The sequence below is a fragment of the Rana temporaria genome, chromosome 1, assembly GCF_905171775.1.
Source record: "Rana temporaria chromosome 1, aRanTem1.1, whole genome shotgun sequence".
In the NCBI taxonomy this organism is placed as follows: Eukaryota; Metazoa; Chordata; class Amphibia; order Anura; family Ranidae; genus Rana; species Rana temporaria.
The window spans coordinates 189,312,992-189,601,349 of NC_053489.1; positions in this window are offsets into that span (position 1 = coordinate 189,312,992).

Here is a 288,358-nt window from a genome sequence, read left to right on the forward strand (position 1 = left end):
TCAGTGAGAATAACGAATCAGGAGTGACGGAGGTGAATAAAATAGTTCGATTTCAACAGGTATCAAACAAGTTATAATGCAAAACATTACTTTTTACTTTATCAGCTACTGTCAGACTTAAATTTAAGAGGAAAATATTTTTGTCTTTACAACCCCTTTAACCCTGTTGAGGACTACAGCACCTACCTTGCTGACCAGCTGCAAAAAAAAGGATGAGCGACAACGGGCCCTGGCAGAGGATTTTTAAGCCTAAGAATATGATGCGATTCATCGACAAATATTGCACTTTAAAAAACCTGTGGGAACTCAAAAAATCTATCCTATTCTAACAAGAATTTTCGAAGGGCAACAATTGCCCACTTGGTCACTTATATGCAGACCTGGATACCAGAGCTAACTTCAACCATGATAAGTAATAAAATCAATAACATGAGGAATGCTTACAAGAAGCGTTTGATACAGGTTCGTGCTTCTCGGAGGTCAGGAGCAGCAGCAGATGAAGTACAGGAGCCCAAGCTGTGGTACCATAAACACCTCAGTTTTCTGGACGATCAGATCAAGGCCAGAGAATCACTTTCCAGTCTTCCTTCCACCCTTCCCTCCACCATTCCCTCCAGTGTTCCATCCACTGTTCCCCCCCACTCCTGCAGAGGGTGCCGAGGAGCAGGCTGAGATTGAGGAGCCAGATCTGAACATCTACAGTCAGGTATAGTAGTTTACAACAGATTTCTTGGCCTCAAATTATTTTTGGTTGAACGAGATGTTTTTTTAACCAAAATGAAAGCTTGAAAACCCAAACAAAAGTCGTGGGCAGAAAATATCTTGACAGGGATGCCAACTGAAGGGCTCAGAATGAGAGTCTGTTCAATTTACCAAAAAAACAACCAAAAAAATGAAACAGTCATGAGCTTTAAAATGTGTGTGTTTGATGAAGCCAAAGAAAATGTGTCCCTTTTTAGACACAGGAAGAGATCAGCCAAGAGGAAGAGGCTCAGGAATGCGTCAGCCAGGAGGAGGAAGGGGTGAGTGGCAAACAGGAGGAGGAAGGGGTGAGTGGCAGTCAGCAGGTGCCCAGGCCCAGGGGCAGCACTGTGTCACAGGTGCCTCCCCTCCAGATGCGCCCAACAAAAAAACAGAAACGCATGTCCCAGCTGGAGGAGGAGTCTCTGCGCATTGTTAGGGAGGCATCTGAAATAATGAGGACCCCCTTAACCCTGTTGAGAGCTACAGCTTCATACATTTCAAACGAGCTGCAAGAAATGGAGCAGCGACAAAGGGGCCTGGCCCAGGATCTGATAGCATCTGTGATACAGAGGGGAAGAAGGGGCCTGCTGACTGAGACCACAAAATTCAGTGACCCGGCCCAGTTTCCTCCTCCTCCTCCTGCTGCCACATTTCCACCACCTGCAAGGAGCCGTGGAAGGAAGGCTGCAAGGAAGACCAGAAAGTGATTCCCTGGCTTCAAGCTGATTTGCAACAAAAATGAGGTTGTTGTAGTACCACAGCTTGGGGTCATGTATGACATCTGCTGCTGCTTCTGATATGTGGGATTTGGGGAGCACATTGTGACCCAAATTAGAGGGACTCCTGATGTTATTGATTTGGTTGTTTATCATGGTGGAATGTGCCTTTGGTGTCCAAAGTCTGCATATATTTGTCAATTGTTGCCCTTCATGTTGATTTTTTTTTATCCAGAATAAATGGAGATTTAATTTAAGTTAAATACTTGTCTATTGTGTTTTTCAGGTGAATAGCCATCAAACATTTCCAAAATACAATGTGTAATTAACAAAGGACACAACCTCCTTGAGGGGGGGGGGAGAATGTTGTGATAATTTGAGTAAAAAAAAAATGAAATTTCTCATAAAAAAAAATAAAAAAAAATAAAGTTCTCAAAAAAAAAATAAAAAAAAGGATTTAACAATAAAAAAAAGGTAAAGTACAACAAATTATTTTGGAGATCTGGCTTTAGAAAACAACAAAAATAAATATTCATGAGATCACAAGCAAAAAAAAAAAGAAGTTAGTATGGGAGAACTCTGTCTAAATACCATTAGCAAAACAACGTCTTTATTCTAGCAATAGAACGAAGAAAAAAATGCGCTGCAATAAACGAGGCACTCATTTTAAAAATGTAGAATGTGCCATCTCCAAAACGAATGCGAGTTTTACCAGAACGAGCGCTCCTGTCCCCTAATTTAGTCTGAGTATGCGTGGATTTTTAACCGATGGTTGTGCCTACTAACGATCGGTTTTGACCTATCGGTTAGCAATCCATCGGTTAAAATTTAAAGCGAGTTGGCTTTTTTTTAACCGATGGTTAAATAACCTATGGGGTCCACACACGATCGGTTTTGACCGATGAAAACGGTCCACGGTTAACCGATCGTGTGTACGAGGCCTAACTGTCTCCATTTGAAACACCCTAGTCATACAAGTACTACTCAATGACTTCATCACACTTACTTTACAATGATGTCATCTTGCATCTGGATCTTGTATGCTCCTGCATTTTCAGCTTTTTATGAATGGCAGAGTATCTTTTATTATTAGTTCCTCAAACTAAACTATGGGATAGACACAAGTGAGGCACTTGCCCTTTAATCCTACAGTATTCAATTGAGAACACTTCTGTGGAATCTCTTAATGGCTACTTTCTCTACTGTTACTGTAAAATACCTTTCTTTTTTACCATTTAGATCTAAACCACTGAACTGATATTTGAGATGTCCCAGCGGAGACAGATACACACATAGAGCTTTTTTCTTGATCTTGTCTTCAGGAAAGGGTAATAGTGCACTTAATTTCAATTCAGACCACAAATGTCAAGGATAAAAGTGATCATTGTGCTTTTTGAAAAGATGTTTCCCCATTTTCAGCAACTCAATGATATTTATGAAAAGCTTGGGGAGAGCACAGAGTCAAGTGCTCACTAAGGAAATGCACATACAGAAATGCACATGCTCTATAGGATTTGGATATATTTTTGGTATTCTTGCTTGTAGAGGATGTGCATTCAAGACATATTACAGCCTGTGGCTAGACTGTAAAGTAAACAATATAACTGTGTTTATAGCAAGACTGTCCTATTACAAGGTAACTTATTCTGTGAACTATAAATTATATTGCGGCTCCACTGTGAGCCAGTCTAGTGGAATGTACAAAAATGATAAGGCTAATGTGGAAATCCATTTAAAAACACTTACACGGAATGCAGAATTATTTCAGGTTCAGTACAACAAAAGAGATTAAAATAATCTATCTCTTTAACGCACATGCTTTACAACCAGCAAAGCAAGTTTAAGTTAAATCGTTGAAGGATATCTATGGCTATGGAATGTTAGTTCTCTTAAACACTTTCCTTTGAAAGTAGGTATCAAAGGAAGGCTTACTTATTTCTAAGCTGTGCTCTATTGCTGGGGAGAAAAGGTGCATGCAATGAGCAAAACCAAAGGGAGCTGCTTAAGAAAAAGATCAGGAAAGAACCTAATGCCCCATACACATGATCGAAATTTCCATCGGGATAAACTCAGATGTATTTTTCTGACGGAATTCCGTTCAAGCTGTCTTGCATACACACTGTCACACCAAATTCCGACCGTCCAAAACGCGGTGATGTGCAACACTATGACGAGCTGAGAAAAATTAAGTTCAATGCTTCTGAGCATGCGTTGACTTGATTCTGAGCATGCATGGTCTTTTCTCCGTCGGAGTTCCATACAGACGAATAGAATTTCCGATAGAATTTCCGATGGAAAAACTCCGATGGGGCACACACACGGTCGGAATATCCGAAGAAAAAATTTGGTCTGACTTTTTCCATCGGAAATTCTGATCGTGTGTACAAGGCATAAGTGTTTTAGTTGAACTGGGCATGCCTTTATTTTCTGTCTTCAGGTGAAATGCATCTTATAAAGAACATGTATGATCACACAAAACATGGTCATGAACAATGCACCATGTGAAGTTCTAAAATGACATTAAAGCGGTGGTTCACCCTCCATAACAACATTTTAGCATAAAATGAGGCATAGTAGCGCGAGCTACAGTATGCCTGTCTTTATTCTTTTATCCCCGTACTCACTGTGCACTCGTAGAGACAAGATTACGTCTCCCCGCGGGGAATGGGCGTTCCTATGGAGAGGGAAGGTGATTGACGGCCGGCTCTGGCACGTCACGCTCCCCGAAGACAGGTCTCGGCTCTTCACGGCGCTATACGGCGCCTGCGCACAGACTATGCGCAGGCGCCGTGAAGCGCCAAGTCCTATTTCGGCTATTTCCGGAGAAGCGTGACGTGCCAGAGCCGGCCGTCAATCACCTTCTCTCTCCATAGGAACGCCCATTCCCTGCTGGGAGTCGTAATCTTGTCTCTACGATTGCACAGTGAGTACGGGGATAAAAAAATAAAGACAGGCATACTTGTAGCTCGCGCTACTATGCCTCATTGTATGCTAGAGGAAAAAAAAAATTGTATTTTTTATTAATAGGGTGAACCCCAGCTTTAATTAAAATGGGTAATTTCAGTGTTTAAAATGCTGAAAGATAGACATTTTTATTTTGAGGTAACTGTCAAATATCCTAGGCTGATGATGGAGAGGATGAAGAAAGATGTTAGTCAAACACATTACTGTCTAAAGAGCTACCTTGGTATTTTGTGGCTTACACATGTTTCAGATCACAAAAGGGGAATGAATTGCCACGGGTATTACCAGATCTTTCTGCATTTGTGGTAGATTAGAGAAAGCATTAGTGAAAAATGCCTGGGTTCAGTTCATGTGCTGTTTCAAAAATGTTGCCTGAAGATGCAAGTTCTTAAATTTGCACTGAATCCCACTAAAGTCTATGAGGGAGATGTAAATCTTGTTATACAATTCTGGACAATCCATTGGTAGATCTAATAAACAAGCTAATGTCAAACAAAAGGCCTGGGAAGAAGGTATGGGGGACATATACCAATGCCAAAATGAAAAAAAAAAACAATATATACTTTACAGCATTGAGAGGTTTTTTTTTTTCATGCAGCTTTAATGGCAGTATTCAAATCACAAATCGTTTAAATTACAGGCTTGGAGGATGCCTTAAAGTGTGGAGTTGTGAAACAGCATGATTTTCACAGACATCTTCAGAGACAGAGCATGCTGGCAGTGCATATTTAGCTGCAACAATTATATATTTTTTTCTTTTAGAAGTAGCTTTGCTAATGTACAGCAGCAGTACACCAATCTAATCAATTTCAATTAAAAAATAACTTTCCTGGTAGTCTAACTATCTATATAGTGATGGTGAATATTAAATAGTAAAGTGGTAAATTCTTATTTTTGCAGTGCCAAACTTACTGCAGAAATCACAGTTTGGCAGCCAGTGTGCTTGTTAATGGCTGTAATAGCTTGGTTAACAGACACATTGTACAGATACTATACAAGTGGCTCTGTTCCATGCAATTGCTATGTTGACTAATCAATGTGATCCCAAATGTCAGCAGTGCAGGAAGTATTGAATGAATGATTTAATGAATGATTCATTCATTACTTCCAGATCAGAGTGTCAGTGGTTCCTTAGATTATGGGATCCTTTTTTAACCCTTTTCTCCCCCCCACAAGTAATTATGCTCCAAATTTGAAAATGACTTGCTAAGCTCTTGCTAGACTTGCTAAGCTTCACAAGTGTGTTGTGCAATTGCAGCAAGTATGCATTGCATGACTCCAGATCAACTTTCTTTGCAAACATTCTGCAAGTTCTGGTTAAGTTATGTTGGATTGCTTTTTGATGCACATGCACTTTATTGTTTGGGGCTTATTTTTTTTTTAATTTTTTTTTTATGTAAAATCAGATGAATACCTGCTTTTGATTCAAGCACTTTTATCGCTGTTTCACATATTATTGTATTTTTTATTTATTTTTTTAAATTAGGGATAGTAGTTTATACATATTTACATATTTGTCTTTTTGTTGATTAGCTTCTTCAATTAACGCCTGTATCACTGTTTCACATAGTATTGCATATTACTGCAATGTTTGTTTTTTGTGTGTGTGTTTTTTTTTATTGTATAATTTTTATTGTTTTTGAGAATGTTCTTTTTCATATTATAAATGTACTTTTTTATGTTTTGTTAAATGTACACCCTAATAATAAAAACAATAACTAAGATGTAATCCAGTATTATGTGTTGATTTTATTCAAATATTTTATTAATTGTTTTTTATAAAGATCAGTTATGTCTTAATGCACTATTCAGTGAACTGAGGTACATTTTTTAGGGAAATGGTTAAATATAGGCCAAAAAGGCTGAACTAAAAATATTTCAATGAGAGCTTTTTTTTCATAACATTTTTCTACTTCAGCCACTTTGGCTTAGACTTTTCTGACCATTCACCTCTCTTCACTTATTAGGGAATGGATCCAATAAAAATAGACACTTGGACAAACAACAAGAAAAACTAGTGCCAACGATATTAATGGAAGATTGGGAGATTAAATAGGATTGCTGCACCTAAGTACCGGTGAATGACCAGCATAGGTATGTGTAGCCTATTGCATTAGGGTGTGCAACCCAAAGATCAAACACACATGCGTGTGATATATATATATATATATATATATATATATATATATATATATATATATATATATATTATATACATACAGACACACACTCTTATGGTAGAGCCGGTAGAGTGAAAGAGAAGTACAGTAGCACTTCATGAATGGCAAAAATGGTTAGAGGGAGATATAGCCCATCTCCCTACCTGCACACAGAGTGATAATGCTAATGCACTTGGGGTGATTAGGCTGTGCCCAGGCACACCTGGCCTACTCCCTGCACATGCCTTTGATCACTATTTAATTGGCAAGAAAAAATAAGCATGCAGTGCAAATCTATAATCCCACAATTTGGTGACAGTGAACCCACTGCTATTAAGTAAATCCAGGCCTTTTCTTCAGGGGGAAGTTGGTGGAACTCAGTTCCACCACCTCTGGCTCAGACCCTTGGGGGGGCCTGCTCACCACAATCACAGAAGTCTGGTTTCTGTGTTTACAAGTGACAGCTCTGTGTAACCCCCCCCCCCCCAGAACTCTGCACTCTGTATGTAATGCAATCCTGGCATTTAATGCCCCTTTAAGACCCTCATACTGTTCATAAAATTTTACTGACCACACCCACTATTTGATGTGATTTGGAGGGTGTGTGTGGGTGGAGGGGTTTTGGGGGGTCGTGGTTGAGTTCCAGCACCTATTGTTTGAGAAAAAAAGAGTTTAATCCCTTACTGTACACATGTGAAATTCATTTAATCCAACAGTCATGTATAGTGATAAACTGTGTCATTACATAAAATAATTAATCTATCATACAAAAATTATTTGTTTCTATGAAACAAACCAAGTGCAAATGCTTTTAAAAAAAAAAAATGCAAACGAAAAAACCGTGTGCTGACACAGTGAACAAAAAGTGCTTAGTGCAAGAAAATAGTATTTATTAGGCCCCTTTCAGACTGAGGCAGGAGCTGCGGTTGCGGTATAACGCCGCTAAATATAGCGGCGCTATACCGCCGGGATTACCACGGGATTCGGCCGCTAGCGGTGCGGTATTAACCCCCGCTAGCGGCCGATAAAGAGTTAATATCGCCCGCAATGCGCCTCTATAGAGGCGCATTGCGGGTGGTATTGCCGCGGTTCCCATTGTTTTCAATGGGAAGGAGCGGTGAAGGAGCGGTATACATGCCGCTCCTCTCACCGCTCCAAAGATGCTGCTGACAGGAGATTTTTTTGTCTCCCGCCAGCGCATCGCCTCAGTGTGAAAGCCCTCGGGCTTTCACATTGAGTCTGCAGTGCAGGAGTTTTTCAGGCGGGATAGCAGCGCTATTTTTAGCGCTTTACCGCCTGAAAAACTCCTCAATGTGAAAGGGGCCTTAGTAAAGTGCATGCATCAAAAATTCATATATACTCAAAATATTTGAAGTCCATTTTACAATCCCAGGAAAAATCCAAGAAGTGATAATCTTTGATTTTTCCTGGGATTGCAAAATGGAATGCAAATATTTTTAGCACAATGGAAATTTTGATGCATGCAGTTTACTAATGAGTGCTATTTTCTTGCACTTTTTGTTCACTGTGTCAGCACACCATTTTTTATTTTGCACTTTTTTTTAACAACATTTGCACTTAAATTGTTTTCATAGAAACAAATTATTTTTGTATGATAGATGAATTATTTTATGCAATGGATTGAATGTATTTCACACGTGTACAATAAGGGATAAGGTTAATAACAGTGGGCTGGATTCAAGAAGCAATTGCGCCTGTGTAACCATAGTTACACAGGCGCAATTGCTTACCTCCCCCCGGCGTAACGAATGCTCCTGATTCAGGAACCTCGTTACGCCGACTGCAGCCTAAGATATGCACGGCATAAGGCTCTTATGCCCGCATATCTTAGGCTGCATTCTTGTGATGGCCGCTAGGTGGCCTTCCCGTTGTGCTCAGCGTATAGTATGCAAATTGCATACTAATGCCGATTCACAACGTTGCGCGAGCCCTGCATACGCAGTTTAGGTCGTTTCCGTACGGCGTCTTTCGCGTAAGGCTGCCCCTGCTATTAGCAGGGGCAGCCAATGTTACGTATACCCGTCGTTCCCGCGTCGCGGAATTTCAAATTTACGTAGTTTGCGTAAGTGATTCGTGAATGGCGCTGGACGCCATTCATGTTCACTTTGAAGCAAATGATGTCCTTGCGACGTCATTTGCCGCAATGCACGTCGGGAAAGTTTCCCGACGGAGCATGCGCTCTACGATCGGCGCGGGAATGTGCCTAATTTAAATGATTTCCGCCCCCTACGGGATCATTTCAATTGCGCGCGCTTACGCCGGGCATTTTGCCGGCGCGCCCACGCAATTTACGGAGCTACTGCTCCGTGAATCAAGGGCAGCGCAGTAATTTTGCGGGGGCGCAGGGCAAAAACGTTGCCCTGCGCCTCCGTAAAAAATGCGCAATTGTACTTGAATCTAGCTCCGTGTGTTCACTATCACCAGATTGCTCAACACCAGCATTTTTCATTCCAAAAAAAAAAATTTGTGACAAAAAATTCCATGACCTTGAAATGTTGACATACTGTAAAAGTAATCACATCACTTGAATCATTGTGTATGACCTGTGCATTTACTGTACCTAGAGCACCATTATCAAGCTCTATGTTTTAATCGCATAAACAGCAGCCTGCTTCTTAATTTCTGAAAAAATCAGCACCAGAAGAAAAGCACAGTAACTGATCACCATCTCTCCCTATGCCATTTGCCATCCTTCCCTATGCTTTCTCTACAGCAGTTTTCAGTAAATTCAGACTATGGGGTAGATCCACAAAGAAATTATGCAAAATTTCAAAATTTCCGCGTCGTATCTTTGTTTTGAATCCTCAAAACAAGATACGACGGCATCTCGGCTAGATCCGACAGGCGTACGTCTTCGTACTCCGTCGGATCTAAGGTGCAATTTTTCGGCAGCCGCTAGGTGGCGTTCCCGTCGTAATCCGCGTAGAGTATGCAAATGAGCTATTTACGGTGATCCACGAACGTACGTCAGCCCGTCGCTTTTTTTTTCGTCGTTTGCGTTCGGCTTTTTCCGGCGTATAGTTAAAGCTGCTATACTGAGGCGTACTCAATGTTAAGTATGGCTGTCCTTCCCGCGTACAATTTAAAATGTTTTACATTGTTTGCGTAAGTCATTCGCGAATAGGAATTTGCGTAGAATGACGTCACCGTCGTAAGCATTGGCGGGTTCCAGTTTAATTTCGAGCATGCGCACTGGGATACCCCCAGAGACGGCGCATGCGCAGTTCCAAAAAAACGTTGTTTACGTCGGGTCACGACGTATTAGCATAAAACACGCCCCCATTATATCCATTTGAATTCCCCGCCCTTACGCCACGAGAGATACACTGCGCCGCCGTAACTTACGCCGCAAATTTGTTGAGGATTCAAACCAAAGCAAGGTAAGTTACAGCGGCGTAGCGTATCTTAAATACGCTGCACCCGGCGCAGATGTATGTGGATCTGCCCCTATGGCTTCTATGAACCCCCCTCTTATAGTCTGGGGGCTGCATTACCCCCAAAAAAAACCTTGTCAGACATACTGGGGCAAATCATCTACCATTCTTATATGCAAATCTCTAACATATCCATATAGTGTTGAATTGTTTCAGCTCTATCCTGCTCCCTAGAAACGAATGCTGGATACTTAGCAATGGAGAGCAGAAAAGAAGTGTCAAAAGACCTGGGTAACAAAGTAGTGGAACGTTATAAAGATGGAAACGTATATAAAAAGATATGCAAAACCTTAAATATTTGCCAGTAGGTACTGATCAATCAGTTATTAAGAAGTGGAAAATTTGAGGATCTCTTGATACCAAGAAAGATTGCAACCACAACTGCCAGAGGAGTTGTTTGGGATGCAAAAAAAACCACAGGTAACCTCAGTAGAAATACAGACTGCTCTGGAAAAAAACAGCATGGTTGTTTTTAAGGAGCACAATACAATCCTTGAACAAAAATAATCTGCATGGTTGAGTTGCCAAAAAGAAGCCCTTACTGCACAAGTGCCACATAAAAGCCCAGTAGACCATGTCAAGGTGTTGTCGGGCATATTGGGCCAGATTCACGTAGAGCGGCGTAAATTACGTTACTCCAAACGTATATCATTTAAGTTACGGCGCCAAATTTGCGCCAGTGCGACGTAAATACCGAGGCATAAGGCGGGGTTATTGCAAGTGGGAAGGAAGTGGGCGTGCTCCATTGAAATGAGCCGTGACCCCATGCAAATGAAGGGCCGGCCGTACTGCGCATGCGCGCACGAATCGGCACCTCACTGGGCATGTGCAGAACTTGGCTCGGCGCAATCAGTGAGATAGGAAAAAGGCCAAGCATACTTAGTTTGAGAATCGCCCTGTGCTTAAATAGCCCCAGACAAACGCACTTGCCTTGCAAAAGTACATCCCTGTGTTTCCCTTCCTAAAGCAAGTGTCTTTTGTTCTGTTGTCTGTGGCTGTTTGTTGGTGAGTGTAGTGTTATATTAAAGATTTATTGTAGTAGGAGGTTTTAGTAGGTGTGTGTATTTTCGGAGTATTTTTTGTGTCTGTTTCTTCTGTGTTTTTTGTTTGAATTTGTATTATCAGTCTGCTTGTGTTTTTGTTTTTTTTGCTGTCTGATTTTTGTGTGTGTCTGTTCTGTGTCTTTTTGGCTGTCTGTTCTGTGTCTTTTTGGCTGTCTGTTCTGTGTCTTTTTGTCTGTTTGCTCTGTGTGTTTTTGTGTTTGTTTGTTCTGTTTGAATTTAGTGTCTGTTTGTTGCTGAGTGCTGTTTGTTGAGATGGCACCTAAGAGAAGAAAATTAAACTTCTCTGTGCGAGAGAAGCACTTGCTGGCCAGGGCGATCACCCAATTTGGGAGATTTTTGCATGGCCCTGACAGCCGGGACGTCACCCCGGCCAGGAAGAGGGCAATAATCCGAGAGATTACTGATCAGATCAATGCGGAGGAGGGGGGAGACAAGGACCCCCAGTGGGATTCAGAAGAAGATCAATGATCTGAGGAGTTTGGTCCGTGAGAAGATGGCCAAGCAAGCAGCCCATGCCAGGGGCACTGGAGGAGGCCCACCCTGCACCGTAAAGGTGGACTGAGGAGGAACTTGCGGTGGCCCGGTGCTTCCATAGCCAGAAAGTGGTGGGCCTGCCTGGCTTTGAATCTGATTATCCTGTGAGGACAGGTATGTTTTTTTTATTTCCATCTGGTGAGTAGCATGTGTGGGTGGGGGAAGGGAATATGTGCCAAGTGTGTGGATCCTCCAACCTGTGTATGTTTTGTGTCCTCCACAGATGGCCAGGAGATTGCTGGCCCATCAGGCCAGGAGGTTGCTGGGCCATCAGGCCAGGCTGCACCACCCCCAGGACAACAGGCTGCTGAGGAGCCCCAAGAAAGGCTGGAGTCCTCAGGGGAGGGGAGTGGCCACAACTCCCCTCATGAGGAGGTTCAGGGGGAGGAGGATGAGGGGGGGAGGTTGAGGATGATCCGATGGAGCTTGCCCGAGAAGTGATGTTGTGTTGGGATCAGGATTCCCTTGCGCCTGACAGCAGTCAGGCCACCATCAGGGGTAGTCCCTCCCATTCCTCCCCCAATAGGGCTGCCCCCCCAGGGGAATCCCCTGCTCCCAGGACACAAGCCTCAACTGCAGGCAGGAAGGCCACCCAGAAGACCAGGGGGGTGGCCGAGTTCCTGCCTCTAAATCTGTAGAAGGACCAGGCCCTTCAGACCCACCATCTGGGTCAGGTCACCCGGACTTTGGCCCAGATAGAGGAGAGCCTGGCCTCCATCAATGATTCAGTCAGTGACGTGGGCACTAATTCTTTAGCTTTTATTAATTGTTTTTCTGAGCTGCAGGCTGCCACAACAGGCGTGGCCCTTGAGGTGACTGCCCTGACCCAGGCTGTCCGGGACAACACCCAGGCTGTCCAGGCCAATACGGCTGCCCTCACTCTGGGCCTCAACAGGATCGCCGTGGCCTTGGAGGGCAGGCCAGCAGGTGGGCAGCCACCCGGGGAGGCTCCTCCTTCCCCTGCCTCCCCCCCATGAGTCTCCTCCTTCCCCTGCCTCCCCCCCATGAGTCTACCCTGAGGGGCCGTGCCCGTGTCCGTGGCCGGCCCAGGCGTAGCTCACGCCGCCACCATTGAGATTTTGGGTGTACTTTTTTTTTGGTGTGTGAATGATGTATGAATGTTGGGGTGACATTCCTGGTGAAAAAGGGTGTCACCCTCAGTTTTGGTGGAGTAGGGATCCCCAGGACCAGGGAGAAGTGATCCCAGGTCCGTGTGAAAGGTGTATGAATGCACAGTGACATAATTGGAGCCGTGGCGTGGCGTTACTGCTCCCTAATACCATGTGGTTTTCTAGGGTCCAATCCAATTAGATGTGCATGTGATGTGTCTGTGCTAGGCACCACAGTGGGTGTGCATGCATGCATTCTCATTGTGCCATGATTAATGTGTGTGTTTACTGTGCAAAGATGCATTCTGCGAGGCGTCTCCTGACTGCTGTTCCCTCAGAAGAGGGGGTACCCTCGGTTACTAAAGTCACTAGTATAGTTATGAGCATGGATGCCCCTGGCATGGTGGCATGCAGATTGTAGTCTGGCAAGTGTGTGTGCTCAGCTCTTCCTTAATGGTGTTGCTTTAGCTGACCTTTACACGGCTGGAGCAAAGTTAAGGCACCTTTTATAAAGTGTAACTTTACTCCGGAAAACTAACAGATGCGCACAGGGCGTAGCCTACGCCGCACACACTTAATTGTGTGGATCGCCTTATCTCCCTCATTTGCATCTTTGCCTAGCAAAACAATGGTGTGTCTAGCGTATTTTGCGCTCGAAGAAGCGCCGGTGTAATTTTTTTAGGTAGGACGTAAAAAAATGTTTTTCAGGCGTATTTCGTTTTGAGGATCAGGCGCAAAAATATGTGCAGCGCTTTTTTCAATTACGCCGCACATCTCTAGATACGTCGGTGTAAGTGCTTTGTGAATCTGGCCCTTTGTAACTGGGCTTTTTTGGGACATTGGTGCAGTAAAGGTTTTTTTCTGGCAACTAGACCATGCAGATGGGCTGGTATGGGGCCCATTAGTTAATGCAGAGCTTGGGATTTCTCCTCCAACAAGACAAAAAAATGCCCAACATTTCATAAAAGTTGTGGCTAATGTTTGTAATACTTCCTTTTATTGTCATGGGACTCCAAAAAGTGTAAGAAATTGACAGTTCTGTCATTTAATAGTGAAGTGGGAACATAAAGGAAAGGTTTGTATTCTTTGAGACAACTATGATATGGGAATACAATATCACAAACATCTATAATGTAAATACTCAAAGTGAAATACAAGATATTGAGCTGATGCATTTATACATGTAGCAGAGAGTATAGTTATCAGAACCCACAATACATATTAAATGTCATTCTGCAGACTGCAGGAATAATCTGCTGGATGGTTATACTTGTCCAAATAAAGTGGTTCGGTTTCCAGTAGATAAGGCTAGACTCACTTAGAATATTTATTATGCTTCTGAATTCACTGAGCTCCATTCTATCCAAAAACCATAGTATTAAATGTGCAGATTATGCAATAATTTTGGAGAATTCAATAGCTAAAAGTAAACAGCTATACAAAGTGACAACAGTAACAAGTAGACCTATACTGTATAAATCTTAGTTTAGGTGATTAGGAACATGTTAACCTTAGCTGTTAATGGTTATTAAAGGGTCATTAAACCCAGACTATGACAAACTCTCATTAAATGCTATAGAAATCACCCCTCCCCATGTTGAGGGCATGTAGCCTGGTATGATTCGATGGGGGGGGGGGGGGGTGCTTGCTTTCTGACCTGCCGGGCTGCATGCTCTGATAAGGGCCTGGTATTGATTGGGGGAACCCCACACTGTTTTTTTTTCTTGAATTTTCTATTGCTGGCATTCTTTTGTTTACATTTCAACTGTCAGTGGGGAAGCCCGCTGACAGCTGATGAGCCATTGGTTGATAAGAAACGCAGGGGTCGGCTTCCCAGCCTGCTCCTTAACAAGCAGCTATTGTTCACACAGAATTTGAATTGGTTGATCATTTTTTGACTGATCTGAATTCAATTTTTTTTTTTTTTTGGGGAATTTGTTAGAAAATCAATCAATAACATTTTACAAAAATTTAACTAAATGAATTCCAAAACAAAGTAACAAAATTTAATTAGAAACATAAATAATCTATTCAAAAGTAGGGATGAGCCGAACACCCCCCTGTTCGGTTCGCACCAGAACTTGCGAACACACCAAATGTTCGTGTGAACTTTAGAACCCTATTAAAGTCTATTGGACTCGAACATTTGAAATTTAAAGTGCTAATTTTAAAGGCTAATATGCAAGTTATTGTCCTAAAAAGTGTTTGAGGACCTGGGTCCTGTCCCAGGGGACATGTATCAATGCAAAAAAAAGTTTTAAAAACGGCCGTTTTTTCGAGAGCAGTGAATTTAATATTGCTAAAAGTGAAACAATAAAAGTGAAATATTCCTTTCAATTTCGTACCTGGGGGGGGGGGGGTGTAATGTGAAATACCGCATGTTTCCCGTACTTATAACTGTCTCTGTACAAAGTGTCATTTCTGAAAGGAAAAAAAGTCTTTTAAAACCGGACTTGCGGCTATAATGAATTGTCGGCTCTGGCAATTCAGAGCGAATTCATTCATAAAAAAAAAAAAAAATAGCGTGGGGGTCCCCCTAAATTCCATTACCAGGCCCTTCAGGTCTGGAATGGATATTAAGGGGAACACCGCCGTCAATTTAAAAAAAAATTACGCGGGGTTCCCCCCAAATATCTATTCCAGACCCTTCAGGTCTGGTGTGGATTTTAAGGGGAACTCCACCCCAAATTAAAAAAAAATTGCCTGGAGCTCCCCCAAAAATTTACACCAGACCCCTTATCCGAGCACGGTAACCTGGCCGGCCGCAGAAAAGAGGGGAGGACAGAGTGCGACCCCCCCTCCTGAACCGTACCAGGCCACATGCCCTCAACATGGGAAGGATGTCCCCATGTTGATGGGGACAAGGGCCTCATCCCCACAGCCCTTGCCCGGTGGTTGTGGGGGTCTGCGGGCGGGGGGCTTATCAGAATCTGGAAGACCCCTTTAACAAAGGGGACCCTCAGATCCTGCCCCCCCTATGTGAATTGGTAATGGGGTACATTGTACCCTACCATTTCACGAAGGAAGTGTAAATAGTTGGAAAAAACACACACACACACCGTAGAAAAAAGTCCTTTATTAATAAAAAAAAAGAAAAAAATCCAGTGGTGGTAATCTACTCGGTCCTGGCTCCCTGCTCCAATGCTGTCTGTATCCAGCGACGGTTGATCTCCGGTCCAGCGATGAGAAGATCCATCCATCCAAAGCGCAGCCACGCCGACCTCCTCTCTCCGCTGGACACAGCCCAGCGAATGACGCGCTGTAGCTTTGACATTTCTTATATAGGGGAGGCGGGGCCAACGTCACATGACCCAGCCCCCTCTGACGCACCCTCTGCTACGTCACTGGGGAAGCCCAGTAAGGGGGAAGACTGGGCTTCCCCAGTGACGTAGCAGAGGGTGCGTCAGAGGGGGCAACTTTTTTTGCATTGATACATGTCCCCTGGGACAGGACCCAGGTCCCCAAACATTTTTTAGGACAATACATTGCATATTAGCCTTTAAAATTAGCACTTTAGATTTCTCCCATAGACTTTAACAGGCTGTTCCGCGGCTTTTCGAATTTGCCACGAACACCCCTAATTGTTCGTTGTTCGCCAAACAGGCAATGTTCGAGTCGAACATGAGTTCGACTCGAACTCGAAGCTCATCCCTATTTGAAGGGAAAATTATAGGGGCCGGATATAGTATGATGATTGATTACATTCAAAAGGAAACTCACAAAAATGCTTAATTGGATATACTGTAAACCAGTAATGTAAAAAAAGAGCCTTGGATGCAGATGCCATATGAACAAAATAAAGCTACTGTAGGGTCAACCATCTCTGCCTACACCATAATAATGCACAAAAAATAAGTAAATTTTCCTTGAAAAATGCTGTTCACAGATGCTCTCTGTCTGAGCTGACAGAGCTTGGGCAAAAATGTCACTCTTCTGCAAAGCTGGTAGAGACATCCCCAAAAAGACTTGCAGCTGTAATTGCAGTGAAAGGTGGTTCTACAAAGTATTGACTCAGGGGGGCTGAATACAAACACATTCCACACTTGTCAGTTATTTATTTGTAAAAAAAAAAAAAAAAAAATTAAAACCATTTATTATTTTTCTGCCACTTTGTGTTGGTCTATCACATAAAATCCCAATAAAATACATTTATGGTTGTAAACTTAACAAAATGTGGAAAATCTCAAGGGGGTATGAATACTTATTCAAGGCTGTATATGATTTATGTGAATAAATTATGGCAATTAAAACGTATCTGTTTAAAACAACTTTAAGCGTTGGTATAGATTTTAAGTCTTAAAGTGGTATTAAACTTAAAACCAAAAATGTAATACAGTATATTTCAGCTTACCAATTATTATAAGTGTGCGCAGCCTATTGCATTAGGGTGTGCACCCCAAAGCTCAAACACATATTAATGCCACCTGCTGTCACAGGAAGGAGGCTCTGGTGGTGGGTGGCAGTGTATTAGGAGCATATTACATTACACCCTAAAAATGGATGTAACATGTTCCTAAAGTTGAGCCTAGCCTTTATAATGGGGGGCATTTACACTGGCAGCCCCAATCACCCACCTGGTATTGCCTCTGCACAATGATAATAATGCATATTGGGTAATTAGGGTGTGCTCAGGAACACCCGACACACCCTATGCCAATTATTTAATACAGGCCATTGTTTTTCTTTTATTAGGCTCTTTTTACTCTTTTTTCACCTGGTGATCTGGTCAGTAACACACCTCCTGTATTAGGAGCTCATGCATGCAGAGCATAAAAAACAGCCCTTTTACAGATGTTGTGAAAGCACCTCTCTGAAAGCCAATGTGTTCTTGCACACATAGGCATTTACAGGAATGTTAGAAGAGGAGAATTTGCTGGGCGAAAAAACCACACCAAAAGCACATTCAGGGGAGGAGCTAAACAGTGTAAAAAAGGAGAACACACCTAAATGTGAATATACCCATATAAATGCTAGATCCATCTAGTATTTGAGTGTTAATGCATTCCAATTGGAAAAAAGGGTATAAGTACCACAGCGCTGACAGCCTGAATACCGTAATTACAATAAAGTGCAACTGTAGTGCATACAAAATTAAGTGCAAAATGAATCCCCCAAAAATATATATATATACATCAAGCATGTAGCCAGTGAAATCTTAAAAAACACGTGCAAATATGTATAAACTTCTAGTTGAAAGGTTCATTTCACAGGTGCCTTCCACAGGTGCTGCTGTGCTAGAAATAGTGCGAATAAATATTAAAGCGGAGTTCTACACACTTTTTTTACTTTTATCTTATTCAATCTATTATTGCCAATCATTCACTCATTGATTGTTGTTTTTTTTTTTTTTTCGTCAGCTTACCTTGTTTCTTGCTGATCAATTTCACTTCCTCCTTCTCCCACCTGCAGCTAATTACGCCATTTCTCGGCGGCGCACTGTCTCCTGTGACCTTGGTGTCATAATTCCCAGGAGTCAGTGGGCCAGATTCAAGAAGCAATTGCGCCCGTGTAACCATAGGTTACACGGCGCAATTGCTTACTTGCTCCGGCGTAGCGAATGCTCCTGATTCAGGAACATCGCTACGCCGACTGCAGCCTAAAATCTGCGCGGCATAAGGCTCTTTTGCCACGCAGATTTTAGGCTGCATTCTAGCGAAAACCGCTAGGGGGCGCTCCCATTGTGATCTGTGTATAGTATGCAAATTGCATACTAACACCGATTCACAAACTTGCACGGGCCCTACGTACGCAAATTACGTAATTTGCGTACGTCGGGTTTCGCGTAACGTTACACATCCTAATAGCAGGCGCAGCCAATGCTATAGGATGTCCACGTTCCCGCGTCGCGACGTTCAAATTTTACGTCGTTTGCGTAAGTGGATCGTGAATGGCGCTGGACGCCATTCACGTTCACTTTGAAGCAAATGACGTCCTTGCGACGTCATTTGCCGCAATGCACGTCGGGAAAGGTTCCCGACGGAGCATGCGCTCTACGCTCGGCGCGGGAGCGTGCCTAATTTAAATGATTCCTGCCCCCGGCGGGATCATTTACATTAGGCGCCCTTACGCCGGGCAAGTTAACACAGCGCCCCCGCAATTTACGGAGCTTCTGCTCCGTGAATCGCGGGCAGCGCAGAAAAACGCTGCCCTGTGCCTGCGTAAGAAAGGCGCAGATTCTTACTGAATCTGGGCCAGTGTGTATAACCGCCACTCAGCATCGCAGGATTTCAAAACATGAAGTGATGCCTATGTTCGTTGCCATCACAATGTTGGCAGGCACATCCGATGCCGCCACCCGTTGTGATGGCAGCGTCTGAAGTTTACGTCACTGCGAGACTAACATACTGTGCATGTGCGAGAATGGGCAGTGCATGCTGGTCGCTCAGCTGCTTTTGGGCTTTACATTCCCACTAACAATATGCCAGGAGACTCGAATAAAATGTATATTTTTATAGGAAATCGCCAATCAAGCGACAATCAAGCAAAAAAACGTGAGTGCTATAAATAATAGTTTCAATCTAACGATATTCATCGTGCAAAAAAAAAATGTATACAGTTGGAACTCCGTTTTAAGCATGTGACCAGTGAAAGTCCAAAAAAGACATGCACATAAACCTATAGCAGTTCTCAGTTGATAAGTTCCTTTCCCAAGTTCCTTTCAAAAGTGCTGCTGTGCTAAAAAAAAACACATGATTCTGTAAACAGGCTGCTGCTCGTACTCAGCTGCTGCTCTCCTGCTCGGTGCTGTCAGCCTTTGTGTGAAGCTTGCTGGCCAGCATGTGCCCGGACCTGATCACTGACAGCTGCCTGTGCACGGCGTAGCGTTCCAAGGGACTCGGCCACCACAAAGTGCTGCTCATCAAAGTGCTGTGCAATGGAGGGGAGCTGCTGGAAACTTTACATCCTGCGCTACTTCCCAACCTGACAGTCAGCCTGTGAGTACGCATCTGTATGATTGAGGGGCTCATTCTCATTGGGGGTTTCTGCATGGAACACGGCTCCTGGCTAGCAGAAGATCGTAAAATACGTAAAGATGCGTAAAATACGCACCCAAATAATTATCCGAATGGATTTGCGTACACATGTAAAATCTGCAGCTGTGTCCTACTTCTGTTGTAAACGCCAACGTTTTCGTTTGTGTATCTGGCCCCATTGATTGCTATAGTGCTACCTACAAATCTATACATCTAAAGTCTGTGTTTTACACACCCGTGTGAATAAGCCCTAAACCTTGATCACTTTATGGCTGCGATTCCATTAGCAGCCTGAGATCTGCCACGCTCACCACACAGGCCTGACACACGCCCGCAGAGCCGCTGCCGTGACTTACAAGGCTTCAGAAACAGGTAAGGGGGACCTGTTTTAAAGTTTCCTGTTTAAACAAAAACACCAAATCCCTCCAATAATATATTAAGCAGCCTGTATAATGTACTATTGCTGGGATTTGTAGTCCACTGTAACTGCTGGTATTCTGCATTGCATTTTATATAATGTATTGCTGGGATTTGTTGTTCCTCTATAGCTGCTGGTATTCTCTATTGCGTTGTATAATGTATTATTGCTGGGATTTGTAGGTCCTCTATAACTGGTCAGTGGTAATCTGCATTGTGTAGTATAATCATTATACAGCGCAATGGAGAATACCACCAGCTATAGAGGAACTACAAATCCCAGCAATAATACAGTATGTACAACTCAATGGAGAATACCAGCAGTTACAGAGGAACAACAAATCCCAGCAATAGTACATTATACAGCGCAATGCAGAATAATGCCATCTACGCTATCTTTCTCTGTAATGCCCCGTACACACCATCACTTTATGTGATGAAAAAAAACGACATTTTCTGTGAAGTAAAAAACGACGTTTTTGAAACTTCAATTTTCAAAGACGAAGTTGCCTACACACTATCGTTTTTCTCACAATGTTCTAGCAAAGCGAGGTTACGTTCACCACGTTTTTCCATTGAAGCTTGCTTCATAAGTAGCTTCTGGGCATGCGCGGGTGAAAAAACTTTGTTTTAAACAACGTTTTTTGCTACACACGGTCAATTTCTGTGAAGTAAAAAATGACGTTTTGAAAAACGACACATAAAATTGAAGCATGCTTCAATTTTTTTTTTGTGTTTTTTTCAAGACATAAAATGACGTTTTCCCCCACACACGGTCATTTAAAGTGACGTTTTTAAAAACGTCAATTTTTTTCATCACATAAAGTGATGGTGTGTACGGGGCATAAAAGATAAATAAGTTAAACGATCACTTTAAGCATCATAACCATTAAAGCTTAGTGGAGCACATATATAATGTATGGTGTGTGCGTGCGTCCGGGGGGCAGCAAAATGCACCTTCGCCTTAGTTGGCAAAAATCCTTGCACCGGCCCTGACTAGGACACCTATACATCTTATTTTTCCATTTGCAATTTGGACTACCTTACCGCTTCCATTTCCCCTCATCACTATTTTTCCGTCCAGGAGGAGATCTCGTTTTGAATAAGGAACTGGGTTTCTCTCTTTACTATCAGATTTCCTTGGATGCACTTTATAAATGGACTTTATTTATTGAAACATTTATATTTAGCTGTCATTTTGAAGTGATGTTTATTATGTTGTGTTGCACTTTATTGGATTATCCCTTTCTTATTTTATTAATTTTTGAAGTTTTTATATTAGTATACACTTGAGGAATATTTGTATCTTTGCTCACTAGCACTTTATTGTTTATTGTGTTTAGTAATTAGCGCTACTATATACAGTACAGCGCTTATGAAATTATTGAAAAAGAAATCTAATGTGAATAAATCTCAATGTGAAAATATTAACTGATGAATATTGAGAATTCAATCATGCAATATCAAATGCTAGTGAAAAACCAATATATGTGACACAAAAAGACCTTAAGTGAAACAAGGAAACAGGATAAAGGATAATCAAAAAGAAAAGTCCAACTGCATTGGGTGAATAAAAAGACATAAACAATCCATCTTCATGGAATGAATCGGATCCTTAAAGGGTTATTCCGAATGATCATCCAGAAGATAGGTAAGGAAATAGAGCAAACTTCATCCACCAGGAAAGACACCCAGATGTGGTATTGTAGTCTCCTTACCAGGGCCAGCCCTACCATGGGACCCGCTGGTACCAGGCGGCACTTTCAAGGGGGCGGCAAATTGCCGCCCGCCCGACAGCTCCTCTTCCCGCTCCACTATAGCTCAAATTGCCACTCCACTGTGTGAGGCTAATTGCCGGCCACCTCTCCATCCCCCATTCTGCCAGCCTGTTTTTTAGAGCTCTGTCCCCAACCTGTAATGCCGCCCAAGTGGTGGTAGTCAGAAGAGGAGGGGAGAGAGAGAGCCGGGACACAGAGCAGATGGCCGGAGCACTGTATGATCCATGAAAGCGGCCCGTGAAGGAAGCCCTGCATTTAAGGTCCGGGCTTGCCGCGATTTCCCCTCCCTCTTCTCTTCCTGGACTGTCGGTGATCTGTGGTGGGAGGACAGGCAGCAGTGCCGCTCTCCTTGAGGTGTTCGTGGGGGGGGTACAGAGAGGAACTGATCTGGGGGGTACAGAAGGGAACTGATTTGGGGGGGGTACAGAGGTTAACTAATGTGTGTGTGGGGGGGTACAGAGATAAACTGATTTGGGGGGGGTACAGGGGGGAACTTATTTGGGGGGATACAGGGGTGAACTAATGTGTGTGTGTGTGAGGGGGGTACAGAGAGGAACTGATCTGGGGGGGTACAGAGGGGAACTGATTTGGGGGGGTACAGAGGTGTACTAATGTATGCATGTGTGTGTGTGGGGGGGGGTACAGAGAGGAACTGATTTTGGGGGTACAGAGAGGAACTGATTTGGGGTGTACAGAGGGGAACTAATGTGCGTGGGGGAGGTACAGAGGGGAACTGATTTGGGGGGGTACAAAGGGGAGGTAATGTGTGTGTGTGTGTGTTGGGGGGGTACAAAGGGGAGGTAATGTGTGTGTGTGTGTGTGTGTGGGGGGGGTACAGAGGTAAACTTATTGGGGGGGAGGGGGGTATTCGAGGTGTGGAGGTTCAGCTTTGTAAAAAAAATGATAAATGCAGATATTTTTGCAGGTAAAAAAATGTGCATTTATTATTATTTTTACTAGGAGCCCGTAAAGCATTGTCATTGTATTTGTTTGCTCATACAGACAGGCAGTTGCATAGTTAGCCTGTCCGTATAGTACCCTAGCCCACTGTTTACATGGACAGGGCAAAGGGGGTGGAGTCAGGGGTGATCCAATGGGGGGGCGGCAAAATTAGGTTTGGCCTAGGTTGTCAAAAATCCTTGCACCAGCCCTGATTGCCGCCCGCCCGTACTGCTCCCTCCAGCTTTCAGCTGCTAGAGGAAGGGCCGTAGGACAATGCATATGAAGCCGGCGATCGCCGCAAGCACAGGGCGGGACAGGCGGCAGATGATCGGGCTTCCTGGCCAATCAGCGGGCGGGGGAGCAGAGAGATGAGATCATCTCTCACTGACGCCCTGCATCACTGCAGTTCCGCCCTCACTGTGCGGGCAGCAGAGAGATTACATTATCTCTCTGCTACCTGCCTTTATTCAGGAAGTGCCAATTTTCCCCTGAGGGAGTGTACTTACTGTGGGGGGGCGTGGCTGTGCGTGTGACATCACTGACGCGCTTGCGACCCGCGGCTGGGATTGACCCATGACTGGGATCTTAAAGGGAACATACATGTACGCCCTTGTGCCCAGCCGTGCCATTTTGTCGATGTATATCTTCGTGCAGCGGTCCTCAAGCGGTTATTGGGTTATGTAGTCACCACAGGTGATTGGACACTGGCAAACCCAATTAAAATTGAGTTCCTCCCCTATATAACCCCTCCCAAATGGAGAGGACCTAAGTTTTTTCGCCAGTGTTAAAGTGGTTGGTCACATTCAACATGTGCTAAGAAGAAAAATGCTCTTTTGATGGTCTGGCTGTGGAGACCTAGGAGCTATAACCGGATCCATTCCTCAAGCTAATAACAAAGGCCTAAGATGGTTGGTACCCGGGGCTCGTGTAAGAAGAAACAAGGTTTGCCTATAATGTCTCTCTGTGGAGGTCTGGGCTCTGGGATCCAGACTTTGGTGCACTAATACATCTGTGGCACAAAAAGTTTCTGGCAGAGTATTCTACAGGTCCAGGTATGAGGTTTTCGCTAATAAAACCCTTGGTAAACCTGAAGGTTGGCACAACTTGCCCGCCGTGATGGGTAAAAGCTGAAACTACTTTTAGTAGCTTTTCCTGCAGCGTGGATCAGGTAAGAAAAAGTCATTTTTATTTATGTATTATCTTCTTTGAAATAGGATGTCTTTCCTGGTTCTCAACACTGGAGGGAGTAAGTGCAAAACCTGGTTTTTTCTTACATAGCCTTCCAGGATAACATGCTCAGTAAAGTCGGTCAAATAAAACACCACTCACCTCCTTCCACTGCAGGCTCTGCCACAATTTGCATACAGGGGTCCACAAGATGCCCCCAGTAACCTCTCCCCCCTCTTCCTCGTCTCCTGGGCGCCACCATGACAGCAGGGGGAGCGTGTGACGGGAGCGCACTTTTCTGTCAGAGTAGAGACATGGATGGGGGAGGGCCAAAAGTGGTTTCTAGTGCCTGTGCGCAATGCAGGACACCTGTGTACAGGCACCAAGAGGCTAATTCAAATGCCCAGCACGCCAGAGCCTTCTGTAAGCAGCATGGACACAGAGCTGTGGGCTGTAAGCATCCCTGTGGATTGAACCAGGCAAACCTAAGACTCCTACTCGACATCAGGTTATGCAGTGAGCTGATATTTTTTGTGTATTTTAAGACTATAGCACAACAGTGATTGCATTTATATTTGTGGATAGTACCTTTGCTTTGCAGTAAGGACTATGGCCCCGTGAAGAGGGTCTAGGGCGAGTAAAAGAGGCACCAGAAAATCCCCACAAACGGCTAAGGATTCTGAGCTTGCCTGCTGTTTACCTTCCCCCTCTGTCAGCCTGATAGCAGCCTCACAGGATGAACCCCTGTTTGGTTTTGCAGCTTTAAAAGTTGTTTTGTATGGCCTAGGAGGAAGGATCTGGCTCTCTTTTCAGATGAGCCTTCTGAGGGTGAAAAATCCCTCTCTAGAGATGAGGATCATGTGCAGTCTGAGGACTCAGAGGATGAGAGGTTTCCTGCGACTTCTCAGTCGCTAAAGATGCAGGTGCAATATTATGCAGAGATGGTGCGTGCCACTTACAAATTGCCTCATGTTGAAGGTTCTAGGCCCTCTGTTTTCTCTTTGGGATCCTGGAAATCCCCACAGGCTGCATACGCCTTTCCAGTTCATCCCTTGCTGGATAAACTGATGTATGATCACTGGGTTCACCCAGATAAACAGTTTTCTCCTCCTAAGCAATTCTCCCTCCTTTATCCTATGGAGGAAGTTTTCACAAAGAAATGGGGGGTACCTGCTATTAATGAAGGTATTTCTTGTGCAAACAAAAACCTGACATGTCCTTTAGACAACGCGCAGGGTTTTAAGGATCCAACTGATAAAAAGCTGGAGTCCCTATTAAAAGCCTCCTCTGCCATGGCTGGGGCTGTAGTACAACCTGCAGTTACAGCCATTGGTGTAGGACAGTTCCTCAAGGAACAAATGAAGCAGATGATTAACCTCCTCCCTACAGAAGAGATTGAGGTGTATGAGGACCTTCCTAAGGCCTTGTGCTTTGCGATTGATGCGATTATGGACTCTGTTTAACACGCATCTCACTTGAATCTCCTACAGGTACACATGCGCAGGTCCCTTTGGTTAAAACTTTGGGAGGCCAAGGTTTCCTGCAAAAAATACTTGGCAGCGTTCCCCTTTGGGGGAGAATGTCTGTTTGGAGATGACCTGGATAAATACATCTAAAAGATTACCGGAGGCAAGTCTACTCTATTGCCGGTTAAGAAGAAGAGTAAGCGTCCCTCATTTAAACATACTTTTTCTCCAGCACCTGGAAACAGTCTCCAGGCAGTTGTGATGGCCGACCCAGTCTAACACTAGGGGAAAAAGCCCAGAGCCAAGCCCAAGTGCAGAAAAGAACTTGGGGTTCAAGGTCTAAACGGACCCCCAAAACTTCCCTATGAAGGGATGTCACCGCTCGGCCGAGTGGGGGGAAGGCTGCTGAATTTTGCAATCACCTGGCGGAACGAGGTTCAGGACAAGTGGGTCATCGCCACAGTGTCCTCAGGCTACAAGCTAGAGTTCATAGTACTTCCGCCACCCCATTTTCTGAGATCAAGAATTGCCAAAGATTCAGAAAAAAAGACGGCCTTTACTATTGGCCTTGGAACACCTGTTGTCCCAAGGGGTAATCTTGGAGTTAGCCCCAGAGGATCAGGGGTCAGGATTCTATTCAAAGCTGTTTACGGTTCCAAAATGTCAGACCTATCCTAGATCCAAAAAGTCTGAAGCAGTTTCTGAACATTCGTTCCTTCCCCATGGAGTCTGACCGTTCAGTTGTTTCCACCCTTCAGGGAGGAGAATTCCTGGCATCAATAGACATCAGAGATGCATATCTACATGTGCCAATATTTCCCGCTCACCAACGGTTTCTAAGGTTTGCGGTGGATCAGCACCACTTTCAGTTTGTGGCCCTTCCTTTCGGGCTGGCTACGGCACCTTAAGTGTTCACGAAAATACTGGCCCCGGCCCTGGCAAGGCTAAGGGCATGAGGCATAGCGATAACAGCCTACCTGGAGGATCTTTTGATCATAGATAAGTCCGCTGCATGCTTGGGCCACAATGTGCACAGCACAGTGGAATATTTAGAGTACCTAGGCCCGGTTCTCAATCTGAAGAAATCTTCCTTGCAGCCTCAAAAAAGGCTAAAGTACTTGAGCATGATTATAGACACGTCCTTAAGCAAGGTATTCCTTCCCAAGCTGAAGGCAAAAGCCATAGGAGACTTGGTCCGAGTGGTAAAACCGAAAAGAAGGCCTTTAATCTGTCTATGCATGAGATTGTTGGGAAAGATGGTAGCCTCATTCGAGGATGTCCTTTACGCCCAGTTTTACTCAAGACCGTTATAGGGCGTAATTCTGTCAGCTTGGAACAAAGATGTTCAGGCCCTGGATCTTCCTATGATCTTATCTCCAGGGGTTCGCCAGAGCTCCCCCCAAATCTGGAGATTCAGGCAATTAATTTGTCCCTTAAAGTTTGGTCTTTCAGACTGCAGGCTGGCCTGTTCGGGTTCAGTCCGACAATGCTACGGCCGTAGCCTATATCAGTGTTTCTCAATTCCAGTCCTCAAGGCACCCTAACAGGTAATTTTTTCAGGATTTCCCTCACATGAAACGGCTGTGGTAATTACTAAGACAGTGAAACTAATCCAATCACCTGTGCAAAATAATGGCAGGTTTGAAAACATGACCTGATGGGGCGCCTTGAGGACTGGAGTTGAGAAACACTGGCCTATATCAATCACCAAAGAGGCACCAGAAGTCTGGATGTCAAAAAGAGGTGAATAACATTATGGCCTGGTCAGAAAGGCATATTCCTCGCCTATCTGCAGTCTTCATTCCAGGGGTAGAAAATTGTCAGGCAAATTTTTTAAGCCTCCAACAACTGAGTCCAGGAGAATGGTCTCTACACCCCGACATGTTTCAAATCATATGTCAGAAATGGGGAACCCCAGATGTGGACCTGTTGGCTTCCAAGTTCAATGCAAAACTGGACAGCTTTGTGTCAAGAACAAGAGATCCCTATGCTCAAGGCTCAGATGCCCTGACAATCTCATGGGATTAGTATTCCCTGATTTATGTGTTCCCTCCAGTTACGCTCTTCCCACGATTCCTTCAGAGAGTCAAGAAGGAAGGAAAGTCTGTGATTTTGGTCGCCCTGCCTTGGCCCAGGAGACCCTGGTACGAAGAAGTCACAAGGATGGCAGTAGGAAGACCTTGGGTTCCTCCATTACACCCAGACCTACTATCGCAGGGTCCAATATTGCATCCTGCCTTACAAAGTCTAAATTTGACAGTTTGGCTGTTGAGACCCACATTCTGAGGAAACGTGGGCTCTCAGGGCCAGTCCTATCCACCCTGGTTGATGCTAGGAAGCCGGCCTCCAGGCTCATCTATTATAAAATCTGGAAGGCATATGTTTTCTGGTGTGAACTCAGAAAGTGGCAACCTAGGAAGTTTGTCATTTATAGGATTCTTGCCTTTCTTCAGTTGGGCTTAAATATGAAGTTGGCCTTGAGCACTATCAAGGGCCAAATCTCGGCTTTGTCTGTATTTTTTCAAAGACCGCTTGCCTCTCATTCCCCAGTCAGGGCCTTTGTTCAGGGTGCACTGCGGTTGAATCCGCCGATTAAGTCTCCCGTGTGCCCATGGGATTTGAATTTGGTGTTGTCTGTTTTACAGAAGCTACCTTTTGAACCTTTACACCAGGTTTCTCTAAGTCTGTTGACACAGAAACAGTTTTTTCTTGTAGCCATATCCTCGGCTAGGAGGGTATCGGAATTGGCGGCTCTTTCGTGTAAAGAACCGTATATGATTATTCATGAAGACAGGGGCCTCAACCAAATTTCTTACCTAAGATGGTTTCAGGTTTTCATCTGAACCAAGATATAGTCCTACCGTCTTTCCTTTTAGATCCGCAGTCTGTGGAGGAAGAGAGTCTACACTCTCTAGATGTTGCAAGCTACGGCTTAGATAAGGAAGACTGATTGTCTTTTCATTCTGCCACTAGTCCCAAAGAAGGGCCAGGCAGTGTCAAAATCCACTATTGCAAGGTGGATTCGACAAGTCATTATTCAGGCCTATGGTTTAGATAAGAAGATCCTTCCTTTTCAGGTGAAAGCGCAGTCGACTAGAGCAGTTGGTTCTTTGTGGGCAGTGCATCACCAGGCCTCCATGGCTCAGATCTGTAAGGCTAGTACTTGGTATTCGGTCCATACATTTTCTAAATTCTACCAGGTAGATATGAGAGCTTATGAGGATGTCGCCTTCGGGCGTAGTTTGCTGTAGGCAGCATTATAAATCCTCTGGCTCAATGGCGGTCTTATTCTGATCTGTGTCTCCCTCCCCTCAAATTTTAGCATTGCTATGGGACATCCCATTAAGTAATTAAGGCTCTGTGTCCCGTGATGTATGATCAAGAAAATAGGATTTTTTAATACAGCTTACCTGTAAAATCCTTTTCTTGGGAACACAGACACAGAGCTCCCACCCCTCTTCGGAGTTAACGTGGAACACTTATTGTTTTGCTATAAAACTGAGGTACTCTCCATTTGGGAGGGGTTATATAGGGGAGGAACTACATTTTAATTGGGTTTGCCAGTGTCCAATCATCTGTGGTGACTACATAATCCATTAAGTAATTAAGGCTCTGTGTCCCGTGATGTATTCCCAAGAAAAGATTTTACAGGTAAGCTGTATTAAAAAATCCTATTTTTTGCTAAATGTAATTGCAGCTGCATGTAGAAGACGCTGTCCTCCTTAATCACTTCAATACAGGGCATTTTCACCCCCTTCCTGCCCAGACCAATTTTTAGTTTTCAGCGCTGTCGCACTTTGAATGACAATTGCGTGGTCTTGCAACGTGGCTCCCAAACAAAATTGTCGCCCTTTTTTTCCCACAAATAGAGCTTTCTTTTGGTGGTATTTGATCATTTTGAAAAAAAAAAACACAATATCTTTTACTTTCTGATTTAATAAATATCCTCATTTTTTTTTAAAAAACATTTTTTTTTCTTTAGTTTAGACCGATACGTATTCTTCTACATATTATTGGTAAAAAAAATTGCAATAAGCTTATTTGATCCGTTTGCGCAAAAGTTCTAGCATCTACAAATAGGGAATAGAATTATGGCATTTTTTTTTTTTACTAGTAATAGCAGCAATATGCGATTTTTATTGTGACCGTGACATTACAGCAGACATATTGGACACTTTTGACCCATTTTTTTTTGGACCATTCACATTTATACGGCGATTAGTGCTATAAAACTGCACTGATTACTATGTAAATGTGACTGGCAGGGAAAGGGTTAACACTATGGGGTGAGGAAGTGGTTAATATGTTCCCTAAAGTGTGTTCTAACTGTAGGGGGGAGGGGACTCACAAGGGGAGGAGACCGATGTGTGTTCCTCTGTACTGGCAACACACATTGGTCTCCTCACCGCTGACAGGACACGGATCCGTGGTCCTGCCGTGATTGCGGGAAATCGCGGTTGCCCGGCGGACATCGCGGCCGCCGGGCACGAGCACCGGGTCCCGATCAATGCGGCGGGGGTGTGCCCCCTAGCCGCCCGGGAATGCAAGGACGTCATATGACGTCCACTCTGAGGGAGGGAGGGTTCCCGCTGACGTCATTTTACAATGACTCGGTAGAGAACGTGTTAAAGGTACAGCATTGCAATAGAAGCTAAGACAATGTGGAGTAGACTCCCTCAAAAAACAGTTCTGGCCAGCAAAGTATATTGTTTTAATTAAGAGCTGGATGAATTCCTAAATACGCATAATATAGCTGGATGTGAACTTATTGTGGTTTAGTCCTTTTCTGGTACCATTAAAGTCTGTAAGCTCTGGCTGTTTGCTTTTTACTATACAGGCGGTCCCCTACTTACAAACATCTGACTTACAAACGTAGGGAGACAACAGGAAGTGAGGGGAAATCTACCCCTAGGAAGGGAAATTCTTTCCTGTAAGGCCCCGTACACACGCTGAAATTGATCCACTGACCGGTTTCAGCGGATAGATCCCCTGGTGTGTACAATCCAGCGGATCTGTTTCCGCAGATTTTTGTCCCCGGGGATGGATTTCCAGCAGATAAAAATTTCCTAACATGCTAAGAAATCTATCCGCTGGAATCCATTCCAACGGATTGATCCGCTGGTCTGTACAGACTCACCGGATCAATCCGTCCGAATCCATCCCCCGCATGCGTCGTAATGATTCGACGCATGCGTGGAAGTCCTTATATCACAGCGTCGCGTACGTCCCCGCGTCATCATCGCGGCGACAGCGCGACGCGTCACCACGGACGGAATTCCGCAGGGATTTTGATCTCCTGGTTAGTAAAACCAGGAGATCAAAAAGCCGTCAGAGGATTTATCCACGGAAACGGTCTGGAGGACCGTTTCCGTGGATAAAACCTCTCGTGTGTACTAGGCATAAGAGTTAATATGGGAAAAAGGTGTCTCCTCTCCACTGATGTTTTATCACCAATCCTTGTTTCCCTAAAAAACCCAAATGTTCAAAATCCAATTGTCATAGGGACAGAAAGTGAGGTAAAATATTCTGAACAGGGGAACAAACAGCAAAACAAATGTTACAGGGGTGATAACCCTTCCCTATGCTATCCAAAAAGCTTAAAAATAGATTGTTTTGGCTGGAGCTACACTTAAAATTTTTACCTGTTCCTACTTACAAACAGATTCAACTTAAGAACAAGCCTACAGTCCCTATCAAGTTTTAACCCGGGGACCGCCTGTAGCTGGACATGACTAATTATAGGTAATAGCACTATAGATTGTTGATCCAGGGAATATCTGATTGCCCTGGAGATCAGTAAAGAATTTATATATCCCACTGTAGCAAAATTGGACCATGCTTTATTGTTTTTTTTTTTTTTTTACTTCTTCTGGATCAACCTAAGTTTTAGTACTTTATTTAGTACTTTATTTATTTTCTTCTATAGGTTGAGCTTTATGGACTTGGTTTTATTTTAATTCAACTATGTAGCTGAAGACATCCAATGTATTTCTACGGCAATTCCAAAAAGCAACAATGGCAGCTTTTTTATTAAAAACTAGTGAAAAAGGAAAAAGTGCAAAAGGGCATTTATTAAATGGGTATCACACAACCAATTTTTAAAACCTGTTCTATTTGAAATATATTATTTATCTTTCTAGCGAATGTAGATGATAAATTAACCATAAATAGTTATTTTGGGAGATGCCTCCTTACATAAGTAGTTGAGATAACTTTCACTTGCCTGAGTTGGGCCGACGATGTCTATTGTAGTACACAAGCCTCTCAGATATCTCAGTTCTTTATCGGTTTTCTTTTTCTTTCAAACCCTGCCATCCTTTCTAATAAAGAGTCATTCTATCTACAGATAAGCTACTAATTAGCCCTCAAAAAGTTAGGTCATGTAGGTATGATTGTAATGGTTTGTGTAATGTTTTAGATTTTAATACTATAATAAACAATGTAAGCTTGACAGTGTCAGCCAAGCCAGTTGTTTTGTGCAAAAGTGGAGCGTTAAACAACAACCATCCATTATACTATAATATAACATTACTTTATATTGCTTATATAGCAAATAATAATTTAAAAAATATATACACCAATTATAAACAGTTCTCCTTCAAATTGTATGGAAAATCCATATCAGAATGATTAGTATAGTGTTCCCTAAACCTGCCCCCCTCGCTTGCACAACCGCCACCCCCCCTGCAGGAGACGAATGGGAAGGCGGCGATCGGATGGTGGGCCATGGTCGAAGATGGTGTGGGCTCCTGGAAACTGCCCCTGGTCCCCTCACTCGCACTAGCACCCCCCACCACCAACTTAGGAGGTGGTGCTGGATCCAGGGAAGGGCTCCTGGAAGCTGCACCTACGATCCCTCCACCTGCCTCAGCTTGCCGAGGGAAGAGGTGGGCCATTGTTTCTCCTCCTGGCCCAAGTGCAATGCACTCTGAGCCCACCATTTTTTAAGCCAATTGGAGTCTTAGGCTCTTATCATGTGCATAAAAATATAAAAAACATTAAAATCCATGTGTCTAGTGCCCTGCATATAGCTTAGGGGCCGGACGCACGGATTGGGGGTGGCACCCCTGTGTCCCTAATGGAGCGGCCGCCAATGACTCACATTAATAACCTTTCAGCAAGCACATCATAATAGTTCATACCCAAACAACTTTATGACCTGTCTCTTTTTAAAATGTAATCAACTCTCAAATTTAGTTGGCACTAGACAGTTCTCTTCAATGTAATGTTACTGATGACATAGTGATGATTTAGTATTAGGGAACACCCATAAAGCATACTGTATATAAGGGAAATTTTGTTGAAATTTTGCTTTGTAAGGCCCCATGCTCGAAGCTCCAAAACACTGGAGGAAAAAAAATCAATTATTCTCTTTGGAGTTGGTTCACATCTCCTCTCCAAGTCGCCTGAAGCCAAATGGCTGGAGCTCCAAAAAGTTCTGGAGCTTCTTTTGTAGCATTTTTGGTGCTTTTTAATTCCCATAAATGGAAGGAAAGGTGCGATTTGCGCAAAATACGTGTACTTGACTAATACTTGGAGTCCCTTATGGATCTTGGTCATTTTCAATAAAAGGCATTTTGTGTTGGAACTCTCGGATGTGCAGCCATTTCTTATTTTTTTAAGTTTGTACGGAGGCAGGCCAGGATTAGCACTCCTACTTGGTTCCAATTGAGGTATTGCACACACCTGGAGCAGCGGATCCCTTTTCTTTTCAATTGGAACCAAGTAGGAGTGCTAGCTCCGGCCCGCCTCCGTACAAACTTGAGAAAATAAGAAATGGCTGCACATCCAAGAGTTCCAACACAAAATGCCTTTTACTGAAAACAAACAAGATACATCGGGGACACCAGGTATTAGTCACGTAGACACGTTTCACACATCTGACCTGTGCATAATCATTACGAATTAAGCACAGGTCAGATGTGTGAAACGTGTCTACGTGACTAATACCTGGTGTCCCCGATGTATCTTGGTAGTTTTCAATAAAAGGCATTTTGTGTTGGAACTCTCGGATGTGCAGCCACAGTAAAAGTGAGATTTGCTAAGAAAAAAGGCTGTTTCAAATGTTGTTTATTCATATTTGCCTGCAAGCTCCCTTTATTTTGTAAATAATGAGATGGGGACCCCCCACAAAACACATACCAGTCCTACATCAAGGAGGAGAGAATGAACATCTGATATATATTTTGGGTGGGTCCCCATTGCATTATTTACAAAATAAATTAGGTTTGCAGGGAAATGTAGAGGAAATACTGTGTTTTCCATATGCCACTTTTGCTACATGTAGTAAAAAAAATGACATAGGGGCCTCCCCAAAATCAATTGCAGACTCTATGGATCTGGTATTCAGTTTAAGGGGAAACTCTGTGCAAAAAAAAAAAGAAAGATTGGCAAAATCCTTACCAGACCCTTCAGATGTTGTACCTATTTTTTATATAAAAAACATTGTGCAAAAAAAAATAAAGGCATAGGATCTCCTCCAAATCCATCCAGACTATTAAGATGATCATTCAGCCTGGAAGATCAGGAGAGAGGGGGTCAGACTCATCCCTGCCCCCCAAACTATACCAGACCACATGCGCTCAAAATGGGGGGGAGCCCATGTTGATGGGGACAAGGCCTTCTCACAACCCAAGCCTGATGGGGATTTGGAGTGACTTATTTAAATCTTCAAATCTGCAAATCCACAGACCCCCCCCCCCCCCAATGTGAATTACAGTATCAATCAAAATGAATGTCACACACTGTTTATTGCCTGTCTATCATCAAAAGAAGAAACCCAATGATGTGCAGCTGACAGATTTTGTCAGTGATGTCACCACCACCCCTCTCTTTACTAACATGGCTGGGGATTACCAGCCATATAAGTGAATAGGGCCAATGATGTCACTGCTTAGTAAGGATTCTGTTGTGTCTGCAAACACTGGCATCCTTAAAGGGTCACTAAAGGAATTTTTTTTTTTAGCTAAATAGCTTCCTTTACCTTACTGCAGTCCTGGTTTCATGTCCTCATTGTTCGTTTTTGCTCTGATGTTGCTTTAATCCTGAACAGTCTGTTTCTTGATGAAAAAAAGTCATGGGAGCTTTCTCTCTGTGGTCACTAATCAAGGAGGTGTGATTACTGTGTGTCTAAAACCCCTCAACACCAATCAGTTTAGTTTTCCAAACCATCACTGCCCTGTATTGGCTCTTTGTCTCTGTTCATCACAGAAGCATGAAACAGCATGCAAAAACAAAACTGAAACTGTAGGTACATTATATGATTGATTTTTATCTATTTTTAATCATTTTTAAAAGGAATCAGTTAACTATTATGTCTCTATACCCTGTAAACAGTCATTTCAGCATAAAAAAAAAAAATGTTTCCTTTACAACTCCTTTAACAATTGACAGCAGGAAGCTGTCATGTATAATAACAGTAGTAATACTGATGATATACATGATGCTTGGCTCCCATAGAATGATTGAACGTTGTACCCAACAGCCAAGGTTTGTACTAAACGTTAAGCTCATCCCTATTGGAAATACAATGTTATATTCTTTGTTTTTAATATTTCTATTTTCTAAAGTTTTTAAAACCTATTTAATAAACACAGAACAACATATAAAGTATAGCAACACAAACCAACAACCATCACTATATTTATGACATTTCAGTATTGATAAATGGTTTCATCGGTTTGGATTCTATTAGTAATCGCACTTTGCATATTATGTTTGCGGTTTGTACTGTTTGTACTGATTTGTATTGATTATGTCTGTGTATATCAGGCGAGGCTGTATAATAATCTGAAACTGTGCAATCAAACCTTTAAAGAAAAAGAGAACATTTGTGAAAAGATAAAGGGAACAAAATGTTATCCAGTTTCTCAAACTTGTTGATTCAATACCTTCAATGCCAGCAGCACTAAAATCATTATTTCTATACGACATATGTGTTTTGTCCTTTATAAAAACATTCCCAGTATTCTTTTAGATGTTCTTGTTCCCTTGATGATTCCTGCCAGCCAAATGTGCATTATTCTAGGAAGCTTGCACATCTAATGCCGCGTACAGACGGTCGTTTTTTGTGATGAAAAAAAACGTTGTTTTATGTCTTCTGAAAAACGACAAAAAAAAAAAAATTTGAGCATGCTTCAATTTTTTATGTCATTTTTCAAAACGTTGTTTTTTGTATCATAAAAAATCACTGTGTGTAGCTAAAACGACGTTTAAAACAATGTTTTTAAACCCGCGCATGCTCAGAAACAAGTTATGAAGCGAGCTTCAATGGAAAAGAGTGCTGAACGTAACCGCGCTTTGCTAGAGCATTTTGAAAAAACGATGGTGTGTAGGCAACGTCGTTTTTAAAAATGAAGTTTCAAAAACGTTGTTTTATTTCATGATTTAAAACGTTGTTTTATTTCATCACAAAAAACTACCGTGTGTACGCGGCATAAGGGATCTTGGAGATAATGTGCTTGATAGCCCAGTGCCTACATGTGCCTGAAAATTATTTTTTAAGACTGTAAAGGGTAATTTGAACTACGATTCTAGAGGTTCCCTAAATGGCTTTTAAAAGGCAGCAACATAGAGGGAAAAAAAGGTAAAATTAGAAATGTGCAAGCTTGCTGAATTTGTGTAGATATATTAAAGAGGAACTTCACCCCTATCATAAAAATCACAACAAAGGCACCTTTAGAAATGTTTAGTGATGACAATCTAAAACAGATACTTATGGACAATTGCAGGCTATTTTTTTATTCACGCACTTTTCCCCCCCATCATTCTCACGGTGGCCATTTTTTCATTCAATCGTTTTTATTGAGTTTAACAGGCATACAAGTACAATATGAGCATTGTACGTCGTGCAGCAATGTCATAAAATGACAAAATATAATGAGGTTAATAGAATGTTACTAGCAAACTAAATATAATCATTGCAGTTTGAACATATAAGCACAGTGGTCTCCACTCCTTCCCGGCCACCCCAATTGGGCTCTGTTTGTGGCCCGGAAGGGGGGGGGAGACCTTCAACATAGGTATATGGTGGGGATAAACCCCGCAAGGTATGTAACGCGAGCATATAAGTACTCAAACACTGCGGTCAATGGGTGGTCATATTGTTCGGTCAAGAAAGGTCTAAGCTTGGTCGCATGGTGGACAGTATGTTATATGATCATCGCAGCTCTAGAGCAATTTACCCAGGGACTCCAGGCTATTCGGCATTTCGTGGTTTGGCCAGCGGCAGTCGCTGTAATAGTTTCATAACTGAAGTGTAAGTCCACAAGGTCAATGATTTGGTCAATGGTCGGGGACTGCTCTGATCTCCATAGTCTCGTCAGACATAATCTAGCGGCCAGTAATATGTGTGTGGTAATATATCTAAGTGGAGAAGGAACGTCCTCAATAGTCAGGTTGAGTAATGCAAGTTCAGGAGTGCAGGAGTGGGGGGCACTGAGTGTTTGATAGTGGATATGAGCTTGAACGTGTGTTCCCAGTATGTTTGGAGAGAGGGGCATGACCAGAATGTGTGGAGCATGTCTCCTTTAAGGGATTTGCATCTCCAACATAAATTGGAGGTTTGTGGGTAAAGGATGCCAATCTATCCGGCGTCAGATACCACCGTAATGTAATCTTTTGAGTAAGCTCCCAAAGTGCAGAGCACTTTGTGGATCTATAGACAGATCGAAGTGCGTTTGTCCATTGTGCAGTGGAGAAGCATCGAGTCAAATCGACTTCCCACCGTAGGTGGGATGGCGATTTGGAGAATTAGGTTTTCATGTGGAGTAAATTGTAGAGGTGGGAAATGCCTTTAATGCGGGCATCAGGGTCGGTTAAAAATGTCCAAGTCTTTGGAGGGATGGTGTAAAGGGGTAAGGGTAGTGTCTTCAAGCAGTGGCGAATTCTTATGTAGGTAAAGAATTCTGTGGAGGGGAGATCAAACTCCTTCTGAAGCTGGGAAAAGGGTTTAGGCGCATCTCTGTAAATTATTTGGTGCAAAAAGTGGATTCCCGAGAGTGTCCAGTGGGACAGGGCTAGGTCCGGCGAGAGGTAGTGTAGAGATTCTAGGTGTATTTGGTCTATCAGGGTAGAGATGCTACGGGGAGAATGTGTGATCAGTTTGTCCCATGCTCTGGCGGTGGCTTTCATGAAAGGCGGGAGAGAGGACGGAATCGTCGCTCCCAGTGGAATACTCATGATCCAGTGTTTAAGTGAAGGGCGAGCGAGGGAGAGGAGTTCTATTTGTCCCCATGGAGTGATGGGGTGATCGCAAAACCATTCGGGAAGGTGGGTGAGAACAGCTGCTAGGTAATAGTCCTCAAAATCTATGGATCCCACGCCTCCAGCTAGTTTGTGTTTAATAAGCTTTGAGTGGGCACACCAAGGTCGTTTACCCTTCCAGAGATGTTGGTTAAGAATTGTCTGTAGGGACCTGAAAAAAAATGTGGGAACGGGAATGGGAAGCGTTCTGAAAAAATACAATATTTGTGGGAGGCAGAGCATTTTAAAGGCTGCAAGTCTACCCGACCAGGAAAGTTCGTGTTGTGTAATGTGGTGGGAGTCCGAACGAATCTTGTTAAGGAGGGGCTGAAAGTTGGCAGAAAAGAGATGTTTAATTGAGCGGGTCAGCTTAACCCCAAGGTAAGAGATTTCTTTGTCAGCCCAGGTGAACTGGTGTTGCAGTTGTAGTAGGTTTATAGTAGTGTCGTCCGAGTTGATGTCGAGTATGAACGATTTGGTCGTATTCACTTTATAATAAGATACATTGCTAAACCAAGTGAGCAGTTTCTGTACTTCTACCAGGGAGGAAGCCGGGTCCGTGAGAATTAAGATTACATCATCCGCAAAGAGACTGATTTTGTGGGGGGTCTGGCCAATTTTAATACCGGAGATGTAAGGGTTGGTTCTGATATGTGTTGCGAGGGGTTCCATGACCAAATTGAAGATGAGAGGGGATAAGGGGCAACCTTGTCGCGTACCATTGGTGATGGGGAATGAGCTGGAAATCATATCTGCTGTGAATACTTGGGCGGAAGGGGCTGAGTACAGTGCCATAATGGCGTTAAGGATGAAGCCATGGAAGCCAAATTGTTGGAGCACCGATCTGAGATAAGACCAGTGCACTCTGTCGAACGCCTTCTCTGCATCCAAAGAAAGGAGCAGAGAAGGTGTTCCAGTTGTTTCTGCATAGTGAATCAGATTCAACAATCTTCTAGTGGCATCCGAGGCTTGTCTGCCTATGGTGAAACCAGTTTGGTCTCTGTGAATGAGGGTGGGCAAGACCTCTTTCAGTCTGTTTGCTATGGCTTTGGCGTATATTTTCAAATCTAGATTTAGTAGCAAAATTGGGCGGAAGTTTTGAGGTACGGTCGGCTCCTTCCCTGGTTTTGGTATTGTCACTACAAGAGCGTTTAAAGATTCAGGTGCAAAGTGGGAAGAGGAGGCAGCGCTATTGAACATTTCGGTGATGTGTGGGATTAAGTGGGCATAGAATTTTTTGTAGTATTCTCCTGGAAGACCATCAGGTCCAGGAGCTTTGCCTGAAGGAAGTGACCTAATAGTCAGTAAAATTTCCTGGACTGTCAACAGAGCGTTTAGGGACAAGATTTGTTCACCGGTTAGCGTGGGCAGTCGAATGCTTTGGAGAAAGCGGTTAATGTCGTCTTGCGTGGGTTGTGGGGGGTCATAATTCAGGTTGTAGAGAATCTTATAGTAGTCACTAAATGCATTAGCTATGTCTTGGGGGTTCGTCAGGGACCTATTGGTATGCGGGTGAAAGATTTTTGATATAATGGCCTTGGTGCGCCTACTTTTTATACGTTGTGCAAGTCTTTTTCCAGCCTTATTGGACGTGAAATATGTAGTAGCCTTCAGTTTCCTTTGAAGATATTCAAAGGAGTAAAGGAGTATTGTTCTGTGCTCTCGCCTAAAGGACATTAGTTGGTCAAGCAGTGAGGGGTGAGGACTGGCCCTTTTTTGTGTTTCTAAGGATGTTATTTGTGATGTTAATTCATCAATCCTCTTCTTTTATGTACAGAACCTATTTTCATCAATACACTTCTCATATAAGCCTTATGGGCTCTCCACAGTACCCCAGGGTCAGACACTGAGCCTACGTTGAGTGTAAAGAAGTCTTCGATGTGGCCAGCAATCTCAATTGCATAATCTTCATGCTGCAAAATATAATTATTCGCTCTCCACATAAAAGTGTTATGTGGTCGCTTGGAATTTTTGATTGTGATCAAGATTGGGGCATGATCTGACCATGTGGCAGTGTGGATCACTGAGGCGGAGATTTGCTGTAGGAGCTGTCTGTCTGTTAGGAACAGATCAATGCGCGAATATGAGTTGTGTCTGGGGGAAAAAAAGTGAAGTCCTTTTCGGTTCCGTGATGACATCTCCAGATATCAAATAAGTTGTGGGAAGAAAAAATGTTCTTCATCGGGGAGTTTCGCCATCCGGCTGCAGACGTGGTGTCAAGAAGGGAATCGGGAGAAAGATTAAAGTCTCCTCCTATAAGTAGGTGACCTTTTTGTACAGGTTTGGCAGTCTTTAAGAGTTTGTGGAAAAAGTTCCTCTGGTGGGTATTCGGGGCATAAACGTTGATAAGGGTGAACGTTTTTTTATCGATGGTGCAAATCAGAATGATGTAACGGCCTTCCGGATCAGTGATCACATCAAGGGGTTGAAAGTCAATGGAGTTGTTGACCACTATCATGACTCCTCTGGATTTTGCGGAGTGGGAGGCATGGAAGATATGGGGGAATTGAGAGTTTTTGCAGAGATGTGTGTCCGATGGGAGGAGGTGCGTTTCTTGGGTGAAGACAATATCACTGTGAAGAGCCTTAATGGTTTTCCAAAGCGAGTGTCGTTTAGCCGGGTGATTAAGCCTGTTGACATTTTATGAAAGAATGTTAAGTGCCATCTTGATTGTTCAGTGCGGATAACCGAAAGGCAAAACACTTACAGTTAGGTGGCCTGCGTATGTGGACACGAGATGAGGGGACGGACACGGGAGACCAGCGAAGAACCAAGACACTTCTGTGGACTGGAAGCTAGAGCTGCGGATAGAACAATATGTTACTGCAGGATATAAAGCAATTCGTTGACAGTGCTTAAGAGAAGTTGTGGAGCAAAAAAAAAAATAAACAAACAGAAAACAAAAAAGAAATTAGAAAGAAAATCAGCACTCTGGGAGGCGAAAGACCTCAAATTGACAGCTGAGTGACAGAGGCTGTGGAATATCAGCGTCGAATGGTGCCGTAACAGAGGAGGTGGAGTTGAACTCAACCGCGACCTCCGGCAGGGGGTAAAACAGTCTAACACGGCAGGAGCTGAATCAACTAAGGAAATTGTCAGTCAGGACCCGTGGGAGAAGGGTCGAAGTAGGTGGCCCATTGTTGTGCAGAGGAGTCCCGTATAGGGAGCGGGCAATGGGGTCTTAGCTTTAACCCCGAACATAAGTCTTTCCTTGATGTGGAAAAAATGTACTCGCATCAGTACATCTCTGGGTACAGTGGCCGCAAGGTAGGATGGCTTTGCGATCCTATGGATCCGATCAATTATTATGTCGCGGGGAGGTGCCTCCGGGAGTATGAGGTGAATGAGCTCTTTGGCGTACTTAGGGAGATCTGCAGGTAATATGGATTCAGGAACCCCTCTGAGTTTAACGTTGTTCCTGCGAGATCTGTCTTCTAAGTCTGCTAGCTTGGCGCGCATCGTACACATCAATAACACCATTCACAGTTGAGGCACATTCAGTCATGCTGCTTTCTATGTGGGAGACTCTGTCACCCAGAGAGTTGATGTCTGAGGTGATCTTGGTGAAGAGAGAGGAGAGGTCAGTAGTGTTGAGCAGAATATGCCATATTCGATTTCGCGATATATCTCGAATATATATTCGAATATTCGAGATATATTCGCTAAATTCGAATATTCGTGATATTTTGTCGAAATTAAATGATTGCGATTTTTCGCTATTGCGAATGCGAAAATAATTGAGAATTTTTAATAACTGCGGTAGGAGCACTCTAATTGGCTCACAATATTCTTGATATTTTGTCGAAATTTCGCAAAATGCGAATGCGATATTGATGGTGAAATTTCGACAACAGCGCTAGGAGCACTCTGATTGGCTCAGAATATTCGTGATATTTTATCGAAATTTCGCAAAATGCGAATGCGATATTTATTGCGCAATTTCGACAAATGCTGGAGGAGCGCTCTGATTGGCTCAGAATATTCGTGATATTTTATCGAAATATCGCAACATGCGAATGCGATATTTATTGCGCAATTTCGAGAAATGCTGTAGGAGCACTCTGATTGGCTCAGAATATTCGTTATATTTTATCGAAATATCGCAACATGCGAATGCGATATTTATTGCGCAATTTCGAGAAATGCTGTAGGAGCGCTCTGATTGGCTCACTCTGAAATCAAATATTCGAGATAGTTTAACGCAATTTCACAAAATGCGAATGCGAAATTGATTGCAGATATTTCGAAAACTGCTGTAGGAGCACTCTGAAATCGAATATTTATGATATTTTAACCAAAAAATATTGCGATCGCGATTTTTCGATCGCGCATGCGCAATCGCGCGAACAACACGCGACCATTTCCTGGAGCCTTGCCAGTTTCCAACTTTATGATCGCAACGCAATCGCAGAGCAAGATGGTTGGAAGTAATTTCACTGTATCTGAGGAAAAGATGCTGATTTGTGTAAGTATTTTGACCACTGTTATTTCATTATATTCAACTGCATTTTAGTCTAGTTTAAAAGTTAGTATATATGATCAGATATTAGTATTTCACAAACAATGTGTCTCCTGCTTTTACAAAACTACAAGTCCCAGCATGCCTGGACAGCTGCAGACACCCTGGTTGGTAAATGTGTATTTAGGCACTTTTCCTTGTTATTTAGCATAATGAATTTAACATTTTTTTGGACATAGGACGTATGCGAACGTCCTGACTTCAGGGTCCTCAAGGCCCAAGGACGTTCGAATACATATTGCCCTTTAGATGTTGCAGAACTACAACTTCCAGCATGCCTGGGAATGCTGGCACTTCTAGTATTATAAGTTCTGCAGGCCCACATTTTTCAGGCCTTTATGCACGGGTCTCTAAACTGTGGCACCCTAGATGCAGCAAAAGTAAAATTCTTAGCAGGCACTGACAGACCGTGGCTGATGGGAGTAGTAGTTTTGCAACAGCTGGAGGTGGACTGGTCTTGAAACCCTGAGTTAGGTAACAAACCCTTAGTGTTTTGCAACCATTCTGCCTCCAGCTTTTTTTTTCTGGTGAAAAGCCTGTGGCGTGCAAAACACAACCCAAAAACTCCACCCGTTGCAGGGAAAAATGTGCACACACCTAAAGAGTGACATCACAAAAAACTGCGACGGGTGCATACGTCAGTGGTCCTCCGAAAAGGTCCCGTCTCTGACCCCCCGGGGCGTTAGGCTCCTGACAGGGAAAAGAGTTACTGTGGTCCATACAGCCGAAGCCATATGGACCCATCTCGGTCCAAGCAGCCGAAGCCACAAGGACCCAACATCCTCGGAGGGACTGCCAAAACAGAACACTCCTCGGTGAGGCTCCCCCGAAGGGAGACCCCATGAGAGCCGGTGAACCTAACCAGAAGGCCGAGTCTACCAACTCCCAAGACTTTCAGAGACCGGCCCGAGGACCAGCACCCTACTCGCCACACATAAAGTGCAAGCACCAAAACAAAAAGAGTGACAAACAAAACAGAACACGGGGAAAAATAATAAAAGAAAGTGGGGAAAAGGAAGATGGGAGAGTGAGGAAAGTGACCAATGTGAAATAATTCTGCCTCCAGCTGTTGCAAAACTAAAACTCCCTGCATGCAACTGGCTGCAATTACCCCCCCCCTCTCCCCCAATGTGAATGTACAGGGTATATTCACATGGGCTGTGGCTTACAGTGTGCTTCTAGCTGAAGCAAATTTGGCGCTGCAGCTCAAACCCTCAGCGGGAAACTACTGTGAACCCCATGCCCCTCTGACTGTACCTTAAAAACACTACACCACACTAAATATAAATGAAAAAACAAAACATATACACATACCCCTACATAACCACCCTCACCTCCACATTAAAAGAAAACATCTTGTATGGCACTGTTTCCTAAACGGAGCCTACAGCTGTTGCAAAACAACTCCCCGTTATTACTGGACAGCCATTAACTGTCCAGGCATGCTGGGAGTTAAAGTATAATTGTTGTACAGCTGGTGACAGTGAGCTACATGGTGTATCAGAGCATGCTGGTAGTTGTAGTTGTTAAATAACATCAACTCCATTATTTATTCAAAATGAATTCATCAAAAAGTCAAAATTAACAAACATATTATTGTTCCTATATAAAGATAGGGATGAAAAAAAATAATCTATTGTACAGGCCCATTATCAGTGTCCAAAAATAATTATAGCGGTCAGATGAATAGCAACGCATATCTCCCCTATACGTGTATCCTGTGTTGTTAATAATATATACATAATTATGCAAATGATAATGGCTGCTATATTTATGCAAAAAAGGTGGCGACCGAAATGGCAGGATATAAAATCTGTCATGTTACCCCTGTCATTGATTAATAAGGCGAGAATGCTTCCAATTGTTGAATACCATACATTCCATAAGGCTGTCAACAAAAGTATTACAATATACTTTGTTCTTCATCTTGCAGAAGTTCCTGGAAACAGGGTACGACCAGCTCCGCAGGCAGCCAGAGAAAAAGGCTGTGGTCAGCGCCCTAATGGCCGACTTCGGCGGCCAACACAATCAGCTGGCGATTGTGAAGAAGTGGTCTGACCTGAAGAGGCGCCACATGGAACAGGTCAGACGTCTTCGGGATAGATATCATCCAGGTAAGTTATTGTTGACAGTTATGTTTTTTTTTTCAAAAGTGTATTTTGTGCGTGAACTCGAGAGAGAGAGAGGAGCCGGCCTGCAGGAGTTGGGAGGCCTCCCCCAGAGGCAATCTGCCACCTTTCTCCTAGCCCTGGGTGGCAATGGCGGGTGTGAGGGGGTCCTCCCAACCCCACCTCGCATAGCACACCCACCGGGGGCGGGGCTGAGACCACCAAACTCAATTCACATGTAGCCGAGAGCGGGATCCGAACCCCTAGCTGCAGAGGTGAATCGCTTGTCAGCGCAGTGGCAATCGCGTTGAGCCACCGCAGCTCCTTTGGTGACAGTTATGTAAGGTCATATGTAATTCATGTAAGGTCAGATGTTGTTAACCAAGATGCCATGTTGTGCTAACATATATCACCACCAGCCAAGGTATTCATAGTACTGTTGAAAAAAGACATGGGACAGCAGACAGGAACACAGAAGTTATGTGGGAACATACTTTTCCCATTGCTTTGCATGGGACTTTAAACAAAAACCCAGACCATCACCAAAGTGGGTAGTTAAGGGATAAATTAACGATCCTATACCTTAAGTGGACGTATAGGTAACATGTGACCAAGTGTTATTGAAATATCTACAGCTGTTATGAAGTAACATGTATTTCCCATAGAGTTGAATGGGACTTTAAAGAAAAACCCCGACCATGGCAAATGGGGGTGGGTAAGGGTTAAACCACCTATCCTATGTTTGTGGCTGACATATAAGTAACCTGTGTGCCAAGTTTCATGTAAATATCTTTAGCCGTTTGTACGTGATGCTGGAACATACATACATACATACATGCACACACACGTTGAGTTTTATATATATAGATTCCCACTAAATTCCTGTGTTAGGCGTGGGGTTGTTATAGTAATCCCGTGTGCTCCATCAGGCCCTTTTTTTAACATGAGATCGTCTGAACAAAACAAAGGAGACAAAAACAGCTCATTTTAACATGGTGGCATCCCAGCTCACGCTCAGTCCCCTGTAGTGCCCACAAGACCCTTTAATATAACATTGTCCCATTGGTTAACTGTCTATATAAATCAATTTGTATTCATATACAATACAGCAGAGTACACAGAATTTGCATACGTCATTAGAAAACATTTTTATAATATATGAACATTGTGTTATTATAGGAGCTCCAATACCAGTTGTTCGCGCCAAGCGCAGAAGGCGCCAGGCCGATGAGGAGGAGGATGCGGCAGAGGAGGATGCGGCAGAGGAGGAGATGGATGAGGAGGAGCAGCCAGGGCCCTCCCACTCGCCAACCCCAGCTCCTGATGAGGAGCAAGTTGAGGAGCTTCCCCCCCCCCACCCCAACTTCTCAAGCAGACGAGCAGGAGGAAGACAGCGGTCCTGTGAGCCTCGCTCAGGAAGGTAAATATGTGCACAATGATTAATAACATTTCAACAATAAAATGTAGATATAAAAATGGACAACATATAAAGCGCACCTGTCAGATTGTAGAACCATAATATGGTATTTATGATAGAAGTATACAGGTAGTGCAGAATTATTAGGCAAGTTGTATTTTTGAGGATTCATTTTATTATTGAACAACAACCATGTTCTCAATGAACCCCAAAAACTCATTAATATCAAAGCTGAATATTTTTGGAAGTAGTTTTTAGTTTGTTTTTAATGTTAGCTATTTTAGGGGGATATCTGTGTGTGCAGGTGACTACTATTACTGTGCAGAATTATTAGGCAACTTAACAAAAAAATAAATATATACCCATTTCAATGATTTATTTTTAACAGTGAAACCAATATAACATCTCAACATTCACAAATACACATTTCTGACATTCAAAAACAAAACAAAAACAAATCAGTGACCAATATAGCCACCTTTCTTTGCAAGGACACTCAAAAGCCTGACATCCATGGATTCTGTCAGTGTTTTGATCTGTTCACCATCAACATTGCGTGCAGCAGCAACCACAGCCTCCCAGACACTGTTCAGAGAGGTGTACTGTTTTCCCTCCTTGTAAATCTCACATTTGATGATGGACCACAGGTTCTCAATGGGGTTCAGATCAGGTGAACAAGGAGGCCATGTCATTAGTTTTTTTTATTTAATACCCTTTCTTGCCAGCCACGCTGTGGAGTACTTTGACACGTGTGATGGAGCATTGTCCTGCATGAAAATCATGTTTTTCTTGAAGGATGCAGACTTCTTCCTGTACCACTGCTTGAAGAAGGTCTCTTCCATAATCTGGCAGTAGGACTGGGAGTTGAGCTTGACTCCATCCTCAATCCGAAAAGGCCCCACAAGCTCATCTTTGATGATACCAGCCCAAACCAGTACTCCACCACCACCTTGCTGGCGTCTGAGTCGGACTGGAGCTCCCTGCCCTTTACCAATCCAGCCACGGGCTCTTCCATCTGGCCCATCAAGACTCACTCTCATTTCAGCAGTCCATAAAACCTTAGAAAAATCTTTCTTGAGATATTTATTGGCACAGTCTTGACGTTGCAGCTTGTGTGTCTTGTTCAGTGGTCGTCGTCTTTCAGCCTTTCTTACCTTGGCCATGTCTCTGGGTATTCCCCCCCTGTGCTTTTGGGCACCCCAGTGATGTTGCAGCTCTGAAATATGGCCAATCTGGTGGCAAGTGGCATCTTGGCAGCTGCACGCTTAACTTTTCTCAGTTCATGGTTCATTTTGCGCCTTTGTTTTTCCACACGCTTCTTTTGTTTGATGATCACGCTTCAGAAGCTTTGCAATTTTAAGAGTGCTGCATCCCTCTGCTAGATATCTCTCTATTTTGGACTTTTCAGAGTCTGTCAAGTCCTTCTTTTGGCCCATTTTGCCAAAGAAAAGGAAATTGACTAATAATTATGCACACCTGATATAGAGTGTTGATGTCATTAGACCACACACCTTCTCATTACAGAGATGTACATTACCTAATATGCCTAATCGGTAGTAGGCTTTCGAGCCTATACAGCTTGGAGTAAGACAACATGCATAAAGAGGATGATGTGGTCCAAATACTCATTTGCCTAATAATTCTGCACTCCCGGGATGTGTTAGACACATAACAAGTGTATACACATGATAATGATTGATTAATAAGCAAAAAAAATATTGTATTTATTTGGTAACGTTCTTTGAAATCCAAATGTTTTTTTATTATATCCTAACAGTATCAAGAAAGATGATGAGGCAGAACGCACTCATAAAGAAAACCCACCAGAGGATCCTGGGAAACCAACGCCAGATCCGCTACCTGACTCAACAAAATGCGCTGCTAGAGCAGCAGCAATCCAAAAATATTGCGGAAATGGAACGGCTTCATAAGCTCAATCAGAGTTATATCTGAATTTATTTTTTTATTAAAAAATCTTATTTTTTGGAAATGTTTCATTTCTTTTTGAGATAGATTTGTAGGTTTTTCAACACATCTAACTTCACATTAAACAAATCAACATCAACACATCTAACTTCATAATAAGCAAAAACATTTTATACTATTATTTTATTTAACAGTAACCTAGGACAAACTAAAGCACACGACACAGACACGACGAACACAAAATAAACTGTTGAAAAATGAACATAACAAAAGCAACAATATATATATATATACAAAGAGAGAGAGAGGGAGAGCAAGAAAGAGAGAGAGAATGCAGATGAGCTCTTGCAGACAGCCCAATGGTTGCAGTATAAATGCCGCAAACCAGGGTTTAACATAAGGTTCATTGTTATAGTTACACTTGCTGTTTAGATCCGGTCTGGTAGCTTGTAGCGGAGGCTGTTGGTGGATCCGCTGTGCCAGAGAGGTCATGAAGCTTTACTCAGCATGGAGGCAGCAGCAGTAGTATTAAAATATAATGTAACTAGACAATGCATTTCCTGAGGAAAATGCGAGTGGGAATGCTGAATAGCTTAATTGCTGAGCCCCTTGCCAAAGACATTCACCATAACCACTACACTATCTTTAGGACACACAGCTTCTTTCTCTATCTGCAAAGTATAGAGTATGCTGACTTCCTGGTCGCCCCTCCCCCCTCAAGAGGTTTCCCCTCCCCCCCAGGTCAGTGAGGAGGAATATTGCACTGAGGTCAGGAAAGTTATTTATGGAAAGAAATAACATTACAAACGCTTTTAATTCACAGATCAAATACATGATTTAAGCCTCCAAACAAAGCTTAATAAATCCTCAACCGTCTCAAGAGCGTCTTTGTGAGTTTTGCAGCAACATTTTTTAGATAATTTAACATGAGAGTCTATGAGACATAATTTCTGGCTGTTGCTCCAATAACTAAAACTAAAATACGTATCGCAGAATTGATCACATTGCCAGAAACCAGACAAGCATAGCTACGTTTTGATATAAAAATTGTGTATGAAAAGTAGATCTTGTGGGCGTGAGAGCAATTTGTTTCCCCTTTTTCTAAAGATATTTTTAATTACAAAGATCTCCAATGTTAAGGTCACATGACAGACTCTAAATCCCCTCCATAGGATTACATTATAACCGATTGCATTTTCGTAAAAAATTCGCCAAACGTAAATTGCGTTTTCACCAAAAATTGTAAACGATAACGATCTGAAAAGTCATAGCCGGATAGCTAAATATTTTGTGACCGCTTTAAAGTTTGTTTAGTGTCTGTAAGTGAAAGTATGAAGTAGCTGAAACTTTTGGCAGGGCATGTGATTTCAAAGGGGAAAAGGATGTTCTCATTGACTTCAATGTTAAAAAAAAGGGTCTAAAAGCTTAAAATTTATAAAAGTGTAAATAGTCCAAAAAAACTTGAAGAAGTCCCATCATTAGCTGAACGAGACGAACATTTTTACAGTTGAATGGTCTCAATAGCTGAAAGTATGCCGAAGTTACACAGAACGAAAAAACGTAAGGAATAATAAGAATACTAAATTTACGGATATTAATACTGGAAATGTTTATTAAAGCATTCACACTAATTAAGATTAATACATTTACGGGTATCCATACTGGGAATGCTTATTAAAGCATTCCCACTAAGTATCACACAGGCAGGATTTACAAGCAGTAGTGGTAATAGTACTAGATAGCATAAAAACACTTGGGGAAGACTTTACAGCATCAGTAGTGGCCATGGTAGTCAATAGTGTACCAAAAAATTGGGACACAGGTGTCTTGACTGAGCTGCAATAGTAGTAGTAGACATTGACAATACAGTGTCAAATCACTCGGGCAAGAGGTGCCATGATGAACAGCAGCAGCATCAGTAGTGGTAATAGTAGTATAGAGTGGCAAATAACTAGTGACATAGGTGTCTTGATTGAGCAGTAGTAGTAGTAGTAGACATTGACAATACAGAGTCATATCACTTGGGCAGGAGGTGCCATGATGAACAGCAGTGGTAATAGGAGTATATAGAGTGTGAATTAACTGCTGACATAGGTGTATTGACTGAGCAGCAGCAGCAGAAGCAGCAGTAGTAGTATTAGCAGTAGTAGTTGATACAGAGTCATATCACTTGGGCAGGAGGTGCCATGATGAACAGCAGTGGTAATAGGAGTATATAGAGTGGGAAATTACTGCTGACATAGGTGTCTTGACTGAGCAGCAGCAGCAGAAGCAGCAGTAGTAGTAGTATTAGCAGTAGTAGTTGATACAGAGTCATATCACTTGGGCAGGAGGTGCCATGATGAACAGCAGTGGTAATAGGAGTATATAGAGTGGGAAATTACTTTTGACATAGTTGTCTTGACTGAGCAGCAGCAGCAGCAGTAGTAGTATTAGCAGTAGTAGTTGATACAGAGTCATATCACTTGGGCAGGAGGTGCCATGATGAACAGCAGTGGTAATAGGAGTATATAGAGTGGGCAATTACTTTTGACATAGTTGTCTTGACTGAGCAGCAGCAGCAGCAGCAGCAGCAGTAGTAGTATTAGCAGTAGTAGTTGATACAGAGTCATATCACTTGGGCAGGAGGTGCCATGATGAACAGCAGTGGTAATAGGAGTATATAGAGTGGGAAATAACTGCTGACATAGGTGTCTTGACTGAGCAGCAGCAGCAGAAGCAGCAGTAGTAGTATTAGCAGTAGTAGTTGATACAGAGTCATATCACTTGGGCAGGAGGTGCCATGATGAACAGCAATGGTAATAGGAGTATATAGAGTGTGAAATAACTGCTGACATAGGTGTCTTGACTGAGCAGCAGCAGCAGAAGCAGCAGTAGTAGTATTAGCAGTAGTAGTTGATACAGAGTCATATCACTTGGGCAGGAGGTGCCATGATGAACAGCAGTGGTAATAAGAGTATATAGAGTGTGAAATAACTGCTGACATAGGTGTCTTGACTGGGCAGCAGCAGCAGCAGCAGCAGTAGTAGTATTAGCAGTAGTAGTTGATACAGAGTCATATCACTTGGGCAGGAGGTGCCATGATGAACAGCAGTGGTAATAGGAGTATATAGAGTGGGAAATAACTGCTGACATAGGTGTCTTGACTGATCCAGAGGAGTCATGGGATAAAGTCATGTGGTCAGATGAGACCATAATATAACTTTTTGGTCATAATTTCACTAACCGTGTTCGGAGGAAGAATAATGATGAGTACCATGCCAAGAATGCCATCCCTACTGTGAAGCATGGGGGTGGTAGCATCATGCTTTGGTGGTGTTTTTCTACACATGGGACAGGGTGACTGCACTGTATTAAGGAGAGGATGACCGGGGCCATTTATTGCTAGATTTTGGGCAACAACCTCCTTCCCTGATTTAGAGCTTTGAAGATGGGTCGAGGCTGGTTCTTCCAACATGACAATGACCCAAAGCACACAGCCAGGATAACCAAGGGGTGGCTCTGTAAGGAGCATATCAAGGTTCTGGCGTGGCCTAGCCAGTCTCCAGACCTAAACCCAATAGAGAATCTTTGGAGGGAGCTCAAACTCTGTGTTTCTCAGCGAGAGCCCAGAAACCTGACTGATGTAGAGAAGATCTGTGTGGAGGAGTGGGCCAAAATCCCTCCTCCAGTGTGTGCAAAGCTGGTGTAAAACTACAAGAAAGGTTTGTAATTGCAAAGAAAGCCTACTGTACCAAATATTAACATTGATTTTCTCAGGTGTTAAAATAGCTATATTCAGCACTGTAAATACATCAGGTCCGGGGCTCCATCAGGGAATGCATGACAAGGGACCCTTCAGCGCCCTGAACCGACGATGGGTGCCAGAAAGTCACCGCCGATCCAGGACTCATTCATCTTTATGAATGTGAGTCTGTCCACGGAGTCTGTGGACAGACGGGTCCTCTTGTCCGTGACCACCCCACCTGCCGCGCTGAATGTCCGCTCAGATAGTACGCTGGAGGAGGGGCAAGACAATAACTCCAGCGCATACTGAGCGAGCTCGCGGCAGGTGTCCAATCTGGCAACCCAGTACTCCATGGGGTCGTCGGTGCTCATACTGTCAGAAGCACCGACGGACGCCATGTAGTCTGCCACCATGTGGGCCAGCCGCTGGTGGTGACTGCTGCTGCTGCTGGTGCTGGTACTGGGTCGCTCGGTTTGGAAGAACATCCTCATCTCATCCATTAGGTCCCCTGCTCGGCTGCTGCTGGGTGCAGTCACCTGCTGGGTGAGATGAGGGGGGACAACTGGAGGCCGGGGAGTTGCCTGCTCCAACCGGCTGACAATGCCTGCCTGCAGTTCCTCCATCCGGTGCTGCCTCCGGCTGGCTGGGATGAACTGCTCCAGTTTCCCCTTGCACCTGGGATCCAAAAGGGTGGCCATCCAGAAATCATCCCTCGCCTTGATGGTCTTAACCTGGGGGTCCCTCCTGAGGCATCTCAGCATGTGGGCAGCCAATGGGAAGAGCACAGCCCGCTGTGACTCCTCACTGCTGCCCAGGTCAATGAGGTCCGACTCTTCATCCCTGAGGCGCTGCTGGTCACGCTCAGAGATGCCCAAACCCAGGACTATCGGTGCCCCCAACACCGGCTCTCCCTCCTGACCAGGCCCTGACTCCGGGATGACACCAGCAACCACCTCCTCCTCCTCATCATCATCATCCTCCTCCTCCTCCTCCTCGTCCTGGCCCTGGTCTCGGTGGAGCATTGCTGACTCCTCCTGCTCCACCAAGGCACTCTCCCCAGCTTCGAGCAGGCGATCTATTGTCCTCTCCAGCATGAACAGTATTGGCAGCACGTTATTGAGGCCGACATGCTCACTGCTGACCATCTTGGTCGCCTGCTCGAAGGAGGACAACACTTGGCAGACCTGCTGTATCTGCCCCCACTCCGCACAGGCGATGAAAGGGAGTTGTGGTGAAGCTCTCTCAGTGCGTAGGTCCATCAGGTACTCCCTCACCGCCCTTCGCTGCTCCCACAACCTCTTCAGCATGTGGAGGGTGGAGTTCCACCGCGTCACACTGTCCACAATCAGCCTGTGAAGGGGCAGACTGTAGTTCCGCTGCAACTCGGACAGGGACGCGGTAGCGGTTGGGGAGCGCCTGAAGTGGCTGGCAATACTACGCGCCTTTGCCACAATGTCACTCAACCCGGGATAAGTGCGCAGGAACTTCTGCACCACCAGGTTGAGGACATGTGCCAGACAGGGCACGTGGGTCAGACTGCCAGCACTGAGGGCGGCGAGTAGGTTGCTGCCGTTATCGCAGACAACCATACCTGCCTGGAGCCTTCGGGGTGTGAGCCACTTCTGGACCTGAGCCTGAAGTGCTTTTAGCACTTCTTGTCCAGTGTGTCTCCGGTCCCCTAAACTAACAAGCTGGAGCACGGCCTGACAGCGCACGTGCCCCACACTTGAGTAGCTACGGGGGCGCTTGCTGGGAGGCTCAGCAGCTGCGGAGACAGTGGCTTGAGGGAGACCAGCAGTTCTCCCCTGGACACCCCGGGGCGGCACCACAAGATCGGTTGCCGCCGATCCCTCAGCGACGCCTCGGAGGGAAACCCAATGGGCCGTGAAGCTGATGTAGCGCCCCTGCCCATGCCTGCTGGTCCAGCCATCCATTGTCAGATGAACCCTGTCGCTGACAGCGTGATCCAGCGACAGGGTTACATTCTGCACAATGTGCTGGTGTAGGGCAGGGACACCAGTCCTGGCAAAGAAATGGTGGCTGGGGACACGCCATTGGGGTTGGGCCTGCTCCAACATCTGCCTGAAGGGGTTGCTGTCAACTATGTTGAAGGGCAGCAGATGTTGGGCAATAACCCTTGCCAGGAGCCCATTGAGGGAACGCACACGTCGGTCTCCAGGGGGGAAGGGAGTGGTGCGGTCAAAGGCGTCTGAAATTGACGCCTGGCGCCGGACGGCAGTGCGGGACACAGACGCGGAGGGTCCTGTGGAAGTAGAGGTCTGGCTGCCAGTACCAGTACCTCTACTAGAGGGAGCGGGGGGGCATGACCTGCTGGAAAGAGATGAAGATGTGGCAGGGGCTGCTGTACCCTGCTCACTTGTGGTGGTGGCGCTGCTACCACCACCACGCTTCATCTCGTCAAACACCGCCCAGTGGTTTATCCTCAGGTGCTGGTTCAGGGCTGTGGTACCCACCCGAGCCAAACACTTCCCTCTCTTCACCCTCACTTTACAAATCCGGCAGATGGCCACGGTAGGGTTGTCTGCCACCAGGGTAAAGTAGTTCCAGACAGGTGACTTCAGCACCGCCCTCCTGTCAGATGGGGTGACGCTTACTTGCACCTGCTGGGACTCGGTGCGCACAGGTGGAGCTGCCTGCTGCTGCTGCTGCTGCTGCTGCTGCTGCTGTTGCTGCTCCTCCTGACACCTCCTGCTGCCATCACCAGTGGAGACCCTGACGATGGTCTCCCTGGTGGTGACCTGGCGCACCGTTTCACCAGGGTGCCTACCTTCCCCGTCGTCACTGACGTAGTGAGCCGACGCGTCAGATGGCAACCATGATGGGTCACCCTCTTCGCCCCCAGAGATGTCAGACCAAGGGCTGAGATGTGTTGGTCTGAGGGAACCAACTGACATGGAGCCTCTAGCCTGGCTCCGCTGTCCCCTCACCCACGCCTGGGTCTGACTAGGTGCTGCTGTTTCCTGCACCAAAACAGCAGCACCAGTTTGAAGGGATGTCTCTGGGATACTGCCAGCAGGTATCCCATCCTCCTCATCCATCCCTTCAAAAAGGTCCTGACCATCAGGACAGAGCTGGAGGTCTGCCTGATGCATGGCCTCCCCCAAGATATCCCTCTCACTGTCGCTGTCGAACAGTAAGATGCTGGACTCTTGGGGGCTGGGGGGGGTACTACAGGCACCGGTGTAATGGTGGTACTACTGTGAGTCGGGACCGACGACTCAGTGGCACTGCTGTGCCCCATGTAGTCCACCACTACTTCAGCCTGAGATGGCAATATCGGGCGGCTGCCCGATGGGAAGAACTCCCGGATCAGGCGGACTCCCCTTGCACCCGATCCTCTACCACTAGTAGGGGCACGAGAGGTACCCCGTGCTGGCAGCGACCCAGCACTGGGAGTAACTCCCCTACCCCTGCTGCCACGGCCACGGATGCCGCTCATGATTGCTGATGTGTGTGGGGGGGGTAAACTTTATTGGGGGGGGGAAATGTGAGGAAAATGTGTTTTTATGTGTTTTTTTTACAAGACAGGCACGCAGACAAAGACGTACACATACAGCTACTAAACTATAAGAAAAGTAGTACACCAAAGACAAGGACTACATAATTAAAGAAAAAAAATTAAAGAAAAAAAAAAAGCACTAACAGTGTGTACACTTACTACACAAAATTTAACTAAACTGAACACAAAACTTAGCTTTTAGAAAAGCTCTTTAGGAAAAACTAAGCAAAATGTGCACTGAAATCACTAGCAAATATCACTGAACAGCGAAGCTGCAAGATCAAACAGTAACACAAGATGAACAAAACTTAGCTTTGAAAAAAGCTCTTTTAGAAAGCTCAGCAAAATGTGCACTGAAATCACTAGCAAATATCACTGAACAGCAAAGATGCAAGATCAAACAGTAACACAAGATGAACAAAACAGCACAAAACAGCGCCAAACGTAGCTTTGAAAAAAGCTCTTGGGTCTATTGCTTTGAAAAAAGCAGTTGATATACTGGAAAAGATGCACTGGAATCACTAAATAGCAATGCAGCACTATGCTGATGATGATATAAATCAATCAGGAACAGACACAGGAACACAGAAACAGCCTCCACACTCTCTAGCCAGCTTCTGAATCTGCAATGAAATGGTGCTGGGAGTGACCTTATATAATGTCCGTGCAGGCAGGTTCCTATTGGTTGCTAACCTCTGACGAGTGTGGGAGGAGAACTCTGATTGGCTCTGATGCAAAAGGGCGGAGAAAATAATCGCGCAATATTCCTATTGCCGAATATTCGCATTGCGAATATTCGGCAATATAAAATGATCGCTTCAGCTACTCGGCCCAAGGTCTCTAATCATACCAGCAATGCTTTTAGACGTCTATGGAGATCACTAGGATGTTATCTGTTTTAAAAATGAAACTGTAAAAATCGCTCTGATCCGGAAGATAGGGGCGAAGAAAATAATCGCGCGATATTGCGATTGCCGAATAATCGCATTGCGATTTTTCGGCAAAATTCAATGAACGCTTCAGCTACTCGGCCCAGGGTCTCTAATCATACCAGCAATGCTTTTAGACGTCGATGGAGATATCTAGGATGTGATCTGTTCTAAAAAATTTTTTTTAAAAAATCGAATATTCGGAATTGCGAATATTCACCGCGAAATTCGAAATATAGCGCGATTTCTCGAATATGCTATATTCGAGTCGAATATTCGCAATGCGAATATTCGTGAGCAACACTAGAGGTCAGTCATCAGGGAGGATTGCAAGGACAGGAGCATGTCCTTTAGTGTGGAGTCCAGTACAGGCTGGCCTGAGGTGGGGAAATAGGCCATAGATGTGTGTAAGGCCTGGTTGGAAAGAAAAGTCGGGGCCTCAATTAGTAGCGTGGCCGGCCGGCTCCGCGGTGCATCCAGCCGCATTTTAGCTTTAGCTGGGCTGCTGATGAGGGGGTCTCTGTCTGGGGAGTGATCGGAGGGTACAGGGGGGGGGTCTGGCTGCCTAATCCATCCGGAATAGCATCCGGGATATCAGGGTGAGAGCTCCGCAGCGCAGCCTGGCCAGCACCATCTTTAACAGCACTAACCTTCCCCGCCGGCTTGAAGGAGAACTCTGTGAGTTTCTGAGGCTTGTATTCGGTCAGCCTCTTCCTCGACATGTTTTCTGTGCTCCTGGGTGTCTCTGGAGCAAGGATGGTGGTAGATGGAGTCGCTGTGAGGGCCGTTGCAGCTGTGTTGTTCTCCCTGGGCTGACAAGCAGTGAAGCTAAGCTGCCATCTTCAGCTCCGGTCGGCCACGCCCCCCCATTTTTGCATTTTTTTTTGTGTTTGTAGCCCTAAAAAAATCATGTCCCTGTCTCTTTAAGGCAGGATGAACTGCAATCTTGTACAACAACTGGCTGATCCTACCTGTTCCTGTGTCACTGTCTATAAGCTGACCACACTTATCATGGCTGCTGATCCGTGATAGCGTGGTCAGTTTAAGTCCCATTGTCATTGACATCTCTGTACAGCATCTGTATATCTTCCTCTCTCTCCCTTCCTCCCTGTTCCTTCCTGTCATTTCCCTCCATGATCTGTGGCCTCTCCCCCCTCTCTCTTCCCAGCTTGAATGAGTATTTCTTTCACAGCTGCAGTTTCTCCCATAGTTTTTTAACCCATAGTTAATAAACAGCAGTTTTGCATGCTTTCACATTGCAATGTTTAAGAACAATTATAAAAATAAATATTTAATGTATATAAAATGTAAAAACAATAAATTAATTTTTCCTGCAAAGTTTTTTTTAATTAACTTTATATACAGCATGAGTACACCCCACACATTTTTGTAAATATTTTATTATATCTTTTAATGTGACAAAACTGAAGAAATTACACTTTGCTACAATGTAAAGTAGTGAGTCTACAGCTTGTATAACAGTGTCAATGTGCTGTCCCTTCAAAATAACTCAACACACAGACGATAATGTGTAAACCGCTGGCAACAGTACCCTATCAGAAAAAATGGCCTGGTCAGAAACCTTCCGGAGCTGAAGTGGTTAATGGCATCTCAGTCTTAGGCCCCGTACACACGGCCGAGGAACTCGACGTGCCAAACACATCGAGTTCCTCGGCCAGTTCAGCACTGAAGCCGCCGAGGAGCTCGGCGGGACGAGAGCTCCCATAGAACAACGAGGAAATAGAGAACATGTTCTCTATTTCCTCGTCGAGCTCCTCGTCGGCTTCCTCGGCCGAAAGTGTACACACGACCAGTTTCCTCGGCAGAATTCAGCCAGAAACTCGGTCGGAAGCTGAATTCTGCCGAGGAAACTGGTCGTGTGTACGGGGCCTTAGTCCGTATGGTTCAATATTGAGTTGTCCCACCCTTTGCAGCTATAAAAGCTTCAACTCTTCTGGGAAGGCTGTCCACAAAGTTTAGGAGTGTTTCTATGGGAATGTTTGACCATTCTTCCAGAATTATAGCTGCAAAGGGTGGGGTAACTGAATATTGAACCCTATGTACTAAGACTGAAGTCCCAATAAAGTTCATGTGCGTATAAACGCAGGTGTCCCAACACTTTTGGTAATATAGTGTATATTACACACTGCCAATCAAACACAAGGTCAAAGTTTGTGCACTGTATGTCAGCAGAGGACTAGCAACTCCTCCCATATCAGTCCTGCAGCTCGGGAGAGGGAGCAGACATAATCACATGACTGCTATATTGGGCTACATGGAAAAGGTATTTAAAAACTTTATTAAAAAAAAAAACACACACACACTGCCAATTTAAGAAGCCATAATTAAAAGCAATAATTCTGATTTAAATCTTTGACTTTATAATCACTTTAATCCATCTCCCTTAACTTCCTGGAACTCTGCCTATAATTCTGGGTCTACCTCTTGAAACATACAACAGGGACTTCCCAGGATACAGTTGTGAGGCCAAGTTGACATCACTGGTGTCACACAACCATTAAGTTGCAAAACAGTAAAATGTAAGTAAAGAATAAAATTGTTTAACTAATGAATGTAAGATGGGTTTTTTATCAGCATGCAGAGCTGTATGTTGTGATTTTCAGTGAAAGGGAGAAAATCTCAGCTTTAGACTGAGTTCACACAAAAAATGCATGCAAAAGTGTTTGTTTTTCATGTCTTCACACTCATTGATAGATGTTGCCACGAAAATCACACTGCATGAAAACTGTAAGTTTGGATGCTGAAGGAGCCACAGGAGAGTATTTACTTTTACTTTTTAACACAGAAGTAGAGATGAGCTGAACACCCCCCCGTTCGGTTCGCACCAGAACCTTTGGACAGACCGATCATTCGCACAAAATTTAGAACCCCATAGAAGTCTATGGGACTCGAACATTCAAAATCAAAAGTGCTAATTTTAAAGGCTAATATGCAAGTTATTAGGTTAGGTTTTGCCCCAGGGAACATGTATCAATGGAAAATAAAGTTTTAAAAACGGTCGTTTTTTTCGGGAGCAGTGATTTTAATGATTCTTAAAGTGAAAAAAAAAATTGAAAAACTGCATTAAATATCGTACCTACTGGGTGCCTATAGTATGCATGTGAAGTGGCACGTGTTTAGAACTGTCCCTGCACAAAATGACATTACTATAAGGAAAAAGTCATTTAAAACTGCTTGCAGCTTTAGATTCAATAAGTTTTTATTAGTAAATTTTCACAAACAGATGTGCATTGAACAACATAAGTTGAGAACAACATCAAATAAAGAAAGGCAAAGAGGAGAAAGAAACCTCTACATAATACTGGCACATATCGGACGGTACTACTATAAGTTTTCACAAAATAGCCAGAATGCATAACTTTATCCATGAATCCCCTGTGGAGCCCAGCGATTCCCAGGCCAGCACCCGGAAGGACCGAGCGGACAGTGCCAGGCGGCAGCGCCCCACGGACACCCCAATGGGATCAAACTGTGTCCTCCGAGAGGGCCCCCCCCGGCCCAATCCGCCCTGCCCCCCGCACCAGGCCCCAGAGCCCCCCACACCCAGCACTGGTAGTTGCGTCAAGGTATCTCAGAGGGTAGATGTAGAGGGCTGTTATCCAGGAGAGACGTGAGAAGTGAGGAGGGGAAAGAGAGGAAAAAGTTGGAGAAAAGGGGGTGAATGGAAAGAGAAAAGAATGAAAGTAGACCTTAAGTGCTTAACGTTGAAGTGTGGATCTGCAATCAGCCATAGTATCTTGTATTCTTTAAGATTTATAGCTAAAACTAAAACATTATCAACCTTATACCTCAGAGAACCACTCAGTCCACGCTCCCCACCGCTCGGATACCGCCATAAGCCTGCCTTGGGATGCTGCGAACATCCGTTCGTAGTCAATATGTGTACTGGTAGTTGTGATTATCTCCCGTATTGTGGGCGCTTTGTGATCTTTCCAGTGGCGAGTAATTGCTAATCTAGTACTCATTAGAATATGGGATACAACTGCTCTACTGGATTTTGGGATCAATTCTAATCCCAGCGAAAGGACCGCCAGTCCCGGGGACAGTGGCACCTCCACGCCCGCCACTCGGGCAGCCAGGGAAAAGACCTCCTCCCAGACTGGACGTATGACAGGGCACTCCCACAATATATGGAACAGAGTTCCCACCAGACCACAGCCTCTCCAACATAGAGGAGAAGTCTGAGGGCTGAATTTAGAGATCCTAAACGGAGTTAAATACCATCTCAACACTATCTTCTGATGAAGCTCCCAAAGATTAATGCTCCTGGTGGAGGAGTTGGAAATACGTATAGCTCGCTGCCATTGATCTGACGTATATGAGACTCCCATATCTCCCTCCCACGCTACTATATTGGAAGATTTTACAAATATCAGTTTGTTGTTCAGAACATTGTAAAATAGGGATATTCCTTTAATCTTAGTAAATTGTTTGGACAAATAAAGTACGATTTTCCACGGGAGTTGGATCGAGAGAGTCGGACCAGTCCTAAAAAAGTGGTTCAAACATAAGAAAGTGAAGTAGTCAGCCTCTCCCAAGCCAAACTCCACTTGGAGTGATCTAAATGTTTTCCCGCTTGGACCTATCATCAGATCCGATATATTGACTATTCCCTTATTAGGCCAGTGGGCAATATTCAAGTCTGGTATGATGCCAGTGAGGCATGTTACCGGTATTGGGAGAGATGTTCTGGTGTGTTGCGATTGGGAGACCTTCAGAAGTACATCCCAGGCTTTCAGAGAGGCAACCATCGTAGGGGATATTCCGTCAAGGGGTACAGCTCGATTGCATATGCCATTAGGAGGTCATGCAGACTTCCGTGTGTATATTGAACTTCCTCCAGTTCCCTCCATCTTGTGGAAGGCGGGTCCGGGAACCAAGTCCTCAGCTGTGCCAACACGGCCGCTATATGATAGTCTTTCACCACTACATTTGCAACCCCTCCTGCTCCCTTAGATGTTATCGAGTTCCTAAATGCCCACCTTGCTTTTTTACCTTTTTTTAATTGGTTAATAAGGGACTGGACTTTAGTAAAAAATGAGTTAGGGGCAGGAATAGGGAGGGTCCTGAATAGGTAAATAAGTTGCGGAAGGACCATCATCTTGAAGGCCGCTAAGCGGCCTGACCACAGCATCTCGGACTTAGCCAGCTCCTGTAGTCTACCCAGGAGAGAGGCCAAGAACGGGGTGTAATTGTGTGTGAATAATTCCTTTGCCTTAGCTGGTAGTATAATTCCAAGGTACTTGATGCCCTTGGTGCTCCAGGCGTATGGAAATCGCGAACTGAGTGCTCCCCGCATAATGTCACCAATTCCCATCCCCAGAATAAAGGATTTATTCTCGTTGACCTTATAGTATGAGATCGTCCCAAATAATTGAAGTGCATCATGTACCGAAGCCAGGGAAGTGACAGGGTTTGAAAGCATCAAAATGATGTCGTCTGCAAAAAGACTAATAGTATGTACAGTGTTGGAGGAAGGGAAGCCACTGATGTCCCTATGCGCCCGTATATACGAGGCGAGGGGTTCTAGAATCAAATTAAAAATTCATGGGGATAAGGGGCACCCTTGGCGGGTGCCGTTAGTAATAGCAAAGGGCTTGGAAAGTGTCCCAGAGGTGAACACTCTAGCCGGAGGGGGTTGAATATAGGGCCAGTATCGCTGTAAAAATGGGACCCATGAATCCAAATTTCTTGAGGACCAACTCCAAATAACCCCAGTGGACCCTATCGAAGGCCTTCTCCGCATCCAAGGCGAGGAGCAGAGAAGGCCTTCGCTGAACCCCCGCAAGATGAACAATATTGACCAACCGTCTCGTAGCGTCCGAGGCTTGACGCCCCTTGGTGAATCCAACCTGATCCGGGTGGATCAGTGAGGGCAGTATATCCACCAGACGGCCCGCAATAAGCTTGGCGTATAGTTTAAGATCGTTGTTCAATAATGATATAGGCCTAAAGTTGGCCGGGGTGTCAGGAGTCTTCCCTGGCTTGGGCAAGGTCACAATCAGTGCTTCCAGTATTTCTGGGGGGAAGGACGAAGAGGCGGCAGCTTTGCTAAACACCTTTAAAATGTAAGGTGATAGAATGGATTTGAACATCTGGTAGTACTCTCCCACAAATCCATCAGGTCCCGGGGACTTGTTGGCCGGCAGGGAGTCAATGGTCTTTTGTATTTCTTCCACCCTAAAAGGGGAATTTAGAAAATTTAGTTGTGATGAGGAAAGTTGAGGCAGGGAGACTTTATTAAGAAAGTCATTTATCAAAGAGGTAGTGGGTTGGGGCGTATTTTTGTCGTCCTTCAGGTTATATAGGGCACCATAGTAATGACTGAAGGCATCTGCCATATCCTGAGGGTGGAGTAGTTTTGTTTTGTGCTTGGGGTGTAATATATGAGGGATTCTGGCTTTAATCCTACGCCCCTTTATTCTATTGGCCAGCATTTTACCAGCTCTATTGCCCTGTGCATAATAAGTCATTTTTAACCTTTTGGAATGCCTCTCAAAGTCCTCCAGTAGGAGAAGTCTGAGATCGCTCCTTAGTTGCATGAGCTTAGCAGAGATTGACTGAGTGGGTGACTGTTTATTTTCCAGATCCATCCTTGCAATTTCATCGGTGAGGGTTTTTATTTTTATATGCTTCTGCCTCTTCGCCCTGGCCCCCAATTGGATAAGGATACCCCGTAAATATGCTTTGTGGGCAGACCACAAGGAGAATGGGTCTTGATCAGGTATATCATTTATGTGAAAAAATTCCTTCAGGTGATTTTCAATAAGTAGTCTGTTGGCGGGTTGTTGCAACAAAAACGTGTTGGCCCTCCACACAGGGGATGGGCTGGTAATAGAACCATCTCTAAGGCCGGGTACACACGGACAAACATGTATGGTGAAAGCGGTCCGTCGGACCGTTTTCACCATACATGTCTGCCAGAGGGCTTCTGTACGATGGTTGTACACACCATCGTACAGAAGTCCGCGCGTAAACAATACGCGGGGCGTGTCCGCGGTGTCGCCGCGTCGATGACGCGGTGTCGCCGCGACAATGACGCGGCGACGTGGGCGGCCCGCCTTTAAAATGCTTCCACGCATGCGTCGAAGTCATTCGACGCATGCGAGGGACGGCGGGCGCCTGGACATGTACGGTAGGTCTGTACTGACGACCGTACATGTCCGAGCGGGCTGAATTCCAGCGGGCTGTTTTAAAACAAGTCCAGGAATATTTGTCTGCTGGGAAAAGGCCCGGCGGGCAAATGTTTGCTGGAATTCGGCCCGCTCGCGCCCACACACGACCAAACATGTCTGCTGAAACTGGCCTGCGGGCCAGTTTCAGCAGACATGTTTGCTCGTGAGTATGGGGCCTCAGAGTCAAAGAAATTGAAGCGTGGTCTGACCAGGTTATGTCGTTTATAGATGATGAAATAGATCTGGTCAGAGTGGGGTAATCAGTCAAAAACAGGTCTATTCTTGTGTACTAGCGATGCGGGGCCGAAAAAAAGTGAAGTCTTTTTCACCTGGATGGAGACACCTCCACACATCAAACAGTTCTGCATGATGGACCACGTCTTGTAGTGTCACCCCGGCTCTAAGTGCCTTGGATGTGGTATCCATGGTCATGTCGGGCACAGCATTAAAGTCACCGCATAATAGAAGGAGGCCCTTCTTGATGGGTTGTAGTTTCCTTAGTAGCTTATTGAAAAATTGAACCTGGTGAGCGTTTGGAGCATAGACGTTCACAATGGTGTAGGCAACCGAGTTGATATCGCAAATCAAAATCAAGTATCTACCACCAGGGTCAGCTATTTCCTTGTGCAGGGTAAAGGTGACCGTGTCCCGAATGGCTGTTAGTACTCCCTTAGTTTTAGTGTCCGCATTCGCGGTAAATACATTGGGGAAGTTTCTGTGGGAGCACTGAGGTGCTGACTCCTTACTGAAATGCGTTTCTTGAGCGCATATAATGTCGCTCTTGTGTAGTATAGCTTCCCTCCACAGGGACTTTCTCTTAACAGGGTGGTTCATACCCCTAGCGTTGATAGACAAAATCTTAATTACCATTAGTAGTAAGGGAAGGTGATGTAATGTGTGGCAGAGTCACATTTGGGGGACCCAAGGTCCCTCTAGGTGGTCTAGACATTAGTAGTTGAATGTGTCCGGAGCAGAGGTTACTCACTGTGGTCCCGGATCGGCAAAGTCTCTTGGAGGCCGTTGGTAGTACTTGAATTTTGCAGGGTGGAGAGCGGGTGGAGTCTCCGAGCGGATTCCAGCTTAAGGGAACGAGTGTGACTGTGTAGATCCAAAAACAGGAAGAAAAAGAAAAGAACGAAAAAACAAAACATATACCGTATTTATCGGCGTATAACGCGCACTTTTTCCCCCTTAAAATCAGGGGGAAATCGTGGGTGCGCGTTATACGCCGATGTCATTTTCGTTTACCAATGGGGGGGGGCGGGGATTGGGCGGGAGTGTCGTGCCGGTCATCCCACCTCGCATTGGACAGCCCGCCGGCGTACAAAAGATATCAACAAAAGTCCCTTCTCTCCTCTTCTTGCTCCTCCTCCCCCCCCTCCGAGTGCAGCTTCAGATTGGAGGAGGAGAGGAGGAGGAGGAGACTGTGTGTTTTGAGCGGGAGACTGTAGTTTGATGCCGACCTGATCGGCTTTGCGGGCATCCGTGGGGACCGAATCCGGCGCTGTCTTGAAGGGGTATCAACACCCGGAGACGTGATCCGTGAGACGTCGGGACTACAGACGAAGCTGGGTGAGTGGAGCGACTGTGACAGGAGAAGCAGGTAGGAGGGCAGAGTATCCCCCCCCACCCATACAGCACTCACAGGAAGTTTGAAAACTGCGATCTATGTGTCATGTCAAGTACTGCAATCTGTGTGTCATGTCAAGTGCTGCAATCTGTGTGTCATGTCAAGTGCTGCAATCTGTGTGTCATGTCAAGTGCTGCGATCTGTGTGTCATGTCATGTGCTGGGATCTGTGTGTCATGTCATGTGCTGGGATCTGTGTGTCATGTCATGTGCTGGGATCTGTGTGTCATGTCATGTGCTGGGATCTGTGTGTCATGTCATGTGCTGGGATCTGTGTGTCATGTCATGTGCTGGGATCTGTGTGTCATGTCATGTGCTGGGATCTGTGTGTCATGTCAAGTGCTGGGATCTGTGTGTCATGTCATGTGCTGGGATCTGTGTGTCATGTCATGTGCTGGGATCTGTGTGTCATGTCAAGTGCTGGGATCTGTGTGTCATGTCATGTGCTGGGATCTGTGTATCATGTGCTGGGATCTGTGTATCATGTGCTGGGATCTGTGTAATGTGCAGGGGGGCTTTGGAATATAAAAGGGGCTGTTGAAAGTTTTTTCCTAAAACTTCCCTCCTAAAATTAGGGTGCGCATTATACGCCGGTGCGCGTTATACGCCGATAAATACGGTAGTTAAGCGAAACATCAGTAGACAACTAGCCATTACCATGGCAACAGAAGATCTCACATGAGGGCCATGCCCGGGTGCAGCTAAAGGCTGCTCAGGTGTTAGTGGGGATAAGTTCATGCCCAGGAACCATTCAGGATCCCACGAGATTTTTTAGAAGTCCAGGTTTAGATCAACATCAAAAATGCAGGAGAACATAGGCAAAAGTTTAAAAAAGAACAACAGAAAAAAAGTGAACTCATTTGTGTGATCTGGCATTTCTTTGTGTAACTTGCTTCCAGACAGGGGTGACTGCATTGTTATGCGAGGCTGGCTTGTCTTCCTCCCCGGGAGCTGGCAAAATTTCCCAGGTTTTTAGTAAGGCAATACCTCTTTCAACTGAGTCTACATTGAATGACTTGTCTCTGTAGGTGATGATGAGTTTGGTGGGGAAGCCCCACTTTTAGGGAATATCATGGTTCCTCAAAGCTTTGGTAATTGTACCTAGATTCCTCCTTTTTTGCAGGGTATGTTGGGAGAGGTCAAGGTAGAATTGCAGGTTTTGAAACCTGGAGGGAATTTTTTCATTCCTGCGCATCGCCTGCATGAGCTGTTCTTTTACATGGAAAAAAGTCATGCGCAGGATCACATCCCTGGGGATAGCAGCAGGGAGGAAGGCGGGCTTTGGGAGTCTGTGGATCCTATCAATAGTAAAGTCCACGTTGTTAAGATCAGAGATGAAAATAGATCGATCGCATACGATCGCAGATCTGGGGGTTGTACCGACTCGGGGATACCTCTTATTTTCATGTTGTTTCTCCTAGATCTGTCCTCGAGGTCTGCTAACTTGTTCCTGATCCATTCATCATTCTCCTCCTGCACTTCACTTGCATCCACCAGACTGTTAATGGTGGAGGCATACTCCCCCATCTTGGATTCTATGTGTTCCACTCTGCCCTCCACCTCCCTCAGTTCTCCACTCACCCTGTGTATACAATTCACCATGTCTGCCTGCAGTGAGCTACGCAGTGTCACTAGCATGTCTCTGAGGACAGTGTCCATCACAGGCTGATTGCATGTAGGGAGAGTTGCAATGGAGTCAGGTAACTCACGTGTGTCATCCTCAGAGTCTGTGGTAGGGCTCACTGCAGGGCCGCATCCAGCGCCATCCAGCCTCATCCGGGTCTTTGCCGGGCTGGCAGATGGAGAGGGTGTAGAGGTATGGGCGTCGGGAGAAGATATCTGCTCCCCATATGAAGATCGAGGTCCCCCGCTGCCTTTGGCCTGGTGTTTAGGCGCAGGAGTCGAGGTTGCATCGGCGCCATCTTGCCTGCCCCGTCACGCGGCACCGTGAACATGTCCATCAGGCGCTGGGGTTTCGCAGAGCCTTTCCGCTTGTTAGTCATCCTCCCAGTGTGTGCCCGGTTCGGATCGCACCCTCGTGGGTTCAGTTTTGTGCCCTGGTTCGGTCGTTTAGTGCCGCTTTGTTCTCGTGGGTGGAAGAGCTCGCTCACCACGCTACCATCCGATCCCGCTGCAGGCCACGCCCCCAACTGCTTGCAGCTTTAATGTAATGACTGGTCCCTGCAATATGGATGAAAATCATTGAGAAAAATAGCATGGGTTTCCCCGCCCCCCTCCCCCCAGGTCATTACCAGCCCCTTTGGCCCTATATACTTTGAACAGCAGTATACAGGTGGTGCAAACAAGACAGGGACTGTAGGTTTGAGATTAAGTATAATCTGTTTGTAATTTTGAACTGGTACTTTTTTAAAGTGTAGCTCCAACCAAAAAAATCTATTTTTAAACTTTTTGGAAAACATAGAGAAGGATTATCACCCCTGTAACATTTGTTTTGCTGTCTGTGCGCATCTGTTCCGAAGATTGCACCTCACTTTCTGTCCCAATGACAAATGTTTTTTGGAAAATTTGTTTTTTTTAGTGATAAAGCATCAGTGGACAGGAGACACCTCTTACAGAAGAGAATTTCCCTTCCTAGGGGTAGATTTCCTCTCACTTCCTGTTGTCTCCTTCCATTTTACAAGTAGGAGTCGTTTGTAAGTTGGATGTTTGAAAGTAGGGGCCTGCCGTATATACTCTGCAGAAATTTGGGCCCTAGGTGTTGGTGTTGCCACAACACTGTAAGCCCTCACAGTTAGTCTTGGTGGGTGCTGGAACGCCCTGCTGTGGACTATTATATCAAGAATTGTAATTACATGCCATTGTTGAACAGTGGTAGAAAAATTGGCCTTTGGTGCTGGCGCTGGTGCACAACACTGTAAGTCCTCACAGTTACTCTTGGTGGGCGCAGGAATAATTACTGATTAGCCACTGCCTGTGGTATTAATATGACAACAACAGCAATTGTATTCACGTGGCTTTAGGTGCACACTGTGCAGAGGATACAGTAGACCGAGTGAAAATACTTGCTGATCAGCCACTGCCTGTGGTATTAATATGAGAACAACAGCAATTGTATTCACGTAGCTTTAGGTGCACACTGTGCAGAGGGAACAGTACACCAAATGAACATTTTTGCTGATCAGCCACTGCCTGTGGTATTAATATGAGAACAACAGCAATTATATTCATGTGGTTTAGGTACACACTGTGCAGAGGACACAGTACACCAAGTGAAAATACTTGCTGATCAGCCACTGCCTGTGGCATTAATATGAGAACAACAGCAATTGCATTCACGTAGCTTTAGGTGCACACTGTGCAGAGGACACAGTATGCCAAGTGAGAATACTGCAGCTAGCACAATCACCTGCCTGCCAGTATATTAGGAAGAGCGGATCTCATCTAGCTAAACTCAATACAGTGGGATGCATATATATCCTCTACACACTGTGGGGTAGATCCACAAAAGGATTACGCCGGCGTATCTACTGATACGCCGGCGTAATTTTAAATTTCCCGCGTCGTATCTTTGTTTTGTATCCACAAAACAAGATACGACGGCATCTGGGTTTGACCTGACAGGCGTACGTCTTAGGCCGGGTACACACGGACAAACATGTATGGTGAAAGCGGTCCGTCGGACCGTTTTCACCATACATGTCTGCCAGAGGGCTTCTGTACGATGGTTGTACACACCATCGTACAGAAGTCCGCGCGTAAACAATACGCGGGGCGTGTCCGCGGTGTCGCCGCGTCGATGACGCGGTGTCGCCGCGACAATGACGCGGCGACGTGGGCGGCCCGCCTTTAAAATGCTTCCACGCATGCGTCGAAGTCATTCGACGCATGCGAGGGACGGCGGGCGCCTGGACATGTACGGTAGGTCTGTACTGACGACCGTACATGTCCGAGCGGGCTGAATTCCAGCGGGCTGTTTTAAAACAAGTCCAGGAATATTTGCCCGCTGGGAAAAGGCCCGGCGGGCAAATGTTTGCTGGAATTCGGCCCGCTCGCGCCCACACACGACCAAACATGTCTGCTGAAACTGGCCTGCGGGCTCGTGAGTATGGGGCCTTAGTAAGCCGTCGGATCTTAGATGCAATTTTTTGGTGGCCGCTAGGTGGCGTTCCCGTCGAAATCCGCGTCGAGTATGCAAATTAGCTATTTACGGCGATCCACGAACGAACGGCGCATTCGCAGTTAAAAAAAACGTTGTTTACGTCGGGTCACAACGTATTTACATAAAACACGCCCCCATTACATCCATTTGAATTCCGCGCAATTACGCTGCAAGAGATACACTACGCCGCCGTAACTTACGTCGCAAATTCGTTGAGGATTCAAAGCAAAACAAAGTAAGTTACAGCGGCGTAGTGTATCTTAGATACGCTACGCCCGGCGCATTAATGCGCCGTTGTACGAGGATCTACCCCTGTAACTCTAACTGACTAGCCTGCCTGCTCTAACTCAAAAAAATGGCACTCTCTGTCTTAACCATTGCAACACACTACACAAGGCCGACTTCCAGGCAACCTTATATAGTGTGGGGCATGTACTAAACCCCCTGAGACATAATTGGCCAAAGCCACCCTGGCTTTGGCTAATTATGGCTCTCCGTTTTTTGTGCGCTGTGATTGGCCAAAGTATGCGGGTCATAGTGCATGCTTGGCCAATCATCAGCCAGCAATGCACTGCAATGCCGCGGTGACTTATGGGCCGTGACATGCCACTCAAAGTTGGCACGAACGGCCCATAAAGTTCCTAATTCGACGAACGATCGAACATACAACATTCGAGTCGAGCGGGAGTTTGACTCGAACACAAAGCTCATCCCTACACAGAAGCCAGGCTTCCTACACAGCAGGACCGTGGGACAAAGGTCAAGATGTGGGAATGTCCCACCTAATTCGGGACTGTTGGGAGGTATGATTTTGCATTACATTTAGGAGCTGATTTTTCCAAAGGCCTGTGTTTGTGTAAAATAAGCAATACGGGTACAGGAGACATAAAAGTATATACTGTGCAGTACATTTCACCAAAACCTCAATCAGTAATGAAAGTGCACATGGGCTAGGCATAGTTAACCTTCTAAAAATGTCACTTTCTTAAAAAAGGAATTACAGTAATACGTTTTGAAGTAGGAAGCTTTTAGTTATTTTTGATTCAGTCCACCCTAACTGAATAATTAGTAAAGTTTCAATACCATAAACCGATATTTCAGTAGATGAGGGAGATCAATAAGCTAAATAGCTGACTAGCTTATTAAACCCATCGTTGACTCCCTGCACTAACTTTATTATCTTCAACTAGATTGCCTAAAAAGTTGTTTGTTTCACAACATAAGAAACCATCAGGGGGGTGCCGCATGTGGATTTCCAATAGCTGGACAGATCTGGGCATTCTGGAGAGAGTAATTCCTCACTGACGTCCTGAATAAATAAAAGCCAGCATAGAATTCAACCTGTTATTTTGTCAATGCAAACTGAAATCCTATTTCTGGGCGGATATTAAAAGAGGTGGTAATGGTACATGTTTTTTCACCTTAATGCATTCTATGCATCAAGGTGAAAAAACATCCGAGGATTAGCGCCCCCCCTCGTTTACTTACCTGACCCCTCAAAGGTCCCACGCCATGAACGCCCTGGCTTCTCAGCCGGGCATCTCAGCTTATTCATTGGTTGATTTATAGCAGCACAGCCATTGGCTCCCGCTGCTGTCAATCAAATGAATAATGCGGCACGCTGGGGGGCAGTCCCGAGTGAAACAGTCGGCGGCTATAGCCGATGGCTGTATCACGGGATGCGTGCCTGCAAGCTAATGCCCTTGGGAGAGAGCTTTCCATGAAAGGGGTTAGATCATGCGGGGAGGAGCCGCGACAGCCTGCCGAGGGACCCCAGAAGACCAGGATCAGGGCCACTCTGTGCAAAACGAGCTGCACAGTGGAGGTAAGTATGACGTGTTTGTTATTTAAAAAACTCAAAGCTTTAGTGTCCCTTTAATCCCCCCTCCCACTCCCTCTCATTGATTATTGGCTTGAAAAAAATTACCATTTTACTCCCTTAATGCCTGGATATGGGCTTGAAATATATAGTTATAAAATATTTACTAACAATTGTACCGATCACCTATTTTTGAAAATCCAGTGCCAGTAGCACGTGTCTTTTTCAGCACACATTTTGCAGGAATAGTGCACTGTTGTTAGCACCAAGAAGCCTGCCCCGCATAATGCCATGTAGCCACCACTAAAGTACATACATGTAGACAGGAAGTGACAATCAGCAGTACTGAGATTCAAATTAGGATCAAAAAAGGTAAAACCTTTTATTAAAAAAAACATGACAACTGTCAATTATATACACTTTACACTCATTGATGGATGTTGTCACTAAAATCACACTGCATGAAAACTGTAAGTTGTAAAATACTTAAATTGGGCATACAGTAGTAGGATTCAGTTGAACATGTCAGTTTCAAGAACATTTGTTTGATTTTCTAATCATCATTAGTTGGGTGAAAATAAAAAATTCAAAGGAGCAGAATAGAGATTTTTTTCTTCAATGAACACATTTCTAACAATGTACATGGTTTTAGTTTGGGAAAGTTCATTTCAAATTTGAAAGGTAAAAGGCAACAAAACTTTGAAGTGCTTCAAATGACATTTACCAAGTCATCAAATGTACTGAAACTTTTTGTATGAACAGTTGTTTAAAAATCTACTTGTGTATAGCCAGCTTTACAGTTTTGGTTCCAAAGATCACCCAACTCTAGCAGAAAAATCTGATTCCTATGTGCATAAGGCTGCCCTTTGGATGGGGTTTGCATATTCTATGGGGCCAAATTGCAACAAAGCAGCAGAGGACCCTTTCTAAAATTTGCATTGCAGCTGACCTGCATAGATGTGAACAGGCATCATTGGAAGCAATGTTATTAAGTGGTCTTGCATAGCAAGAGCACTTATTGTAATCTCACATATATATTATTAAGTGGTCTTGCATAGCAAGAGCACTTATTGTTATCTCACATATATATTATTATTCTTATTATAGCCAAATTTGCCACCCTAACTCCTCCCACAGTTTTTACACTACATAGACGAGTAATATATCGAATCGTGCGGATTGTTCCCGATCGGTGGGCTATTACGTTGTGGAACGTTTCGCCGAATCGTTCGCGAAATATCGTCATTTTTGCGGCAAAATTTTCCCATAGGAATGAATGGGGAGAGGTACAGTGTGGAATGTCAGAAACGGAAAAATCAGCACATGATTTGTAAACTGCGACCACTCCCTCATTTTCAAGCCGACCTACACAAATCTTATATCAAAACGTTCAGCTATCCCTGCTGCCACCAGATGTGTTCACGGCTACGTGATTGATCAAACCGTTTTCACAATATGATAATTTGTTTGCAACCTACGCCATCCATTATTTCAATGGAAGTCAATGGAGGTCAAGGTTTAGAAAACTCAAATCTGCTTTGGAATTTGTAAACTGCGACTGTGCCTTCAATTTTATTATTTTTATTAAATGTAGGTCTGGGTCTTGTGATTCGTAAAATATAAAGATATTCGCTGTGCGATTTATAGTTTTTAAAATACAACAATTTGAAGGACAAATATTAAAAAATAAATCCAGGATCTGAGAATCTGCCTAGAGTGTGTTTGCATATGTTTACATTTGGTTTCCTAGGAGACGCTGAGGTAATTAAAAGTCCTCACAGCTGTAAGGGGATTATATAGCTCCTCCCACACAGTTGTGAGGTGTTTTCTGTGAGGTGAGTTCTGTGAGGTAAATACCTTCATACACACAGTTGTGAGGTAGTTGTGAGGCGTTTTCTGTGAGGTAAATACCTTCATACACACAGCTGTGAGGTAGCTGTGAGGCGTTTTCTGTGAGGTAAATACCTTCATACACACAGCTGTGAGGTAGCTGTGAGGCGTTTTCTGTGAGGTAAATACCTTCATACACACAGTTGTGAGGTAGTTGTGAGGCGTTTTCTGTGAGGTAAATACCTTCATACACACAGTTGTGAGGTAGTTGTGAGGTGTTTTCTGTGAGGTAAATACCTTCATACACACAGTTGTGAGGTAGTTGTGAGGTGTTTTCTGTGAGGTGAGTTCTGTGAGGTAAATACCTTCATACACACAGTTGTGAGGTAGTTGTGAGGTAAATACCTTCATACACACAGTTGTGAGGTAGTTGTGAGGTGTTTTCTGTGAGGTAAATACCTTAATTTGAAGGACAAGTATTCAAAAAACATTCCTCAATTTCTGCTGTGTTTACAGAGAGCCTGCAAACCAAACAATTGGTTTCCTAGGAAACGCTGAGGAGTTTAATAACACCTCACAAACAGTTGTGAGGTGAGTTGGCTCCTCCCACACAAGGCTGAGGGAACTTTCCTCTGCTAGCAAGGGTCTCAAACTGGTGGCCCTCCAGCTGTTGTAAAACTACAAGTCCCATCATGCCTCTGCCTGTGGGAGTCATGCTGGTAACTGTCATTCTTGCAATGCCTCATTGGACTTGTAGTTTTGCAACAGCTGGAGGGCCGCCAGTTTGAGACGCCTGGTTAGAGGCTGCTTGCATATGTTTACATTGGTTTCCTAGGAGACGCTGAGGTAAAATCCTTCATACACACATCTGTGAGGGCTTTCTATAGCTCCTCCCACACACTGTGAGGTGATATGGCTCAGTTTTTTTTGGCTCTGCGTAACTTCTGCATGCTCTGCATATAGCAACCATGCATAGCAACCAGTCCATAGCAACCAGTCCATAGCAACCGTCCATAGCAACCAGTCCATAGCAACCAGTCCCTAGCAACCAGTCCCTAGCAACCGTCCATAGCAACCAGTCCCTAGCAACCAGTCCATAGCAACCAGTCCCTAGCAACCACTCCATAGCAACCAGTCCCTAGCAACCAGTCCCTAGCAACCAGTCCCTAGCAACCGTCCATAGCAACCAGTCCCTAGCAACCAGTCCATAGCAACCAGTCCCTAGCAACCACTCCATAGCAACCACTCCATAGCAACCACTCCATAGCAACCACTCCATAGCAACCACTCCATAGCAACCAGTCCCTAGCAACCAGTTCATAGCAACCAGTCCATAGCAACCAGTCCCTAGCAACCAGTCCCTAGCAACCAGTCCCTAGCAACCAGTCCCTAGCAACCAGTCCATAGCAACCGTCCATAGCAACCAGTCCCTAGCAACCACTCCCTAGCAACCGCAACCAGTCCCTAGCAACCAGTCCCTAGCAACCAGTCCCTAGCAACCAGTCCCTAGCAACCGTCCATAGCAACCAGTCCCTAGCAACCAGTCCATAGCAACCAGTCCATAGCAACCAGTCCCTAGCAACCACTCCATAGCAACCACTCCATAGCAACCACTCCATAGCAACCACTCCATAGCAACCAGTCCCTAGCAACCAGTCCCTAGCAACCAATCCATAGCAACCAGTCCATAGCAACCAGTCCATAGCAACCGTCCATAGCAACCAGTCCATAGCAACCAGTCCATAGCAACCAGTCCATAGCAACCAGTCCCTAGCAACCATCCATAGCAACCGTCCATAGCAACCAGTCCATAGCAACCGTCCATAGCAACCGTCCATAGCAACCAGTCCATAGCAACCAGTCCCTAGCAACCACTCCCTAGCAACCACTCCCTAGCAACCACTCCCTAGCAACCGTCCATAGCAACCAGTCCCTAGCAACCAGTCCATAGCAACCAGTCCATAGCAACCGTCCATAGCAACCAGTCCATAGCAACCAGTCCCTAGCAACCAGTCCCTAGCAACCAGTCCATAGCAACCCTCCATAGCAACCACTCCATAGCAAACGTCTATAGCAACCAGTCCAAAGCAACCGTCCATAGCAACCAGTCCATAGCAACCAGTCCATAGCAACCAGTCCATAGCAACCAGTCCATAGCAACCAGTCCATAGCAACCCATCCATAGCCATCAGTCCATAGCAACCCTCCATAGCAACCAGTCCATAGCAACCCTCCATAGCAACCAGTCCATAGCAACCAGTCCATAGCAACCAGTCCATAGCAACCCTCCATAGCAACCCTCCATAGCAACCCTCCATAGCAACCCTCCATAGCAACCCTCCATAGCAACCCTCCATAGCAACCACTCCATAGCAACCCTCCATAGCAACCACTCCATAGCAACCCTCCATAGCAACCCTCCATAGCAACCACTCCATAGCAACCGTCTATAGCAACCAGTCTATAGCAACCAGTCCATAGCAACCGTCCATAGCAACCAGTCCATAGGAACCAATCCAGAGCAACCGTCCATACCAACCACTCCATAGCAACCAGTCCATAGCAACCGTCCATAGCCATCAGTCTATAGCAACCAGTCCATAGCAACCAATCCATAGCAACCCTCCATAGCAGCCAGTTTTTGATGGGGCAAATAGGATGGTGCAGTTTTGATGGTGCAGTTTTGATGGGCTAGTTTTTGATGGAGCAGTTTTTGATGGGGCAATGGACCGAATTGGATCGACACACGGTTGGATCACATTTACATCTCCAGGGGCACCGTCTCCAGTCAGGAGTATTGGTGGAGGCAAGACCACGCCCCACAATTTCCCCAGAAATTGTATCTTTTCTAGTTATTCTTATTCTTATTATTCTTATTATAGCCAAATTTGCCACCCTAACTCCTCCCACAGTTTTTAAACTACATAGACGAGTAATATATCGAATCGTGCGGATTGTTCCCGATCGGTGGGCTATTACGTTGTGGAACATTTCGCCGAATCGTTCGCGAAATATCGTCATTTTTGCGGCAAAATGTTCCCATAGGAATGAATGGGGAGAGGTACAGTGTGGAATGTCAGAAACTGAAAAATCAAGACATGATTTGTAAACTGCGACCACTCCCTCATTTTCAAGCCGACCTACACAAATCTTATATCAAAACGTTCAGCTATCCCTGCTGCCTCCACACGTGTTCACGGCTAAGTGATTGATCAAACCGTTTTCACAATATGATAATTTGTTTGCAACCTACGCCATCCATTATTTCAATGGAAGTCAATGGAGGTCAAAGTTTAGAAAACTAAAATCATCTTTGGAATTTGTAAACTGTGACTGTGCCTTCAATTTTATTATTTCAGAGACATACTATACATCAAAATGTAGGTCTGGGTCTTGTGATTCGTAAAATATAAAGATATTCGCTGTACGATTTATAGTTTTTAAAATACAACCATTTGAACAGGACATGTAATAAAAGACATTCCTCAATTTCTGCTGTGTTTACAGAGAGGCTGCAAACCAAACAATTGGTTTCCTAGGAGACGCTGTGGAGTTTTATAACTGCTCACAAACAGCTGTGAGTGTGAGTTGGCTCCTCCCACACAAGGCTGAGGGAACTTTCCTCTGCTTAGCTGCTTGTATATGTTTATATTGGTTTCCTAGGAGACGCTGAGGTAAAAACCTTCATACACACATCTGTGAGGGCTTTCTCTAGCTCCTCCCACACACTGTGGTGATATGGCTCAGGGGACTTTCCTCTGCTTAGAGCAAGGGTCTCGAACTGGTGGCCCTCCAGCTGTTGTAAAACTATAAGTCCCATCATGCCTCTGCCTGTGGGAGTCATGCTGGTAACTGTCATTCTTGCAATGCCTCATTGGACTTGTAGTTTTGCAACAGCTGGAGGGCCGCCAGTTTGAAACGCCTGGTTAGAGGCTGCTTGCATATGTTTACATTGGTTTCCTAGGAGACGCTGAGGTAAAAACCTGCATACACACATCTGTGAGGGCTTTCTATAGCTCCTCCCACACACTGTGAGGTGATATGGCTCAGGGGACTTTCCTCTGCTTAGAGCAAGGGTCTCGAACTGGTGGCCCTCCAGCTGTTGTAAAACTATAAGTCCCATCATGCCTCTGCCTGTGGGAGTCATGCTGGTAACTGTCATTCTTGCAATGCCTCATTGGACTTGTAGTTTTGCAACAGCTGGAGGGCCGCCAGTTTGAAACGCCTGGTTAGAGGCTGCTTGCATATGTTTACATTGGTTTCCTAGGAGACGCTGAGGTAAAAACCTGCATACACACATCTGTGAGGGCTTTCTATAGCTCCTCCCACACACTGTGAGGTGATATGGCTCAGTTTTTTTTGGCCCTGCATGCTCTGCATATAGCAACCAGACCATAGCAAACCTCCATAGCAACCAGTCCATAGCAACCAGTCCAGAGCAACCGTCAATACCAACCAGTCCAGAGCAACCAGTCCATAGCAACCAGTCCATAGCAACCAGTCCATAGCAACTGTGCATAGCAACCATTCCATAGCAACCCTCCATAGCAACCAGTCCATAGCAACCACTCCATAGCAACCACTCCATAGCAACCACTCCATAGCAACCACTCCATAGCAACCACTCCATAGCAACCAGTCCATAGCAACCCTCCATAGCAACCAGTCCATAGCAACCAGTCCATAGCAACCCGTCCATAGCAACCCGTCCATAGCAACCCGTCCATAGCAACCCGTCCATAGCCATCAGTCCATAGAAACCTGTCCATAGCAACCTGTCCATAGCAACCATTCCATAGCAACCCTCCATAGCAACCAGTCCATAGCAACCAGTCCATAGCAACCGTCCATAGCAACCACTCCATAGCAACCACTCCATAGCAACCACTCCATAGCAACCGTCCATAGCAACCATTCCATAGCAACCCTCCATAGCATCCAGTCCAAAGCAACCAGTCCATAGCAACCAGTCCATAGCAACCGTCCATAGCAACCGTCCATAGCAACCAGTCCATAGCAACCATCCATAGCAACCCGTCCATAGCAACCCGTCCATAGCAACCAGTCCATAGCAACCCTCCATAGCAACCAGTTCATAGCAACCAGTCCATAGCAACCAGTCCATAGCACCCAGTCCATAGCAACCAGTCCGTAGCAACCACTCCATAGCAACCACTCCATAACAACCAGTCCATAGCAACCCTCTATAGCAACCAGTTTTTGATGGGGCAAATAGGATGGTGCAGTTTTGATGGTGCAGTTTTGATGGGGTAGTTTTTGATGGAGCAGTTTTTGATGGGGCAATGGACCGAACTGGATCGACACACTGTTGGATCACATTTACATCTCCAGGGGCACCGTCTCCAGTCAGGAGTATTGGTGGAGGCAAGACCACGCCGCACAATTTCCCCAGAAATTGTATCTTTTCTAGTTTCCATTGTCATGCAATTCAGTGTGCATCTGAAATCACATCAGTGTGATCCAGGCCTAAAGAGCAAAAAAGTATGTTAAATGTTTCAAATGGATTAAAGGTCTTATAAAAATTTTAGTTGTTCTTTTATGTGGTTTGTAATTAATAAATATATATACAAAATATACCGAGCATCTTGTTTTATAAAAATGGCTTCTCCTGTATGCCTTACATTTATTTATAATCATAATTTTTAGAACATATAAGTACAGTATAGCACAAACTATAAGCAAAGCATTTTAACTGAACAAGAAGTACTTTAGTATGTAGTGCTGCATACATGAACCTCATGACATCTAATGGTTTAACAGGAGAATTGCATCTTCAATGGAATAAAACAATAACACAAATCTGTTAACTTGATACAGTACAAATAATGTATTCTTTTCATGATCAAATGATAAAGTTATAGCTTAAATGATTAACGTGTATCAGTAGGTTTTGGATTCAGAACATAAAACCAAATTATATATACAAAACATTATTTAGTGTACGAGTTTACCACTGCAAGGTAGAAAAGAAGGCTTTAACAAAAAATAAAACTATAACGCAATAATTGTGTTACACATCACATACTCAAACTGTCATGTTTTTTGTACCTTTTTACAGAAAGATACATTAACTAATCAAATTGAAAGAAAAAAAAAGGAAGACGTGTGCATGCTTTTGCATACCTCCCAACTTTTGAACTTCAGAATGAGGGACACTTGAGGAAGGAAGTAACCTTGCATTGCATGCCACGGCAAATGTGAACGTGGTCAAATGCTTGACAGTGGGAGGAGCTTAAGGGGCATGATTAAACAAAGTGCAGGCTTCCTTGTACCAAAAAAATATGCTTTTATTATTGTTCCACAAGCAAGAGTTTCATGGATACATACAAACCCCAGCACATTCATTTAAAAAAATAAAATGGATAAAAGGGTGCAGGGTTCTGTGATGAGCTATGTACAGGGTGCAGGGATCTGGGACGAGCTGTGTACAGAGTGCAGGGTTCTGATATAAGCTATGTACAAAGTGCAGGATTCTGGGATGAGCTGTATACAGAGTGTATAGTTCTGGGATGAGCTGTCTACAGAGTGCAGGGTTCTGGGATGAGCTGTATACAGAGTGCAGGATTCTGGGATGAGCTGTGTACATAGTGCAGGGTTCTGGGATGAGCTGTGTACAGAGTGCAGGGTTCTAGGATGAGCTGTGTACAGGCTGCAGGGTTCTGGGATGAGCTATGTACAGAGTCCAGGATTCTGAAAAAGTTATGGACAGAGTGCAGGGTTTTGGGATGAGCTATGTACATAGTCTAGGATTCTGGAATGAGCTGTATACAGAGTGCAGGGTTATGGGATGAGCTGTATACATAGTGAAGGATTCAGGGATGAGCTATGTACAGAGTTCAGGATTCTGTGATGAGCTGTGTATAGAGTGCAGTATTCTGGGATGAGCTGTGTACAGAGTGCAGGGTTCTGGGATGAGCTGTGTACAGAGTGCAGTTTTGGAATGAGCTAAGTACAGGGTACAAGGTGTAGGGTTCTGCCTCTGGAATGAGCTATGTATAGGGTGCAGGGTGCATGGTTCTGGTTCTGGGATGAGCCAAGTACAGGGTACAAGGTGCATGGTTCTGGGATGAGTCAAGTACAGAGTATTCTAGGTACATAGAGTCCACCCATCCACATCTTATTACTACATCCCTCCTCAGCAATAACCTCTGCACCCCCTCCCCAACACAACTACTCTCCTCTGTTCTACCCTAATCTTTAGCCCCCCCATCCTCCCTAAAGCTCCACCATTGTCCCCATGGTTACCTTTCTGGCTCTTCCATCCACTGAAGCAAAAGCTTCATTTTCAGTGCACACTTATTGTCAGCTCCAGAGCTACCCTGCCAGATAGGAAAATGGGGATAACGCTGCAGCTTACCAAGTACTTTCCTTCCTCCCCCTGCCATTGAACATGCTGCACTCACTTGTCCCCTGTTCAGAGCAGGCAGGATGCTGTAGGAGCCAAAGGAGAGTTTTTACTTTTACACGCTAACACAGAAGCCAGGCTTCTGTATTTTAAAGTGAAAGTGCTGAGCTGTGAGCACAGTGCTAACCCAGGCTGCAAACAATGATGTGGGACATACCTCCTACACAGCAGGACCATGGGACAAAGATCAAGCTGTGGGAATGTCCCGCCCTAACCGGAACTGTTAGGGCGGGACATTACTTGTGCATTACATTTAGGAGCTGATTTTTCCAAAGTGTTTGTTTGTGTAAAATAATAAATACGGGTACAGGAGATATAAAAGTATATACTGTACAGTACATTTCACCAAAACCTCAATCAGTTATGAAAGTGCACATGGGCTAGGCATAGTTAACTTTCTAAAAATGTCACTTTCTTGAAAAGGAATTACAGTAATATGTTTTGAAGTAGGAAGCTTTTAGTTTATTTTTGTTTCAGTCCACCCTAACTGAATAATTAGTACAGTTTCAATACCATAAACCGATATTTCAGTGGATGAGGGAGATCAATAAGCTAAATAGAGCTTATTTAACACATCGTTGACTTTCTGCACTTACTTCATTATCTTCAACTGGATTGCCTAAAAGGTTGTTTGTTTCACAACATAAGAAACCATCAGGGGGGTGCCACATCTGGATTTCTAATAGCTGGACAGATCTGGGGATTCTGGAGGGAGTAATTCTTCACTTACATCCTGAAAAATAAAAGCCAGAATAGAATTCAACCTGCTATTTTGTCAATGCAAACTGAAATCCTATTTCTGGGCAGATATTAATCCCCCTTCCCACTTCCTCTCATTGATTACTGGCTTGGAAAAAAATTACCATTTTACCGTAATCCCTGGATATGGACTTGAAATATAAATTTATAAAATATTTACTAACAATTGTACCAATCACCTATTTTTGAAAATCCAGTGCCAGTAGCACGTGGCTATTTCAGCACACATTATGCAGGAATAGTGCACTGTTGTGAGCACCAAGAAGCCTGCCCCGCGTAATGCCATGTAGCCACCACTAAAGTACATACATGTAGACATGAAGTGACAATCAGCAGTACTGAGATATAAATAAGGATCAAAAAAGGTAAAAAATGTTATTAAAAAAACATGGCAACTGTCAATTATATACACTGTGTCATGGAAACCACTGTGACTTGGGCTCCTGGACAAGTCTGGGGGCCAGCCTCCTTACTACCGGCTATGGACCCAGGACTACCGAGACCCCCCCCCTCTTGGGTTTACAAGGTTTTTTCCCCCAAAAGGGTTATATCAGTACCCTGGGTACCTGGCTTCCAGATAATTACAGAATATTCAAATAATCACACTAATAAATAGTGTTGCTCACGAATATAGCATATTCGAGAAATCGTGCTATATTTCGAATTTCGCGGTGAATATTCGCAATTCCGAATATTCGATTTTTTAGATTTTTTTTTTTAAAACAGATCACATCCTAGATATCTCCATCGACGTCTAAAAGCATTGCTGGTATGATTAGAGACCCTGGGCCGAGTAGCTGAAGCGTTCATTGAATTTTGCCGAAAAATCGCAATGCGATTATTCGGCAATCGCAATATCGCGCGATTATTTTCTTCGCCCCTATCTTCCGCATCAGAGCGATTTTTACAGTTTCATTTTTAAAACAGATCACATCCTAGTGATCTCCATAGACGTCTAAAAGCATTGCTGGTATGATTAGAGACCTTGGGCCGAGTAGCTGAAGCGATCATTTTATATTGCCGAATATTCGCAATGCGAATATTCGGCAATAGGAATATTGCGCGATTATTTTCTCCGCCCTTTTGCATCAGAGCCAATCAGAGTTCTCCTTCCACACTCGTCAGAGGTTAGCAACCAATAGGAACCTGCCTGCACGGACATTATATAAGGTCACTCCCAGCACCATTTCATTGCAGATTCAGAAGCTGGCTAGAGAGTGTGGAGGCTGTTTCTGTGTTCCTGTGTCTGTTCCTGATTGATTTATATCATCATCAGCATAGTGCTGCATTGCTATTTAGTGATTCCAGTGCATCTTTTCCAGTATATCAACTGCTTTTTTCAAAGCAATAGACCCAAGAGCTTTTTTCAAAGCTACGTTTTGTGCTGTTTTGTGCTGTTTTGTACATCTTGTGTTACTGTTTGATCTTGCATCTTCGCTGTTCAGTGATATTTGCTAGTGATTTCAGTGCACATTTTGCTGAGCTTTCTAAAAGAGCTTTTTTCAAAGCTAAGTTTTGTTCATCTTGTGTTACTGTTTGATCTTGCAGCTTCGCTGTTCAGTGATATTTGCTAGTGATTTCAGTGCACATTTTGCTTAGTTTTTCCTAAAGAGCTTTTCTAAAAGATAAGTTTTGTGTTGTTCAGTTTAGTTAAATTTTGTGTAGTAAGTGTACACACTGTTAGTGTACATTTATTTCATCTAGCTTAGCTTAGTGTGTGTTTAGTGTCTGTGTTTTGTGTTAAAAAAAAAAAAAAAAAAAAGTTAGTGTTTGTTTAGTGCTTTTTTTTTTTTTTTAATTTTGTAGTCCTTGTCTTTGGTGTACTACTTTTCTTATAGTTTAGTAGCTGTCTGTGTACGTCTTTGTCTGCGTGCCTGTCTTGTAAAAAAAACACATAAAAACACATTTTCCTCACATTTTCCCCCCCCAATAAAGTTTACCCCCCCCACACACATCAGCAATCATGAGCGGCATCCGTGGCCGTGGCAGCAGGGGTAGGGGAGTTACTCCCAGTGCTGGGTCGCTGCCAGCACGGGGTACCTCTCGTGCCCCTACTAGTGGTAGAGGATCGGGTGCAAGGGGAGTCCGCCTGATCCGGGAGTTCTTCCCATCGGGCAGCCGCCCGATATTGCCATCTCAGGCTGAAGTAGTGGTGGACTACATGGGGCACAGCAGTGCCACTGAGTCGTCGGTCCCGACTCACAGTAGTACCACCATTACACCGGTGCCTGTAGTACCCCCCCCAGCCCCCAAGAGTCCAGCATCTTACTGTTCGACAGCGACAGTGAGAGGGATATCTTGGGGGAGGCCATGCATCAGGCAGACCTCCAGCTCTGTCAGGACCTTTTTGAAGGGATGGATGAGGAGGATGGGATACCTGCTGGCAGTATCCCAGAGACATCCCTTCAAACTGGTGCTGCTGTTTTTGGTGCAGGAAACAGCAGCACCTAGTCAGACCCAGGCGTGGGTGAGGGGACAGCGGAGCCAGGCTAGAGGCTCCATGTCAGTTGGTTCCCTCAGACCAACACATCTCAGCCCTTGGTCTGACATCTCTGGGGGCGAAGAGGGTGACCCATCATGGTTGCCATCTGACGCGTCGGCTCACTGCGTCAGTGACGACGGGGAAGGTAGGCACCCTGGTGAAACGGTGCGCCAGGTCACCACCAGGGAGACCATCGTCAGGGTCTCCACTGGTGATGGCAGCAGGAGGTGTCAGGAGGAGCAGCAGCAGCAGCAGCAGCAGGCAGCTCCACCTGTGCGCACCGAGTCCCAGCAGGTGCAAGTAAGCGTCACCCCATCTGACAGGAGGGCGGTGCTGAAGTCACCTGTCTGGAACTACTTTACCCTGGTGGCAGACAACCCTACCGTGGCCATCTGCCGGATCTGTAAAGTGAGGGTGAAGAGAGGGAAGTGTTTGGCTCGGGTGGGTACCACAGCCCTGAACCAGCACCTGAGGATAAACCACTGGGCGGTGTTTGACGAGATGAAGCGTGGTGGTGGTAGCAGCGTCACCACCACAAGTGAGCAGGGTACAGCAGCCCCTGCCACATCTTCATCTCTTTCCAGCAGGTCATGCCCCCCCACTCCCTCTAGTAGAGGTACTGGTACCGGCAGCCAGACCTCTACTTCCACAGCACCCTCCGCGTCTGTGTCCCGCACTGCCGTCCGGCGCCAGGCGTCAATTTCAGATGCCTTTGACCGCACCACTCCCTTCCCCCCTGGAGACCGACGTGTGCGTTCCCTCAATGGGCTCCTGGCAAGGGTTATTGCCCAACATCTGCTGCCCTTCAACATAGTTGACAGCAACCCCTTCAGACAGATGTTGGAGCAGGCCCAACCCCAATGGCGTGTCCCCAGCCGCCATTTCTTTGCCAGGACTGGTGTCCCTGCCCTACACCAGCACATTGTGCAGAATGTAACCCTGTCGCTGGATCACGCTGTCAGCGACAGGGTTCATCTGACAATGGATGGCTGGACCAGCAGGCATAGGCAGGGGCGCTACATCAGCTTCACGGCCCATTGGGTTTCCCTCCGAGGCGTCGGTGAGGGATCGGCGGCAACCGATCTTGTGGTGCCGCCCCGGGGTGTCCAGGGGAGAACTGCTGGTCTCCCTCAAGCCACTGTCTCCGCAGCTGCTGATCCTCCCAGCAAGCGCCCCCGTAGCTACTCAAGTGTGGGCACGTGCGCTGTCAGGCCGTGCTCCAGCTTGTTAGTTTAGGGGACCGGAGACACACTGGAGAAGAAGTGCTGAAAGCACTTCAGGCTCAGGTCCAGAAGTGGCTGACACCCCGAAGGCTCCAGGCAGGTATGGTTGTCTGCGATAACGGCAGCAACCTACTCGCCGCCCTCAGTGCTGGCAGTCTGACCCACGTGCCCTGTCTGGCACATGTCCTCAACCTGGTGGTGCAGAAGTTCCTGCGCACTTATCCCGGGTTGAGTGACATTGTGGCAAAGGCGCGTAGTATTGCCAGCCACTTCAGGCGCTCCCCAACCGCTACCGCGTCCCTGTCCGAGTTGCAGCGGAACTACAGTCTGCCCCTTCACAGGCTGATTGTGGACAGTGTGACGCGGTGGAACTCCACCCTCCACATGCTGAAGAGGTTGTGGGAGCAGCGAAGGGCGGTGAGGGAGTACCTGATGGACCTACGCACTGAGAGGGCTTCACCACAACTCCCTTTCATCGCCTGTGCGGAGTGGGGGCAGATACAGCAGGTCTGCCAAGTGTTGTCCTCCTTCGAGCAGGCGACCAAGATGGTCAGCAGTGAGCATGTCGGCCTCAATAACGTGCTGCCAATAGTGTTCATGCTGGAGAGGACACTAGATCGCCTGCTCGAAGCTGGGGAGAGTGCCTTGGTGGAGCAGGAGGAGTCAGCAATGCTCCACCGAGACCAGGGCCAGGACGAGGAGGAGGAGGAGGAGGATGATGATGATGAGGAGGAGGAGGTGGTTGCTGGTGTCATCCCGGAGTCAGGGCCTGGTCAGGAGGGAGAGCCGGTGTTGGGGGCACCGATAGTCCGGGGGTTGGGCATCTCTGAGCGTGACCAGCAGCGCCTCAGGGATGAAGAGTCGGACCTCATTGACCTGGGCAGCAGTGAGGAGTCACAGCGGGCTGTGCTCTTCCCCATGGCTGCCCACATGCTGAGATGCCTCAGGAGGGACCCCCGGGTTAAGACCATCAAGGCGAGGGATGATTTCTGGATGGCCACCCTTTTGGATCCCAGGTGCAAGGGGAAACTGGAGCAGTTCATCCCAGCCAGCCGGAGGCAGCACCGGATGGAGGAACTGCAGGCAGGCATTGTCAGCCGTTTAGAGCAGGCAACTCCCCGGCCTCCAGTTGTCCCCCCTCATCTCACCCAGCAGGTGGCTGCACCCAGCAGCAGCCGAGCAGGGGACCTAATGGATGAGATGAGGATGTTCTTCCAAACCGAGCGACCCAGTACCAGCACCAGCAGCAGCAGCAGTCACCACCAGCGGCTGGCCCACATGGTGGCAGACTACATGGCGTCCGTCGGTGCTTCTGACAGTATGAGCACCGATGACCCCATGGAGTACTGGGTTGCCAGATTGGACACCTGCCGCGAGCTCGCTCAGTATGCGCTGGAGTTATTGTCTTGCCCCCCCTCCAGCGTACTATCTGAGCGGACATTCAGCACGGCAGGTGGGGTGGTCACGGACAAGAGGACCCGTCTGTCCACAGACTCCGTGGACAGACTCACATTCATAAAGATGAATGAGTCCTGGATCGGCGGTGACTTTCTGGCACCCGTCGTCGGTTCAGGGCGCTGAAGGGTCCCTTGTCATGCATTCCCTGATGGAGCCCCGGACCTGATGTATTTACAGTGCTGAATATAACTATTTTAACACCTGAGAAAATCAATGTTAATATTTGGTACAGTAGGCTTTCTTTGCAATTACAGCGGTCAAACCTTTCTTGTAGTTTTACACCAGCTTTGCACACACTGGAGGAGGGATTTTGGCCCACTCCTCCACACAGATCTTCTCTACATCAGTCAGGTTTCTGGGCTCTCGCTGAGAAACACGGAGTTTAAGCTCCCTCCAAAGATTCTCTATTGGGTTTAGGTCTGGAGACTGGCTAGGCCACGCCAGAACCTTGATATGCTCCTTACAGAGCCACCCCTTGGTTATCCTGGCTGTGTGCTTTGGGTCATTGTCATGTTGGAAGAACCAGCCTCGACCCATCTTCAAAGCTCTAAATCAGGGAAGGAGGTTGTTGCCCAAAATCTAGCAATAAATGGCCCCGGTCATCCTCTCCTTAATACAGTGCAGTCACCCTGTCCCATGTGCAGAAAAACACCACCAAAGCATGATGCTACCACCCCCATGCTTCACAGTAGGGATGGCGTTCTTGGCATGGTACTCATCATTATTCTTCCTCCGAACACGGTTAGTGAAATTATGACCAAAAAGTTATATTATGGTCTCATCTGACCACATGACTTTATCCCATGACTCCTCTGGATCAGTCAAGACACCTATGTCAGCAGTTATTTCCCACTCTATATACTCCTATTACCACTGCTGTTCATCATGGCACCTCCTGCCCAAGTGATATGACTCTGTATCAACTACTACTGCTAATACTACTACTGCTGCTTCTGCTGCTGCTGCTCAGTCAAGACACCTATGTCAGCAGTTATTTCACACTCTATATACTCTTATTACCACTGCTGTTCATCATGGCACCTCCTGCCCAAGTGATATGACTCTGTATCAACTACTACTGCTAATACTACTACTGCTGCTGCTGCTGCCCAGTCAAGACACCTATGTCAGCAGTTAATTCACACTCTATATACTCCTATTACCACTGCTGTTCATCATGGCACCTCCTGCCCAAGTGATATGACTCTGTATCAACTACTACTGCTAATACTACTACTGCTGCTGCTGCTGCTCAGTCAAGACAGCTATGTCAGCAGTTATTTCCCACTCTATATACTCCTATTACCACTGCTGTTCATCATGGCACCTCCTGCCCAAGTGATATGACTCTGTATCAACTACTACTGCTAATACTACTACTGCTGCTGCTGCTGCTGCTGCTGCTCAGTCAAGACAACTATGTCAAAAGTAATTTCCCACTCTATATACTCCTATTACCACTGCTGTTCATCATGGCACCTCCTGCCCAAGTGATATGACTCTGTATCAACTACTACTGCTAATACTACTACTGCTGCTGCTCAGTCAAGACACCTATGTCAGCAGTTATTTCACACTCTATATACTCCTATTACCACTGCTGTTCATCATGGCACCTACTGCCCAAGTGATATGACTCTGTATCAACTACTACTGCTAATACTACTACTGCTGCTGCTCAGTCAAGACACCTATGTCAGCAGTTATTTCACACTCTATATACTCCTATTACCACTGATGTTCATCATGGCACCTACTGCCCAAGTGATATGATTCTGTATCAACTACTACTGCTAATACTACTACTGCTGCTGCTCAGTCAAGACACCTATGTCAGCAGTTATTTCACACTCTATATACTCCTATTACCACTGCTGTTCATCATGGCACCTCCTGCCCAAGTGATATGACTCTGTATCAACTACTACTGCTAATACTACTACTGCTGCTGCTGCTGCTCAGTCAAGACAACTATGTCAAAAGTAATTTCCCACTCTATATACTCCTATTACCACTGCTGTTCATCATGGCACCTCCTGCCCAAGTGATATGACTCTGTATCAACTACTACTGCTAATACTACTACTGCTGCTGCTCAGTCAAGACACCTATGTCAGCAGTTATTTCACACTCTATATACTCCTATTACCACTGCTGTTCATCATGGCACCTACTGCCCAAGTGATATGACTCTGTATCAACTACTACTGCTAATACTACTACTGCTGCTGCTCAGTCAAGACACCTATGTCAGCAGTTATTTCACACTCTATATACTCCTATTACCACTGCTGTTCATCATGGCACCTCCTGCCCAAGTGATATGACTCTGTATCAACTACTACTGCTAATACTACTACTGCTGCTGCTGCTGCTGCTGCTGCTCAGTCAAGACAACTATGTCAAAAGTAATTTCCCACTCTATATACTCCTATTACCACTGCTGTTCATCATGGCACCTCCTGCCCAAGTGATATGACTCTGTATCAACTACTACTGCTAATACTACTACTGCTGCTGCTCAGTCAAGACACCTATGTCAGCAGTTATTTCACACTCTATATACTCCTATTACCACTGCTGTTCATCATGGCACCTACTGCCCAAGTGATATGACTCTGTATCAACTACTACTGCTAATACTACTACTGCTGCTGCTCAGTCAAGACACCTATGTCAGCAGTTATTTCACACTCTATATACTCCTATTACCACTGCTGTTCATCATGGCACCTCCTGCCCAAGTGATATGACTCTGTATCAACTACTACTGCTAATACTACTACTGCTGCTGCTCAGTCAAGACACCTATGTCAGCAGTTATTTCCCACTCTATATACTCCTATTACCACTGCTGTTCATCATGGCACCTCCTGCCCAAGTGATATGACTCTGTATCTACTACTACTACTACTACTGCTGCTGCTGCTCAGTCAAGACACCTATGTAAAAAGTTAATTCCCACTCTATATACTCCTATTACCACTGCTGTTCACTGATACCACTGATAGTTAATTTATCCCTTAACTACCCCCATTTGTGAGTGTCTGGGTTCTTCTTTAAAGTCCCATGCAAATCAATGGGAAATGTATGTTCCCACATAACTTCTGTACGCCTAGAGATATTTCAATAATACCTGCTATACATATTACTTATATGCCAAAAAAAATATATAACAGTTAAATTAACCCTTACCAACACCCTTATATAAAAGATGGGTATATTTATATTACTATGATTTTCCTCCCCAAAAGGTTAAGATAGGAAGACCGGGCAACGCCGGGTATTCAGCTAGTAATAGTATAAAATGTTTTCGGTTATTATTAAGCTAGATGTGTTGATGTTGATGTTGATGTGTTAGATGTGAAGTTAGATGTGTTTAAAAAAACTAACAATTTCAATAAGAAATGAAACCTTTGCAAAATATAACATTTTTTATTAAAACAAAAAAAAAAAATTAAGACATGAACTTCTGAAGCTCTGCCACCTCATCTATGGTTTTCGCCATTTGTTGCACCAGCTGCTGATTTTGGCGCGTAAAAAAAAGAATCTGCTGCTCATTTGCCAGTACTCTCTGCGTCATATTTTTCAGGGCAGCTTGTTTCCCCTTGAGCTTTTTTATAACTGTTAGGATATAAGAAAAAACCATTTGGATTTCAAAGACCGTTACGAAAGATTATTTTCAGCCCTAAAAATAATAAAGTCGGACTTAAGAGACTCTATGAAAGAGGATCTGGCAGAGGCAATTCTCTTCCTTAGAACTCTACATTGCATTTATTTGCATTTGCTAAGCCTAGAACTACATTTCAAGATTAATATAAACCATTTCTAGGTTTTTCAGATTTTTTTTTTTGGTTCATTATAGATAAGCTTTGTTTTTGTTCTAAAACAGCCAAATAATGTGGTCTGTATTTTTGAACTGTTAAAGATCATGTTCCTGATGTTTAAGCCTGCTGCTACTATCCAGTCACTTGATTGTTTTCATTGTGTTTGTCTTTTGCTTAAACTGTGCAATACAGTAGACTGTTGGCTTCCCAGCCAGTAGTCCTGTGGTAGGTTGCGTTTCTTTCCCTCAAGGAATCTATAAAATACATTCGCATATTAATACAGAGGAGTCGGAGTCGGGGAGTCGGGGAGTCGGAGTCTGAAGTACATAAAACTGAGGAGTCGGAGTCGGAGTCGGAAAATTTATCTACCGACTCCACAGCCCTGCTTTAAATGCTGTCCATTTTTAGAGCTACATTTTATTGTTGAAATGTTATTAATCTCTGTGCACATATTTACCCTCCTGATTGATGGTAAAATTAACCGTCTCATCCTGCTCCTCTTCCTCGTCACCCACTACTCCACCAGAAGTTTCAGGGGGGGTGCAGCTCCTCCTCTTGCTCCTCCACAGGAGCTGGGGTGGTGATGTGGATGGCCCTGGCTGCTCCTCCTCATCCCTCTCCTCCTCTTCCACATCCTCCTCCTGCTCCTCCTCTGCGGCCTGTCGCCTTGTGCGCTTGGGGCGCACAGTTGGTAGCGGAGCTCCTATAATAACACAATGTTCATATATTATAAAAATGTTTTCTAATGACGTATGCAAATTCTGTGTACTCTGCTGTATTGTATATGAATACAAATTAATTTATATAGACAGTTAACCAATGGGACAATGTTATATTAAAGGGTCTTGTGGGCACTACAGGGGACTGAGCGTGAGCTGGGCTGCCACCATGGTAAAATGAGCTGTTTTTGTCTCCTTTGTTTTGTTCAGACGATCTCATGTTAAAAAAAGGGCTTGATGGAGTACACGGGATTACTATAACAACCCCACGCCTAACACAGGAATTTAGTGGGAATCTATATATATATAAAACTCAACGTGTGTGTGCATGTATGTATGTATGTTCCACCATCACGTCCAAACGGCTAAAGATATTTACATGAAACTTGGCACACAGGTTACTTATATGTCAGCCACAAACATAGGATAGGTGGTTTAACCCTTACCCACCCCCATTTGCCTTGGTCAGGGTTTTTCTTTAAAGTCCCATTCAACTCTATGGGAAATACATGTTACTTCATAACAGCTGTAGATATTTCGATAACACTTGGTCACATGTTATCTATACGTCCACTTAAAGTATAGGATCGTTAATTTATCCCTTAACTACCCCCATTGGTGAGGGTCGGGCTTTTTGTTTAAAGTCCCATGCAAAGCAATGGGAAAAGTATGTTCCCACATAACTTCTGTGTTCCTGTCTGCTGTCCCATGTTTTTTTCCAACAGTACTATGAATACCTTGGCTGGTGGTGATATATGTTACAACAACATGGCGTCTTGGTTAACAACATCTGACCTTACATTAATTACATATGACCTTACATAACTGTCCCCAAGGGACCCGGGCTGGCTCAACGCGATTGCCACTGCGCTGACAAGCCATTCACCTCTGCAGCTAGGGGTTCGGATCCCGCTCTCGGCTACATGTGAATTGAGTTTGGTGGTCTCAGCCCGGCCCCCGGTGGGTGTGCTATGCGAGGTAAGCCTGCGCTTAGTACGCCCACCTCCCTCCCACAAAAACCACCACACTTGCACACGCACTCGCAATTGGGTTAACATGCACGCACTCTGACCACGCGGTCTCTAAAAAGAGAGGCGAAGGACTAACGGGGCTGGTTGAGCGGGCAAATCCTCTCACTCCCTTATAGGGAGTCCCTCTGCCCCGTTGGGCTTCGAAGCGGAGCAGGTAGGACGGTCTGTGTGGGAGGACCCCCTCACACCCGCCATTGCCACCCGGGGCATGGAGAAAGGTGGCAGATTACCTCTGGGGGAGGCCTGCCTACTCCCAACTCCTGCAGTCCGGCTCCTCTCTCGAGTACACGCACAAACTACACTTTAGGAAAAAAATACATAACTGTGACCAATAACTTACCAGGATGATATTTATTCCGGAAACGCCTGACCCGGTTCATCTGGCGCCTCTTCAGGTCGGACCACTTCTTGAGGATCGCCATGCGACTGGGTGCTTCGCCGTTTTGGGCGCGTAGTTCCTCAATTAGGGAGCTTACAACTGCCTGTTTTTCTTGCTGCCTGTTTTTCTTGCTGCCTCCGCAGCTCATCGTATCCTGTTTCCAGGAACTTCTGCAAGATGAAGAACAAAGTATATTGTAATACTTTTGTTGACAGCCTTATGGATAAATGTATGGTATTCAACAATTGGAAGCATTCTCGCCTTATTAATCAATGACAGGGGTAACATGACAGATTTTATATCCTGCCATTTCGGTCGCCACCTTTTTTGCATAAATATAGCAGCCATTATCATTTGCATAATTATGTATATATTATTAACAACACAGGATACACGTATAGGGGAGATATGCGTTGCTATTCATCTGACCGCTATAATTATTTTTGGACACTGATAATGGGCCTGTACAATAGATTTTTTTTTTTTCATCCCTATCTTTATATAGGAACAATAATATGTTTGTTTATTTTGACTTTTTGATGAATTAATTTTGAATAAATAATGGAGTTGATGTTATTTAACAACTACAACTACCAGCATGCTCTGATACACCATGTAGCTCACCGTCACCAGCTGTACAACAATTATACTTTAACTCCCAGCATGCCTGGACAGTTAATGGCTGTCCAGTAATAACGGGGAGTTGTTTTGCAACAGCTGTAGGCTCCGTTTAGGAAACAGTGCCGTACAAGATGTTTTCTTTTAATGTGGAGGTGAGGGTGGTTATGTAGGGGTATGTGTATATGTTATGTTTTTTCATTTATATTTAGTGTGGTGTAGTGTTTTTAAGGTACAGTCAGAAGGGCATGGGGTTCACAGTAGTTTCCCGCTGAGGGTTTGAGCTGCAGCGCCGAATTTGCTTCAGCTAGAAGCACACTGTAAGCCACAGCCCATGTGAATATACCCTGTACATTCACATTGGGGGAGAGGGGGGGGGGGGGTAATTGCAGCCAGTTGCATGCAGGGAGTTTTAGTTTTGCAACAGCTGGAGGCAGAATTATATCACATTGGTCACTTTCCTCACTCTCCCATCTTCCTTTTCCCCACTTTCTTTTATTATTTTTCCCCGTGTTCTGTTTTGTTTGTCACTCTTTTTGTTTTGGTGCTTGCACTTTATGTGTGGCGAGTAGGGTGCTGGTCCTCGGGCCGGTCTCTGAAAGTCTTGGGAGTTGGTAGACTCGGCCTTCTGGTTAGGTTCACCGGCTCTCATGGGGTCTCCCTTCGGGGGAGCCTCACCGAGGAGGGTTCTGTTTCGGCAGTCCCTCCGAGGATGTTGGGTCCTTGTGGCTTCGGCTGCTTGGACCGAGATGGGTCCATATGGCTTCGGCTGTATGGACCACAGTAACTCTTTTCCCTGTCCGGAGCCTAACGCCCCGGGGGGTCAGAGACGGGACCTTTTCGGAGGACCACTGACGTATGCAACCGTCGCAGTTTTTTGTGATGTCACTCTTTAGGTGTGTGCACATTTTTCCCTGCACCGGGTGGAGTTTTTGGGTTGTGTTTTGCACGCCACAGGCTTTTCAACAGAAAAAAAACAGCTGGAGGCAGAATGGTTGCAAAACACTACGGGTTTGTTACCTAACTCAGGGTTTCAAGACCAGTCCACCTCCAGCTGTTGCAAAACTACTACTCCCATCAGCCACGGTCTGTCAGTGCATGCTAAGAATTTTACTTTTGCTGCATCTAGGGTGCCACAGTTTAGAGACCCGTGCATAAAGGCCTGAAAAATGTGGGCCTGCAGAACTTACAATACTAGAAGTGCCAGCATTCCCAGGCATGCTGGAAGTTGTAGTTCTGCAACATCTAAAGGACAATATGTATTCGAACGTCCTTGGGCCTTGAGGACCCTGAAGTCAGGACGTTCGCATACGTCCTATGTCCAAAAAAATGTTAAATTCATTATGCTAAATAACAAGGAAAAGTGCCTAAATACACATTTACCAACCAGGGTGTCTGCAGCTGTCCAGGCATGCTGGGACTTGTAGTTTTGTAAAAGCAGGAGACACATTGTTTGTGAAATACTAATATCTGATCATATATACTAACTTTTAAACTAGACTAAAATGCAGTTGAAGATAATGAAATAACAGTGGTCAAAATACTTACACAAATCAGCATCTTTTCCTCAGATACAGTGAAATTACTTCCAACCATCTTGCTCTGCGATTGCGTTGCAATCATAAAGTTGGAAACTGGCAAGGGTCCAGGAAATGGTCGCGTGTTGTTCGCGTGTTGTTCGCGCGATTGCGCTGCTTGGACCGAGATGGGTCCATATGGCTTCGGCTGTATGGACCACAGTAACTCTTTTCCCTGTCAGGAGCCTAACGCCCCGGGGGGTCAGAGACGGGACCTTTTCGGAGGACCACTGACGTATGCAACCGTCGCAGTTTTTTGTGATGTCACTCTTTAGGTGTGTGCAAATTTTTCCTTGCACCGGGTGGAGTTTTTGGGTTGTGTTTTGCACGCCACAGGCTTTTCAACAGAAAAAAAACAGCTGGAGGCAGAATGGTTGCAAAACACTACGGGTTTGTTACCTAACTCAGGGTTTCAAGACCAGTCCACCTCCAGCTGTTGCAAAACTACTACTCCCATCAGCCACGGTCTGTCAGTGCATGCTAAGAATTTTACTTTTGCTGCATCTAGGGTGCCACAGTTTAGAGACCCGTGCATAAAGGCCTGAAAAATGTGGGCCTGCAGAACTTACAATACTAGAAGTGCCAGCATTCCCAGGCATGCTGGAAGTTGTAGTTCTGCAACATCTAAAGGGCAATATGTATTCGAACGTCCTTGGGCCTTGAGGACACTGAAGTCAGGACGTTCGCATACGTCCTATGTCCAAAAAAATGTTAAATTCATTATGCTAAATAACAAGGAAAAGTGCCTAAATACACATTTGCCAACCAGGGTGTCTGCAGCTGTCCAGGCATGCTGGGACTTGTAGTTTTGTAAAAGCAGGAGACACATTTTTTGTGAAATACTAATATCTGATCATATATACTAACTTTTAAACTAGACTAAAATGCAGTTGAAGATAATGAAATAACAGTGGTCAAAATACTTACACAAATCAGCATATTTTCCTCAGATACAGTGAAATTACTTCCAACCATCTTGCTCTGCGATTGCGTTGCGATCATAAAGTTGGAAACTGGCAAGGGTCCAGGAAATGGTCGCGTGTTGTTCGCGCGATTGCGCTGCTTGGACCGAGATGGGTCCATATGGCTTCGGCTGTATGGACCACAGTAACTCTTTTCCCTGTCAGGAGCCTAACGCCCCGGGGGGTCAGAGACGGGACCTTTTCGGAGGACCACTGACGTATGCAACCGTCGCAGTTTTTTGTGATGTCACTCTTTAGGTGTGTGCAAATTTTTCCTTGCACCGGGTGGAGTTTTTGGGTTGTGTTTTGCACGCCACAGGCTTTTCAACAGAAAAAAAACAGCTGGAGGCAGAATGGTTGCAAAACACTACGGGTTTGTTACCTAACTCAGGGTTTCAAGACCAGTCCACCTCCAGCTGTTGCAAAACTACTACTCCCATCAGCCACGGTCTGTCAGTGCATGCTAAGAATTTTACTTTTGCTGCATCTAGGGTGCCACAGTTTAGAGACCCGTGCATAAAGGCCTGAAAAATGTGGGCCTGCAGAACTTACAATACTAGAAGTGCCAGCATTCCCAGGCATGCTGGAAGTTGTAGTTCTGCAACATCTAAAGGGCAATATGTATTCGAACGTCCTTGGGCCTTGAGGACCCTGAAGTCAGGACGTTCGCATACGTCCTATGTCCAAAAAAATGTTAAATTCATTATGCTAAATAACAAGGAAAAGTGCCTAAATACACATTTACCAACCAGGGTGTCTGCAGCTGTCCAGGCACGCTGGGACTTGTAGTTTTGTAAAAGCAGGAGACACATTGTTTGTGAAATACTAATATCTGATCATATATACTAACTTTTAAACTAGACTAAAATGCAGTTGAAGATAATGAAATAACAGTGGTCAAAATACTTACACAAATCAGCATCTTTTCCTCAGATACAGTGAAATTACTTCCAACCATCTTGCTCTGCGATTGCGTTGCGATCATAAAGTTGGAAACTGGCAAGGGTCCAGGAAATGGTCGCGTGTTGTTCGCGCGATTGCGCATGCGCGTTCGAAAAATCGCGATCGCAAAAATATCATAAATATGCGATTTCAGAGTGCTCCTACAGCAGTTTTTGAAATATCTGCAATCAATTTCGCATTCGCATTTTGTGAAATTGCGTTAAAATATCTTGAATATTCGATTTCAGAGTGAGCCAATCAGAGCGCTCCTACAGCATTTCTCGAAATTGCGCAATAAATATCGCATTCGCATGTTGCGATATTTCGATAAAATATAACGAATATTCTGAGCCAATCAGAGTGCTCCTACAGCATTTCTCGAAATTGCGCAATAAATATCGCATTCGCATGTTGCGATATTTCGATAAAATATCACGAATATTCTGAGCCAATCAGAGCGCTCCTCCAGCATTTGTCGAAATTGCGCAATAAATATCGCATTCGCATTTTGCGAAATTTCGATAAAATATCACGAATATTCTGAGCCAATCAGAGTGCTCCTAGCGCTGTTGTCGAAATTTCGCCATCAATATCGCATTCGCATTTTGCGGAATTTCGACAAAATATCAAGAATACTGTGAGCCAATTAGAGTGCTCCTACCGCAGTTATTAAAAATTCGCAATTATTTTCGCATTCGCAATAGCGAAAAATCGCAATCATTTAATTTCGATAAAATATCACGAATATTCGAATTTAGCGAATATATCTCGAATATTCTAATATATATTCGAGATATATCGCGAAATCGAATATGGCATATTCTGCTCAACACTACTAATAAATGCAAAAAATACATGAACAAAAGGTACGTTTTGTGACACATAATAAACAATCACATAATAACTGCGTACTGACATTTATAGGTAAAGTTGATCCGGGGAATATTCGATTGCCTCTCGGGGGATCAGGAAGGAATTCTTTCCCCTGCTGTAGCAAATTGGATCATGCTTTGCTGTTTTTTTTTGCCTTCCTCTGGATCAACTGTGGGTATAGAATTGGGTATATGTGATTGTACGATACTATTATTATTTTATTTCTTATGGTTGAACTTGATGGACTTGTGTCTTTTTTCAACCTGACTAACTATGTAACTATGTAACATAAACATGATGTAGGTGGTATTAAAAAGTGATTAGAAAAAAAAAATGAAAACAAAAATTGTAATTAAAAATAATAAAGTCCACGTGAATATAGACACTGAAGGGTTCCTTAACCACATCAATACTGGGCACTTTCGCCCCCTTCCTTCCCAGACCAATTTTCAGCTTTCAGCGCTCTCGCACTTCCAATGACAATTTTGCAGTAATGCTACACTGTACCCAAATTACATTTAATCATTTTGTTCACATAAATAGAGCTTTCTTTTGGTGGTATTTATTATTATATAATATCTATATAATTATTTTCGTCTTTCTATTTTTAAAAAAAAAACAATAAAATCAAATGTTATCATAAGTTTAAGCCAAATTATATTCTACTACATGTTTTTGGTAAAAAAAAAATCAGTTAAGTGTATAATAATTGGTTTGTGTGATTATGGACATATGTGCAAATGATCATTGGAACATGTGATTTTACTGTTACATATGTGGGGGGCAGGTGTTTTTACACTGTTTTTTTTGTGGGGACATGTGTGGTGACATGTGTTTTGGGGACATGTTTGTTTACTTCCTGTGTTTTACACTGCGTGGGACACTAGACTGGTGATCAGTGAGTAAAAAGCTGAAAAAACAGCTCATACTCACTGATCACCAGCCAGCTGCAGCCTGCACCCTCCTCTCCTCACCGACGACTTCTGTGTGAGGAGAGGAGAGCCGATCACCTAGCAACCAGCTTTGTTTACATCACATGACGGCTGTGATTGGACATGGCCATCATGTGATCAGGAGGGCCAATCACAGAGCCTTCCTGCCAATATATGATGCACTGTGCCCGGGTGACACGAGTGCATCGGGATCGTGCCGCTGAACGGGAACGTGCGCGCGCGATCCCCCTCCTTCTGAGGGACGTTCCTGAACGTCCACTCAGAAGGAGAGAGCGCCCACCCGGCCGTATATATGTGCAGTGGCCTGGTGGGAAGTAGTTAAATGACAGTTCATATGGTGTTCCGCCACCAGACACTTGAGTGAAGAATCCCTCTGTGGCACCCACCACCTTATTAATAGGGGAGCTTACAAGGAGATGTGGGCCTTCTATCGCTGATGGTAACCCTAAAAGGGGTGGTATGGATGGAGGGGTCCTCCTGCAGTGCCAGGTTCCCACTAATGGTAGAGGGGTCTTCCTATCTTTCCAAACTCCCATCAATTATCTCCAGGACAACCATAACAACAGCCATGCAGATTGGTATAAAGGAGAAGAAACTCCAATAGTGTAATACTGAGCTACTTTATTAAAATGATAAAAAAACACACTTACATTCCGCTAGAGAAATAACAGCCTTGGTTAAAAATTTGTCTTTTTGCCAGCAAACAAGTAAAACTTTTTGGGATCGGGGAGGATGCGATGGCAGAAAATTACACCAGCTACCATTTCCATGCAATTAGGTCTGAAGGGACTGTCTCTGGGACCCCTTGGCATACTGTGCATAGTGGAGATAGTGGAGATATGTGAGGTTCAGAAATGTTATATTCTGTTACTGGTTTCCAGGCATCAACTATTGTTTGCTGTAATTAGACACGTGCAATTTGTTTCGGTCCAAATACAAATTCTGCCAAATTTTTGGGTTATTCTGAGATTCGAATGTATCCAAATCTCTGAATGAAATAGTAATGAATAGTAACAAATGTTGTTGAAACCTGTTAAAAAATTTTTGTTTATTTGTTTTGTAAGGAATAAACAAAACAAATCTTAACAGGGAATATTCACAAAGGGGCGGTGCCACCAGTGACGTCGTCAGGTGGCCCCGTCCTAAGGACATGTGGCCTGGTGTGGCTCAGGAGCAGGGGGAGGCACTCGCATGTCCCCCCCTTTTCTTACCTGCCGGGCTGCATGCTCGGATAAGGGTTGTTATGGATTTTGCAATGGGGGGGCACGCCATTTTTTTTCTTTCTTTTTTTTTTTTATAGCCGGGCTGGCAATTACAACTGTGAGTCAATTAATATGTAATTTCATGCACTTTTCCCACTTTAAGTGAAACAATAACAAATAAAAATTCCTTTAAATATACTACCTAGGGGGTCCCTGTTAAGTGGCGCATCTGTAGCATATATAGAACATGCTGCAGCAAAAATGAAATTTCTAAAGAAAAGAAAATATTGAAATTACATTTACAGGCAATTATTTTTTTGTTCTTTATCAGGTGCAGTGGGCAGCGTGATTGACAATGGATTTACATTGGAAACACTGTTTTTTCTTTTTTAATAAAGGAATTGTTAAAAACGGTCTCTGTGTTTTTCTTACTTTTTGACACTTTTTTTGTAAATGGGTAGGGGTACTATGTACCCCATACTCATTCGCATAGGGGGGCTGTGATCTGGGGGGCCAATTGTTAAAGGGGGCTTCCAGATTCCGAAAAGCCCCCTGCTTGCAGACCCCCACAACCACTGGCCACAGTGGTGGGGATGAAGGCAGAGTCCCCCTGCCCCAAAGCACTCCCCCATGTTGAGGGCATGTGGCCTGGTATGGTTCAGGAGGGGGGCACTCACTTGCTCCCCCCCATTTCCTGATCTGCCAGACTGCATGCTCAGATAAATGTCTGTTATGGATTTTGGGGGGGACCCTACACAGTTTTTTTTATATTTTGGTATTGCTGCCTGCCATTCTTTTCTTTACATTCATCTGTCAGTGGGGAAGCCAGCTGACAAATGATGAGTCATTGATTGTTAAGGACGTGAGCGACGCTCTTTCCAGCCCCCTGCTTAACAACCAGCTATTCTTCACACAAAATTCTATACGGTCAATTGTTTTTCGACCGATCCAAATTCTAGTCATTCTGAAAAGTTAGAATTTGTTAGAAAATTAATAAACAAAACTAGTTAAAAAAAAACTAAACTAAACTAAACACATTCCACAACCAAACTACAGGCATACTTTGAAGTACAACAAGAAAAGAAAGGAGGGCTCACCGACCTTGTGCATTACCACTTAAAATTGTATTAAAAACAGAATAAAAAGCAATGGTCCTACTCACAAGGAAATTTAAGTAAGCGCTTTTCAGACAGCTGGACTTGACCTCACGGCACCTGCCAGTAGAACCTCAGACATCTGGACGGCTGACGCGTTTCTGGGGCGTTCCCCCTTCTTCAAAGCCTAAGTGGTCCATGGTCTTTTAAGTACACAATGGGGTTTATTTACTTAGAAACCAATGAGCTTCCAGATTTTATTACCAGGCTTAATCAAGCAAGCTGGGATTAGAAGCTCATTGGTTTCTATGCAGAAATAAGCCTGATTTTGCACTTTCCAGCGATAGTAAATAAACCCGATTGTGTACTTAAAAGTGGGGTATGCCTGTAAACAAATTGCATAACAAAACAAAATTAGTAACATAACGAATCTATGCGAAACAAAACTAATTTTACAGCTCTGCACGTGTCTAGCTGTAATTAGGTTTAGGTGATAAACTTGCACTTTGTTTAATCACCTCCATAGTCCAGACTGCTAGGTGTCAGAAAGGAATCCATTGTTTTCTTGTGTTTGATTGTTTGTTTATGTTTCTTGTGTTTAATTTTCTCCTGGGACTTGTTTCTCCACAGCAGCAGATGTAAGAGGTCCCAGCAACAGAATGTGTGTAATTATACTGCTAAAATAACTGTGGTCCAGACCAGTTGGGGTCTGGGACCTGGTAAGTCTACCCGGGGGGGGGGGTCTCGGAAACCACCTTGATTTGAACTCCTGGAAGAGTCTCCTTCCTCCCGACTGTGAACCCAGGACTAAGGAGTTGGGGTTACAAGGAATCTTTTCCCCAAGAGGGTTATATCACTTCCCTAGGTACCTGGCTGGCCGTGAATTATACCAGCTACCCTTTCTATGTAATTAGAGCTGGAGGGAATGTTTCTGGGACCCCTTGGCATACTGTGCATAGTGGAACTATTATCCTGGAATGATGTGTTATGTGCAGAGGGTTAATTCCAGCATATGTGAGGTTAAGAAACTATATTTTCTGTTACAGGTTTCTTGGCATCAACTATTGTTTGCTGTAATTAGGTTTAGGTGATAAACTCTCACTTTCTTTAATCGCCTCCAGATTGCTAGGTGCTGGAAAGGAATGCATTATTTTCTTGTGTTTGATTGCTTATTTGTTTATGTAATGTAGTTTTCTCCTAGGACTTGTAATTTGTGCCATACTTGTCTAGGGGGAAAGTTTTTGTGTATAAATACTGTGCTGTTTGTTAATATAGTCAGTCCTGTTTCACTCCAACATTGGTTCTGTTTGGGAGGAGGCACTTTCAAAATTCAGAATAAAGAGCTTTCTTTTTCAGGAAACTCTATTCAGGACACATGTCCTTGTCAGAACTGCGTGACGAGACCGGAACACTCCAGAAGGGGAAGGAGGCTGTAATGCAAGTAGTGGAAGACTACTACACCAACCTCTACTCCCCTAAAGAGACCGACACAGAGGCAGCCGACAGGTTCCTGTCAGGTATCACTAACACAATTGATCCTGCAGGTTCATCGGCCGTCAACGCCCCCCTGGTGTTGGAGGAGCTGCACTCTGCCGCTAAATCATTTAGGCAGGGCAGGACCCCGGGTTGCAATGGTCTCCCAGTTGAGCTCTATGTAGCCCTGTGGGCCCGGACTTGCTTGAGCTGTACGAGGAGATGGTGGTGGAGGGTAGAATGCCTCCATCACTGAGAGAGGGGATGATCACGATTTTGTATAAGCGCAAATGGGAGAGATCGGACCTGAAACATTGGCGTCTGATCTCTCTTTTGAACGTGGACTACAAAATCAAGGTTTTGGCCAACAGGCTGAAATCTGTCATCGGACAGATCATCCACCTGGATCAAACTTGTGGCATTCCTGGTAGAAGGATTGCGGACAGCCTTGCACTTGTCCGGGACATGTTCCAGTACATTCAGGACTGCCGTGTGCACATGGCCCTGGTTAGTCTTGACCAGGAGAAGGCCTTTGACCGTGTCTCCCATGAGTTTATGTGCAGAACCCTGCGCAGGTTTGGTCTTGGGGAACTATTTTGTTTGTATGTGAATGTTATGTATAAGGACATTTGTAGTTTAGTGTTGGTAAATGGCTGGAAAACTGACCCCTTCGAGGTTCTCTCGGGGGTCAGACAAGGTTGCCCTCTCTCACCTCTACTTTTTGTTTGCTGTATAGAGCTATTCGCCCAAAGCATCAGACGGAACCCAGAGATCAGAGGGATCACCGCACCAGGAACGGAAAGACGGGAGGTCAGGTGCTCGCTCTACATGGATGACGTGACAGTGTTCTGTGCCGACCGGCGCTCCATCGACACACTCGTCCAGATGTGCGAGGACTTTGGCAAAGCTTCAGGGGCAAAGGTCAACTGCGGGAAGTCGGAAGTCATGCTCTTCGGAAAGTGGTTCCTGCCTTCTTCTGCACCCATACCGTTCAGCCTCAAAGCGGACTTCATGCAGGTGTTGACCCCCCGGGTCAACACCTGCAAGGCCATCACCAGGGCAGTGTTTCACTTCATCTGGAGCTCCAAAATGGACAGAGTGAAGCGGACTGTTATGTTCAAGGAACCTCTCAAGGGCAGTAAGGGCGTGGCCCGACATCGCCACATTACTGAGGGTGTTCTTTGCTTGTAACTGCATCCGCAGGACTTTGGTTGACAGAACTGTGGACTCTGGCGGTAGCTCCATGTCCCGTTTTTTCCTCCTGCCTCTTTGGAAGTCTCTTGAATGGAACAAAAGGGACAGTTCCGTCCCCTACAACTGGGACACTCCATGGTATTACTTGGATACTTTCACGTTCATCAAGGAGCTGGGGCTGCATGGAGTTAAGCCCGACTTGTGGAAGCCAAAAACTATCTACAAGTTGATTAGAGCATCGGACATCTTTGAGACTTTTCCAGGCCTCCCTTCAGCCACTTGCAAAGTGGTCTGGAGGAATGTTTTTTCAAAGAGACTCACCAACAGGCACAAAGATCTGGCATGGATGGCAATCCAAGGGGGATTGCCGCTCAGGACATTCTTGCATGCCAGAAACCTGTGCAGATACAGGCACTGCCCCTTTTGTATCATCCAGGAGGAAACATCTTACCATGTTTTCTGGGAGTGCCCCTTTGCACAGGGCCTGTTAAGGGCCCTGGAACCTGAACTTAAAGACTTTGCACCACAGACTGCTATTACACACTTTGGTGTGTTAAACGGACTCTTCTGTGGAACTCATTCACAGGAGGACATTGACAGTGCCTGGCGGGTGCTGTGTTGCTTTAAGGACGCTTTATACTACGCCAGAAAGTGCCTCGTCCACCAGCGGCTGAGGATGTCCATCGAGGACTGTCGCAGACTGATCTTCAGTCTGCTGAGAGACTATACCTTGATGGACTTTAAGGAGGAAGAGGACGTCTGAAGATTTCCCCTTCCCCCTCCCCCACCTGTATGTTTACACTGACAGTACTGTTTTCAGGGTAATGCGGCGTCATGCAGGATGTGATGTTTCGGGGTTTCATAACTCTGCGCAACACATCAGGCATCATACCGCAGGATGGATGAATGAATGTAATTTAATTGTATGCTTGGAACTGTATTGATATGTAGTGTATTTATGCGCTGCATCACAGTACAGAGCAGAATGTACCCTGTTGAAAGTATTTGGTTTTTGTATATTTGCTTTGCAAAATAAACTTAAATATTGCCTTTTACTAAAGATTTCCGTGGAGAGGAACAAAAAAGGAGGCACTTTCAGCAGTCTCCCAGTGCTCTCTGAATGTTGCTCAGCGCTTGTCCCAGTTGTATATCCTGCTATGAGTCCATTATACACCCGCCAGACTGGTTATGATGGGGGTGCGAGATGATCCCTCGTGCACCTGTTGCATGCGGGATTACAGCGACCTGATACACCTGTTGTGGCGCTGCCCCCAAGCTGCATGTTTACGGGACAGAGGTGATAGGGGTTATTAACCGAGTATTTCAGGTTCAAATTAAAAAAGATCCCAAACCTTGCTTGTTAGGTATTATAGATGATGGATCAAATGAGGAGGTGTCCAGGCAGGCGATAGCTAGGGCCCAGAAACTGATTCTACGACACTGGAAGTCAACAGAACCCCCTACAGTGAGGGAATGGATAGAGCAAATGGGTAACACTTTAAGACTGGAAAAATGTATCTACCAATACAGGGGCAGTATGGCAAAATTTGCCAAGCTCTGGGATCCGTGGCTGAATGTACCCGGGTTGGCTCCGGTGGAGCTAGTATTGGATTGTTTACTATAAATGTTACTCTATGACTGATTTCTTAGTATGGATCCAGAATAACCCACTGTATTTATGTCACAAGTTTCTGTTTATAGTGTTTATGGTGAAGATGCATATACTGTTCCTGTTTATCCGAAACCTGCAGTGTCCTGTGTGGAACTAAGACCTGTGTTTGTATAATGACATGTTTTGCTCTGATGCAGGTAATGATTATATTGTCCTTCTTTATTTTCAATAAAATTAGCTTTGAGATAAAAAAAACATTGGTTCTGTCTGATGCTTGGGATACATTTTCTATCTACAGTCCTAACTATTATACTGGTCCTATCTGGTAATTAGGGAGGTTTGGGTTGAAATGGCCATATTCTGGCTCCAGAGTGGAGGAAGCAGTAGTTTGTCAGAGATACCCAGTCAGGGTATCAGGCAGTCCATCACACACTGCTTTAGCAAACTAAATATCATACACTTGAGGTTTACACGTACTTTAAATGGAACATGTAGACCGCTGAAAATGCTAGAGTTCCAGCACTAAATGTTCCTGCTTTAGTCCTCCCAACAGTTCAGTTTACCTTTCTCTTCTTTCCCAGCAATGACACAGGAGTCTTCCAGTCTTTTTCAATCTGTAACGGGAGGAAGTAGGGTGAGCTGGGCTGCTGAGATATGGGTATGAAGGACTGTAGAGCATCTTCTGTGAACTCTGAGGAGGAATTGCTCCACAGTGCCTGCAGCTACCAAGGTTATTGAGTGCTTTCTTTAAATGTATTGTATGGCTTGTTAAGCATATGTAAATACTTTAATGCCCATAGCCTGGCCACAACTTTCATTTAAGGCTGGTATGAGCTAATGCTTGGTTTACTGGGCAATAATTAAGCTGCATGTTGCATATTTTCGCCAACTAAATTAACACTAATTTTAATCCACTGCATTGACAAAAGCACTTTGCGTATATTTGTCTTATTTATGGAATATACAGTAAATCGTTTTTTTTTGCTATTGAGTGTTACCAACACACTGGTGCTTTGGCTGTCATGCCCTGGCCTTAACACAAAGGTTATACCACAAGTAGCATGCAATCCCTACCCTATACCTACATATTGCTTCCCCACTTCTTCACTGAGGTATCTGGTTCTTCTGGGTTTGGTGAGCCCTCCCATTCATCTCTCACAATTCAGGGTTTGGTAGTGAGAATACAATGAGATTGTTTGGTCCTGAACACATTGCAGATTTCATAAAAACAACATTTGCACAGGACTGTCAATGTGCTGTGGTGTAGAGCAAGAAGCAAGGAAAGGCAGAGAAGGTATGTACAGGCAGTTCATGTATCTGCTGTGCAGCTTATTAGCTTATTATATTCACTACAGAGCCACTTTAAGCAGTGTATGGAATAAATGTCTTCCAAAAACAGCATACAACCTATTCAGAGCTAAGAACTAGCACGAGTTATTTGAGGTGATTCTGGGTCAGCAAACATGATTTCAAAGGTCAAAGATAGCTCTGTGAGACTAATCCTCTTTTACATTCACTAGACAAAAGCTGACTCATTATGCTCCATTCCACTAATGCATTTGGAAATTTATAACCTAAAATATGCCCTCGAGTAACAAGATCAAGTTAAAAAAACACACACACAATACACAGAATTCATACAGATATTTACCTTTAACTGTCAGCTGAATAATGTATTTCTCAAAGCCCAATGCTACTAAAAATAATTAACCGAATATTAAGCAGCATATTTTGGCCATTCAGAACTGACCTTTGCAATTAGCATTTCCAAACTAAAGGTTTTTGCTTATCTCAAGAGTTTCAAGGAGTAAATCAGAGGGGGATTGGCAGAAGGAAGCTATATGGGTTTATTAGTAAGATAATCTACTTACAATGGCAGTAACACATCAGAAAGTGAGAGCTTTGAGCAGGAAGATTTGCCTCTGAATAGCAATTAAGAAACATGCACATGAAGCATTCACTATCTTCCGAAGAAGACAGTAGCTGTACAGATAAGGCAGCCTGGGCCCAGCCAGCTCTGCTGATGATTAAGCGACCTTGTCAGAAAGTTTAGATATTTATTGATGCAGCTGGGACTTTTTTTCTCCAAAGAAAGACACGATTGCCTTCAGAAATAATCTGCATGCCAAGGGATTCAAAATATTGACTTAGAAGACAAGTTAAATGGATAATGTTTAGGGCTCTTTTCAGAGATACAGACTTGGAGCAAGCCTTATCCCAGAAAGAAATAATTTGGAGACAAATTACTTACAAGATTATCCAATATGTGATCCTTAAGTATGTGCTTAGTCTTCAAACTTCATACTTCAATCTCTTGTAAAAATGCAGCCTTAGATATTGATCCCAGCCAAATTACACAAGTAATAAATAATATATATTAGGATGAAGTTTACTCGATATCTAGTGAAATGTCCTGAGTATATCTAGAATAGAATACTAACAAATACCAAAGCAGTGATAGCGGATTAAAAGATGTTAGATTAAGAATTACCTAGAGCTATAAGAGGGAGTGGAACAGAAAAAAAAACAAGTTCTATCGGAAGAATAAATAATCTCTGAAATGATATAATAATGGTGTTGTTAATGAGTTCTAATCTTTCTTACAATTTTTTTTTTTTTTTATCGTTTTCCACAGAAAGCAGACAGACTTCTGGTCCAATAACATAAACGTACAGGATAAACATGCATGTTTTAAAGAAATTTAGACTCATGTTTAATAGATTTTTTCGTCTAGAACTTTAGCCATTATGATATTTGGGGGTTGTTTAGCTCAAGTGTAGCACCTGCTAGCCAGAACAATCCATGCCAAAAATTCAATTTCAGGGCTTGTTGGCCCACTTTTATAAAGAAAATTTCAAGAAAACAAAAATCACAGGTTTTCCCTCGCAGGGGGTTTTCACCATTCGTACCAAATAATAACTTCAGCCTCCTGGCTTAAACATACGGAAGTATTGCTTAGGCCTTCCACATCAGGCTCTCGTCTATCTTCTACAGACTACTCCCCTTTGCCAACACCGTCCATACAGATAGCAGCCCCTCACTGCTCTGACCCTCATGCTGCGTACACACGATAATTTTTTGCTATGAAAAAACACCGTAATTTTTCAGCATGTCCAAAAAACTACGTTTTTCCAACTTCATCATTAAAAACAACGTTTTAAAAAAATTATGAACAAAGCGCGGTGACGTACAACACGTACGACGGCACTCTAAAGGGTAAGTTCTATTCGCCTTTGGGCTGCTTTAGCTGATTTCGTGTTAGTAAAAGACGATTCACGCTTTTCTCTCTGTTACAGCGTGATGGATGTACTTAATCCATTATGAATGGTAGTTTTACCAGAACGAGCGCTCCCGTCTCATAACTTGCTTCTGAACATGCGCGGGTTTAAAACGTCGTTTTAGCCCGCACACGATAATTTTTTACAACCCTAAAAAAACTACATCATTTAAAACGATGTTAAAAAATGCAGCATGTTCGATTTTTTTTTGTCGTTTTTCAAGCCGAAAAATGATGAGTAGCCCACACACGATCATTTTAAATGATGTTTTTCAAAAACAATGTTTTTTTCATGCCGAAAAATGATCGTGTGTAGGCTGCATCAGACTTGGGTCTCTGACTTTTAATGTGCACACATGCACTCTCTGGCTTTTCCAGTGCAACATGCACTCTCTGGGTTCTCCAGTGCACACCTGTACTCTCTGGGTTCTTCCCTTGCAAGCCTGGACTGCTCGGGAGGGTGGAGCCCAAAACCCTGGTCCTGACTCTACTATCAGGCCCACACACATCTGAACAATCAGTGTACCGGTGAGTCTCAAAACCCTGACCCAGGGCTGGGGATTTCTTCCCACCCTGATCTCTAAGAAATTCCTGGGCTCCAGGAGTTTAGTAAATAATGATGAAACTGAAACGCCAGTTTCTTCTGTATGTTATAAGCTCCCTGGAGCCCCTTAACCAGTCCAATTGAGAATTCTGGGTCACTACACTGGTGGTGTACCACATTACCACACCATATATACAAAATGCATTTCAAAGTTCCTGTACCTATTTGGATATTGATGTTGGCTGAATTTTAAGTCTATGGCCTCCCATTTTATCTGTTATACCTGCATTTCATTAGTGTAAGCCCCAAGCACAAATGAGAATGAATATTTCAAATTTAAAAGAGCCCTAAGGCTATGTACATACTACAGTTTGTTCAAAGGTTCACCATCAACATGGAATTTACATGTTTTCCCATGGCGGCATATTCATTTGTATTTATTACATGGTATTTTTGTACAAACTGACACATTGGTGGGGTTTTGTTTTTTTTGGGGGGGGGGGTTGGTAGAGGGCCATTCCTGTTATAAAGCTGGCAGCACTTACCATAATAATGTTCCTGGACAAACCAGTATACTTCACTTTACACATCCAGGTAGTACAGGAGGGATTGAAATCCTGAGTAAATCACTTATCACAATCAGATCATCTTCTGAAAAGAGAATCACATAACTGCATTTTCTGTCCTATCCAGTCAGCCTCACCTTTTACATATAAATTACCAGCCTTTAAAAATAAACTATAATGCTTTTGGTTCAATTATACGTTTGTTTCCCCTCCTTGCATCCATGTTATCTTGTTCCTTATGTTGTAGATATTATATATAGATAGCAGTTAGGTTCATTAGTTATTCTTGTTCTTGTTTGCTGGAGTGGTTTATGTTTTCACTGGTTGCTGTGTATGTTTTTTGGTGTGTGTTCACTGTAAATAAATATCACTTTAATGATAAATACTTTGTTTGGTCTCAGTTCCCTTGTGTAGCTATACGTGTCTGGTCTCAGACGCTGATCCTGACATTTAACTGTGATGGTGAAATCACCTCCTACAGCACTGGAGTCGCTGATTTAAGTATTGTGAGAGCCAAATGCTGTTGCTGTCAATACAAATAAAATAATGGTTAACAATAAAACACAGTAAACAGTAAAGTATAAAATAATTACATACCTGCAAAGTAAGCATGATAAAACATAGTAACATTAAAACACTGCAGTTATAAATTACAGTGAAGCAGAGCAATAGAGAGAGAGAGAAGAACAATAAAACGACAACTATTTTTGTCTTTTTTTTATTTTATATATTTTACCTTTTTATTTTTATATTTTTACACTTTATTTTGTAACTCTACCTGTAAAGGTTCCAGGTTCAGGTCTCTAAAAATGTGATTGCATCTTTGGAGACCCTGTGCAAGTGTGTCCTATGACTGTGCAGTGCTGTACCCAACGTTGATACTCAACTAGTGAACTGGTGTGTGGTAGCGTTGGAAACATTTAGCGATGCAGAGACCAGTTTGGTTAGGACAGGAGAGACAATAGAAGCGGGTGTATTCGCGTTTCCTACAGACACAACATCTTTTTTGGGGTGTTCTTTGGCCTGCGGTACCACGAAGGACTTTTGGGAAGTGCCTCTCATGCAGCCAGCTCAATGCATTTGCATTGGGAAGATGGGCCACAGCACCATCTGGAAACATAAGGGCTGTGATAATCTCTTCCTGAAATATATGGAAGGATCCAGTCTGTCCTGACCCCTTTTATAGCACATAAACATTCAGCAGAGCCAATTAAAATAGGTATACAGACACTTTTTTGTACCAGCGTCTGGCCTTATGGGCAATTAGGTATGGCGCCAACAATTAGTCGTTGAAGTCCACCCCTCCCATATTTAGGTTGTATTTGTGGACACAGAGGGGTTTCTCCACAACACCAGTCGCCGTTGGAATTTGGAGAGTCGTGAAGGTAGGACAGAATGAAAACATTCCGATTATCCCTCCACTACACCGCTAGCAAATTATTCCACTTCAAGCAGCCTCTCTCCCCCAGCCTAAGATGGGACTCTACAAGTTACAACTGTTTCCACCTAAATTCTGGGTTGGCCAGTGAATGGGGGAAATACGGGCACTGCAGAGGTGGTGGGCTCCCAATTTGGATTGGCAAATGCAGCGGGAAGGGCACTATGGGCTTGACAGGCCTGTGTTTGTCTTCTTGGTGGCTGTGGGAAACTACATGTGCAAACCACTGCACCAACTTGAACTGCACTTGGTGGCATGGGACTCGCCATGTCACCAAGTGTTACTGCAGTGCAGGATGTACAACCAGGATGTACTAGGCCGCTGGTTATTGCCAGTTCACCAGAAGGATGAGCAGCACTAGTACTGTCTCTCTTCTCCATACGAGAGCCCTGCAGTTCTTGCACCTCAGCAACAGCAGAAGAACGGGGTCGGTTATGCCTGACCTTGACAGGGACCACTACTCCGTTGTCAGAGCTATCGGTTCCACTGCTATCTATCGGTTCGTATTCTGAGCCTGAATCTGACAGATGTGTCACTTCCTCTTCACTCTCCTCTGTCATGCTCAGAAACGCGTAAGCCTCTTCACTAGTGTACCTTTGATTGGACATTGTGGCCTCTAAATTTACTGTGAAACTCACAGGAAAAAAGAGCACCCGATTGTCAGCGACTGCTTCAAATGCTACCAAAAAAACTGTTAGCGTTAACAGGGATCAGGCAAGACTCTGCGAACACTGCAGTTATGTATATTGTGTTTTGTAAGTGACAGTGATCGATTGATACTGCACTTGCGTGGGCTGGGCGGAGGGGCTAAACACAGGGGCTATCAGGTATCTGGGCTGATCCTGCTAACGCTGCTTTTTTTTTGGGAACCCTAAACTACTGGGGACAATAGTATAGATCTGATCAGATCAAAGATATTGATCCGTTCAAACACTAAGTAAGAAAGTTGTATGGTGTGTGAGTGGGTGTTAGCGCTACTGGCACTAATCTGACTCTCCCTGGGACCGGGGCTGACCCTGACGCTAAAACCTGTACTGTGGGGGGGGGTGGCGATCAGGGGGTTAAACCTTTATTCAGCAATATATGGCGGGTACCTTGACACTATAAAAACCTGACGGTGACAGTAACTAGCTAGCTGACTAACTGTTTGACAGTGGGCGGTCTTAAAGTGGTTAATAGGTTCAGTTGATAACCCCTTTTTTTTAGCGCTGCACTATTATTATTTTTTTACATTTGTATTTGTTCGGTGTTTGGACATTGTGCATAGCTGCTGGTGCAACTTGTCAATTGGCTTTAACTTTGCTCAGATTTATATTTGTTTTATTTTATATAATACCTGGTTCCTGGTTCCAGAGTGGAGGAAGCTGTATCTTGACTGAAAAGCACCCAAGCGGAGTGCTGGGTGGTCCGTCATATTACCTTAAAACTTCTATCAATAAGCCTGTGTTCTTTGGTGGCTTCCTTTTATAGGCTTCATGGCATGTGCTACCAGTGTCAGAAGTGAATTTCTAAGTGGAAATATTGCTTGTTCACTCATGGAACGTGGTCCTGACAAGGTTCACCATGCATTGCACAGATTGATTTGCTTATCCCTATACTTTTTTTTGATAATTGCATTAAAGCTAATATAAAAACGATACTCCACATCTAACATCATAATACGTATACGTTTTAGTTGTCATATATAGCTTAAACCTAAACTCCAGCCTTTCCTATCGTTATTCAATCACCTTTCACTTCACACTGTAATCTTTTTACAATATGTATTCAAAGCTACAGCAATCAGATATAACTTCCCTCATTTCCCAGCTGGGGGACATCCAGCATCATTTAGCCATTTGATCTCCAGCTTCCCTGTTTTGGGCCCACTCATTCATTGAATTTCAGTTTTTTTAGTCATGGAAGATCAGCATCACAACTGGATGTTACATAGAACAGTCTGCATGAAAATACAGCCAAACTAGGTTGACATCCCCCATCAATTTTGATTTGCTTAACTCTTCCCAAGAGCCAACGCACTGCTTGCATTAGGACTGAGGACTGTTGAGAGAAGTATTGAGACAGGGTGCACTGACATTTTTAAAAAACAATGTAAAACACCCTTTCAGTCTTTCCTGACAGCTATGATATGTCTGTATTGAATAGAGAAGTACTGAGACCTAGTGATGAGGTCTAAAATTAAGTATGTAATGAAAAGAGAGAGGTTTTAGCATGTTGATCAGGAAGAAAAGGAAGAAACCAGGGAAGACAAGATATGAGCAGATTCAACTTCAGCTTTAGATATTGTAAGGATTTAAAAATCTTTTAATTTCAAAAGGCAAAAAAAATACTTTGGTCTTTCATTATTAAAGTGGATCAATGACCAAAATAGAAAATTGCTTCCTGTATATGTAGTACAGTCTGTCACCATTCTGTGACCAGTAAAGTCGTAAGTGTTAAGACAAACCATTTAAGTCTGTCAGGGATGCCTACAATGGTTTTTGTTCATGTAAAATGTTATCCCAAATGATTAAAAGAAATGTTTGCTGTAACTGTTAAATAAGTGTTAGCTAGAGTTTGTCTTTACATTATTAGTCACTAATGTAAAAGTCAATCGATAGTAAATTTACTAGTCCATCTAGCACTAACCTGTCCACAGATTGACAATGCTGTTATCTAAGGGTGGCTATATTGCTTCTCCATAGATGCAGTAGAGGAGTAAATGTAGCCACCCTAATACTGGAGGTGTGTTACTGACTGATCACCATTTGGAAATAAAGGAATAAAAACCTGAAAAAATAAATAAAACAAATGCAGCCACCACAGCCAGTGATTGGTAAGCTACAATATGTCCATTTTTTGCATAGTTACACTTTAATTGATCATAATTACTTATGAGGGCTTTACATTTACTATTATTTAGTTTTGTTTGAATATGAAGTCTGACAGTTGCTGCTGATCAACTGGCCAACCTAACCATCTGCACACAGAGAAGATGGCAGACAATGTATGAGGTGAGACACAGTGGGCAGCCAACAACGATCTGACTTCAGGTGACCCCTGACCTTTAATTTCCTTAGCAATGGCAGTTGCCATTTTTTATTATTATTCATTTTATGCCATTTTTTTTTGTGACAAGTTCCTTTTAGAGCGTCAGCAAAAACAGGTATGAGTTCAAATTAGCAGGCTGAATAGTTCTTGCTTATTACTGTCACTTGCTACTGTCAGCTCTCAATCTTGTCACTGAATGTTGTTGAGGAGTATATTTAATAACTCAAATGGCTCTGAACTTTCCAGATGGTGCTATATTTGCAATTACAACAGATATCTGTGATCATTTATTTTGTTTAAAAGTATTTGTTAGAACCTGTTAAAACATAGAATTCTCAGTGTGTTTTAGGAAACTGTATTGTGCAGTAGTCAAATACCAATCAGAAACCTTATATATGGTAAAATGAATGGAAGGTATTTCTGCGCTACTAATAATGAATAACTGTGTGATTAAATATTTAAGGTTGCTGCTAGACACCAACTTTTATTAGCAGGAAAAGTGAAAAAATATTAAAAAAGCATAAAGCGATACCTTAATACCACACATATATAATGTTTAACTAGCACTATAAACAATGGGCTGGATTCAGATACAAGATATGACGGCGTATCTCCAGATACGCCGTCGTATCTCTGAGTGCGGGCCGTTGTATCTATGCGCCTGATTCAGAGAATCAGTTACGCATAGATTTCCCTAAGATCCGACCGGCGTAAGTGTCTTACACCGTCGTATCTTAGGCTGCATATTTACGCTGGCCGCTAGGTGGCGCTTCCGTATAGTTAGGAATATGCTAATTAGGTATTTACGCTGATTCAGAAACGTACGTCCTGCCGGCGCATTTTTTTACGCCGTTTATGTTAGGCTTTTTCCGGCGTAAAGTTACCCCTGCTATATGAGGCGTAGCTAATGTTAAGTATGGACGTCGTTCCCGCGCCGAGTTTTGAAAATTTTACTTTGTTTGCGTAAGTCGTTCACGAATAGGGCTTTGCGTAAGTTATGTGTGCAAAAACAGTGTAGCGCTACACTGGTTTTGCACATTTTTCTTCACACTTTATGTCTAAGGCCGTGTACAGACGACCAAACATGTACGATGAAAGCGGTCCGCCGGACCGTTTTCACCGTACATGTCTGGCCGGGGATTTCTGTACGATGGCTGTACTAACCATCGTACAGAAATCCGCGCGTAAACAATACGCGGGGTGTGTCCGCGGTGTCGCCGCGACGATGACGCGGCGACGTGGGCGGGCCTGCCAGTTAAATGCTTCCACGCATGCGTCGAAGTCATTCGACGCATGCGAGGGATGGCGGGCGCTCGGACATGTACGGTAGGTCTGTACAGATGACCGAACATGTCCGAGCGGGCAGGATTCCAGCGGACTGTTTTAAAACAAGTCCAGGAATATTTGTCCGCTGGGAAAAGGCCCGGCGGGCAAATGTTTGCTGGAATCCTGTCCACTCGGGCCTACACACGACTGAACATGTCTGCTGAAACTGGCCCGCGGACCAGTTTCAGCAGACATGTTTGGTCGTGTGTACGGGGCCTTAGTTGTAGTGTTTAGCAGCAGGACGTCCCTCCCAGGACCTTATCTTAATTGTTTCACTAATATATAAAAAAAAAAAATTCACTAAGCGCACATTTTTCCCCATCCCCTTTTCCCTTCCTTTTACACTTTGTGTAAGTTATGTTCACGTCGAAACCAATGAGGCTTTGTGGTGTAATTTCGAGCATGCGCACTGGGATTCTTTCACGAACGGCGCATGCTCCGTTCACAAAAAAACGTAAAATACGCAGGGTCAAGTAAAATTTAAATAAAACACGCCCACAACATCCCCATTTGAATTAGGCGGGCTTACGCCACCACACATATGTTAAGCCGCCGTAACTAAGGGCGCAAGTTCTTTCTGCATACGGAACTTGCGCCCAAAGTTACGGCGGCGTACCGTATCGCAGATACGTTACGCCAGCAGATAGATAGAGAAATCTATCTGAATCCGGCCCAATAAGTGCACAACATTGGCCCCTGGTGGGAGTAATAATATGACACTTGTAACTTTAAATATACATGTTGCCATCACCTATGAAAGACTACACTTGCAGGAGCCCGTGGATGGGAGTAAAAGTAATCTCGGATTGTGACCCCAAGAGGGGAAGGTGCTACTAGGCCTAATTGGGGGCCATTCTGGGAGGTGAGCACATAGTGTGACTGGTGGAGTGTCCACTTGGTGTTTGTCACTTACTTGCCATCTATTCCCGCTTGTATACATTGTGGATTGCACCTGTTCATAAGAAAATTGCACTTATCAAATGGACTTTGTTTTATTTATTTAAAGTTATAAGTGTCATATTTATTACTTTTACTAGGGGCCACTGTTGTGCATTTTGTTTTGTATATTTAAAGTTTGTATTGCTAGGTAAACATTATATATGTGTGGTATTAAGGTAGCACTTCATCTTTTTTATATATGGTAAAATGAAATCTAATTTGTTGCACCCACGATCAGGTGATTGGAGGTACAATGCAGGGCTCTTGCAGACTGTCAGTGTAAGGTGTCTTCTCATACCTAATATGGGCAGGTAGTTTAGTTACACACTGACTGGAAGCATCAATAAACTACCTAGTGCTCAAAAGCACCCTGGTAGTTCATTGAGAACTACAAGCCAACAGTCGCAAAGGATGTTGGTACTTTTAGTTCTCCCATTCACTGAACCCTGTGAATGAATAATGCAGCTGGGTGGACTGAAAAAGAGCATGTTTTTTTTTCATTGTGACAGTGAGATAGAGAAGAAGATCCCTGGCTCACTATCACTACAGACAGCGGATTGGAGAGACACTGCAGCCCTGTGAACATATAACATGTTCCCAAAGGTGAACTTATACTTTAGGCACTTTAAGAATCCAGCATGAGACTAGTAGAGCTTCAAAATGAAATCTGTGGATGCCCTGATGATTACACCCATTTTTAACTGTGCTATAGTGTGGGTCACCTATATGAATCTCTTACAATAATCAGTGGAAAAAATGAAATCAGTGCTAGTATACAGTGAACAATATTATTTATAAAAAACATCCAATAGTTATATAAGTCCACTTCAGAAAAAAGTTTCAAGGATGAAAAATAAAGAACGTTCATGCTAAGACAACTGTGTCAGAAAGCCATAACCAGACACCTTTGGGTGCTGCTCACCTTACTCTATAACCCATTACAGGTCATGTTGCGTCTATAAAATCTTTTGTTAATAGCTTGGTGTTCCTTCAAATAGATGACCTCCTGTTGTAATCTGCCCTTTTGGCTAGGCAAGCTCCGCTAGGGACTGGGTGCTCTGGATATACAAAAGAATATGCTCATAGCATATTAAGCTTTCTAAAAAATGTATCTTTTTAATGAATTAAAATCACTTACAAAAACATTTCTTGTCATAATCATAAGCATGTAGGTACAATAGAATTCAGCAGCATCAGATCTCCTCCTTATCACAGCTTCCGAGTCTCTGAGACACCAGAAGTGACATCACTGGCTCTGTCACTGGCTCTGTCAACGTGTTGCGTCACTTGTCAGGTGACTTCCTCAGGGTGTTTGCATCACTTGTCACATGACTTCCTTAGACTTCCTGAGGAAGTCACATGACAAGCGACGCAATGCATCAGGCAAAGCCAGTGACATCACTTCCGGTGTCTCTGAGCCCCAGAAGCTGTGGTAGGAAGATAATCTACCCCTGTTGAATTCTATTGTACCTACATGCTTATGACAAGAAATGTTTTTGTAAGTAATTTAAATTCATAAAAAATATACCGCAGCAGTAAAAATGCTCAGCACAGGTGTAAGTGATTGCAATGGCATGTTTCTTTCAGAAAAAATTACTTTAATTATGAGACACTTTTGGATAATTGGATATTTGTTAATTGTAGATCTGTGACTAATGAACTGCTGTTGCTTATGAAGAGCAGTGCATAACAGATATTATATAGGTCTATACAGGTAATGCAAAAATTATTATAAAACTGCGCTTAGTGCAAAAGGTGTAACAAATAAATACCCTACACAGCTGCACTCAAAAACACACCCAAAAACAAATGTGTAGCAAAATATATGAATTGCATAGTGTTTGGTGTGTTGTGTAAAATATTGATAGTGCACAAATCATAAATAAACAAATAAGTCCACTGTGCCTGTTAAATCAATAATTGCACATATGCAATGTGTCATAAAAATGTAAAAATCAACTGTGAGTTCATATATAAATCAGCGGTTGGCTCATACAGGTACCCAATGCGCGAGCAGATCCAGAAGCTTTAGCTGCCATTTGCTGCAGCACAAGCTGAACAGCGGGTCCTGACCAATGATTTATGGCCTGCGCCTACTGATCGGTTGAGCAAATGACAGAAGTGAGCCCTGTGTTGGTGAAAAACACAGGGCTCTCTACAGACAGCAGTGATGTGCCATTTTTTCAGGGAGTGAAAAACCAGCAGTTTTCAGGCGTTTTAGCGCTAGAAGTAGCACATGTAAAGTGCATGAAAAGCGCCTTCCATTAATTTCAGTGTGACTTTTCACACTGGGGCTGTGCACTTGTGGGATGTTAGGAAAAGTCCTGCAAGCAGCCTCTTTGGGACAGTTTGGGAGTGAAAAGCACCGCTTAAACAACAGTAAAGTGCCGCTAAACCAAGCAACGCTTTACCGCTAATGCTTGAGCGGGGTGTAATACAGTTATTAGCACTAATTATATACACTGTCACTCAGTGGTGGCTGGTGCTCCATTTTTTTGGGGGGGCGCAAACAAAACCCCAGTCAAGCCCCCCCCCCCCCGTCCGCGCCACTCGCAGACAAGGGGACCTGCAGATAGACAGAGAGACAGATATTCCGATAGAATAAGTTTTTCATTCATTCATTCATAGATAGATAGATAGATAGATAGATAGATAGATAGATAGATAGATAGATAGATAGATAGATAGATAGATAATTAGATAGATAGATAAATAGATAGATAGATAGATAGATAGATAGATAGATAGATAGATAGATAGATAGATAGATAGATAGATAGATAGATAGATAGATAGATAGATAGATAAAGCTATAGATAGAGAGATAGAGCTGTAAATAGAGAGATAGATAGATAGATAGATAGATAGATAGATAGATAGATAGATAGATAGATAAACAGACAGATAGATAGACAGACAGATAGATATAGATAGATAATTAGATAGAGAGATAGATAGATAATTAGACAGACAGGTAGATAGATATATATATATATATATATATATATATAGATAATTAGATAGATACATAGATAATTAGGCAGATAGCTATAGATAGATAGATAGACAGACAGACAGACAAACAGACAGACGGACAGATAGAGCTATAGATAGAGAGATATAGCTGTAAATAGATAGACAGATAGATAGATAGATAGATAGATAGATAGATAGATAGATAGATAGATAGATAGATAGATAATTAGATAGATAGATAGATAAACAGACAGATAGATAGACAGACAGATATATATAGATATATAGATAATTAGATAGAGAGATAGTTAGATAATTAGACAGACAGGTAGATATAGATAGATAATTAGATAGATAAACAGATAATTAGGCAGATAGCTATAGATAGATAGATATATAGATAGAGCTATAGATAGATAGATAGATAGATAGATAGATAGATAGATAGATAGATGGATAATCAGACAGAGGTAGCTAATAGATAGATAGATAGACAGACAGATAAAGCTATATATAGAGAGCTGTAAATAGATAGAGAGATAGATAGATAGATAATTAGATAGATAGATAAACAGACAGATAGATAGACAGACAGATAGATATAGATAGATAATTAGATAGAGAGATAGATAGATAATTAGACAGACAGGTAGATATATATATATATATATATATATATATATATATACAGTGAGGAAAATAAGTATTTGAACACCCTGCTATTTTGCAAGTTCTCCCACTTGGAAATCATGGAGGGGTCTGAAATTGTCATCGTAGGTGCATGTCCACTGTGAGAGACATAATCAAAAAAAAAATTCCAGAAATCACAATTTATGATTTTTTAACTATTTATTTGTATGATACAGCTGCAAATAAGTATTTGAACACCTGTCTATCAGCTAGAATTCTGACTCTCAAAGACCTGTTAGTCTGCCTTTAAAATGTCCACCTCCACTCCATTTATTATCCTAAATTAGATGCACCTGTTTGAGGTCATTAGCTGCATAAAGACACCTGTCCACCCCATACAATCAGTAAGAATCCAACTACTAACATGGCCAAGACCAAAGAGCTGTCCAAAGACACTAGAGACAAAATTGTACACCTCCACAAGGCTGGAAAGAGCTACGGGGAAATTGCCAAGCAGCTTGGTGAAAAAAGGTCCACTGTTGGAGCAATCATTAGAAAATGGAAGAAGCTAAACATGACTGTCAATCTCCCTCGGACTGGGGCTCCATGCAAAATCTCACCTCGTGGGGTCTCAATGATCCTAAGAAAGGTGAGAAATCAGCCCAGGACTACACGGGAGGAGCTGGTCAATGACCTGAAAAGAGCTGGGACCACCGTTTCCAAGGTTACTGTTGGTAATACACTAAGACGTCATGGTTTGAAATCATGCATGGCACGGAAGGTTCCCCTGCTTAAACCAGCACATGTCAAGGCCCGTCTTAAGTTTGCCAATGACCATTTGGATGATCCAGAGGAGTCATGGGAGAAAGTCATGTGGTCAGATGAGACCAAAATAGAACTTTTTGGTCATAATTCCACTAACCGTGTTTGGAGGAAGAAGAATGATGAGTACCATCCCAAGAACACCATCCCTACTGTGAAGCATGGGGGTGGTAGCATCATGCTTTGGGGGTGTTTTTCTGCACATGGGACAGGGCGACTGCACTGTATTAAGGAGAGGATGACCGGGGCCATGTATTGCGAGATTTTGGGCAACAACCTCCTTCCCTCAGTTAGAGCTTTGAAGATGGGTCGAGGCTGGGTCTTCCAACATGACAATGACCCGAAGCACACAGCCAGGATAACCAAGGAGTGGCTCTGTAAGAAGCATATCAAGGTTCTGGCGTGGCCTAGCCAGTCTCCAGACCTAAACCCAATAGAGAATCTTTGGAGGGAGCTCAAACTCCGTGTTTCTCAGCGACAGCCCAGAAACCTGACTGATCTAGAGAAGATCTGTGTGGAGGAGTGGGCCAAAATCCCTCCTCCAGTGTGTGCAAAGCTGGTGAAAAACTACAAGAAACGTTTAACCTCTGTAATTGCAAACAAAGGCTACTGTACCAAATATTAACATTTTCTCAGGTGTTCAAATACTTATTTGCAGCTGTATCATACAAATAAATAGTTAAAAAAATCATACATTGTGATTTCTGGATTTTTTTTTTTGATTATGTCTCTCACAGTGGACATGCACCTACGATAACAATTTCAGACCCCTCCATGATTTCCAAGTGGGAGAACTTGCAAAATAGCAGGGTGTTCAAATACTTATTTTCCTCACTGTATATATATATATATATATATATATATATATATATAGATAATTAGATAGATAATTAGATAGATAAATAGATAATTAGGCAGATAGCTATAGATAGATAGATAAACAGACAGATAGATAGACAGACAGATAGATATAGATAGATAATTAGATAGAGAGATAGATAGATAATTAGGCAGATAGCTATAGATAGATATATATAGCTATATATATATATATATATATATATATATATATATATATATATATATATATATATATATATATATATATATATATATATATATATATATAGATAATTAGATAGATAAATAGATAACTAGGCAGATAGCTATAGATATATAGATAGACAGACAGACAGACAAACAGACAGACAGACAGACAGACAGATAGAGCTATAGATAGAGAGATAGAGCTGTAAATAGATAGAGAAATAGATAGATAATTAGATAGATAGATAGATAAACAGACAGATAGATAGACAGACAGACAGATATATATATAGATAGATAGATAATTAGATAGAGAGATAGTTAGATAATTAGACAGACAGGTAGATATAGATAGATAATTAGATAGATAAACAGATAATTAGGCAGATAGCTATAGATAGATAGATAGATATATAGATAGATCTATAGATAGATAGATAGATAGATAGATAGATAGATAGATAGATAGATAGATAGAGCTATAGATAGAGAGATAGATGGATAGATAGATGGATAATCAGACAGAGGTAGCTAATAGATAGATAGATAGATAGATAGATAGATAGATAGATAGATAGATAGATAGATAGATAGATAGATAGACAGACAGACAGATAAAGCTATAGATAGAGAGCTAGAGCTGTAAATAGATAGATAGATAGATAGATAGATAGATAGATAGATAGATAGATAGATAGATAGATAGATAATTAGATAGATAGATAAACAGACAGATAGATAGACAGACAGATAGATATAGATAGATAATTAGATAGAGAGATAGATAGATAATTAGACAGACATGTAGATATAGATAGATAATTAGATAGATAAATAGATAATTAGGCAGATAGCGATAGATAGATAGATAGATAGATAGATAGATAGATAGATAGATAGATAGATAGATAGATAGATACACAGAGGTAGCTAATAGATAGATAGATAGGATAGATAGATAGAGCTATAGATAGAGAGAGAAATAGATAGAGATAGATAGATAGATAGATAGATAGATAGATAGATAGATAGATAGATAGAGAGATAGATAGATAGATAGATAGATAGATAGAGAGAGAGAGAGAGAGAGATAGATAGATAGAGCTATAGATAGATAATTAGATAGATAAATAGATAATTAGGCAGATAGCTATAGATAGATGGATAGATAGATAGATAGATGGATAATTAGACAGAGGTAGCTAATAGATAGATCGATAGATAGATAGATATATAGATAGATAGATAGATAGATAGATAGATAGAGAGAGATAGATAATTAAACAGACAGATAGATAGATAGATAGATAGATAGATAGATAGATAGATAGATAGATAGATAATTAGATAGATAATTAGACAGAGGTAGCTGATAGATAGGTATAGAGAGAGAGGGGGGGGCAGTCCGATAGATTAGATAGACAGACAGGAGATAAGAGATCTGTACAGCTGCAGGACGCAGGTACTATACAGGAGATGTGAAGCATGGCACCCTCCCCCTCCCTCCTCCTGTCCACACTCAGTCCGATCACAGTTCAGGCTGAGCATACAGCACAAGGTGCTGGACATGATGGGGTGGACAGGGACACTGGACAGGACAGACAATGAGACAAATAAAGTGTTTTAATAAGTTACTTACCTTAGAGTCCTCCTGGAGCCAAAACCGAAAGTAACACTGCCCTGGGGAAAGCACCGCCCATTTCCTTCTGCAGTGAGGAAGCAGCAGGACCCAATTAGAGAGGAGAGTGGAGACACTGGAGAGTGATTGGCTTGTGGCGCACAGCACATAGCCACAGAGCTTAAAAAAAACTGCAAATGAAGCGTCTTGCCTGCTGCATTGGCATTTTTTTTTTCATTTTTTTTTTACTGGCTTTGGGGGGAGGGGGGGCGGCGCCCATACGCCCCCTATGGACGGGCCGCCACTGCTGTCACTGTACTAATGACACTGGCTGAGAAGGATTTAACATCTAGGGTGCTCAAAGGGTTAACTGTGTGCCTAACTAGTGTCAGTGTCACTGGAGATGTCAGTGGCAGTTAGTCAGTTCCCACAAAGTGTCAGTTAAGCCCTGTACACACGATCGGTTTGTCTGATGAAAACGGACCAATGGAACGTTCTCATCGGATGAACTGATAGTGTGTGGGCCCCATCGTTTTTTTTCCATCGGTGAAAAAAAATAGAACCTGTTTTAAATGTTTCCTATGGTTAAAAAAATATAGAAAAAAAACATCGTCTGTGGGGAAGTCCATCGGTCAAAAATCCATGCATGCTCAGAATCAAGTTGACGCATGCTCGGAAGCATTGAACTTAATTTTTCTCAGCACAATCAGATTTTTAACCGATGGTGTGTAGGCAAGACTGATGAAAGTCAGCTTCATCTGATATCCGATGAAAAAATCCATCGGATTAGATTCCATCAGATATCCAAAAGTGTGTACGGGGCTTAAGTTGCTGATCACTGCCATTACTAGTAGAATATATATATATATATATATATATATATATATATATATATATATATATATATATATATATTCCAGTATCTACACCATAGTTTGTTGATGCTATAATTTTCATGCAAACCAATCAATATACCGTTTGTGTGATTTTTTTTTTTTTACCAATGACATAGACAGAATACATTTTGTCTTAAATTTATGAGGAATGTGATTATTTTTTCAAAATGTTGGGTATTTTTTTCATTTATATTGCAAAAAAAAAACAGTGTTGGTCAAATACCACCAAAAGAATATTTGTGTGAAAAAAATTATATAAATTAGGTTTGGGTAAACCTTTGCATGACCGCACAATTACCAGGTAAAATAGCACAGTGCCAAAATACAAAATATGGCCTGTTTGTGAAGGGAGGTAAAATCTTCTGGCACTCAAGTAGTTAAAAATGTTTTTGGTGCTCTAACCTAGGTGTGTTACCCATGGGATGTTATAAAAATATCCTGAAATGGCCAGCAGTTAGAGCAACTGAAAGGTCAACTGTTGCTTAAAGCTACACGCAGATTTTCTATGACTCATCTAGCAATCATGCAAAATGCTGAATGATCTTGGGAATGAAAAAGCATGACACAAATAGTCCCAATCATGAATTCGCATCACACTGAAAGATGCATGCTTGTGCTTATTGAGAGTGGAGAGTACTTAGACTTCTATAGTGCTGGTAGAAGAGAAATAAGGATCCTCTTTGATCATGCTTGAGAAAGGAGGACCCCCTTAAAACATTTTACCACCTAGTGACATCTAAAAAAAACACTTTAACTGTGATGCTGTGACCCCTTGTTTCTTACCCTGCCAATCATACTTTGAACAATAGTGTTTCATGTTGACCTGCTATTTCCAGAGCAGAAGTAAAAGAAATCTGGAAGATCACAGCTGCAAGATGAAGCTAATAATTCTTCGGCAGAATACATATTCAGAAAGAGTCGGAGCTGTTTTTGTTCAAATGTTTTTTTTTTCTTCTCAGCTATAAATAAAAGCAAAGCCTTGGAAGCAGGAACATTGAATGAAATGGCTGATTGCTCTACATGATGTGTTATTTAAACTAAATATAATTAATCATTGTTCAAAATGTATGTTAAAATGGTAGCCTTTTTGACAACTCTGTATCCATTTCACTGACTTTCAGCAGTATGTATCTAAATTGTTGTGTGGGATTGAAACAAATTTCAGCAATAAAATCAGCAGATAGTTCTTAAAATAGTGGTGCACTGTAAATAAGCTTTTCTTCAGACATAAGATTGACTTTAAAAGAGAAGTAAAAGTTTTTTATGTTTTTTTTTGCTATTCATACATACCTCGGTGGATGCAGCATCACTCTGATGCTGCATCTGTTCCTCAGCGTCTCTGCACTGAGAGCCGAGCCACAGAACACCACCGATGGCTTGGTTCTCACTCCTCCGCGAGCAGAGCGATGCTGACTGTCAGCATCACTTCTGCTCTACTTCTCCACGCTCATTGAAGCGATAAGCCATGGAGGGGCAGTTAGCGGCCGCCTCAGCGGCTCGCTGAGAGTGCCATCAATCAGGGCAGCTGGCGCTTCCAGACTTGTGTTTCCAGCGTGATCTCATCGCCCTGGTTCTCGGCAACAGGGTGCTGTACATATTGCGCTCGCTGCAATAGGAAAAACACATTATAGTGAGCACGAGAAAGAAGCAACGGGAATTCGACTTGGATCCCGCCAATACCAGGCACTATGTTTGGTATGAATCATGAGGGGGAACTCCACGGAAACATTTTAAATAAATGACCGGCATGGGTTCCCCTCCAGGAGCATACCAGGCCCTTAGGTCTGGTATGGATTTTAACCTGGAAAAACAACGTGGGGGTCCCCCCAAAATCCATACCAGACCCTTATCTGAGCACGCAGCCCGGTCGGTCAGGAAAGGGGGTGGGGACGAGCGAGCACCCCCACCCCAAACCAGTCTTAACCGACCAAATCCTGCTGAAATCTTTTTTTTGCAAGTCACATGATGTATACACCCACTTAACTGTTCCCTTGCTACTAAGAAGATATGGACACTGATTGGAATAACTATACAATCACACCTAGATTGCAGCCTAAAACACGACTAGATTGTATGCATATTCATAAGTATATATTGTTTAACTTGATGTTTGTAAGTCAGAGACACTTCCTTCTTCATTCGGCCCAGCAGAGCTGGATATCTGTGTGTGTTGTGTCTCTCCACTGCAGTGAAATAAAATTGCACCTATTTGGATCTACTATCTCATCTGAATGGTCTTGTTTGGAGACTCCCTAACCTGATTTAACAATGATGATTGCATAATAATTTCCTCAGAATTGAGTGATTCCATATTGTTTCCTTTGCTTGATCTGCAAAAACAGTTGCAACTGACTACAGTTTTCTTTCTTGTTTTCACTGTTGCTTAACCACTTGACAACTGGGCACTTAAACCCACTTAATAACCAGACCAATTTTCAGCTTTCGGTGCTCTCACATTTTGAATGACAATAACTCAGCCATACAACACTGTAACCAAATACAATTTTTGTCCTTTTTTTCCCACAAATAGAGCTTTCTTTTGGTGGTATTTGATCACCTCTGCGTTTTTTATTTTTTTCGCTATAAATGAAAAAAGAACGACAATTTTGTAAAAAAATGAATTTTTCTTCTTTTCTATTATAAAATTTTGCAAAAAAAATATTTTTCTTCATAAATTTGGCCTAAAATGTATACTGCTACATATCTTTGGTAACAACAAAAAACAACGTGGATATTATTTAGTCTGGGTGAAAGTAATAGGGTCCACAAGCTATGGTGCCAATATCTGAAAATTGATCAATTTGATCACATCTGATGTACTGACGGCCTCTCTCATTTCTTGAGACCCTAACATGCCAGAAAAGTACAAACACCCCCTAAATGACCCATTTTTGGAAAGAAGACATTCCAAGGTATTTAGAAAGAGGCATGGTGAGTTTTTTGAAGTTGTCATTTTTTCCCACAATTCTTTGCAAAAATCAAGATTTTTTTTTTTTTTTTTTTTTCACAAAATGTTCATATTAGCGGGTTATTTCTCACACACAGCATATGCATACCACAAATTACACCCCAAAACACATTCTGCTATTCCTCCCGAGTATGGCGATACCACATGTGTGCGACTTTTACACAGCGTGGCCACATACAGAGGCCCAACATGCAGGGAGCACCATCAGGCGTTCTGGAACACCCAGACCAGTTCTGACATTCCTCTCCTACATGTAAAAATCACCATTTATTTGCTAGAAAATTACATAGAACCCCAAAACATTATATATGCTTTTTTAGCAAAAACTCTAGAAAATACAATGGCGGTCGTTGCAACTTTTTATCACGTATGGTATTTGCACAGCATTTTTTCGAATGCGTTTTTTTGGGAAATAAAACAGTTTTGTGCTTTTAAAAAAAAAAAAACATTAAAGTTAGCTCAATGTTTTTGCATAATATGAAAGATAAAGTTCCGCCGAGTCAATAGATACCCAACATGTCACACTTCAAAATTGCACACGCTTGTGGAATGGCGCCAAACTTCGCTACTTAAAAATCCCCATAGGTGACGCTTTAAATGTTTTTACTGATTACATCTTTTTAGTTGGAGAAGAGGTCTAGGGCCAAAGTTATTGCTCTCACTCTAACGTTCGCAGTGATACCTCACATGTGTAGTTTGAACACCGTTTTCATATGTGGGCGGGACTTACGTGTGCGGTCGCTTCTGTATACGAGCACATGGGAACAGGGGTGCTTTAAATTTTTTTTTTTTTTTTTATTGTTCATTTTACTTTATTTATTTTAGTTTGACATGTTTTTCCCCAAAAATAAATGTTTTGATCACTTTTATTCCTATTACAAGGAATGTAAACATCCCTTGTAATAGGAATATAGCATGACAGGTCCTCTTTACAGTGAGATATGGGGTCAATAAGACCCCACATCTCACCTCTAGGCTGGGAAGCCTGAAAAAAAAAAAAACGATCCTGGCTTCGATAGTTGCGGTGAGTCGGAAGAAGCACCAGAGGGCGAAGGGAGGGGGATGTCCCCTTTCGCCTCCTGTAAGAACGATCAAGAGGTGGAACAGCCACCATGATCGTTCTTATGGTGTAGGGAATCGCTGGCTGAAAAAGATGATATCTGAATGATGCCTGTAGCTGCAGGCATCATTCAGATATCCCTGCACAAAGTCAAGGACGTTATATTACGTCGGACGGGCGGGAAGTGGTTAAAACGCATTTTTTTCCCCAGAGTATTTTCCGGGTATTGCAGAGCATTGGTGCGTGGGTATTGCAGAGTATTGGTGCGTGGGTATTGCAGAGCATTGGTGCGTGGGTATTGCAGAGCATTGGTGCGTGGGTATTGCAGAGTATTGGTGCGTGGGTATTGCAGAGTATTGGTGCATGGGTATTGCAGAGTATTGTGCGTGGGTATTGCAGAGTATTGGTGCGGGGGTATTGCAGAGTATTGGTGCGTAGGTATTGCAGAGTATTGGTGCGTGGGTATTGCAGAGTATTGGTGCGTGGGTATTGCAGAGTATTGCGCGTGGGTATTGCAGAGTATTGGTGCGTGGGTATTGCAGAGTATTGGTGCGTGGGTATTGCAGAGTATTGCGTGTGGGTATTGCAGAGTATTGCGCAGGGGGTATTGCAGAGTATTGTGCAGGGGGTATTGCAGAGTACTGGCAGGGAAGGAAGAGTATGGCAGGGGGTATTGCAGAGTATGGCAGGGGGTATTGCAGAGTATGGCAGGGTGTATTGCAGAGTATGGCAGGGGGTATTGCAGAGTATGGCAGGGGGTATTGCAGAGTATGGCAGGGGGTATTGCAGAGTATGGCAGGGGGTATTGCAGAGTATGGCAGGGTGTATTGCACAGTATTGGGGCGGGGGTTGCAGGGATGGCTGAGCAGGGATGGATGGATCTGTGACTGCAATAGTCACAGATCCATCCACAGCGCTGCTGACACCCGCGCCCCCCCCTCTCACACTGTACCGATCGGTACAGAGAGAGGAGGGAGGAACCGGTTTGTTTACATGTGATCGCTCCGTCATTGGACGGAGCGATCACGTGGTAAACGGCCCTCTGGACCCGGCGGTCACGGATATTCCAGTGTGCGCGCCCCAGGGCGCGCACGGGAGCTTAACTCCGGGAGGACGTTACATAACGTCCACCCCCAGTTAAGGAACCACCTTGCAGCCGTTATTTTATGGCTAGCGGTGGTTAAGTGGTTAAAGGGGCTTAAAGGTAAAAAAAAAATTCCTATTTAGCTTCCTTTACCTTAGTGCAGTCCTCCTTCGATTTTGCTTTTAAATGTCTTTATTTCTTCTGAGAAATCCTTACTTCCTGTGCTTCTGTCTGTAACTCCACACAGTAATGCAAGGCTTTCTCCCTGGTGTGGAGTGTCATGCTTGCCCCCTCCCTTGGACTACAGGAGAGTCAGGACGCCCACTAACACACAACTCCTTTCTCTATCTGCAATGTAGAGAGCGTCATGACTCTCGGGCTTACCCAGTGACGTAGCAGAGGGTACGTCAGAGGGGGCGGGGTCACATGATGGGTGGCTCTGCCTCCTCTATATAAGTAATGTCACAGCTCCAGCGCGTCATTCGCTGGGCTGTGCCCAGCGGTGAGAGGAGGTCCGGGATGCTGCTGCGCCAGATGGATGGATCTTCTCATCGCCGGAGCGGAGATCACCCGACGCAGGATCTTCTCATCGCGGGAGATCATCCACAGCCGTCGCAGGATCAGGACAACGCAGGAAACCGGGAACGAGTGGATTTCTCACCGCTAAATGTTTTTTTTTTTTTTAATAAAGGACTTTATTCTTTGGTGTCTGTGTGTTTTTTTACAATACTTTACACTTCCTTCGTGAAATGGTAGAGGTACAGTGTACCCCATTACCATTTCACACAGGGGGGGGTCAGGATCTGGGGGTCCCCTTTGTTAAAGGGGTCTTCCAGATTCTGATAAACCTCCCGCCCGCATACCCCCACAACCACCGGGCAAGGGTTGTGGGGATGAGACCCTTCAACATGGGGACATCCTCTCCATGTTGAGGGCATGTGGCCTGGTGCGGTTCAGGAGAGGGGGGGGCCGCACTCTGTCCCCCCCTCTTTTCTGCGGCCGGCCAGGACCAACGTGCTCGGATAACGGGTCTGGTTATGGATATTTAGGGGGAACCGCACGTCATTTTTGTTTTAAATTGACGGCGGGGTTCCCCTGAATATCCATACCAGACCTGAAGGGTCTGGTTATGGATATTTAGGGGGAACCGCACGTCATTTTTGTTTTAAATTGACGGCGGGGTTCCCCTGAATATCCATACCAGACCTAAAGGGTCTGGTTATTGAATTTGCGGGGACCTCCGCACATTTTTTTTCTAAAAGTCCGTGTCCCATTGACTACAATGGGGTTCGGAGTTCGGGTTCGGGCTCCCGAACCCAAACTTTTTTTTTAAAGTTCGGGTTCGGACCCGAACATCCAGGTGTCCGCTCAACTCTAATTCTAGGTTCTTCAAAAGCCACCTTTTGCTTTGATTACTGCTTGGCACACTCTTGGCATTCTCTTGATGAGCTTCAAGAGGTAGTCACCTGGCGCAGCACCCCATCACTCTTCTTGGTCAAATAGCCCTTACACAGCCTGGAGGTGTGTTTGGGGTCATTGTCCTGTTGAAAAATAAATGATGACCCAAACCCAATTCGGATAGTACTTTGTGGTCTAACTTCAGGCCTATCTCTTTACTTAACTTAGATATTAAAATTCTGGCCAAGGTCATGGCTTTGCGTCTCAATCCCATTATTGGAGGGATGATACACAAAGACCAGGTGGGTTTCATACCCCGCCGTCAAGCTAGTGATAATATTCGCCGAGTTGTCCTCCTCCAACATATTGCCAGAAGTCGAAAAATCCCCATGCACCTGTTGTCCCTCGACATCAGGAAAGCATTTGATACTGTCTCATGGCCTTACCTAAATTTTATACTTACTCGCTGGGGTTTTGGTCCACACTTTTTACAATGGATAAGTTCTCTTTACAGTTCCCCGCAGGCGTATGTTAAGTACTCGGGGTTCCGTTCTGACTGTTTCCAGATTGGTAGGGGTACCAGGCAGGGTTGTCCCCTGTCCCCCCTACTTTTTGCTTTGGTGATAGAACCCCTAGCTGCACTGATTAGGAACAGCCCTGAGGTCAGGGGGTTGGAGATTGCCTCCACAACCCACAAGATATGCCTATTTGCGGACAATGCACTCTTATTTGTGACCTCCCCCCGTTTCACCCTTCCAAAATTAATGCAAATCCTCGATAAATTCGCTAATATTTCAGGTCTGGAAGTTAATCAATCCAAGTCACGGGCTCTCAATGTGTCTCTTCCTGCTGAAGAAGTAACTCATCTCCAGGAATATTTCCCCTTTGCCTGGTCTACCGCCTCCCTACCATACCTAGGCATCAAACTCACAGGTGACCCGGCTTCTCTTTTCCAATCTAATTATCTCCCTATGCTGTCGCACTTATCGTCCCTGTTAGATTCTTGGAAACCTTTATGTGTCTCCTGGCTTGGACGAGTGGCTGCTGTTAAGATGTCTCTACTACCTAAGTTACTGTAAGCAAGTCCACTACTGAAGATGGAAGTAATAACAATGGAAAAAGTCTATGAGCTCTTATGCAGAGGCCAAAGGTGCACTTGGTAGTACAAGGACACAAGTTCCATATAATGTGGCACAATGATGTAACGATGGATGTAAATTCCTCCAACACCCGGTGACATGCATGCAGTATGTGAAATTCCTCCACCTGGAAATCAAAGCCTCTTACCAGAAGGTAAGGAATCAAAGCGGATGGCTATAACCCAGCCTCGGCCTTTAATTTCTCCAGGGATCCCAGAACAGGAGTCCGCAGCGTCACAATCGATAGATCACAGTTGCTCCATTGGAGGGAGTGTATAAAAAAAGAGGACGCATATAGCGTAATACAGTACAGTAACCAAATTTATTAAAAAGTAGTCTACTTACAGCAGCAATGAATAAAAACAGCCAATGTATTTTGCCAGCCGGCAAACAGGAGCCCTTCCTCCCGAGCGTGGTGACGTCACTGACGCAGCCTCCCAGACGCGTTTCGTCACAAGCTGACGTTATCAATTGATAACCCCATTGATAACGTCAGCTTGTGACGAAACGCGTCTGGGAGGCTGTGTCAGTGACGCCACCACGCTCGGGAGGAAGGGCTCCTGTTTGCCGGCCGGCTTTTTCAACTTTTAAATACATTGGCTGTTTTTATTCATTGCTGCTGTAAGTAGACTACTTTTTAATAAATTTGGTTACTGTACTGTATTACGCTATATGCGTCCTCTTTTTTTATACACTCCCTCCAATGGAGCAACTGTGATCTATCGATTGTGACGCTGCAGACTCCTGTTCTGGGTTCCCTGGAGAAATTAAAGGCCGAGGCTGGGTTATAGCCATCCGCTTTGATTCCTTACCTTCTGGTAAGAGGCTTTGATTTCCAGGTGGAGGAATTTCACATACTGCATGCATGTCACCGGGTGTTGGAGGAATTTACATCCATCGTTACATCATTGTGCCACATTATATGGAACTTGTGTCCTTGTACTACCAAGTGCACCTTTGGCCTCTGCATAAGAGCTCATAGACTTTTTCCATTGTTATTACTTCCATCTTCAGTAGTGGACTTGTTTAACCATTTCTTGGCGCGGCTTTTTGTTTTTTATGTTTATTCGTGTACTTCACACGATAGCTGCTGCCTTGGTGTTTATTGTGTTGTAGCGCAGTCTTTTTGTTTTTCTTTTTACCTAAGTTACTGTACCTGTACAGAGTCCTACCAATAGCAGTCCCATCCTACTTTCACCGGGTTATCCAGTCCCGAGTGTTTAAATATGTGTGGGGGCCTACTAAACCTAGGGTATCTAGGTCTATTCTTCTCCGTAATAGACTCAATGGAGGCCTTGGGATTCCCAATTTCCTCCGCTACTATCAGGCCTCCCAGCTGGCCCAGATCACTTTGCACCATACCTCTGCTGAAATCCCTATATGGGTCAGTTTGGAGGCCATTGAGATTTCACCCTTATTGGTCTATAACCTGTTATGGTTACCCCCAGTGGCCCGCACCTCTATTACGAATCCGGTTACACGCCACTCACTTAAAATTTGGGACACCTTACGTATCCCTTTCCGACTGGTCTCCTCCCATACCCCCTTAATCTCATTTCTTGGCCATCCGTCTTTCTATCCGGCCTTTACTGAACCGGAATCTTTTTGGCTATGGTCTCAGGCAGGGATATATAGAATCTGTGATATGGTGGGAAAGACGGCCCTCAAGACTTTCCCGGAAATCCAGGCCCAAGTTAAGCTACCCTCTGTTGAACACTTCCGCTATCTACAAATAGCCCACTTCATTCGGACGACGATAGGTGTCCAATCATCTCTTGATAGTATGTCCTTTTATGAAAACATTTGTGCATCAGATCCACATGCTCCAGGTATTATATCACGTATCTACAGTCACCTTACTGCTCCACCATCTGCACTCCCTCTGTATGCTGCACAGTGGTCCAAAGACTTACAAGTAACGTTAGAACCGGAGGACTGGATGGATATTTGGGCCAACACTAAAACTTCTACTCAAAATGTGATAGCTTTAGAGGCCAACTATAATGCCGCGTACACACCATCACTTTATGTGATGAAAAAAAACGACACTTTCTGTGAAGTAAAAAATTACGTTTTTGAAACTTCAATTTTCAAAGACGAAGTTGCCTACACACCATCGTTTTCTCACAATGATCTTGCAAAGTGAGGTTACGTTCCACCACGTTTTACCATTGAAGCTTGCTTCATAAGTAGCTTCTGGGCATGCGTGGATGAAAAAACGTCTTAGAAAACTACGTTTTTTGCTACACACGGTCAATTTCTGTGAAGTAAAAAGTGCACTTTTGAAAAACGACACATAAAATTGAAGCATGCTTCAATTTTTTTTGGTCGTTTTTTACAAGACATAAAACAACGTTTTCCCCCACACACAGTCAATTAAAGTGACGTTTTTAAAAACGTCATTTTTTTTCATCACATAAAGTGATGGTGTGTACGCGGCATAAGGTGCTCATGCGATGGTACCTAGTCCCAGCTAGGATAGCAAAGTTTTCCCCTTCTTACCCGGCCGTCTGTTTCCGAGGTTGTGGAGAAAGAGGTACTCACGTACATATTTGGTGGACGTGCCCTGTTGTGCAACAGTTCTGGAAAACTATATTTTGTATGGCCTCTACCCTATTACGCGCCAACCTTCCCCCTGACCCATCTTTAGCTTTGCTAAATCATATTGAAGGTGATTACACTAAGGCCCAGGTCCGCCTCCTCCTTCAACTGACCACGGCCGCTAAACAGACTATAGCCAAGGCCTGGAAGACCCCTAAACTCCACATAACCGAAGTAAAGCACAGAGTGACCCAAGCAATGATCCATAGTAAGACCGAAGCGATTGTCCTGGACCGGGTTTCTCGGCACGACAAAATATGGTCTCCCTGGGTGGAGAATTTCCTCCCCCCTGAGTTTGAAGTCACCTTATCTTCGCCATGAATAGTAGGTCATTACCTCGCTGTTACGTTTCGACCCCTTGTGGGTTCACGCGCCCACGCCGACAATCTCCCTCCCTACTTTCTCTTCCTCCTTCCTGACTTCATTTCTAGTTTTCCTCCTCTTCTCTCCTCCTCTCTGTCCTTATTTCTTGGGGCTCTCTTGCCCCTGTACTACTAAAAAGTGTTACTTTATATCCGTGGGCGGTGCTGTGTTCTACCGCCCTCATTCAGTCTATATTTCTTTAGTTTTGAATTCACAGAGTACATACTGTTGTTTTGGAATGGAGTCGTTCTCATTGCCTTCTTGGATCTAGTTGTACCTACATACAATGTTCTCAATAGTTTCCGTTGTATAAACGTTTCTAGTATGTCTGCATTGTTCTCAAGCTATCTGTGTTCAGAAGTTCCTGACGTCACGTTTGTATCCATTGTACTTGAGATGTACCATTGTATTCCCTTACTGACTCAATCTGAAATGTTGACAATGTTACTCTGTGTACTTTGCTTTTCAATAAAAAATTTGAACAAGAAAAATAAATGATGGTCCAACTAAACGCAAACCGGATGGAATAGCATGCCGCTTCAAGATGCTATGGTAGCCATGCTGGTTCAGTATGCCTTCAATTTTGATTAAATCCCCAACAGTGTCACCAGCAAAGCACCCCCACACCATCACACCTCCTCCTCCATGCTTCACGGTGGGAACCAGGCATGTAGAGTCCATCCGTTTACCTTTTCTGCGTCACACAAAGACACGGGGGTTGGAACCAAAGATCTCAAGTTTGGACTCATCAGACCAAAGCACAGATTTCCACTGGTCTAATGTCCATTCCTTGTGTTCTTTAGCCCAAACTAGTCTCTTCTGCTTGTTGCCTTTCTTTAGCAGTGGTTTCCTAGCAGATATTCTACCATGAAGGCCTGATTCACACAGTCTCCTCTTAACAGTTCTAGAGATGTGTCTGCTGCAAAAGGTGGCTACTTTGAAGAACCTAGAATATGAAATATATTTTCAGTTGTTTCACACTTTTTTGTTATGTATAATTCCACATGTGTTAATTCATAGTTTTGATGCCTTCAGTGTGAATCTACAATTTTCATAGTCATGAAAATAAAGAAAACTCTTTGATTGAGAAGGTGTGTCCAAACTTTTGGTCTGTACTGTATATATATATATATATATATATATATATATATATATATATATATATATATCATTATTATATTTTTTTTCAGTTTCTTTGGGGTCAGTGCATTTTCAATTTACAGTGGCAAGTAGTTGGAGATCTCTTCAAGATCTGACCACTTATGCCCCGTACACGCGATTGGAAATTCCGACAGCAAAAGTCCAATGTGAGCTTTTGAAAGGACGTGTGTATGCTCCATCGGACTTTTGCTGTTGGAAATTTCTGCCAACAAAAGATTGATTTCCGATGGAAAAAAATCCTATCGCAAAATTACGACGCATGCTCGGAATAAATTTGACGCATGCTCGGAAGCATTGAATTTCATTTTCTCGGCTCATTGTATTGTTGTACGTCTTGACGGATGAAAGTTCAGAGAACTTTTGTGTGATCGTGTATAAGTATGTAAGCCAAGCTTGAGCGGAATTCCGTCGGAAAAACCATCCAGGGTTTTTCCGATGGAAAATTCAATTTTTTATTTATTTATTTATTAAAATGCTTATAAAACACAGAGCAGTCTTACACACGTGCCTCGATGCGCTGGCGGGATAAAAACAGAACAGAAAAGGGGCAAAAACTACATCGACCAAACAAGTGACAATAAAACAATAACAATCAGCGAATAAAAAATATAAAACATACAAAGCTAAATATATAAAATTTTTGAGCTATCAAAATACTTAATATTTAAGTCACCCCGAAAGCCTGGATATAAAGCCATGTTTTTAACAATCTCCTAAACTTTAGGAGATCATTTTCCAGTCTTATATGAAGGGGCAAGGAGTTCCAGAACTGAGCTCCTTGAACTTCCAGGGTCCTCCCACCACATTTGTTTTTAGCAAATTTGGGGATGTTCAACAAAGCCAAATTCTCAGACCGCAGCGATCTAGTAGGCACATGTCTGATGAATTTTTCTCTGAGATAGCCCGGTCCAAAACCATGGATGGCCTTATGCACAAGACACCCCGTCTTAAACTGAGCCCGTTGTGCCACGGGCAGCCAGTGTAAGGCTTGTAGGGATGGAGTGATGTGATCGTACCGGCCCACGCCCGTGAGTAACCTGGCAGCCGCATTCTGCACCAGCTGAAGCTTGTGCAAGATGTTCTTAGACACACCCATATACAGGGCATTGCAATAATCAAGTCGACTACCAACCATTGCATTGACCATAGAGATTTTGTCAGAGTCCTCGATAAAGCGAAACGTAGATCTCAGGAGTCTCACGTGGAAGTGGCATACACTTACCACTTGATTCACCTGGCTACGCAATGCCAACTTAGAATCAAGGATAACCCCCAGGTCCCTGACCTTAGAGACTGGTACCGGACTCGGTGTACGCTGCATAAATGTAGACTTTAAGCCCAAGCACTACAATAGAGTCAATTGTGGTATCTTTTACTTTGGTTAACAAAATCAAGTGCTAAGCATACACCCACCAAAAGTTTACTTTGTCCTGTTCTGATCTTTAACAGAGGGAGGGTCTGGGTTTACTGTGATACAGATCTGCATTGTTTTGCTTCATTGTTTATGGTGATGATTATCTGTCTTGCCATATGCTGCCATTATTAGTACATGGCTTTGATTCTGCATGTGTATGATGGGTCCTGATGTAACAGCTGACAAAATAAAAAATTTCACCCACAAACGCTTAAAAATCCATTATGACATTCATTATATATTTATGACAGACCGTTGATTTTCTAAGATCTTCAGTCAGCTGCTGAAACAAAATTACTTCTTGACAAGATGTAGTCAGCTTCTGTAGAAGATAATCTCTGAATATCCTGTTGAAGCTCTGTGCAAGTAAGGAGTTACATTCTAGTTCCTTATTTGTGATGTTTAACAATGTGATACAGTAATATTTGGAGAATATTCAATATATCCCTCCTAATTAATATTGGTAATGGTGTTTTTAAGATCAAGGATGTAATAGGGGCTATGGGGTTTTATGTGCGGATATATGTTTGGTTGTTGTCAGGCCCATGGCAGCATCTTTAAAGTTCCTGTTGTTCTTTTTATAAATATTGTTTTGTAATAACTTTACTGGGGATGTGATGCTATCATATTATCCACCAGTCCTGCAAACAAGGTTAGGTATTGATTACTAATCACAGCCATTCAAATCACTGATCATCTGGTGTCAATTGAGCTACAAGTCTGTTTTATATGCTTTATGTATTTTGGGCTAGCATACTACAGTTTCTATGAAAATGTTGATGCTCAAGGAGGGATGATTTATTCCATCAAATCTTTCAGACCAGTGCATTAAAGATATTACTTGTTTACCTTGTCATTGGCCTTTTTGGTATGCCATTAGTGCTTCACTGCTTAATTATATGAAAATGTCAACTTTTAAACTGCAGTTGGTCCATACCATATAACTCTGTCTGCAACTGTGCTGATGCCTGGCTTATGCTCAATAATTTAGCATTATCTTGAATAATGGATACAAATATTGTGAGATATATTCCTTGTCAATTTTAAAAGTTTATTTAATATTAAATAATAAAGACAGTTACAATTAGTAATAAATAGTTACAACAAATGGTAATATTAGTTAAGTATATGATAATAAATTGAATGTAATTATACATATCTGAAGATTAGATATTTTACATTAACAGGTAATCAACTCAAAAATGAAATGTTAAGTTAATATAAACAATTGAAAAAAGTTAATATAAACAATTGAAAAATGTAATATGTAAATATGTGCTCATACACTTAGTTCCAAGCATATTCAATTGATATATAGTCACTATGGGAAAAAAAAACTTCAAAAATGTATAATTATTGTAAGTAATAACTAAATATAGTATTTATGTATAATACAGTACCATTTAAATATGGTAGTACAAAAAAATAGGGAAATAGAAAAAAAGGACAGGGTAATAGTAAAAGGGAAAGAATGAAGGTAAGAAAGAGAGAAAAGAGTCTAGGGTAAGAAAGTTCTCTGGAGCATCTATAAGAATATTATTAAGTTAGTACAGAAGACAAATGTTCATGTTTAATACTTGTTTCCACTCATATTGTTTTATAATATTATAGTATTATAGTATATCAAGGTCTTAATAGGGAATTGTCAGGGATTATAGGAAGAAAATACATCATCCAAGGATATTTTCTCAAAATTTTGTATAGTATCGTTGGTTATGGCATCTGATTTGGAAAGGATCATTGCTTGGTTTATTCTGTTTTTAGCTTCAGAGATCATTAATGTATTGGTTTTCCAAGCTTTGACAATGGTTTGCTTTGCGGCTGTGGTGATCTGGAGAAAGAGCCTAAATTGAGTGTAATAAATATGAACTGTTTTTATATTTAAAAGCGCAATAGTCATGTCTGGAATGATGGCTATCTTAAATATTTTAGATACCATGAGGAAAATTTAATTCCAGAACTTTTTTTCAATCGGACAATCCCAGAATGTATGTAAGTGTGTTCCCAGATCACCACAGCCAAAACAGAATGGGGAGCATTGAGGAGCATATTTTGCAACTTTAACAGGAACCAAGTACCAGTGCATGATTATTTTATAGTTTGTTTCCAAAGCAATTATATTTTGAGAAGACATTTTTGTATTGGCCCAGACTTTATTCCAGTCAGAAATGTTGATTTTAGTTTCAAGTTCTTTCTCCCATTTTTCCATATATAAAGGTAGCTTTGAGTCAGAAGTAGTGATCAGATGATTATATAACATTAAAATAATACCTTTGGTATGAGGGTCTTGTGTACATATACGTTCAAATTGTGACATATTACTTAATTGATTAGTATCATGTAAATAAGGTTCAAACATTTTTTTGATTTGTAAGTAGCGAAAGAGTTCAGAAGCCGGGAGTTTGTGATGTTCACATATTTCAGGGAATGTTTTGAATGAGGTTAATGCTAAAAAAATCAGCTAATTGTGTTAGGCCAGCAGAAGTCCATTTTTTGAAAGTATTAGGGTATATGTGGACTGGGTAAAATTTGGGGTTTCTAAAAAATGATATTAAAGGTGTATGTGGAGATTGCAAACCTTTGGTTATTTTAAATTTATCCCAAATGGTAATTGTATGTTTGGTTATTTTATTTCTAATTATTTTATGGTCAGAAGAGGTAGACCATATTAGATTAGGTAAGGATGTTGGGTTGCTATCAATTGTTTCAATTGCTACCCAAAGAGGGATTTCATGTTTTGTATGATATTTGGGGATTTTCGCTATTTGTGCGGCATGGAAATAGGTTGAAAAATTGGGAAAGCCTTGTCCACCTTTCAATTTTGGGAGATATAGAGTGTGTGAGGGTAAGCAGGATTTTAGAGAGTTCCATATAAATGCTTGTGCTTTGCGTTGAAGATTTCTCAAGAAGTATGAGGGTATAGGAATGGGTAAAACACGAAAAAGGTATAATATTTTTGGAAGTATAGTCATTTTTATGACATTTATTTTGCCTATCCATGATATTGGGAGAGTAGACCATTGTTTTAGATAATAAGTAATTTTTTGTAATAGTGGGGGATAGTTAACAGAGAATATGTCGGTAAGAGCAGGAGTGAGAGTAATACCTAGATAAGTGAGGTGTGTAGATGACCAAGTAAAAGGGAGGGACGTTTTCGCTTGCTGTAAATGTATCTGGAGATAAAGAAATATTTAGTGCTGTAGATTTTTGTGAATTGTTACCAAGTAACTGTATATTTAAGATTTAATATCTCACATATACGATATATGGTTTAAAAAGGGTTCTGTGACCAAAGTGAAATCTTTAACATAATACATATTTTATTAGAGAAAAAGATATTAGTCTATCTAACATACTGCATACATTTACAGTTTTAAAGTAAGGGAAATAAAAGTTAGTTTCAAATACAAGATAAGCACATCACACTAAAAGTATTAAGAAAACAAATTATGACAAAGTATATGATAAGTGCAGGGGAGAAGATAGATTCTGATAAGTTACTTTGCTACAGACATCCCTCTACTTACATCCCGGGCCCGGGAAATCTCATCCTCTCTCTCTCCTTCTATTGATGAGACCCCCCTGAATTTATAATCCAGATGTCACTTCTGATTGGCTAACGTTAGCTTTTCCAAATATGGGCAACTTCCTTCTATCTTTAGCTATGCATAGGTTTGAAGTTTAAACTAATTACCTCTAGCTTGTTAATTTCCGGTCTATTCATGGAAGAGTACATTTTTTTTCCAGGTGACTCCATATTGTCTACCTTCCCACTGGGATTTCTTCCTGGCTTGCTTTGTATCTCAAAAGATGTAGTAGACTGGTTGTCTCCTGCCATCTTCTCACAAAGCAATCATGCGTATCAAATACGGAGAGTGCTAATTAGATATATTCAAGCCCTAACTGTCAGCCTATTTAAATTATCAGAAATTCTCCCCCATGACATATCTACTCTTACCGTAATATATATTTATATCTATGTACAATTATGGCGATTAGACATTAACGATTCACCCAAGGCAACAGAATTTATTTTTAAACCTGATATTCGGGCAAATTGGTCTAATTTGTTCATAAGATTAGGGGCAGTAATATGTGGGGAACTCATAAAAATTAAGATGTCATCAGCAAATAAGCAAAGCTTATGTTGATGACCTGCTAATTCTATACCTTTGATTGAGGGATCTGCACGAATGGATTGGGCAAGGGGTTCAATTAATAGGGCAAATAGGAGTGGGGAGAGAGGACATCCCTGGCGTGTACCTCTATTGCTATCAAACATGTCAGATTTGTATCCTGTGTATTTAGCATAAGCTTTGGGTTTATTATATAATGATGAAACCCAGCTTAGAAAGTGGGGGCCAAAACCCCATTTTTGTAGAGCGAAATGTAAATATGACCATGATTCCGTATCAAAAGCTTTTTTGATGTCTAGTGATACAAGGCATGTAGGTATTCGTCTAGTTTTAGCAGCTTGGATCAATAATCTGTTCTACGGACATTATCTGATGCTTGGCGCAAAGGGATAAAACCTACTTGATCTATGTTGATTAGGGAACCAATTATATTATTCAGCCGAAATGCCATAACTTTCGCTAGTAGTTTTATGTCTAAATTTAATAAAGATATTGGCCTATAATTTGCACAGGCTAAGTCATCTGACTGAGGTTTAGGGATCATTATTATTATTGCTGTAAGGCCGCGTACACACGATCGGTTAAACCGATGAGAACAGTCTGATGGACCGTTTTCATCGGTCCAAACCGATCGTGTGTGGGCGCCATCGGTTATAAAAAAGCCAACTTGTTTTAAATTCAAAATCCACGCATGCTCAGACTAAATTAGGGGACGGGAGCGCTCTTTCTGGTAAAACTAGCGTTTGTTATGGAGATGGCACATTCTACATTTTTCAAATTAGTGCCTCGTTTATTGATGGTATTTAGACAGAGTTCTCCCATACTGACTTCTTTTTTTTTTGGCTTGTGATCTCATGAATAATCCTTTTATATTTTTTTAAAAAAGCCAGATCTCCAAAATATTTTTTTTTATTTCAGGTTCTTTTGTTTTATCAAGTTATCACAACATTTTTTTTTTTATTTCATTTTTTTTTTTTTATATATCAAGTTATCAGAACAAGGAGGTTGTGTCCTTTGATAATTACACATTGTATTTCTGAAATGTTTTATGGCTATTTACCAGAAAAACACAATAGACAAGTATTTAACCTAAATTAAATCTCCATTTATTCTGGATCAAAAAATTAAACATGAAGGGCAACAATTGAGCACTCATGATAAACATGACCCATGATAAACAACAAAATCAATAACACGTGGAGTCCCTCTAATTGGGTTCATAATGTGGTCCCCAAATCCCAGAAATCAGAAGCAGCAGCAGATGTCATACATGACCCCAAGCTGTGGTACTACAACAACAACAACCTCCGTTTTCTGGCAGATCAGCTTGAAGTCACGGATTCACTTTCTGGTCTTCCTTGCAGCCTTCCTTCCAGGGCTCCCTCCACGGCCCCTTGCAGGTGGTGAGAATGTGGCAGCAGGAGGAGGAGACTGGGCTGGGTCACTGAGTTGTGTGTTCTCAGTCAGCAGGCCCCTTCTTCCCCTCTGAATCACAGAAGCAAAAATATCCTCTGCCAGGGCCCTTTGTCGCTCATCCATTTTTTGCAGCTGGTCAGCAAGGTAGGTGCTGTAGCCCTCAACAGGGTTAAGGGGGGCCCTCATGATGGAAGCTGCCTCCCTAATGACCTGCAGACACTCCTCCTCCAGCTGGGACATGCGCCTCTGTCTTTTTTTTTAAAGTAATATGGTCTAGCATAGCAATGGCCCCCCTACCCGTGAAGTACTCAACATATCTATCACGGGCATCTCGAGCAGTTCAGGGGGCCATGCCAGTACGGCCAGTGTCCAGGCCAGTCAGGTTCTCAGATGATTGTTTGGCCTCAGGCCCAATGTTGGAAAAGGTAGGTCTCTGAATGCCTGCGCAAATAATTATGAAAAATGCAGCAGGTAAAATTGACAGTGTTCAGTTTATACACAGCCGTGTGTATGGCTGTTTGGAACAGGCAGAACTGGCTGGCCATTATCCTGAAGGCATTCTCGACAACCCTCCGGGCTCTGGCCAGCCGGAAATTAAAAACCCTCCTCTCCGGGGTGAGTGTCCTCTGGGGAAACGGCCTCATGAGGTGTGGTCCAAGCCCGAAAGCTTCATCCGCGACAAACACAAAAGGGAGTCCTTCCACATTGTCTTCATTCCATGGCAGGGCCAGGCCACCAGTCTGGAGACGTTGGGCAAACTCCGTCTGTGCAAATACTCCGCCGTCGGACATCTGGCCCTTCTTCCCCACGTCTACATACAAAAACTCGTACTGTGCCGACACCACCACCATCAACACAATACTATGAAAACCTTTGTAGTTGAAATAGTATGACCCCGAACGGGGTGGCGGCACTATGCGGATGTGTTTTCCATCTCTTGCCCCTCCGCAGTTAGAGAAGTCCCACCTCTGGGCCAATTGGGAAGCCACAGTCTGCCATTCCTGTGGCGTGGAAGGAAACTGTGGAGTCAAACAAAAAAAATTGGTACTTTGGCACATAAACATTGCAATCACAATACAAAAGACATCCTTGTCCAACATCAGTATAACATTTATTAGTGGAGTGAGAATTTCATGCCAAAACTAAAATAGGCCCACTTATCAGACTCCTCACCCCTCTGATGGGCCATTAAACATTTTAGGGGGGAGGGGGCAGAACTACAATGGAGCAGACAAAAAACAAGTTGGATACAGACTAGGCTAGGTGTGTTTGGGCCTAGGATAGCATGCTGGACAGGTTAGTGAAGGGAAATATGCATGTAGGCCAAAAATGGATCATTCAAAGCTGACAACATGCATGGGGACAAAGGGGACATTCACAGCATATTACAATCATGGTAATTAGGGAATGATGCAAGAAATACAAGACATTAGCATACATTAAAGACATAGATTGTGATGTGAAAGGAGACAACTTACCTTAATATAGACCTTCTGCATCACTTGTATGATGGCAGAACACTTAAAACAGAAAGCAGGGCCGATCTGCCCAATAGGCTCACTATGCAAGCCGCTTAGGGCCCCACAAAGCTGCGGAGGGCCCCCCAAATTACTAGAGGCCTCGTCTGGTGAGAAGTCATTTTGGGCCCCTCACCCCGCTTCTCAACTCGCTGGCTGCATGGGAGAAGAGGTAAGAAGTCGACACCCCCGCTTCTCACTTTAATGAAGGATGTAATGTCCGGCAGCAGAACACCCCCTCCCCCCGCTTTTCAACTTTAATCTTTAATTTGACTGTTCAGTGCCCAACCCCCCCCCGCTTCTTAACTTTATTGTGGTGACAGATCATTTTGCTTAGGGCCCCAGGGAGGTCAGGATCGGCACTGACAGAAAGCAACCAAATACAGCAAGGCCTGTAAAGAACGAACTGAAAAACAGAAATCGAGCGGACAGGAACGCACTGCAAAACAGATATGACCTGACTGCAAACACTGAAAGACAGATATGAACCCACAAGCACAAACTGAACCGATAAAACGATCTGTAAAGCACGGGGACTGAAAAGCGTTAATCGGCTCTAACCAAACTTTTACTAACACGCGGTAACACGGAATCAGCAAAAGCAGCCCCAAGGGTGGCGCCATTGGATTTGACCTTCCCCTTTATAGTGTCGTCGTACGTGGTTTACGTGACCGCGTTCTGACATGATAATTTTTTTAACCGATGGTGTGTAGGCACGACTGACCATCAGTCAGCTTCATCGGTTAACAGATGGAAAAATACATCAGACCGTTCTCATCGGTTTGACTGATCATGTGTACAGGGCTTAAGGGGTTCTGATCTAAAATATTGATTGTTGAGAAGGGAGTTGAATGCTTCTGTCAGCATGGGAGTTAATACATTGGAGAATTTTTTGTAGTAGAGGGCTGAGAACCCGTCAGGTCCTGGACGTTTGTTTGGTTTGAGGGATTTGATTGCCAGTTCAATTTCACTAGGGGTAATGGGTTTTTCAAGACCGTCGTATTGTGTCTGAGATAGAGTTGGGAGATTTAATTGTGAGAAAAATGATTCTGCGTTGGATTGGTCAAAAGATCCTTCTTTTTTATAGAGAGAGGTGAGATGTTTATGGAAGGTGTGTAATATGTTTACAGGATTACTTGTGTATCTATCTTGAGAGATTTTTATTCTAATTGGTTTAAAAGGGTTATTTAGTTTTTTGAGTGCTCGGGCAAGGAGGGTACCTGGTTTATTTGCTTTAAAATAAAAATGTTGTTTAGATTTACGTAGTGTCTTGTCTACTGATTCTGATAAGAAGAGGTCACGTTTTAAGCTAGCTTTATCTAGTTGTGACTTTGTGGTTGGAGTAGGGTTAGATTGAAAAATACTATGGCATTTATTAAACTCATTTTCTAGTTTTCGCTGTAATTTTTGTTTCTATTTTTTAATATATGATGCTTGGCGTATACAATAACCTCTAAGAACAGGCTTGTGTGCTTCCCATAATGTTATTGGAGATGTGTCTGGAGATTTATTGTTACCAATGTATTATTTTATAGCGATTTCTAATTCAGCGGAATTTGATGGGTGAGACAGCAATGAGTCATTAATATGCCAGGTGGGGTCATGTTTTTTGGGGATCAGTGAGGTTAAAGTAGATATAATAGCACAATGGTCAGTCCAAGTATACGGTTTAATAGATGATGCTATTAATTCTGGGGACATACTCATGGAAATTAGTATATGGTCAATGCGTGAGAATGATCTATGCGGGTAGGAGTAAAATGAGAATTGACGTCTGGTTGGGGTAATTTCACGCTATGAGTCTATTAATGAATATTGTAGGAGGAGTCTTTGGAAAGATATGGATTGAGAATTAGACATTGGGGATTTATCAAGGTAAGGGTATAGTGTTTGGTTTGAATCTCCATATATCAAGAGTGTACCTTGTTTGTGAGTGTCTATTACTTGAAGTAAATGGGAGAGAAATTATGTCGGTCTCTAATTTGGAGAGTAGTAAGAGACTACTGTAATTGGGATGTCACATAGATGACCCGTGAGTATAAGGGGGGAAAAAGGTGTAGATCGATGGAAAGCTATTAATACACCTCAGTGTTTGGATTTGGCTGAGGCAGTAAAAACCTGGGGGTAACTTGAACCAAAGTATTTAGGTGTTGAAGAATCAGTAAAGTGTGTCTCTTGGAGACACACTATGTGAGCTTTAGATGAAGACAACGACCTAAACACTTTTGTTCGCTTCTGGGGAATGTTTAGACCTTGTACATTCAATGTAAGTACATTTAAAGGAGCCATATATAAATCTTAAGTAGGGTATAATTAAACATATCAGATATACAGTAGCTTGTACCATTGGACTTACCCCGGAGAAGGACAGAGAGGAAGAAAGAAATAGAAACAGAATATGAAAGAAGAAGGAAATAGGAAGTATGGGCCTGATTCCCAAAAAAGCTGCCTAACTTAACTTTCAGCAGTTAAGTTACACTGACTTAAAATCTCTACCTAAGTGCCCGATCTTCAAAGCACTTACCTAGAAATTTCAGGCCGTGTAACTTAAGTGCCGCCGTCGCAAGGCGGTCCTCCTCTCCGGGGGGCGTTTAAAATTTAAATGAGGCGCGCTCCCGCGCCGGCCGTACTGCGCATGCGTGTGACGTAATTTTCCCGACGTGCAGCACGCGAACGTAATTGACGCCGGGCAGCTTTGAAGATTGTGACGGGACACTAAAGTTGCGACGGGTGAAAAAAAATATACGCGCCGGGAAAACAAATAATTATTAAAAAAAATGACAGCGTCGCTCAGCATGCATTCCTGAAAGGGAGAACTCCATGCCAATTTTCAAAGAAAAAACCGGCATGGGTTCCCCCCCCAGGAGCATACCAGGCCCTTAGGTCTGGTATGGGTTGTAAGGAGACCCCCCCACGCCGAAAAATCGACGTAGGGGGTCCCCCTACAATCCATACCAGACCCGTATCCAAAGCACGCTACCCGGCCGGTCAGGAAGGGAGTGGGGACGAGCGAGCGCCCCCCCCTCCTGAGCCGTGCCAGGCCGCATGCCCTCAACATGGGGGGGTTGGGTGCTCTGGGGCAGGGGGGCGCACTGCGGGCCCCCCCACCCCAGAGCACCCTGTCCCCATGTTGATGAGGACAGGACCTCTTCCCGACAACCCTTGCCGTTGGTTGTCGGGGTCTGCGGGCGGGGGCTTATCGGAATCTGGGAGTCCCCTCAAATAAGGGGGCCCCCAGATACCGGCCCCCCACCCTAAGTGAATGGATATGGGGTACATCGTACCCCTACCCATTCACCTGGAGGCAAAAAGTAAAAGTTAGTAAACACACAACACAAGGGTTTTTAAAATAATTTATTATTCTGCTCCGGAGGCCCCCCCTGTCTTCTTTATTAGCTCTATTACCAGGGGGGGCTTCTTCTTCCACTCTCCGGGGGTCTTCTTCCACTCTCCGGGGGACCCCACCCGCAGACCCCAACAACCAACGGCAAGGGTTGTCGGGAAGAGGTCCTGTCCTCATCAACATGGGGACAGGGTGCTCTGGGGTGGGGGGGCCCGCAGTGCGCCCCCTGCCCCAGAGCACCCAACCCCCCCATGTTGAGGGCATGCGGCCTGGCACGGCTCAGGAGGGGGGGCGCTCGCTCGTCCCCACTCCCATTCCTGACCGGCCGGGTAGCGTGCTTTGGATACGGGTCTGGTATGGATTGTAGGGGGGGTCTCCTTACAACCCATACCAGACCTAAGGGCCTGGTATGCTCCTGGGGGGGGGGAACCCATGCCGGTTTTGAATTTAAAAATTGCCGTGGAGTTCTCCCTCAGGAATGCATACCAAATGCCGTCGCTTGAATGGGCCTTTACAAGGTGTGACTAACTTTACACATTGTAAAACCAGCCCTAGTTTTGCGCAAGCAAAATCGGAACTTACGCAGAAATCACAATGCTGAAATGCTTTGAGAATCTGCTTAAGTCCTCATTTGCATACTCAAAGCTGCATTTCCATGAGAAATGCCCCCAGCGGCGGATGCGGTACTGCATCCTAAGATCTGACCGTGTAAGTGTCTTACACATGTCAGATTTTCTGCCTAACTTTGGAAAAAGCCTTTTGAGAATCGTTTCCAAAGTTAGGCACAGACTGAACAGCAGTTAAGTCTGCGTATCTCTTTTGGGAATCAGGCCCTATATATATAGTCAACTTGTAGTAGTTTAAATATGTGATAAAAAATAAAATGTTGGCGTACCAGGTGTGCATGTCAAGCAGACCTGGAGGCACAAAGTCTGTCTGGGGGGCCCCCCCCCCCCCCCCCACCACAACTGAAGTGGAGGAGAGTCCTAAAAATAGGGGATGAGGTGAACACTTCCCAGGTTCTTCACAGCAAAAATCAAAAAATATAACAGTTAAACTTAGACAACCTTTTTGGTAATATAGTTAGATATAAACTTATATGAGAGCAAAAAATAGATAATTCTCTATTTAATGACTAAAATAATTAAATAAAAAGTAGATACTACTATTTTAGTTCAATAATATGTGTTTTATTGTATACTTCTATTCAGAAGTATTAGGTAATTGCCCAGGGTTATCAGAATTGGAAAAGGTAGGGTATACTTTTGGAGTCAGCTTAGTGAGCGATAGATTTGTCATTGAAATTATTCAATTAAGTAGATGGAGCATTTGGAGTATAGTTTAGTTTTGTAGTTTACAAATGGGAAGGGAGAAGGGGAAAAATAAAAATAAAAAGAGGGGATGGGGTAGGGGAGGTGGGGAGTAGGAGGGGAGGGGGTTTGTGGAGCAAAGTGAGGAGGGGAAATAAGGGGTAGGGAAAGGGGAGAGGGATTAAAGAGGGAGGAATTAAAAGTAAATAAGGGATATGTGAACATATACTCTTATACTTAACCTTTGTGATTAGGAAATCTTAACTGATGTGTTTTGAGTTCAATACATATGCCAAACTAGAGTTTGGATAATTCAATCATGAAGTTGAGGGAGTTCTTAGTATAATGTAGAGATTATTCAGTCCATGGAGTCTGGGAAGATCCAATTCTGGGGAGTTGACCTCTTTTGGATGTAGCTTGTCTGGTTTTGTCCGTTTCAGGTTTTGATGAATTTTGTGGAGAGCTGGATAGTGTGCGCCGGCGAGGACTTGTAGATGATTTGTTTATAGCTGGAGTTTTTGCAGTGTGGTCTGTAGTTCTTCAGTGGATCTACTTGTGTATTTGGTTCCTTGGTGGGTGAATCAAACAGTGAATGGGAATCCCCATTGATAAGGGATGTGGTGGTGTTGGAGATTTTGAAGTATAGGTTTCATCTCACGCCGTTTTGGCTATTGTTATTGGCGATAAATCTGCGAATATTTGATAAGAATGTCCTTGAAAAGTTAGGGTTTCTTTAATCATGGCTGCAGCCATAACCTGATCCTTAGTACGGAAGAAATAGAATTTAATAATTATGTCAAGTGGAGGTCCTTCTGTTTTGCGTGGTGCTAATGCCCTGTGAATTCTATCTATTCCAGTCTCTCAATAGGGATGGAAGGGGAAAATTCCTGAAAGAGCGCTGTCATGGACGATTGAAGATCAGTGATTGATTCAGGTATACCTCTTATGCGGAGGTTTGACCGTTGTGCTCTGTTTTCGAAGTCTTCCAAACACGTTTGCAAAGTAAAATTTTCATCTCTGAGTAGCTCAAGTTCTTTGTCATGGGAAACTACATTGGTTTCAATGTCATACATTCTGCATTCCAAGGCCCGGATTCAGATACAATAGTGTATCTATCGGCGGGCGTAACGTATCTCAGATACGTTATGCCACCGTAAATTAGGGCGTAACTTATGTGGTCCGGCGTAAGCCCGCCTAATTCATATGTGGATGATGTGGGCGTGTTTTACTTAAATTAAATTGTGACCCCACGTATTTGACGTTTTTTACGAACGGCGCATGCGCCATTTGTGAAAGAATCCCAGTGCGCATGCTCGAAATTACGCTGCAAATCGTCAATGCTTTAGACATGAACGTAACTTACGTACAGCCCTATTCGCGAATGGCTTCAACGCTGGCCCGACATCCATACTTAACATAGGATACCCCTTATATAGCAGGGGTAACTTTACGCCGGAAAAAGCCTAACATAAACGACGTAAAAAAAATGCGCCGGGCGGACGTACGTTTCTGAATCGGCGTATCTCCCTAATTTGCATATTACTTGCGTAAATCTACGGAAGCGCCACCTAGCGGCCAGCGTAAATATGCAACCTAAGATACGACGGTGTAAGACACTTATGCCGGTCGGATCTTAGGGAAATCTATGCGTAAATGATTCTATGAATCAGTCGCATAGATACGACCCCGCAACTCAGAGTTACGACGGCGTATCCGGAGATACGCCGTCATAACTGCTATCTGAATCCGGGCCTAAGTCTGCAGTACTTTGGCCTAAGTCATGAATCTCTTTAGTCAATTTCTCTGTATTTTGGTCAGAGGTCTGTTGCAGAGCTTTATGAAGCATCTTCTCTATTTGTTTAAAAATATTTGGGTGTAACTTCTCAGTTTGTTGTGTTAAAGAACCAACACTTTGTTCATATTCTGTGTAATTTGAGTCCTGTGAAGAGCTCAGCTGTTTTCTGTCAGCGCGGGCTTTAGCTGTGTAAGGTGAATTAGACAGAGCCATTACAACAGAGCCTCTGAGGGTTTTTTCCTTGTGTGTTTTTGTCTTGGCTTTCCTGCGGGTCACTCCAAAAACCATATTATTATGTTCCCAGGGCGTTAGGGAAGATTATGGAGTAGTTTTGATTAATTACCTTGTCATTCAGGTGTCCATGGAAGCCGTGAAGACCTGAGAAGAACGGAGCCTCAGCAGGACATGTCTGATGCCATCAGCTCCGCCCCTCCCTCTTGCTGACTTGTAAGATATATTCCTAACCAAGTGGACTTTTCGGAGCCTCCTTCCTACAGAGATTAATCTGGAGATATTATTGTTTTCCAGTCCTGGCACAGGAGTAGAGGTCAGTAAGGCCTTTGAGCCTATACTTTGTTCCCTCCCCTTGTCTTTAATTATTTTTTTCTGGACAGCCTAGAACAGTGTATTTCTTTTGAGTATGCAAGCTAATCCTTTTTTTTTTTATGGTAAAGGCTTTGTTATTAAGATTTTTTTATAGTTTAATTATTTCTGTTTTTATTAGGAAATGTCCTAAGCTTTTTCCCCAAAATGTCTCTATATTATTATTATTATTACTAATAATGCTTTTAAAACTACACACACCTACATGAATGTGTGCTTATTTTATCTGCCTGATGTTTAGTGTTAAAGTGTGTTTGTAGGTTAGGGGTGGGGGGATTCAACCTGGGTGTGAATTTCATCACATGGGATTAAAAAAAGCTATACTTTTTAAAATAGATATATTCAGTACGCTTTTAAAGCCAATTAACAAGCTAATTATTACAAGAAAGCTTATATGTAATATCTAAAAGTTGTATACAACAATGCACGTGATGCACCTGCCTATTTATTTTGTTTCTATTTGTTTTATTTTAAACTTGCTAGCATCAATGCTGGTCCTGGGCTAAGCATTGGTGGTGGCAGGAATCCCACATATGGATTTTTGCTTGCATGCTGGACCCACTTCCTGATTCATTGCATTTTCCTGTGTAAGAATGCATCTGAAGAACATGGAAACATCGAAATGTTCATATCTTTATGATTCTTTTTTTTGTAAAGCTTTACAAGCTAAATATTTGGGTGTGTTCATATAAAGAAATTGCTTTTACTACATGCATATGCATCCTAGAAAAGGTGGACTTTGCTTCAAGAAACGTGTTGAATGGATATTGCATCAATATATGAAGAATTTATACTATATCTCTGTGATAACATTTGTTTATCTTTGGAAATTGGTTTTACAGTATCTTTCGTGATATTGAGAAATGTGTTCTATTGTAGTATTAAGGGACTTTTGTGCTAAAAAAGTATATTATGTTTTTATAAATCTTGGTGCCCCTAACTACTGCATGCCATTAAACATCCCACAACATACATACGTTTTTAGTTCAAAGGTTATTTAGGAATGTGACATGTGGCAATATCAATAGACTGCTGCAGCTCCACAGTTTTGTTTGTGCAGCCCTTGGAAGCTCACCATGCTTGGCGTTTGTAGAAAAGCATGATCAGACACCGTCACTACCTTTAAAAAACTTTATTGAAAGCCAAACATGTATACAGTAGACATGGCTGTCCCTTCCATTGCTTGTTCTCCATTGACATGTTCTCCCTATTCCACTGGATTTTTTCCGTGACATTATTGGTGTGCAACTGTCTACAAATGCGGCAAAATCAGTTTGTTTTCCCTTACTCCCATCATTCAGTTTTTTTATATATATAATGTCTGGGTTATTGCACAATATATATAAAAAAAAATATTCAGCGGTTATCAAACCACTTGTCCCATTGTATTGTTAGAATCAAACTAATGTTTTACTAGAATATAAGGTAGTGATACACAGCTTGATCTCATCCCCTATTTAGACAGTGCAATATGCTCCGAGGGTAAGACCTACGCCATTTAGAGCAATACTAATGTGTAATAGCAATTATTTTTGACAGTCAGAGGCTTTTGTCATATACATCAAAATACTAGAGAGTCTCTTCAATGATACTTGTGTTTTCATGTTTCCGTTAGAGAACATTATATTACTGCTCAGGCGCATTTCTTGGGAAGATATTTGCCCTTCTAATGTGAGCCTTATTGTTCTGTGAACAACATTCAACTCAAAAAATAAAAACTTAACCTCCAGCACATGCAATCTGCCAAAAATCTATATTATATTTACATTTTAGTGACAGCCATTTACAACTCTTTGTCCATAATAACAGATCTGCAGGCACAATAAAGCACTTCATAGCACAATAATAATATTGCTAACAGCATAATTTACCAGCATGCAAGACCTAACAACAATTTTCGGCATTCCCACAATATCTTCTATTCAAATTACACATTAAATAAAGATTATGTTGACAAGCTTGGCAGCTCAGCTATACATGCTGTACTACCTGCTTTCTATTATTCAACTGCCATGGCTAAAGAGTGGGTCACACAGCACTTTTTACTGTAGTATACATAGGATTCTACATACATACATACACATATATATATATATATATATATATATTGACCGTACAGTTCCCTGTCATGGTGTTTGTTTCCCAGGATTGTCAACCAGACAGGTTGAGGGGCTCCGGGATTATTATTTAATGTGGAGGAAATGTGTTTTGTCTGTTTCCTCCGAGGTTTGTAAAATCCAGTTGGAGACCTGGAGCCTGGAGATTTTAAAGCAATCTGGCTGGGAGGAAATCTCCAAATCTCCAATCCTGGGACTGGGTTTTGGAAACAGCCAGGAGTTTTATTGTGCAGGTGGATCCTGGTCTAATAGCCAAATCAGGACCAGGGTTCTGGGCTCTATCCGAGGAGCCCTGGTGTGCAAGGAAAAAAGGTGCATGTCTGCACAGTACAGTCTGTCATAGCAGACAGAGGGTACAAGCCTGTAGGCTGAAGCAAGGAAGCTGGAAAAGAGTTCTAACCAAGGTACAGAGTTTGTACTCTGTTATATGGGCAATAGAACAATAGAGCTGAGGCATAAAGACTAAGCATCGGTGCTACTAAAGAGAGCCAGGTCGATTGTTATTTTTCATTTACATTGTGGCTGTGTAAAGTCCTGCATGGGAATCCTGGATGGACTATTTGTCATGTTTAATAAAAGTGGGCCAATAGGCTCTTAAATGGCAGAACTGGAGTGGACTTTGCTCACTGGTAAACTCTACCCTTGGTGATCCTGCCTGTAAGTCTGTTATTTTCCATCTGTTAAGAGACCAAGCTGTCTAGAAGGGTGGCACTTGGAGGGTTGACACATACACTGACAGAGGTGCTTACATGGGGTCAGCTTTTATTAAATTATGTAAAACCTTTATATCAAAAGGGAAAAACTGTTGGTGTGTAGCTGCTGAAAAGATGTTAGCTGCAATTTCTAGTCAAGTACCTCTAAATCTGCTAGTTCATCTAACACTACCCTTTCCCCAGGCCAGGGTTGCCTACCATCCATAAATTGACCCTCAGTTTTAAATGTTGGGTTATTTATAAGACCGGAGGGGGTGATACGAGGAGAGCCACTCTCCGGGAGTCGGGAATCAGAGCTGCCAGGACTGGAGGCCAGAGGGGGAGATGGGACAGCCGCCTGCTGGGAGTCTCAAGACTCAGTAATGTCACAGAGGACACCACAAGGGTCTGAGAAGAGGGACGCAGCGAGTAAAGAGGGCAAGTCTGCTAAACCAGGAGCCAATCTAGTCTCTGACCATCTCCTTTAGTATGCCTGCAGTCTCTGACCATCTCTTGTACCATGTCCGCAGAATATAACCATCTCTTGTACCATGTGCACAGTCCCTGACCATCTCTTGTACCATGTCTGCAATCGCTGACTATCTCTTGTCTTGTGTCATGTCTGCAGTCTCCATGGAGGAGCCTGGAGAGGAGTCAAAAGCAGGAGCACTGCCAGGACCGGGGTCACGGGAGGAATCAGATGCTTGGGAACTGTGGAGAGGAGAATATAGGATGAAACCAGAGCTGCCAACCTGGAGCCCAGAGAGGACCATCTGACTAAGCCTAGCATGGTGCACCTAAGAAGAGGTCAGTGACAGTGGCGGCAGGCCAGTCTGAGGGTGGGGGGTCACTGATGTAAGGGGGGAGTGAATACAGTAAGGTAAGGGCACTGATATAGAGGTTCACACATGGACACCTGTTCCACTGAAGACTGACATGAGCTCCTTTAACAAATTACTATTTGAACAATGCATTAGCATTACTGTCTCTTTGGTAACTGCTATGTCAGTTTTTCATGATGTCTCTGTGCTCCAGCTGGGGTGATTCATCCTCCATTTGCCCTATTTACCATTCCACAAAATTCAGAACAGAAATTGAGGGGACCTATTGTCACGTATCAGGTGAGACCAGAATTGTGTGGACTGCAACAGAGGGAACCCAGACGTGTTTTAAGTGAAAATATAATTTATTAAGAATAGTGAAATAATATTAAAATAACAACCTCCAAAACCACTCCAACCAACACCAGCAGAAACCACAAATAATAACAGTAATAGACCAAAATGTACAAGTAATAGGGACAAACCGGAATCCCAACAGGGCCAGGCCAGGATCGTCAACTGGAGGTCAGCAGCTGGGGAAAGGGAGCACAAACAGGACAAGGAGAGGATGCATGGATCACAGGGGGAACAGGTATAGGTACAGGGTACAGGTTCACAGGATACCAGGTTCAGGGCGCATAAAAAGATATCAAGGCAAGGTCTAATTGTCACTGCCAGGTATTTATACACATCTCCTGCAATCAAGCTCAGGTGACGCCTGATCGCAGGAGATGTCGGACACTTACTGCCAGGATACCCCCGCTGGTGGACGCCAGTACTGCGGCCCAGAGATCACATAATACCACCAGGGGAGAGCTCCCCTGGCAGTTCCAGACTGCAAGGAGACACCTGGTTGTGGGCCACAGTACTGCACGCCAAATATCAGGTAGTGTCACCAGCAAAAGGAACCTTTCCTGACAGTACCCCCCCTCAAAGGAGCGGCCTCTGGACGTTCCAACTAGCTGCTTCTGAGACAAGTCCACGGAATCAAGTCGGGCAGTGGGCAGAGTCACACTAAGCTGGGTATGAAAAAAGTCCAAGGTATCAAACCAGGCGACGAGCAACTCAAGCTTGACAGCAGGCATTTCAGGCAGGGCATCGGGCACCTCAGGGCAGACAGCGGTCACCTCAGGGTCGTCGAGCTGGGCAGCAGTCTCCGGGTCGTCGAGCTGGGCAACAGGCTCCGGGTTGTCGAGCTGGGCAGCAGGCTCCCGGTCGTCGAGCTGGGCAGCGGACAGGAACACCTCAGGCTGGGCAGCGGACAGGAACACCTCAGGCTAGGCAGCAGACAGGAAAACCTCAGGCTGGGCAGCGGACAGGAACACCTCAGGCTTGGCAGCGGACAGAAGCTCATCGGGCTGGGCAGCAAACGGAAGCTCATCGGGCTGGGCAGCAAACAGAAGCTCATCAGGCTGGGCAGCAAACAGAAGCTCATCAGGCTGGGCAGAAAACAGAAGCTCATCAGGCTGGGCAGCAAACAGAATCTCATCAGGCTGGGCACTGCAGCAGGCAGAAGCTCATCAGGCTGGGCAGCAGGCAGAAGCTCATCAGGCTGGGCAGCAGGCAGAAGCTCATAAGGCTGGGCAGCAGGCACTGGAACAACAGGCTGGGCCGCTGGCACTGGAACAACAGGCTGGGCAGCTGGCACTGGAACAACAGGCTGGGCAGCTGGCACTGGAACAACAGGCTGGGAAGCTGGTACTGGAAAAACAGGCTGGAAAACTGGCTCTGGCACTTCAGGCTGGAAAACTGGCTCTGGCACTTCAGGCTGGAAAACTGGCTCTGGCACTTCAGGCTGGAAAACTGGCACTTCAGGCTGGAAAACTGTCTCTGGCACTTCAGGCTGGAAAACTGGCTGGATGGCAGGCGCCAAGACATCAGACTGGAAGGCAGGCGCCAAGACATCAGGCTGGAAGGCAGGTACTGAGACATCAGACTGGAAGGCAGGCACAGGAACTTTAGGCTGGCAAACTGGCACAGGAACGTCAGACTGGCAAACTGGCACAGGAAAGTCAGGCTGGTAAACTGGCACAGGAAAGTCAGGCTGGCAAACAGGAACATCAGGCTGGCATACAGGAACATCAGGCTGGAAAACTGGCACAGGAATGTCAGGCTGAAAAACTGGCACAGGAACATCAGGCTGGCATACAGGAACTTCAGGCGGAGGCACTGGCCAGATAGCAGGTAGAGGTTTGGCAGAATCAGGCTGGTTATCAGGTTCAGCTGGCATGCAAGCAGACTGGAGCAGGTTGGTTGGTTGTGGAGACAGGTTGGGTTACTGGCAGGATCATTTTGGTTGGAAAAAACTTTTGTTTTTTCTTTGGCTTAACCACTGAAGCTCTGTAGGTAAGGGGTGCAGCAGACTGGGAAGGAGGATTAGGATATGACAGAGAAGGGGTAACAGTAGCTGGGTAGGGTTATTGTGGGGTTGTAGGCAGCTGAGAAAAGGCAGGTGGGTAGAATGCAGGATAGGTACAGGGAGCAGAGACTGGATATGAGTATTTGGTTGGGAGCAATGTACAGTGGGTGACCGCGATATTGTGTCAATCTCGCTCCCTTTCTCGGCGAGATTGAGCACCTACGAGCCCCATCGCGGGAGCCAGCGCCGAGCTGGCCAGCCGCGATGGAGACAAAGCCGTCATAGAAGCGACGGGAGATCCGACTTGGATTCCCGCCAATTCTAGCGTCGGCATTTGGTATGCATTCCCAAGAGGGAGAACTCCACGCCAATTTTTAAATAAAAAACCGGCATGGGTTCCCCCCAGGAGCATACCAGGCCCTTAGGTCTGGTATGGGTTGTAGGGAACCCCCCCCCCCTACGCCGAAAAACCGATGTAGGGGGTCCCCCTACAATCCATACCAGACCCGTATCCAAAGCGCGCTACCCGGCCGGCCAGGAAGGGAGTGGGGACGAGCGAGCGCCCCCTCCTGAGCCGTACCAGGCTGCATGCCCTCAACATGGGGGGGTCGGGTGCTCTGGGGCAGGGGGGCGCACTTCGGCCCCCCCACCCCAGAGCACCCTGTCCCCATGTTGATAAGGACAGGGCCTCTTCCCGACAACCCTGGCTGTTGGTTGTCGGGGTCTGCGGGCGGGGGGCTTATCGGAATCTGGGAGCCCCCTCAAATAAGGGGGCCCCCAGATACCGGCCCCCCACCCTAAGTGAATGAGTATGGCTTGCATCCGACTTATATAGGCCTCACAGTCCCATCATGCTCCGGTACCTACTCATGTGGGTAGGTACCACGTGGGTAGGTACCGGAGCATGATGGGACTGTGAGGCCTATATAAGTCGGATGCAAGCCACGCACCCGTCATTGCAGCGAGAAGAGCCGGCGTGTCAACATCGGGAGAAGGCTGAAGAAGAGAAGTGAAGAAGATGACGTCACAGAAGAGCGGACTGGCTGCCACTAGTATAGCGGCGGCCAGCCCTGAAGGAGAAGGCACCGGACAGCGGGAGGAAGAACCGGGGTGCGCCGAGTCAACAGCGGAGAGCGGCGAAAATAGAAGAAGACTCCTGGAGAGCGGAGAAGACCCCTGGAGAGCGGAGGAGACCCCCGGACAGCGGAAGAAGAAGCCCCCCCGGAGAGCGGAAGAGAACCAGACGGCAGTGAAGAAGAAGCCCCCCCTGCTGAAAGAGCTAAAGAAGACAGGGGGGGCCTCCTGAGCAGACTAATAAAATATTTTAATACCCTGTGTTGTTTATTTGTGTTAACACTATTCTTGCAGGAGAATGGGTAGGGGTACGATGTACCCAATACTCATTCACTTAGGGTGGGGGGCCGGTATCTGGGGGCCCCCTTATTTGAGGGGGCTCCCAGATTCCGATAAGCCCTCCGCCCGCAGACCCTGACAACCAACGGCCAGGGTTGTCGGGAAGAGGCCCTGTCCTTATCAACATGGGGACAGGGTGCTCTGGGGTGGGGGGGGCCCGCAGTGCGCCCCCCTGCCCCAGAGCACCCGACCCCCCCATGTTGAGGGCATACAGCCTGGTGCGGCTCAGGAGAGGGGGGGGGCGCTCGCTCGTCCCCACTCCCTTCCTGGCCGGCCGGGTAGCGTGCTTTGGATACGGGCCTGGTATGGATTGTAGGGGGACCCCCTACGTCGGTTTTTCGGCGTAGGGGGGGGTCTCCCTACAACCCATACCAGACCTAAGGGCCTGGTATGCTCCTGGGGCGGGAACCCATGCCGTTTTTTATTTAAAAATTGGCGTGGAGTTCTCCCTCTCAGGAATGCATACCAAATGCCGACGCTAGAATTGGCGGGAATCCAAGTCGGATCTCCCGTCGCTTCTATGACGCGCTCACTGGAATGTGCTTTGTTTATTCCAGCGAGTGCGAGATGTCGGCACCCTGTCGCCGAGAATCAGCGCGATGCTGTCATGCTAAAAACACAATATCGCAGTCACCCACTGTATACTGGGCTGCAACCGAGGTTGACATGGGTGATGGGGAAACATACATTTGGGTAGGCTGGTGTCTGATGGCAGAGGCGGTTTGTTTGGCTGGGGTTGATTGCACCATGTCAGACCATGCTGAGAGTATTGGTTGTACAAACTGTAGTTTTAAATCTCTCTGTCTAACAAGAGACTGAGCAGACTCAATGCACTCAACAATTACCTGTGTGGGACAGGCTGAGTAGTGCTCACAAAAATAAGTGGGGTCATCTTCAAAAAGCCATACTAGGGATACAACCTGGTCCATATTGAAAGGAGGAGTGAAATCGTCATGGCCCTCTGGAATACAGGGCAGGGCCAGCTCAGTACAAATCTTGATCAAAGGCTGCACCTCCCCAAACGGTATATAACCCTGATCGACCAGGGAGTGAGCCGATCGGATTGCTGCAAACAACTGGTCACTAGACCATCCTTTCAAAGCCTGGCGGCAATAATCACCACTTTCAGATGCCAGCAGAGACAAATAAACAATTTCATCAGCATTCATTTTGAAAATGAGCTAAACCAAAATGGTTCCCCTGTGCAGCCACTTCTGATCAGGGATGGCCTTGATATACTGTCACGTATCAGGTGAGACCAGAATTGTGTGGACTGCACAACAGAGGGAACCCAGACGTGTTTTAAGTGAAAATATTATTTATTAAGGATAGTGAAATAATATTAAAATAACAACCTCCAAAACAACTCCAACCAACACCAGCAGAAACCACAAATAATAACAGTAATAGACCAAAATGTACAAGTAATATGGACAAACCGGAATCACAACAGGGCCAGGCCAGGATCGTCAACGGGAGGTCAGCAGCTGGGGAAAGGGAGCACAAACAGGACAAGGAGTGGATGGATGGATCACAGGGGGAACAGGTATAGGTTCAGGGTACAGGTTCACAGGATACCAAGTTCAGGTTCAGGGTGCATAGAAAGATATCAAGGCAAGGTCTAATTGTCACTGCCAGGTATTTATACACATCTCCTGCAATCAGGCTCAGGTGACGCCTGATCGCAGGAGATGTCGGCCCCACACTGCCAGGAACCCCCCGCTGGTGGATGCCAGTACTGCGGCCCAAAGATCACATAATACCACCAGGGGAGAGCTCCCCTGGCAGTTCCAGACTGCCAGGAGACACCTGGTGGTGGACCACACTACTGCACGCCAAATATCAAGTAGTGTCACCAGTGGAAGGAAACTTTCCTGACACCTATGTTCTACTGATCCTGTGATTTCCACTCAATTCTGTGGTGGTGGCTAATTGCCTATGAGACTGAAATTGGAGGGAAATCTCTACAGCTGGATGCAAGTGACAAAAGTGCTGGGTTACAATAACCTGGCCTTCATGAAAAAGAGAAATATGTTTTTTGAGTTTTGAGTAAACACATTGCTAATGGAAGTACAGTGCCTTGCAAAATAATTCCCTCTCTTTTTTCGTGTGTTGTTGCCTCACAACCTCGAATTAACATGGATTGTTTGAGGATTTGCATCGTTTAATTTACAGAACATGCCCACAACTTTGAAGATGTTTTTTTTCATTGTGAAGCAAACACCAAATCGGGCAAAATAACAGAAAAAGTCAATGGGGCAGATCCACGTACCTGTGCGTAATCTTCCGCTGGGCGCAGCGTATATAAGATACACTACGCCGCCGCAACTTATTTTTTTTATTTTGAATCCACCAAAAATTTGCGCCGTAAGTTACGGCGGCGTAGTGTATTTTTGGTGGCGTAAGGGCGCGGAATTCAAATGGATGTAATGGGGGCGTGTTTTATGTTAATACGTCGTGACCCGACGTAAACAACGTTTTTTGGAACTGCACATGCGCCGTCCGTGGGGGTATCCCAGTGCGCATGCTCGAAATTAACCTGGAAAAAGCCAATGCTTCTGACAGTGACGTCATTCTACGCAAATCCCTATTCGCGAACGACTTACACAAACGACGTAAAAATGTCAAAATTGTACGCGGGAACGACGGCCATACTTAACATTGAGTACGCCTCATAACAGCAGCTTTAACTATACGCCGGAAAAAGCCAAACGAAAACAACGTAAAAAAATGCGCCAGCCGGGCGTACATTCGTGGATCGCCGTAAATAGCTAATTTGCATACTCAACACGGATTTCGACGGAAACGCCACCTAGCGGCCGCCGAAAGATTGCATCTAAGATCCGACGGCGTACTAAGACGTACGCCTGTCGGATCGATCCCAGATGCCGTCGTATCTTGTTTTGTGGATACAAAACAAAGATACGACATGGGAAATTTAAAATTACGCCGGCGTATCAATAGATACGCCAGCGTAATCCTTCTGTGGATCTGCTCCAGAGTGCATAAATATTTACCCCCTGAAGTCAATACTTTGCAGAGCCACGTTTTGTGGCTATCACAGCTCCAAGTCGCTTTGGATAAGTCTCTATGAGCTTACCACATCTTACCACTGGGATTTTTGCCCATTCGTCCTTACAGCAATCTTTAAATCTGACCACAGATTTTCTATTGGATTGATGTCTGAAGCTTTGACTAGGCCATGTTTCCCCTTAAACCACTCAAGTGTTGCTTTAGCAGTGTTTTTGGGGGTCACTGTGATAGAGACTCATTACTTAAGTGATATCCTGATAAACTCAGGGCTAACCATTTCATGCCGTCTGATCCAAATAAATGGAAGCATGTCATCCAGAGAGTAAAATTTCACATGCTCACCTTTCTGTTTCTCAGCCCAAGAGAGCGAGCGAGCCCACACAGCTCCTGTTTATTAAAAATACAACATTACAAAAATGCATTCTCATTCGTCAACCCATTTCACCCACCCCCTTGCGAGGCTGTTATTGGCCAGTTCATATAAGGGCCTCTCCATATAGCTCAAATCAGTTCTTGTTACAAAGTTTAAGTTCCTTCCGACGTCACAAATTCCTTTTTGGTGGGCTGAAGACAGGAGCATGGGGGAAGGGTAACTTCCTATAGAAAAATCCACAATTGCTTCTCCAAAACGAAGCATCCAGGAATGCAAGGGAGTGAATAGAGACACACATGTAATGGAAGATAGCAGCATCTGTTCTTGTATAATGCTGGATTCATAACTCTAAGGCCCCGTACACACGATAGAATCCATCCGCTGAAAAATCCCAGCAAATGGGTTTCAGGGGATAGATCCTATGGTGTGTACACTCCAGCGGATCTGTTTCCGCGGATATTTCTCCCCTGGGATGGATTCCAGCAGATCGAATATTTGCTGACATGCCAAACAAATCCATCTGCTGGAATCCATCCCAACGGATGGATCCGCTGGTCTGTATAGACTCACCGGATCCATCCGTCCGAAGGGATCCCCCGCATGCATTGTAATGATTTGACGCATGCGTGGAATTCCTTATATGACAGCGTTGCGCACGTCGCCGCGTCATAATCTCGGCGACGGCGCGACACGTCATCGCCAGAGGATTTCGGCGAGGATTTCAATGCGATGGTGAGTACACTCCATCGCATTAAAATCTGCTGAAATCCTCGAGAGGATTTATCCGGGGAAACGGTCCGCTGGACCGTATCCGCGGATAAATCCTCCCGTGTGTATGGGGCCTTAAACAAAATCTGGAAAATCATCTCAAGGAAAATATACACTTCATTTCAGTGGTTCTAATCATAACACAAAAATATTCATTTTATTTCACATCTACCACAGTCCATCACAGCCCCTCCTTAAAATGAATATTTTATCAGTACTGTCCCTTCATTCTCTTTGTTATTCTTAACAGACAAGGACGGTAATGGAGGACACAGTCAATATAACAAAACATTATCATAGCCAATACAAACAAAATTGCAATACCTGAGCACAAATGTGTTATCACCCAAAATACTGTCCGCAGGTGACATTCTAAATGCACACCCCTTGTTTACTAGTATCATGTATAAGGCCATATGTTTTAGGGTCATGCGATTTTAACAAAGACATTTGTGAAGTGGCCTCTAGGTGTTCAGAAATGTACTGGAATGCATCCTTGTTTACAGTTAACAAACCTATTTTATATTGGGCTCTGTCCTAAATATTTTATTTCCTAAAGGAACTTTATTTATTACATTACACTAGTTTTCAGAACTGATCACACAGCATGAATATTCTTGTAAATATGGTTGTTTAAACAAACATAGCAGCCTTTGGTTCAGTCTTAAAGATTCATTGTGTCTCATATGGATCCTTCTACAAAAACAAAGCTCCCCTTTCTAACTGAACACCTTCGTCACTCCAAAACCTGGAAGATGACCCTTTAATCCATAAATATGGCTGTATCATACCGCATCATCTATCCATGTTGTATCTTTATTTTTAAACTATTTTAACTGACCTTTTTCTTAGCTTTGCAGATTAACACTAGAGAGAGAGAGAGAGAGAGTGAGAGAGTGTGCGTGAGTGTGCGTGAGTGTGCGTGTGAGTGTGTGTGTGTGTGTGAGAGAGAGAGAGTGTGTGTGTGTGTGTGTGTGTGAAAAAGAGAAAGAGAGAGAGAAAGAGAAAGAGAGAGAGAGAGAAAGAGAGAGAGAGAGAGAAAGAGAGAGAGAGAAAAAAAGAGAGAGAGAAAAAAGAGAGAGAAAAAGAAAGAAAAAAACAAAATATTTTATTAATAAGGGCTTTCTTTCAGATCTTCAAATGATTGTGTACAAATTACCTCTTATTAAAGAAAGATTCACCCTATAAAAAACTTTATAGTTCATAATATATTTACTTCAGACAAATATATATATTTATATATATATATATATATATATATATATATATATATATATATATATATATATATATATATTTTCCTTCAAACATTGCAAAGAGTCATTTACACTGGGTGTCTAGTTTCAACGCTAGTACTGACACAGTAGGGTTGATTTACCAATCCACTTTGCACTACTTTGCACTACAGTTGGAAGTGCAGTTGCTGTAGATCTGAGAAGGACATGCAAGGAAAATAAAAAAACATAATTTTATCTTACACATGATTGGATGATAAAATCAGCAGAGCTTCCCCTCATTTCAGATCTACCCCTCAGATTTACAGCGACTGCACTTCCAAGTGCACTTGTAGTGCAAAGTGAATTTCCCTTTCGTAAATAAACCCCTATGTGTCAGACCGTGTAATCTGATCTCCAGCATCTGTTCCTATCTCTTCTGTTAATGACCTCTAAGGGAAAAACATCTGTTCCCCCCCCCCACTGAACAGATTGTACAAGGTTTATACCATATACAATACAATCAAATTGTATCGTTTTTCTCATTTTTAACTCTTTTTCAAAAATTTGAAAACATATTTGGTTTGTACATCTGCCAAAAATCATGTATATCACATTATAACACGACATTTCCCAACTACAATAGCGACAAATGATCGCTTAGAGGACAAATCTCATGAAATCCACTGACCAGTCCCTGCGCATGAACCGACCATTGTTTTCTTCCGATAATGTCACTCATAATCTATATATTTTTTTTTTCTGGTCACTTTCTATGAAATTGCTATGGTTGTTTTTTTTTTTTTTTTTTTTTTTTTTCCATAAAAGTTTTTATTGAGACAAGAGCAGTATACAGAGAGTGCAACGGTAATCATCACATAACGAAGGGTAAGATAGGTTTACAAAAAGGTACGTTACATGATACAACAGAATACAGTAATTGGAGTTTCCAGACCCTAACTGGGGTGTACGGAGTGTGATGGAGCGACTCAGGGCGGAGGATCTTAATTCCAGCTTTCCCCTCCCCCCATGGCCTCCCCCCTCCGAACTGATGCGGAAGGAGGGAGATGGTGCCAGGTGCCAATCAGGGTCAGTCAACTAAAAACAGTGTATCATGTCGGGTAAAAGGTCACTCTCCATAAGAGAGAGAGGCGTAAGAAGAAAAGAGAAAAGAAAATAAAAAGAAGAAGGGGAGAGAGAAAGCGAGGGGGAGAGAAGAGAAGGGGAAGAAAGAAAAAAGGATTAGGGGAGGGGGAGGGAATGAGCGAGCACAGTGGGAAAAGGAGAGAGAGAGAGAGAACACGAGAGGATCCGCTCCCCGCACCCCCCCGGAGCCCCCCCGCAAAGTGCGGGGGGGCGGACGAGACCCCAGGTGGTTCAAGAAACCCACTGAAGGTAGCGATCAGTGGTGATAAAGTGGTTCCAGCAGGCCCAAGTAAAGGAGAATTTTTGGATTCTATCTTGTGAGATGTGAATTAATTCTTCCATTTCTTTTATTGAAGAAATTTGAGCAAGCCACTCCCTGATAGTAGGAGTGGAAGTAGAGCGCCAATGTCTGGGAATGCAAAGTCTAGCAGCATTGACCATGTGCATGGCCAGAGACCTGAAGTAGTCTTTTTTAGAGAGTGTCGTATGGTGGAGGAGGAACTGGGAAGGGGTGTAATCTAGTGCATAGGTCGTAACATGTGAAATGAGGCCGTGAACCTCCTTCCAGAAAGGTTGAAGAGCCCCGCAGTCCCACCATACGTGGAGCATAGTTCCCACTTCCGTTCCGCATCTCCAGCAGGTGTCGGGGATGTTAGGGGAAAATTTATGTAGGCGCGACGGGGTCCTGTACCACTTAGTGATTATTTTGTAGCCATTTTCTTGTATGGCCACATTCAGAGAGCCCTTGTGGGCGTATTCAAAAATGGCGTTCCAATCCTCCCCTGACAAGTCTGTTTGGAGATCTCTGTTCCAAGACGTTTGTGTTGGGGTGGGGATGTGTGGGGAGTCATCTACTAAGAGGGTGTACAGAAGCGAGATCAAATGCCTTTGTGGTTTCTGACGATGACAAAGGGATTCGAAGGGCGTTAATTGTCGTGACCAAAGAGATTGATCGGAAGTGGACGTGAGAAAGTGTCTGATCTGCCTATAGGTCCAGAATGACAGGGAGGCCGCCTTGGTGGTAGATTTCACAGCTTCATAGGATAAAAGCCGACCAGCCGAGTAGAACTGGAGGGCCAGCACGTCCCCGAAGGGCCATTCCCGGTTCAAAAAGTCAGGCGAAAGGCCTGGTTGGAAGTCCGGGTTTCCCCTTAGTGACGTTAGGGGGTTCGGGTGGAGGGACAGGTGGCTCAGAGCTGAGGCTTTTTTGAAAGTAAGGAGCGAAGGGTAAATGAGCGGGTGGGCCAATACCAATATAGGCCAGTTCTTAGAGGGTAACCACGGAAGCAAGTGAAGGGGGCCCTGCGAGAAGCTCTTCTCAAGGAGGACCCACAGCTTTTTGGAAGCGTGTATGTTCCAATCTGCAATCCTGGTAAGATGGCAAGCACTGTAGTACTTCTGGAGGTCCGGGAGACCAATACCCCCTCTGGATTTGGGTGAGGTAAGACGGGAATATTTTATACGGGGCTGAGAACCCCTCCAAAGAAAAGAGGAGCAGGCTTTCCTAAATGATGTAAAGAACCTAGGGGGCAGGGAGATCGGCACCGATTGCATCAAGTATAATAGGCAGGGTAGGAGTCATAATCTATATTTTATCCGAAATTTCACTTTATAATAACTTTTAACACTTGTTTATTTTTTTATTTTATTTTTACAATTTTTTATAATAATATTTTTTTATAAAGTTTTTTTTTAGATTGAACATAACTTTCATATTTTAATATTTTCCCTGGGGAACCTTATAATAAACCAAACCCAAGTTTAGAATCTGTTGTAAACATTGCTCAAACCTCTACTTATTAATTCTTACAACCAGATCTGTAGGATTTCAGTTAAATACAAAATACCATGTTGTTTACCATTGACTGAATTGTATACAATTCTTCACACAATCTCAATCAACAATTTTCCCATTAAACCTTTGTTCTAATCCCATGTTTATGCTTTGACATGTCATAATACATTTTCAGTTGTTGGGGTAAACATATTCATAAACATTTACAGGCAGAATTAAACTTAATTATCTCATTAAAGAACTACTTTACACTCTGACATTAATTAACTAATTACCCCATGTAACCGGGACCCCCCTTTGAGATATTCCAACCCACAAACCCCAGTGGTCACAATCCCATGTATTTGAAAAAAGATATATAGTTTCATTCAGATTTGGGTGGCACAGTCCATCATATCACTCATCTCCAGAGAATATTTTCGAAGGAACCTCTTAATCATCACCCAGGGGATATCGGTAATTATCGGTACCTACATCAGAAATGCGAGAAAAACTCGTCCACGGATATTAGTTAACTATTTTCAAAAGCGGTCACATAATCATAGCTTATAACAATCTAATCTAGAGACTGTCTCAAACAAGATTTCAAAAAGGGATAATGTATTGAATGCTCCCCCCTTGGGGCCACTAACCCACTTAACCCTGAGGGTGGCATGGCATGTGGAATAAAACCATTTAAATGTACTATGTAAAATGTTCTACTGTTCCAATGTGATACCCAGAATCTCCTCATCCCCCATTTGTGACTGTGAACACAATGACTGCAGCAAGGAACGCAAGGATTTACACACTCTCAACCACCTTATGGAATCAACACATTGGGGTCAGGGCATCCAGGACAGCATATGAGCGGATTCTACCTTCAGGCAGGTCTGCATCTCTACATCATTCTCTTCCTTTCGTGCTTGTCCAATGAAACATGGCATCATATCCCCCAGGACAAGCGCAAGGAGAGAATGAGGGCCGGTGACCCGTAGAGCACAGAATCCAGTATGGGCAGCGGGCAGGAGGTGATACCATCTGCGTTAAAGACGGGGCAAAGCCTTCAGCAGGGAAGAGCATCCGGGCAGGCCCATGCTTCCTCCAGCCAGGCATACATTTGGGCAGAGCATGATGGGAAGGAAGGGGCAAGGCCTCAAGCAGTCGGGCGGGGCCCATGCTTCCAGCAGGGAACAGCATTCGGGCGTGGTCCATGTCTCTACCAGCCAGGGGGCATCGTGGGCAGAACATGAGGGAAATGAAGGGACGATAACAGGCCCTGGGTATCACATTACAACAATCAAGCTGGCAAAAAGCCCTCTATGTATCAGGTCAAAATACAGTGCATAGCATCGTCAGGGTAAGTAGGCAACCCAGAGAGACAGGTCCCCACAGGACACGCATTCAATCTATCCGATTAAAAGGATAAAAAAAAAAAACAGGACGGGCTGGTCACCATGTAACCGCTAAACTAAGCCCAGCACCATGAGGCATATAATTCTCCTAAATTAATTCTCTGTAGAAAAAGTTTCTAGATCTCACAATCTTTTCTGTTACTTTAACTGCAAAACAAAGACTTAACAATTGCTTATTATGTGCATCAAATGTCTTTTCCATATTTGTTAAACCTCTGGAGAAATATCCTATTATTTTCTGATTACTGTTTTGTAATTGCGACAAAGTAACTGAAATCGAATTCTCTGATAAATCAGTGTACAATCTAACAGACATAGACGGACCAACTTCAATTGTACTCAATGAATGAGCAGTCCATACATCAATACTGAAACAGTTGCAATATCCCAATTCAACCTTTTGTTAAAAAAAAAAAAAAAACTTTCCGTTGTTCCCTGGGGGGGGGGGGAAGAGGGGGGCTGTCCTCCAACTTGCAACTGCATGTGTGGCAGAGCCCAGGGCGGGCAGGATGTGGGGGTCCGGACCTCCCACATTCCTCACACACCCAGTTCTATCCCCCCACCAGGGAGGGGGCAGGAGTATATATTATATCAACGTGATCAGGGAGGCATCTCAGAACTATTAAAAAAAACCAGCAAAAATAATAAGCCCCACTGTACACATGATTCGGATATAGAAATATCCTGGGCTGTCCCAAAACCTCAGATTTCTGTGAATCAAAAAGATACATCAGCATCTGCTGAGAGTTTAAAACAGCGAAACCGTGTCAAAAATACACGCAGACATTTGGAACACCAGACCCATGTTTTTTTTAAAAAACAAAAAAAACGTTTTCACTATGTTTTTCTGTTTTTCTGAAATTAATAAAGGCAAGTTACCATTATCTATCAAAGAAACAGAAACACAAAAAATAAAATAAAAACCTGTCTCCTACCCTTTCTACCTTCTTGCTCGGCTGCCAGCTTACACATGTTGTTAATAAAAGACAGAGCAGGAAAGAAGGGAAGGGTTAACTATGCCATCGACACAGCATTCTTTGAGAAGAAAAAAACTCACGAGCTTACTTTAAAAGACAGACAGAAATCTGATACTCCAAAAAAAAAAAAAAGTCTGCTGATAAAACTCCACGCAGCCTGGAGAGGGGGGGGGGACGTGAAGCGAGGGCTGCATACAAAACCGCATATAAAAACGCATGGCAGTTCATGACAATAAAACAATACACAAAATACACAGAATACGACTCTTTCAGCCCCCCTGTCTGCAGGGCGCTAATTCTTAACCCCTAACCCCAAAAATATGTACTATGTAGCCCCCCCCAAGTCAACTCCCTTAGCGACCGTTACAACACCCTGTACCCCTTAATTCCAGTCAACTCCTCTTAGCGACTGCTCAATCCCCCCTCAGTCAACGCTCATCTTAGTGACTGATACACCCCAATTTGAATCCCCCCCAAAAAAAACTAGCAACCCCCCATTTTCTTAGAGTCTGTCCACATCGCAGCCTACCTGGCTACACCAAATCCTGACTATACCGAGTCAAGCCAAAAGCCAGCGCTACTCGCTTAGGCCAAAGCAACCCCCCAAGTTAATCCCCCAGCCCAAATCCTCTTCTTTCAGACCAGACATATTGACATGCGCATACTGCCAATCTCACTTAACCCAACACCAATAAAACACGGATGCTTATATAGGAAGGAGCCCAGTGACAGCATGCACACATAAACATCTCCCCCCCAAGACACGCCATCGTGCGCCACCGGCTCAGGACCCCTGAAAGAAAAATACTGTCCACCCACTGCCTACAGACATAGACCCCCGAAACAGTCACATTCAAACTAACACAACACTTAAACATAAAAACACAGATATCAACCCAGCAGAAAGGAACGATGGGTTAAAAAACTTTGCTTCAAGATCTCCCATCTTAGACTGGCCAGAAGCAACAAAAAGCAGATGAAGGCAGAGAGCTTGCTACACTGCAGACTTGAACAGGGTCTCTCTATTCAAGCTTTCGTTGCAACTGGTCAGATAAAAGCAAAGGCACGTTAGGCGCCAATTGATAGAGACTCATTACTTAATTGATATCCTGATAAACTCAGGGCTAACCATTTCATGCCGTCTGATCCAAATAAATGGAAGCATGTCATCCAGAGAGTAAAATTTCACATGCTCACCTTTCTGTTTCTCAGCCCAAGAGAGCGAGCAAGCCCACACAGCTCCTGTTTATTAAAAATACAACATTACAAAAATGCATTCTCATTCGTCAACCCATTTCACCCACCCTCTTGCGAGGCTGTTATTGGCCAGCTCATATAAGGGCCTCTCCATATAGCTCAAATCAGTTCTTGTTACAAAGTTTAAGTTCCTTCTGATGTCACAAATTCCTTTTTGGTGGGCTGAAGACAGGAGCATGGGGGAAGGGTATAGAAAAATCCACAATTGCTTCTCCAAAACGAAGCATCCAGGAATGCAAGGGAGTGAATAGAGACACACATGTAATGGAGGATAGCAGCATCTGTTCTTGTATAATGCTGGATTCATAACTCTAAAACAAAATCTGAAAAATCATCTCAAGGAAAATATACACTTCATTTCAGTGGTTGTAATCATAACACAAAAATATTCATTTTATTTCACATCTACCACAGTCCATCACAACTGTCCTAGCCTCAAATCACACAATATCCCTGTATTTAGAACCATCCATCTTTCCCTCAACTTTGACCAGTTTCTCAGTCCTTACTGCTAAAAAACATCCCCATAGCATGATGTTGCCACCACCATGTTTCACTGTGAGGATGTGATGTGATGTCTTTGGGTGATGTGATGTGTTGGGTTTGCGCCAGACATAGCATTTTCTTTGATGGTAAAAAAGTTAAATTTTTGTCTCATCAAACCAGAGCACCTTCCTCCATACATTTTGGGAATCTCCCACATGCCTTTTTGCAAACTCAAAACGTGGCATTTTGTTTTTATTGCTGAAAGTAATGGCTTTCTGCTGGCCACTATGCCATGAAGCCCACCTGTATGGAGCTTATGGCTTATTGTCGTCCTATGTACAGATACTCCAGTCTCTGCCGTGGAACTCTGCAGCTCCTCCAGGGTTATCTTAGGTCTCTGTGCTGCCTCTCTGATTAATTCCCTCCTTTCCCAGTCCATGAGTTTTGTTGTGTGGCCGTCTCTTGGCAGGTTTGCTGTTGTGCCATGTTCTTTCCATTTGGTTATGATAGATTTGATGATGCTCCCAGGGATCATAAAAGATTTGGATTTTTTTTATAACCTAACCCTGATTTGTACTTCTCAACAACATTGTCCCTTACTTGTTTGGAGAGTTCCCTGGTCTTCATTTAAGTGTTTGGTTTGTGGTGCCTCTTGTTTAGGTGTTGCAGCCTCTGGGGCCTTTCACAAAGGTGTGTATATGTAATGACAGATCATGTGACACTTATGCCTCGTACACACTGTCAGACCTTTGACCGTGCAAAAGTCCACCGTGAGTCCGTCGGAAGTCCGACGGACAGAAAGAGAACAGGTTCTCTATCTAAGGTCCGTTGGACTTCTGAGAAAAAAAGTCAGATGGAGGCTACACACGGCCGGACTTTCCGATAAAAAAAGCCTGTCTGACTTTTTTCTCGGAAAGTCTGCCCGTGTGTACCAGGCATTAGATTGCACATAGGTGGACATAATTTCACTAATTATGTGACTTATGAAGGTAATTGGTTGTACATACACACGTGCCAATTATCATTTTTTTATTTCTGAAAAATAGTTTTATGTATATATTTTTCTTCAGCAACTTAGACTATTGTTTTCTGATCCGTCACATATAATTCAGATTAAAAAAACATTGAATTAAAGGCTGTAATGTTACAAAATAGGTAAAAAGCACTGTAGCTACAGTATCTCACAAAAAATGAGTATACCCCTTACATTTTTGTAAATATTTTATTATATCTTTTCATATGACAACACTGAAGCCATTCATGTCTAAACCGCTGGCAACAAAAGTGAGTACATCCCTAAGTGAAAACGTCCAAATTGACCTGAAGTGTCAATATTTTGTGTGGCCACCATTATTTTCCAGCACTGCCTTAACCCTCTTGGCATGGAATTCAGCAGAGCTTCATAGGTTGCCACTGGACTGCACTGTCCTCTTCCACTCCTCCATGATGACATCACAGAGCTGGTGGATATTAGAGACCTTGCGCTCCTCCACCTTCCGTTTGAGGATGCCCCACAGATGCTCAATAGGGTTTAGGTCTGGAGACATGCTTGGCCAGTCCATCACCTTTACCCTCAGCTTCAGATCCAAGTCGACCAAGGAAGTGGTCGACTTGGAGGTTTGTTTGGGGTCGTTATCATGTTGGAAAACTGCCCTGCGGCCCAGTCTCCAAAGGGAGGGGATCATGCTCTGCTTCAGTATGTCACATGACATGTTGGCATTCATGGTTCCCTCAATAAACTGTAGCTCCCCAGTGCTGGCAGCACTCATGCAGCCCCAGTCCAAGACACTCACACCACCATGCTTGACTGCAGGCAAGACGCACTTGTCTTTGTACTCCTCACCTGGTTGCCAACACACACGCTTGACATCATCTGAACCAAATACGTTTATATTAGTCCGCTTGTCTTCAACAATCTGTTTGCGGGCTTTCTTGTGCACAATCTTTAGAAGAGGTTCTGAGTGGAACCTTTCCTGTAAAACCACTGTATGGTCTTGGCTATTGTGCTGTAGCTCAGTTTCAGGATCTTGGCAATCTTCTTACAGCCTATGCCGTCTTTATGTAGAGCAACAATTCTTTTTTTCAGTTCCTCAGAGCGTTCCTTGCCATAAGGGTGCCATGTTGAATTTCCAGTGACCAGTATGAGAAAATGAGAGCAATAACACCAAATGTAACACACCTGCCCCCCATTCACACCTGAAACCTAACGAGTCACATGACACCAGGGAGGGAATATGGCTAATTGGGCCCAATTTGGACATCTTCATTTAGGGGTGTACTCACTTTTGTTGCCAGCAGTTTAGACAGTATTGGCTGTGTGTTGATGTTAGATTTTAAATGTATTGATATTATGTTATAAAGGTCTCTGAATCATTTATTTAAACATGGTAGCATTTGAAGGTTTGTTAAAGACAAACGAAGGTCAATGTAGGTTAGGCCATATCTATTCTTAAAGTCCTATGTCAAGGATAGGGGAGGAGATGTTACTTAAATATACATAGCGAGCGTTAGAGCTCATCGCAACCTTCTTTGGAAACGAGCCAATTGTGCTTAGTTAGCTGTTAAACCTGTATAAATGTACACGTGGTAAGCATAGCAAGTGAGGAAAACCTCAGGGTCATCTGACCCACAGGAATCTCGAGGGTCATCCCGGCCCTACGGAAGCCTCAGGGTGGGGATGGGACCCTCACCCAGGAGAAAGATCATAAGGGGCTCTTTCCAGCAGAGAAGATGTAACATCTATTTCCTCCTTCTGTAACGTTGTGTTGCCTACCTACCATGATGTCTGTAACAACGTAACAATGTAAGCATAAACTGTCTAGCTGTCATAATCGTTGGAAGAATAAAACATCGTATAATGAAGGAATTTATGTCTGAATATTTTGGAAGCAACGCCTGGAGAGGAAGAGGTTTTTGACACATTGCATGATACGTGTTAGAGGCATATGTCCATTATGTCCTCTCTGTTCTATCTCTATCACCTCTTCCCCCCTGCCCCCCGGCATCTAACAATGGCGATCGCCAGCCAGACTGGTCATTTTTTTTCCTAAAGCCTTGACAAGGGGGAAATGAAGAAATGAAGTCAAAGATGTTCTTTCAAGTCTTGAAGAAAAATACGACCAAGAACCTAGAAACAAAAAGGCGTTTGTGTTCCATCAGGCGAGAGAAGGCTCTAAAACACAGGGTGAGTTTTTACGCTGTTTTGTTTTCTCACCTGTCAGAATGCTTGTAGCTTACGAGCAGAAGAAAAAAAAAAAAAAAACCTTACACAGGGCTACTGAGCCACAGCTATTTTGGACAGTAGGTTTCAAGATATCATGCAAAATCCATCGAGGACTTTCAGGTTATGGAGAAAAATCGTAGACGTTTACGTACGTGAAGAAGGCTGCCAAATAGAAGCTTCACGTTATTTTTTTAAGGCCACCATTGTAGTCACACAGGCAGATGTACACTTTGGGTGAGCTATAATGAAGGTCGGATTTTGATGTTTGAACGGTCCAAGAATACACTATACATTATACATTCCTTTCGCATACACAAAAAGGAGAAAGACATTATTTTTACGCACGCATCTTTACATTTGTTTACTTGAGGCTACTTTATAGCTTAAATAAACAGTTACACTAACACGTGAGCCAAAGATAAAAGAAACCAGGCGAGCCAGAGATGAACAAGAACTGTTAGAAAATTAATTCTTCAAAGAAAATAAGGACATGATTCTTCCAAGAAAAGCAACGGACGAAGATACAGCAACATGAAAATGCAACAAGAAAAATCACCAAAGACAGTCAATGTAACAAACGAAAGAAACTAAAGAAGACAAAGTTAAAGGACATTGTTTATTACTTGTTTTTTTAAGTGCACAGGAAAATCATTCTAAACAAGGGGTAAATATGTTTTTTTATATAAGTGGTTTAACATGGGATGGTTAATAATCTCAAGGTTCAGAAGTATATTTCAGTAATATTCGGGAATTGATTGATATATATATATATATATATATATATATATATATATATATATATATATATATATATATGCAGGCATGTAAACAGGTAGTAGGGTAATTAATTAATTAATTTATACCAGAGTGTAAGAAGTTCTTTAATAAGGAAATTAAAGCGGGAGTTCACCCATTTAAAAAAAAAAAAAATCTCCCCTTAGCTTCCTGCTCGTTCGGTCTAGGGGAATCGGCTATTTATATTAAAATATGTGCAGTACTTACCCGTTTTCGAGCTGCATCTTCTTCCGTCGCTTCCGGGTATGGGTCTTCGGGAGCGGGCGTTCCTTCTTGATTGACATTCTTCCGAGAGGCTTCCGACGGTCGCATCCATCGCGTCACTCGTAGCCGAAAGAAGCCGAACGTCGGTGCGGCTCTATACTGCGCCTGCGCACCGACGTTCGGCTTCTTTCGGAAAATCGTGACGCGATGGATGCGACCGTCGGAAGCCTCTCGGAAACCTGTCAATCAAGAAGGAACGCCCATTCCCGAAGCCCATACCCGGAAGCGACGGAGAGGATGCGTCTCGTAAACGGGTAAGTACTGCACATATTTTAAAATAAATAGCCGATTCCCCTAGTAATAACGAGCAGGAATCTAAGGGGGAAAAGTGCCCTCTAAGGGTGAACCCCCGCTTTAAGTTTAATGCTGCATATATATGTTCGGGAATTTTTTAGCCTAAAACAACAGAAATGTGTTATTGCATGTCATTCATAACATGACAGGGGCAGAAGTTTAAGGAAAAACTATTGATTAAGATTATGTAAGAACTGTATAAAATTCAGTTAATGGTAAACAACAAGGTATTTAGGGGGTTATCCACAAAGCCGCGGCGCAACGTAACTTTTCGGATTTAAGTTACTCCGCCGCAAAATTCCCAAGTTAGGTGCCGATCCACAAAGCACTTACCTGGAATTTTGCGGCGCTGTAACTTAAATCCGTCCGGCGCAAGGCGTTCCTATTCAAATGGGCGAGTCCCATTTAAATTAGGCGCGCTCCCGCGCCGGACGTACTGCGCATGCTCCGTCGGGTAAATTACCCGACGTGCATTGCGCTAACTGACGTCGCTCTGACGTCATTTGCTTAGACGTTAACGTAAATGGCGTCCAGCGCCATTCACGGACGTCTTACGCAAACGACGTAGAATTTAAAATTCGACGCGGGAACGACGGCCATACTTAACATGGCTTAAGACAACTAGGGCTTAGCCCTAGTTTTACGCGGCGGAACTCGACGTAAACGACGTAGATTTATAGCGTCGGGCCCGTCGGAGCGTTCGTGGATCGCCGTAACTGGTCATTTGCATATTCTACGCCGGCCTCAATGGCCTCGCCACCTAGCGGCCGGCCTAGAATTGCATCCTTAAGATCTGACAGTGTAATTCAATTACACATGTCGGATCTTCGTCCTAACTATGGGAAACTGAGTCTGTGGATCAGTTCCATAGTTAGGACCAGGGATACGACGGAGTAACAGCAGTTACTCCGCCGTATCTCTTTTGAGGATCTGGCCCTTAGTATTTAACAAAAATCCTACAGATTTGGTTGTAGAGATAATAAGTTAAGGATTGAGTAATTTTACAAAAGTTTCCAAACTTGGGTTTGGTTATTTAATTAAAAGTGGTAAATTGTTCTAAATTACTAAAGTTTACCCAGGAAAAATATTAAAATATGAAAGTTTTGTTCAATCTAAAAATAGCAAAAATTGAAGAGAAAACTATTGTTAAAATATTTTGAGAAATTGAGTATTTCTGATAAAGAGTTGGTTGGAGTAATTTTCTCGGGGACACAGGTCGGTTCATGCGCAGGGGCCAATCTGGGTTTCATGAGATTGTTCCACTAATTTTTTGTCATTAATATAATCAAAAGTCATATTCTAACGTTATGTACATAATTTTTAGCAGATGTACAAACCAAATATGCTTTAAAATGTTTAAAAAAGGTTAAAAATTGTAAAAACGATAAGATGAGATTGGTTAGACAAATCGTATAGTGAATGGTAGCTAAGACTGACGGTGACCGATCTTTCTCTGAAAGTGTGTCATTAACAGAGAAATTGAGGTAAAGTTACTAAGCAGATGGTCAGTCATGACAAGAGTTTTTTCCCTATGGATCTGAACACATGTTAGTGTTTAAATCTTTTTTCAGAAATCTGAAATAAAGGTTCATGGATGGGAAAATATATTTAATAAGGTATTACTAACTAAAGTAATTGTTTTAAAAAAAACACGTGGGTTTTACAACATTTGTTAAAGGTGTTATTTTTAAACATGAGGTGTCAATTCAAGGCTTTGATTAAGCTTTTGTCTGAGTGACAACTGCTTGTAAGGTCAGTTGAAATGGGACATTAAAGCTAAAATTATGCAGTGTAATAAGCCACAATTATGCAAATTAATCATGCAAAAGTTACTTTATCAATTTTTCAGTGGATATTTATTGAGGGTTTTTTTTGTGCTTTTATTAAATGGATCCAGGAAGCACAGATGAAACTTTCTGAATGTCTGTCTGTCTACACTGAAAAAAGATTTCAGGACTTGTTTGTTTAGCAGTCAGAGTGACAGGGCATGTGGTTACAATTAACCATACTGTATAAGTTGGTTAAAAAGGAAAAATACTTAAACATGATTTAAGTTTCTTTCTGAAAAAAAAGATATTCAGGATACCCAACCTAAATGTTCTTTTGCAAAATTAAAGCTATTATAAGTAAAGTATAGTAAAGAAAAATACAATAATCTGATAAAAATATTACTTTTACAAAATATAATTAGTCACAGAATAAAAAGGGGGACGATGAAAATTTTGTCTCAGTACAGACTGATAATGAAGATAAAATTCATTGTAAAAATAATTGATTCCAACAATAATGGATAGAGTTATTTTTAAATGAAAATATTTATTTTTGCATATCCAGGTACCTGACAGATTGACTGACTGACAAATTGATTAATTGATTTTTTGTTTAAGCTAATGAAAGAAATTTCGAACTACTCATTATTAGAGCATTTTTGTCATCAAACTTCTTGAATATTTTTTTTATTATGTTTATAGAGCAATTAATAAGGCAAAGAGTGATCTGATACTATAAAGTATTGAAAGATTTGCAATCTGTGTAGATTGAGTATATTAGATTTTTTTCACCAGCTGAAGGAGTATACAAGTATGTTTTTTCCTTTTTTAGTTAATTTTTTGATAAAATTAATTGAGGTAATTCTAGGAAAAAAATAATATATTTTTAATGAACGCTAAGTTATGAACTTTGTCACACTCCATTGGGGATTGTTTTCAAACCATGGAATCAGATAATGATTTTTTCATTTTTATAGGACAGGTGATGAGGAACATGTATGCAATTTTACTATTTGATAAAGTTATTGTTTCTTATCATCTTTAGTACCCAGATATTATAGAACACTACAATAGTATTTTAAAGTCTAAATAGGGTAAGATGATTCAAGAAAAGGTAAATACTAAGTGACTTATTTACCTGTTATATTTTTGGTTTAAAACCTTTTCTAAAGTAAGGGTTGGTTACATTTTTTTGAGTTAATGACAGGATGAAGAATGTCTGTTCTTCTATGTTTTTTTAAAATTAGCATATATAGTTATTTGCAATCATGCATAGGACAAAGTACAAGTATAGGAATTTCAGAAGTTTGTTCACAAAATACGGCTAGGCCTTTGCTAAATTTGAACAGAAATTATGTTTTGAATAAGATTTCTACTTTTTATGAGTATGTTTCATAATTTATTCCAGTAGCTAAAGTTATGGTAAGGAATCATAGTTCTAAAGGTACCAGGGATGTCAATTAGGAATGCCAACTGAAATATCAGATTTCAATTGGGAAGGTTATTTTATTTTTTGGATGCTTCCATGACCATGAAACAAGCACAACTAAAATTCTATTTTGTTATTACTTCTAGTTTTTTCAAAATTATTTTTTGATTGTGTTATCAAGGATCAACATTTTTGGATGAACTTCAATGATTTATTCATATGGACTTACATCAAAAGTGACATATTGATCGATTGATCATTATGTAAGGGGGAGTTGGAATGTAATAATTCTAATATAGGAATTTTTTGAATTTTTGAAATATGAAAAAAATAGTTGTTATATTTTGGTTTCTTTTATAAGAATACATATTGATACACATAAAATTATTATTTCACATAGAATAATTAATTTTGTATTCATTTTTATAGAACACATAACTTGGGAAAATTGGATGGATAGTTTGTTATTACAAGAATGTATAACAAAGTATACATTTGAAGTATTAATATAGTTAAAAAACATACAAATTTGTGTGGAAGAAAAGGATTTTTAAAGTATCTAAACAGAATTATTGTTGAATTAAATAATATGGAACATTGAAAAATAAATGAAAGAAAGAGTTGCTTGCTGGTCATGGATAGATAAATAAATGATATGGATAGGTAAATAAATTAGATAAATAAATAAAATAAAATAAATAGATAAAAAAGATAGAAATATAAATAGAAAGAAAGATAAAATATATAAAAATATGACAATCAAATAATGGGAAAGTTATGTTTTTATATATCCACAAACACATAGATTACGTATTATGTTTATAATTGTTCAGTGTCTAGGATAATGTATAAAAAACTTATACTGAAGAAATTTGGTTATTGAAATATCAAAAGAAATGAAAAAAATTGTATTTATTAATTAATATTATAAAGTAATATAATTTGATACATCAAATATATTTATTTCTTCTTTATGATAAATAGTAATATGATATGGTTGAAGTTATAAGAAGTAACATTTATGAAGGTAAAGGAAGAAAAATTTTAAAATTACATAATTTAGATGGAGAATAAATTAAAATTAATTAATAATATAATAATTTATAATTTCTTAAAGGAATGAAATGGTTAAATATTTCACAGGAATATCGCAGAATTTTGGAAAAAGTTTATGTACAATATCTGAAATGTTAAATTGTATTGTTTGTATTGGAAAAAAAGTGAATCAGAAACCTTTATTATTTAAGATGAATGCACTTATTTTGTTTGTTAATTACAGTGCATTAAGGGGGAATTGTTAGATTTTAAATGTATTGATATTATGTTATAAAGGTCTCTGAATCATTTATTTAAACATGGTAGCATTTGAAGGTTTGTTAAAGACAAACGAAGGTCAATGTAGGTTAGGCCATATCTATTCTTAAAGTCCTATGTCAAGGATAGGGGAGGAGATGTTACTTAAATATACATAGCGAGCGTTAGAGCTCATCGCAACCTTCTTTGGAAACGAGTCAATTGTGCTTAGTTAGCTGTTAAACCTGTATAAATGTACACGTGGTAAGCATAGCAAGTGAGGAAAACCTCAGGGTCATCTGACCCACAGGAATCTCGAGGGTCATCCCGGCCCTACGGAAGCCTCAGGGTGGGGATGGGACCCTCACCCAGGAGAAAGATCATAAGGGGCTCTTTCCAGCAGAGAAGATGTAACATCTATTTCCTCCTTCTGTAACTTTGTGATGCCTACCTGCCATGATGTCTGTAACAACGTAACAATGTAAGCATAAACTGTCTAGCTGTCATAATCGTTGGAAGAATAAAACATCGTATAATGAAGGAATTTATGTCTGAATATTTTGGAAGCAACGCCTGGAGAGGAAGAGGTTTTTGACACATTGCATGATACGTGTTAGAGGCATATGTCCATTATGTCCTCTCTGTTCTATCTCTGTCACCTCTTCCCCCCTGCCCCCCGGCATCCAACAGTTGAATTATTTTGAGGGTACAGCAAATTTACACTGTTATACAAGTTATACACTCACTACTTTACATTGTAGCAAAGTGTAATTTCTTTAGTGTTGTCACATGAAAAGATATAATAATAAAATGTGAGGGGTCTACTCACTTTTGTGAGATACTGTATATGTTTATTGCTTAAATGTTGATATGTGCACTTAAAATGTGTTTTATGTAATTTTTTGAAGTGCCAGTAAAAAAGTTGGTAACACTGCCTTAGACTGAAGATGCTCTTATCCAAACGTGTCTTTGTTGCTTCTCCATCTAGAATGGCAACACTATAATATAGGAATTATATTACTAATGGCATCAATAGAGGAAACTAAAGATTTAAAAAAAGCCTTGAGAAAGAGAAAACAAATGCACCCACCACATTTAGGCATTGGTTAGTTGCAATATATATTTGTGTTTTTGAGCATACTATACCTTAAATACCAAATTGGTAGCATATATTGTAAAGCACAACATGCATAGTGCAGCAGATTGTGGTACCATAGCAGTCAGTAGAAAGTGTGTGAATGTGGGATCACTACTGGGTAAATGTAATTTTTGCATGTACTGTATAACAAAGTCAGTAGCAGTAAACGTGTAATGGTTCTCTGTTGCATTTTAGAAGACATTTATATAAACATATTTGGTTATAGGTTCTGAACATGCTATTGTTTGATCTGCATATTTGCTGATTTTGCTAAAGGCATAACAATATACTTCTATAAGGTAATGTGCTACCTACAGGCAAATACATACAAGAACACACATGATAAATGCACACACATTTAGAAGAATGACCCTCTGTTACCAAGAAATCCCTGACTAAAATTCACTGGAAAATTTCCAGGAGTTTCAATCTACTTGGCCCCCTGCAGTGCTCAGTGGTTCTTCCTACCACTGAACACTGCAGGGGAACAAGGAGATTGACTCCTTTCGATGTGTTGATTTCCCAGAAAACCTCTAAGGATCAGGATGGGGTTCTGGCAGTGCAGGCAGTAAATAAAGCAAAGCCTAGTACACATGGGTTGAATGTTGGTCGGCATCAGCAGGTTCAATAGAAAGCTCCCAACATTTGGCCCGTATGTATAGCAGCCGGTCCTGACTGAAAAAGGCTCCTGATCAGCGCTCTCAGCCAATAAAAAAACAAAAAAAATGTTGCTGCACCTATTCCCTTATATGTGCATGTAGCAAGGTCCAACGCCTCCTTCGGTCTAATGAGAACCTCCAGGACCAGAGATAGCTGACATCCTTCTGTATATGGTGGGTTGCATGGCATAGTGGGTGTAATGCAAGGTCGATTGATTGGGTTCCAGACACTTCTTGAATGCAAAAGAGATGTTATTTCTCTTAACAGAACTTTGGGAGAGAGGGTAAGGGCCAGGACACCCTTAGGTAGTTGCAAGATTAATTGGCAGACTCCAAGACTTCAACAGTAGGACAGCCATCAAAAAAAGATAGAAAAAACTCTGCGCTTAACGCATTAAAAATTGAAAGTGAAAATTGATGAATAATGTAAAAATTATAATAAAATAAGTGAACAATGAATAAAACAAAGAATGGTGCTGCTGCTCATGAAAGCCTAAATACATAAAGCCCAAAGAAACATATACATACTAAACAAGCGCACAACCAAAAATTGAAAATAGCTAACTCAATTAGTGTTGAGCAGAATATGCCATATTCGATTTCGCGATATATCTCGAATATATATTCGAATATTCGAGATATATTCGCTAAATTCGAATATTCGCGATATTTTATCGAAATTAAATGATTGCGATTTTTCGCTATTGCGAATGCGAAAATAATTGCGATTTTTTGATAACTGCGGTAGGAGCACTCTGATTGGCTCAGAATATTCGTGATATTTTATCGAAATATCGCAACATGCGAATGCGATATTTATTGCGCAATTTCGAGAAATGCTGGAGGAGCGCTCTGATTGGCTCAGAATATTCGTGATATTTTATCGAAATATCGCAACATGCGAATGCGATATTTATTGCGCAATTTCGACAAATGCTGTAGGAGCACTCTGATTGGCTCAGAATATTCGTGATATTTTACAATACAAAATAATTGCGAATATTCGGCAAATGCGGAAGGAGCACTCTGATTGGCTCAGAATATTCTTGATATTTTACAATACAAAATAATTGCGAATATTCGGCAAATGCAGAAGGAGCACTCTGATTGGCTCAGAATATTCTTGATATTTTACAATACAAAATAATTGCGAATATTCGGCAAATGCAGAAGGAGCACTCTGATTGGCTCAGAATATTCTTGATATTTTACAATACAAAATAATTGCGAATATTCGGCAAATGCGGAAGGAGCACTCTGATTGGCTCAGAATATTCGTGATATTTTACAATACAAAATAAAAAGTGTTTTGCATTGGTGGTGATTCTTTACTCTATCCATCTGTCACAGCCATTTGTCAATCAAACACCTTGAAGATTGAACACGTTCATGCTGCATGCTTTGGACTTTTTTTCACTTCACATATCAAAGACATTTTTATGAAAGATTATTTTTCTATTATTGGGACTATATTTCTTTATATATTTGTTTCACTGTGTATTTCACAAGTTATTTGCGCTTGCTTATTTTATAATTTGCCCACATGTCTTGTCACTAGACATATTTTTTATTCTTGTAGAGCGACTCCATTTTCTGTCTTGTATTAATTTATGTTGTATAACATTTTTGAGTTGCTGCTGTATTCTCCCCTTTTTTAAGGTATGCGCAATTTTTTCCTTCTTACAAAAAATAATAATATCAAACATACAAATATTCATAACATACACATACACAAAGCCCCCCCCTTTTGCATCAGAGACAATCAGAGTTCTCCTACCACAGTTATCGAAAATTCGCAATCATTTTCGCATTCGCAATAGCGAAAAATCGCAATTTTTTTTTTTTCAATTTGGCAACATAAAAGGATCGCCTCAGCTTAGCTACTCGGCCCAGGGTCTCTAATCATACCAGCAATGCTTTTAGACGTCGATAGGATGTGATCTGTTTTAAAAATCAAATTGAAAAAATGCGAATATTCGGAATTGCGAATATTCACCGCGAAATTCGAAATATAGCGCGATTTCTCGAATATGCTATATTCGAGTCGAATATTCGCAATGCGAATATTCGTGAGCAACACTAAACTCAATATGATTGTGCATATGCAATGCACACATAAACCAGTGAGAAAAAAAATTGTGTTATATAATCACTGTGTAAGAAAACAAAACAAAAACAAAGTCCCAAACATGAAAATGAGGAAATTGCTAGCAATAGGACATTTCTAAGGATTAATCCAATAATCGCTGTAATATTCAATGGAATATCTAAAAGAAGCCTTGATCTTATTTTCAGCCAAAAGAGTGTGATATTACTGCCACTTACCGAACTGAAAGGATCTCAGATTACAGAGATCTCTGGAGCGTGTGCATCAGCCTGCCGGCCACGATCACAGACCACCTCAGTCAGGGAGGAATGCTTCTGTCTTGCTAGATGAGGAAAACACCTTCAGCTGTTCTTCAGACCGGATGTCACAGGAAAGACAGGCAGAATCTACTCGGCTATACCAGGCATTGGATCTGAGAATGGTAACTCAGCAGGAAAAAAGCGAGAATAGAGTCTCCATAGTGAAGTATGTCCAAAAAAATGGAGGTTTATTTAAAAAAAACACAATGAAGTGTCACAGCAATCAAAAATATAAATTCCACAGCAGGTGTCCACAGCAAAATAATATAAAATTGTATAAAAACAGAACAACGTTAAAAAAAGTTCTCTATAGTGCAGAGAAGTGCAGAGAAGAGCAACCAAACTGATAAGAGGCATGGAGGAGCTCAGCTATGAGGAAAGATTAGAAGAACTAAATCTATTCACTCTTGAGAAGAGGAGAATTAGGGGGGATATGATCAACATGTACAAATATATAAGAGGTCCATACAGTGAACTTGGTGTTGAGTTATTCACTTTACGGTCAACACTGAGGACAAGGGGGCACTCTTTACGTCTAGAGGAAAAGAGATTTCACCTCCAAATACGGAAAGGTTTTTTCACAGTAAGAGCTGTGAAAATGTGGAACAGACTCCCTCCAGAGGTGGTTCTGGCCAGCTCAGTAGATTGCTTTAAGAAAGGCCTGGATTCTTTCCTAAATGTACATAAAATAACAGAGTACTAAGATTTGTAGGTAAAGTTGATCCAGGGTAAATCCGATTGCCTCTCGGGGGATCAGGAGGGAATTTTTTCCCCTGCTGTAGCAAATTGGATCATGCTCTGCTGGGGTTTTTTGCCTTCCTCTGGATCAACTGTGGGTATGGAGTTGGGTGTATGGGATTGTATTGTGTTTTTTATTTTGTTTGTTTATTTTTTTGTGGTTGAACTGGATGGACTTGTGTCTTTTTTCAACCTGACTAACTATGTAACTATGTAACTATATATCAGCCAAGGATCAAAGCTAAAGGCTAAGGCCTCGTACAAACGACCGGACATATCCGCTGAAACTGGTCCGCGGAGGACAGATCCGATCGTGTGTACAGGCTAGCGGACAGATTTCCAGCGGACAAAAGTTTCTTAGCATGCTAAGAAACTTGTCCGCTGGAAAGCTGTCCGTCAGACATGTCCGCTGGTTAGTACACCTAACCAGCGGACAGAAATCCCCCGCATGCGTCGAAATGATTCGACGCATGCGTGGAAGCATTTTACTTCCTTGTTTGCGGACGTCGCGGCATAAACGTCACCGCCACGTCACCGCGTTTTTTGTCCGTGGGGATTTTGGTCTGATGGTGTGTACAGCCATCAGACCAAAATCACCCAGCAGACAAGTCCGATGAAAACGGTCCGCGGACCGTTTTCATCGGACATGTTCGGTCATCTGTACGAGGCCTCACTGTTATGAGCGTGATGGCGTAATGCTCCACCCGACGCGTTTCCCCAAAAATGGCTTTAACTGGAAATGTAGGACAGCCATGCAGGGAAAGACATCCAGCAAGACGCCTCTGCATGTGTAGGAATGCTGTCTGTTATGGCAACAGTCTTTTTTTTTCAATCTCTCTTTTTATTAACATTTTTCCTCCATCACAATCACATAGTTACATAGTTACATAGTTACATAGTTAGTCAGGTTGAAAAAAGACACAAGTCCATCCAGTTCAACCACAAAAAACTAAATAAAAAAACACAGTAAAATCCTATACACCCAACTCCATACCCACAGTTGATCCAGAGGAAGGCAAAAAACCCCAGCGGAGCATGATCCAATTTGCTACAGCAGGGGAAAAAATTCCTTCCTGATCCCCCGAGAGGCAATCGGATTTACCCTGGATCAACTATACCTACAAATCTTAGTACTCAGTTATATTCTGTACATTTAGGAAAGAATCCAGACCTTTCTTAAAGCAATCTACTGAGCTGGCCAGAACCACCTCTGGAGGGAGTCTGTTCCACATTTTCACAGCTCTTACTGTGAAAAAACCTTTCCGTATTTGGAGGTGAAATCTCTTTTCCTCTAGACGTAAAGAGTGCCCCCTTGTCCTCAGTGATGACCGTAAAGTGAATAACTCAACACCAAGTTCACTGTATGGACCTCTTATATATTTGTACATGTTGATCATATCCCCCCTTATTCTCCTCTTCTCAAGACTGAATACATTTAGTTCCGCTAATCTTTACTCATAGCTGAGCTCCTCACATTGTGAAACATACATAAAAATACAAAGTACATATTAAAGTACAATAACATATTAAAAAATAATATATATATATATATATATTAGGGCTGTGGAAATTAACTATTAATTCATCGATTAATCTTTAATTTTTTTGATCAATCAAAAGTTTTTTGATCGATCAAAATTCTTTTGATTGGTACTCACCTCTCCGCCGTCTTCCGGGCCTTCAGGGAGTTCCGCCGGAGATGCGGTGACGTCATGGACACCGGTGGGTCTTGCCATGTCCATCTGAAGGGCTCTTTTGCTGTGCCTTCATATCTGCATGCGGGACCTTACTATCTGCCACACGCAAGGGCTGTTACACTTCCCTCTATCACTTTCCTCTATCAACCTGGGATTCTCCAGCCATTCACTGGGAGTTGTGATAGTTCCCTTCACGGGACATCTACATGCCGACGGACTGATGTTAACCTCTCCTCATCTGGATTCAGCAGTGGTATCGTTGTACACATTTTTATACCAGTATCATACTTAGCTACATGTTTTCATGACTGCTTATGCTACCGTTTGGTATTACACCATTTTTACAGTTTATGTAGCTACATCGATTTTATCTCCAGTACAATATTTATTTTATTACCTACTTGAAGACTATAAAAGTTGTAATGCTATTCCCATCGAGCGTTGCCTTTGTGTGTTTTTTGTATCCTGCTATCCATTTTCCAGTGGTTGGAAGCTGCACTGGGAATCAGCCTGCAAGGAGATCAGCTAAAAGTAGTTGGATCTGTATGTGTGTTATAATTAATCGAAATTAGTCGATTAATCGATTAAAAAAAATGGATTAATTGAACAGAAAAATTTTGATCAGTAACAGCCCTAATATATAAATATATATTTTTAGCTAATCATTCCTTAACGACTGGCAGAATGGCACGTACAGGCAGATAGACGTGCCTATACATCCCTGCCTAGACGTGGGTCGGGGGTCCGATCGGGACCCCCCCCCCTGGTACATGCGGCGGTCGGAAATCGTCTGGGAGCGATCCGGGATGAGGGGGCGGCTATTCATTTCTAGACACCCCCCCCCCCCGCACGATCGCTCCCCGGAGCTGAAGAACGGGGAGAGCCGCGTGTAAACACGGCTTCCCCCGTGCTTCACTGTGGCGACTGCATCGAATGTGTCATCCCTTTTATAGGGAGACACAATTGATGACATCAGACCTACAGCCACACCCCCCTACAGTTGTAAACACACTTCAGGGAACACATAACCCCAACAGCGCCCCCTGTGGTTAACTCCCAAACTGCAACTGTCATTTTCACAATAAACAATGCAATTTAAATGAATTTTTTGCTGTGAAAATTACAATGTGTCAAAATTGTCCGAAGTGTCCGCCATAATGTCGCAGTCACGAAAAAAATCGATGATCGCCGCCATTAGTAGTAAAAAAAAAATTAATAAAAATGCAATACAACTATCCCCTATTTTGTAAACGCTATCAATTTTGCGCAAACCAACCGATAAATGCGTATTGCGTTTTTTTTTAACCAAAAATAGGTAGAAGAATAGGTTTCGGCCTAAACTGAGGAAAAAAAAAAATTTTATATATATTTTTGGGGGATATTTATTATAGAAAAAAAGTAAAAAATATTGCATTCTTTTCAAAACTGTCGCTCTATTTTTGTTTATTGCGCAAAAAATAAAAACCGCAGAGGTGATCAAATACCACCAAAAGAAAGCTCTATTTGTGGGAAAAAAGGACGTCCATTTTGTTTGGGAGCCACGTCGCACGACCGCGCAATTGTCTGTTAATGCGACGCATTTCCGAATCGCAAAACCTGGCCTGGTCCTTTAGCTGCATTTTGGTCCGGGGCTTAAGTGGTTAACTAATCTATAGCTAGTGAATTGTCTATTGACCTTTATATTTCCATCTGATCCCAAAATAAATGGTGTCAGCCCTGGTAGCATCAGCCATGATTCCCACATTTCATTACATTTATTTGCTAAACCCCTGTTCTTATACACCTACCGTTCCTTTAACAATGCATCATTTACCTGCATCCACCATTCCTCATATGTCAGAGTTTTGGAGGATATCCATTTTTTTGCTATCAGTTTTCGTGCTATAAATAGCATCCTATTAATGGGTATCCTAGATACTGGAATGTAGGGTTGACGATACCACTTTTTTAAGACCGAGTACAAGTACCGATACTTTTTTCCAAGTACTCGCCGATACCGAATACCGATACTTTTTTTCCAATGTCATGTGGCAGTTTGACAGATGGGGACTGATAGGTGGCACTGACAGGTGGCTGGCACTGATAGGTGGCACTTATGTTCACTGACTGGTGACTGGCGCTGATGGGCACTAATAGGTGGCTGGCACTGATAGGTGGCACTTGTGGGCACTGATAGATGGCACTAATTGCACTGATAGGTGGCACTTGTGGGCACTGATAGGTGGCACTTGTGGGCATTGATAGATGGCACTAATTGCACTGATAGGTGGCACTTGTGGGCACTGATTGCACTGACAGGTGGCTGGCACTGAAATGCTGCAAAAAATGACACTGAATTTATAAAAAAACAAATAAATGCTGCAACGCCCATTGTGGTACACCCTGCACTCCGGCTGCAGTAAGCAGCAGCAGACATCTTGTTACACCCAGCCAATATAGCTCAGGCTGGGTGTAACAAGATGTCTGCTGCTGCTTACTGCAGCAGAGTGCAGGGTGTACCAAGATGAGTGTTGGGATGTTCAGCCGCTGACATGTTACACAGACCCCTCCCCCTACAGTGCAGACCCCCCTCCCCCTACAATACAGACCCCCCTTACAATATAGACCCCCCCTACAATACAGATCCCCCCTACAATAGACACCCCCCTACAATAAAGACACACCCCCCTCCTACAATACAGATCCCCCCCACTTCACACCCGTAAGGCTGTAGGCTGCTCAAATGACCAGCGGGCGGCATGGCTGTGACAGGGAGGCAGTGACACACAGCCGAGATTCGTCAGAGCCGTGGCTGGGTCCCGGGTGTGACGATGAACCCCCCCCCCCCGCGCAAAGCCAGGCTTCAGCCTGTGTCATCACTGCCTCCCTGTCACTGCCTCCCTGTCACAGCCATGCCGCACTCTGTTGTCATCAGTTGCGGAAGCACCGGCCTGACACCCCCCTCTACAGCCAAACTCCACCTGCACTCCCCCACCCTCTCCTGCCTTCCCCAGACACTGACTCCTCTCTGGCCACATAAAATAAAAATAAAAAAGTATCGGGGAGATATCGGGAGCATTTGCGCGAATACAAGTACTCGCGCAAATGCTCTGTATCGGTCCCGATACCGATACTAGTGAAAGGCTGACCGCAGTGTGTTTGTAGGAGGAGTCGGGAGGTATTTAAACCTGCCCTCCTTCCTCCTTCTGGGCGTCGGTTTTCTGGTGTGAGCTGCTGCACCCGTGTCGTCATTCCCGGTGCGACCCGTCTGACGTCACTTCCGGGTTTCCCTCTCGGTCAGGAAGATCGGGCGGGTGTCAGGGTGGCTCCGAGTCTCCCTGCGTTCTCGTGCGGGGTACAGGTTTGGTCAGGGGGAGGTCCACGGGTGGCCAGCTACCCCCATCTGCTCGGTCTTACTGGGTGGTAACTCCCTGTTGGGGGATGGCGGCAGGGATCTTGTTTTTGGCTTCTTGGCTGCGGGGTTATCAGGCCGGTAAATGTTCCATCAGACCCACCCCCCTCCTCCGGGAGTTGGTATGTTCCGCATGTCTCTCCCCTGATTGCCTCCGGAGGGGGCTGGGGCTATTTTGTCACTCTCGGCGGTGGAGTTTGCGGGGATTGCGTGTGTTTGCTCTGGTAACTGGGGGGGCTCGGCCAAGTGGTTGTAGAGGTTCCCCGGTCGAGTGGAGCATGGACGCGGGAAGGGCAATACTGTGTACTTCTCATGCGATCACATTTCTCATGCGAGTCATGTTTTTGTGTGTTTACGTTTCTCATGCGATTACGTTCTCATGCGATTACGTTTCTCATGCGATCACGTTTCTCATGCGATCACGTTTCTCATGCGATCACGTTTCTCATGCGATTACGTTTCTCATGCGATCTCGTTTCTCATGCGATTATGTTTCCCATGCGATTACGTTTCTCATGCGATTACGTTTCCCATGTGATCACGTTTCCCATGCGATCACGTTTCCCATGCGATCACGTTTCTCATCTGATTTTCTCATGCGATCACGTTTCTCATGCGAGTCATGTTTTTGTGTGTTTACGTTTCTCATGCGATTACATTTCTCATGCGATTACGTTTCTCATGCGATCACGTTTTTCATGCGATCACGTTTCTCATGCGATTACATTTCTCATGCGATCACGTTTCTCATGCGATTATGTTTCCCATGCGATTACATTTCCCATGTGATCACGTTTCTCATGCGATCACGTTTCTCATGCGATTACATTTCTCATGCGATTACGTTTCTCATGCAATTACGTTTCTCATGCGAGTCATGTCCTTGTGTGTTTACGTTTCTCATGCGATTACGTTTCACATGGTAGTTCTCGTGCGACTACATTTCGCGTGGTAGTTCTCATGCGATCACGTTTTTCATGAGTCATGTCCTCATGTGATTACGTTTCTCATGCGATTATGTTTCTCATGCGATCACATGTCACATGGTAGTTCTCGTGCGATTACGTTTCTCATGCGATCACGTTTCTCATGCGATCATGTTTCTCTTACCAGTCATGTCCTTGTGTTTACGTTTCTCATGTGATTACGGTTCGCATGGTAGTTCTCACGCGACTACATTTCGCATGGTAGTTCTCATGCGATCACGTTTCTCATGAGTCATGTCCTCATGCGATTACGTTTCTCATGCGATTATGTTTCTCATGCGATTACGTTTCACATGGTAGTTCTCGTGCGATTACGTTTCACATGCGATTACGTTTCACATGGTAGTTCTCATGCGATCACGTTTCTCATGCGATCACGTTTCTCTTGCGAGTCATGTCATTGTGTCTTTACGTTTCTCATGCGATTACGGTTCGCATGGTAGTTCTCATGTGACTACATTTTGTATGGTAGTTCTCATGCGATCAGGTTTCTCATGAGAGTCATGTCCTCATGTGTTTACGTTTCTCATGCGATTATGTTTCACATGGTAGTTCTCATTCGATTACGGTTCACATGGTAGTTTATCATGCGATTACGTTTCTCAAGGTAGTTTCTCATGCGATTACGTTTCTCATGGTAGTTTCTCATGCGATTACGTTTCTCATGCGATTATGTTTCTCATACGATTACGTTTCTCATGCGACTACGTTGCTCATGCGTTTACGTTGCTCATGGTATTTTCTCATGCGATTACGTTTCTCATACGATTACGTTTCTCATGCGACTACGTTGCTCATGCGTTTACGTTGCTCATGGTATTTTCTAATGCGATTACGTTTTTGCATGGTAGGTTCTCATGCGATTACATTTCTCATGCGATTACGTTTCTCATGGTTTTCATGTTCTCGTGCAATCGCGTTGCTCATGCTAGTCATGTTCTTGTGTGGTTGCGATTCATGTTTGTCAAGTGTACACCTTTCTCTTGCTACTCATGTTCTGGGGTGCTCTCGCTATTTATGTTCTCATGTTTTCCGTTTCTCATGTAATTTTACATTTGTACTTTCAGTTTTATGTTCCTATCTCACGCTTTTTATGTTCTCAAGTGTTTACGTTTCTCATACAGGTTTCAGTCGTGATGCATTACGTTTCTCACACGGTTACGCTTTTTTATACGATTACGTTTCTCAGGGTATTTATGTTCTCGGGTATTTACGTTTCTCATGTTTTTTGTTTCCCATGCTATTCATGTTCTCGGGTGTGTACGTTTCATGCAACTTTACGTTTCTCATGCAGGTTTCAGTTGGAATGTTTCTAGTTGGTAGCATTGGTATGTTTATTTTGATTCATGGCGTTCCACCGCTGGGGGGGGTCACCCATCACGTCTATGGGTGCTTACGGATTGAGATGAGCGTTTTTAATCGGCTTGTACGGTGGCAAGTCTCCTCATCCGTTTCTCATACGTTTCATGCATTTAATTTCTCACACAACGACCTGACACGTCTTCAGGTTCATCAGGCCTGAGTGTACGTTTTTAATTTGCCTGCTACGCCTCAGGTTGCTCGGCCTTTGCAATTCATGGGATTGTCACATTGTCAGTCCAGCTGCACTAGTGCTACACTTACCTACATTTTATTTTCATAGTCTGGGCATACATGTCACGTTCATATCCTCACGTTAGTTCATGGCCGCTCTCCACGGCTGGTTACCTGTCACGTCTACAGGTACTGTCGGATTGAGATGTTCGTTTCTAATTGGCTTGTGTGGTGGCAAGTCCCCTCATCCGCTTCTCACAGCTTTCATTACATTTCATACGTCATGTTATCTTTTACTTACATCACTTGCCTGACACGTCTTCAGGTTCATAGGCTTGAGTGTTACATTTTTAATTGGCCTGATTTGCCCCAGGTTGCTCAGCCTCGCCAGGTTCTTCAGACTGACACGTTTTCAGTCCTGTGCTACGTATTCGTTCCTGCTCTACGTTACTGAGTGTGTCAATCACGGACACCTGCGTAGGTAGGGGTTAGGGAAGGTAAGGGTTTTCCTTTTCCCAAGGTAAGTTATGGCTCGTTGGTCATGTTTTGTTTTTAACGATGTTGTTCTTGTTTGCAGATTTCATGTCACGGGCAGCAGACATTGAAGATTTTGCTGCCATCCGTCCTTCTCCGGTTCAGGTTCTTTATTTTAAATTATTTTTATTGTTTTCACAAAAATAGAAAAACTTTACATACTTTCTTTTAAAGACATTTAAAATCACTAATATAAAATTCACAAGTTCTTCATACATATAACATTAACATATATAGACTACATATTACAACAATACAAAAAACATTTGTGTGGGTACAGAGCTAGGTCCAACCTTACATTAAGCAGGTGAGAGAATGGATGGAAAGCCACACTAAAAAAAGTCTTGTTGAAAAAAGACGTGCTCTTTATTGTAAAAAGGAAAAAATGCACAGCACACAACAGCATACAGTGGGATAGACAGCTGACGCGTTTCACATTAACAACTAATGCTTAGTCATAGCTATGACTAAGCATTAGTTGTTAATGCGAAATGCGTCAGCTATCTATCCCACTGTATGCTGTTGGGGGTGAAAAAGTTAAAAATCAATAAAATAAAAAATATATATATAAAATATAAAAAAATAAAATAAAAAAGAGGGAGCGGGGATAAGGTTTTTTTTTCAAGTACTTCCATATAGTCTGTACCTGCTCCCCCCCTGCGCCCAACCCATTCCTTTATATATGTATATATATATATATATATATATATATATATATATATATATATGTGTGTATATTCACCCAAGTGTCTCTTGTCTTCAGACCAAGTGAAAGAAAAAAATAAATACATTTCCTCTAAATCCTAGGGGGATTATCCCATTTATAATATACCTCCATATATGTGCCTTTATTTTTTAAGGAAGTGAGATGGTGGACCTTCTGTCCTCCATCTCGCTTCATATTATGTGAAAGGAAAAAAAAGGGGGGGGGAAGAAGAGAAATCCCTTTCTAGGTACCAGCCTGCAAACTCTCTTCTTTCCCCATAATCTTCGGATAAATCTGGGATTGCTTAAAGTATGTCCATTTTCCCCAGATTTCTTGAAATTTTATTTATGCCTCTTCTTGATAGCTTATTAACTCCTCCATTACTCTTATTCTATCTACCTCGTTAAACCATTCTTTTATCCTTGGTGGATCCTTAATTCTCCAATTTCTCGGGATTAATGCTTTTGCTGCATTTAAAAGAAATGGGGTGAGAGATGCTCTATATTCTTTCCTCTGACCTTCCATGGCGTGAAATAAACATTTCCAAGGATCTAGTCCTATCTCATTCCCTTCTATCTGTTTTATTAGGCCTAATACCTCCACCCAATATGTTTGAATAAATCTACATTGCCACCAGATATGAGCATGATTTCCTTCTTCCCCACATTCCCTCCAACACAGGGACGATGTATCACAATCTATTTTATGCATTTTAGTGGGGACATAGTACCATTTGGTCAATAGTTTATAGTTCATTTCTTTCACCTTTGTATCCTTTGAAGTGGAATGTACATAGTCCATGACCCTCTTCTTCAACCTCTCTGGGACTTTTTGTTTTAATTCAATCTCCCATTTTTCCAGAGGATGCGTTGACCCCTCCTCGTTAGAGGATATCAGCAACCTATATATTTTAGAAATCATCCCTTTTCTGTTCATCCCTCCCTGGTCTAACAGTCTCTCCCAGGGATTTAGGGCCTGATCCACAAAAGGGATACGCCGGCGTATCTACTGATACGCCGTCGTATCCCTGTTTCTATCTATGGAACTGATCCACAGAATCAGTTTCTCATAGATAGGCAGAAGATCCGACATGTGTAAGGGACTTACACTGTCGGATCTTAGGATGCAGTACCGCAGCCGCCGCTGGGGGCATTTCTCGTCGAAATCAAGCGTCGGGTATGCAAATTAGCACTTACGGAGATCCACAAAGCTTTTACGCTTCGTTTTTTCTCAGTAAGTATTAGTTTGCCGTCGCAAAATTAGGGCTGCTTTTACAAAGTGTAAAGTTAGTACACCATGTAAAAGTAGACCCTTCTTTCCCGCGACGCTGTCAAAATTTTTTTTACATTTTTTTTTTCCCGCCACATCTTTTATTTTTCCCGACGCAACTTTTTTGACCCGGCGCGATTCACAAAACTCGGCGTAACGTAATTTCGCGCAATGCACGTCGGGAAAATAACGTCGGGAGCATGCGCAGTACGTCCGGCGCAGGAGCGCACCTAATTTAAATGGGACTCGCCCCATTAGATTAGGAACGCCTTGCGCCGGACAAATTTAAGTTACACCGCTCAAAATTTCTAGGTAAGTGCTTTGTGGATCGGGCACTTAGGTAGAGATTTTGCAGCGGTGTAACTTAAACGGGAAAAATTAAGTTACGCCGGCTTTTTGTGGATCAGGCCCTTAATCTTTCAACACTACGCAAAGGCTTTGGTAGGGATTCAGTGAAATGTTGGAGCTGCATATATCTCCAACTATCCCACTGCGATATTCCGTATTTCTCTCGTAGTTCTTCTAAGCGGCACAGCCTATTCCCCTTTAAAACATCCCCTAGCCTCAGTCTATCCGAGTGAGTCCATTTTAGGTACAGTTTATTATTTTTCCCCGGTGGGAAATAATCATTTCCCGTTAGGGGCATCAGTGGGCTATTATATTGCCCTTTCGTATCCTTACTTACTTTATCCCATATCTTTAGTGTTTCTATTGTGATTGGGGCAGATGTCTTAGTAAGATCTCTATATTTTTTCGGGATCCAAATAATCTGACCCAACACCATTTTACTCATATTCTACTCTAGGGATACCCATTTCTTATGTGATGTATTATGAACCCAGTCTATAACTCTTTTTATTACTGCTGCTTCATAATATTTTTGGGGTCGGGAAGTAGTACCCCCCCATTTTCTCTTAATCTGCTCATTGCTTTATATGAGATACGACTTCCTTTCCCCTTCCAAATACATTTTTGTATTAGACTTCTCAAGGTTCTAAATTATGCCCCGGGGATACACATTGGCAGGCTCTGGAAGATATACAACAATTTTGGAAGTGTCATCATTTTAATTACATTTATCCTTCCCAGCCATGACAATCTGTATGCCTGGTATCCCTTCAGATCCTGTTTGATTTTGTTCAGTAGGGGAATGTAATTATCTTGATATAAATCTGTTGTTATTACTGATAAATAGACTCCTAGATATTTCAGTAGCCTTTCTCTCCACACAAATGGAAAAAAGTGCCTTTAATTCTCTTTTATCCTTTGGGGGTGTGTTTATATTTAATATCTCCGTTTTTTCCATGTTTATTTTAAAATCAGAGATCTTTCCATATTCATCCATTTCTTCCATAACCTTTGGGAGTGATTGTCTGGGATTAGCTATAAATAACATAATATCGTTTGCATAAGCAGCTATCTTATGTTCTTGCCCTCCTACCTTGATGCCATTTATTTCTCGGTTCTTTCTTATGGAGGCTAAAAGGGGTTCTAAGGATAACACAAACAATAAGGGGGAGAGTGGGCATCCCTGACGTGTCCCATTATATAGCTTAAATGTCTCTGACAGAGTCCCATTCACCTGGACTTGAGCCGTAGGATCTGAGTATAATGCTCCTATCCATCTCATCATTCGTGATTTCAGGCCAAATCCATGCAGTGTTTGTAACATATATTCCCAGTTGACTCTGTCAAAGGCCTTTTCAGCATCTACAGATAGAAAAAGGGCCGGTTTCTTTCTTTTTTTTGCTTCGTGTATTAACAGATTTGTCCTTAATATATTATCCCTTGTTTCCCTTCCAGGGACGAAACCTGCTTGGTCTGTCTCTATGCAGTCTGGCATATGTAGTTTCAATCTTTCGGCCAATATCCTAGCATAGATTTTTATGTCCTCATTAATCAGGGATATTGGCCTGAAGCTTGAACACAGCGTTGGATCCTTGCCTTCTTTTGGTAGTATTGTTATATGAGCTCCTAATGCTTCTTTACGTATTTTCATCCCTTCTCCAATGGAGTTCATATAACAATAAAAATGTGGTGTTAATATTCCAAGAAATTTTTTGTAATACAGGGATGTGTACCCATCCGGTCCTGGGCTTTTTCCGTTTTTACTATTTTTAATTGCCTGCTGAATTTCCTCCTCAGATATCTCACATTCTAATTTATTTGACTCTTCTTCTGAGATAGCTAATAATTTTATTTTCTTAAGATATTGTTCAACTTTCTCTTTCCTGTTCTGTATTTCTTCTTTATCCTGGCTATCACTTACTTTATATAAAGATTGATAGTACTCAAGGAAGTTTTGACTAATATCTCTCGTTGTATGTTTCAGGGTCCCCTTTTTGTCTTTTATTTTTGCAATGTAATTCCGGTTTCGTCTAGGTTTAATTGCTTCTGCCAAAAGTCTCCCGGATTTATTGCCGAATTCATATTGTTTTTTAGAAATACTCTTTTTGTCTCCTGTTCCAGCAAATTCTTCAATACCTCGCGTTTTCTTGTTAGTTCCTTCATTATTTTACTGTCAATTAACTCTTTATGTGCCTGCTCCAGCTCCTGTATTTCCTGTAAAATCCGATTTTTTCCTGCTACCCATATTTTCCTTCTTTTTGCCCCTTCCGCTATTAATCTCCCTCTCATGAATACTTAATGGGTTTCCCATAGTGTAGATGGTGCAATGTTTTCTACATTATTTTCTTCAAAGAACAAATTTAGGTCCCTTTCCAGAGCATCACTTACACTATGATCATACAGGAGAGATTCATCCAATCTCCAATATCTCTGCCTAACCGGCACATCTTCTAAATCTAATAGGGCCATCACTGGAGCATGATCCGAAAGGGTTATGGACTTCACCTCTACCTTCGTTACCCCTTCCATGAGTTGGTGGTGTAAAAAAATATGATCAATTCTCGAATAAGTGGAGTGTATCTGGGAATAGTATGTAAAATCCCTTCCTTTAGGGTGAAGGATCCTCCAAATTTCTACTAGTTGTTGTTGGTGTAGTTTTCTTTTAATAACCCTAAGGACCCTTCCTTCCGAGCACAGGGAGAGGGGTTGAGTATCCAGGACTGGATCAAATACAAAATTAAGATCCCATGCCATAATCACACCCCCCTCTCTAAACTTTTCCAGCTTATTTAGTACTTTTCCAAAGAAGAGACAGGGGTGCGCGTTAGGGCAGTAGACGTTAACCAGAGTATACATTCTATTAAACAGGGAACCCTTAACAAAAAGATACCTCCCTTCAGCGTCTGATTCCATGTCTTTTAACACAAAGGGGGTATCCCTATCGAGTCCTATTGCTATACCTTTAGATCTTTTATTAGGTGAATATGCATGAAACCATAGTGGGAAGTGTCTAGAGTTTAATCCAGCCCTAGAGGAAAACTTAAAGTGAGTCTCCTGTAAAAAAACAATATTTGATGCCCAGTTTTTCAGTTCTTGCAGTATTTGGTGTCTCTTGGAGGGACTATTTAACCCCCTAACATTATAAGTGACAATTTTTAAGGGTGCCATTTAGAAAACATCCGGTATACGCCTTTTCTTCACAAATGCATTTTTCAAACATACATCATAGAGTTTATATCCTCTTATATACCGATTTCTGTAGGATGGACCATTCCGTGTACCCAGACAAAAACAAACATAATTAAACATCACAAATAATCCCTCGCCCTTCCCCCCTCCCTCCATTGAAAAACAATGTTATGGTCAGCCAAGTTGGGGCCTGTTGCTAGTCCCCAGACCTGGCCAGCCCTTCCTAGGGGGTCCTGTAGATGCCAGCCCGGGCCCGCGGGCCCCACCCCCCATATGGGAGTGGACCCGAGGGCCCGGGCGGGCACCACCAAATCCTCCCCCTCCCCCCGAGCAGATCTCTCTTAGTGACCTGACCCATACTCTACCTGTCCGCTACCCTTTTATTTGTTCTCCTCTATATTTCCACTATACTTTATTCCATGTCTGATTCCTAAGCTTTCCCCATTCTTGAGTTTTGTTCCCCCAATTTTCTATATTGATATATGGCAATTCCATCTTGGTACAAAATTCTTTCAGATCTTCTGGGAATCGCAGAACAGCTGATATCCCTAGATTTTTAGCTGTTAAGGATGCCGGGAATCCCCATCTATAATAAATCTTTTTCTCTTGTAGTTGATTAATCAGAGGTTTCAAAGCTCTTCTTCGTGCCAGTGTTTCTTGTGAAAGATCCGTAAAGAGAAGCAACCTTGTTCCTCCATATTCAATATCTTCATTATTTCTCATACTATATTGAACTTGTTGTTTATCCTTATATTGGGAGAATCTTACTATTGGTGTTTCAGTAGGAGCTTTCGTGGATTTCTGTACTCTGTGTATTCTATCAAAGGCTAACAGCGTTTTAACTTCTTTTTTTCCTTATTTTGTTAAATATTTCTCGCATCACATCTTCTAAGTCTTTACTTTCTACCGATTCTGGTAGACCTCGGACCCTTAGATTGCTTCGTCTGCTTCTATTTTCTTGGTCCTCCAGCTTATATCGGAGATTCCTCATTTCTATCCAGTCCCTATCAGCTCTTTCCTGTAGTTCCAGGATAGCTTTTTTATGTTCATCCAATTGTGCCTCCGATTCTTCAACTCATGTTAAAACACCTTTAATGTCTGCTCTGGTTGCATTTAGTTTGCCTTTAATCATGCATTCCAAATATTTCATCAGCTCCGCCATGTCTTGTTTAGTAGAAGGCATTTGGGAATTGTCTATTCCTCCTCTATTCTCCGCCTCGGGTGTTTGCTGTTGCTCTTCTTGGGGAGGTTTTATTTCCTCCCTATTAGGGTTTCCATTTGTTAGCCTTTTTACCGGGGGGGCTGATTCTTCCATCTCCTCTACCTCTTGTTCTACCCTCTGATCTGATTTATCCTGTACCATGTACGACTTTATGGAGTTTCCTTTCCCACTTTCTGTAACTTTTGGACCCTTTTTCACCATTGTTTTATTTCTTAGCTCCGTGATCTTAGTATTTAGTTATTTAGTTGTTTAATTATTGATTGTTTGTTTCTCCCTTTTCTCTATCCTCTTCCCCCTTCCTTCCTTCCTTCCCACCCTCCTTCTCTCCCCTCCCTTCCCCAATCAATTAGTGAATTTAATGAATTTGTTATCTCAGGTGAAAAATATCTATCTATATTATTATGTGTTTGGTGTGTATTTACCTATATATCCAATCCTATATTATACGGTAATATATTACTTCAGAACCTACTACAGTTTACAGTGTCCCTATCACTTATTTATCCAGTACTCTTACCCTTACCCTTACCCTTACCCTTATCCCACAGAAAACCTTATACAGTTATAAAATTACGTATCTATACAATTATATTTATAACAACACTAGGACCTCCAAAAAAAAAAAAGGAGGAGAAGAAAAAAAAACACAAAAACCAGACCGGAAAAAAAAGGCAGCACCTTTGTGATGTATATACAATTCTTTCCCTTTTCCCTCCTTTCTGTTACAAAAAAAAAAAATCTAAAAGAGAAAAAAGGGGGAGGGAGGAGAGAAGAAAAGGGATACAGTCTTAAATTCAAATGTCCAGTTCGTTTTTTTAGCTCTTTTACCTATGGGTTATGATTTATCACGTTTTTATCCAATACAAAGATCTCAAAAAAAAAGGAGAAGCAAAAAAAAAAAAAAAGGACCTTCTTCTTCTGGTTCGGGTTCTATACACGGTAGCACGCCCTCCTTGATCCTCCCGATATGGCCTTCTCTTTTGTTACAGACGAAGCTTGTTCTTCAAGTCCTTTTTCAATTCAGCCTAGAAAGCTCTTGACTCGGCCTGGGATATCTTCCAGGCGTTTCTTTCTCAGTATCCTGGGTTCTTTTCACACCAGAATTCAGTTCCTACTTGAGTTTGTTTTCTTTTGCCACTTTCAGCTCAAACGGGTTTTCAAGCTGGTGCCCAGTACAGTCTGGGCACCAGACTTTTGCGGATGTACTCAGAGATAGGCCACTTTCCTTTCCCTAGTACTCCCTTCTCTGCTAGCACAGGGCATGACACGTAGCCATTCCATGCTGCCTAACCAGGGTAGCATCTTAATGTTCACTCCGGGCCGGAATTTCTGTTCAGGTGCAGATTCGGCTGCCATTCGTCGAGGGGGTCTGTATTCTCGTTGTTGAGGAGTTAGTTTGGCGGTAGTCAGCTTTCTTACCGGACATATCCCAGTTCCACATGTCTGTCACTGGCATTCTGGCGTTGGGGGCTTGTGGTTACATACAGTTACTTTCATTTCATCTCTTTGCTAGCTCATCCTACTGTTTTGTTTTTTGCCCCCTTTTAGGCATACTGACCACATGACCCCGGCACACCTCAGGTCACTTTCCCACCTCAGGTCACTTTCCCACCTCAGGTCAATTTCCCTGTTTCCTCTCAGACCTTTCCCTAGCACGATTACCTGAGACTCTGAGTACAAGTGAAAGGCTGACCGCAGGTCAGCCTGTGTTTGTAGGAGGAGTCGGGAGGTATTTAAACCCGCCCTCCTTCCTCCTTCTGGGTGTCGGTTTTCTGGTGTCCCACCACCCATCCCCTTTTTTCTTGCATTTCTTCCTTTACTTCTACTTGGGTATGCCCCCTTTTAGGCATACTGACCATGTGTCCCCGGCACACCTCAGGTCAATTTCCCACCTCAGGTCAATTTCCCTGTTTCCTCTCAGACCTTTCCCTAGCACGATTACCTGAGACTCTGAGTACAAGTATCGGTATCGGGACAACCCTACTGGAGTGTATAATTATTTATCTAATTGGCCCAGTAAGAATATTATTGGATCTACCTGTACATGTGTTTTATAATAGTCTCTACCACATTTTGCCAATACCTGAACAGTTTAGGGCATTTCCAAAGCATATACATTAGGTCAGCAGATGCTCTTGAACATCTCGGGCATACCAACATATACTGCCTTTGGTATAATTTAGCTGGTGTCCTATAAGCTCTATATATTATATATAATTGGGTTATGCATTGCTGTGGAGAGATGGATATGGACTGTACATGTTTCATCTGCCATTTTTCCAAGGTCTTTTTCCCATCCCCTTCTGGCTAAACAGCTGTTTACCATCTGTGATTGCTCATTCAAACGGCCATAGAGACTGGAAAAAAGATCCCTCTTAACCTATGTCTTTACAAGAAAATCCATAAGTGGAATATTTTGTATCTTAACTTTGTTATGTTTAAACTAACTCTGTAGCGCATGGCACAGTTGTAGATATTGATAAAAGGTGTGGGAGGGCATTAAGTATTTTTCTGCAAATCTTGAAATGTTTTTAGTATATTTTCTGTATAAAGCTGTGCAATATATTTTAACCCCTTTTTCTCTCCATATTCCAAACCCTTTTAGTCTGTCCACTTCCTCATAGTTTTTATTTCCCCATAGGGGAGAATAGACTGAAATATTACTATATTGCATAATACGTCTCATTTTCTGCCATACTGTATGTATGAATCGATTGGATAGGATCCGTCTAGTCGATCACTCCCCATCCTGCAACCTGTTGGAGTTGTGCTGCTAAAACGTAATTTTTTTGCATTTGGAATGGCTAAATTCCCCTTATCTTTAGGGAGTTGCAGTGTAGTTAGCTAAATTCTAGCATTTTGCCCTTTCCATAACAAGGTTCGAAACAGGTTCTCCGGCCGGCAGAAAGGCCACTTCTGGATGGACTGCAAGCCACAATCCCAACCCTGCGCTGCTCTCTCTTACTTTTGTATTGGCCCTCAGACAGCCTAGCAGCCAGATGGGCCCAAGATATGCCCAAACTCTGGCCTAGCAGACTGGGCAATACAACACACGTCCACCCAGACAGTCATCCAGGTAGCACAGAACACCGATCCCCTGACGCCACCCAAATATATAGGTCCTCCCAGCAGGCCAAGGGATTTAAGAAAACCCTTGCCCACTGGCTGGGATACCCCATATACCCATAATCTGACCTTGCATTGCCCTTCTCATATGTAATGCCACCAGGTACCCAGCCACCTAGCGGCAAAAGAGAGAAGTGCAGCAATTACAGGCTTAGAGTGAAATCAATTGATCCTCAACAATTAGCCAGGGTAGCTATACCTGGCAGGTAAATTTAGGAGCAACCCTGCCTAAACACAAGGGTGCTACATCCTCCCTCTGCCTACAAAACTATGTCTTGGAGTTTGCAAAAAATAATTTGAGCTCTGAAGCCTCAGAGCGAATGTCCTGGCAAAAACTGGGATAGGTGGGGATACAGGGAAAGAGCAACAATAACGGTAATATATGTGGTGTACCACAAGGAATAACATAGTATTAGACACATGAAATGGTAGATCACATATGACATTGAAATATAAAAAATATTTATGTACAATTTTAAAGGCAAGCATATGCAATGACCTTCCTACCTATCTATCTAATATATACAGTGATAACAAATATGAGAGAGTTAGTGTTGTCATCAAGTTGGATCCCCTGTCTCTCCTTAGTCAAGGAAGACACACCGATACAGCAACACCTGAAAGAGAATAAACAGCAATGCAAATGCATCCTATCCTATGATAACATGGTGCAGTATATACATACGTGATTAAATGTTTTTTTATTGTTCTCAGCCAAAGACAGCATAGCAGTGTAAATACACCCTATAAAATATCTGCATTATTTCCATAGTGACAGCAGGCCCCATCCGCAACAGAGGATGCCACCCATAGGTGTGCGCACAGGGTGTGCCAGGTGTGCCAAGGCACACCCTAATCACCCTATGCAGCACAGATCCCCCCTACTGCCCTGGTTCCCCACTCCTTCCCTCTGCAGCACTTCTGGCTTCCCTCCTCTCCTCTCCTGCCGGCTGTTGCTGCAGAGATGTTTTAGGATGAGTGAGGGAAGGGGCCGGTAAATATGTATTTATCAGCCCCTTCCCTTTCTGAATGAACATGGTGAGTGATGTGAGTAGTAGCGAGTAGTATGTGTTTGAGCTTTGGGGTGCACACCCTAATACAATAGGCTGCGCACACCTATGATGCCACCCCATTTCCATTAATCTGAAAAAAAAAAAAAACGTTTACTTAGTATATTCTATCAAAAGCTATGACTAAGCTATGACTAAGCACTAGTTTCAGTGCGAAACACGTCAGCAGTCAGGTTTTATTTTGCTGTGACTTTTAGTGCTGTCCTTCTTTTAATAAAAGGCTACAATTTGTTCAGAGTGCGGCTGTCCAGAGACAATCTTTGTTCCTGCTTTTCTAAGTGCATTGCCTGCACCTGAGTTGTCTGCAACGGAGGATATTCATCTAGGTTCCCACCTGGAGCGGCTATTCCCTTTTCCACAACTTGTATGTGAGTGTGAAGTAGCTCTCAGCAAAGCGTCCTTGACTTCACACAACACACATTTGTAATCCACAGGGAAGATAACATAGGCATCTTTATGACATTTACCAATAGAACCCAGAATTGGGCAAATTTAAGGACCCTCCTTTGGCATCCACCGTAGTGACAAAGCTTTAAATGTCCTTTTTGTCTGGCCTGTGAATAATCACACTGTCCAGATATATTTCCAGCTGTAGCCCCAGGTGTTTAGAACTGAGAGCTATTTTCCAGCTACCTTTCTTGTCCCAATCAACTTGTAGTATCCACGGAGGTGGAGTTGGGGAGACAACTTCAAACAGGTGCTCTCCACAGCATCCACAGATGATCCAAGGCCTCAACTGCATGGTCAGGCTGGAACATCTCTCACAGATCAGTCCCAAAGCCTCATAGCCTCCAGCCATATACAGGGCAAGCTTACCCTTCGGTGTATACCGCACTCTAGTGTGAGTCAGGAGACAGGATAGGTTTTGCATCACTCGGACCAAAACAAACATCCGGAGCATAGTTTTTCCAATCTGCCATCTCTCTCATGAACTGCACCATCTTTCTCTCCAACCCACAATCAGACACACGTGGCAGCACTTCCTTATCCTCCTCTGCAGAGTGGGGACTCCTTCCCCTGCCAACGGATTGGTACAGATGTTCTTTGGGAACTGTGGCACCCGTATTCTTCAGGCTGCGGCGCTTCAAAACTGTGATGGAGTCCATTTTGGAGTCTATGTTAACCCTCACAGCGCTGGCGGGAAGTGTCAAAAGACCAGGCTTATCCTCTCCCATGGCAATGAGGCTTGTTGGTTCTTCACACTTTGTTAGAATGCACAACAACACAGTTTATAAGAAGTACAAATGTTACTTTCCACCTTCCCACGGAGCCAGACGAAATCCCGGTAGAGCTGTAGCTGGTTGATATGGCCGACTGCTGCAAAGATAACACTTTAGCCCCACGTTGGGGCGCCAAATGTAGCAAGGTCCCAGGCCTCCTTCGGTCTAATGAAAACCTCCAGGGTCAGAGATATCTGACATCCTTCTGTATATGGTGGGTTGCGTAGCATAGTGGGTGTAATGCAAAATAGATTGGGCACCAGACACTTTTTAAATGCAAAAGAGATTTTATTACTCTTAAAATAATTTTGGGAGAGAGGGTTAGGGCCAGGACACCCTTAGGTAGTTGCAAGATTTATTGGCAGACTTCAACAGGAGGACAGTCATGCAGGGAAAGGCATCCAGCAAGATGAAAGAAGTGCAGCAATTACAGACTTAGCGTGAAATCTTAGCAGACTTACAGACTAAGCATGGTGTTGGGGGCGGCGGGGTAACCCGTACACGTCACTGGGTAATGCCATAGTGAACCCCCATTGCGTCAGAGGGGGCGGGGTCCCAAGCTCGCTCTTGTTTTATTTTTTTTCATTTTTTACACTTTTTTTTGTTGAAATGGTAGTACCCCATTAGCAGTTCTCATGGGGGGCGGGAGCAGGGGGCCCTTTTGTTAAAAAGGGCTTCTAGATTCTGATGAGCCCCCTGCCCGCAGACCCCCACAACCACTGGGCAAGGGTTGTGGGAATGAGGTCCTTGTCCCCATCAACATAGGGACATGGTGCTTTGGGGTCCAGACCCCAAAGAATCCTCCCCATTTTGAGGGCATGTGGCCTGGTACAGTTCAGGAGAGGGGCTTCTATCTTGTCCCTTCTCTTTTCCTGCGGCCTGCCAGGTTGCATGCTCAGATAAGGGTCTGGTATGGATTTTTGGGGGGACCCCTACGCTTTTTTTTTTTTTTTTGGCACAGGGTTCCCCTTAACCGCTTGTCATCCGCCCGCCGTCAAATGACGGTGGGAGGAAAACCCTGTTTTTCTGGGCTGATGTCATATGACGTCGCGCCTTCACAATCCACTAGGGGGAGCGTGTGCACCGCGTCACTGGGGACCCGAGGCGCATGCCCGGCGTCCGCAATGGCCGCCGGGCACCCGCGATTGCCCGGTAACTGAGCAGGACCATGGATCTGTGTGTGTAGACACACAGATCCACGTCCTGTCAGGGAGAGGAGACCGATGGTGTGTCCCTTGTACTTAGGGACAACCATCGGTCACCTCCCCCAGTGAGTCCCCTCCCACCACAGTAAGAATCACTCTCTAGAATACACATTAACCCATTCCTCGCCCCCTAGTGTTGACCCCTTCCCTGCCAGTCACATTTATACAGTAATCAATGCATTTTTGTAGCAGGGATCGCTGTACAAATGTGAATGGTGCCAAAAATGTGTCAAAAGTGTCCAGTGTGTCCGCCACAATATCACAGTCAGAATAAAAATTGCTGATCGCCACCATTACTAGTAAAAAAAAATAATAATAAAAATGCTATAAATCAATCTCCTATTTTGTAGATGCTATAACTTTTGTGCAAACCAATCAATATAAGCTTATTGCGATTTTTTTTACCAAAAATATGTAGAAGAATATGTAATATGTAAAAGAAATCTGAATTTCACTCAATACAAATATAATACAATTAAATAAATAATGTGTAAATGTTTTCTGCCCTGAGCCTAAAGTTATGCATGTAAGCAAAGCGCTGTAATATCGAACACTTACTTTTACAGTTCAGCTCAAGAATATCGAGGACTAGCAACTAGATGAATATTTTTAGCAATGCATCTCCCTCTGCTGCTGTACGCTGTTCACTGACTCCTTCTGTTTATCTCATTGTGTTGCAGTCTTTTCATGCACAGTTAGAGTTTGTAGTTAGAAATGTGCACTCCTGGGATAACAGCTGAAAAATGCAGAGAAAAAAAAGTTTTCAACTATTTATAGATATATTTTTAAGAACGTAACATTCCCTTTTCTAACAATAACTGTTAGGAAAAAACAATACGCAAATGAACCAGTGATACCAAAGTGTAACAAAGACACAAGAGGAAAGAGCCATGCGATTCTAGCTCTGTATAGTGCAGTTGTTTTAAATGTCTTTTGTACTATTTTATTTTATATATATATATATATATATATATATATATATATATATATATATATATATATATTAGGGCTGTGCAAATTAACTTTTAATTAATCGATTAATCTTTAATTTTTTTGATCGATTAAAATTCTTTTGATTAATACCCACCTCTCCGCCGGCTTCCGGGCCTTCGGAGATCCAGTAATGGAACGGACACCGGCGTGGCTTGCCGTGTCCATCTGAAGGGCTCCTTTGCTGTGCCTTTATATCTGCATGCCGGCGGGATCTTACTATCTGCCACACGCAAGGGCTGTTACACTTCCCTCTATCAACCTGGGATTCTACAACCATCCACTGGGAGTTGTGATAGTTCCCTTAATGGGACATCTACATGCCGACGGACTGAAGTTAACCTCTCCTCATCTGGATTCAGCAGTGGTATCGTTGTACACATTTTTATACCAGTATCATACTTAGATACACGTTTTTATGACTGCTTTTGGTACCGTTTGGTATTACTTGCACCATTTTTTACAGTTTATGTAGCTACATCGATTTTATCTCCAGTGCAATATTTATTTGGTTACCTACTTGAAGACTATAAAAGTTTTAATGCTATTCCCATTGAGCGCTGCCTTTGTGTGTTTTTTGTATCCTGCTATCCATTTTTCCAGTGGTTGGTAGCTGCACTGGGAATCAGCCTGCAAGGAGATCAGCTAAAAGTAGTTGGATCTGTATGTGCGTTATAATTAATCGAAATTAGTCGATTAATCGATTAAAAAACAAAACGATTAATCGAACAGAACATTTTTGATCAGTAACAGCCCTAATATATATATATATATATATATATATATATATATATATATATATATATATATATTTCTTAAGCTAGTCATCGTTTCATGGTAGGTAAGGTTGAATAAAGATAATAGTCCATCCAGTTCAACCTGTGTAAGTGTACGTGTGTCAATGTTAATAATCATTCCCATATCCCTTTATGTTGTGTTAACTAGGACGCACATCCAAGAGTCTTTTAAAATGTATCACTACTCCCTGCTGACACCAATTGTGGAAGATAGTTTCACATCCTTATTGCCCTTACAGTAAAAAAAACCCTACACAGCTTAAGGTTAAACGGCTTCTCCTCTAATCCCATTGTGTGGCCACGTGTCCTCTTACACTCCCTGAGACTGAAACGTTTTCTTCCTACGCTGGAATCACCATTTTTTGTATACCACTATCATATGTCCTTTTAAGGGAGAATACATTTAGTGCTTGTTGTCATTCCTCGTAATTGAGGTCTTCCAGTCCCCTTCTCATTCTCTCTTCTACCGGGATTCCCCGATCTGTCTTCATTCTTGATTGCCTCAGAGGTTTTGTCACGTACCTGGTAGGAGTCTGATATGATGAGGTCGGCCTCTCTTGTATCTCCAGCCCAAACCCCTCTGAGGGTGAGACAGATGGCGGTTAGGGTCAGGAGGAACATGAGTGCCTGTAAGTGTTGCTTGTAGAACTGACAGATGAAGGTGAAGGCTTGGAGACACTGGCAGATCAACAGGTACAGAGCACAAGTAGTGTTTGTGGGACCAGCCAAAGTTAAGGGGAACTCTAACCCACTTGCAGATTCTGGGAAAACAGCTTGCTGGAACTTTCGGAATGCAGAGGTCAGAGGACTAGCTGGGTCGGTTAACAGGTGGGCAGCAGGGTACCAAATCATCAGCAGAGGCAGGGTCAAAGGGTAGCCGAGTTCGATAACAGACAGGCAGCGAGGTACACAGGGATCAGCAGGAGCGGCTGTTGAGTTCCGTGTGCGCGCACATGCGCGCCAATGGTCCGGAAAGCCTGCCGCTGTCTAAGAATGCGTGCATGCGCACGTGTGTGCACCAAAGGCGTTTCAATCTTTCTCTTACAGGTTCTCCCACTAGTGAGTAACTTGCGTTTATATTTTTAGCCCCCAAGTGCATAATTTTACATTTCTCAACATTAAAACTCATTTGCCATGTAGTTGCCCACCCCATTATTGTATTCAAATGTGTATATCCTGATGTGAAGTTATTGCCCTGCTTATTTTTGAGTCATCCACAAAAACTGAGATTAAGCAATTTGACCTCACTAATGATTAGAAAAACAAACGTTCTTGGAACATTCTTTTAATTAAAAATGTTGAACCAAATTTTTCTAGTGTATATCCAGCTTTACTCTTTCAACCAGTGGTCTCCAAACTGCAGCCCGGGGGCCAGATGTGACCCTGTGCTTGCCTGTATCTGGCCCTTCAGGGCATAATTCCTTCCAAAGACACCAACAAGGGGGCACTATTCCTCCCACTGACACCAACTATGGGGCACTATTCCTCACACTGACACTAATGATGGGGCATCATTCCTCCCAATGACACCAACAATAGGGCACTTTTCCTCCCAATGATGGAGCACTATTTCTCCCAATGACACCAATGATGGGACACTATTCTTCCCAATGACACCAATTATGGACCCCTGCTGAGCTGTTGTGTTCTGACAGGGGGATGCTCCCCCCCACCAGAACACTCTGATCAGTACTCTCCGCCAATAGCTGATTGGGACTCGGTTGTCTGCTGGTTTTTCAACATGCTCGTCTGACAGAAGCTGGAGGCTTACACACAGGCTGAATGTCGGCCATATTTTTATGAACGCGCCAATGTCTCCTGACATTCGACCATGTGTATGGAGCTATAGAAAGTACAACCATGTGCTTTGCAAGTGAGTATAGTCAAACTGAACGGCAGTTGTGAGAAGAAAAAAAAAAGCTAGGAGGAGAGCCCAATCAAGTTACATAGTTACATACAGTAGTAGGCGAGGTTGAAAAAAGACACAAGTCCATCAAGTTCAACCTATGTGTGTTATTTTATGTCAGTATTACATTGTATATCCCTGCATGTTGTGGTCGTTCAGGTGCCTATCTAATAGTTTTTTGAAATTATCGATGCTCCTCGCTGAAACCACTGCCTGTGGAAGAGAATTCCACATTCCAACCGCTCTTATGCCACGTACACACCATCACTTTATGTGATGAAAAAAAACAACGTTTTTAAAAACGTCACTTTAAATGACCGTGTGTGGGGGAAAACGTTGTTTTATGTCTTGTGTAAAACGACCCAAAAAAATTGAAGCATGCTTCAATTTTATGTGTCGTTTTTCAAAACGTTGTTTTTTACTTCACAGAAATTGACCGTGTGTAGCAAAAAACGACGTTTAAAACAACGTTTTTACACCCACGCATGCCCAGAAGCTAGTTATGAAGCGAGCTTCAATGGAAAAACGTGGTGAACGTAACCTCGCTTTGCTAGAGCATTGTGAAAAAACGATGGTGTGTAGGCAACATCGTTTTTGAAAATTGAAGTTTCAAAAACGTTGTTTTTTACTTCACAGAAAATGTCGTTTTTTTTCATCACATAAAGTGATGGTGTGTACGCGGCATTACAGTAAAGAACCCTCTAGGTAGTTTAAGGTTAAACCACTTTTCTTCTAATTTTAGCAAATGGCTGCGTGTCTTATTAAATTTCCTTTCACATAAAAGCTTTATTCCTATTGTGGAGTCACCAGTACAGTATTTGTACATTGAAATCATATCCCCTCTCAAGCGTCTCTTCTCCAGAGAGAATAAGTTCAGTGCTCGTAACTTTTCCTCATAACTAAGGTCCTCCGGTCTCTTTATTAGTTTTGTTGCCCTACTCTGGACTCCCTCCAGTTCCAGCACATGCTTCCTGAGGACTGGTTCCCAGAACTGGACGGCATACTCCAGGTGCGGCCAGACCAGAGTCTTGTAGAGGGGAAGAATTATTGTTTTATCTCTGGAGTTAATCCCCTCTTTAATGCATGCCAATATTCTGTTTGCTTTGCTTGAAGCAGCTTGGCATTGCATGCCATTGCTGAGCCTATCATCTACTAGGACCCCTAGGTCCTTTTCTATCCTAGATTCCCCCAGAGGTTCTCTCCCTAGGGAACGATGTAATTCATATTTTTGCCACCCAAATGAATTATTATACATTTTTCCACATTAAACCCCATTTGCCATGTAGTTGCCCACCCCAATAATTTGTTCAGATCTTCTTGCAAAGTTTCCATATCTTGTGGAGAAGTTATTGCCCTGCTTAACTTAGTATTGTCCACAAATACAGAGATTGGACTGTTTATCCCATACTCCAGGTCATTTATGAACAAATTAAATAGGATTGGTCCCAGCCGGGACCCCCACTTTCCACCCCGGACCATTATGAGTATTCCCCATTGATCACTACCCTGCCAACGGACCTTAGTTTGTACAGTAAACGTTTATGGGGAACTGTATCCAATGCTTTTGCAAAATCTAGATAAACCACGTCTACGGGCCTTCCTTAATCTACATGGCAGCTCACGTCCTCATAGAAGGTTAATAGATTGGTTTGGCAAGAATGATTCGTCATGAATCCATGCTTATTACTGCTAATGATACCGTTGTCATTACTAAAATCTTGTATATATTCTCTTATCATCCCCTCCAAGAGCTTGCATACAAGTGATGTTAGGCTAAATGGTCTGTATTTCCCAGGGATGTATCTTGGCCCTTTTTTAAATCTTGGTGCTACATTGGCTTTTCTCCAATCAGCTGGTACCATTCCAGTCAGATTGTTCGTAAAAATTGGGAACAATGGTCTGGCAATTACTTGACTGAGTTCCTTAAGGACCCTCGGGTACAAGACATCTGGTCCCTTTGACTTATTAATGTTAAGTTTTTCAAGTCTGTTTCTAATTCTGTCCTCTATTAGCCATGTGGATGCTTCCTATGACATGCCACAAAGATAAACATTAGCAGTTTTGGTTACTGAAGCCCCCAAATTCCCTCATGAAGACTGAGGAGAAGAATAACTTCAATGCCTTCACCATCTCTCCATTCTTAGTTACCAGATTTCCTTCATCATTCTTTATGGGACTAATATGACCTGACCTCGTTTTCTTACTTTTTATGTACTTAAGGAATTTCTTGGTATTTTTTTTTACTCTCCTCCGCTATGAGCCTTTCGTGCTCTATCTTAGCTGCCCTGATTGCACCCTTACATTTCTTGTTGCATTCTTTGTAAAGTTGGAATGCTGATAATAATTCCTCAGCCTTGTATCTTTTGAAGGCCTACTCTTTCGATTTTATATACATTTTTACATTGCAGTTACGCCACCCAGGCCTTTTATTAGATCTTTTAAATGTATTTCCTATTAGGATGCACTGGCTAATGCCCTTATTTAATATGCCCTTAAAGCATTCCCATTTTTCCTCAGTGTTCTTTGTTCCTAAGATTCTATCCCAATTAATATCTTCTAGCAAGGATCGTAGTTTAGGGAAGTTGGCTCTTTTGGAATTCAGTGTCTTTGTAATCCTGTCTATGTTTCCTATTTGTGTGATTTATACTAAAGCTAATTGACCTGTGATCGCTGTTTCCTTAATTGCCCGTATTTTCACATCCATCATTGTTGGTAATTAGTAGGTCTAGTAACACTTTGTTTCCAGTTTGTGCATTTACCATCTGACCCATGAAATTGTCCTGCAAGACATTTTGAAACTGGCGAGCCTTAGATGAATGTGTGGTTCCTTCAAACCAGTCTGTGCCTGCATAATTAAAATCTCCCATTATAATGACACTTCCCATTCTTGCCACTAATCAAAATTGCGATAGAAGGTTTGCCTCCTCCTTTTGGTTAGGGGGCCTATAGAATACTCCCAGTATTACTTTCCTCTTAGTTTTCTCCCTTTGTAGCTCTACCCATAAGGATTCCACCTCCTCCCTTGCTCCCTTAGTGATGTCATCTCTCACATTCAGTCATTTGTCAAAGTCACATGACCGGCTTTTTTCCAGTCACAGAGCTCTCTCTCAGCTGGATTAGGTAGAAAGAAATTCTTGGAGGCTATATACGGAGGCCAGCAATTTTTTAAATAGCCCAAAAAAATGTAGGCTGTGGTGTGCAAAGTCATTTATAGCACATTGTCTATTTGTATGTTGCACTGATTGTAGTATGAATAATTAATGGAAGCAAATTTATTGTAACATTCACTATTATACATTATGGAGTATTACATTTATTATGTCTACTTTCAAACTCTAAACAATCAATAGCTAGGTAGTAAGATGGACAAAATAGTAAAACCCTTTGCACTGTCAAAGTATTATACTATATAGTTTGTATTGTATTTTGAGCTTTGCAATAGAATAATTCATTAGTGTACCTTGTTTAAACCAAACCTTAAAGTTGAAGTTTAGGTTTTACATAGTTGCATTGGTCTAGCTTGGACCAATGTAAGTGTATCGCCCTCTAGTGTGCTACTAGTGTAGGCAAATTTAAGTTTATGACTTATGGTAAGTTATTTGCTTGGGTTACTGCAGGTCAGGCTGGATGGTTCTAGAGTGCAGGTTACTGGTACCTCCCCCTGGATATAGAATTTTGGAGAAGCTTCTGGAAGTTAGTGGGCAGAGGCCAGGGGGTCCTGATCTACATACTTAAGGAATATGGTCAATACCCAGCCAGAGAGCCTGGCAAGGTGGACGGGCAGCCCTTAAATATGTTGGAGCCTGGCCAGAATGGGAGTTGGGTGGAAGATGGCGTGCTGAGGAGGCTGTCGGTGTCCTAGGATGTCCTAGGGGAAGCTCTACCTCCAGACTGGGGCTGGTTTGGAAGAATCCTTTTAGCAGTGGCAGCTGGTGTTTTTTTGGGGGGCCGTGGTAAATAATACGCCCACCCGCCCAGTTGATCGTCCTCTGGCTCTAATCACATGCTTAAAAAAAAAACTGGAATCCAGGCGTCCGGCATGTAGATTAGGGGACCGGATGCATGCACGGGTCACCACTGTCTTTTAGTGTCTGTTTTTTTTAAGAAGGAATCTTGCCTAAGAGCAGCAGAGAGCAAGGAGGACAAAGTGAGTACATCCAGGGATTCACAAGGGGAAGACTGACACATGTAGCAAGCTATCATAGTATAGCGCTGTGCTTAAAGGGGTTGTAAAGGTTAGTTTTTTATGTAAAGGTTAGTTTTTTTATTTTCTAAATAGGTTCCTTTAAGCTAGTGCGATGTTGGTTCACTTACCTTTTCCTTCCATTTCCCTTCTAAATTTTTTTTTTCTTTGTCTGAATTTCTCACTTCCTGTTTCTCCTCAGTAAGCTTTCCAGCATCATCCAAGCGGTGGAAAGTCATTTAGAACAGCTTACTGAACACCTTACTGAGGAGGAACAGGAAGTGAGATATTCAGACAAAGAAAACAAAGAAAAAAAACATTTAGAAGGGAAATCGAAGGAAAGGGTAAGTGAACCAACAATGCACTAGCTTAAAGAACCTATTTAGAAAATAAAAAACAAACCTTTACAACCCCTTTAACCCTTTTATCCCTTGTCCTGGGAGATCTTCAGAGCAGCCAGGTGGGCTGGTAGACAAGCAGCTAGGAGGACTGGTGGTACATGCAGGCGGTGGAACTGGGATCAGTTCTACAAGAGGAGAGGAGATACTCCTGCATGTAGTTTTGCAACATTTTGTGCTATTTTACAAAGGGTGCTGAGGGTTCTTGGACCTGTTGTTCTTCAAGTCAAGTTAGGTATACCATAATCCCTATACCCTATCGAAGTTGTTTTCCCCAATAAAACAACAAGAATAAGCCCACGGACTGATTTCTTGTGTCTGGATGCAAGTTGAATATGCATGTTGCCTGGCTGTGCAGGAATAGGGTGAACCAGTAACCAACAGCTCCAGCAGAGGGTAGCTCTACATAAGTATACCTGTGAATTCTCTGTGGAATCTGGAAAACACAGTAGTAGGCACCACTACTGCAGTGATCTTCACTAGCTTTTGGGCCCTGTACAGAGCGGTTGCCCTGCTGCATTGTGAACACAGACACATTTCAGGGAACAAACAATGATGGAAAAAATATTGCGCTCATTCAATGGGTGTCAAGCAGGCAACTATAGGTGTTATACAACACCAAACAAGATAAGTAATAAAAAGAAAGCTCCACTAGTGAAAATTGAAAAAATATATAGTGACCTATATAAAGAATGTAAACACATACATGTGTATGCAATAGTATCAAAAAATGATATAACAATCTAAATGTGAAAAGAGTGACACTATGAATACATAAGGAATATATAAAGTGAATCAATAACATGTGAATTCACAAATAAAGTCCAAAAGATGAATGCATATAATCTTATAATCTTCAAGTGAAAGAAATCCACGGCATCCAGAAACGTGAAGATAGGAAAGCACCTCCACCTTAGTAAAACACTGCCTCTTACCAGCTAAAATTGATCTCTTATCACAGGAGATCACAATCGCATGTAATAATGGTAGCCTCCACACAAATCTCCACCAGGGAAAGCGTTAATAAATGGTAGCCTCATTCAGTATATTATTGCAAGATGTGCCATAAAAAGAGAAAGAAGCCCGCATAGCATAAAATCCAAGGTACATTTATTAATCACATACAAATGCACACTTACAACTAATTCCAGCGCTGTGAGCACACAAATATCGAGCCGGGCGGCTCCTCGATACCTGCCTGTATCTTCCGGGTTCAGCTAGTGATGCGGTGACGTCAGAACGACGCTTGCCCAAAGTTCCGTCTTAACCACTTTAGCCCCGGGCCTGTTTTTCAGAGTCGGTGTTTACGAGACAAAACCATTTTTTTTTGCTAGAAAATTACTTAAAACCCCCAAACATTATATATTTTTTTTCTAACACCCTAGAGAATAAAATGGAAGTCATTGCAATACTTTTTGTCACACCGTATTTGCGCAGCGGTCTTACAAGCGCACTTTTTTTGGAAAAAATTCACTTTTTTAAATGAAAAAATAAGACAACAATAAATTTGGCCCAATTTTTTTATATATTGTGAAAGATAATGTTACGCCGAGTAAAATGATACCCAACATGTCACGCTTAAAAATTGCGCCCGCTCGTGGCATGGCGTCAAACTTTTACCCTTAAAAATCTTGATAGGCGACGTTAAAAAAATTCTACAAGTTGCATTTTTTGAGTTACAGAGTAGGCCTAAGGCTAAAATTAATGCTCTCGCTCTAACGATCGCGGCGATACCTCACTTGTGTGGTTTGAATACTGTTTTCATATGTCGGCGCTACTCGCGTATACGTTCGCTTCTACGCACGAGCTCGTCGGGACAGGGCGCTTTAAAAAAATTTTTTTTGCTTTTCGCATTTATTTTTATTTATTTTAGAATTTTTAACACTGAAAAAAAAAAAAAAAAAAAAATTATCACTTTTATTCCTATTACAAGGAATGTAAACATCCCTTGTAATAGAAAAAAGCATGACAGGTCCTCTTAATTATGAGATCTGGGGTCAAAAAGACCTCAGATCTCATATTTGGGCTTAAATGCAAAAAAAAATAAATAAATTGGAAATGTCATTTTTTCAAATGACAAAAAAAAAAAATGTTTCTTTAAGACGCTGGGCGGGACTGACGTTTTGACGTCACTTCCGCCCAGCGGAGCTATGGGGACGGGCGAAGGAGATTTTTCCTTCAGTCTCGTCCCCGCTCACCAGCCGGATGGTCGCGATCTCCTCCGCCGCTACCGACGGCTACGGTAAGCGGCGGAGGGCGCGGGCGAGCGGCGGGAGGGGGGGGGGCCCCTCTCCCGCCACCGATAACGGCGATCTCGCGGTGAATCCGCCACGGAGACTGCCATTATCGTTAACACGGCCGCCCACAGAAGAGATGAATATCTCGATTGTGGCAGCAGCTGCTGCCGTTACCGAGATATTCATCTCTAAAGTGAGGACGTATAACGACGGTGGGCGGTCGGCAAGTAGTTAATAGGGACGTGGTCATGGGATACGGGCGGCGTCCTGATCACTGCTTAAATACAATACTAAGTGTCAAAACCTCGCTGTGAGTCCCAGAAAGGCCGCACCAGCGCCATTTTGGATAATGGAACACGAAAGGAAAAACGACTATAACGTCTAGAGGTTTTTTAAAAGAAGCGAGCTAAACCACCCAGCTTACCAAAGTAATCCTATCACGGCAGTATACCATCCACTTTCTTAAAAATGAACAATATACCATCCCCTAATAAAAATAGGTAATACTCGTCTACAAATACTTAACAAAAAAATAAAATAAAAAATAAATAAAAATACATATAGATATGTTGATCAGATGGATCTGGTAGTTACCAAACATCAACAACTGAAAAAATGTAATATCAAAATGTAATTCTGATAAACTGATCACACAAAAAAAGTTCATATTTAAATTAAAGAAGGCCATTCTAATTACACCAGTAAAGCAGAACGGAAAAGACCTATAATGTGATGGAAAAACTAAAAGCAATGTTAATGCATCACCACATGGTTATGAATAATATAATATGTATCCGGCCACTTGGGACTCACATCAGGTTCACATGCCCTCGCATATCAACCCATATAGCCACTCTCCAAATATTGTGGGAGATACAAGGAGCAAGGGTAAGAATACATACTTTACCTCATCATCGAAACACCAATGAGGTACAAACAACACAATGTATATAAGAAAGGTCCTACAAATTATCAAAGCAATGTATATATAAAAAAACTACGAGTTATCGATAAAACAGTTGATGTCAACATCGATATTTATGCCAAAGGGGGTATAACATTTGAGTTTGTGTACCCATGCCATCCCTAACTTTGATATACTCCTGACCAAGTAACTACCCCTCCAGTGGGGATTGAACTTGTCAATACCTAGAAAAATGGTGTTGGTTGGATCTCTCTTGTGTACAGCTAAATAGTGTTTTGACACTGAATATAGCCCCTTCTGATGTTGTTAATATGCTCGTTCAGGCGTACCTGCAGTGGGCACTTGGTCCTGCCCACATATTGCAGGCCGCATGGGAACTGCAACATGTACACAACTCCAACTGTGGAGCAGGTAATGAACAGCTCAATTGTGTAGCTCTTAGGCCGCGTACACACGGTCGATCCATCCGTTGAGAATGGTCCGACGGACCGTTTTCTTCGGTTCACCACTGAAGCAGACCGATGGTCTGATGTGCGTACACACCATCAGTTCGAAATCCGATCGGATCAGAAAGCGGTGATGTAAAACACATGACGTGCTGAAAAAAAACGAAGTTCAATGCTTCCAAGCATGCGTCGACTTGATTCTGAGCATGCGCGGGTTTTGAACCGATGCTTTTGTGTACCAATGGTCAGCCGTTCATCGGTTCGATTTTAAAGCAAGTTCTCTAATTTTTGTCCGAATGACAACAGACCGATGGGCCATACACACGGTCGGTTTGGACCGATGAAACTGGACTTCAGGCCGTTTTCATCGGTTTGGACCGACCGTGTGTACGCGGCCTCAGATGTACATCCAGAGCTAAAACTTGTAGTCCTTCTGGCTCTACATCCATTTAAGGAGCAAACCTAACATCTCCTACATTGGTAGTAGCCAGTTAGGCCTGAAAGGAACAAATGGTAGGGGGATTGTGAATAGTAGGGGCTAATTTGTCTTTCAAAGAGGGAACACCTCTAAAAACCACTTGAGGTTTCTCTGGTAAGATATTAGCAAGAACCAGTGGCGGCCGTCCATCGGGGGCACATGGGCGCCGCCCCCCTCCCTCAGTCAGTAAAAAAAAATATATATATAAAAATTATATATATAAAAAAAAATTAAACATGTCCCTTTAAGGAAAACAAAATCCAAAAAAGGTCCTTATGTGCACTGTGTCCGGGCGCCAGGCATAGTGCTTTATGGGTAGCGCCACATCTGTGCAATCACAGGATTGCAGACGAGGCGCTACATTGGCAGCCAAAAAATATTTACCAATATGTTGCTAAATGTTGTACCTTCATTAAATGTAACCATATTGCTACACCTATGCCTCGAAAAAAATGATCGGATATCTGATGGAATCTAATCCGATGGATTTTTTCATCGGATATCCGATGAAGCTGACTTTCATCAGTCTTGCCTACACACCATCGGTCAAAAATCCGACCGTGCCAAATGGTGACATAAAACACTACGACGTGCTGAAAAAAAATGAGGTTCAATGCTTCCGAGCATTGAAGAATGCGTTGACTTGATTCTGAGCATGCATGGATTTTTAACCGATCATTTTTTTCTATCGTTTTTTTTATCCATAGGAAAAATTTAAAACATGTTCTATTTTTTTTTCACCGATGAAAAACAAACCGATGGGGCCCACACACGATCGGTTTGTCCGATGAAAACAGTCCATCGGACAAACCGATCGTGTGTACAGGGCTTAAGAGTCTCTTTTATACTCAGTTGTGACATGACGCTACATGTATATCAAGTCAAAATATATGAATACATTTTGCTTGTCTTGCAAAACGCTCTCAAACCAAGTTACTCTCAAACCAAGGTTTTACTGTATAGGTAAAGAGCATTCAATAGTATATTTAACAGATAATTTGGAGCAAATAGGGAACGATTTATCTTTTAGAAAGTTGGCATGTTGTTGAGTTTTTAATTGGACAAATACAGAATTCAAATTAATTTTTACTGCATTCTTATACCAGTGGCCAGCAAAAAAGTGGTAATTTAGAAACATCAACATTCTGTCAAGCAACACAAAGTTAGTGTCGCATTTCTTCAATTTAGCCATGCTGAGAACATAGCACAGCTCATACTACCAGAAAAAGTTATATTTTGTAAGCATATTGAGACTTTAGCCGAACTGCTGCTTCATTCCACTCAATGAAACTCAATTTTGTGACACATATGACAGCAGTGACAATGGATATTAGCTAAGTGTAATGTTACAAGTAAAATCTACTATTTTTATCATATCCTTAAAAGAAGAGAATGATCCATTTGCAGTTGGGCACAGTTGGTCACTTACGCTGCTAGAACTCTGCAAGGTAGTAACTAAGGGCCAGATCCACAGCCAGCCAACGCAACGTAACTTTTTTTAAATTTAAGTTACACTGCCGCAAAGTTGCCAAGTTAGGTGCCGATCCACAAAGCACTTACCTGGAAATTTGCGGCGGTGTAACTTAAATCCGTCCGGCGCAAGGCGGGCCAATTCAAATGGGCGAGTCCCATTTAAATTAGGCGCGCTCCCGCGCCGGACGTACTGCGCATGCTCTGTCGGGTAACTTACCCGACGTGCATTGCGGTAACAGACGTCGCTCCGACGTCATTTGCTTAGACGGTAACGTAAATGGCGTCCAGCGCCATTCACGGACGTCTTACGCAAACGACGTAGAGTTTGAATTTTCGACGCGGGAACGACGACCATACTTAATAGGGCTTAGTCAAATAGGACTCAGCCCTATTTTTACACGGCGTAACTCGGCGTAAACAACGTAGAATTAGCGCGACGGGCCCGTCTGAACGTTCGTGGATCGCCGTAAGTGTTCATTTGCATATTCTAGGCCGGCCGCAATGGCCTCGCCACCTAGCGGCCGGCCTAGAATTGCATCCTTAAGATCCGACAGTATAATTCAATTACACATGTCGGATCTTCTGCCTATCTATGGTAAACTGATTCTGTGGATTCAGTAGATACGCCGGCGTATCCCTTTTGTGGATTACCCCCTAACTTTCTAATTACCCATTACAATCAAGGTCATGTAAAATAGTAATAATAACAAACAGATAAATATATAAAAGTTTTAGTAAGGTTTTTATAATTGAATACATTTAAAGTTAAATCTGGGAGGATAGCACCAATATTTTTCAATACCCAGGAATTAAAGCGGAGTTCCACCCAAAAGTGACCCCCCCCAGTGCCACATTTTCACCTTTTGGGGGGAGGGGGGGAGTGGGTGCCTGTTTTTGACTGGTACCTGTCGCTACTTAAAAGAGATCTTGCCGTGGTCAGATCACTCAGACATTCAGCCCCCCTCCTTCCCCCACTGCCGGGTCACTCAGAAAGCGGAACGCGTTTTGTGCATGCACAGTAGGGAACCGGCAATGGTGACCTTTTGTAGAATAGGGGGAACAGAGCAGGCCTTTAGGAACAAGAAAGTCTGATTCAATTGTGATAATATGGGGTTGATGTCGGCGATTAACAGCATATCAACCTCTTCGCCTCCAGTAGTTAGGCTGTTACGTTATTTAGTGTTAAGTTGTTTGTGGATGAATATCTTTATTTATGCTGTGCATATCCCAGGGTCTACAAACAAATTATCAGATGCTCTGTTTCGTTTCGATTTACATACTCTAGCACCAGAGATGGAACAGGTGGCAGTGCCCTGCCCTGTCCAACATTGCGTTGGAGTCGCCACTGGACTGATACAGGATTCGCACAGTGCTGGAACATGGGCAGCTTATTCCAAGGTTTGGCAAGAGTGGTTATCTGTACTGGAAGGTAGGTGGGGTATCTGATGGGGTTGGATGGGCTGGGCTGGGCTGGACCAAGGATGAACGTCATTCTTGGTGTTGTTCTTTGTCTGCAGCAACCTTACAAAAGGTGTTTTGGGGTCTGGGATGGGCAGGAAATTGGCAGTCCTGGCATTTCTCTTTAACCACTTCAACCCTGGAAGATTTGGCTGCTCAATGACCAGGCCATGTTTTGTGATACGGCACTGCATCGCTTTAACTGACAATTGCATGGTCGACCCAAACAAAATTGACATCCTTTTTTCCCACAAATAGAGTTTTCTTTTGGTGGTATTTGATCACCTCTTTGGTTTTTATTTTTTGTGCTATAAACAAAAGAAGAGCGTCAATTTTGAAAGAAAAAACACAATGGGCCAGATTCACAAAGAGTTCCGCCGGCGTATCAGTAGATACGCCGACGTAACTCGGAATCTAAGCCCGTCGTATGTTTAAGTGTATGCTCAAACTGAGATACACTTAAACCTACCTAAGATACGATGGCCTGCGCCGTCGTATCTTAGGGTGCAATATTTCCGCTGGCCGCTAGGTGGCGTTTCCATTGAGTTCGGCGTAGAATATGCAAATGAGTAGATACGCCGATTCACGAACGTACGCTTGCCCGTCGCAGTAAAGATACGCCGTTTCCGTAAGAGGTATGCTGGCGTAAAGATAAAGCTGCCCCCTAGGTGGCGTAGCCAATGTTAAGTATGGCCGTCGTTCCCATGTCGAAATTTTACGTTGTTTGTGTAAGACGTCTGTGAATGGGGCTGGGCGTAATTTACGTTCACGTCAAAACCAATACGTCCTTGCGGCGTACTTTGCCGCAATACACACTGGGATATGTACACGGACGGCGCATGCGCCATTCGTAAAAAACGTCAATCACGTCGGGTCACCATTCATTTAAATAAAACCCTCATCCTAATTTGAATTTTGCACGCTTACGCCGGCCCCATTTTCGCTACGCCGCCGTAACTTGGGAGGCAAGTGCTTTGAGAATACAGCACTTGCTTTGATAGGGTTCTGTTTAGAGCAGTTTTTCTATTGGCCTTCTTTGGGGCTTTTTGGATCAGCAAACAATTAGCCCTTCCAAGACGGTGTTAGGGGGCCGTACGCTGGGGGACATACAGTTCTCTGACTCGTCAGTCAAGATACGGATCAGGAGATCCAAGATGGATCAGTTGGGAACTGTTCAAGGGTAACGGCACCCAACTTTGTCCGGTAACGGCAATGACGCAGTTTCTGCTTGTTCGCCCGAGGGTGGATTGCACTTTATTTGTTTACCTGAATGGCCAATTCACAGCAGTTTTCCCAAAATGCTTATCAGCGGGGGATTGTTTTCTGGGGAGTATGCAGCACATTCTTTCTGCATAAAAGCAGCCACCGAAGCAGCTCGGTGGGGCCTTTCTGAAGACGTGATAAAGCGTATTGGCAGATAGGAGTCCATAAGACATCGTATATATGTTAAGCCCCACTTGCTGTGAATTTTTTCCTGAATGTATGTGTGTGGTGTCTTTCTGTTTATGTATATCTTTCTGTTTTGTGACGGACTGTCGTCTGGTGCTGTTGTGCAGGATTGTTATTGTGTCTTTTCAGATTCCCTACGATGTCTCATATGGATATTGGGACATTCATATGTGTTCTGGGGGGCAAAGAGGGCGGAGGTCAGACCCAAGAGCAGGCAGTTGGGTGTTGCCAGAGATGTAGACAGGGTCAGATGGGTCTGGGTGCCTGGAATACTGTGGCATATGGATATTCTGGAGATACACTGTTTTTCACTACTAAAGAGGCACCCAGACATTTGGTCCTGCACTTAGGGGGAAATGATTTGGGACTCCGTACCATGAGGCAGGTCATCAAGAATATCCAGTGGGATTTCCTTTGATTGCGGTCCTCTTTTCCTGACATGATTGTGGTGTGGTCAGACATTGTGGCCCGCATGTCTTAGGGCTTGGTCGATTGAAAAAATTAACAAGGCCAGTATAAAAGGTGAATAAAGAGGTGGAAAGGTTTATTGCTCGTAATAGTGGGATGGTGGTCAGGCATTTGGAGTTGGAGTTTGACACATGAGGGTACCTTAGGGGGGGTGGTGTACATCTCAATGTGGTTGGGATCGACCTATGGGCTTTGGGCTTGCAGGATGGTATTCAGAGGGCTGTTCTGGTGTGGTGGCAGGCACAAGTGTAAGGTGTCACACTTATGCCGCTGTGGTGGTTGGGGTCCTTGACGAGGGTATATAAAATGCGGTATTTGATGGAATGGTGGGACCCATCTCAGGTATGGAGTCCTCCCGGTTAGTCTGGTTTCAGTCTAGACTACTAGGTAGTAGACATGTGCACACTGAAATATTTTGTTTCGTAATTTCGTTTTCGTCCGAAAAATAAATTTATTTAGTTACTCCCGAAATTTTCGTAAAAAAAATGCATTCGTTCGAAAATCCAAATTAAGGTCGAATCTGTCATTGAAGGCTTATGGTGTCTGTCGAATATTCTAAAAAAAAAAAAAAGAACATTCGACAGAATCTTACAAAAAATAAATAAAAAATTTGACTCTTCATGTCTCTCTATGTCGAATCTTCATGTCTCTCTATGTCGAATCTTCATGTTTCTCTATGTCGAATCTTCATGTCTCTCTATGTCGAATCTTTTCTCTTTATGTAGAATAATATTGGACTAATAGAGTTAAGGTTAGGCACATTCGACCGCAACGAAAATTAAAATAAAGCATTTTTTTATGTCGGATCTTTCGTTTTTCGTTTTCTGTTCTTTCGTTATCGTTTGTTAATCATTGCTTTAAATAATGCTTAAAGTGAAACAATAAAAGTATATTCCTTTAAATTTTGTACCTGGGGGGTGTCTATAGTATGCCTGTAAAGTGACACATTTTTTGCCTGTTTAGAACAGTCCCTGCAGCAAAATTAAAGGAAAAAAAGTGTTAAAACTACTTACGGCTATAATGAATTGTCGGGTCTCGCAATGCAGATAAAACAATATTATGGGGAATCTCGAACCAAAATGTAAAATAAAATTACATGGGGTTCCCCCTGAATTCCATACCAGACCCTTCAGATCTGGTTTAAATATTAAGGGGAACCCTGCGCCATTTTTTTTAATGGCGTCGGGGTCCCCCTCAAAATCCATACCAGACCCTTCAGGTCTGGTATGGATTTTAAGGGGAACCCCGTGCCAATTATTTTTTTAATGGTGTAGGGGTCCCCCAAAAATCCATACCAGACCTTTATCCGAGCACGGAAGCTGGCAGGCTGCAGGAAAGGAGGAGGAAAGAGAGAGAGACCCCCCTCCTGAACCGTACCAGACCATATGCCCTCAACATGGGGAGGATTCTTTGGGGTCTGGACCCCAAAGCACCATGTCCCCATGTTGATGGGGACAAGGGCCTGATCCCCACAACTCTTGCCCAGTGGTTGTGGGAGTCTGCGGGCGGGGGCTTATCGGAATAAGGAAGCCCCCGTTAACAAGGGCACCCCTAGATCCTGACCCCCTCCGTGAATTGGTAATAGGGTAGCGTCAATTTTGGTATCGTCGGGTCTCCGGGTGGCCCCGCCCTCAGCTATATAAGAGCAAGAGCTGTCACGGCGGGAGTAGCGTCATTCGACTGGAATCAGTAGTGGCTTTTTTTTAGGTATCGTTGGGTCGAGATGGATTACATTGCTGGACTTTTTTCTATTTTTTTTTTCTAATAAAGGACTTGTCCCAAGCTGGCTCTTGTTTTTTTCATTTTTGACACTTTTCTGGGTTAAAACTTTTTTTTGCATTGATACGTGTCCCCTGGGGCAGGACCCATGTCCCCAGGCACTTTTTATGAGAATAACTTGCATATAAGCCTTTAAAATTAACACTTTTGGTTTTTCATGATAGTGTCCCATAGACTTTAACCACTTAAGGACCCCTTCACGCCGATATACGTCAGCAGAATGGCACGGCTGGGCACATCCACGTACCTGTACGTGGCCCTTTAAGCCCAGCCGTGGGGTCCGAAGCTCCGTGACCGAGCCCGCGGGACCAGTCGACCCGATCGACGCCGGTGTCCCACGATCGGTCCTCCGGAGCTGAAGAATGGGGAGAGGTGTGTGTAAACCCCTTCAGTGCCCCCTAGTGGTTAACTCCCAAACTGCAATTGTCATTTTCACAGTAAACAATGCATTTTTTAGCACTTTTTGCTGTGAAAATTACAATGGTCCCAAAAATGTGTCAAAATTGTCCGATGTGTCCGCCATAATGTTGTGGTCATGAAAAAAATCGCTGATCGCCGCCATTAGTATAAAACTACCCCCTATTTTGTAAACGCTATAAATTTTGTGCAAACCAATCGGTAAACGCTTATTGCGATTTTTTTTTACCAAAAATAGGTAGAAGAATATGTGTCGACCCAAACTGAGGAAAAAAACGTTTTTTATATATATTTTTAGGGGATATTTATTATAGCAAAAAGTTAAAAATATTTCATTTTTTTAAAAAATTGTCGCTCTATTTTTGTTTATAGCGCAAAAAATAAAAACCGCAGAGGTGATCAAATACCACCAAAAGAAAGCTCTATTTGTGGGAAAAAGGACATACATGACGTGGTGGAAGTAGCTACCAGACTGCAACAGGTTAAATTAGGGGTGGTTAGCAGGATTAACTTGCTCTTACCTGATTGGAGGAGTTACGTGAAGATGGGGAGGAGCTGGATAATAGTTGAGGGGAGGAACGAGGGGAAATCAGTTGTAGGTGGAAAGTCGTTGGTGGAACCTTCCTCCCACCCGCCCTGGTGGAAAAGTTTGTTGCTGTAGTGGATGAAGATGGTCGTTGCGGTTGGGGTCCTTGACAAGGGTATACAAAATTAGGTATTTGCTGAAACGGTGGGACCCATCTCAAGCTGGAGCATTTAAGAATGTTTATGTTTTAATATGTTTTGAGTTAATAAGAGGTCAGACAGTCATTTAAATCAAATACAGTGTCAGTGTCCTTATTTAGGGAAAAAGGGGGTTGTAGGCACAATTTTTAGTTGGGGCAGCAAGTTATCTGAACTACCCTAGTCAAGGAATGGCTGGCAGAACATTGGCATTTTACTGGCTGGTGAACAGGGACTGTGTGGGTTGGAGAGTGTGGCTTTCCTCTCGTATGCTCCATGAGGGAGAAACTGGGGGTTCAACCTTTCACTGTTCCCTCTCTCACTTGCAGCTGGAACATTTGCAATACTCTATTTAGGGAAACAATACACTTCATGAGAGCAACAAACTGTGTAAGCAAAGTTATGATCCAAGACTATACAATGTACTATGAGAATAATAAGTGTAATACAAGCTGATTGCTCTGTGCTCTGCATTGCCTGGTAACCAATGAATATTTTGCTGCTTCCACATTAATGAACGTTGAGAGAGAGGGCAGGCTTATTCCTGACACTGAGAGCCTTCTATCAGGTACATTTCTAAGAACTACTAAATACTGCTCTCACAGCTCACATTTCTGGGTGTCTGGGAGGTTGTGTTTTGTTTATGTGGGTGTCTGGAAGGTTGTGTTCTGTTGTGTGTCTGTAGTTGTCTTCAAGCTTGTGTGCATAGCTGTTGGACTGTTGTGTGTCTGTGGGTGTTTGGAAGGTTGTATGTCTATGGGTTTCTGGAAGGTTGTGTGTCTGTGGGTGCCTGAAAGGTTGTGTGTCTGTGCAAGTCTGAAATGTTCTGTGATTAGATGTTGTAAGCTTGTGTGTCAAGGTGTTGTAAACTTGTGTGTCTAGATTTCGGAAGCTTGTGTGTCTGTGGGTGTCTAAAAGATTGTATGCCTAGGTATTGGAAGGTTGGTTATATGTGGAAGTTTAGAAAGTAGCTATCTAGAAGGTTTTTGTTTGTGAATGTCTGAAAGGCTGTATGTCTGTGGGCTTAGCTTCCAACTGTCCCTGATTTCGAGGGACTGTCCCTGATTTGGAACAATGTCCCTCTGTCCCTCATTTGTCCCTAATTTTGGTCTAAACTATATAGTTGTATATAAAATGCACTTTTTATCTACCAAAACGTGTTTTCCAGTGCTAAACCTTTTTATCTGATTCCTAAATTGCTGCATTTGTAAATTCCAAAAGCCAATATAAAGGAATAGTACTGGTAAAAAAAAGCACTTGTGGGTTTAACCAATCTTGTTTTTTTGTACAATTCTCCTTTAAGGGAGCGTGGCAAGGGGTGTGTCCAATGCCTGCATACTTTTGCTGATAGGTGTCCCTCATACCCATCTTAAAGAGTTGGGAGGTATTCTGTTGGTGTCTGGAAGGTTGGGTGTCTGTGGGTGTTTGAAGATTGGGTGTCTGTGGGTGTTTGAAGATTGGGTGTCTTCATGGCTGGGGGAGAGATGTTGGGGGGGGGGGGGGTAAATTGTATGTTGAGACACTGGGGGCTATAAGGTAGGCTGCATAGAGCCCCATGATTTATGGTGAGATCCCAGCACAGGGTATTTTTTTAATCTTTTCCGCCACAAAAAAAAACATATTTATAACTGTATATGCAGCCTGACTGCATCAAAATAATAAATTATGAGTGTTCAGTTGATAATATGATTCAAGGGTCATATCGGAGTAAGGTTAATATATGGATGGGGAACTTACTAAGACTGGCTTTAATTTTCAAGACTTAATTGAACAAACTGAAGCTGATTGGTTACAATGCACAGTAGCTCCAGATTTTGCCTGCTCAGGTTTTAGTAAATCCACCCCTCCCAACCCCTTTCCAATTGTTTCTTAACCACTTCCCACTTGGCCTATAGCAGAATGAAGGCCATGAAGTGGTTCTGTTATCCTGACTGGGTGTCATATGAAGTCCAGCAGATTAACATGCCGGCGCGCGCCGATCGCGAGTGCGGCGTATCAGTCTGACACGCCGCATCTCCGATTGTGAAAAGAAGCCTCTATCAGAGGCTTCTTACCACATGATCAGCTGTGACCAATCACAGCTTATCATCGTGTGAACCAGGTAGTGCCAATATATGGCATTGGCAGCTCTCCTTGTCGGGGGGGGGGGGTCTGTACTGATAATCAGCACTTTGATTATCAGCACAGCCCTCTCAGATAAGCCAATTAGTGCTCAGCAGTATCCCAACAATAAAGTCTGCCAGTGCCCACCACAGTGTCAATTTAGAGCCCAGCACAGTGCCAATAAGTGCCCACCACAGTGCCAATCATTGCCCAGCAGTAACACCTGTCAGAAGTGTATCAGTACCTCATCATTAGTGCTGCCCATAAGTGCCACCTGTCAGTGTCAATCAGTGCCACATGTCAGTGCCCATTACAGCCACCTGTCAGTGCCCATCAGTGCCGCCTATCAGTGCCCATCAGTGCTGCATATATCGGTGCCGCCTATTGGTGCCCATCAGCGCTGCATATCAGTCCCGCCTATCAGTGCCCATCAATTCTACATAACAGTGCCTCCTCATCAGTGCCCATCAGTGCCACTTTATCAGTGCCACCTCATCAGTGCCCATCAGTGCCGCCTCATCAGTGCCCGTCAGTGAAGGGTAAAACAATTTTTTATGACAGAAACTAAGAAAAATTTATTTTTTTCAAAAATGTTGGTCTTTTTTAGTTTATTAGCAAAAAATAAAAACCCCAGAGGTTAACAAATACCACCAAAAGAAAGATCTATTTGTAGGAAGAAAATTATAAAAATTTTGTTTGGGTACAGTGTTGCATGACCGCGCAATTGTTATTCAAATTGTGACAGCGCTGAAAATTTTCCTGGTCAAGAATGGCCAAAAGTGCCTGGTATTGAAGTGGTTAAAAAGCTAAACACCCAGCAGACTTCTATCAGATTGTATCCATGGTGTTATATCACTGGATGTAAAACATCCAGAATTATGTCACAAACACAATCTCAATACATCACAGTGCAAGAGAACTGCAAACAGTTAAATCAAGTTACTTTCTGTAACACATAAACAGTTCAATGCCGTTGTCAGTGCTCATCCAAATGCTAAATTCCTCTTTGGCCACAACTGTAACGTTATTGGTTATCTCCTAGCGCCAGCTCCCTACTCACACAAATTCTAATATGAAATGAAATGAAAAATCCATTCAGTGATGGCTTTCTCATTTGTACTGTGAGGTATATCCCACTGTAGAGATTGTCCATTTAGAATTAGGACCACTTTACCTCCTTATTCCATTAGGAATGTCACAGCTTTAAGTGCTGTTCATTAATCCAGTCTGCACGCACAGCCTAAAATGACAATCTGAGGCATTGCCACTGGATGGCATTAGTTAGTTGTAAAGATGAGTGAGTGAAAGATTCTGCTTTTATATTTTTTGTGTAAGCTTGTTCAGTCAGGCAGTATTTCTCTTCAAGTTTGACTTTCGGGATATTTTCTTGTATCAATAAACACTAAAGTTAACGCCTGACTCAGAAGTGCAGTAGGCAGATTGCACGATTTTCTTTAGATCCTTGGGGATGCTAATAGGCAACTATGGGCCATGTGTTATAATACTGCAGACTGCTCTGTGCAGCATATGTCCTCTTATCTATATATAAATTTGTGACACCTAATGCTACATTATTTCACATTTGTGACAGGTAAGAGTCACAAGTTAAAAAAAAAATTACTGTAATGATATTTTATTTTTATTTGTTTTTTCACTTTTGTGTATGGTTAGTGTACAGCCGTGGCCAAAAGTTTTGAGAATGACACAAATATTCATTTTCACAAAGTCTGCTGCTTCAGTGTTATTAGATCTTTTTGTCAGATGTTACTATGCTATACAAAAGTATAATTACAAGCAATTCATAAGTGTCAAAGGCTTTTATTGACAATTACATTAAGTTTATGCAAAGAGTCAATATTTGCAGTGTTGACCCTTCTTTTTCAAGACCTCATTCGCCCAGGCATGCTGTCATTCAACTTCTGGGCCACATCCTGACTGATGGCAGCCCATTCTTGCATAATCAGGGCTTGGATATTGTCAGAATTTGTGGGGGGGTTACCTACCTCTTGAGGATTGAACACAAGTTCTTAATGGGATTAAGGTCTGGGGAGTTTCCTGGCCATGGACCCAAAATTTCAATGTTTTGTTCCCCAAGCCACTTACTGTAGTTATCACTTTTACCTTATGGCAAGGTGCTCCATCATCCTGGAAAAGGCATTGTTCATCTCTTGGATGGTTGCTCTCAGTGGATGTTTTTGTACCATTCCTTATTCATGGCTGTGTTCTTAGGCAAAATTGTGAGTGAGGCTTAATAGAAAAGTCCCTCTTTGGCATTAAAATGAAATGAATCACATAAAAAAATCCAATAATTATTTTTTCACTGTATTTGTGAAGAAGGCTTCAGGGCGCCCAAGAATGTCCAGCAAGTGCCATCTCCTACAGTTGATTCAGCTGCTGGATCGGGGGACCACAAGTGCAGAGCTTGCTCAGGAATGGCAGCAGGCAGATGTAAGTGCATCAGCATGCACAGTGAGGAGAAGACTCTTGGAGGATGGCCTGGTGCCAAGAAGGGCAGCAAAGAAGCCACGTCTCTCCAGGAAAAACATCAGGGACAGACTGATATTCTGCAAAAGGTACAGGGATTGGACTTCTGAGGTCGGACTGGGGTAAAGTCATTTTACCTGATGCATCCCCTTTCCGATTGTTTGGGGAATCCACTATACCAATTCCCCTTTGCTGGGAATGAACGGTCTCAGGATGCTTTACTGTTGGCATGACACAGGACTGATGGTAGCACTCACCTTTTCTTCTCCAGACAAGGTTTTTTTCTGGATTCCCCAAACAATCGGAAAGGGGATGCATCAGGTAAAATGACTTTACCCCAGTCCGACCTCAGAAGTCCAATCCCTGTACCTTTTGCAGAATATCAGTCTGTCCCTGATGTTTTTCCTGGAGAGACGTGGCTTCTTTGCTGCCCTTCTTGGCACCAGGCCATCCTCCAAGAGTCTTCTCCTCACTGTGCATGCTGATGCACTTACATCTGCCTGCTGCCATTCCTGAGCAAGCTCTGCACTTGTGGTCCCCCGATCCAGCAGCTGAATCAACTGTAGGAGATGGCACTTGCTGGACATTCTTGGGCGCCCTGAAGCCTTCTTCACAAATACAGTGAAAAAATAATTATTGGATTTTTTTATGTGATTAAGTTCATTTTAATGCCAAAGAGGGACTTTTCTATTAAGCCCCATACACACTATCAGTTTTCCTGCAGGTTTTTCTCTTCAGGTTTACCAAAACCATCTAATAAGAGGTCAAACCTTAAGAGTTTCAATTAGTATGAAATCAGGCAGGCCCTTGCACTACATGGTTTTGGTAAACCTGAAGAGAAAAACCTGCAGGAAAACTGATAGTGTGTATGGGGCTTTAGTTGCAATTCATCTGATCACTCTTCATAACCTTCTGGAGTATATGCAATTTGACATCATAAAAACCGAGGCAGCAGACTCTGTAAAAAATTATATTTGTGTCATTCTCAAAACTTTTAATGGAAAAATATTTGTTGTGGGAAAAAGTGATAAGCCCACATCTCTAAATATGATCCAAACTAGATGGGACTTTTTAGGGCATCAATCACTTCAATAAAGTATAAAAAAGTTTTATTAAAAAAAGTTAAAGTTAAAATACGATAAAAGAAAAGATGCAGTTAACATAACAGATACCCATTCAAACAGTCAACACATTTGGTTTGATGAATACAAAAATAGCCCAACACGTTTACAATTTTAACACATTTAAGCCTTTTCTTCTTTAGGGGAAATTAAATGTCAAAAGATAGTGATCTATAATACAAAAACAGTAGTAAAACAATAATCATTTTAACACACAAAGAAAGTATTGGATGGAAATATGTATGACCATGTACTACTATTAATAGGCACCACGTGGTGGGGCCCTCTTATTTCTCAGTGGCTGTTGAAGTTGGGAGAGCTCTCGTGGGGTTCCCCTTTTGTCCACCGCTTCTCCTGGGACCTATAGCAGCAAAAGTATTAAAGTATTGATGCAGTTTCATATACAATTTTCCAACCTTACCGGGTCAGTGGATATATATTGTAAAGTTTTGGGGTGATAGCTCCATGGGATCATGTGCAAAGCCATTTAAATTTTAATACAAAGGGGGGTTTAATTTTTTTTCAGGCAAAAACACAAAGGAATACTTCCAGCAGCAAAACAAAATATAAAGCAAAAGTCCGCTTGTCTTCAGCACAAAAACAGTATCAACAAAATATTAGAAAATACACAGTTCATTGAAGGGACTTTACCCCAGGGTTAGTATGGTCCCTGTTGGGCTATTTGGCATTTTCCAGCAAACTTGCAGTACTCCAAACAGGTGTCTCAGCACTTACACAGCATCACACCTAATACTGCTTCTTGTTTTAAATGCCGCTTCCTGTGGCTCTTAACCCTGTGTGTACTGGAGTTTCTGTCGTCAGGAGTGGAGGCCCCTTTCCCACCAGAATATCATTTCAGGGCCGCCAAAATTCCAGGTCCCAAATACCTCTGTACTAACACAGAGAGAACGTTGAGTCAGTCCTCTCCTTAGTATGGCTATCCCAGGAATTCCTCACCCATCTTTTCGGCTGCAATGCACTCTGTCAGCATCCAAGACACCAGTTTAAAAGTTGGGGGGGGGGGCGATAGGTTCACGGGATCATGTGCAAAGCCATTAAAATTTTAAACAAAAGGGTGTTTATTATTCTTTGGGAAAAAACACAAAGGAATGCTTCCAGCAGCAAAACAAAATACAAAGCAAAAGTCTGCTTGTCTTCAGCACAAAAACAGTAGCAACAAAATATAAGAGAATAAACAGTTTATTGAAGGGACTTTACCCCAAAATTAGCATGGTCGCCGTTGGGATTCAGGGCCTCTGAAATTCCTGGTCCCAAATACCTCTCTACTAACACAGAGAGAACTGGGAGTCAGTCCTCTCCTTAGTATGGCTATCTTGGGAACTCCTCACCCATCTCGGGTGACCCCCTGAATCAGGGCCGGCGCTAGGCATAGGCAAGTCAGTCGGCTGCCTAGAGCGCCACTTTAGAGGGAGCGGCAAAATCCGGATCCCCAGCCACTCGCTGGGGATTCGGATCATTAAAATACCTCCTGGACCTGCATTTTTAAAAAACATGCCTTATGGTGCCAGCCGCCAGGCTAGAGGGCGGTTGCGCCTGTGGAGACATCGCCTCCACAATTAGCCTGCAGTGCCGACCGTAGCAGCGGCAGTGAGATGGGGGGGGGAGAGCCGGGACAGCAGCTGGCCGGAAGTGCTGCTCGATTGATGGTGGTCAGTGGAAGTTGAAGCGACCAGGGTGAGATGGTGTCTGAAGCCCTGCATGCAAGTCCGTGCTTGCCGCGATGTCCGATTCCCCCCCCTCCTCCTCCTCCCCTCCTCCTCCTCCTGGTTGCTTGGGGATCTGTAGTGAGAATGTGAGAAGAGGAGACAGACGGGCAGCAGCGCGGTTCATTAGGTACATTAGTGTAAGCACAGGCAGGATGCTCAGTGCTGCAGCATCCTGCACCCAGTCACAAGAAATTAAAAAAATGTACTCTGCTTTTAAGTTTACTGTGCATTGCACTGTGTACAGAGGGGAATCTAGTTTGTGTGTGTGGGGGGCAGATATATATATATATATATATATATATATGTGTGTGTGGGGGGGGGGCAGAGTGGAAACTGGTGGGGGGGCAGAGATGTGCAGGGGGGTACAGTGGGAACTGGTGTGTGGGGGGACATATACAGGGGGGTACAGAGTGGGACCTGGTGTGGGGGGGATACAGGTGTGTGAGAGGGAGACAGGTGTGTGGGGGGGGGGGGGTTCAGAGTGGGAACTGGTGTGGGGGGCAGATGTGCGGGGGGGTACAGAGTGGGAACTGGTGTGGGGGGGCAGATGTGCAGGGGGGGTACAGTGGGAACTGGTGAGTAGGGGGACAGGTGTGTGGGGGGGTACAGAGTGGGAACTGGTGGGGGGGCAGAGATGTGCAGGGGGGTACAGTGGGAACTGGTGTGTGGGGGGACAGGTGTGGGGGGGTACAGAGTGGGAACTGGTGTGGAGGGGACAGGTGTGGGGGGGTACAGAGTGGGAACTGGTGTGGGGGGACATGTGCAGGGGGGTACAGAGTGGGAACTTGTGTGGGGGGATACAGGTGTGGGGGGGTACAGAGTGGGAACTGGTGTGGGGGGGCAGATGTGCAGGGGGGTACAGAGTGGGAACTGGTGTGGGGGGGCAGATGTGCAGTGGGGTACAAAGTGGGAACTGGTGTGGGGGGCAGATTTGTGGGGGAAACATGTGTGCAGGGAGGTACAGAGTGGGAACTGGTGTGTATGTGGGGAGGGGGGACAAATGTGCAGGAGGTACAGAGTGGGAACTGGTGTGGAGGGGGAGACAGGTGTGTGTGTGGGGGGGTACAGAGTTGGGGGAGACAGGTGTGTGTGGGGGGGTACAGAGTGGGAACTGGTGTGGGGGGTTCAGACTGGGGGGGAGACAGGTGTGTGTGTGTGTGTGTGGGGGGGGGTACAGAGTGGGAACTGGTGTGGGGGGGTTCAGACTGGGGGGAAGACAGGTGTGTGGGGGGACAGATGTGTGGGGGAAACATATGTGCAGGGAGGTACAGAGTGGGAACTGGTGTGTATGTGGGGGGGACAGATGTGCAGGGGGGTACGTATGGGGAGCGAATGGCGTGTGCGCGAGGGGGGGGGGGCGTCAAAATGAGGCTTCGCCTAGGGTGTCAAAAATCCTTGCACCAGCCCTGCCCTGAATACTCACATACTTCCCTTAAAGGGACCACAACCTAAATACTGGTGCTACATAGAGCCCGTCCAGGACCCAACCTTGGCATCCTGTACAACATATTTCCATCCAATACTTTCTTTGTGTGTTAAAATGATTATGGTTTTAATACTGTTTTTTTTGTATTATAGATACTTATCTTTTAACATTTTATTTTACCCCGAAGAAGAGAAGGCTAAAATTCGTTAAAATTTGAAACACGTTGGACTATTATTATCTTCATCAAACAAAATGTTTTGACTGATCCAATGGTTCTGTTATGTTAACTGCATCTTTCCTTTTATCATATTTTGTTATGGAACATATTTTTAACTTTTTTCAATAAAACATATACTTTTATCATTTATGTGACTGATGCCCTAAAATGTCCCATTTAGAGGGTTTTTCAATTTATTTTATTTTTCTTAAAACTTTAGGCCACAGCTGTACTGTCACTCTGCACACTTTGTGAAAATAACTTTGTGAAAAGAAGCAGAGGGGTTCAGTGCCTCAAACAAATGTGTATAAGATTACATAGTAATTTTTACCGACCACAAGAATTTGCTTACAAAACATACATAAGTTAAACCCTACGCAAGTTTGATGGATCCTATTATTTTCAAGATTCAGCTTTACCATCACCTACACACCTGGCACTGACATCTCTGGTACTGATGTTCTTTTCAAATTATTCTGTCTGTATAACTGTGATACAGTTAAAGTTTCTATTGTCATAGATTATTCCTGTACCTTCGCTACTACCTCTGTCTCACAACCCAGAGTTTCTCATTGCCACCCCTTGGTACCTCCTCGTCTTTGAAAAAGGATGTTCCACTGGGCCCATGACTCTAAATTTGCTGAAGGCCCAGACATCCACAGTATATATACGCTCCTAGAATATTCCAGTTGGTGGTCTGCTCCCTTCCCAGCAGGCTGTTGTGTGACTTGCCATTGTGGGGCCAGTAGTTCCCAGACTGATTTAACAACATGAGTCACTTCCTCATCAAGCTATATATCCCATAATGCATAACTGTTTGTTTCTTAAATTAAGGAAATAAATCCTGATAACGTTTCAGCGGTCACTAGAGGGAGCCAAACCCTTACTTACTTGTTTTTTTATATATTTTTGGGGGATATTTATTATAGCAAAAAGTAAGGCCGAGTACTCACGACCAAACATGTTCGCTCGAAATGTCCGACGGGCTGTTTCCGGCGTACAAGGCTGTTTTTTCATTTGGCCCGCTGGCTTGTACACACCAGCGGACGATATTTCCCTGCGGACCTGAACGCGTGCACGTAATCCACGTTTGACGTCACTATAAAGGGAAAGGCCAAAGTCAATGGCGACGCCCTCTGTTCCGCTTTTGCTAGTTACGGCTTTGCTCGTGTTAGTGAAGGTTTGGTTAGAGCTGATTCGCGCTTCTCGGTCTCCAGGCTTTAGCAGGTAGTATTTTCTCGTTCAGTGCGTGTGCTTGTGGGTACGTAGTTGGCATTCGGGTACAGGCGTGCAGTTCGTTCTGCTTAGCAGATTCGTACTGTGCGTTCGTATCTGTGTGTCGTGCGTTCTTTGCAGGTACCGCTGGATTTGATTGTGCTTTCTGTTGGAGTGTGTTCTTGACTGACCAGCCGGCCGGTTTGAAGCCATGATGGAGCAGCAGCGTCAATTTTCGCGAGTTGGTGCTGTTTATGGGATGGCTGCTGGATATGTTCATTATTCCAGTACTTTGGCCAGAAACAGGGGGCGGAGGTGTTTCTGGACCAAGAATTGGTTGCGCCAGCGTGACCAGTTCTCACATATGCCTCTGCTTAGGGAACTCCAGGAGAATAATCCTAATGACTATAGGAATTTTCTCCGCATGACGGACCCCGTATTCAACAGTCTGCTGGAACTTCTGTCCCCCTATATCACGAGGCAGGACACTGTGATGCGCCAAGCCATCACGGCCGAGCAGAGGCTTATTGCCACGTTGCGGTACCTGGCGACTGGGAGGAGCCTGCAGGACCTCAAGTTCTCGACAGGCATCTCTCCGCAGGCGCTTGGGGTCATCATACCGGACACGTGTGCTGCCATCATTAAAGTTATGCACGAGGAGTATATGAAGGTAAGTTTCCTCATTTTAACCTCACAATGTGTCTTTAATAATGTGGCAAACTAACTTTTTATTTTATTTCCCAGATATGCTGTGTGTTTAACTAACGTTCCCTTTTCTCACTATGCATGTTGATATCAGCTTTTACATGTTCTTTTTATTTTGGCCTACCTGCATATTTTGATCTTACCCAATATTAACCTGTCCAGCATGCTATCTTCGGGCCAACCCCCACCATGCCACTTTTAATTTTTTTTTTTTGTTTTCTAAAAACAGTTTAAACACCCCCCACCCCCCCTTCAAAGTGTTTTTGTCCCCATCAGAGGGCTGTGGAGTCTCTTATTAATTAAGTGGGCCTATCTATTTGTGCCCCGAAATTCTCCCTTCATAATTTGCAAATGCTATTTTAAAAATGTAAAGTTGCACAAGGATGCTTGTAGGATTATGTTTGCAATGTTTATGTGCCAAAGTACTAAATCTCTTTTTTTGTTTGTCCCCACAGCTACCCTCCACACCACAGGAATGGCAGTCTGTGGCTTCCCAATTTGCCGAGCGGTGGGATTTTCCTAACTGCGGTGGAGCAATAGATGGGAAACACGTCCGCATTGTGCCCCCACCCCACTCGGGGTCCTACTATTATAATTACAAGGGTTATCATAGTATCGTGTTGATGGCGGTGGTGTCGGCACAGTATGAGTTTCTATATGTGGACGTGGGGAAGAACGGCCGGATGTCAGATGGGGGAGTGTTCGCACGGACTGATTTCTATGATCGTCTCCAAACTGGTGGTCTGGCATTGCCACCAGATGAAGATAATGTGGAAGGACTTCCGTTTGTGTTCCTAGCGGACGAGGCTTTCGGCCTTGGACCTCACCTAATGCGGCCTTTTCCCCAGAGGACCCTCACCTCAGAGAGGAGTGTGTTCAATTTTCGGTTGTCCAGGGCTCGGAGGGTAGTCGAGAATGCCTTTGGGATCCTCAGCAACCGGTTCCGCCTGTTCCTGACATCGATACATTTGGCGGAATATAAATTGAACACCGTTATATTTGCCTGCTGCATTTTGCACAATTTTCTACGCAGGCACTCCCAGACGTACCTAGCCTCCATGGGCTCTGAGGCAGGACTACCCTCAGAGAACATTCCTGGCCTGGACACTGGTCGCGCTGGCTTGGCCCCCCAATCTGCTCGTGAGGTACGCGACAAATATGTTGAGTACTTCATGGGTCGGGGGGCCATTGCTATGCCAGATCATATTTCTTTCTAATTCGGCCCCCAAAGAAAGGAATATTCTCACAACTAATAAATAATTAGACCATTGGACTTTATACAGTTGTTTGTCATTACTGCTTTTTCTCTATTTTTCTGTCTTCCAGGTTATCTCCAAAAATAGTGCACTTCTAGTGCCAGATTTACTTACTCAGATGTATTAACTAACCACATTTGCACATTATTCACTCATCTACTAACTGGGTATTCAGTCTAGAAATAAGAAGCCACTCATTTTTCTGCTTTTGATGTCTCATTTTTTTTTTTATTTTAGTCATTTTTTAACAAGAAATGTGTATTTTTAGGCAGAAAACATTTCCTGCAAATTTTTGAGACAAAATATTGGCTTTTAATTATTTATTTTTTTGTCTTTATTGACAGTGATTAGCAATAATAATGATCGAAACACAATGTAAGAATAATTTCACTGAAACTATACGCAAGAATTTTTGGGCTTGTCTCCTATATATCTATCTCTAGATATATATATATACATTTTTTGGCTTATTTTTTATTTTCTAATTTTTTTTTTGGGTATTTGTTTCGAAGACATTTATTTACATTTATAAATTGTTGTGTATTTTTTTTATACAAAAAATTTTTTGGCTTTGTATTTGTTTGTGTCTAATTTTTTCAACAAGATTTTAACACAACACAAATTTTTTTTGTTTTTTTACAAAAATTAGTTAACTTCTTTCTTTAGGTGAGATTTCTTGTTCGTTTTGTGATCTGAAACTGGAAACATTTACAAACCAAAAAAGATCAACACCAAACAAAAATTTAAAAAAAGAACAGCAGTCAGTCATATGGATGGTGTGCTTTCACACTGGAACACGCCAAAATTTCTAAATGCACACATTCAGTGAAAACTCGCCAAATGTCATTGGTTAAACAGACAAATGGCCACATGTGCTATCTGACATCATGGGTGATCAATGTCTGTGTTTTGTGGGAGCAAACCCTTCCTCTCAACTACTTGAGGATCGAGGAGGGGTTTGTACCCACAAAGCACAGACAATAGATAGTCTGTGATGGCAGATAGCACATATTGGTACACTGTGTGTGCATTTAGAAATTTTGGCGTATTATAAAGTACAAAAATTAAAAAGGGTTTTGTGGGCGGGGGATGGGCGGGGGATGGGCTTCTGTGGTTCAGTCTTTGACACGGCCCATCATGTCAATGATATTTTTGTAATTCTGTTCGATGACTAGCATCCTTTGTCGCATGTTCTCCATTTCCGTGCTACACTCTGAAATGACATTTCGCACATTCTGCTCCATGACTAGCATCCTTTCCCGCATAATGTCCATTTCCGTGCTGCACTCCATTAGTTGCTGTACAATTATAGAAGCACTTGCACGTGAAAAATGTGCTACTCCATCTTCATCCCCTAAAAAGAAACAAATTGGCATTCAAAATATGTAAATAATTTCCAGCCTATCTGCATATGTTTGGCCCTATTAATATAGGGGTGACACTGACCTGATGGCCTGATAATTTCCACATCCCCAATTTCTTCATCTTCTATCACTCCTCCTTCTTCCACCACCTCCCCATCATCTTCTATCACTCCTCCTTCTTCCACCACCTCCCCATCATCTTCGACTCCTCCTTCATCCATCAATCCACCTTCTTGCAATTCGCCAAATTGTTCTTCCGCCACTTGCCCTTCATCTGATATAAATTCTAAGTCCAAAATAACTTCTTCCTCCTCTCTTCCTTCCTCCTTTCTTCCTTCCTCTTCTCCTTCCACATCCTCTTCTCCTTCCACATCCTCTTCTCCTTCCACATCCTCTTCTCCTTCCACATCCTCTTCTCCTTCCACATCCTCCTCTCTTCCTTCCCCAGCCTCCTCCTGCTCAACATGTGGAGGTGTTTGATTTTGGGGGTGTCTGGCCCTCTCTGCCTCCTCCAATTGCTGGCGTCTTCTTTCCCCTATAAGAAATAATAAAAAACAAAAGGGATACTCATCAGCACACAGATATTGGATATCATAAATCGCACACATTGCATAGACGATACATTTATGATGATTTTTGGTTGTTTATTCTTTCAGCAATCCTCCATTTTTGGCGTAGTTCTAGGCCAAGCTCTGATCCTGCCCCTTTTTTGCTAAGAAGTGACACAAATGGATGTCCCCCCAAAACATTAATTCTCGTCGACCCTCCAAATAAATATACTTTGATTTTTGAGACACAGGTGCTTTGCATTTCCAGATGTTAAAACATCATCTTTATTTGCATTTTGGAGAATGAATCTTGTTTGCCTGTCACATTCACTCAATTTAATTTCTGTGATTTTGCTATTCAACAATGTTGGAAAACCAAGTTTGGGGCCAGTCAGCCATGTCCAGGTGTGTTGTTCCTGGAGTAACGTCACATTTTTGCAAAACAATGTCAGATTACGCGTGTTTACTATTTCACAAAATTTGTTTAAGGTTGTTATTTGACATAAACACAATACAGTATCTACACGTGTTCAAAAGTACAAGCAGGCCAAGGAGGCAGATGTGAAAAAATACATGTCAACACATTATTGCAGACATTCCCCCCCCCCTTAAATAATATGGACTTACTTTTACGCAGAATTTTGAGTATCTTCTTCATGTGATGTGGCTCCCTCAATTTTAAATCGGACCAACGCTTCCGTAGTTGCTCCTTTGACCTGGTGACACCAAACATTCTCCTCATTCTCCTTGCCACCTTGTCCATTATGTGTGACTTTCTACGGTTCGGTGTTTTGTAGGGCCCACATTCACCATCATAATCCTTCCTCCTCATGATGTAAACCAACTCCACCATTTCTTCGAACGCCATATTAGTGGCTTTATATCTTTTAGGCCTGGATCGGGACGGTCCTGCCTCTGTCCCTTCACTTGCGCCATGAGAGCTCCGTGCCCGCTCGTGTGACATCGCCATCTTTCCTTCCCACAGAGATTAGGGGCGTGGAAACGAGGAAATGTCCCGTCAGGGGCGGAGATGAGGGCGGGGATTCTTGCATATGCGGAGTGTCGCGAATGCCAACAACGTATTGACGTAGGTTACGCGGAGAATATTCGCGCGATTCCAGAACCTACACAGTTAACGCCATATTTACTTTTTCAATTGATTAGGGGCATGGCAAAGGTGACGAGGGCGGCGTTTCATACATACGCGGAGTGGATAAAAGGCGCTTGACGTGATTACGTAGGTTACGTGTTAATTCAGCGAGCGGAAGAAACGAGGATTGTGAGAGAGGCAGGTAAGAAATTTAAACATGGGATCAGCAGCGGGCTCTAAAATGTAGAGCAATGGGATGGGGGTTTGGTCTGTTGGTTGCACAGTTTTATTAAGCTATTATGTCTCTTGGATACCAGAATGTGATTTTCGTACCCAAATGCTTTTGTAGACATCACAAAATAGAGAGGTCAAAAATGCTGTGACTCATTATCAATTATGTAGGGTGTATTCAGATCAGGCCAAGTATTGTTCTGTGTTGGTTGGACAGAGGTCATTAGGAAGTTACTTTCATGTAATCAATGCTGAGGGGCAGGATATCTACACATGCAATAGTGCCTTGATGAATGCTGTCATTTGTAATAATTGTGTATGGTTGTACATTTCTATTATTTCCTGCAATGTAACCAAAGGGGCGGCATGTATAAAAAAAATGTTTGCTAAAACCAACCAATGGGGCAGAGCTGGCCAGCATTTTCTAAACAAGAGACACTGTGTTTGTATTTCTATATAGGTACTACTTTTTAAACAACATATTCTATCAATGTAAATGCTGAGGCTTTTTTTAATTGTGTTTTTGGTTTCTTTTTATTTTTTCAATCTAGAATAAAAAAAAGTAAATCATAACTTCACAATGGATCTCCTGCAGACCCAAGACATTATCCAGCATTTGCTGGATAAATTTAGGGAAATGCCCATCCTGTGGGATTCAAAGCAGGACCATTATCATAACAAGGACATACGAGCGGCAGCACTTGAACAGCTAGCAGCATACATGAGGACATGGGTGCCAGAATGCAGTGCCAACATGGTGAAGGATAAACTTGCCAACCTCAGGGGCACATATAGGAGAGCGTACAAAGCTCACCAAAAGCAGCTAAGATCTGGAGCAGCAGCAAGACCACCAAAGGAACCCAAGCTGTGGTATTACAGCCAGATGTCATTTTTGCGGGATCAACTGGAAGGCAGGGCATCAATGTCAAGTCTGAATCCCAACCTTTCCTCCACGCTACCTCCCAGCGGGACTTCCCCAGATCACCACAGCCCTGCAGAGTCGGATGAAGAGGGCCTGGCTGACAGAGAGGCAGATCTGCGCCTCTACGATGATGAGGTATAGTAGTTTCATAACTAGTTATGTAATAATATTAATTATTGTTTGATTCTTGACTTGATATTGGTTAATAAAATACAAGCTGGGAAGGAAAAATCTAAAATCGTGGGCAAACAAATAGGTGTCAGGGATGACAACTGCAGGGGTCAGAGGGTGAGTCTGTTTTCAAGTTTAAATTCAAGGCAAAAAATAAGATTCAAGCATGAAAATGTGAGTGAGTATATTCCTAAATATATTACAACATGTCCCTTTTTTTTACACAGGAAGAAGAGACCAGCCAGGAGGTGGCAGATCCTCTCCTCACTGTCAGCCAGGACGAAGGGGTCAGTGGCAGCCAGGAGGAGGCCGGGCCCAGTGGCGTTCAGCAGCTCCCCAGGACAAGCACCACCAGCCAGGCTCCTCCCCTTTATATTAGGCCACCAGGCCGTAAGAAGAAATTGGGGGCAGTGGAGGAAGCCAGCCTCAAAATGATTCAGGAGGCGAGTGCCATCATGAGGGCCCCCCTCAACCCCACTGAGGCCTACAGTGCCTCCGTGGCACATGACCTCAATAAAGGCACGGAGGAGCAGAGGCAATTGGCCAAGGGCATCATCAACCAGGCCCTTTGGTGGATGCAGAGGGAGCTGCTGACCCCAGACACTGGGCTATGTGACCCGGCCCGGCTTGCTGAACACCATTCTCCTGCTGCCACATCATCCCCACCTGCAAGGGCCCAGGGAAGACCCGCTGGAAGGCAGCCTGGAAGGAAGGTTGCAAGGAAGAGGAGACGTTGATGCCCTGCCTTCCATTTGATCCCCCACAAATGGCATCTTGTTTGGACTACCACAGCTTGGGTTCCTTTGGTTATGTGCTGCTGCTTCAGATTTTATTTTGTGTGCTTCCTGAGGTTGGCTAGTTTATCCTTCACCATGTTTCAAATGCAAGTTTGCATGTATTTTGCTAGCTGTTCAAGTGCTGCCATTCTGTTTTTGATCCTTTTTATAATTTGCTCAAATAAAAGCCTTTTTGTTGATTTGAAAAACGTGCCTATTGTTTGTAATACTGTGGGTATTATTTTAGGCATCAAACATTACAAACAAATAAAATGTTTAATCTAAAATATTCACTAACTCATGTGGGGGGGGGGGGGCATTTGGTGTGCCAACATGGTAGACAATTTAAACAACCTTCAAAATAATCCTGTTAAATATACAAACAAAAGCTAAATCAAAACTATTTCCTATTAAAATATTCTAAATGGTGACATAACTATAAACACCTAAAGAAAGTGGGAAAGATAACCATTAAACATTAAAAGCAAAAAATTTGAAATGTGGAGGACCACTAAAAATATGATACGTCGGGCCAATAAAAGTTTGCAAAAATCTTACTACATCACAGCTAACAAATGTCACTTTTCAGTATGGAACAACTCAGTTGAAATAACATGAGCTAAATAACTGATTAGTTATAGCAAGAGAAGAATGAATAAAACGACGGCATCAAGCGTTGGTTATTGTGTGTTTTGCTTCAGTGTTCTATTGCTAGAATTAATCTTTCTATTGACGAATGTGCCATATCCCAAACAAACGTGAGTTTTACCTGAACGAGCGCTCCCGTGGCCTCATTTAGTCTGAGCATGCGCGGGGTTTTTGTACGTTGGTTTTGTGTACTCACCACCAAACATGTCCGTTCGGACAGGATTTGAGCGGACGGTTTTAAAACAAGTTTGGAAATAAATGTCTGCTGAAAAACGGCCCGGCGGGCAAATGTACGGTGAAATTCTGTACGCTCGTAACTACACACAACCAAACATGTATGCTGAAACTGGTCCGCGGGCCAGTTTCAGCAAACATGTTTGGTCGTGAGTATGGGGCCTCAAAGATATATAATTTTTTTCAAAATTTACGCTCTATTTTTGTTTAAAGCGCAAAAAATAAAAACCACAGAGGTGATCAAATACGACCAAAAGAAAGCTCTATTTGTGGGAAAAAAAGGATGCCGATTTTGTTAGGGAGCTACGTCGCACGACCGCACAATTGTCAGTTAAAGCGATGCAGTCCCGATTTGCAAAAAGGGGCCTGGTCCTTTAGCTGCATTTTGGTCCGGGGCTTAAGTGGTTAAAAATAGTGCTGAAAGACTTTATAACTGCCAGGAAACTGCCTAACAACTGCTTAGTAACCTCTCCAATTATTTTTATCTGAGCAGCTTGCTGTGAGTTGAAGCTGTTACGACAATTGCATTTTTTGTTTTTACAGTATACCAGGCAGCCCTTTATAAAATAGCATACATTTCACTTGACCTCCGGAAGGTTTAACCCCCCTTTATGGCCAGAGCATTTTCACTAGGGATGAGCTTCGAGTTCGAGTCGAACTCATGTTCGACTCGAACATTGCCTGTTCGCCTGTTCGGCGAACAACGAACAATTAGGCTGTTAAAGTCTATAGGAGAAATCTAAAGTGTTCATTTTAAAGGCTAATATGCAATTTATTGTCCTAAAAAGTGTTTGGGGACCTGGGTCCTGTCCCAGGGGACATGTTTCAATGCAAAAAAAAAGTTTTAAAAACGTCCGTTTTTTCAGGAGCAGTGAATTTAATAATGCTAAAAGTGAAACAATAAAAGTGTAGTATTACTTTAAATTTCGTACCTAGGGGGGGTGTAAAGTCAGCATGTGAAAAAGCGCATGTTTCCCGTACATAGAACTGTCCCTGCACAAAGTGTCATTTCTGAAAGAAAAAAAGCCATTTAAAACCGACTTTGCGGCTCTAATGAATTGTCGGCTCTTTCAATTACAGAGAGGATTCATTCATAAAGGAAAAAAAAAATGTGTGGGGGTCCCCCAAATTAAATTACCGAGCCCTTCAGGTCTGGAATGGATATTAAGGGGAACCCCGCCATAAAAAAAAACAATTACGTAGGGTTCCCCGCAAATATCCATACCAGGCCCTTCAGGTCTGGTGTGGATTTTAAGGGGAACTCCACCCCAAATTAAAAAAAAATGGCGTGGAGTCCCCCTAAAAATCCACACCAGACCCTTATCCGAGCACGTTAACCTGGTCGGCCGCAGAAAAGAGGGGGGGACAGAGTGCGGCCCCCCCTCTCCTGAACCGCACCAGGCCACATGCCCTCAACATGGGGAGGATGTCCCCATGTTGATGGGGACAAGGGCCTCATCCCCACAACCCTTGCCCGGTGGTTGTGGTGGTCTGCGGGCGGAGGGGCTTATCAGAATCTGGAAGACCCCTTTAACAAAGGGGACCCCCAGATCCTGGCCCCCCCCCTATGTGAATTGGTAATGGGGTACACTGTACCTCTACCATTTCACAAAGGAAGTGTAAATAGTTAAAAAAAACACACAGACACCGTAGAAAAAAATCCTTTATTAATAATAAAAAAAAAAAATCCAGCGATGTGAATCCACTGTCACCCATCCAGCGATGGATGATCTCTCCAGCGACGGATGATCAGCGGTCCGGTCCAGTGATGCAGAAGATCCATCCGTCAAGAGCGCAGCAGGAGAGCTCCACTCTCCGCTGGACACAGCCCAGCGGAATGACGCGCTGGAGCTGTGACATTACTTATATAGGGGAAGCGGCCACCAGTCACGTGACTCCGCCCCCTCTGATGCACCCTCGTACGTCACTGGGAAAGAGGGCTTTCCCAGTGACGTACGAGGGTGCGTCAGAGGGGGCAGGGTCACGTGACGGGTGGCCGGCGCTTCCCCTATATAAGACCTAAAGGGCCTGGTATGGATATTTGCGGGGAACCCTACCTATTTTTTTTTTTTTTTTACAGCGGAGTTCCCCTTAATATCCATTCCAGACCTGAAGGGCCTGGTAATTTAATTTGGGGGACCCCCACACATTTTTTTTTTCTTTATGAATGAATCATCTCTGTAATTGAAAGAGCCGACAATTCATTAGAGCCGCAAAGCCGGTTTTAAATGGCTTTTTTTCTTTCAGAAATGACACTTTGTGCAGGGACAGTTCTATGTACGGGAAACATGCGCTTTTTCACATGCTGACTTTACACCCCCCGTAGGTACGAAATTTAAAGTAATATTACACTTTTTTTACTTTTAGCATTATTAAATTCACTGCTCCTGAAAAAACGTCAGTTTTAAAAAAAAAAATTGCATTGATACATGTTTCCTGGGACAGGACCCAGGTCCCCAAACACTTTTTAGGACAATAACTTGCATATTAGCCTTTAAAATTAACACTTTAGATTTCAAATGTTCGAGTCCCATAGACTTTAACGGGGTTCTAAAGTTCACACGAACATTTGGTGTGTTCGCAAGTTCTGATGCGAACCGAACAGGGGGGTGTTCGGCTCATCCTTAATTTTCACCATAGTGACACTGTACTGCTCTAGGAAGGTGATCAAGATTTTTTTCACTCTTTGATTACTTATTACAGAGATGATTACCATATAAGCAATGATTTTTACTTTGTGAATGACATTCATTAATGTGCCATTGTGTAGTATTAATAACTGTGTTTGATTGGACCTACCCCGCGGTGGAGCCTGGCAGAAGAGAGAACAGAGAAGACAGTGGTGAAGTCTGGCTCCCCCGGCAGAAGACAGCAGTGAAGTTCGGCTCCCCCCGGTAGAAAACGGCAGAGAAGACCGGGCTCACCCCCTCTTGTAAAAGAGCTTAAAGAAGAAAGGGGGAGGGGGTCCCGGCAGAAGACATCTGTGAAGTCCGGCTCCCCCTCGGCAGAAAACGGCAGAGAAAACCGGGCCACCCCCCTGTAAAAGAGCTTAAAGAAGAAAGGGTGAGGGGGCCCCAGCAGAAGACAGCGGTGAAGTCCGGCTCCCCCCCCCCCGGCAGAAGACAGTGGTGAAGTCTGGCTCCCCCCCAGCAGAAAATGGCAGAGAAGACCGGGCCTACCCCCCCTGTAAGAGAGCTTAAAGAAGAAAGGGGGGGCCCGGCAGAAGACCCCCCCAGCTGACAAATTACTTCAAAAATCTGTGCAGTGTGTTTTTTTAACTTAAAGCGGTTGTATACCCAATAAGTTTTTTTTTTTTTTTTTTTTTTTACACCTGAAAGGCAAAAGGCATAATGAGCTAATATGCACCGCATACTAGCTCATTATGAAATTCTTACCTTGGAACGAGGTGTAGAGAACTTACCGTATTTATCGCGGTATAACGCGCTCCCGTTTATACCGCGCACCCCCAAAGTGCCCCCGAAATTCCTGTAAAAAAAAATGTTATATGATTGCATTACTTACAGTTTTGGTGTCTTCCCAGCGTCCATCGTCCGGTCCGGCGTCCGTCTGCGGCCTCAATGGTGTCCTCCCGGCTTCTCCAGCGCGCGCCTCACGTCGAGTCCCTGCTTCCCGCGCTCAGTTCGAACGCCTCCGCCGACATATACCGAGTGCAGTACACTCGGGTACATTCGGCAAGGCTCGGCGTCGCTCGCGCTCATGCTCTGTGACGTTTATGCGTGAGCACGAGCGAAGCCGAGCCTGGCCGAATGTACCCGAGTGTACTGCACTCGGTATATGTCGGCGCAGGATTTCAAACTGAGCACGGGAAGCGGCTATCGGCGTATATCGCGCACCCACGAGGGGAAAATAGTGCGCGATATACACCGATAAATACGGTACCTGGTCCACGCCGAGCGAGATGTCATGTTTCCTCGGCGTGTCTTCCAGCTCCAGCGCTGTGATTGGCTGGAGCGGCAATGTTGTCACTCCCGCACATGTGCGCGGGAGACTTCATTTCGGAAAGGCTGCCGGGCCTTTAGCCGAGGATCCCCACTGCGCATGCGCCGCTGCAATCAGCAGCGCATTCGAGGGGAATATCTCCTAAACCGTACAGGTTTAGGAGATATTCTTTATACCTACAGGTAAGCCTTATTATAGGCTTACCTGTAGGTAAAAGTGGTAGTAAAGACTTTAACATTTTCCCCCCAGGTGAATGGGTAGGGGTACAATGTACCCCATACTCATTCACATAGGGTAGGGGGCCGGTATCTGGGGGCCACCTTATTAAAGGGGGCTCCCAGATTCCGATAAGCCCCTGCCCGCAGAACCCGACAACCAACGGCCAGGGTTGTCGGGAAGAGGCCCTTGTCCCCATCAACATGGGGTTGGGAGGCGCAAAGCATCCACCCCCTCCCCTCATGTTGAGGGCATACGGCCTGGTACGGCTCAGGAGGGGGGCGCTCGCTCGTCCACACCCCCATTCCTGACTGGCCAGGCGGCGTGCTCGGGTAAGGGTTTGGTATAGATTTTGGGGGAACCCCCACGCCGTTTTTTCGGCATAGGCTTTCCCCCTTACAATCCATACCAGACCTAAGGGCCTGGTATGCTCCTGAAGGGGAACCCACACAGTTTTCTTTTTTTTATTTGGCGCGGAATTCCCTTTCATGATCAGTGTAACAAAAACCCACCCACGCCTATTCTGGAACTTCTCTCCTTCATGTATAAATCATAATGTTTTTACTAGAAAATTACTCAGAACCCCAATGATTATATATTTCTTTTTAGAAGACACCCTAGGGAATAAAGTGGCAGTCATTGCAACGTTTTATCTCCAATGGTATTTGCGCAATCATTTTTCAAACGCCTTTTTTTGGGCAAAAAAAAAAACGGTTTCATGAATTTAAAAATAACAAAACAGTAAAGTTAGAACAATTTTTGGGGATAATGTGAAAGATGATGTTACACCGAGTAAATAGATACCTAACTTGTCACGCTTTAATATTGCACACACTCACGGAATTGCGCCAAACTTCGGGACTTAAAAATCTCCATAGGCGACGCTTGAATTTTTTTTACAGGTTACCAGTTAAAAATTACAGAGGAAGTCTAGTGTTAGAATTATTGCTCTCGCTCTAATGCACGCATCAATACCTCACATGTGTGGTTTGAACAGCGTTTACATATGTGGGCGGGACTTACATGCGCGTTCGCTTCAGAGTGCGAGCTTCTAGGGACAGGAGCGTTTTAATTTTTTTTTTTACGTAATTTTCTTTTAGTTTTGCACTTTTTTTTTACCTTTTTTTGTTTTGATCACTTTTATTCCTATTACAAGGAACATAAACATCCCTTGTAATAGGAATAGGGTGTGACAGGTCCTCTTTATGGAGAGAGGTGGGGTCAATAAGACCCCACATCTGTCCTCCAGGCTGGAAAGCATGAGATCGGGGGGAAAAAAACACTGAAACATTGCTTCCCTTGCTCTTTTTTCAAAGTCCTGTTTTGTTGACCAATAAAATTACTTTCAAATTTTAGTGCAAAACTAAAAAAAAAATATGTAAAATAAAATTTACAAAACAAAAAAATAATTAAAACACTCCTGTCCCTAGTAGCTCGTGCTCAGAAGCGAACGCGCATGTAAGTCCCGCCCACATATGTAAATACCTTTCAAACCACACATGTGAGGTATTGCCGCATGCATTAGTGTGAGAGCAATACTTCTAGCACTAGACCTTCTCTGTAACTCTAAACTGGTAACCTGTAAAAAAAATTCAAGCGTCACCTATGGAGATTTTTAAGTCCCAAAGTTTGGCGCTATTCCATGAGTGTGTGCAATATTAAAGCGTAACAAGTTAGGTATCTATTTACTCGGTGTAATATCATCTTTCACATTATCCCAAAAAATTGGGCTATCTTTACTGTTTTGTTATTTTTAAATTCATGAAACCGCTTTCTTTTGCCAAAAAAAAGGTGTTTGAAAAATTATTGCGCAAATACCGTTGGAGATAAAAAGTTTTAATGACCGCCACTTTATTCCGTAGGGTGTCTGCTAAAAAAATATATATTATGTTTGGGGGTTCTGAGTAATTTTCCAGAAACAAAATATAATTTTTACATGAAGGAGAGAAGTGCCAGAATAGGCGCGGTATGGAAGTGGTTAAAGTGAAACAATAAAAGTGAAATAGTCCTTTAATTTTCATACCTGGGGTTGAGGGTATAGTATGCCTGTGAATTAGTGCATGTTTCCCGTCCTTAGAACTGTCCCAGTACAAGATGTCATTTCTGAAGGGTTAAAAAAAGTAATTTAAAAGTACTTGTGGCTATAAAGAATACAGAGAAAATTCATTCATAAAAAAAAAGCATGGGGGTCCCCCCAAATTCAATTACCAGGCCCTTCAGGTCTGGTATGGATATTAAGGGGAACCCCGCCGTCAAATAAAAAAAAATGACGTGGGGTTCCCCCCAAAAATCCATTCCAGACCCTTCAGGTCCAGTATGGATTTTAGGAGGAACTCCACCACAATAAACGGTTTCAATATATATGTACTTAACAAGTTATAATAACTAATACATTTACATTATTACCATTATGAAAGAAACATTTCTATTTAAGATATATAATATGATAGCTTATTGGTGGATGAGCCCCCCCCTAATTTTGTTCATAAAAAGAACAATTCCTGCGAGTTCATATGAAACCAGGGCTCCTTACCATTCTCTTATCTTATAAATGTCAAACCTAAAAGATATATGACCTAGAGATGGGACATACAAGGCTTATTACAACCTCCCTGTAAGACAAACAATTATTCTGGTAACAAGGCCTTATGCCGCGTACAGACGGTAATTTTTTGTGATGAAAAAAAAATGACGTTTGAAGTGATGAAAAAAAACGACATTTTTGAAACTTCATTTTCAAAAACAATGTAGCATACACACCATCGTTTTTCAAAATGCTCTAGCAAAGCGATGTTACGTTCAGCACGTATGACGGCACTCTGTTCCATTGAAGCTCGCTTCATAACTTGCTTCTGAGCATGTGTGGGTTTAAAAACGTCGTTTTCAACGTCATTTTGCCCACACACTATCATTTTAATTGACACAAAAAACGACATTTTGAAAAATGACACAAAAAATTCGAGCATGTTCGAATTTTTTTTTGGTCGTTTTTCTGAAGACATAAAACAACGTTTTCCCCACACACTATCATTTTAAATGACGTTTTCAAAAACGTCATTTTTTTTCATCACAAAAAATGACCGTCTGTATGCGGCATTATTCTCAGGCTTTGAACTGTGATTCAACCTAAGACACAAAATGGTTTCTCTTCTGCCAAATATATATGAATATGGAAAATATGAAAAATATATAATATGCATAATATAAAGGCCTATATGTATATTCTTTTAACCCCAAATGTTCCGACAATGTATTGTTAGGGATAAGGCCATATAAACATTTCTAACCACATTGATCCTGAAACTATATACTGAAAAATATTGTGTGCAAAAAAAGTTGGCGAATAGTTTTAGAGAAAAAAATGTCAAATGACTGGTTAAACTGAAATCTGAATAACCACTCTGAGATATTGCACTTTAAATATCACCACAACCACTTTGTAATGCCTAAAAGAATGAGAAGGCCTTTATGAACAGAGATTTCCTTACTGGGAAACTAAACAGTAATCTAATCAAAGCAATTGAGAGCAGACTATCTACTACAACTCACATATGTCATTAGCCATAAGTATATAGTTGCACACCAGTATGGAAATAATACAAACTTTATACATGGAGAGATTCATATTAGTACATTCATCCAATGTAGCAGGTATTATCCGCAAAGGGCCCAACAGGAGTCCTGGTGGAATTGTGCACATATAAATGGGTATACTGTATATAGTTATTAATAGCGAAACCTCCAGATAAATGTTGCAGAAAAGTCCAGTTGTACTGGCCCTGAGGATGATCGCAATGTAGCAACCTGAAGACCTGAATTGGAGACCTGAAGACAAGAATAGTGGTAACGGGGAGATCCTCCAGTTGTTGTCCAACCAGCCTCTAATACAACTCACATGCAGATGCCATGGTGTGGCACTGGAGGTCAGAGTCAGTATATCTACTCTGCACTCTTGTTCCCCCCTATTAGTTTCTAATTTGACATGCAACCAGACCTCTAACTACCAGAAGTGGCCATTGGATAACTAACCTGGCTGAAGCCTAGGCTGGTTATCAAGCCCTAGAATCCCAGACCAGAAGAGACAGATTTAACTAAAACAACGGGAGCTGCTTATAAACTCTTTTGCAATAAACAGGTTTACCTACTAATACACTGGAAGGTGACCACTACATACAGTACATACAAACATACCTATCTATATGGCACTGTGCATGTGAGATACTCTGTCTATCACAATGATTCAGAAACACACTCAAGGGGGGGGGTGGCTTGGACTCCACCGAGATGGCGGTGTGACTCCTGAGCTCCGGCTGACGGCGGATACATAGAACGGCTCACAGCGCACAGAGACTCTCCCCCGAGCCCTAAAGGTCACCCATCTGCGGCGGAACGCCCGCTCAACAAACGAGCAACATGACGAGGAAGCGGCAGGCAGAGCATCGTCCGAAAAAGCTCACGGACTTCTTCTCCTCAACGCCGCTGCCTCGTGGGCAAAATGGCGCCGGCGCGTCCTCCATGTCTGCAGCCAGCAAAGGACGGTTCCAGGCTATTGCGGCGCCGGACCACATTGACTCCCTTGAGGCTGAAGGGACATCACAGGCACCCTCTCCGCTCAGTAGAAGCCCTGCAAAGTCCCGTTTTAGGGCGGATGATTCAGACAACCAGCAGTGTGAGGTAAGATCGAATGCTGACTCACAGGAGGACACGAGGGAGCTCCCTGACTCCATAATATCATTCCCTACACAAAATCAACCAGTCATGGACACAACTCTCAAGGACTCGCTGATCTCCTTGCGGAGCACTATACATGGGGACATGATGTCCTGTATGAGGAAATTTAGCACAGAACTGTCAGAAGTAGGAGAAAGAGTAAACCACATTGAGACAAAAATGGGAGAATACGCGACCACCATCAATGACCTGGTGGATGCACATGACGCTGCCGAGGAAGAACAATTATGGATCAAAGCTAAATTAGCAGATTTAGAGGACAGGTCACGTAGAAATAACGTGAAAATCCGTGGTATCCCAGAAAATGTGACCCCCTCTAACCTGCGACCGTATGCCATGACCATGCTGGCGGCCCTCATGCCTGATCTATCAACTATTGAACTATCCATCGACAGGATTCACCGTCTGCCCAAGCCCTCCTTTATACCAGAAAATGTTCCCAGAGATGTCCTATTCAGAATGCATTTTTACCAATCTAAGGAACAACTGATGTCTATCACCCGCAAAGGAGAACATGGAGGCACTGAATATGCACACCTACAGTTTTATGCGGACCTGTCGCAATTCACCCTGCAACTAAGGAGGAACCTGAACACGGTCACCAAGGCCCTAAGAAACCACAACATCACATATAAATGGGGGTTTCCAACCAAGCTTATGGTGACTAAAGATGGCGCTACACACGTGATCACCTCTCCTTCCAAAGGCTTCAAGCTCCTCCAGAAATGGAAAATCCTTCCGGATGAAAATCCCTCCTCGAGCAGCCTGGACACACCCGGCAGGGTGTCCCCTGACTGGAAACAAGTTCCTAAGAGTCGTTGATGAGACTGACCTTATACACCTCTACCCTGTGCATTCGTTTAGTTGGTCCCTTTTGGGACCCCGCCATTGGAGCTTTTCCACATTTCAGCTCCCCTGTATCTGAGCAGTATTTTCTGCACTCGGGTCATTTCGGCCCTCCTTTTACAGTCCAAACTTTATTTTTTTTGGTTTATTTTATGTTTGTGCTTCTTTCTTAACTTTATTTGTCTGCAGGAACCGCACCCTCTCGACTTCAAGAACTATGTACCTCTTTCTCACATCTCCGCAAGAGACTTATGTAGCACCCACCTGATCTGGACCAACATTGTACGATGGACTTTCCACATTTTAGATAATCTCTCGTTGAAATGGGGCCGTGAGTACATTAGGCCCTTGTTGCTAGCATTTTGTTACTTTGCCTATAATGCCAGTTAAGATATTGTCAATCAATGCTAACGGTCTGAATCACCCTGTGAAGAGGGCATCGCTCTGGCAGGAAGCTGACTCCTCGCGGTGCGATGTTCTCTGTGTCCAGGAGACCCATTTCCACAGCAGCGCCCCACCCAAATGTTCACATAAATCATTTCAGCACTACTTTTTCTCCAATATGGAGGCTAAAAAGAGGGGTGTAATGATTGCTGTCAGAGACACAGTCTCCTTTTCTCTAATGGAGGTATTTTCTGATTTATCTGGCCGCTATATAATATTGGTGTGTGACATTAACGGGGCCAAGTATACATTAGTTAATGTTTATGTCCCGAACAAGAGGCAGATCTCTTTTTTGAATAACCTTATGCGCAAAGTCCGGAAACATCTCCAGGGTTCCCTTATTATATGCGGTGACCTGAATCTAATACCTGACCCACAGCTAGACTCCACTGCTAACTCTTATGGGAAAACCCCTAATCTGACAGGCTTCCTCCGGTCCCATGACCTATATGATGCCTGGCGATGTACACATTCCACTGAAAGAGATTACTCCTTTTTCTCGCATAGGCACTGTTCCTATAAGTGGCTGCTTACCAAAGTGATAAACTCAAAAATTAACACGATCACGTGGTCGGACCACGCGTCCGTCCTCCTGATCCTAGGCGACAAGTACCCCGATACTGCTGCATATGTATGGCGGGCTAGTTCCTCTATCATTCAAGAGGCGACCACTAAAGAAATGATCAGGGAGCAGTTGGAGGAGTATTTTAAGATTAACACCCAGTCCATGGAAAACCCATTTATCCTTTGGAATGCGCACAAGGCCTTTATCAGAGGTGTGTTTATTCAGTTAGGATCTAGAGCCAAAAAGCAGAAGTTACTAAAAATGTCCACTCTTCTTAAGGAAATGGAGTCCCTGGACTCTCTGAACAAACAGAATCCTAATGTATCCACTAGTACTAAACTCTCTGCCTTGCGACATGACCTCAGAATTCTTCTCCTCCAAAATTTTGAAAATAAGGATAGATGGGCAAAGATGTCCTTCTACGCAACAAATAATAAAGCAGGTAAGGCGCTGGCCTGTTATCTACGGGGCCAGCGCTTTAAAACCAAGATCGCCCGAATGACGCACCCTGTCAGTAACACGCCAGTTCACGACCCTCAAAGCATTGCAGACGCGTTCAGCGACTACTATAGTTCCCTATACAATTTAGGACAAGAGCCCTCGACCTTCCAACCATCTTTGACTGACATAAAAGACTTCCTGTCTAAGACCCGACTGCCCAGCCTGTCCCCTGAGCAGCTGCAGAGGCTAAACTCCCCTTTTACGTTGAACGAATTATTTCAAGCCATCAAAACTCTCCCCTCTAATAAGTCTCCTGGTCCATATGGACTCATAGGAGACTATTACAGGACTTTTCAAATGATTTTAGCCCCACATCTACTGAAAGTATTCGAGACAGCAGCTGGATCGGCAGTATTTCCCCCTGAGATGCTTGAAGCCCTGATAGTGACATTGCCTAAGCCTGGGAAGTCACCGGATGTCCCTCAAAATTTTCGTCCTATTTCATTGTTAAACAACGATCTTAAAATTTATGCCAAAATGATAGCTTTGCGTTTAGTTGATGTTCTTCCCACCCTAATAGATCCGGACCAATCAGGCTTCACGAAGGGCAGACAGGCGTCGGACGCTACTCGGCGCTTGCTCAATATCGCCCATTTGGCACGGACGAATCAAACGCCTTCTCTGCTCCTAGCCTTGGATGCGGAGAAGGCGTTTGACAGGGTGCATTGGATGTACCTGAAATGTGCTTTGGAACAATACGGCTTTGAAAAGCACTTACTATCGGCAATCCTAGCCCTATACACGGTCCCGTCGGCCAGGGTGTACACGTCGGGAATGCTATCTAAGCCTTTTAAAATTACGAATGGCACTCGGCAGGGATGCCCGCTATCCCCCTTCATCTTCAACCTACTAATGGAGCCGCTTGCGGCGACCATTAGACAGTCGCCCGAGGTGTGTGGCTTTCAAATAACGGGGAAAAAACACGTCATCAGTCTGTTCGCAGACGACGTAATACTCATGCTTACTAATCCGGTGACTTCCCTGGAAAGCGTTTCCTGCTTACTCAGAGAATACGGCAAAATATCATACTATAAGGTAAATGACACAAAATCTTTCATTTTGGACTTGGGAGTGAGACAGGAGGATAAACTTTTTTTACAAAATACCTACCCTTATATATGGAAAGACCAAGCGATTGACTATCTGGGGATCCGTCTTACTGCTTCTTCGGAGCAGCTATTTAATGCCAACTATCTACCTCTTATAGATAAAGTTAAAGAAGGAACGAAAGCACTGAGTAAACACATATTATCATGGTCAGGCAGGCTGGCTGCCTTTAAAATGCAGATATTACCGCAAGTACTGTATGTGTTCAGGATGGTACCAATACCAGTGTCCAAGAAATTCTTTGGGGAACTACAGGGTATACTGTCACGGTTTATCTGGGTGGGCAAGAGGGCACGTAGCGCCTTTCACAAACTCAGCAAGACTAAATCGGCGGGAGGTATGGGGGTTCCCTCCTTCTTAGACTACTATCTAGCAGCGGTATTGACACAGGCTAAAGGCCGGTTCTCGGATCAGGATGCCACAATATGGGGACCTCTCGAAAAACATCAAGCTCCTGGAGGGGATATGGAGGCACTCTTACTGGCAGGTCCCTTCCTTAAAAACACTGATAGGACCTGGGCACCCCCTATGGTGGCCACTCTGGAGGCCTGGAGAAATTTCAACTCGGTGGAACTACTTTCAACTCCTACAGTTGACTTAGATATCCCTATCTCTTCTTTGGCCTTAATAACACCCAACCTAAACCTGCAGAAATGGAAAAAGGGAGGGGTGAAATGGGTCTCTGACATATATGAGGGAGGACAGGTAAGGTCTTTTCAGCAGATGCAAGCCACATTTGAGCTTCCTGACTCTGAACTATTTAATTTCCTAAGGGTGCAATCATTCCTCAGAAGCAAACAATATAGGCCCTACAAACTGTTTTGGAAAGCAAAGGCCTTCTTCACATCTCATAATAATAAGGGGAAAGGTATAACGTTAATCTATAATATGCTTAACAACAAATCAATTTTTACAAAAAAAAATGCGCTGCAGGACTGGGAAAAAGAGTTAGACGAATGTTACACGGACGAGCAATGGGTAAAGGCACTGCAACACACCCATTCGGCCACTAAGAGCGCCAACCTCTGGGAGCTCTACCACAAAGTTACCCAGAGGTGGTACCTGACTCCATCTAGACTTGCAAAGTTTGGACGGGGAGTATCCCCTCTCTGTTGGAGACAATGCACACAGATTGGAACATTGTTCCATGTATTATGGACGTGTGGGAAATTGGCTAGATTTTGGAAGGGCGTTTTTGCAATTCTCTGTCAGATCACGGGTATCTCGTTGATTCCCTCCCCATCCCTAGCTATACTACATCTGGGCATAGAAAATATCCCCCCCCCCAGTTAAGGAAGGTGACTATTCATCTATTGCTGGCGGCCAAACTGGTCATTCTTAGGCTGTGGAGATCAGAAGATAGTCCTAGGGTGGGAGAGGTGGTTAAGACCATCTCCCTACACTTTACTTACGAAAGTATGCTAGCTTACTCGGAAGGCAGACATGCCTCATTCATTAATCACTGGCAGACATGGGCGGAATGGTACGACAATAATAAGACTCTATATTGATAAGAATAAATAACCACTGAAAGAAATTACCCTAATGGTAGGTGCAGGTTCCTTCTTTTTCTTTATTTTGTTCTCTTATCCTCTTATTTTATTTTATCCCTTTTATTTTTAACTTTGATTAGTGATGAGCAGTTAGAGCGTAAAGTCCATACGCGAAAATCAAAGCTTAATCACTCTTCCAAATGGAACGCTTTCATACAGACTATGTACTACCACATGACAATACGTTACTGTTAAAAACATGTGCAGCATAGTTGACATTGGTTCGTGTCCTGGGGTCACAGTTAGTACCCATAGGGGTGGCCCTTGAGACAGATGGACCTCATCTAAATGTTGTTAAAGTTTGTGATAAAGTGGAGGATTGTACCTCATGTACTTCCTGTGCTGCATTATTGATGCAATATCATGTAAAGGGGATGTCTACCCTTGTTGTTCTTTTGACACCCACTTACAATGTTGGATGTATATCTGTGACACCTTTTTTGTGTATGTTTATACCTTATGAAAATAATAAAAAACTATTGAAATTAGAAACACACTCAAGAAGCTACAGGCAGCTGCTGTTAAACTATTGGAACACATGAATACTTGCAAAATAGTTTTTCCTGTCTGGAGTTAGCAGTATGGACAGGACATGTGGGTGAAATCTTCTTTATCTCTCTCCACGTTTTCCTTCTCCTTCCGGTAACACATCATTATATATAACACTGGGATATTAGTAGCTAACAGTAGAGAGCAGCATATCCCTATGGTAAAAAGCAAAAATGTTTGTTTTACTAATTAATGTAACTTAATTTTATAATACAGAGCTGCATGCTGATGTTATTTTTAGTGAGCGGGGTAAAAGTTCTGCTTTAAAGTGGATCTTTAGTCAGCAAATTGAGCCCTGCTTGATCACTTTCCTGCCCTTTTTGCATGTACAGCTATAAAACATTAGCCTATACTGTTTAAAATCACTCTTCTCTGCACATGCTCATGTGCTCTCAATTTTTAGCATTGCACCAAAAATCAGAGCCCCTAGAGGACAATCTGCTGTCACCCTAAAGATTTACTGCTGTTTGGGGGCTCTGAGCTTTAGCAAAATGGCAGAATCTGGCATGAAGAAACAGATCTATGCTGGAGGCAATTTACAGCACATACTAATTTTGGTAGCATAATCATTATTGTGAACCATAATTTCCTTGCTAAAGAACATTTTTTTTTGTATCACATTGTTATGGAGAAAGTTTCACTTTAAGAACACCAGAGGATTTAGTATTGTGTTGTTTCTGAAGACTGAGAGCTTTGATATCAACTCATTTTAAATGACAGGCTTGCTGCACTTAAATTATATGTTTCTTTAAGTGAAATACGTATAAGTAATACCCTTTAAAATGTGTGTGAATATTTCAAACACCTGTCACAGGCGAAGATGTAGGCTGTGATCCATAGAGCAGTATATCTTACTCTACTATTTTGGCAGGGGGTTTTGTACCTATCCAGCAATTGTTTTATAAGGTGTGATTCTGGATTCTGAAGGAAAACTCAGAGAAAGTGGGGATTGATTTATTGTACAAATAGAGAATCTTCACTTAGCAAAGTGAATAAAGTGAACCTGCTTTCGCTTCAATCATTCAATCTTGTGCAAAACAAAATAATTTTTGTTGTATTCCACAAACATTCTATTGCGCTATTATATTGCATATTTATTTATTTTCCTTATTTTTATTATTATTAAAAAAAAATCATAATATTTTTATTACATTCATTGACACATTTTTATTGCAGTACATGATCCTTTATTGCACCTAAATATATGCCTACATCTACTTATGATAAATGTCATTGATCTCACTAACCCATACCTCCCTGCTTATGGGTGCTTATGATCCTTGTCATAGGCCTAAAAGTCCACAAAGTTATGTTATTATCATCACCCATACCATCCAATTATGGCTGTATGATTGTACATCTATCATACCTCTCAACCTATTGAGATGGAAATGAGTGACACCAATTAGTACGTATGTAGTCATAGGACACACACCCTTCCATGCCCCCTTAACCACTTAAGACCCGGACCAATATTCAGGTTAAGGGCCTTGCACCTTTCTGCGATTCGGCACTGTGCCGCTTTAACTGACAATTGCACGATCGTGCAACGTGGCTCCCAAACAAAATCGACGTCCTTTTTTTCCCACAAATAGAGCTTTCTTTTGGTGGTATTTGATCACCTCTGCAGTTATTTATTTTTTCTATAAACAAAAATAGCGACAATTTTGAAAAAAAATCAATATTTTTTATTTTTTGCTATAATAAATATCCCCCAAAAATATATAAATTTATTTTTTTCCTCAGTTTAGGCCGATACGTATTCTTCTACCTATTTTTGGTAAAAAAATCGCAATAAGCGTTTAACGATTAGTTTGCGCAAAATTTATAGCGTTTACAAAATAGGGGATAGTTGTATGGCATTTTTATTAATAATTTTTTTTTTACTACTAATCACGACGACGATCAGCGATTTTTTTCATGACTGCGACATTATGGCAGACACATCGGACAATTTTGACACATTTTTGGGACCATTGTCATTTTCACAGCAAAAAGTGCTATAAAAATGCATTGATTACTGTGAAAATTACAATTGCAGTTTAGGAGTTAACCACTGGGGGCGCTGTAGGGGTTAAGTGTGACCTCATATGTGTTTCTAACTGTAGGGGGGCGGGGCTGGACGTGTGACATCATTGATCGTCCCACGGTCACGGAGCTTCGGACCGGGTCGTGTGCGCGTGCCGGCGTAGCACGCGCACGACACACGGCTGGGCTCTTAAGGGCGACGTACCTGTACGTGCCTGTGCCCAGCCGTGCCATTCTGCCAACGTTTATGTGCAGGAGGCGGTCCTTAAGTGGTTAAAGGAGAATTGTACAAAAAAAGAGCTTTTTTTAACCACTACTTTTCCTTTATACTTGCTTTGGAAATTTACAAATGCAGCAATTTAGAAATTGGATGAAAGGTTTAGCACCGGGAAACACCTTTTGAAAGATAAAAAGTGCATTTTATAAACAACTGTATAGATCAGACCAAAATGAGGGACAAATGAGGAGGAAAGAGGGACAGAGGAACATTGTTCCGATTCAGGGACAGTCCCTCAAAATCAGGGGCACTTGAGAAACGGAAGAAGTCTAGAGAAGAGAGGAGGCCCACGGAAGGTACCGCTAATGGGGAGCAAACTGTGCTCTGGGGGGGCTGGGAGGCTCCCTCCCGGCAATAGGTGGGGTGAGTTTGTAACATTTAGTAAGACCGACCAGAAGGTGAGGAACTTGTAATACCTAGAAAACTGAATTAGGTTACAAATGTCTGTACAAGATGAACTTTAGCCCATACAGGAAAACGGCTCATTTTACTGTCTGAGTAGTATGAAAAATAAAACGTATATTTACATTGTAACAAGACCCTTGCTCGCTCGCTTCCACTCTCCCGACACTCCTCTGCTGCTGTTGAATCAGATTGCAGATCGCAACGTCTGATGATTCGGTCATCCAAGGCTCCGGGATCCGAACTACAGCTATGTGCCGTTCGAAATCCATCAGAACAAACACCAGGCAGGTTGTATGAAAGTTCAAACAGACAACTCCTTTATTGGATGCACACACACTTTTATACAGCAGTTTGACCCCACCTGCCCCCAACAACCACTTTCCTATTGGTCAATTGTAAAGTACATTGTAGTTCTCATAGCTAGCAAAGCTTATTTTACCCGGTCATAGTCTTCAGCGTCCTCGTCCTCCAGGGCCCGATATGCATCCGCCGCCAGTTAAATTACTCGCCAGTAAAGCGACCCAATCTTGGGACAGTACTTCATGTATCTGGCATAGTCTCTCAAAGTCCTGCAGGAATGCTTCAATTTTTTCCTCTCCTTCCTTAAATAGTTTGAACGCCCGAAAGGGCAACTTACGGAAAGTTGCTGCATCTTTAGGCGTTTTCTCCGATTGCCATATTTCTGCCATTCTCTGCTCATGTTGCCGGTCTCGTTCTCTCTCTTGTCGCTCTCGTTCTCTCTCTTGTCACTCATCCTGCAGCTGGATGTCTCTAATGGCATTCTGTATGGCGGTCTCTGATGGGTTAGCACCATATAATGCCAACCGCTCTCGCACTCGTTGCTGAAGCAAGTCTTCAACTGACCAAGGTCCTGCATCACCATCCCTCTGATCCATCTCGGCTAGCTCACTGATCAGGGTGGCCTTGTTCTTTGTCCCACCGGTCCCTCCACAGCTCTCAAGTAAGTCTTTCAACATGGCTCTCCTGCGTGCTGCATAGCTGGTCATTCATTTTGGTGGCTTGGAGTGTCCCAGTAACTGGAGAGAAAATCCCACCGCTGCAAACCAATGTAATGAGACCCTTGCTCGCTCGGTTCCACTCTCCCGACACTCCTCTGCTGCTGTTGAATCAGATTGCAGATCGCAACGTCTGATGGTTCGGTCAGTCATCCAAGGCTCCGGGATCCGAACTACAGCTATGTGCCATTCGAAATCCATCAGAACAAACACCAGGCAGGCTGTATGTAAGTTCAGACAAGTCCATTATTGGATGCACACACACTTTTATACAGCAGATTGACCCCCCCTGCCCCCAACAACCACTTTCCTATTGGTCAATTGTAAAGTACATTGTAGTTCTCAATTAGGTCGTCTTAGCCATGTAAATGAGGACTTGAAACAGGGTCAGCAGGGATTGGTCCGATAGCTTGAATAGGAGGACTGCTATGTGTAATGAGACAGAAGCCCCAGGGGGCAATCAATGTACACAAACAGCCAGACACAGAACAATGCTTTTCCTCCAGACCATTGAGCCGTCTGGAGGGGGGGGTTAGCCTTAAGACAGGGCAGAAGACCCCCCACTGTGTAACAGATTTCAAGGAGAAACACTTCCGCATTCCAAGGTCCATGACATACATTACATACATAATCCAAAAAATTACAATTTAGCTCCTGGATCCTATAACTGCCATCTGATTTATTTCAGCACAATGATAGGCTGATTGAGAATATAATTACTTTAAAAACTAAGATTTTTTATTTTATTTTTGCCAATTTAGAGATCCAACATTATAGAAAATAAATTGATTCATAAGTGCATGCTGGTAGTAATTGTGCCAGAAGTTGTGAAAACTGTTTAACCACTTAACGACCGCTGCATGTACATATACGTCCACAGAATGGCACATACAGGCAGATGGCCGTACATGTACGTCCCTGCCTTACCGCCGATCGGGGGTCCGATCGGGACCACCTCCGGTACATGCGGCGGTCGTAAATCGTCGGGGAGCGATCCGGGATGAGGGGGCGGCTATTCGTTTCTAGCCGCCCCCTCGCGATCGCTGAAGAACGGGGAGAGCCGTATGTAAACACGGTTTCCCCGTGCTTCACTGTGGCGGCTGCATCGATCGCGTCATCCCTTTTATAGGGAGATACAATCGATGACGTCAGACCTACAGCCACACCCCCCCTACAGTTGAAAACACACACTAAGGGAAACATAACTCCTTCAGCGGCCCCTGTGGTTAAACTGCAACTGTCATTTTCACAATAAACAATGCAATTTAAATGCATTTTTTGCTGTGAAAATGACAATGGTCCCAAAAATGTGTCAAAATTGTCCGAAGAGTCCGCCATAATGTCGCAGTCACGAAAAAAATCGCTGATCGCCGCCATTAGTAGTAAAAAAATTAATTAATAAAAATGCAATAAAACTATCCCCTATTTTGTAAACGCTATAAATTTTGCACAAACCAACCGATAAACGACTTTTGCAATTTTTTTTACCAAAAATATGTAGAAGAATACGTATCAGCCTAAACTGAGGAAAAAAAACGTTTTTTTATATATTTTTGAGGGATATTTATTATAGAAAAAAGTAAAAAATATTGCATTTTTTTCAAAACTGTCGCTCTATTTTTGTTTATAACGCAAAAAATAAAAACCGCAGAGGTGATCAAATACCACTAAAAGAAAGCTCTATTTGTGGGAAAAAAAGGATGTCAATTTTGTTTGGGAGCCACGTCACACGACCGCGCAATTGTCTCTTAAAGCGACACAGTGTCGAATCGCAAAACCTGGCCTGGGCCTTTAGCTGCATTTTGGTCCGGGGTCTGAGTGGTTAATGTATTGTTATTGCTCTTAGAACATTTGATTACAAAGAACAGGAACATGAAGTTGCTAAAGACATGACACGTGGCATAAAGGCAGGCAGTAAAAAGGAAGGGAATTAAAGGCAAATCCAGATCAGCCTTTTCTTATGATTCAAAGTCAGCTGCTCTCTAATATACATATTAGGAGTTTGTTGGTTAGAGAGATTTGCATGCCGCACTTTAAGTCAACCAAGAACAATCGTAGGATGAAGCACAGCCAAAGCATAGTGTGTTTTCAATGGTCCAGATCTGTTAAGATCAGTCCTCAACCATCACGTACATGTCCATAGTAACTCTATTACCATATATTGAAATACATAAATATAAAAGAAAACTATATGCTATTAAATTTGCTGGCCCTTAATAGGGTAACTTTTCTTTATCATCATTACTCATTTTACACAGAAATGTGACTATACAGTAAATAATGAAAATGCCAGTTACTTGGCTGTTATGCTCACCCTCTGGTCATAGTACTTTCAGAGTGACTAAACTTCAAGTATGAGTATGCATTATTATTATTATTATTATTAATTCAAAGGCCAAAACTCCTTATATACATTCCTTTCCAAAAGAAATATGTTCCATGAAGACAGTAGGTTAGTATGATAGCCTAGCAACAACAATGTTTAAGAGAAGTCAGTGATAGCTCCCATAGTTCTATTATGCATGAATGTAATAGCTAAAACTATTTTTTCTACAGCAACAAAATGTTATTATTAAAGTGTTTCATTAAAAAGAAAGTAGTAGTCAGTCTATGTTCCCTGAATCTCTTATTCATTCTAAAAAAATATTTTGACTGACTGCATTATTTTACATGATTTAAAGCAGTTGTAAAGGATATACAGTATATATATATATATATATATATATATATATATATATATATATATATATATATATATATATATATATATTAAATAATAAACATGTTGTACTTACCTGCTCTGTGTAATGGTATTGGCCCGGATGTCAAGTGGTTAAATAAGTAATTTTTCTTCTTCACTGGTGTGCGCTGATGAGGCTGCACTGATTGGCCCATGGTCAACTTGACAAGGTAACCGATTTTTAACAAAATTTGGGGACCCAAGAACCTGGGTTCTGGAGGGTTTCAGCCTTGCCCCTTGTCGAGTGTCTAGATATCACGCACCTGATGGAGACTGGAATGTGATGGAGGCCTCCCTTGATCCTCCCGCCCACACTCCTGAAGGTGGGAACAGAAAGTGTAAAGGCAAGGAGTAGCACGAGTGCCGAGTAGCTGGCTGGTGATGTCCACTCTGTAGGTGGGTAGAGCTGGTAGTTACAGTCTTCGGAGCAGGAAGTACAAGCAGCTTGGCACCAGAGCATGGGACAGGAGCAGAAGCAGGAGAAGAGCAGCAGTCAGCAACAACCAGGCAGCAGGGTACCGAGTCAGCAGGAAAAGAAAGTCCAGAAGGCAGGCCAGGGTCGGGAACAGTCGGGCAATGCGGTACCAAATCAGCAGACAGAACAAGTCCAGTAAGCAATAGACATGTGCACAGAATTTTTTTTCGTTTTTTTTTGTTCTGTTTCGTATCGTTCCGTAGGTTCGTTCCCGTTCGTTTTTCGTAAGACGCCCGTTTTCCTGTTCGTTCCCGTTCGTTTTTCGTACGACGCGATTTTTTCGTATTCCGATCGTTTCGTATTTTGGTTACCGTTTTATTTTCGTACATGCGGGATGGTTCGTTATTCTGTTTAATTCATGTTTGCTACTTGTTACACAATAATTTTCGTGAATTTTCGTCATTTTGTACATTCGTAAATATATCGCGGGATTCGCGGCACTTTCAACACGCGGCTCATCCATATTAACTATTGTTAAGCCCCATACACTTGGTCAGACTTTTTTAACAACAAACATAAAAACGATCGTTTTACCGAACGTTCGTTCGTTCGTTTTTAAACTCCATCAGAAAACCATTTTTGGGTTCTAGGTTCAAAAGTCTGGCCAACTGATCTCCCTTCAGACGAAAATCCACAGAAAAGTTTATTTGGCTTTACTGTACTACTCAGCACAAAAGAGAAGCTGCTTCACTAACTAACTACACTCACTGTCCATTCAAAAAAACGAAAATGACATCTTATAACAAAAGATTTGCATTCTGTATTTTGAAACCAAATTACGAACAGAAAAAAGGAATTCAGAATACAGAATACAAATCTTTTGTTATAAGATGTCATATGAACATACAAACAGAAAAAGGAATCAAACAAAATACAGAATGAAAATCTTTTGTTAGATGTCATATGAACATACGACTGAAAATCAAAATACGAACAGAACAAGGATTCAAACAAAATGAAGAATGCAAGTCTTTTGTTATAGATGTCATATTCGTTCTTTTTCCGTTTTCGTTTTGTCGTATTTTCGTCGGATCGTTCTTTCGTATTTGCGGTTGTTCGTTATGCGACTCATTCGTAATCCCGTCGTTTTCGTATTTTGGTGCTTAAATTTTTTCGTATGTACACATTATTCTGCGGGTACGAAAATGAACATTTTCGTACGAAAATAACATTTGTACGAACGGGAATGCACATATCTAGTAAGCAAGTCAAGGTCAGGATACCAGGTAAGAGAGTTAGGGAACTGTTACGGAACCATGAACCAGACGTACAACAAGAGATAAGTGAAAATAAGAAGGCTTTATTGAAAATCAAGCTGTAAAGCAAAAGTCCAAACGGATGGTTAAACCGAAGCAGAGTCTTGCGAAGCCAGAGGTCAGGAACCAGAAGGGTAGTCAGACGAAGCCAGGATCAGGAACCAGCAGGGAAGTCAGACGAAGCCAGGATCAGGAACCAGCAGGGAAGTCAGACGAAGCCAAGATCAGAACCAGAAGCAGCAGCAGTCTTAGAAGCATGTGAACACAGGAGGACCAAGCAAGGAACTGAAGCCACAGACCTCCTATATATATGAGCCAGGCATCCAGCTCCTCCCAGTGGGAAGGAGGAGCCGCAGGGTGGGAGGCTACAAGAGACCTAGAAACCAAGATGGCCGCCAGCACATGTCAAACGAAGGAGACAGGAGAGAGGTAAGACCATGACAGGAACAAGCAGAGGCAAATTCCAAAGACGAGCCGGATCATACACGAACGAACAGGAGCAGCAGATCAGGTCTTGGGAAATCAGGAATAAGCTGAAGATCAACCAGCAACTGTTTACAGTGACAGAGCAGTTTAAATAGGCCACTGGTGGCCAAGTGGTAATTGGTATGTGCACGTGTGTGCGCACGTGTTCACACATGTGCTTGCGATCATGCACATATCCGTGCACGATGAACTGGCATTGCAGAAATTATGTTTGTTTTTTGCTTATGAATATTAGCATGAGTGCAATGTACACGAGCATGAGCATGTATCCCCACAGGCCTTTTAGTGGTGGAGATTTGGTTTACCTTACACTAGTGTTAGGGGAGAGCTATCACCATGCAAAATTCTGGGACACTGGGAAGTACCTTAGCTTGCTTGCAGAATCTGGCATGTTTAAGGGTCAAGAGTGACGTGTGGAGACGTCCTGGGGTCACAATCTTCTTGTCTTGAACCTGTACATGTACGTTGCTTCCGGTTTAGGCTACTAGTTTTTTCCACGTGCTAGGGACCCCCAATTTGATGTGCGGTATGGGTGGATAAGTACTAACAACCACCAAAATGTTGAGCCCCAATTTGGGTGGTAGGTACCGGCAAAAAAAGTCTATATCACTTATGGTTCGCCCATACCGGGGCTCCAAAGTCACTGGACTGCGACTGGAGAGTCACCTCAAAGCCACCGGAGTTTAACATTGGCCTCTATGGGAAAACTAGGTCAGCTTGGCGAGGCACTGTTCCCGAACCATAAGGGCCAGGGGAACCCTAATCTTGGGTGGCATGTAGAGGGGACTCACGAACGCCATGATTTAGGTGCCATTGAATATAACGGGCATTGCAAGAGCGTCCCGCAATTTGTGGCAATTTGGAATTGCAGACAGAATTGCGGTGATTCCACCCACGGTCTGGAATGCCATAGTGTGAATAGAGCCTTAAAATTAGGCTCTGACATTACATTCTATGAGCTACATTCTAAAGAGATTTTTTTAAATTTACCTACCGTATATACTCGAGTATAAGCCGACCCGAGTATAAGCCGAGGTACCTAATTTTACCACAAAAAAATGGGAAAACTTATTGACTCGAGTATAAGCCTAGGGTTAGAATGCAGCAGCTACTGTAAGCGGAAAAGGGGGTCAATAATGCCCATTTGCATGCCTCACTGTGCCCATTTTTACGCCTCACTGTGCCCAACCTCACTGTGCCCATTACCTCACTGTGCCCATTACCTTACTGGGCCCATTACAACCTCACTGTGCACATTTCAGAGTACCTAAATTTCTTGACAGGCTGTGCTGCAGGTGTCCATTTTTTAAAACTTGCGGCTTCCTCCTGGTCCCGTGAAAGAACGTCCGTGATAGGCGGAACACTGAACACAGTGTCAAACGCCTATCACAGAACAGGACGAGACCAGGAGGAAGCCGCAAGTTTTAAAAAATGGACGCCCAAGGTACACTGACTCGAGTAAAAGCCAAGAGGGGTATTTTCAGCCCTAAAAAAAGGGCTGAAAAACTCAGCTTATACTCGAGTATATACGGTAAGCTTTAGAAATCTACATATATTAATAGGTTTTCATTACTAATGTCAAGGGATCATGAAACAAGAGTAATTGTGCCCATACTAGGCAAAAAATCTTTTGAAAATCTGTAATTTGGATTATTTTTTTTCTGTTTATCGCCTAGTTAATGGGCACAAATAAAAAATCAGTTTTAATGTTTTTGAGCCATAAAATCAAAGGAAAAGTTTGGAAAATGTCTGCCAAAGGGACGATAAATTGAAACATTATTGTGTTTCTCGTCCGAACAGTTTGCACTAGGCATATGCGACAAAACAAACGAAAAACTGATTAATTTATGTCAATAGTCCCCAGAATTAAAGTGTTAACCCTTAATAAACCCTTACGTACACTATACCCAGTGAAGTGACTGGCCTCAGGTCATACACAGAGATGAAACAAACCCTCCTACATAAGTTGTACCTTTTTATTTATGTTATTTGAAAATTAGCATTTCAAAAATGGCTGTACGAATATTGTGTGACATAACAAATTGCAACCACCATAATTTTTGTAGTCTTCTAGCAAAAATATGACGATTTTTACACGTATGAGAGAAGTGTCATAAATGGCCTGGGGGTCAAGTAAATAAACTCAAAATCCTGCACAAAAATGTAAAAAACTAATTGCGTGGGGGTCCCCCCAAAATCCATACCGGGCCCTCCAGGTCTGGTATAGATAGTAAGGGGAACCCTGGGACAAAATGTAAAAAAAAAAAAAAAAACAGCAGGGGGCATCTTGTCATACCTGCAGGACTTTTATATTTAAACTCTTAAAATGGTTGACAGGGTCACTGCATTATATTGTTTGAATGTGCATTAACCATTATTACCATCATTTTTTTTCTTTGAAATAGTGATGTCTATCTGTTGCTCTAAACTTCCTACCAAATATTCTGTATGGTAGAATGAAATACACTCATTCTAGTTACTGATATTTTGCCACAAATGCCATTTCAGTGCTTGGTAATTGTTGATTAAAGCCTTTATAAAGTAATTTATTTTATTTTATTTTTAACAATCATGTTATACTTACCTGTTCTGTGCAGGTAGTGGCCCCGAACCTCCTTTTCTGAGGTCCCCTGCTGGGGCTCCAAACTCCTCCTTTTTTCAGTGAACCACTATAAGAAGCCATTTCCTGTGAAGATGCACCTGCAGGTTTGATCCTGAGTCGGCTCAGCCTTGTCCCCCCACTCTCTACTTACAGTATTTGTTTGACAGCAGCAGGATTCAGTGGCTCCCGCTGCTGCCTCTGTGAGCAGAGAGAGAGGAGAGAGCTGCTGCACAGCACTGATTCGAAATAGGACTCAGGTAAGTATAAGGGGGGTGAGTGGACGATACAATTACTGGGACATAATTAAACCTTAATGCAGAGAATGCATTAAGATAAAAAAATGCTGCACCTTTAGAACCACTTTAATATCAAGCTGCCCAAAAAGGTAACAACAAAGGAAAATGACATTTTTATTTCTTAACCACTTACCCCCGGACCATATTGCTGGTCAAAGACCAGAGCACTTTTTGCGATTCGGGACTGCGTCGCTTTAACTGACAATTGCGCGGTCGTGCGACGTGACTCCCAAACAAAATTGGCGTCCTTTTTTTCCCACAAATAGAGCTTTCTTTTGGTGGTATTTGATCACCTCTGCGGTTTTTATTTTTTGCGCTATAAACAAAAATAGAGCGACAATTTTGAAAAAAAATAATATTTTTTACTTTTTGCTGTAATAAATATCCCCCAAAAATATATAAAAAAACATTTTTTTTCCTCAGTTTAGGCCGAGACGTATTCTTCTACGTATTTTTCGTAAAAAAATTGCAATAAGCGTTTATTGATTGGTTTGCGCAAAAGTTATAGCGTTTACAAAATAGGGGGTATTTTTATGTCATTTTTATAAATATTTTTTTTTTACTAGTAATGGCGGCGATCAGCGATTTTTTTTTGGTACTGCCACATTATGGCGGACACTTCGGACACTTTTGACACATTTTTGGGACCAGTGGCATTTTTATAGCGATCAGTGCTATAAAAATGCATTGGATTACTATAAAAATGCCACTGGCAGTGAAGGGGTTAACACTAGGGGGCGGGGAAGGGGTTAAGTATGTCCCTGTGTGTTATCTTACTGTGGTGGGGGTGGCCTCACTAAGGGAAACACTGATCCTCTGTTCATACATTGTATGAACAGAAGATCAGCATTTCCCCCGCTGACAGGACCGAGAGCTGTGTGTTTACACACACAGCTCCCGATCCCCGCTCTGTAACGAGCGATCGCGTGTGCCCGGCGGCGATCGCGCCCGCCGGGCACACGCACGGGAGGCGCGCACGTGCCCCTAGTGGCCGCTCTAAAGGGTGACGTTATACTACGTGCTCTCGCCCAGGAGAGCTGACCTGCTGCCGTAGAATGACGGCGGCTGGTCGGCAAGTAGTTATTGCACCAGCTTGAAGGACTTTCACATTGATTTTTGAGAGTGCTAAAGCACCAATAACAATGCTCAGAAAACAGGCATTTATTTCCCATTCATTGCTGCTACAATTTGCACTGTGAACTTTAAATTGTCTGTTCTTCTTTCATTCCTTATTATTTTCATTAGTTTGTGGAAGGGAATTGTATTTCTTCCCTGTCTGTTAGCAGCATAAAAGCCTGATAGATTCTGTCCTTGAAATCTAGTTAAAATGGTTCAGAAGCACAGCCCATTCAGATACCTAATCATAACCATCAGAATGTTTACAGTTACCTGAATGCTAGATAGGTGATATAAAGAAATATATAGACTTATACTTCTTTCTTTAATCACAAAGGTGAACCTATCGTATATTTCCTTTTCATGGGTAAACACATCAGTATTCAGTACTCAGAAAAGCAGTCTTTTTACGAAAATCTGCCCACTGTTAACCTCCTTCTGAAGCTAACCATACATATAGCAATCTGACTTTTCAGTGAGGGTCTAAACAATCCAATCAATTTGTTATTAGGCAGGCAGGCCCTTATGCCTGGTACACGCTACGAGTTTTTTTTTTTCATTCAAACCAATGGGTTAAACCAGTGGTCATCAACACTGTCCTCAGGGCCTACTAATAGGCCAGGTTTTATGTATTACTTTGGGGAGATGCAGACTAGAATACTGCAATCACTGAGCAGCAAATTATATCACCTGTAATGTATTTCAGTTATCCTGCAAACCTGACTTGTTAGTGGGCCCTGAGGACAGGGTTGATGAACACTGGGTTAAAAAAAAAACTAACCATCTAAAGTAAGTACATTGATCTTCCCCGCTGAGCTGTTGTGTTCTGACACTCCTATCAGCGCTCTCTGCTATTGGCTTAGAACGCTGATCGGAAGTCAGTCAGCTGCTGGTTTTCCATTATGCTCATCCAACAGAAGCAGACCAAATGCCCGGCTTCTTCACAGGTCAAATTGCAGATGTTTTTTTATTGAACAGGCCAAAGTCTCTAGCTATTTGGCCCATGTGTACCAGGCTTAAAACTACATAGTTCATGGTAGATCTAAAGAAGATTGTGCTATTCAGTTGTAACATACTGTATGTGGCGTAACCAAAAAAATGTTGCCTGGTCTTCTTTGACTTCAGACCTTCCTGAGCCACTGAATAGGAAGACGCATGAAGATTTGAGTCAGTACTGCTGGTCTCCATACCTGTTTCAGATCAATACCTTGGATTACCATGTTATCTAAGCAACTTTACACTTTCAGAATTAGAAAATAGCAATATCAGTCTTTATAGTCTAGCTTCAACATTTCAAAGTTTTATCACATCTCGTGAATAGTTTATAGGAGTAGCATATTTTTTTACAGATTCACCTATGTTCAGAAGAACCTAGTGTTGTTGGTCATGCTGCTGGCACTACACCATATCAAATAACATTATATATAGTGAATGTTACCTTTCTGAATGTAGGACACATCATATTATTGTCACGGTTGCATATTCCATAAGCATAAACCTTTAGACAGCTAGAAGTAAAAATATGAAACTGGGCTTCAGCTCCCTGGGCTCTTGTTCTTGTGACCCTGGTGACAGGATGTGCAAATTTTCAGCTTCTTGTGGTTTCACAACTGATTTTTTTCCTTCTGAATCAGATCAAGGGTCACTTGGCTGCCTCATCAACCAGGAAATATATATATATATATATATATATATATATATATATATATATATATATATATATATATATATATATATATATATATATATATATATATATATATATACACATACATACATATAAAATGAATATATATTTTAAAATTGTCTCCTTAATGATTTATGGGAGAGAGCTTGAAATGAACTGTACCATATGAACAATTTTAATAAAGATCGATATCCTTTATAAAAAAGTTATAATGGTATTCAGATGTCACCCATTTCAGATATGATCTGAGGTGCTTAAAATGCATGTTCTATATTATGTATACTCCTTTGCTCCCTTTTGTTTTACTACCATATTTCTTTACCAGATGCTGATTTGTACAATACTAGACATGTGCATTCGTTTTCGTCCCAATGCATTTTCGTCCGAATTTTGGGTATTTTCGTTATCGTTTTAACATATGATAACAAACGCGCAGAATCTGAAATCCGAAAGATCCTACATAAAAAATGCTTTATTTTAGTTTTCATTGCTACTACAAATCAATATCGAGGAGATTCAACATGACGCTGACAATAGCAATCTGTGTCTATCGAACCTGTGGTCGAATGTGCCTAACCTTAACTCTATTAGTCCAAGATTATTCTACATAGAGAGAAAAGTTTCAACATTATAGAGACAGTGTTGGGGTAGACCAGTGAAAAACATACAAACGTTGAATCTGTCATTAAAGGCTTATGGTGTCTGCAAAAGTTCTAAGAAGATTCAATGGAGCAGCTAAACTGTACGACGCCGCAATCGTACATTTCTGGTCAAATGCTCGGTCCATAGGCTTCAGAAGAATTTGAATGTTGGTTGACTAGTAATAATAATTTATAAATATAATTATATATCAGACAGGAGGCTCATATCTTATGCATTAATCCTTCTTTCTTAATGCCCATAGCAGAAAAAGTTCAATATTCAATTTTAATGTAAGTGAAAAAACAGAAAAAACTGTACGGACTACAACTCCCAGCAGTCCTAGGGCCAGTAGCCACTCCCATTCTGTAGCCCCTATATAAGTACTGTCCCATCTTGTATCTTCCTCTTTCTTTCTGCTCATAGCAGCACGGATATTCAGATGAGTATAATTTTATGAAATATATATATATGATATAGCCTAGGATTATCAACGGCTTTCATATTTAATCCTTTTTCTTCACTTTAACCCTGATGCCATTGCGCCTAATGTGATGGCTTAGATATTGTCAAAAGTTTTATATTTAATCCCTTTCTGTCATGTTCTAGCTGGTGCCATTGCGCCTAGTGCGATGGTTTGTTAACTTTCCGATTGCCCTGTCTTTTTCCCCGCTGTCATCACTTTATCCCTTGGTGGCTTGCGCGGGGCTCTATCTCACCTCACGTGCGTGCCTCACCTTGCCGCGGTGTCCGCCGCCATTTTGAGGTCTCCCTTCCTTCTTCTTGTTCCTTCGATCCAAGTCTTCGCGCGCGCGGGCCCAGGAGGGGCGTGTCCGTCGCACTGTCCCTCACGCATCCTACCAATAGGGATGCCGGAGGCGTAGTCTCGCGAGACTTCGCCGCTGGAGGCTATTCACCCAGCTCTCCTGTCCAATAGGACTCCTGAGGCGTAGTCTCGCGAGACTTCGCCTCAGGAAGGAAATACACTCCAGGCTCTCCTCCCACCGCAGCGTTATTCAGTGCAGTGCTGACGGTGTCGGAGGTAGGAGCCTGGATTGATTAATTAGGGATTAAATAATTAATTAATAAATAATTAATTAATAATAATTAGCCTGCAAGATACCTACCTTAATATTCAGATAATATAAAGCTCAGGGAGAAGGAATTTATTCCTCTCTCTGTTTCTCTGCAGGATAGTTTCCTTTTATTGAGTACTGCACAGCTTAGTGCATTGCGCTGTGCAAGAACAGCTTGATTATACAGCATACAGAACAGATTCTTTGCCCCCATTATTATTTCATAAATTTACAAAAACATCAATAATCATTATGTCAGAAGAATTTTCAGTTCCCATTAAGGGAGACGAGATGACGCTTGACACAGCGCAGTTTTTGAGCACTGCTCAGATTCAAGACCTAATCACCAAGTCTGTACAAGCGGCCCTGGCTTCAGCTACCATGCCATCTGGACCGCAGCAGGCCCTGTCCCTAGCCCCTGTGCCGCTACCTCACAGCGATGAGCCACAGCTAAAGAAGGGCAAATCCTCACAAAAGAGGAAACACACTGTGGTGACCCATGACTCCCCGGCAGGGGAAGTAAATAATATGCTTAAGGCAGCTCCCCACACGGACTGCCACCCCACGCATCCCTCGGACTCCTCCCAACCCCTGGGCCTCAGGGAGTCACTGAAGAGGCATAGGTCCGCTAGGCGGACAAAACCCGACTCGTTTATAATTGATTCAGATGAGGATTCGTCCGCTGAGTCGGGTGGGACTGAGGTATTAGAGTCCGAATATGATGATGAGGAGGATGCTGGGACACTGGCGCTCGACCAAAATGGCACCCCTGAAACTCAGGGCGCAGCTATAGTGGATGCTCTGGGCAAGCCACTGTTTCACCCGGATGCCATCTCCCATCCCCGTTCTGGGGATTGGTCCCCTTTACCCCATGTATCAAAATATGTGGAATTTTGGGCACGTAGGTCTCTGGAGAGGACTAATCGGAACAAATTGCGGGCAGAATGCCCTCGCCCATATATTCCTAAGAATGTGGTCTTAACACCCGAGATAGACCCCATCCTCTCCAAATAACTGTTAAAAACAGGAAAATTCCCCAAAAAAGGGATAGACCGCTCCTTTAAAAGTATACAGGACCGGATCCTTGATCTCCTTGGCCCGCTGACAAAGATTTTAAATCTGTCAGAGCAAGCGGCGACTTCAGACCAGACAGTCGACATAACCCAACTAAGAGGATGGGCCCAAAGAGCCGTATGTCTAGTGGGCAGTGCTAACACCGCCTGTTCTATCGAGCGCAGACGCTCCATACTGATGCGCCTTGACCCACAATTAGCCCACCTGGCAGAAACGGAGCCAGGTCCAACAGCGGAGGGGATGCTGTTCGGCGAGTCCTTGGTCAAGGACATTAATAAATTTGTAGGGCTCTTTAACAGCCTCGATAAAGCTCAAACCTCGCTCAAAAAATCTGGAACGCATAGGGTTTTTCCCCGCAATACCAGTTTCAGACCATTCAACAGGGCAACTGCCCAACCTTATTATACACAGGCTCCACCTCCATACAACACAGTGGCACAACCAGCGCCATTTTTCCCGCCCCGTGGTAGACCGTGGAGAGGACGTGGAAACAGAGGATATCCCCGCTCTCGTCCATACACCGGTGAGTACTCCCATCACTCCACTTCCTCACACACCTGTGGGGGGACGACTGATGTTTTTTACCCACGCTTGGTCTGCGATTACGGCAGATCTGTGGATACTGAACACCATAACAGGGTTCCACATAGAACTGTTGTCCTCTCCGAATCTAGGCGGGCTACCCCCCCGATTCGATTTGCAAAACAAAACATAGCTCTAATAGACAACGAATTACGGGACCTCATTTCCAAACAAGCGGTGGTCGAAGTCGACCCATCCTCCCCGGGGTTTATCAGCAACCTATTCCTAGTCAAAAAGAAAGGGGGAGGCTACCGCCCCGTAATAAACCTTCGGGACTTGAATCAACATGTCGCATACCAACATTTCAAGATGGAGGGTATCCACTGCCTCCGAGATCTCCTTCAACCAGGAGATTGGCTAGTAAAGGTAGACCTAAAGGACGCCTACCTCACCGTTCCCATGCACCCAGAATCCCAACAGCTACTCCGCTTCAGATGGTGGGGACGCACCTGGCAATTTACATGCCTTCCGTTCGGACTGTCGTCCGCTCCGTGGTGTCTCACCAAACTTTTGAAACCGATAGTAGCGTCTCTGAGGAGCAGAGGAGTGCGTCTGATAATTTACCTGGACGACATCCTTATCATAGCATGCTCCAAAACACAAGCTTCACGCCACATGATTTGGACGATCAACTTGCTACAAAACCTAGGTTTCTTGATCAACCAAGAAAAATCGGTCCTTACCCCTGCTCAAGAAATGGAATTCCTGGGCTTCTTGGTAGACACCAACCAAGCCGTCCTCCGTTTACCCAAAACCAAAACCAAAACTAGCCCTGATCCGCAAGGAGATCAGAGCAGTGCTACGCAGGAGCTATTTATCGCTACGCGTATTAGCCCGACTGGTAGGCCTGCTTGCGGCCTCCATACAAACCATATTCCCAGCCCCTCTCCACTACAGGGCCCTCCAACGGCTCAAGATCCTTCATCTGCGACAGGGTCTCAGATACGCAGACGAGGTACCTCTCTCTGCGGAGTCCAGAACAGAATTGCAGTGGTGGCTGCGGCATGCCGTCAAGTGGAACGGCAAAACGATCTTCAACTCATGCCCAGACGTCATCTTAGAATCAGACGCGAGCCGGCGGGGCTGGGGCGCTCGCTTAGGCGAGACCTCGACGGGAGGGACCTGGTCCAACAGGGAATCCCTCCTACACATCAATGCTCTGGAACTCCTAGCGGCCTTGTTCGCCATCCAGAGTTTTCTCACGGAGAGGTCCAATTGCTGCGTATTATTACGCATGGACAATATTGCAGCGGTGCAATACATCAACCGATTAGGGGGCACCAGATCCAAAATTCTAGCGGATATTGCCAAAGACTTTTGGCACTTCTGCCTGTCCCGCAATATCATCCCTATGGCAGAATACATCCCGGGTTCTTCCAACACTATAGCAGATTGGAATTCCCGTTACCTTACCGACTCCAGCGACTGGCGTCTGGATCGCTCAACCTTCATACAACTGAACCAACTTTGGGGCCCCTTAGGCATAGATCTTTTCGCCTCTCGCCTCAATCATCAGCTGCCTCGATTCTTCAGCTGGAGACCGGACCCGAGGGCCTCAGCAGTGGACGCATTCCGTCACTCCTGGACAGGGGAGACACATTACGCGTTTCCTCCATTCGCGATGATCCCCAGAGCGTTGCTACAAATAGCGAACCAGAAGGCGACGGTTGTGCTGATCACTCCTTGGTGGCCGACACAGCCGTGGTTTCCCCTTCTGCTAGAGATGGTCATAGACCATCCCAGACTTCTGCCTCACTTTCCGCACATCCTCTCCCATCCGACCAAGGGCATTCACCCTCTGGTAGCGGACGGCACGCTGACTCTCCTGGCATGGTTGGTCTCGGGGTGCCAGACCCTGACAACGACCTTTCTAAGTCAGCTAGAGACCTCCTCGCCCTGGCCTGGGCCCCCGGGACTCGATCGGCATATCGATCAGCCTGGGGACTCTGGGTGCATTGGTGTGATCAACGACAGGTTGATCCCATACAAGCTCCTGTAACTGTCGTAGTCAATTACCTGGCGGATTCCTTCGAATCTGGTAGATCATACAGCTCCATAAATGTATACAGATCAGCCATTTCGGCTTACCACTACCCGGTAGATTCTCTACGGGTTGGCAAACACCCTTTGATATGTAGACTGATGCGGGGCATCAAATTCAAGCGACCTCCACGCCCTAAATATCAATCCACCTGGGATGTCTCCAAGGTTCTCGACTTGTTCTCTAGATGGGATGACAACGAAGCATTACCTCTCAGACTTTTGTCTTATAAACTAACAGTCCTTCTGTGTCTGGTTTCGATCAAACGAGTCTCCGACGTTAGAGCTTTGGACATTTCCAGGCGTCAGTTTTCGCCGCAAGGGGTTAAATTCTCAGTGGTCCGTAGGACCAAAACAAACCTTCAGTCGGTATTTTACCCTTACTTTCCGGCGCATCCGCGACTCTGCGTGGTTAAATGCCTACAGGCCTACGAAGCACATACTGCTGACATACGCTCTCCTGTTTTCTCCCAGCTTCTACTGTCATATGTCAAACCTCACCATCCGGTCACCTCCGCCACTCTAGCGCGTTGGGTTAGATCAGTCATGGAAATGGCGGGCATAGACATAACCCTGTTTGGAGCACATTCTTCCAGGGGAGCTATGGCTACCAAGGTGGTTTCGACGGGGGGTTCTCTGGCAGACATCCTTTTGGCGGCCGACTGGTCTTCTGAATCCACCTTTCGTCAATTCTATTTTAGACCGGAGGACCATATCTCCATGTCCATCTTATGATTGGTTTTGTTACATATATACATAGAGTTTGTATAGATATATATATATATTGTCTTTATTCATAATAATGTACACAAAGTTAAGCTTTGAACTTGCATAAGATATGAGCCTCCTGTCTGATATATAATTCGAGATTTTCCTAGCTTGTGACGGAAAATATTAATTATATGAAGACAGGAGGCGAGTATCTTCCCTCCCTACCCAACCCTGTCACGGTTCTACATTCTCTTCCAGGTTATTGACCACTACCACAGTCCATGTGTGCTGACGACCTGTCGGTCGTGAAGAGTTTTCCTGGAATCGGATGACCTGTTAGCCAAGAACGTTTCGCTGGTTAGTCCCCGTTGGGACGTGTTACAGTTTTCCCCAGTTGTCTCCTGAGACTGAGATGTCGGACCGGCTGGCCGAAGAATCCGGTGATTAGACGACCGTTCAAGGGATGTTCCTGGTTCCTGTAGATTTAGGATTCGCATAAAGAAGAGGAAGATACAAGATGGGACAGTACTTATATAGGGGCTACAGAATGGGAGTGGCTACTGGCCCTAGGACTGCTGGGAGTTGTAGTCCATACAGTTTTTTCTGTTTTTTCACTTACATTAAAATTGAATATTGAACTTTTTCTGCTATGGGCATTAATAAAGAAGGATTAATGCATAAGATACTCGCCTCCTGTCTTCATATAATTAATATTTTCCGTCACAAGCTAGGAAAATCTCGAATTATTCCTAGTGTCATACAACATTAGAATTCTTCTATAGCTTGTAGGCGGAACATTCGTTTGGAAATGTACGATTGCGGCGTCGTACAGTTTAGCTGCTCCGTCAAATCTTCTTAGAACATTCGACAGACACCATGAGCCTTCAATGACAGATTCTACCTTAATTAATTTGTATTTTCGGACTAATGCATTTTTTAACTAAACAAAATAAATAAAAACGAATTTCGGGAGTAACTAAATAAATTTATTTTTCGGACGAAAACGAAATTCCGAAACAAAATATTTCAGTGTGCACATGTCTATACAATACACCTACATACGGAAATATGTTTTTCGCGCTACTCAAGAGTAAATAAAAAGTGACTGAAAGCTGGAAGCTAATTAGCAGTAATTACATGTGGATAATGGATATATATGTGTGATCTCGTGCTAAAGAAATACAACCCTTGTGCAAACTGCAATATAATAAAAAGTGCAAGGAAAATAGCTCATCTAGGCTAAATAAAGTGCAATTATGATAAAATCATAAAATCATACACCTTCATATGCGTGCCAGACAATCAGTTGATCAATATAACAATAAAATTGCAAAATATAGAAGACTCTGATCAGTGCAAGCATGCAAAAAGTGCAAAAATGCAATGTGCAAAACAATGATGGATAAAATATGTGCAAATAGTGCAAATAGTTCAATATTGCAATCTTAGTGGATGGGAAAATGCTCAATTCAGAAAAGTCCCATACAGTGGGTAAAATATGGTAATGCAATCCTCAAATGCTTCATCAGATTGTATCACAATATTTGTCCCATTTGTAGTGTGTTTAATTGTAGTATTGAACCTTGATGGGGATCCTACACTGGTCTCCCAGAACTCTCACCTCGGAATAATAAATTTGGGCACATCAGCTTTCTCAACTCTCCTCTGCTAATGGTTACTAGTGTTGCTCACGAATATTCGCATTGCGAATATTCGTTACGAATATGGCATATTCGAATATTCGGGAATAACTCGAATTTCGCGGCCAAAATTCGCTATTCCGAATATTCATATTTTTTCAAATTTATTTTTAAAACAGATCACATCCTATCGACGTCTAAAAGCATTGCTGGTATGATTAGAGACCCTGGGCCGAGTAGCTAAGCTGAGGCGATCCTTTTATGTTGCCGAATATTCGCAATCGCGAATATTCGATTTCCGAATATTCGCGAATACTTTCTCCGCCCTTCTTTTGCATCAGAGCCAATCAGAGTTCTCCTACCACAGTTGTCAAAATTTTGCGCGGTATAACGCGCTCCCGCGTATACCGCGCACCCCTAAAGTGACCCCCAATCATGTGGAAAAAAAAGTTATTTTTGTACTTACAGTTTTGGTGTCTTGCGTGGCGTCCATCGGCGGCCTCGTCGGGTCCGGCGTCCTTCTGCGGCTTCGGGTGTCCTCTTCGGCGGGTCCGGCGTCCTTCTGCGGCTTCGGGTGTCCTTCTGCGGCTTCGGGTGTCCTTCTGCGGCGGGTCCGGTGTCCTCTTCGGCGGGTCCGGTGTCCTCTTCTGCGGGTCCGGCGTCCTTCTGCAGGGTCCTCGCGTCCTCCACGCTTGTTTCCCGCGCCGAGTTTTGAATACTGCGCCAGCATATACCGAGCGCAGTACACTCGGGCAGGCTCGGCAACTGTCGCGCTCACGTCCTGTACGTCCAGGACGTGACTGCGGAAGAAGCCGAGACTGGCCGACTATACCCGAGTGTACTGCGCTCGGTATATGTCGGCGCAGTATTCAAAATTTGGCGCGGGAAAGCGGGTATCGGCGTATATCGCGCACCCACGATTTTGCCCTGATTTTCAGGGACAAAAAGAGCGCGATATACGCCGATAAATACGGTATATGCCATCAGTGACAACACCCACAGATTTACCTGACTTCCTGTCACAAATGCTTAAAGTGAAACAATAAAAGTGAAATATTCCTTTAAATTTCATACCTAGGGGGTGTGTATAGTATGCCTGTAAAGTATCGCTTGTTTCCCGTGCTTAGAACTGTCCCTGCACAAACTGTCATTTCTGAAGGAAAAAAAGTCAGTTAAAAGTACTCGCGGCTATAATGAATTGTCGGCTCCCGGCAATACAGAGAAAAGTCATTGATAAAAAAAAAAATGCCCTTCAGGTCTGGTATGGATATTAAGGGGAACCCTGCGTCTAATTAAAAAAAATTAAGTGGGGTTCCCCCCAAATATCCATACCAGACCCTTCAGGTCTGGTATGGATTTTAAGGGGAACTCCGCACCAGATAAAAAAAAAATAGCATGGAGTTCCCCCCAAAAATCCATACCAGACCCTTTATCTGAGCACGCAACCTGGCAGGTCGCAGGAAAAGAGGGGGGACGAGAGAGCGCCCCCCCTCCTGAACCGTACCAGTCAACATGCCCTCAACATGGGGAGGATGCTTTGGGAGTCTGTTGATGGGGACAAGGGCGTATTAACGATTAATCGAGGAATTAATCTTTCATTTCCACAGCCCTATTTTTTTGTTTAAATGTCTGCATTGTCATCTCTTTTACAGTGGATTATATTTTTGAATCCACATTTGTATGCTGGCATTAAAGGTGTTGTAAAGGCAGATTTTTTTTTATCTTAATGCATCCCCTCAGCCCTCTAATACTTACCCGAGCCCCCTCTAGATCCAGCAATGTTGTAGGAATGTCTTGGCTACCCAGGACTCTCCCTCCTCATTGGCTGAGACAGCAGCCACAGGGAGCTGTGGCTCGGCTCGGATGCCCCCATAGCATAGCAAGCACTCAACAGGAGGAGGGGCCAGGAACCCCAAAGAGGGACCCGAGAAGAGGAGGGTTCAGACTGCTCTGTGCAAATCCACTGCACAAAGCAGCTAAGTATAACATGTTTGTTATTTTTACCTAAAAAATTGTTTTACTTTGTATGCTACTATAAAAAGGTAACCATTGTTAAAATACTTCTTAAAGCGGATGTGCCACGGGAAAATATTAAAAGCCAGCAGCTACAAATACTGCAGCTGCTGACTTTTAATATTATGACACTTACCTGTCCTGGAGTCCAGCGCCGATCGCAGCAGAGGACGAGCGATCGCTCGTCTCTCTGCTGCTCCCCCCGCCATCCACGCTGAGGGAACCAGGAAGTGAAGCGCTGCGGCTTCACTGCCCGGTTCCCTACGGCGCATGCGCGAGTCGCGCCGCGCCCGCTGATTGGCTCCCGCTGTGTGCTGGGAGTCGAGTGTTCCCAGCACACAACGGGGGGCGACGGGAATGCCCGTCTTTTGACCGTGAATGCCGGGCCGGAAGTGGGTGCAAATACCTGTCTTTAGACAGGTATCTGCACCCCCCTCCCCCCTGAAAGGTGTCAAATGTGACACCGGAGGGGGGGAGGGTTCCGATCAGCGGGACTCCACTTTAGGGTGGAGAACCGCTTTAAATTAGAGTTAGTAACAGCGACAGAACAGGGTGATCAAAGGGAGATACCTTCAACCAATTTCTTTCTAGTTTGGCTCTTCTCAGATCTTTTCCTTTTAACTAATGAAAAATCATTTGTGGCCTTGGAACATTAAATATAAGCAGATAGATCAAACAATACATACTTATCTAAAACCCACTTCACTTTGAAAACTTATTGTCACATTAGGATAATTAAATTGGTTCCATCCTTTAATTAATGACTCAACATAACAATGTGTTATTCAAAAACAAAGGCCTCAAGAGAAGATGAATTGAAAGTTTTGTCTTAGAAAGTAAGAGTGTTGTGTGAAAACCAAAGCTATTCATTTTATCGACTTTGTGTCTGGTAAAGTGAAAAACTACATCTGCATAATAGCACAAGCTGCATAATAGAGTTGCATTGATTATCTATTGACATGTTTCATACAGCCTAGGAGCTAAAATTGTATGTTAGGTGTTAAATACATCAAGGATTGCTGTTGCAGTTTTCTAATTTATATGCATTTTTATAATGCAGAGAATACTGACACTTCCAATGTTGATGGCTGGCTCAACATTATTTTCACCTCAGGAAACACCAAACAATATATATGAAGATGCAGAGTAGAAATGTAATCGATATTTCAGAACCTAGCTACAAGGATAAATGTAAGACCGTTGGTACTGAGAATATGCAGCCACAAGCCTGGTAAACATTAGCTAATATCTGTACTTATATGAAAGTGCTGAAAAACAGTGAATGACCTGAATTCGTTAGCGGGACATTAGGGGCCGTTAAAGCATTGATGTCAACTTTTTAAAGAATGTTTCCAGTTACAGAAGTATGTTTTAGGTTTTATAATTCCAGTTCCTAATGGCGGTGGTAACGACCTAGGCTGATTGCAGGTGGTTGATCTCATTAATATGTTAAAAGCAGACCTGGTGCACTATTATAATCTGGTCTGAAATAATTCCTCACCAAGTTGGAGCAGATGGCATCTCTGGCCCCTTCCTTACGCACAGTAGGGGGAAGGTTAATTCATGGATGTCAAAATGTGTTTGTACCTTGGGAGGCCAAGTGGTTTGCATAAAAAAAATTGGAAGGTGATAATGCTGACCTTCTAAAGAGGGGATGGGATCCACCTGACAGAGATTGGCCTGGACATATTTAATTTAGATTTAAGTTCTGGTTTTGAAAGGGTGCTGGCATTGGTGGGGCACTATGTTAGTTAATGACTGACATGTGGGTGGCAAATTTTCACCTTGCCAGCTGTAAATTATCTGGGTAATCACCTCAGTCGTTGGTGTTCAAACCGTGCCTTTCCTGAGCTGATGATTAGGACAAGAGTGTAAGCTATGTTATAGTATTTGATGCTAAGAGCATCGCTTTGACAGGCAAACTTGTTTTCTTAAGCCGTTATGTTCATGTTTGAGTTATACATTAAATTTGTGAAGACTATTGATAAATAAAACTGTAGCCTTGTCCTTCTAATCAACAACCTTTCTGTGGTTTATTATTATAAAGGTGCAAGGTACTCTATGCAATATTGAGGCTTTATGCGTATGCTATTTATAGTCAGAATAAGGACCACTGGAGATGCAGCTGGGGCCAAATAACCTAGGTGTAATCAGCTGTCCTGGAGACCTTGTTTAAAATTTCCTCTTAGAAAAGAAAGAGAGATGGGTGATCTTCTGTTTAAATGGGAATGACACTAGTGGGATGCCATTTATCTAATGATGCCCTGCCCATGACAATGTGGAGAAGTAATAGGGGAGAACTCACTTGCAGGAAGCCTAGTGAAGTCTTGTCTTTGGCACAAAAAAAAGCACAGAGAGTTGGGCACACCAATAGGGCAGTCAGGGCCGTCTTTAATATGGTTTGGGCCCTGGGCAAACATTTTTTTTTGCCCCCCTCCAGCTTATTTTGGGCCTGGCTGGTTCACATGTATGTTTTGGCGGCCCTCATTTGTGCAGGTACAACAGCCCATTGATTTGAATGGGCTGCCATGCCTTTGTTTCCTGCAGAAAAAAGGTGCATTCAGCATTTTAAAAATACAGTTGCCTTGAAATCCATTCTGCTTTTGCACCATGCTACTTACCTGCAGTTCTTGCACACACAAACGCACTGTGTTTTTAAAAGCGTGACCTAAACGTCTAATAATGCAGCAAGTTTGACAGTGCGGGAACTGCAAATAAGTCACAGCAGACAGCAGAATGGACAGACAGTGCTGTATTTCAGTGCTTGATGGGCATAGGCGTGCCATGTGCGCAGCCTATTACATGAGGCATGCGCTTTTCTTTGCAGGAAACGCAGGCATGGCGGCCCATTCAAATGAATGGGCTGCTGTGCCTGCACAAATGTGGGCCGCCAAAACACATACATGTGAACCAGCCAGGCCCAAAATAAGCCCATCAAGCAGTTAAATACAGACAGTAATGCCATGTGCTCTGAGACCTTACTCAGCCTGGACTGCAGGTCTGGTCTGTGATTTTAAGAGTGCCTCTATTTTACACATGGCATGGCATGGGGTCCCATGGTGCTAAAGCAGAATGGACAGACGGTGCTGTGACCCCCATGCCATGCCATGTGTAAAATAGAGGAACTTTTTAAAACACTGACCAGACCTGCAGTGAATCATCAAATATTATAAAGACTTTGGGCACACTCTACAGAAAACTTCTATTTACAATATAGATTAGCAAACAGTGACATACCTTGAGGAGCAGGACATGAAGAAGTCAGCCTCGGGAAGAGCAAATTGGGGATGTTATAAAATCACATTCTAATTCACTTTTATATGCAAGCAGCACCCAGTGGCAGGAAGGGAGAAGTGCATGTCTAAAGGAAGGCCAGGGGTGCTGTACATTTTAAAACACTGGGAAGGGAAGCAGTACTGTCACTGGCTGCGTGCCGCTGATGATTTTCAGCCTGATTTGTGGGCAGCACATGGGCTTAACGGGCGGCAGGGCCACCATCAGGAATTATGGGGCCACTTACACAGCTTCAGGCATGGGCCCCCTGGAGCAGAGAACCGGGGGGGGGGGGGTGCTGCTGCCTGAAATTGAGAAGCAGGGGGGCCTTTACAAAAAAAAGAAATAAAGAAAAATATATATAAAAAAAGGGGTGTAGCTATCCGGGGCCCTGGGGACCTCTGGGACCTTTAATAAAAAGAAATAAAAAATATATATAAAAAATATATATATTTTTTTTTTAAAAAGGGGGTTGCCATCTGGGGCCCTGGGGACCTCTGGGCCCTTTAATAATTTTTTTTTTATAAAAATAAATTACAAAAAAAGGGGGTTGCCATCCGGGACCTCTGGGCCCTTTAAAAAAAATAAAAAATATATATACAAAAGAAACATTTATAAAAAAAAGGGGGGTTTGCATCCAAGGCCCTGGGGACCTCTGGGCCCTTTAATAAAAAATAAATAAAAAAAATATATAAACAAAAAATTAAAAAATAAACATTTATAAAAAAAATAAAAAAGGGTGTTTGCCACATGGGGCCCTGGGGACCTCTGAGCCCTTTAATAAATATATATAAAAAAGAAAAATAAATAAATAAAATAATATGAAAAAAAATTATAAAAAAAGGGGGGTTGCCTTTCGGGGCCCTGGGGACCTCTGGGTCCTTTAATAATAATAATAATAATATTTTATATATATATATATATATTATATATATATATATATATATATATATATATATATATATATAAAATAATATATATATATATATAAAAAATAAAAGAAATAAAGAAATATATAAAAAAAGATTTTTTTTATAAAAAAGGGGGGTTGTCATCCGGGGCCCTGGGGACCCCAAGACCTCTAAAAAAAATTGGCCCTTTAATAAAAAATAAAATAAAAATATATTTAAAAAATATTTTTTTTTATTTAAAAAACAAAAAAACAAAAAAAAGGGGGGTTGCCATCTGGGGCCCTGGGGACCTCCGGACCCCTAAAAAAAAAAAAAAAAATACGTTTTTTTTTTTTTGTTTTTTTTAAAGGGGGTTGCTTTGGGCCCCCAACAGTGACAGGGCCCTGGGCAGCTTCCCCATTTGCCCTGTGGTAAAGACGGCCCTGAGGGCAGTATAGCCTAGAGGTTTGTGAAACCTTATTTATAAAGCTGCAATATGAGGTACTTGCAAAGTAGCATCTAGCAAAGTATTCCCACCCTGCTGTAGTGTAATTGAAACCTAGCAAAGGCATTTTCTCCATTGCATGGATACCTCCACCCCACTGAATTAGGTAATGTGTGGCAGACTCCTGTTACACATGTTATTTCTGTTGATATTCTAAATAACATATAACTGATATTCTATAAACATATACCACTATAAGCAAGCACGTGGTTAAAGCTCTGATTAAGAGGGGTGCACATACCTTTGATTTAAAAGTTTAACATGGGAAAGCAGACACAGTACATAAATTGTTGTTTCATGGTAGTGATCTCTGTCTTCCTACACCAGTGTGCAAAAGTATCCTGGAGGAGGAAACTTTTTTTGTTAATGGTTCAAAGAATAAGGTCTGGATTTGCTGCTACCATGGGTTCACAGTAAATCCAATGGGTTTGAATTGTATTAAGTTCACCAGAACCAGAAGTTCACTAGGTCATCTGGCTTAAAAGGGACAATAATGGGTCTTTTGGATAGGCCAATAAGGGGGGTAAGTAGAGCGGCTCACACCAACCAGCTGGATAAGTACAGCAGGTCATCTTGGCCGGTGATACAGGCTTGCCAAAGGTGCAGAGTTTAAGCACTAATTGGTGTTCAAAAAATGGGAAGGAAACCGCCT